The sequence below is a fragment of the Tasmannia lanceolata genome, unplaced genomic scaffold (genome assembly GCF_043159265.1).
Source record: "Tasmannia lanceolata isolate RefF3 unplaced genomic scaffold, GAP_Taslan_0.1 ptg000019l, whole genome shotgun sequence".
Lineage (NCBI taxonomy): Eukaryota > Viridiplantae > Streptophyta > Magnoliopsida > Canellales > Winteraceae > Tasmannia > Tasmannia lanceolata.
The window spans coordinates 10560089-10810000 of record NW_027518696.1 but is presented as its reverse complement, the minus strand read 5'-3'; the positions used below and the strand labels follow the sequence as shown (position 1 = coordinate 10810000).

At 38.8% G+C, this 249912-nt stretch overlaps 5 protein-coding genes across 22 annotated transcripts in view; 2 read left to right on the top strand and 3 right to left on the bottom strand.

Annotated features, from left to right (window-relative positions):
* Nucleotides 1–7376, bottom strand: part of LOC143853510 (calmodulin-binding protein 60 B-like) — a 35121-nt gene extending 27745 nt beyond the window's left edge. For 2 of the 4 annotated variants that reach the window (XM_077363303.1, XM_077363301.1), the window contains exons 1-3: nt 6773–7376; nt 6457–6523; nt 6106–6161 (exon numbers count right to left, since the gene is read on the bottom strand). In XM_077363303.1, coding sequence (XP_077219418.1) covers nt 6106–6161; nt 6457–6523; nt 6773–6864 — 215 coding nt within the window. In that variant the 5' untranslated portion in view covers nt 6865–7376. Of the gene's footprint in view, nt 1–6105; nt 6162–6388; nt 6524–6772 lie in introns of all 4 variants that reach the window. The other 2 variants (XM_077363300.1, XM_077363304.1) reach the window with 2 other exon arrangements.
* An 18614-nt stretch (nt 7377–25990) lies between these two features.
* Nucleotides 25991–38657, top strand: LOC143853015 (Ppx-GppA phosphatase). Of its 7 annotated transcripts, none has more exons than XR_013236972.1 (8): nt 25991–27252; nt 29749–29922; nt 31246–31287; nt 31368–31448; nt 32733–32840; nt 34754–34871; nt 34955–34986; nt 38554–38647. XR_013236972.1 is itself a non-coding variant. In XM_077362711.1 (8 exons), the coding sequence occupies exons 1-8, from the start codon at nt 26134–26136 to the stop codon at nt 38558–38560; spliced, it is 1668 nt and encodes a 555-aa protein (XP_077218826.1). In that variant the 5' UTR covers nt 25991–26133; the 3' UTR covers nt 38561–38657. The 7 variants fall into 7 exon arrangements, 3 of the variants coding, with proteins under 3 accessions (XP_077218826.1, XP_077218825.1, XP_077218827.1); XM_077362711.1 differs by having other exon boundaries at nt 34767–34871; nt 38554–38657; XM_077362710.1 differs by lacking the exon at nt 38554–38647 and adding an exon at nt 35411–35441 and having other exon boundaries at nt 34767–34871.
* LOC143853017 (uncharacterized) lies at nt 37150–67881 on the top strand. The gene is made up of 13 exons (XM_077362713.1): nt 37150–37432; nt 38554–38691; nt 49270–49351; nt 51310–51386; nt 56284–56390; nt 58718–58850; nt 61142–61258; nt 61425–61516; nt 63698–63764; nt 63976–64054; nt 64155–64246; nt 64999–65142; nt 67672–67881. The coding sequence occupies exons 1-13, from the start codon at nt 37217–37219 to the stop codon at nt 67810–67812; spliced, it is 1485 nt and encodes a 494-aa protein (XP_077218828.1). The 5' UTR covers nt 37150–37216; the 3' UTR covers nt 67813–67881.
* A 1020-nt stretch (nt 67882–68901) lies between these two features.
* LOC143852215 (protein FAR1-RELATED SEQUENCE 11-like) lies at nt 68902–100642 on the bottom strand. 5 transcript variants are annotated; one of them, XR_013236749.1, is made up of 10 exons: nt 100245–100642; nt 99923–100060; nt 87882–88005; nt 78460–79467; nt 77714–78157; nt 76505–77385; nt 73473–73824; nt 70804–70983; nt 70501–70684; nt 68902–69850 (listed from the first exon to the last, which is right to left on the bottom strand). XR_013236749.1 is itself a non-coding variant. In XM_077361596.1 (6 exons), exons 1-6 carry the CDS (start codon nt 100349–100351, stop codon nt 76525–76527), a joined length of 2682 nt encoding a protein of 893 aa, XP_077217711.1. In that variant the 5' UTR covers nt 100352–100642; the 3' UTR covers nt 76354–76524. The 5 variants fall into 5 exon arrangements, 1 of the variants encoding a protein (XP_077217711.1); XR_013236748.1 differs by having other exon boundaries at nt 68902–70684; XR_013236750.1 differs by having other exon boundaries at nt 68902–70684; nt 99923–100136; nt 100245–100640.
* Nucleotides 100643–113097: 12455 nt separating this feature from the next.
* On the bottom strand, nt 113098–247096 carry LOC143852521 (vacuolar protein sorting-associated protein, putative (DUF1162)). Of its 5 annotated transcripts, XM_077361923.1 has the most exons (47): nt 246862–247089; nt 246527–246604; nt 244686–244798; nt 244446–244539; nt 240446–240489; nt 240142–240210; nt 229196–229272; nt 217091–217298; nt 206699–206767; nt 206495–206574; nt 203154–203303; nt 196276–196339; nt 188013–188114; nt 181638–181835; nt 181448–181566; nt 174819–174969; nt 174611–174709; nt 174363–174464; nt 162647–162705; nt 162433–162535; nt 160656–160841; nt 160454–160570; nt 151968–152242; nt 150266–151869; nt 148885–150095; nt 146667–146795; nt 146447–146590; nt 145109–145723; nt 144960–145031; nt 144028–144492; nt 143721–143907; nt 142809–143637; nt 140091–140207; nt 139620–139893; nt 132331–132444; nt 132096–132179; nt 130791–130841; nt 130526–130699; nt 130043–130368; nt 129580–129957; nt 129022–129106; nt 118534–118680; nt 115207–115311; nt 114736–114846; nt 114510–114611; nt 114309–114378; nt 113098–113959 (listed from the first exon to the last, which is right to left on the bottom strand). In XM_077361923.1, the coding sequence occupies exons 1-47, from the start codon at nt 246956–246958 to the stop codon at nt 113289–113291; spliced, it is 10719 nt and encodes a 3572-aa protein (XP_077218038.1). In that variant the 5' UTR covers nt 246959–247089; the 3' UTR covers nt 113098–113288. The 5 variants fall into 5 exon arrangements, 4 of the variants coding, with proteins under 4 accessions (XP_077218038.1, XP_077218039.1, XP_077218041.1 ...); XM_077361924.1 differs by lacking the exons at nt 244686–244798; nt 246527–246604; nt 246862–247089 and adding exons at nt 241666–241837; nt 243987–244047 and having other exon boundaries at nt 244446–244521; XM_077361926.1 differs by lacking the exons at nt 244686–244798; nt 246527–246604; nt 246862–247089 and adding an exon at nt 243987–244047 and having other exon boundaries at nt 244446–244525.
* Nucleotides 247097–249912: the final 2816 nt, after the last annotated feature.

Genomic DNA, 249912 nt, shown 5'->3' with positions numbered 1-249912 from the left:
CATAGATGGGATGTGTACCAAAAATCAGCTCCATAAGATCATCCTAACCCATCCATTTGTGGAGGTCAAAATGGACAGACACTGTTTGTCCACAAATCTGCCCTTTTTGCCCTCCACTTTTGGAGGGGTTAGGATGAGTCAATGGAGGTGATTTTTAGTACACACCCTATCTATAATAGGGCCTTGCAAATGAATGCTTTGGATCACCACAAAACATGTGGGACCCATGTGATTGGGCACTCGAGTGTACCATAAGCTTGGTACGCTCGAGCATACAATCCTTTTCTCTCTGTATATATATATATATATATATATATATATATATATATATATATATATATATATATATATATATATATATAGAGAGAGAGAGAGAGAGAGAGAGAGAGGGGGGGGAAAGTGTTTCTGCGCACGTGCACGGGGAGCTCCCTGGGCACAAGTGGCTTAAAAGGCCACTGATTGGTTCGTATGGGGGGTCCACCTTTGCGAGGTCCACAAAAAGTGACCAATCGGTGGCTTTTTAAGCCACTTGTGCGCAGGAAGCTCCCTACGCATGTGCGCAGAAACACTTTTCTCATATATATATATATGAGTATAGAGTTGCTGCGCTCGAGCACAGAAACAAGATGGGGCCACATTTTGGGTGGGATCCAAACCATTCATTTGATGGGCCCCTTCATGGGTAGGGTGTCCACCAAAAATCAGCTCCAATGGATCACCAATGGGTGTCCATTTGTGGGGCCAAAAATGGACAGATAGTAACCCTAAGGTGATCCAATGGACCTGATTTTTGGTAGGCCCCCCATCCATGATGGAGCCTTCCAAATGAATGGTTAGGATCAGCCCCCCCCCCAAATGGCCCCACCCCCCTGTTTGTGTGCTCGAGCGCAGCTAAGCCTAGCTGCGGTCTAGCGTAGCAACCCTTCTCTCTCTCTCTCTCTCTCTATATATATATATATATATATATAATATAATATAATATATATATATATATATAATAGAGGGCGAGGTTTCTGAGGTATAGCTCAGATAAGCAAGCCAGTATAAATACACCATCTCCCATGTTATTTGACTCATCCAATTAACCCATTCATTTCATAAAACCTGACATAGATAGGATGTTCCTAACAAACCATCTCCATACAATCATCCTAACCATTCGATCTGTACAAGCACAAAATGGACCCATTTTCTAGACGTCCATATATATATAAAGAGAGAGAGAGAGAGAAGGGTTTCTACGCTCGAGCGCAGCACAGAAACAGGGAAGGCCCACATTTTTTGGTGGGATCCAAAGCATTCATTTGATGGGCCCTTTCATGGATAGGATGTCCACAAAAAATTAGCTCCATTGGATCACGTTAAGGTGTCCATTTGTGGGCCCAAAAAATGGGCAGATAGTGGACAGACAGTATCTATCCATTTTTTGCCCCACAAATGGACACCCTATGGTGATCCAATGGAGCTGATTTTTGGTAGGCACCTCATCCATGATGGGGCCTTCCAAATGAATGCTTAGGATAACCCCCCCCAATGCCCCCTGTTTCTGTGCTCGAGTGCAGATAAGCTTATCTGCGCTCGAGCGCAGAAACCTTTTTCTCATATATATATATATATATATATATGAGAAAACTTATCTATCCTTCCAAACAATATGTCCTCCACTGTATTTTAAGCTAGTGTGTAGATAACTTATCTATACTTGTGTGTAGAAACCGTTCTCTCTCTCTCTCTCTCTCTCTCTCTCTCTCTCTCTATATATATATATATATATATATATATATATATATATATATATATATATATGAGGAAAAGGATTGTACGCTCGAGCATACCAAGCTTATGGTACGCTCGAGTGCCCAATCACATATGTGCCCACTTTGTTAGGATGATCCAAAGCATTCGTTTGAAAGGCCCTATCATATATAGGGTGTGTACCAAAAATCAGCTCCATAGGATCATCCTAACTCATCTATTTGTGGAGGGCAAAATGGACAGACCACAAATCTGCCCATTTTTGCCCTCCACTTTTGGAGGGGTTAGGATGATTCAATGGAGCTGATTTTTGGTACACACCCTATCTATGATAGGGCCTTGCAAATGAATGCTTTGGATCACCACAAAAAATGTGGGACCCATGTGATTGGGGCACTCGAGCGTACCATGAGCTTGGTACGCTCGAGCGTACAATCCTTTTCCTCTCTCTCTCTCTCTCTCTCTCTCTCTCTCTCTCTATATATATATATATATATATATATATATATGAGAAAACGGTCCCTACACATATGTGTAGAGAGTTCTCTACACACTAGCTTAAAATACAATGGGGGCCCACATTGTTTGAATGATCCAAGCCATCCATTTTAAAGACCCTCACATAGATAGGGTGTCTACAAAAAATCAGATCCATAGGATCATCCCTACCCTACGATTTGTGGAGGTAAAATGGATGTCTTTAAACCTTCACAAATTAGTCCAATTTTTGCCTCCACAGTTCGAATGGTTAGGAAGATCCTATGGATCTGATTTTTTGTGGACACCCTATCTATGTGAGGGCCTTAAAAATGAATGGTTTGGATCACCCAAATAATGTGGCCCCCATTGTATTTTAAGCTAGTGTGTAGATAACTTATCTACACATGTGTGTAGGAACCGTTCTCTCTCTCTCTCTCTCTCCCTATATATATATATATTTATATATATATATATATATATATATATATATATATTTATATATATATGAGAGAACATTTCCTACACACTTGTGTAGGTAAGTTACCTACACACTAGCTTAAAATATATATATATATATATATATATATATATATATATATAGAGAGAGAGAGAGAGAGAGAGAGAGAACGGTTCCTACACACATGTGTAGATAAGTTATCTACACACTAGCTTAAAATACAGTGGGGGCCCACATTGTTTGGGTGATCCAAACAATTCATTTGAATGATCCTCACATAGATAGGGTGTCCACAAAAAATCAGATCCATAGGATCATCCTAACCGTACGATTTGTGGAGGTAAAATGGACGTGTATAAACCTTCAAAAATTAGTCTATTTTTTGTGGTTAGGATGATCCTATGGATCTGATTTTTTGTGGACACCCTATCTATGTGAGGATTATTCAAATGAATTGTTTGGATCACCCAAACAATGTGGGCCCCCACTGTATTTTAAGCTAGTGTGTAGGTAACTTACCTACACAAGTGTGTAGGAAATGTTCTCTCTCTCTCTCTCTCTCTCTCTCTCTCTCTCTCTCTCTCTCTCTCTCTCTCTCTCTCTCTCTGCTTAGTGTAGGTAACTTACCTATACTAAGCAGCTAACTTTCCAAAATGTCATTCGCTCTTTCTAGGAAAGCAATTTTGGAAAAGTTTTTCCGCCCCTACTCATTATGGCTCTATCTTTTAGTATTTAATGGTCACGTGAGTGCTTTTTGGGAACGGTAAAAACCATGCCTTCTTGTTTGTTTTGGCGAAAAAGCAATTTAAGAATTCACGTAATTGTCATATGTTGATGCATTTTCTTTGTAGTTGTTTCCTTAGTTGTCATATAAAGGTACATTTTCTTCGTACTTTTTTCCTTAGTTTATCTACTTTGTAGCCCTTTGTCCGTAATTCATAGCATGGGCCTCACATGTTCCATGGGCTTTCTTATTGAATAGGGTCCACCTCTTGCACATCATTTTTTATAGTTTGGGTCTTACCACTTGAATTTTATAACCATTCCTAGCATGGGAAGGGCCCACAATTTTACCTCTAATGTTATGAATAGGTCAGCCCAGGGCCCACCTTTTGCACATCATTTTTGATAGCTTGGGTCTCACCACTTTAATTTTATAACTATTCCTAGCACGTGAGGGGCCCACAATTTTACCTCTAATGTTATGAATAGATGAGCCAACCATATGTACCCGAACATATGCACTAGGGTTGAACCCACCATTTTACACCTCCTTTTGATAGGGTAGGGTCTCTTAGTTTACGCCCATGTATAGCATGGGTCCAGAATACTAGTGTGTGTGTGTGTGTGTGTGTGTGTGTGTGTGTGTGTATGAGAAAACGGTTCCTACACATGTGTGTAGATAAGTTATCTACACACTAGCTTAAAATACAGTGGGGGCCACATTATTTGGGTGATCCAAACCATTCATTTTTAAGGCCCTCACATAGATAGGGTGTTCATAAAAAAACAGATCCATAGGATCATCCTAACCATTCGAACTGTGGAGGCAAAAAATGGACTAATTTGTGAAGGTTTAAAGACATCCATTTTACCTCCACAAATTGTAGGGTTGGGATGATCCTATGGATCTGATTTTTTGTAGACACCCTATCTATGTTAGGGCCTTTAAAATGGATGGCTTGGATCACCCAAACAATGTGGGCCCCCACTGTATTTTAAGCTAGTGCGTAGAGAACTATATATATATATATATATATATATATATATATATATATGAGTAAAGTGTTCGTGCACAAGAGTGCAGATAAGTTATCTGCACTCGAGTGCATGAACACTTTACTCTGAGTGTGTGTGTGTGTGTGTATATATATATATATATATATATATATAGAGAGAGAGAGAGAGAGAAAGAGAGAGAGAGAGAGAACAGTTTCTACACACTAGCTTAAAATCAAGTGAGGGCCCACATTGTTTGGGTGATCCACAGCATTCATTTGATGGGCCCTCACATAGATAGGGTGTGCCCAAAAAATCAGCTTCATAGGATCATTCTAACCCTTCGAACCGTGGAGGTAAAAAATGGACAGATTTTTGAAGGTTTATACACGTCCATTTTACCTCCACAGATCGTAGGGTTGGGATGATCCTATGAAGCTGATTTTTTGTGGACACCCTATCTATGTGAGGGCCAATCAAATGAATGGTTTGGATCACCCAAACAATATGCCCTCCACTGTATTTTAAGCCAGTATGTAGATAACTTATCTACACTTGTGTGTAGAAACCGTTCTCTCATACATATATATATTATATATATATGGTTGGTAAGCTTGCCTTGAACCTCTCCGACCTCAGGGTCGAAGAACATACTCTTTACCAATTGAGCAAGAGGCTCAACCCCAAATTTCTAATATATTATTTGCAAATCTAGCGAAAAATTCAAAATTGTTGAAAAAAAAAACAATATTGTATTGAAGTTGAACTCTCATCTTAATCTGGCAAACACATGCGCATAACTTTTCTTCCATGCTTTTTGTTGGTTTCTATTCAGAAAAATAGAATGTGTTCTGAAAAACCCCTCTTCAATAGCAATCTGCAATTTAAATGGCAAGGCAAAATAAATGAACCAAACACAAGCAAACGCACAAAGACACAAAGATTTACGTGGTTCGGCAAAGCCTACAACCATGGCAAAGGCGACGAGAAAATCCACTATAAGAACAAGAGATTACAAGAGAAGATCGGTATTCTCACGAAACCCACAAGAAACCTTAATACACCCATTTTCCCCTTTTGAGCCCTCAACCCACTTCTCAAGGACAAGAAACAAAAATAAGCCCTAACACCCCTTTATATAAAGCAGGACAAAACTTATTCTAGTCGGGCTGAGATCACTTAAAATGGCCGGGCCAAACGGGCCGATCCAGGGTGCACACAGTAATTCGGACCCCAACTGGGTTGAATTCAAGACGCCCTACTGAACAATATGGCTAAGTAGACATACGCGTTGCAAATAAAATAAAATAAAATAACACACACAATGTGAAACAGCCAATTACTCCAAAAGCTTAAGTTGTTAGAGTTAGTTATTTAATCATTTATACTTTTAACACTCCCTCTCATATGGCCTCTCTTTTTGGGTCCGTACAAGTGGTACATGTGACCCCTCTTTTGGGTTGGTCATACACATGGATTTTTAATATCAAGGACTTGTTGGGTTTTGAACCCAGGACCTACCATGGGACAATTGCTCGTGTACCATGTGAAACAATCAATTACTCCTAAAGCTTAAGCAGTTAGAGTTGGTGTTATTTAATCATTTATACTTTAGCACACAATTGCCTCATGGGAGATTAATTTGTAGCTATGGAAACAACTACTAAAATTTGACAAAACTAAATAACTCTCACCTAGGATTTGAGTCGTCTATCAAGCGTTGGAATGCACCTTCCACCGATTCTCGCACCTAATTAAGAAAAAAAAAATACAAAACAAAATCCACTCTAAAATAGGAAGAGTTGGGTCAGAAAAAATAATCTACTTCAGTAAAAATTTCCAAGATCATTGGAAATTGTACCTTATATCACGTGAAATATCAAAGATTATAAAAGGAAATTATATGGTTATTAATAGGATGTAAGGAAGCGTATTTAAAAGCTACAAATTTATACATTACAAAAGTGTAGAACGTACGTAAAAAGGGGGTGGGAATATCATTAAAGAGAGAGAGAATAACGAAATTGAGTTGAGTTTTCAGATACCAAATTCCGAAGAAAACTTTCAACCCAACGGTTTTCCACCAACACATCCACTTTGGAAACTGCAGCACTGCAAAACCCACAAAACAGGAAATTCAAAAGTGGATTTCGGGGAATGATAAGTTCGCCCCCTTTTCCTCTCCTCCACCCCCCGTTTAGTCTAAAAAGAGAATCATAAATACACTAGAAGGGGCTGACCAGGGAAGAAAAGATGAGGAATTTATCACTACCCAATTCAAAAACCTATACAAGGAAAACATAACCCTAATTTCCACTAACAATAACAATATTTCCTACTTTTAGCTACCAAACTACTCACGTTGGGGACAAGCAAAGTCGCTTTGATTCCCGAATCGGAAACTCGGGATCTTTGCCTTTGTATTTCTCACCCAAATGCCTTTCAATCGTCATCAGAGAGCTTCAAAATGAAACTCCAAATCACACTTTCTGAAGCTCAAACCCTAGTTAATTTATAGTGACATCTCGATCTGCACTAGTGCGGAAACAGCTGAAGGAGAAGAAGAACATTAGAAGCTTCATATCATTTGATAAAAGGTACAAAACAAAAACACCAAAAAAACAAATCAAAAGCCGAATACGGTCAGTCAACAAAATCCAAAATAAATCATTTGAGAATAACAAGAGAACATTCCGAATCTGAGATTCTCTGAAAGTGCAAATTTAGGACATAAGGGGTAGGAAAAAAAAAAGGGGGTTAAAGAGGAGAAAAAGAAACATGTTAATTGGAAATGGAAGGTGGAGGAAGTTGCAGAGAAGGTGCTGAGAAATTAGGGTGGTTATTGCTGCAAGTGGACGTGGGAGTGGAACTGGGGAAGGCCCAAAAAAGTGCCTACTGCGATAGACGCTAGCAAATCCCAAAAATATGAATGGAAGATCATTTCTCTTGTTTTGTTTCCCCCACGGTCTATTAAATATTATTGGCTGGAGCTTCAAACTTTGATGTTAGAGTGGTGCCAAAAGTATGAGAAGCTAATCAAGTTCCGGACTCTTTAGCTAATTTTGCTTGTAAAAGAGAAGAAAATATATCATGCATAATGATAGTGGTAGGACCTTCCTAGAAGGGCTAGAGGCACTTTAAGATGCGACTCTCCGGGCATCCCTAGTATTCATAGTAAGTATTTTTCTTTTTATTTTGGTTTTGAGGTAAGGTGCGGCATGTTTACTTCTTTTATTATATCAATAATATTCTAGGTGCGCTCTGATTCCTAGATAAATCCCGGGCAAAAAAATATTTTACATTTGATAGTGTGTTAGTGATACCTAGGAAAACTAAGTATAGTTAAGAAGTGTCTACTCGAATTTTAAATGAAGGCTATAATTTGTGCCTTTTATGATCTTCTACTACAAACCATTTTAGTAAAATTTGACATCTTTTGAGTGGAAAACTACATGGCCTTTGCTTTTTATGTGTTTGGCATCAAGAGAATAAGTTTCTTCTCTTAAATCTCATCTTCTCCTTCCATCTAGTTAGTTTTCATTCCATTAAAGTGATATCAGAGCAAGGTTGAAGGTGAATCATGCCTTTCAGCAACATGTTGGAACATTAACCTATTCAATCCAACAACAAAAATTTAAGTCAACAAAGCATAAATGAACATGTTATATAGATCTCAAGATCGATGAGAGATAATGTTGAGACTAACTTTAAAGAACCAAAGGATCAAGCATTGAGTTGAAATAAAATTGTAAGAAGGACAAGAAGCCACTATTCTTCGTTTATCAAGCAATGGATGGAGTTATCTTTGAGTGAATTTCAGTAATGACTTCAGCAAAACAAGCATGGGATACACTATATATATCATACAAAAGAGATGACAAATTAAAATTGGTAAGATTACAAACGGTAGGAGTGATTTTGATTTATTAAAAACAAAAGATTCAAAAAATGGTTGAAGATTTTTTCAATCGTGTAATTTTTCTTATTGAGAATTGAGAGTAAATTTTCAATATAGCAAATTCCCACTGTAGCTAGCAAGGTTCAATGGAGAAGGTGGAAAGCTCCAAGCATGTAAAAGTTCAAAAAGAGGGTGTGGTCAGCTGGTCAAGCTTAGAATTCCAATAGCCCACCTAAGCTAGATCACTTCCATGCCAAATTTCTTTTTCATTGTGATGAAAGTATCAAACTTCAATGCTTTTTGTGGAAATTCCCGAACTTGATCATGAGCTTTGCAAAACCAAACTTTGATAACTTCATCTCTGAGCAAGTCTTAAATGAACTGATACTTGATCATGATGTGCTTGCTCTGCTGAGAAAAACTTGATCCTTATCGCAAAATAAATTTGTATCATTTTCTTACAGATGTTTGAGTTATTCTAACAACAATCTTAGCCAAAGAGCTTAACAACCCTTGCATTGAAAATCCATCAATCACATCGTCTTGATGGGCATTTTAGTAAATGGAGGCTGGACTTAAGCGTGCTTGGACGAGAGTAGTACTATGATGGATGACCTCCTGGATGGTCCTCGTGTTGAACCCCTCTTTTAGGGATTGAGCCTCTAGCTCAATGGTCAAGGCTTTGTAGAATTAGTGGTCAAGTAATGAATTAGTGGGCAGATTGGATGTAGAGACGCATAGCCTTATTTTTTGCTTGGAATTAGTGCAGACCCTTCCAAGAAGTGCAGACCTTTCCACTTCTTGGAAGAATCATGTTGGAATTTTTAATGAAATTTTAAGCATTTAATATATTAAATGTTATTTTGTCTTTTGTGAATAAAAATTCAAACAGTGGTATCTTTTCAATGATGCTTTGAATACCATTTAATATTTTATTCCGTTTTGATTATTATACGTTTTCTCATTTCATTATTTTAATGGTTTACAGTTCCTTTCTCTTATAGGATGTGTCGTTTGCAATACCTTTGTGACCGTTGTATAACGGCACAAATGAGCAAGTGTATAAAGAAAGTGTGGAGACACTTCTCTAAATACATGAAAAACGACTGTCTCATTTCTTCTACTGGGTGTTTTTTGGATTATGTTTACAAGTTTCATGCTTTGGAAAACTTCGTAACTTGTATTTCATTTGGGCAAATTTGTTCGGCATCAATCACTGTTCGCAAGGTCCGAGCCGGTGCGTGCACACCGTCAACGACAAAAATAGTGGTGTTGTATCCTGGAGATAGGTCGTAAAAGAACTCGATTGCATACCGTTCGTGGTGGGGGCGATAATCTATCTTAAGGGTAGCGTTACTCTGTAACGTGCCTCTACCACTAAACTTTTTTTTTTATTCTCTTACATATTTTCTTTGATCCTTGCTTACGGATTTGCGGTTTACATTCGGGATCATCAAAGGTAATCCTTTATTTATTTCATTTCAATTAAATATATCACTAGTTTTGTTGAACTAATCTACTTGACCCCAAAATTATTTCCAACAAACTTAAACTTAAGATAGATTATTGGATTAGTTCAACATGGCCGGTGAAGATTACACTCGTCCAGAGAAGTTTAACGGATTGAACTTCAAGCGTTGGCAACAACGCTTATTCTTTTGGCTTTCAACTCTTAAAATTGCCTATGTATTATTGACCACACCCAAGCCTAGTCCCGAAGAGCATGAGCCGTGTCAAATATGTGTTCAATCAAAATTTAGCAAAAAACCATTTAAATCAATAGAAAGAAATTCAGAAATTCTAGGACTAGTACATAGTGATGTTTGCGACCTAAAGAACACTATTACTAGAGGAGGAAATAAATATTTTATTACCTTCATAGATGATAAATCAAAATTTGCAATGGTATATCTTCTTAAATCTAAAGATGAAGCTTTAGAAAAATTTATAACCTATAAAACTGAAGTGGAAAATCAGTTAGAAAAAAGAATTAAAATACTTAGATCAGATCGAGGTGGTGAATACACCTCAAATGAATTTTCTGAATATTGTAGAAAATATGGAATTATTCATGAGGTGACGGCACCTTATTCTCCACAACAAAATGGAGTTGCAGAAAGAAAAAATAGGACTCTAATTGACATGGTAAATGCCATGCTAACTAGTTCAGGGGTACCACTCAACATGTGGGGGGAAGCCTTGTTATCAGCTTGTCATATACTAAACAAAATACCCTATAAAAATGAAAATGGAACTCCATTCGAGTTATGGAAATGTAGAAAACCAAGTCTTAAATACCTAAAAGTGTGGGGGTGTTTAGCTAAAGTAAGCTTACCTCCCCCTAAGAAAACAAAGTTAGGATCTAAAACATTGGATTGTGTATTCATAGGGTATGCACAAAATAGTGCAGCTTATAGATTTCTGGTGGTAAAATCTGAACATAATTTCATAGATGTAAACACTATATTAGAGTCTAGAGATGCAGAATTTTTTGAGGATGTGTTTCCTCTTAAACAAACTAGTGTGAGTCAATCTCTAATACCTCAAACAGAAGTTGCATCTACTTCATGGTATTCCTCAAATAAAAAACCAAGAACCTAAAGGAAGAAAAAGAGGTAGAGAAGAAGGTAACCTAGAGATAGAACCTAGAAGAAGTCTAAGAGCAAAGAAAGCTACTAACTTTGGCTCTGACTTTTATACCTTCTTGGTGGAAGATGATCCATCTACTTTTAAGGAAGCTATGTCTTCTTTGGATGCAAACTTCTGGAAAGAAGCTATAAATAGTGAAATAGAATCTATTATGTCAAATAGCACATGGGAGTTAACGGATTTACCTCATGGGTGCAAACCAATAGGTTGTAAATGGATTTTTAAAAAGAAACTTAGAACCGATGGATCTATAGAAAAATTTAAGGCTAGATTATAGTAGCCAAAGGTTTTAAACAGAAAGAAGGGATAGATTTTTTTGACCCCTAATCTCCTGTAACTAGGATTGCAACAATAAGAATGTTGATAGCTATAGCAGCTATCTATAACTTAGAAATCCATCAAATGGATGTTAAAACCGCTTTCCTAAATGGAGAATTAGAAGAAGAAATTTACATGGAACAACCTGAGGGATTTGCAGTCCCAAGTCAAGAACGTAAAGTTTGTAAACTTATAAAATCTCTTTGTGGTTGTAGACAACCCCATTTTGACCGGACCATTTTCCCCAAAATCGAATAAAATCCCAATCCCGAAGTTGAGTCGAGATCCTGGAACCGAATCCCAAAATTTTTGAAAAATCAAATCCGAAAACCCTAAAAATGCCCATTCCCATATATTTTGGAAATCGTTTGAAAGCCTGGGTGATCTTTGAACCCCATTGGCATCCTCCGTTCAATTGCCCTGATCCTCTATCTCATTTTCGCAAAAAATTGAAAGAGTTACAAAATACCCGTGAGTTTTGGTATTAACGTTCTCTCATTTGTACCACTAAGCTCCAAATAGCATTTTCGCTAGCCCATCTTGTTTCATGTCTCGGTGTTCAAAAAATTCGTCAATGGTCATCACCGTTCCCAAGGTGCGCCCTATAAGAGGATATCATGAAGAAAAGACAAGTCGAGTTTGTGCAAAAATCAAAATATGGTTCTGTCAATATCATTTCCCCCCTTTAAGTGTAGAAAGTACGCTAAAAAAGGTTGTCCATGGAAGAAAGAGAGGGCAAATATATGTTTCTCTTTATAAAAAAGGGGTGGGATAGCCGAGCATGGGTGCCCATTAAAGCAAATAAAAAAGGGGTATTGGATGTTGATAAAAGTGTAAAATCCTCCTCTCAGGAGGGCATTTTTGGAAGCTTGCATTTCTTTCTCTACAAGCCACAAGCATATGCCATTAGATCAAAGAGGTGAAGTGTAGGGCTTAGATCAATTAGAATATTCTAGGTTTTAGGGTTTCTAAGAGGGCATTAAGGCTAAAAGAGAGAGATGGATGGCTGAGATGAGAAGGGAATGAAATGGATGGCTGAGATTAGAGGAGGGTGGCAACCCTAGCTATAAAAATGATAAATCTCGTGTGAATCAGGGAGGAGATTTTTCTAAAAAAAGAGAGGAGAGAAACAGAGGAGGGAGAAAGGCCAAACGAACTCCACCACCACCGTCAACCACCACCTCCAAAACCAAAACCCTTTTCCACCTCTTCCACCATTTTTTTTTACCACCACTATTTCTTCATTTCTGCCACCATCTCCATTGATTCCGGCAAGCTTGCCGGAATCCGACCAAACCCAAACCCATCTCAACCTCCATCGATCTCCAGCCACTACCACCTACGACCATCTTCTTCAACCTCCTCCATTAATTCCGGCACCATCCCTCTGCAACCCACCCTCATTTGCACCTCCATCTCCTCCAATACCTCCACCATCTTCCCCATCCCACCGACACCACCATTAAAAAAAAAAAAACAACAGAGGAGAGTAACAGAGAGAGCGAGAGAGGAGATTTGTGGGTTTGGAGGTCAGCCACCATTGAAACCTTATTTTCTTACCCAAGCTTCACCTTCTTCTTCTACATTCAACCATCTTCTCCGACCACCAGCCACTACCAGCCACCATAACCTCCATTACCATCATCCATTCCCTTGAAAACCCTCTTCCACCCTCATCATCTGCATCACAGCCATCTCCATTAAAACCATCTACCAAAACCCAAAACCCAAAACCATCTCCATTTCCAATCTCTGCAACTCCATCTTCTACCATTACCATAGCCACCCCCTACCTCCTCAATTTTCAGCACCAAAACCCATTTCAAATTCACCCCCAACCTCCATTGATTCCGGTGGCCTTGCCGGAATCCGATCGCCTCCGATTGCTACCACCACCGAGCCACCCTCCGGCCACATTCCCGGAGCCCCGATTCCGGCCCCGACCTTCTTCTACCTCCAAGACCTTGTTCTGTTAACCTCCATTGAAACCCCCACCTTCTTTTATCACCCACCTCCATCGCTTCAATCAGAGAGAAGGTTTGAAAGAGAGTTCGACCCCCTTATCCCTCTTCCCCGACATCCTTTCCCGCCGGAATCCGACCGGATCCATCGTCTCCACCTTCCTTCTACCCCATTCTTCACAGCCACATTTCCCATTTCTCCACTTCAAAACCCATACCTAACCAACCTAAATCTAAACCCTCTCTAATCTTGGAAACCTCCTTCCCCGGCCACCCTTTTTTTTTCGTTGTCCGACCACCTCCTTGCTTTCATCTGTGTTTCAGAGCTTGGTGGCATGCAAATGGTAGGAGAAAAGGGTTCGGGTGCCTAGCTCACAGCTGTAATTTCCACCATCGGGTCTATGACCACCGCCAATTTCACTGATATGGGTGAAGATTGAGACTGAAGAGATCAATTGGGTTTAACTTACAGTAGAGAAAAGGAAGGATTCGCGAACCTCGGCACCATTTCCGAGCCCCATTTGCTAGCGCCCCAGATTTTTGGGCGGAATTTGCGGTGTTCTCGTGGATCTCAAGAGGTGCGGAAGCGACCCCCGCTCAGCTCTTGATCCCTGCAATTAGGTAACATATCTCACTTCTATTCATTCTATGTGATTGAAAATCGTCTTTCTTGGTTGTGTGTTTTCCATCTTAATGCCTTGATCCTCTGTTCTTCCTGTTTGATTGCTTCATGGATGCCAATATTTGCCAGTGGTGTATGTTCTTTCTTACCCCAACATAGTCCCTACTTTATCAAAAAAAAATTTATGATGCTCGTTCAGTCTGTCGAATTTTGAGGCTAGGCACAATTGTCTTGGCTATGTAATTTTGAGCATGTGAAATGATTGTATTTTCACTCCGTCATGTCAAATTCGGGCCCGTATGCACCATTTCCTTGGCTCTGTGAGCTTGAAGATGGGTTGGGGAAATATCTAAACGTGGGTGTACTGATATTAATTTCCAAAGATGATTATCGGGCTGATGTATGTCCTCTTCCATTTTAATGAAGGCCTTCCTACCATGACTATTATTTACTCTCTTCAATCGGTTTGGGAAGCCTCTACCCTATTTAAACAATGTGTAAATGAAAGTGTATGAGGACAAAGGGAGAGGCAAATAGAGTGGCCAGATCTTGTTGATTTATATGTGCAGTTCCATTTCCTTTGCTTTGCGAAGACCATCTTAGGGATCCCCTCTTCTCCGCAATCATTATTGCTCACAGGGTTTGGGGTTTCTTCTTCTTCGGGTTCACTCTCCTCTCGTATCTAGGGATCCTACTCGAGCTTCGGGATTCCATCGATTATAGGGACGTTCCCTCGAGTCATTCTCCTTATGTTTCTCGGGATCCTTTTCGAGCTTCAGGATTCCCTCGATTATAGGAACACTTTATCGGGTTTAGGCGATGACGGACGACAACGTTTTTCGAAAACAAAAAAATCCAAAACCCCCTTTCAATCAAAAGGGGTAAAAATACATAAAAAATCAAATAACAAAAATCCAAAAAATATAAAAAAAAACTCTCAAAAGCGTTTTTCGAAAAGCTGTTTCGAACTATGTTGGCTTGATCCCTTTCCACAGGGTACGTAGGCAGCTTGGGATTTTCGTCCCAAGTTCAGTCAAACTTTTTAATAAAATCATTTAAACCATTCAAAAAATCATTCAAACATTAAAAAAAAAAAAATCTTTCAAACCTTTCATACCAAAAACCAAAATGGGCAAGGATGAATGATTACCAGGTCACTCGGAGCCTTCCTTTCATTTCATTTCCTATTTTGATCGCGGTTTTCCGGTTTTATCGATTTTCCGACGTTTTATCGGGTTTTGGGACGGGCGACGACGTAGCGTGGCCCCTTCGCAGGGATTGTCCTCGCTGAGCCCAACGATAGGCTATGACGATCGTGAGACTTATCCGATCTTTAGCGGATCAGGATCGCTGAGCTTGATTCATTAGAATCGCTCCCTGAGGCTATCGTATGTTCCCTTTTCTTTTCCCTGGCATTCTTGGTCATCATGAACCGTTGATTTTCTGATTCATTTCTTTCCCTGTATCTTTTAGCTCATTGTGTTTTTATCTTTGACTTCTTATGTGCTACTGTTAGCTTGCTTACTTTCCTAGCATGAGATTGATTATTATTTTCATAGCATTATCTCTTACATAGGCTCGCATGCTAGTGTGTTTATTCTATTGCTTTGGTAGTTTACTGCTGTGCTTATTGTAGACACCCCATTTTGACCGTACCCTGAACCTCCCGTGTTTGAGCAAAAACCCAACCAAATCAATCAGCTAGGGTCTCAAACTTCACCCTAGGCTAGCTTAGGGTCCCAGCTAGGTCCCTGCGAAATTTCGTCGCAATCGCTGTGCGTTTGCCTAGCGAGCAAACCGAAGCAATGTCGTGGTGCAAGTTCGCAAAAGGGGGGTGGATTATCCTGGATGGGGCCGAACCATGGCCGAATAAAACAAGAATTGCGGGCGCGCTTTATCCATTTTCCGCGCGCCCAATCTACCTGGAGTGCCACTATCATTTTTTAAAAAAATGTCTATAAATGCGAAATTCAAGCTCGTTTTAAGAAAAAAATTCTTAAACTGAAAATCAGATCGAGAGAGAGAGAGAGAGGGGAAAAACAAGAAAGAGAAACCGGATCTCGTCCTAATCCTATTTCTTCCGATCAAGCTTCTCCGGCCTTCTTCTCCGGCCACCTCGTCGGAATTCCTTCGGAATCTGACACTAATGTCATCACAATCATCGTCATCCATCATCTTTCCTCTCATTTGAAACCCTAGCCTCTTCCAAACCCTAAAAAAAACCGTAGATTTGATCGTTTTACCATAGATATGCAAACTTCAAGCTACCTACTCCGGCAAGCTCACCGGAGCTCCGATCTACACTTCTTCTTGATCATTTTACTTTCCAACTCTTATATTTTTCTTTTATTCTCACACTAAACCTTAGATCTGTCCCTCCAAACCTCAAATCTGATCAAAGAAACCTTAGATCTCCTTGATTGCCATCCTTTTAAGCATCAGATCTCTAATTTTCCTAATTCCTAACCCTAACTTCTCAATCTTCATATGAATCTCGGAAATTACTTATCCTCCACCTCATTACTGTTAGATCTACTTTGAGCCTTTAAAATGATACCTTAAATCTGTGTTTCAAAGAGGAATCTGAGGAATTTTTGTTAGCAAAGGAGCTTCGCTGAGGGTAAATCGCTTCGATCAACTTCTATTGTTGTTGTTTTGAGGTTTTCATCTCAACAAGAAAGGTAAGTTGAATACATTAATTAAAAGATGTTGCTCTGTTTTTCTTGATCTTGTAGTGATTTTAAAATTTTTGTTTTGATTATACAATGGCTGAGTTAGTGTATTTATGTTTTAATTTTAGTTCTGTTCATGCAAGGTTCTAGATGTGAAATATTTAGATTTTTGTTTCTTTATATTTTAATCTTAGAATCATTATGTAAAAGATGTGTTTCTTCAAATTTCCATGTTCTATTGTATCTTTTGATTCTGAGTTTTCTAAAAATTAGTTTAGGTTTAAAGTTATTATCATGTTTTATTTGAGTATATCATAAGAAAATTTTTTTTTATTGATTGTGGCTATGATAAGGATTAAGAGATGAAATCGGTTGGAGTATATATATTAACTAAAGGTGTTCACTTTTATTTTTATATTTTATGTTCTGATACTTGTATTGTCAACCTGAAAATTGCAAAATTACACCTTGTCTTTAATTTTTAATGTTTATAAGCTTAGTAATGTTTCTGTGGCTATAATTTAGGTAGATGTTATTTTGTTTAGGCGTATATTATAAATAAAGTAGCCTGATAATTAGAAATAAGCCTAATATTTTTTCTTTTTTAAAAAAAAAAATTTATATGGTTAGATATTCCCAAAGAGAGAACGGTTCCTACACATATGTGTAGAGAGTTCTCTACACACTAGCTTAAAATACAGTGGGGCCCATATTGTTTGGGTGATCCAAGCCATCCATTTTAAAGGCTCTCACATAGATAGGGTGTCTACAAAAAATTAGATCCATAAGATCATCCCAACCCTACGATTTGTGGAGGTAAAATGGATGTCTTTAAACCTTCACAAATTAGTCCAATTTTTGCCTCCACAGTTCGAATGGTTAGGATGATCCTATGGATCTGATTTTTTGTGGACACCCTATCTATGTGAGGGCCTTAAAAATGAATGGTTTGGATCACCCAAATAATGTGCCCCCCACTCTATTTTAAGCTAGTGTGTAGATAACTTATCTACACATGTGTGTAGGAACCGTTTTCTCATTCCCAAATGTATAATTATTTTGAAATGTTTTCTTCCTAATATCTTCTAAATTTTAGCCATGAAAATAAGCACTGGTTGTATATTTGTGTATGATTGAATAATTTCAGATGGAATATGTTGTTTTCTAAAAAAAAAATCTTACAAGGCCTGGGCATCATTTGGTCATTTTCATGAAGGAATTCAATTGGTGTTAGGTGTCCTTTGTGAATTTGTGTTATTAATGGAGACTAAGTCCTTTGAATATCAGATCTAAGGAAAACCTTGCTCAACTATTTTTACTAATTGGTGACTAATTGAAAAAGTTAGTGTTAAAGGGAAGTGAGTGGTCAAAACATGGAATAATAAGGATTAAATATAAAATAGTCGATCAAAGCAGTGAAATAATTATAATAATGTCTGTGTATAAATTTGGTAATTTTTGTTTCACATGCTTCAGTGATATCAGAAATGTGCAAGGATCAGGTTTTGTTCCTATGGTCGTTGGACTTCATATGATCTAATATTCTCATCATCAGGCTTAGTGATAGGATAAGATACATCACTGTTCTCATGATATCTCTGTTGGTTTTTTTCTTTTCTTTTTTTTTCAGTTCTTTATAAATTAATTAGAGTGGATAAGCAAATGCTTTTGAGAAATTGAGTTTTGAATTTATTATTAAGAGATATGGACCTTTGATTTAATTTTCTTCTTTAAACTCAATGCCATGATACCTTAGTTATCCGTGAATTGTTTTGTGAACAAAGCTTTGAATGTATGTGGTAAAGTACTTGCCATTAAAGCACCTGATGAGAGTTGAACCTGATAAATTTTACTAAGTCGTAGACATATGTTCTGCTGTTTGGAAGTGTATTTGTTCTCCCATCTGTTGGTTCTTGGTCCGTTCATTCTCAATATATCTATAGCTTTACCTGATTTACTCTCCCCCTTTTTAGATTGTACAATGCTTATTGATTTACATTTCATTTTTTATTTCATTTTTTATTTTAGTCATTATTAGATTTCCATTTTGTCCTTAACATTTTAAACTCATTCCTAATTCTTCCTTTTTTGATCGGGCCTGCATTTCAATACTCCAAACAACTGTACATATCTTTAACATGCATTGAAAATTCTCCAGCCCTCATATCACCTTGATAATGACAGCCTTTATACCTGGATAGTGGCAACCCTTTCTACTTTGACATGAGCAGCCCTTCTTTCACTTTTATCTTTGACAAGCCTTTTTTTTTTTTTGGTTTTTGGAAAATGTTGAAGCGTTAGATCCATACGTGATGTTCAGTTTGAATTTTTTTTTTTTTTAATGAGGTTTGGGAAGGCAAGTATAAGCTCCATTTGGACCATGGAAAAACTTCAGTGTAACATTATCGGTATTGCTTTTGTATATGCATGTTTTCATGGTTGGAGAATTGGAGAGGACTATAATTTTTCCCTGATTGTAAACTTTTTTGCAGCTATGAGTTGAGAATTGAATGGATGAGTCATTAAAATTGATCTTTTTAGGCTAAGGATATTTGATGCTATATGTTATAATTGCATAATCAAGGGTTAATGTAAAGGGGCATAGAGTTGAAATGAGTTCTATGGATGATCAGTAACATGGATGGGTTGGTATGAATATCGAAACAGGGTAGTGGCTATAATTATGACTCATTCTAGCGAATATTGATATTGTATGCATAAATTATGATTATCTCTGCCATTTTCTTCATTCATTTTAATTTCTTTTGAGAATCTTAATGACATAAATAATGATAGTATTTTTACTCCAAAGGTCTAAAATTGCATGAATAGTTAGTCTATTTCTCTCATGTTTTAATTATTTTTCTCTTAGTAGTGTTCGGAATTGGTAATGGTTTATTATGTTAACTGTTAGCAAAATGGAGTAAATGAATGTAAGTAGCAAAATAGAGTACATATGTGCTTGCCTTTAACATAAAAAAAAAGAATTTGTTAACCGGGATATAGTATTATGCTACCTGTATACTACACACATCTTCATTACCCTGATTATATATCATTTACAGGCTAGTAAATCGTTAAGGTTATCATTCATTCTGCTGGTTATGTCATCTGAGTCATGTCATACAATCTCAAACTTATTCACTATTGGTTCAGCCTATGTATTTGTAGTGAATACTTAAATTCCAATTCTTTTTACATGATAGGAGACTTTGTATCATGTCATGTTTATTCTTATTTCAGAATTTGACTCTTATTCTCTCTTTCCAAAATCAAGTATCTTTCTGTTTGGGGTTTCTTTATAATAACATTTAAATGAACAGTATTGAGATGGGTATTATATATTTATCTGAATATATTAGTGACTAGCTTTGATGTTTATAGGCTCTTTATATCAGGATTTTTCTTCTCGAATGTATACATCTCATGTGCATCACATTTCAAATTGGTCCTTTATAATATTCTGAGTATTGATATCATGATCTCTTCATTTTGAGTCGCATATCTTCAGACCTTTGTTATATTTTAGTATCTTGCATAAAGGAGATTTTAGTCTATTAATATTAATATTGTTTCAGTTTGAAGACAATTGTTATATCATTAGGTACTCATCAGTTTTAATAGTCTATATATATGTCTGTCTCATTCATAATAAATATTCTCATAGATAAGTACATAATAATATTAATAACAGTTCCTGGTTTTTCGTAATTAGCATGAGAATGTCTAACTAGTTTTCTTTTTGAATCATTACATTTTCAATGGTTATTTAGTATTGTAAGTTAAAGTAGGTTTTGTGCAGCAGTTATAATCATACAGGTTTGGGTAATTAAAGGATGACCCAGTCATTTAGTGTCCTTTTTCTTTTGAACCTCTCGGGAACATTTATGAACCATTGATCCTGTTCAATTATATACTTACTTTGTGTAACCTTGTTCAATGCAGGTTTAAGTTTTGGTTTGGTTCATTAGTTTACTTTAATTGTCATCATTTAAAGGGTTATTTGGGTATCATTTAGCCTAGTCTTTTGGACAAGAACCTTGAATTTTAGAAGCCCATTCATTGCAAGGGCAATGAAAGAGCTATCTAGAGCCCTTTTTAGGAGACAGGCCGTGTCTCATTTATCCTAGTGGTCATCATCCTTTTGGAGAGTCAGGCTTTGCTTCTTTTGCTTTACTTGTCAAACCCTTTTAGGGAGACAAGCTATGTCTCACGAAAACATAATCAAATCCTTTGGAGACAAGCTTTGTCTCATTAGCGAGTCATACACAGGAGACTATCCAAGTCTCAAATAGAACACCTCCTTTAGGTTAAGGACCGACTTGGTCTGTTAAAAATTACCCTTCTTATTATTGCAAGGGCAATGGAGCCCATCTCCGTGTTTAGGAGACTTGCCTAGTCTCACTAGCAACCTTCTTATCTCCTCTTCTTTTAGGAGACTAGCCTAGTCTCATTGGCACTCCCCTCTTAGGGTTGTGCACTAGGAGTCAATCTTTTCGTATATGAGTCTGTCCTTAGCTAGAGAGTCAGTCCTTCAGTTTCAGGAGTCAGTCCTATCATCATAGGGGTTAGGATTCTATCCAACCCCTCATCAAATCTGTGTTTTTCTATCCGCTCCTGCAAGGTATAGGATGCTGTCCAACCCTTGCAGAGTTGTTATTCTGTTCATTCCTCCCGCAAAGCATATGATGTTGTCCAACCTTTGCGGGATATCAGGAGTCGGTCCTCCCCTTATGATGATAGGATTCTGTCCTCTCGTGTCAAAAACATCAAAAACATCTGAAAAACCAAAAATCTCAAAAATCTTGAGTCCCTAGGAGTAGTTAGGAAATCTTTTTCCGAACTACGTTGGCTTGATCCCTTTCCATAGGGTACGTAGTGCAGCTTGGGATCCACATCCCAGGTCCAGCCAAACCTTAAAAAACAAGCATTTCAAACTTTCCAAGAATACAAAAATTCTTCAAAACCTTTAAAAAAAAAGATCTTCCTCTAGAGTTAGGAGTATGTCCTAGCTGTTTAGGGTGTTTTAGAATTAGGAGTCTGTCTTGATTTGTATTGATATGATGTGTCCCGTCGTGTGAGTGTCCCTAGAGTTAGGAGGCCTCAAGTTGATCGGTTAGACATTTAGTTGAACCGATGGCTAGGTTCGGAAGCATATAGTCAGCCCATGGTTTTCTTTAGGATGCACAGCCTAGTTACACATAAGATGTAGGGCCCACCTGCATTAGCTTAAGGCTAACCAACTTGCATTAGTTAGGGCATATAGAGTCCTAAAAATTACAACTCACATGAACTTAAGCAATTGTACAAAAAAGCTTTAAAAATCAGTCGAGTCTAGTGGAATCGAGTCTAGGATAGCAGTTCTAGATTGTTAGGCATAGTAGTTTAGAATAGGGCATCGAACTACGTTGACTCCGATTCTTCCCGAGGCCGGGATACGTAGAGCAGCTGGGATGGACTGCCATCTTGGTCCGAGTCAATGCATTAAAGTTTTAGGATTCATTTTATCAAGTTATGTTTAGAATTGAATTGTGTTGTGTGTTTTGCTGTGTTTTCCTACTTTCATGTACAGATCCTATACCTTTAGCTGTAGTATGCATGTGTTTGCACACCAGAACTTAGACACCAATTAGGTATAACACTCATAACCTAGCTATTATTAGGCAACACTTCTTTCATTTCTTTTATGTGTGCTTATTATTCATCTCCGAGACATGCATGATTAGATAGACGTCTTCTCGGAGATATTCGTTCCCATTTCATATGACTTCCGCCCAAAACTCTTCAAAATTATTAAATAAATGACATAAGAGACCAGGTGTTTGCACTTGGGCGGATGAGGTGCTCTTTAGACCTTTCGAATTCGTAACCAGGCACGAACCTTCTTTTATATCTCTGGTTATCCATTGCAACAGAGCATAGTATGGGATCCTTGGCCCACTTCCTTGGATGGCGACTCTTCTTTGTTTAAGGTACGCCTCGAATCTGGGCTAGTCCCCGAATCGAGAGGTATCTCACCTTTGTATCGCCACTCATGCTGTGAGAGGCATTCTTCTTTCGAGAGTTCCTTGGTAGAGCTCTCCATTCATGTGGATGATCCAGTGAGACTCTAGCGTGTGGGGCTCGTCTCCCGCCGTCTCTCTCGGATCGGGGTCCACACTTATCTGTCCTCTCACCTGCTTAGTTGTAACATTTATTCATCTTATCTTGATTATCTGCTTAGCTGTAGCTGTGCGTGCGGATGTTACTGCTTTCCTAGATGTGATGGGTTAGGATTAGATGCGGTGAGTTAGGATTTGGATGTTTATTTTCTTTTGCCCATCCTCGGGTCATGCATGCTTAGATAGACGTTTTCTCGGGGATGCTCGTTCCCATTTCACATGATTTTAGCCCAAAACTCTTCAAAATTAATTAAAATGGCATAAGAGACCAGGTGCTTGCACTTGGGCGAATTGGGGGCGCTTAACACCTTCCCCATTCGTCATCAGGCACGGACTTTTATATCTCTGGTTATCCGTTGCAACAGAGTATTTCATGGGATCCAGGGCCAACTTCCTTGGATGGCGACTCTTCTTTGTTATAGGTACATCTTGGTTCCGGGCTAGTCCTTGAATCGAGAGGTATCTCATTGGTAAAGCTCTCCTTCACATTGTTGAGATCTTAGAGGATCGACGTGGGACCTCGTGTCCCTCGCTCACCATCCTCGGGATCGAGGTCCACAATGGTTTAAAACAAGCACCAAAACAATGGCATGAGAAATTTGATAAAGTAGTGTTATCAAATGGTTTTACCATAAATGATTCTGATAAATGTGCATACAGTAGATTTGAAGGTAATTCTGGAGTTTTGATCTGCCTGTATGTCGATGATATGTTAATCATTGGTACGAGTCTAGATGTTATAAATGACACCAAGAATCTTTTGTCAGAGAACTTTGACCTGAAAGATCTTGGATTGGCAGATGTAATCTTAGGGATTAAGATAATTAGAAATCCAGAAGGGATTGTTTTAACACAATCTCATTATGTTGAAAAGATCCTTAGAAAATTTAACAAATTTGAGTGTACTCCCTTGAGTGTTCCATATGATCCTAGTTCAAAACTTAAGAAAAATACTGAAAAAGTATATCCCAATTAGAATACTCCAGAATTATAGGCAGTTTAATGTATCTAATGAATTGCACTAGATCAGATATAGCTTACGCAATTGGTAGGCTAAGTAGATACACTAGTAACCCTAGTCAAGAACATTGGGATGCACTTATCAGGATTTTAAGATATTTGAAAGGCACAATGGAGTTTGGACTCCACTATGGTTGTTATCCCGCTGTATTAGAAGGATATAGTGATGCAGATTGGATTTCAGATTCAAAAGAAACTAAATCCACAAGTGGATATGTTTTCACTTTGGGTGGTGGTGCTGTCGCTTGGAAATCTACCAAGCAGACCTGTAGAGCACGTTCCACCATGGAATCTGAATTTATTGCTTTTGATAAAGCAGGTGAAGAAGCGGAATGGCTTAGGAATCTGTTAGCAAATATTCCTCTGTGGTGCAAGCCAATTCCAGCTATTTCTATTCATTGTGATAGCCAAGCTACAATAGCAAGGGCTAAGAGCAGAACATATAATGGTAAATCCAGACACATACGTCTGAGGCATAATAATGTGAGGCAATTGCTTTTAGATGGAGTGATTGCAATTGACTTTATAAGGTCAGAGAGAAACTTAACAGATCCACTGACCAAAGGACTAGCTAAAAAGCTAGTGGCTGAAACATCAAGAGGGATGGGGCTAAAGCGTATCAAATAGAATCACCAATAACGGTAACCCAACCTATATGACTGGTGATTCCAAGAACTAGGTTCAATGTGAAAAATAAGTTATTCGAGTGATCGGTGAAAGCAATGTACTTAAATTTTTAAGAGAATGAAAGACTTCTCTTGGCCTATCCCTAAGATGTAAATAGTGCTAACTGTAATGATATGGAAGAAGAGCTTTGCTCTGAATGGGTCTATAGCTGTTTATAAGCGGGGTGCGTAGTTACAGGTACCCTTGATGGACTCACCGATATGAGTGTGGAAGTGGGGCCACTTCCTATGAGAATTAAGACTTGTTCTCTAGATTGCTCATGAAACAGGATTAGCGCATGGCCGAAATGTGCTACCCCGATAGAACATGGTTATATTGCCGATATCGTGTGTGTAATATATGAAGGTCTATTACTCGAGGTTCTTAGTTCAAGACGTAGTTCACTTAGAACTTTAATAGACTCGAATATATAAACACTAAGTGGAGGTTCAAGTCCACGAGACACCTTCACCCATTGCATGATATTTCAAAGTTGCCCATATTTGATTTAATATATTTGATTTGAATTTTAATTCATGTGGGGGATTGTTGGAATTTTTAATGAAATTTTAAGCATTTAATATATTAAATGCTATTTTGTCTTTTGTGAATAAAAATTCAAACAGTGGTATCTTTTCAATGATGCTTTCAATACCTTTTAATATTTTATTCTGTTTTGATTATTATACGTTTTCTCATTTCATTATTTTAATGGTTTACAGTTCCTTTCTCTTATAGGATGTGTCGTTTGCAATACCTTTGTGATCTTTGTATAACGGCACAAATGAGCAAATGTATAAAGAAAGTGTAGAGACACTTCTCTAAATACATGAAAAACGACTGTCTCATTTTTTCTATTGGGTGGTTTTTGGATTATGTTTACAAGTTTCATGCTTTGGAAAACTTCGTAACTTGTATTTCATTTGGGCAAATTTGTTCGGCATCAATCACTGTTCGCAAGGTCCGAGCCGGTGCGTGCACACCGTCAACGACAAAGATAATGGTGTTGTATCTTGGAGATAGGTCGCAAGAGAACCCGATTTCATACCGTTCGTGGTGGGGCGATAATCTATCTTAAGGGTAGCGTTACTCTGTAACGTGCCTCTACCACTAAACTTTTTTTTTTTATTCTCTTACATATTTTCTTTGATCCTTGCTTACGGATTTGCGGTTTACATTCGGGATCATCAAAGGTAATCCTTTCTTTATTTCATTTCAATTAAATATATCACTAATTTTGTTGAACTGATCTACTTGATCCCAAAATTATTTCCAACAAACGGCCCGAACCCAATTATAATGTAAAATTTGGACCTTATTAGCGTGTGGATTTGGCCATTTGACAACCTCAGGAGGGATCATAGCTCTACTGTCTGAAATACTGACATGGCTCCGTTTCTTTTGACGTAAAAATATGGGGATTTGCTAGCCACTTTCGTGGAAAGCCATGTCATTTCGCTCAATAAATAAGACAATCTGCCAAAAATGTAAAATTTGTTTTATGTTAAGAAAAAGGGATTTGCTAGCGTACATCACAAAAGGCCAAAAAACCTCTTTGATCAGACGATCCTGGCCATCCGTTGTTCGCTTTCAAATGGTGGTAAGCCTGTCGTAATTTCTCCTCCTTGGAACACCAATTCTCAAACATCATTAACCGAGAACTTGGGAAAATGATAAAATCTCTCTCCCTCCCTCGTTAGCCTCTGTTTCAAGAAGAGGCAAAAAAACCTCAGAGTTTGCTCCGATTCCATCAAAATGTCCATCGATATCCCTACAAACTCCCTAAATACCCCCAAACTCCTAGCTGCGATCGACATGGGAACCAACTCCTTCAAAATGCTCTTAATCCGAGCCGATCCACGCGGCCGATTCCTCACCGTCGATCGCTTCAAGGAGCCCGTCGTCCTCGGCCGCGACATGATCTCCACTGTTAATCCCTCCGCCAACTCCCCACCGTCCATCTCCATCGACTCCCAGCGCCGAGCAATCTCCGCCCTCCAAAACTTCTCCGGCATCCTCCACGGGCACCACGTCAACAAGACAGCAATCGTCGCCACGTCAGCCGTTCGAGAAGCTAAAAACCAACGCGAATTTCTATCTAGGGTTCGAGACGAGCTAGGGTTTGAAATTAACGTTCTTTCTGGAGAAGAAGAAGCTCGATTTGTATACCTAGGCGTTCTCCAATTCCTTCCTTTGTATGATAAAACGATCCTCACCGTTGATATTGGCGGTGGATCTACGGAATTCGTGCTCGGAAAGGAGGGTAAGGTGATTTTCGCGGTTTCTTTGAAGCTAGGGCATGTTTCTTTGACTGAATCTTTTGTTAAAAATGGTAAAATTGTAGAAATGCAGCAATATATTCGATCTGTTGTTATAAAATCTGATTTAGTTGAGAAGGTTAGGGAGATTGGGTTTGATGTGGCTGTTGGATCTTCGGGGACTATTCGATCGATCGAAAAAGCGGTTTTTCTAGGTTTTGGATTTGATCGGGCGAATGAGGGGGTTGCGTTTGGGGAATTTAGTAGGGAGTGGAAATTTAGTAGAGAGGAATTGATTGGTGTTGTTGAGGGGTTATGTGGTTTGGATGGTGAGGGGGAATTGGAGAGGAGAGTGGGGTTTTTTAAGAGACGGGCGGAGTTTATACTTGCGGGTGGGGTTTTATTGAGGGAGATATTTGAGATTTTGGATATTGGAGAGATGGAGGTATCGGGTTATGCGTTGGGAGAAGGGGTTGTTTCAGAGATGTTGAGGAAGGATTGTGAGGGGTATGATGTTGGTGTGAATGTGCGGTGGCGATCGGTTGTTCGGCTTGCGACTAGGTTCAATGGTGAGAAGAGGATGAAATTGGCCGTTCAATGTGTTGGCATTGCTAAGGTAGCTACACCGGCAAAGGGTATATTACTTTCTACTTCTTTTCAACTGGGATTTTTTTTAAAAGGAAGTTTGCATCAGCAATTAGTTGTTTCTAAAGCAGTTTACATTTTAAGGTTCAAATAAAAACAAGATTATGAGGATATATAAGGTCTATGGATAGAGTGGTGTTCATTGTTTTTTAAAATCTGAAATGTATCTGCATATTTCCTGTTTGATTTGCTTGTCTGGTCTGGGTTCATCAAGAAATGGTTTTATTTGTACCAAATATTTCGTTGCATCGTTTTTAGTAAGCTGTGTGCATGCTGTTTATGAGGAGGATTGGATTCATAAAAAGGATTCTCTCCTGAAAAACATGTGATTAGTTTTGCTTCACCAAGTATTTTCCCCTTCGGTTGAACTTGTTTGATTTTGGTTTTTTGCTAGTAAGATCTAGAATGGATTGAGGGTGAGGGTCCTCCGAGAGGGAAAGAAATTTCCTATGGTTTCTCAGCCTCTTAAAACTTGGAGAGAAACCTCAAACGATGGAGGATCTAACATTCAAACGGCATCTCAGAAAGCCATTGCCCTGTCTCGATCGGCTCTTGGCTCGCTATGATGCCAACATCATTTGTTTCTTCTTCGTTTAGAAGTAAAAAATGAAAAAAGAAATCTAGAATGTTGAGGGTGATTTTTACTTTATTTTTTGTTTTCTTTTATGATTATTAAAAGAAAAAAAACATGTTAGTCTATGAAGATGCGTCCTGACACCTAAATTTGACCTAGAAGGCCTAGGAAAGCTTTTTCCATTATGGGCCATGGTGTATGCGAGGTTCCTGCTTCACAAAGGTTGTTGAGCAAGAGATGGTAATTGCCAAATATTGAATGCAAGTCAAAGTTCAAGAGGATCAAGCCATCACTCCATATGCCTAACTTTGTTAAATACTTGTATATCTGTTTGAGTGCACTGAAGTTTTTTGAGTTTCAGAGGCTTGTACGTGTTCGTTCTCAAATAACTGATTCTTTGTGTTGGCTGATGCTTTCCACAAGACCAAAACCCTTTTTTTGTCCCTTTTATCAATTATTCGATGCTATTAAAAAAATACAATGTAAATGCGACATTAAGAAAAAATGCAATGTAAATGCTTTATCATACATGCATCATGCACACATGTTTCTTTATGAGTGATGCTTCTATTTATTGGAACCCCAATGCCTATCAGGCCTGTCTAATTTAACGAAGCTATAAATGGATGAATCTAAGAGGGCGAGCCTTGGCTCAATGGTAAGGTTGCTCCATTGTGAACTGGTGGTCATGGGTTTGAGTCACAGAAATAGCCTCTCTGCAAAGCAAGGGTAAGGCTGCGTAGATCTAGCCCTCCCCAGACCCCGCAATGGTGGGAGCCTCGTGCACTGGGCCGCCCTTTTACAGTCGTATAGGTATGAAACTTTCATGTCCAAGTTGAAGACAATTTTTTTTTTTTTTTGAATGGTAAGTTGAAGACAATTAACATAACCGTGAAAATCCTTGTAATATCATCAGAATGATCTGGTGTCTTCAAGAGTTTCTACTATATCCATCATATAATTGGAAACTCCTCATCTTTTTGTCTGGTAAATTAGGACCTGCGATTTTAGGTGGTTATAATTGTTATGTGTCACAAGTTAGTCAGAACAAGAGTTCATTCTTTTGAAAATAGATTCCTTTTGGTCCTTATCAATCTTGAGGGTGGATCGACTTCATTATGTGTTTCCTTCGGATTTTTCTCCCATTGGCATCCTTATATTTAGATTTAAAATTGTTTTGGAACCCTTGCTTTCCAAAAAAAAAAAAATGTTATCTTTTCAAAAAAATTTGGAACACTTTTGAGTCCAAAGCAAGATGCATATCTGAAATCATTGTTCTGATCCCTATTATTGTAATGTTGCCTGTTGATGTTACTATGTTGCACTTATGTGGCATTGTCCCCTTGATGCGTGCTCAGTATATTACTAGGTGGATGAGGTTTTATGGTGTTTACAAATCAGATTTCAACAAAACATTTCCATCACTGATAGTCAATTTTTATTGAGTGTTACTATGCAGCAACTAGCAACCTATGCTTTAGCCGACACTTTGAATTTATTGGTGACACATGTGTCCCGCCGTGTCCGACACGACACGACCGTGCCGACACTCATTTGGATACTTTTAAATGTACTACTATAAGCGTTAGACTTAATGTGGGTGTGTGGACACGTTATTGTGTCTATCAAGTGTGACATTTTCTTTTATTATTGAATATTGTGTTTACATCTTTTATTATTAACTACTATAAACTCTTTTTTAGCTCTTCTTTAACTAATATTTGTTGTTGTATCGTATATACTTTCTATTTTAGCCGTGTCCCCGTTTCTAAATTTTGGCGGTTTGCTGTGTGTGACACTCATTGTCCGTGATGACACGCGACACCTGTGTCCGTGTCAACAAATCATCGCTAGCAACCCAAGGTTATCTCACCAATGGTGCATTTTTTGCAGGAATTTTTTGAAGGTCTGGAAAAATGTAATGAACTGACCAATCACCAAAGCAGCTCTGCAGTTTGCTTGGGTGAAAAGGATCTTGAATATCTCGATGCTGCAATTTTGCTTCACAATATTGGACTCTTTTTTGGTAAAAAAGGCTATCATAAGCAATCATACCATATTATCAAGGTATGTGCTGCTATATCATATACTGTTGCAGTAGCTATTGCCTTATTTGTGTGCATATTTGGTACATGTCTTGGTATATGATATAAGCACAAATGGAACATTTTTAATCTGATCAGATGATTAGCTCATTAATAAGCCAATAGCACAAAGATTTGGTTTCAAAAGTATAAAAAGTAACAAGTGGCCCATTAAACTATATGTTTTTTGATGGCACGGCATTACCAGCCAACTCATCAGCCATAGAACCTGCTTTTCTATAGAAAAAAGGGCAGCCCAGTGCACGAGGCTCCCTCCATTGCAGGCTCTGGGGAGGGCTAGATGTACGCAGCCTTACCCCTGTTTTGCAAAGAGGCTGTTTCCGTGACTCAAACCCGTGACCATCAGGTCACAATCTGCTTTTCTATGAAGATGAAAATTCTAAAAAGGGCCCTCAGTTGTGAATAACAAAGAAAATCTTTTCATGCATGCCTATGGACTTCATAAGATTTCCTTCTTAATCAAAAGTGTAGAAAACTGAGAAATACCTTCTCAATGAAGGATCAAACACGATGTGCAGCAAACAACAAGAAGAGATTCAAGAAACAAAATCGCACAAAAACGAGAATATAAGAGTTACATGGTTTTGCAGTTTGCCTACGTCCGTGAGAGAAGAATTTTACTATTTCATTTTAGGGTTACTAACTCTCCTTCCTGGGCAAGAAAACTCAATTAAAACCCTTTCCACCATATCAAAAAAAATTACTGAAATACCTTTTAGCGCAAAACCGAAAATTATCCCATCAGGGTACTGTATATTGCCATAATACAAGACATCTGCAGAGAAAAACGGATGACAGTATGAGATCTTCTAAACTTGTAACTTAAATATCCCTGTTCTAGAACTACTTGTACATTACGTAAGAATGTTTGTCTTAATTGAAATATATTTGTACTACTAGCCTAGCATAAATTATTAGATTCCTGTTCCTCATCGCATGCGACATACATACATCACAACAGTTTCAGCCCAGTGTGACTCCATATTCATGTTTTCGATTGAAAATTGCGGTATGTTTTGTTTCACTTCATCTTTTACTTCTTTCCGCCAATCGATTGTGATTTCCATTCGATTGGAATTCTTAGAAGTGTGGATATTAGTCGTAACCAGTGTACTTTTTCATGGAAACCTCAGCTCAAAGTGAAAGTTCTACTTCTGAAGTTCTCAGTCTCTTGTTCTCTAGGCGTAATTGCTTTCATACATTCCATCTTCTCTTTCAATCTGCCGAAGTTTTATATTTCAATGTTTCTTTTTCCGTAATTCTCTAAAAAATTCTCTTTGAACAGAACGGTCACCATCTTTATGGTTACAATGCCGAGGAAGTTGAGGTATTTTGCTTGCTTATGGCTTCAATTCTTTCTCATTAATTTCTTTATATGCCCTCAATGCTAATGACTTAAGTTCACAGCTAATTGCCCTACTTGCAAGATATCACAGGAAAAAGTTCCCAAGATATGGCCATGCTTCTCTTCAGGGTCTCACTGAGGAGGTATCTTCGTCTTTCTGCTTTCCAAAATTTTATCATTTTTGTCTTACACTCATCTTGAAGTATCTATATTGGAATTTCATTATGTATCTGGAAGCCATGGCATATACTGCTTGCTTTTGAAGCCATGACATATACTTCATAGAATCATTGTATTTCATTATTCAGCGTGTACGCGAGCAGTTTGCTCTTGACATCAAAGAGGATTTTCACATTGATGATTGCTTGTCCTCAAAAGTTTGCCTGTTCCATGCCCATCCATATGGCTCAATAAACCCCGAAAGGGATCATCTTTGAAAGGATGAAACTTTTACTTCCAAGATGATGGCATGTCCATGACTCAAGGAGGTCCCTAAATGATTGAGGAGAACCCAGGAAATTCCGAACCATCGAACGACAGCCTCCAAAATCTGACTGGCCACCCTTCAATGAATGAGGATATGATTCTCCATTTCCGCCTCTTCTTTGCACATGGTATGTGGGTTGGGAAGACACATTTTCCTCTGCGTAAGCATGTCTAGCGTGTTGATTTTTTCAAGCACTGCTGTCCTCACAAAGCATTGGACTCTTGGGGGCACCTGCACTTTCTAGATTTGGTCCCAATTCCTTGTTGGCTTGCCCTCCTTCAACAACACAATGAGAAAGGACTTCACTGAGAAGCACTGGTTGGATCCACCTCCTAAAAACGTTTTCTTCAACCTGAGAAACAAAAGCTCCTTTCAATAAGGATAGGATGGTCAGTAGACAATAAAGCTCATTATCCTTTTAAGTTTCTAGAAAATACCCAACCGTCACCCCCCCCCCCCCCCTCCCTCTCTCTTTCTCTCATAGTAAACTGAAATTCTCACATCCCTATCTCTCATTACTTTAGAGGCTCGGAAAAGCATGGCGCAGAGGAACATACCCTAGCCACCTATCCACCTTGATTAGGGTTATGCTACCTCCAAATGACAAGAAATTCGGTTTCCGCCCTGCCAACTTCTCCATCATCTCAATTACCGAAATTCACCAGGATTTTGGTGGATTACCCCACCCCAAAGGGAGTTCCAAATTCTTGATTGGGAAGGATCTGACCTTACACCCAAATCGACTCAAGCATCGGCACTCTACTCTCCCGGGTGTTGACACCAGCTATACCATTTACTGAACAATTCATTGCATAGTTAATCTTTTCTGAATTCTTTCAACTTAGTTGCTCCATTTTCCTACAGAATATGAAACATCTAGCTCCTAATTAGATGTTCATTATTGGTTACTGTGTTTAACTTTCTTTTGATTTTCTGACAGGTAAAACTAAAATTCAGAGTCCTCTGTGTAGTCATGCGAATTTCTCTTGTACTATGCATGAGATTTCAGGGACTGGAAATTTCTCTTTCTCATGAAGGTTACAAACTGGTACGTTCTGGCAGGTGTATGGATGCACATTTACTATGTCATGTGATCAAATTTATTGCATGTTTTTCAGATATAAAAAATTTAAAATAGTTTCTGTCAACTTTGTGTTTCAATTGAAAGTTATCTGTTCTTCATTCAGCCCTCACAAGCATCTATATAGTCAATTAATTTTCCAAGATGCCTATGTAGGCAGTCTTGAGTTTGGACATCTATCCATGCATCTGTGCATTGCATTTCTAATGCATATATGTATTTATGTTCTTCCATCAGCATAAAAATCTACATTTACATAGGCATTTATGCATGCATGCATTCATATGTTCATTTGCATGTATTGCATATTTGCATTTCAATACGCATGCATACATGATACATGTAATTTATGTATGTATGTTTGCCTGTAAGCATAAACATCCTGCATTCTTTTAGACATATAAGAGCTAATCATATCTAAATTTATGCATACACTTAAACTATAAGCATTATCATATAAGGACTTACTACGTATAAATCTTTAGGAAAACAAGTACACACATCCACCAAGCCATGTTCGTGTTCTACTTTTACCAAAACATTGAATCATATTTTTCCTCTTTTTTTTTTTCAAATGTTTCCTACTTCTTGTGGCTAGAAGCATATTGAACCCAAGGTGCTCGTTTTAAAATTTTTTGAATATTATGCTCGTGCAAATTAGACATTGGTATTCGTGTGAGATGCCATCGTGGACTTCTTTGAAGTTTGAACAATTCAAACCAGATTAATTCGGGACTAGACATAAACGTGATTCGTGAGGACGAGAGAACATCTTCAGCTGTTCTTGTTGCTATGCGAATGTGCTTCATGATTTCCAATTTGTCTCATTATGCATGTGAAGCACTAATCATACATGTATTACAAATTTATAATGCCCATTCATTGTATTCACAAACAAAACATGACAGGTCATTTCGCTGCCAACGGGGACTACTCAACTCAACTCAACTCAACTCAACTAAGCCTTTGTCCCAAACTAGTTGGGGTCACCGAATAAATCCTTTAGAAAATTTTCATGAAGAAGGTGTAAGATTCTACCCGGCCTAAATTGACTAAGTCTAATCCTAACACTATTTGTCGTCTACATGGATCATTTTCTTCCATTCTCTCCTATCCAAGTTCATGTTCTTCTCTGTTATGTTCCTAACCATCGAGTCTTTCCTCACTGTTTCTACCCAAGTTGTCTTCAGTCTGCCCCTACCTCATTTTACTCCATCAACTTGTCTTGAATCACTTCTTCTCACTGGAGCATCCAAAGGTCTACTTGGATATGCCCAAACCATCTTAAGCGGTGCTCTCTCATCTTCTCCTCAATTGGTGCCACCCCCACCTTTTTACGGATGTCTTAATTTTTAATTATATCTAACCTTGTGTGGCCACACATCCATCTAAGTATTTGCATTCCGCTACACATCTTATGCACATGCTGCTTCTTGGTGGCCCAACATTCTGAGCTATACAGCATGGCTGGCCTCACAACTGTCTTATAAAACTTTCCCTTCAACTTGGTAGGTACTGTCTTATAAAACTTTCCCTTCAACTTGGTACGTATTTTACGGTCGCACAGAACTCTTGAAGCATGCCAACGGAGAATGGAACTGCAAATTTATAGAAAAATCTTAAACTATTGCATTGTGCAATCCATATGTTAATTTTTGAATCCGGATGTAATCCTGATCAAACTTCTTCAAACTGTTCATTCTTCAGATCTTCCAATTATCATTTAGGTGGTGAATTCAAAAATGATAATCTAAATCATTCCTTGGAACAAAGCAAAACTGCTCTAAATTTTAGAATGAATTTCTTTGGTTTTAATGTCATCTTAATGAATTTCTTTGGTTTTAATGTCATCTTCCGTTGCTATCTTTACATCATTCTAGTTTCTGGTTGCAGGTTATTACCGAATTAAAGGGTCGATCTCTACTCCCAGATAGTGTGCAGCCGACATTGGTGGATATTATGAAGGAACTAAAGCCCGAGTTGGAGCATTTTAAAGAGGTAAAGATATTTGAACTGCTCCTGTTCATCACAATTGCAACTTGTTTATGTTGCCACTTTTCTCACCTTTATTTTTCTTCCAGGTGTTCAATCAGAATCTTTCAGTAGTCATTCTGTGAGTACTTGAAGTCTTGAACTGCCAATTTTTTTTATAAAGTGTATCTAGTTGTTAACAAATTTTCATGCCTCAGACATTGTTAAACCAGGCCTTGTTTGTTTTTGGATGTTGTGAACCCAAAACTTATTATTGAACTCAAATTTAAGTTTAATTTTGAGTCCAACAATCAGTTTTGGACTCACAATCGGTTTTCATAATCCAAAACAAACAGGGGCTTTAGATAAATTAGGTCTCATAAGCAATTTGGCCAAAGATGTATATTATTGTAATATAGTCAATTTATTCAGGGGAATTTCTATCCCCTTGTGTAATAACTTTACTGCTAAAACTGTATTGTAGTCACTACATAAAGGTGGCTGAATATATGAATAAACAGTTTGTATTTTGCTCCTTTTGACCTCTGACTTCTTTCTAAATATAGAAATCCACATATATGACGCGAAAGTGGGGCCACTTTTATGAGGATTAGGCTGATTATCTATAGTGTTCATGGCAATTGAGATACAGTTAGCTAAGAATTGCAAAATTGTTAGAACACGCCTGTATTTGAATTTGTTACATGTGTGATATGTTGATTCAGTTTAAGTTATTGGTTCAAGATTTCGATCCACCAAGTTTTTTATAAGCTCAGATATATATAACTTATTATGCGTAAGTTATTATCTTGCCTTGATTACTTTAATTTTGTTTTTCTTAAACTTTGAATAAGTGAGAATTGTTGTCTTTATATCGTTTAAAAGGTTATTTTAAAAAGGAAAAATAGCAAACGGGGGACACCAAAATACAAGAATTGCCAATGGGGGACACTCTTTAGAAAAATTATAAAGGGGGGACGTAGACAGTGAAAACCTGACCAAAATGCTCCTGGGGGTTATCAAGTTAGCAAGCAGGGATTATCAAGTTCATAAAGACTTGATAACCCCTTGTGAGACTGAATAACCCTGTTGAGAAGTTGGTATCCCCTGGCGAGATTTAATAACCCTGTTTAGGTTAGCGTTGTTAAATCATATTTAGAACTGTTAACTAGTTGATAACCCCTTTTTAGACTTAACCACTAGGGGCATTTTGGTCAGATTTTCAGCAAATTCTGTTTTTGACCCCATTTATAATTTTTCTAAACAGTGTCTACGTATTCTGGTGTCGCCCATTGGCGATTTTTCCTTTCAAAAATTAGGGCTTTTTGTCTTTCCTTGGTATACAAAGAGAAGTTCTTTCACATGAGCTAGGTTGTGTATGTGTGTGCATGTGTATGTATCTCCAAAGGCTACTTATTGTTTTCATCCATTATATTAATTCTGTTGTTTAGCCGGTTAGTGGGACCACACGTACTTAAAAAGTTATTATCCCAAATTTTTCCTGTTTGTGGGAGTGATTTTTTGAAATGGCATATGTTTGGCGACCTGTCTTCACTATCGATTCATCGTAGTGATAACAAATTTGGATCCATGCTTCTACTCAACAATAACTTAATGTAATAATTTTTTTACCTACAATTTTTTTAGTTAATTTTCTTATGCGAAATCAGTGTACTTTCAATTCTTACTTTGAATTGAATATCAGTACTCACTAGTTTGTGTGTTGATTTTGGATTCATCAATTGCTTCCATGAATAACAATATTACCTTTTAGGCCCTGTTCCTTTGAGATTGTGGCAACTGATTGCCACCCCCCAAACCGATTATTGGACCCAAAAGAAAATGGGGGGAGACAATAACAACTATTCATTTTGTTTTTAATCTCGACCATTCCAAAGTAGTGAATGGCGTAGATTTACACGATCAAAATTAGACACTGTTTTGGTTTTTGAGAATTGATTTTTCGTCCAAAATTGGTTATTGGACCCAAAATTTGTGTTTAATCTTGAGTCCAATAATCGGTTTTGGACTAAAGTCAATTCTCAAAATCCAAAACAAGCAGGGCCTAAATTTTGAGTCTCGGACTTAAATGGATTCTCAAAATCCAAAACAAAAATTAATTCTTCCTTCAATCAATTCATTTGTGTTGTATGTGTCGAGGGTGGTTTGATAACTTCATGTAGGACAATGAAAATACATTAAATGGCAAGAATGCCCCTATTTTCAAACGAAATGACAAACAAATACCTTGTCCGATCGTTCAAATGACCAAAATACCCTCCGTTTTATGTGTAGTCAAACCGGAATGCTTCTGTGATGAACTCACTCCTTTTATATGTAGTTTGCGTTTTCCGATCGAAAAGCGAGGAGAAATGGCGTCTGTTGTCACGGTGGGAGAAGAGCGAGTTCCTCTTCTAGAAGATTCAACTCCTCGCCAAGAACAAGAAGATGAGATTCTCCCTTCATCTTCATTGCCTTTGAATCTTCAACCTAATCTTGAAGACCACACTGATAGACCTAAACCTAGCTGTACCGATCCCAATCAGAGGCTTGTTTCTCTAGACGTTTTTCGTGGTCTAACTGTCGCGGTATCCCTCTATCTATCTACTTCTTCCATTTCTGCTTCTGCCTTTCGCTTTGATTGAAAATTCTTACTACAATCGATATTTGCTTAAATGATCAAATCAGGGTGAAACCCAAAATTAAAAAAGGAAAAACTTGTTAAGTATTCATTGACATCCTAACAAAAATACATCAAAACTTTATATTTATAGGCCTAAAACACCTTAAAACCCTCTAACCATTTGTATTTTATCAATTTCAGTTCTTAGATCAACCTAAATAAAGCCCAACTTCCATTTTATAGCAGCCCAAAATTAAAAAAAAAGTGAATTACGTACTGCTGACATCAAAATACTATTCCATGACCAAGATTTCTCTACAATCATGTTACCAAATACAAGTCCTTCATTGAGCTTGCTTGGTGCAGCAGAAATAAAATGTAAATCACATGTTTCGAACTTAAGTTCAAAATATGGTGTTGTCTCAAATAGAAAACAATAGAGAAAACGCAAAATGAGTTGCATAAACTTCAATTTTCACATTGGTTACAAAACTAGTCCAAAGGCCCTTATATAGACTACATGCTTTCTCTTTAATTCCAAAACTTTCCCAAAGAAAGGCCTCCCATTGTTAGATACTTTCCTATTTTATACAAACCCCAATAACTTCTATTTTAACTTGGATTCTACTAATAAACTTAGAAACTTTCTGAAATCTCCACTAGAAATATAACTTTCTATTCTAAATTGTTTCTATGTATAAAACCAGCTCTAATTCCATCTTCTTACTTTTTTCAAATTCCTCCTTTCAAAATAGAAACTCTTGAAGCTTCAGTCCCACACTTTTTCTAAAAAATGGACTTTCTAAAACCAATAGAAGTATCCCAAAATTTCAAACAAAAATCACAACATGAATGATTTTTTCCTTCTCCAGCGGTCATCTACGCTTCTCCAATTTCTGGTTCAAAGGACCTATGAATTTGTTCTGCATCATAGCCCGTGATGATTTGGATATTGTACAAGTGCATTCTTGAAAGCTATTTCCCTTTTCTTCAATGTTAGCAAGATGCTTTACCATTTACTTATAGTAACTGGTGTCACATACTCATGATGCGCTTTTTCCACACATGTTCTGTTTTCATGGCCAGCTCATGATTTTGGTTGACGATGCTGGAGGAGCCTTTCCATCCATAAATCACTCTCCATGGTTTGGGGTGACACTCGCGGACTTTGTTGTGCCATTTTTTCTTTTCAGTGTTGGTGTTTCCATCGGTCTGGTATTCAAGGTATTTTGAACTTCAATAGCATAGATTCTTTGAATTTCATGATTACATAAAAGCTACATTGACTTTGGTAAATGATTTTTTGAATAACCTCCTATATACATGTTTACTCAGTTTCTTTTGTCGGAAAGTCTTAATTCATTCAGTTACTATTGTTTAAAACATGCTTATTATATATTATAGATAGATAGATGAAGGATGAGTGAAATTGATAGCTCTCTGGAAGCCTTCATTGTCTTGAAGGTGTGAAACCTCTCGATTTTTTTTTTGAATGGTAGCAATTTCATTCAAAGAGAAGAAGATTAAAATATTCCCAAGTAAACAAGATTCAACAAGATGAATATATATATAACTCAAGAAATCCAAAGGTTGCCTATAAAAATGAAGAATTACAAACTAGTTGCAACTGGTATATCAAGTTGATCTTAATGGAAGTTTGGGATCTACTCCAATGCACTTCTGAGAAGATCCTCGATGATTGCTTGCTGCAATACCTCGAAAATCAAGAGAAGACACCGACTTTCCTTGGGAGAGAATAAATGTTCTTATTCAATATGAAAACCAAAGTTACATCATGTTTGATGTTGCTTCATATTTATATCAAACTGTAGCAAAACCTAACAACTGCAACATCTATAACAACTCAACTTCTAATAAAATGAAGGAAACCTATTAACTAGTAATGACAGCATGCGATAATGTAATATTCTCCTAACGCTGAAAACCCTACCAATGCAAAATAATTCAGTGCAATGAAATAAAATAAATTAAGCTACTACGGGTCCACTATTCACCATCCTCTATAACCTCCAGGGTGACTCATGTCCTTGATCGAATTTGGGGGCACGACACAGTGTGAACCTTCTATCTTTGCTTATAGTGTTTGCTTGTCCATGTATTTTGCGTTGAGGATGATCAGAGAATTTGGTTATCGGATCCTCAAGATTTTCTTGCATTTATTTATTTTCCCTCCTATCTCATTTAGAGTGAGGGGCTGACCTCTCTCTCCTTGTCTTTGTTTGGGACTCGAGGCATACTGTTGGATGAAAGTCAGAAAGAGTAAAAACACATGAGGTGCTAAAGAAAAAGTGATTCTATGTTTCAAATATGTGCTTCTTGTGTGGGAAAGAGGAGTTGGTATATCAGTCTTCATCCATTGCAAATGAAGGTGTGAGCATCACTTCCGTAGTTGCTTTGTCTCTCTCGAGTATTCCACCATCGATTTTGAATCGTATCATTGGTTATGCAACAAAGCAGTTATACCATTCAAAAAATAAATAAAGAAAATAAAGAAAGACAAAAACAAAGTAGTTATGTGACAAAGGTTTGGAGAATCATCCTGTGTGGGACTTTTTGTGATGTAGGACATTAATCGTAGGTTTCTTATTTCATTAGGATACTAGGATTTTATTTCCTAAGTAGGATTAGCATATTTCTTTCTTTTCTTTTCACTAGGATTAGTTTCCTGTTTTGTTGGTCTCTTGAGTGGGAAAGAGATATTTTTTTTATTTAGTAGGATTTAGTTTCTTATTTTCTTTTATATAAGATGTTGTAATACATATTTTCTTTTATATAAGATGTTTCTTATTTAGTAGGATAATTGCTTGGAATGTGAATGGGTTGGGGTCATTGGAAAAAAAGGCTCAAGTAAAAGAAGTGGTAAACCATAATAAACCTCAGGTAGTTTGCATTCAAGAAACAAAGATGGGGTCGGTGAATCGGTCTTTAATCAAGAGTTTAGGAGCGAATGCAAATTGGGATCTTTTATCTCTGGATGCTATTGGGGCCGCAGGGGGCATCCTAGTTATGTGGGATCAATCAAGATGGGAAGTACAAGATTCATGGATAGGTAGATTTTCAATTTCTATTGTTTTGAGGAAGGTGGGGGAACCAATTTTGGTTACTTTTGCAGGTATATATGGTCCAACAGTGCGAAACGAGAAGGTTTATTTATGGGAAGAACTCTCTACTGTCCGAAAAAAGTGGGAACACCCGTGGTGCGTGGGAGGAGATTTTAACGAAATTAGATGGGTTGAAGATCGTATGGGTTGTTACAGATCCAATCAGTACATGCGTGATTTTTCCGAGTTCATTGCTACTAATGAATTGATCGACATTCCTTTGTCGAGGGCCAAATTTACTTGGTCTAGAAACAACAGGAAAAGTCGCATTGATCGGTTTTTGTTTAGTGCAGAGTGGTTATCCATCTTTCCGGCATTATATCAAAAGGCTCTTATTCATTCGGTCTTGGATCATTGCCCGATCATGCTTGATCCGAGATTGGATTCTTGGGGTCCTTCTCCTTTCAGATTTGATTTGGCTTGGCTTGAAATTCCAAAGTTTGAGGAGATGTTGGGAGGATGGTGGGTATCGCACAAGGTTGAAGGGGCGGCTGATTACGTAATTGGAGAAAAGCTCAGAGCCGTAAAAAAGAAACTCAAAGTGTGGAATGCGAACAGGACAGGGGCAAGAGCTGAAAGAAAGTTGTGTCTTCTTGATAGAATTAGAGCTATCTCTTTGGCTGACGATGAGGGGACTGCTTTAGAGGAAGAGCTGTATGAGTTGGGTCGAGCTAAGGAAGAACATAGGTGTCTTTTATTGCAGGATGAAATATCTTGGAGGCAGAAATCAAGAGCTTTGTGGCTGAAGGAGGGGAACAAAAATACGGCTTACTTTCATAGCATAGGAAGTGCCAGGAGAAGAAACAATCGTATAGAGGCTCTCGTGGTTGACGATGCATTATCATACAATATGGAAGTTATCACCAAGGAAATTCTGGACTTTTATAGGTCGTTATACTCTTCGGAAGACATGTTGAGGCCTGAGTTGGAGGATGTTCATTTTAAAGTGCTAGATGAGAATAGTAGGTTGGCTCTGGAAAGGCCTTTCTCGGATAAAGCACCGGGGCCGGATGGCTTTTGCCTTGCTTTCTTTCAATCTTGCTAGGAGTTTGTGAAAGGGGACATCCTAAAATTCTTCAAGGATTTCTTCGAAGGAATGGAACTGGATAGAGGCACCAGTGCGTCTTTCCTCGCGCTGTTGCCCAAAATTAAAGGTGCAGTGAAGATCTCCGATTTTAGGCCTATCAGTCTGGTTGGATGCCTATATAAAGTCCTGTCAAAGGTGCTGGTGAACAGGATGAAAGTGGCTCTTTCTCTTATTATTTCGGAAAATCAGTGTGCTTTTGTGAGTCAGCGGCAGATTTTGGATTGTTCTTTGGTGGCAAATGAAACGATGGATTGGTTGGTTAAAACGGGCACAGAAGGTGTTGTTTGCAAACTAGACATGGAAAAAGCTTATGATAGAGTGGAATGGCATTGTTTGGATTTTTTCCTCCGGAAAATGGGTTCGGAAACAGGTGGCGGGGGTGGATAAAGAGTTGTTTATCGTCGGCTTAGTTTTCCATTCTAATTAATGGGTTTCCAAAAGGTTTTTTCAAATCGTCTAGAGGTTTGTGTCAAGGGGATCCGTTATCCCCTTTCCTGTTTATGATTGTCGCTGAAGCTTTGAGTCTTTTAATGGAGAAAGGTAAGTCTGTGGGGCTAGTAAAGGGGATAAAATGTGGCCAAAATGGGGAAGAGGTGTCGCATTTGCAATTCGCGGACGGTACTCTATTATTTAGTTCACCCCAGGTATTGCAGATTTTAAATCTGAGGGCAGTGCTGACGTGTTATGAAATTGTTACTGGTCAAAGATCTAATTTTTCAAAGTCTCGATTATATGTGGTGAATGTGGGAGAGGATGAAGCAAAGAGCTTGGCTAATCTAATGGGCTGCCTTTTGGATAGTTTTCCCTCTTCTTATCTTGGGCTCCCTTTGGGAGGGGGGGACCTAAATTAGGTGCTTGGACTCCCATGGTGGAAAGAATTGAAAGGAGACTAGACACTTGGAAAAGGAATTTGGTATCAAAAGGGGGTAGATTGACTTTGATTAAGGCTGTTTTGTCCAATATTCCTATTTACCAGCTATCTCTGTTCAAGTGTCCTATTAGCGTGGTGAAGCCTATCGAATCGATTCAGAGGAGGTTTTTATGGGGTGAATCAAAGGATAAGATGAGTCTTTACTTGGCCTCGTGGGAAGATGTTTGTAAACCTGTGAAAGGAGGGGGTCCAGGGATAAAAAAGATAAAACAGGTTAATGTTTCTCTGTTGGGGAAATGGCTGTGGAGGTTTGGCGAAGAGCAGTCGCAATTGTGGTCGAAAGTCATTCGAGGTAAATACGGGGTAGATTTAGGTAATTGGAAATCTCTCAACAGTTTCAGCAAACCAGGGGTATTTGTGTGGAGGGATATTATGCGTTTGAGTTCCAGTTTCGATCAAGGAGTCAGATATAGAGTTTATTCGGGGGATAGGATATCTTTTTGGAACATGTTATGGTGTTCTGTCATTCCTTTAAGAGATTTATATCCTGATCTTTATATTGTGGCAGCAGATAAGCAAGCTTTAGTCAAAGATTGTTTTGAGAGAAGGGACAGTAAAGTCATCTGGAAGCCTCTATTCCGTATAAGCTTTTTCGATAGGGAATTGCCCTTGTTGGTATCGTTACTTCAGATATTGGAAGATACTTACATCAGCTCTTCAGGTGTGGACAAGAGGTTATGGGTTTTGGGATTCTTCTGGTTTCTTCTCGGTAAAATCTTTCTTCAGGGGTCTTAATCCGATCCAAGAAGATCTTCATGTTGCAAAGGTGTGGAATATTAAGGTCCCCCCCTAGAATTTGCGTTTTTGGGTGGACAGTGATTCGAGGTCGAATCCAACGGTTGATTTTTTTAGGGCTAGGAATATGCTTATAGTAGATCATTGCATCTTGTGTGTTGAAGCTGAGGAGTCGGTAGATCATTTATTTATTCATTGCAAAGTAGCTCGGGAGGTTTGGGGAGGGGTTTTGTCGAGATTCAGCATTGCGTGGGTGTTTCCTTCCAATATTAAGGATTTCTTTGAAGGTTGGTCTTTTGTGCCATGGAGGAAAAAAGCGAAGGTGTTGTGGTCGATTGCTTTACTGGCCACATTGTGGGTTCTATGGATGGAAAGAAACAACAGGATTTTCGAAGGTTGTGCTAAGTCCTCTTTCTTCCTATATGTTAAGGTTGTTGCGTTATTGATTTCCTGGGCTGGTCGCTGACAATGTTCAAATTTGTTTCAGCATACGACTTGTGGGAGGGTGGGGGGTGGTATGTAATAGTCAAGTTCGCAATCCTGTAATTGTTCAGAAGTGGGTCAATCCGCCTGTCGGCTTCTCCAAATTGAATTTTGATGGGTCTAGCTTGGGTAACCCCGGTCTCGCTGGGATCGGTGGTGTTTTGAGGATTTCCTCTGGGGAAGTTGTGAAGGCTTATTCCGGGCCTCTCGGAGTAGCTGATTCAAACGAAGCTGAAGTTAGAGCAGCTCATCAAGGTGTGTTACTCCTAGGGCGAGCAAGGATGGCTAGCACTATTGTGGAAGGTGACTCGTTAAATGTCATTAGGTGGCTTAAGGGCTCTTTGGTGCCTCCTTGGAGATTTCTTCGCTTCTTTGATGAAATAAAGGATATTACGGTGGGGTGCGCTACGGTGTATCAACGCGTAAGAAGATCTGCTAATGAAGTAGCGGATAAGCTGGCTAAAGATGGGGCTGTGAAGCAGGCTTTGGAGTTCTTCGACTTTCTTCCTCCTTAATTTCTTTTTTGTATTTTTCTCTGTCTGGGCGTGTTTGTAATGTGGTGTGTGTGGGGGGATTCTCTCGGTCTTCCCTTTTTAATGAAATCAGTTACTATTCAAAAAAAAAAAAAAAGATGTAATATGTGAGTATCAATCAATCAATGGAATAATATCAAAGACATTTTTGTCTCTCTATCTCTCTTTTCTTCTTCCTCCTAGTGGATTCTAGGGCCTATTTCGGATCGTACGCTTCGGGTGCGATTCCACGTTTGATCCGCTGCGTTAGTTGGTATCAAAGCAAGGTCTCTCCTCGGATCGGACCATCTTACTTCAACGGCAAACACCACCGTCAAGAAGGCTTGGATTTATGATGCGGACTTCCCGCACAAGCAAGTTTTACTAATATTTATCCAGGTTTTGTTCTTCAATCACATCTTTATCCTACCAAACTCCATCAACAAATCTCATCTCCCATCTCTGCCTCCATCCACCACACGGAAAAAAAAAAAACATCAATTCTGCCATGTTCTAATCCATGCTCTTACCCTTGTTTTTCTTAGACCATTAACCATCCAATCCAAACCTCCATATCAGCTATCCCAACCTAGTTTCACCTTTAGATAAGAAAAAAAAACACTTCCACTACCCATCCTCTTTCAGCCACCCCCTTTCACTCTTGTTTTAGCAAACCCAAAACAGCCCCTCGTCTCCCTCATTAACCCCTCAAAACAACACCCTGTTTTGCAGCCATTATACATTCAAATAGCCCCAGCAAACATCCCTCTTCCTTATCACTTCCACCCAATCCAGCCCAGCCATCCCCATATGTAGGTTTTTCACAAACCTGCATATTACCCAATAGAAAACAACCCATCTTCACCCCATATTAGACCCACTATACTTGCCCGATTAACCCATCCTAACAGCTAGTCCCTTTTCCCATGTATCGCCTCCTTCAACCAATATTCTAAGTGATCAACAACCTACTCCCCTGCATTCACAGCCCCTACCATCCAAGCCTCACCCCACGATATCTTCATTTTTCTCAGCCACAACAACCCCAGGTCCCTTTGCAAACTTCCCAATAGCTACCTTTGTAATCAATTTTAATCACCTAGCAAGTTTCCTATAATTAGCCAAAAAAAAAGAAGGAATTGTTGGGCTGCAGCCTCCCGAACCAAAAACGCCCAGATTTTTGCCTTGATTTTCAGGCGCATGAATCCATGCCCAAGCTGCCACTTTCACTGCCCAATCACAATTTTAGTGGTCCCTATTTGTTAGCTACATATTGATTACCCATAATCATTTTTTTTTTCTATTGGCAAATTGCCTAAAGATAGCCCAATAACATTTGGTTACTTGCTAAGCTTTAGGCAACATCAAATACCTTGATTTTTGGGCATTATCTACTCCTTTCTATTTCAGCCACTGCACCCTTCTACCACCAGAACATCAACACCGCCCATTCTTCCTTTCCAAATTTCAACCGAAATGATCCCTCTTGCCTTCTACTTTTCCAGCCCTCAAATTCCATTCTACTATGACCAAAATCCACCTGCTGCTTCTCCCTAAAATCCTCTCTAAAGCTTAACCAATCAGTCATTTACCCACAAGTTTCAACCCAACACTCCAAAAACCACTCCCTTATTTCAGTTGGATCTTATTGTATAACTGACACCTATTTATCTCCTTTCCCTTCTTGCAACATATTCAAAACCCACCCCTTAGGTCTTTTCTTCATCTCCTTCTTAAGACCATCTGAGACTACCAACTCTATGGAGAAAATCCATCAGTAGCTAGCCTAGGTTGTAAGACCAAATAGTCACACTCACAGTCCTGTTAGCGGCCATCTTCAACACCCCCCAACCATCTCTTTTGCTTTTCTTTTGACTCTTTGTTTAACCACCCATGAATCTATCTTTGATTCCGTCCTTCTTTGGGTATGGAGATTGCGAGGCCGCATGTTTGAAATGGTTCGAAGCCATTGAAGATTGTCAAGAAAAATACGGTCTCCATCAAGAAGAGGTGATTAAATGTGCCAAAGTGACTATAGGGCTCCACGCCAAATTGCTATTGAAAAAGATGGAACGTGAGCGCTATATACTTGGAAAACCACCCTTCAGCTATTGGTATGAAATTCGTGATCCTTTTATCAAAGAATTCGCACCGGTTACGTATCAAGAGTCTTTGGGAATTGAAGCTAAAATCAGGCGAGAGAAAGCCCAAAAGGCCAAGGACCGTGCCAAGAAGAAAGCTGCTTGTCTCCTAATCCAAAATGTGGCGCATGTATAGGGCCAGAAGCTCATTTTAGATGTACGTCAGCTCCGCAATCAAGATTCAAAGCTGGTGGCGTCAAAAGATCGCCCGAGTTGATTATTTGTGCACAAAATATGCCGCCAACGTCATTCAGAAAGGTTGGAGAGCTCGACTCACTCGACAGAGAATCGTTATCAAATTCTTACTTGCAGCGTGCGAGTCAGAAATGGCAGACAGACAGACAGACTCTCTCTCTCTCTATGACAAAGCCGATTATGCCAAGCAAAGTGAAGGATACATTCTACACCAATTGCCCAAGATCAAAGAGTTTATTGAGGCCTTGATTTGTAGTCGAATCAAGTCCAACCTTCTACGAGGCAGATGGAAGTACCTGGTTCGATGGAATGGATTTCAATTCGAGATCGAAACGAACAGTTCATCCGTACAGATCTATTATACATCGGGTCTAAATTTCTGCTTATTTCCTTCATTTTTGTCTAAACTCGAGGGCGAGTTTCTTTTAAGTGGGAGAGACTGATGTAGGACATTAATGGTAGGTTTCTTATTTCATTAGGATACTAGGATTTTATTTCCTAAGTAGGATTAGCATATTTCTTTCTTTTCTTTTCACTAGGATTAGTTTCCTGTTTTGTTGGTCTCTTGAGTGGGAAAGAGATAATTTTTTATTTAGTAGGATTTAGTTTCTTATTTTTAGTTTCTTATTTTCTTTTATATAAGATGTTGTAATATGTGCATATCAATCAATCAATGGAATAATATCAAAGACATTTTTGTCTCTCTATCTCTCTTTTCTTCTTCCTCCTAGTGGATTCTAGGGCCTATTTCGGATCGTACGCTTCGGGTGCGATTACACGTTTGATCCGCTGCGTTATTAGGGGTGGCAACGGGGCGGGTCGGGGCCGGATGTTAGAGTCCCCTTCCCCTTCCCCTTTGCGGGGAATTTTCCCCCTCCCCTTCCCCTTCCCCTCTGCGGGGATGATGGGGAATCCCCCTCCCCTCCCCGCGGGGAATATCTAATCCCCTTCCCCTTCCCCTTCCCCTCCCCGCATCCTTCGGGGACAAAATCCCCGCCCCGCCCCCTCTTTGGAACCCAACCAAACCAGCAAACAGAGCTTCTTTCTTCTACGTCCATTACAGACAATATTGTGATGAATGCTATGATTCTATTCATGTGATCAACAAACAGATGGACAAAATCAGAAATGCATGGATGAGACAACAAACATAAATAACAACAGGACCTCATCTTTCAGCAATTTTCTGCATAAATTATGGAATGATAAATAGGAAATGAGCACCAGGATTACCTTCATTAACAGGCAGCCAATGTGCAAAAAGTAACTATTTCAGTAGTCACAATGAACTTTAAAAGTCGATAAGTGGGCGCTCACACACGCAAAATAATGTTCATTAGTTCATTCTGTATAGCATGTTAACCCCCAGATGAGCATGAGAAATGAGAATGGAGAAGAGAACAAAATCAACAAATGACTTATTTCTTTAACTGCAATTCAGTCTAGTGCTGACATGAAACAAATTTCTAGTAGCTAAATTTTTCTTGTTGAAAATTAAAACCTGCAATCCAACCCTAAAATTCTGTTGGCACTACGATTTTTTGATAATTGCATACACTCAGCGTCAGAGGCTCTCAGCTTGTCTTTATTATTTCAACATCTGTGAAAAGGTTATTATAGTTCCCAAAATGCTCTCAGAAGCTAATTAAAAGGAAAAGACAAGCTAAGTTTATGTTTGGGGGAATCTTGTAGCCGATCCACAGAGTTTCTAGTAGTTTTCCTTAAAAAAAACACTTAAAAATTTACAAAAAAATGGCATTGATTAGCGGGGCGGGGCGGGGACAACTCCATCCCCTTCCCCTTCCCCTCCCCGCACCGGGGAATTTTTATATTCCCCTTCCCCTTTCAAATCGGGGAATCCCCTCCCCAAACGGGGCGGGGCGGGGCGGATCCCCACTTTTTCGGGTGAAATTGCCAGCCCTATGCGTTATGTAGTATCTTTGATTGGCAATACAACTCTTACCTGGAAGCTGGTTATGAACATTAAGCTATCCATATCTAATATAAGGTTTTCAAGAAAGTAATCTTTTGGGGGCTTCAACCAAAGATCTATTGGGGATCTTCAACTTTGTGGTCGCAGGTTCAATCCCAGCTTACCTACCAAAAAAAACCAAAGGTTTATTACACAAATGGAAGGAAATTGGATAGAGCTATCTTAAATTGGAGGTATACTCTGATATGGCTCTTCCAAAATCAGTCTTATGTTATGGCTTTGTTCTCAAATGGGAGTTTTGAGCTTCGTCTTCATTGCATCTACCATTTTCATTGTTCTTGTCTTCGTCTTCGTCATGTTTCCTGTATGATCTTATGAGAAGATACATTCATAAGGTGTACCATTCAAAAAATAATAATTCATAAGGTGTTTTTTATATTTCTTCATGCTTCCCATATGATCTTATGAGAAGATAAATTCATAAGGAGTACCATTCAAAATAATAATTCATAAGGTGTTTTTTTATATTTCTTCATGCTTCTCATATGATCTTATGAGAAGATAAATTAGGATAATTGTTTGTAGGAGCATGCATAACTTTGTTTTTGTAGTAGTTGAACATATGCTTTTCATCAGCTAAATCATCATTTGTATACCATGCAGAAAGTGTCGAACAGGCCAGCTGCAACAAAGAAGGTTATAATGAGGACAATTAAACTCTTTCTCTTGGGTTTAGTGCTTCAAGGTATCTGTCTCTTTTTTATCCAAGGCTTGCATGTATTTATTCTTTAATAGACTGAAGCTAACATCATCTTATCCCTGTTTTAGTTGTAGAAATATTTTTATCAGTTTAGCTATCCTGCATATCTATTTTAATGTGCCGACTGGAATATAGAACTCTCAAACTTCAATAGAGAGTTTGACACTGTCTTTGTGATGGTATTGTTTCCCTCCATAGTGTTCTTCGTCAAATCACTGTATAGACATGCACCCCTCATTGCTTTTCATCAAAATATTGTATATGCAATAGAGAAAAAAGAACATACTGAGGGAGAAATTCATATTTCATTTCCCAGATACCCATTAAAGAAAATATAGAAAAGAGAGCAAAAGACAACATTATTACATGGGCACTTGATATAATTCGGTTTGGTTTGGCAATATAGAGGAGACAAGTCATGAGCTGTGACTTGAACTCCTCCTTCCTTTGTTTTAGGTTTCGTCTTTATTTTCTCATCATCCTTTTACAGATTCTTCAATCAAACAAAATTTGACGACAATACCTTGGCAAGTGCATCCGCCAACGCATTAGTATCTCTTCGGACATGCTGGACCTAGACATTTAAGGAAGCACAATGTCACTGCTTCCTCAATCGGATATTCCAAGCATTTAGGAGAGTTGCAACCTTAGGCGCTGTTTTGATTGCAAGAAAAACATTTCCGACAAAAAAAATTTTGAAGAATTTTCTTCTTTCTACAATTTAGAGGGACATAATAAGATTATGGTTAACTTAGAGGGATATCATCATAAATTCTTTTTCTTTTCTGTTTTGAAATGGAGGATATCATCATAAATTGAAGGTCTGTATAAAGAAAAATTGAATAGGGTTGGTTCAAGTTATCTTTATTAGTGTGTTAAAAAAGTAGGGAGATTTTAGAAATATTTTCCTTTCCAAAAAATTCATGCAATCCAAACAAGGCCTTAGTGATCCATTCTGATAGCATTCTATGAGTTACCTTCCACTTCTAGGGGACCACTAACAAAGGACGGGGAAACCTTCAAGCCTTGGAGTAATGTGGAACCTTGGCCTGACTTGAATCTCTCTCCAATGCTGATTACTAAATTAAGAGCCATCGATGTTAAGTTTGAGGTGATTAACTAGAGGCTGCAACCTCCCTGACTTTTTCACCTCACAAAGCGTGCTTTCTTCTATTCATCCGAAAAACTCATTTTTTTTCATTTTTAAGAAAATGCTACTAGGAATTCCCTTTTATTCATACTTTTTTGTTATTCACAAACCAAACATCACATTGTTTCAGCTTGTGGCGCAGCAGTTGACTGGACATCTAGGGTTAAAGCACTGTTTTGTGCGGGCCGCGAGAGCGGTACCAAATCGAGGCAAACCTTGAATACTAGATATGACCCCAAAATAACAGGGGTCAAGGATATGGCTCGATTTTGCCGAGTGGAAAAAGATTCAGACCTAGCAAAGTCGTAGATCAACCTGTCACATCAGAACCTTGTCTAAAAATATGTATACTCTCTGTTATAGTTTGTAAACAGAGACTTCTATGTTCTTTGAGATTATCATGGATAATTGTGTAATTCGGCCATTTTTTACCTTGTATGGTTCATGTTATCAATGGAAGCATCAACTCATTTAACAATTCTTTTCCTTAATTCCTCAAGTCCATCCATTTGTATTATTACAACGTACAGGGTTTCTGAGTACGGGATGTTACATAACATATTATAGCAGAAAAGACTATTTAGAAGTTAGAAATCCGTACATATTGCAAGGCGACATGTGATAGAAGATGCAGATGGATTTGTTGATAAAGTAAAGCAGAGAAGCATAGAATTTAGATTCCATGCGAAACTATCTTGGTTTTATGTTTGTGTTTGCAATTCCATACTTCACTTTCAATGAGTTGTTATCCAGAAGCTTGGTGCGGTAACTGCTTGTTAATACACACTTTTAGGTGGATATTTCCATGGGCGTAATCATTTAACATATGGAGTTGATGTGGACCATATGCGGTGGCTAGGTGTACTGCAGGTAGCATTCTTATCATATCTCCTGGTATCTTGCTCTCGATCTGTTATAAGGGCATTTGCTCAATGCTTGTTTCATGATTTGTTACGTTACTGCGTTTTTCTTTTATTGCAAGTATGCTCTCCGTTATGGAATGTATGTGATGGTTCTTGAATACCCCTGATTGAATTTTCTATTCATGTTCCATACTTCAATTGTAAAAACACAGCTGTTGCCACTCTACAGATTATAGTTTCTTGGCTTGCTTCCTATTTTGTAGTCCACTTTACCAGTAACCGTCTGTTTACTTAATATTAGATGCTATACTACAATGGTTATTGGTGTGTTCTTCCCTTTTTATTCTTAAGTGTGTAAACGTATTTTCGTATTTCTTCTCATCCAGGAAATGGTAGATTATGCTTTTATTCTTGTAGTGGTAGACTATTCTATCCCCGCATGCAGTTGATCTTGATAATGTAGATGTGCTCTCTCTCTCTCTCTCTCTCTCTCTCTCTCTCCATATACATACATACATATATACATATGTATACATTTGTACATACATATGAATAGCTATGTATCTCTCTATCTATCCAGATTTATTCCTTATATTTTTATTTTCTTCCTAATTTTTTATATCCTTGTATCTTCGTTATCTTCCTCTTTTCCCCGTTGCTTCAAGTGTTGTTGACGAAAGAAGAAAAGCCTAGAGCAGATCTACTGTTTGATTTGATCTGGGACTATTAAGCAAGGACGATAAATAAATTAACTGAAGGTAATCAATAAAGATTTATAGAAGAGTAAGAGAAGAAAAACAGAAAGGAAATAAGAGGCTATCAGTTAAAAAATAAACCTCGAGACTTACATGGTTTGTGCGTGTGGACCTGTATATTATATATATATTTATTTCACTAAATACAACAATTCCATTATGTTATGTGCCATACTATAATACGCCGTTATTGTAAAGGAAATACATCGTAATTTTAAAGGAATACCTTTCCCATTTCTAACACTCCCCCTCAAATTGGAGCATAAATATCATCCATGTCCTACTTGGAACTTTGGAAGAATCATTTTACACTGACTTTGACCATGAACCTTCGTAAATGTTTTCTAACTGATATTTAGACCTCACACATGGAGTATATATTGGTTTGCTAGTAACCTTCTCATGAATGAAGTGACATTCGGCTTCAATATGCTTAGTTCTCTCATGGAACATGGCATTACTAGCATGTCGGTGGTTGCCTGGTTACCCGCAAAATGTTGTCATTGACTTGTTGACAATAAAACCCTCTCTTCCATAAGAGTCTTCAGCCATGTCAGCTCACATGTAATATGAGTCATCACACCATACCAAGCTTCTGCACTATTGTGCAACTACACTGATTCTAACTTTTCCAAGTAAAAAGACCCCTTCAACAAAATTTACAATGCCAAGGACTGAAGCTTTTATCAAATGGAGATCTTTCCCAATTCCCATCAAAATAACTTTCTACTCTCAAGTTAATATTTTATTTAAATATGATTCCTTGATAACTGCTCCCTTTGGATGTCTTAGGATACAATGTATTTCATTCTAATGATCAACTGGAGCATGCATAAACTGACTTACATTACTTACTGCAGATGCAATATCAATACAAGTAATTGCTAAAATAAATAAGCCTGCCAACAAGGTGAAGATACCTACTAGGGTGTTAAAACATATCTCTGTGATCCTTCAACAACTTGATATTGGGATCCATGGGAGTATCAATAAGATATTTTTGTTTTAAAATATATTTCCATGTTCCTTCAACAACTTGATATTGGGATCCATGGGAGTATCAATTGACAATATGTCAAAAACATATTTTTCTTATGACATGCTAATACCAAATTTAGATCCGAAAATTCCAATAAAATACCTAAACTGCCCCAAATCTTTTCTCTGAACATGTTCTTGCAATTATTCAATCTATTAGATAAATGCCTACAAAAATAAGTCATTCATATTTTTAGGCCCATAATCTTGTGGATGAGATGTTTGTTCTGTATGAGACCAGAACCATGCTGATTTTCTCATGATTCACATCAAGATTTTCATCATTTCAAAAAAAATAATAATTCAGTCACATTAAAATGAGCAGTCGTGGTTCTACATACATGTCCCCCTGTGGGACCCACAGATGATGAAAAACTTGTTTATTAAATTTTGCAATATCTATTTACTACCCTGTAGTTGTAAATTTCTTTGTGTGTCTGTTACATATCCACCTACCCCACTGCATTTCCTGTTTCTATGTGGTTACAGTTAGGTTGTTTCCTTTATTTTAGCGAAAGTATTCCTTTGTAGTTGGGAATCAGTTTCCAACCTTAGAAGATGTTGATTGTCTCCTAAATTGTGGGAAAGATAATAATAAACCTGTAAATCTCTCTCTCTCTCTCTCTCTCTAACGTTATGAATGGAATAGCAAAGATATTTTTAGGAGATTAGACCATCTTGAATAGGTCTGTTTCTTTCTTTTACCTTGTTTCTTTATCTTTTCTCTTGATGAAGGTAGTCACACCACTGTGATTCAAGGAATCCTGTCATTTGGTATCCGAGCCATCACGAGTGATGGCCAAGTACTCGGTTCCAGTGAGTTGAGGCAAGAATTTGATCGCTCAAGGAAGGCTATGAAGCGCATGGACGAATTCTTGCAGAGATTCTACATAAACCGATGGCCTTAGATGTAACATGCAAAGGTTTAGCCGCGTAAAAGTACGATACAAAAGTGGATGCCTCTGCAACATCGCGTGTAAATCCAGCTAACCTTGGAGACCGTACAACTCCACTCCATCTGTCTAGAATTTCCACGATTTGACGGATCTGATCCAGCCGGGTGGGTTTTTAGTGTTGAACAATTTCGAAGGTTCAATAGAATACCAGATGAGCATATGGTAGATTCAGCATCAATCCACCTTTCCCCAGATGCGTTACCATGGTTTTGTTGGATGGAGAGACCATGGGTACAATGTCATGGTTGCAATTCACGCTTGCTATATGTGCTCGGTTTGGGCCACCCGAAAGGGAGGAACCAGAGGGAGTGCTGTCAAAACTACGACAAATTACATCCGTACGAGAATACCAGTCTCAGTTTGAGTGATTGGTTAATCGAACCGTACGATTGCTTAAATCATTCTTGGTCGAATGTTTTGTTCCGGGCCTTCGTGATGACAAGCGTAAAAATGTTTGAATCGATTACTCTTGAGTACGTTTCCCAATTAGCCTCATTACATGAGGAATCAACTCTAGCTAGTCATCGATATTCATGAACCCAGCCGCCAAAGTCGTCCTATTCCCGCTATACCCATGGAAGGATAATTACCCGCAAAAGGATTTAACATCCGTTGATATGATTGAGAGGAACAAGGAGAGGTTATGTTATAATTGTGGTGAGACGTACAACACATTCCATCAATGCCGTGGACAATTGGCGATATTAGAAGGGTTTGGGTTTGAGAACGATGAAAAAGAAATTGTATTGGTAAATGAAGAAGAGGACGCTCAGCTGCAAGTTTCAATCTCGTCATTACAAGGTCAGTTGGACCCAAAACCATGAGGATCCAAGGGTGGATCGATCAGCTACCCTTATGTATACTTTTGGATACAAGCAACACACATAACTTCATGCACACCGGATTGGCGTGAAGGATTGGATGATGTATTTATAAAGATGATAATCTGGAAATGCTATTAGCTGATGGAGGAGTCATGGTCAATGCTGAAGTTTACCCTTACATGAGGGCATTTTTCATTGTAAAGTCGATTGCCGTGTCTTTACGAATGCAAAATTTTGACATGGTACTTGGCAATTTGGCATCCAATGGTTGGCCACAATAGGGGAATTACAGACTTTTCCATGATGCGCATGCGTTTCTGCAGGGATAACAAGGATGTTTTGCACGGTTCTTCTAGGAATCCTCCCGAACTTGTTGACAGTAATGTGATAACACGGACGATTTATACAGAGAAACATGGCTTCCTCATACAACTTTGCCACACCGAAGATGAAGGGGTGCAGACAACACTTCCTTCCGACATGGCAACTATTCTTGCTCAGTACGAGGATGTGTTTAGCAAGCCCAATGGATTACCACCAATGCGCGCGCATGATCATCGGATCGAGTTAAAGGTAGTGCCCCTACCAATGTTAGGCCAGACTGATATCCTACTTCGAAAAAATGAGATTGAAAAGATCCTGAGAACTGATGGATGCAACAGTGACTCATTCTAGCACCGACCCCTATTCCTCACCGGTGCTACTTGTTCATAAGAAAGATGGTACGTGGAGGATGTGTGTGGATTATCGAGCTCTAAACGACGTCACAATTAAAGATAAGTACCCAATTCCAGTTGTTGATGAATGATGAATTATTAAATGAATTGCATAGTTCACGTTATTTCACCAAGCTCAACTTGCGATTGGGATATCATCAAATATGTGTGCATGACCAAGATATTCCAAAAACTGCATTCCACACGCATGAGGGGCACTATGCATTATTGGTATTGCCTTTCGGTCATTTCGTGTCAGTTTCGGTGGAAATTTAAAATCATGTTTTTAGTTACATAACATTGAAACTGTAGGGGAAAATGACACTGACTCAAAGTTCTAGTATCCAAGGGGCACATGGAATTCATATCCCGTAAGCTGTAACATAAATTTGTAACAACTTGAGTACAAAATTATTTAGTTAATTTATTCTGTATTCTGGATGCACATGCTGTAGGTTTGTTTGGTAATTATTCACAATGATTCCTGTAAGAAAGGCCTTTATTTGCTATAAAGAAATCCTTTCTCCTTTTGTTTTCAAATTTTTTGAAGAATAAATTTTGGATTTGGTATGAAAATGGATTATATATTCTCTAATTGTGCTTTTATACTCGTAGAGGATATCCATTGGATATTTTTTGGCCGCAACTTCGGAGTTATGGCTTGTTGGCAATACCATGGTGGACTCATCAGTGGCGTTCGTGAAAAGATATTACATTGAATGGTAAGTAGTTGTTGGTTCGTGATATGATACTACACAGTAGTTGTTGATTCTTGAAAAGATACTACATTGAATGGTCAGTAGTTGTTGATTTTGAAATTTTAAATTTCCATTGATAAAAGGATGGATAAGCTGGTGATGAGGTCTTTCCTTATCCTTTTCATTGTGCAACATTAAATTTCCCTGTTTCATACTTCGCCAAGCCTGTATTCTTTCAACTTTGTCTGGGGGAAGTCTACACCCGATCTCTTTCCACTTTTGTAATCTGGTGGTTACTCGTAAAAATTTGTACGGGCTTTTGTATGAATTTTCGCAGCTGTTGCTCTAGCATTTCCCTTTTCATGGTTACAAAACTCGTGTTTTTTCTTACTTGTGCAACCTAAAGCCTTGACCATAATGTGTTGACTTGATAACTCAAGCAATGAATATCCTTTTGATAGCCCACTTACTGGCAGTCTAAAAAAAGTGAAAATGAACATACCTTTTCTTCATTTTTTCACTTTACTAAATTTATTGAGAGAGTGCTAATCCTGTTTGTGCTTTCTACTTTCTATTACTTTTTCTTGCAGAGGGATCCACCCAAAGTGAAGAATCCTACTTAGATTTTGGCCGTGATTTGGTACCGAACTATTTCCGTGATTTTACATGATTTTGGCTGAAATTTAAAACCCTGGTCCGGCATATGGTGACGAGAGAAGGGGGAGGTGGAGATATGGGATGGTGAGCCACGGACTAGGCTATGTCGATCACGATGGCGAACAGTCAACACAACGAATGATGGTGAGGGTTATAGTTGTGCGGGCTTCGTCCCAACAATGTCAGAACCGAGGATCAATTTAGTCTGACAGGGTGAGTGAAGCATGTAGAAACATGGGGTGGTCACTAGGTGGATAGTGATGGGTGGAGATGGTGCTAGCAAGTGATGGTGAGCAGAGTCCGATGACAAGAATCAAGGTGATGGGGTGGTGATGGAAGATGTGGATGTGAGGATTGTAGAGTTGGATTGGGATGCTCTTGAAACCCCAGGTGAAGGGAAGGTGGGGCTTGGATTGTGATGAAGGCATGATGAGGGAGGTGGTCATGGTATACAGAGCAATGTAGGCATGGTGGGTGTGACCACGGGAGATGGGTTTGGGATGGTAATGGGGGATCGGATGGAGGTGGGGTGATGGATGGTTGTCAAGACTAAATGGCGGCGTGCCGTTTAGTGGGTGGTTTAGAGGCAAGGTGATGCGGGTTAGAGAGAGAGAGAGAGATGTATTTGGCACATAGATTGAGAGTTATGACTTTTCTAATGGATAGATGGTTGTCAAGACTTAATGGCGGCGTGCCATGTAGTAGGTTGTGTTAGAGGCAAGGTGAGAGAGAGAGAGAGAGAGAGAGAGAGAGAGAGAGAGAGAGAGAGAGAGAGAGAGAGAGAGAGAGAGGTATTTCGCACATAGATTGAGAGGCATGACTTTTCTAATGGGCAGCAAAGATAAAACACTCCATTAAAAACAAGCAAAGATAAAACACTATATTATGCTGAGATGTCTGGTATTTTTTTATTTTTTTTTACTTAAATTTTTTCAACATATTTATATGGTTTATTACGTTTTGTTAAAAGAGTGTGAGCCTTGGCGCAACAGTAAGGTTGTTCCATTGTGACCTGGTGGTCATGGGTTCGAGTCATGGAAACAACCTCTCTGCAAAGCAGGGGCAAGGCTGCGTACATCTAGCCCTCCCCAGATCCCGCAATGGCGGGAGCCTCGTGAACTAGGCCACCCCTTTTTATTACATTTTGTTAAAATCCCCTGACTTGGCCTACAGGCCTAGTAGTCAGAATTCTTTTTAGGCAAGTTCTGGCCCGAGATTTACGTGGTTCCACAGTGTGCCTGCGTCCACGGGAGAAGATTTTCACTATTTCGGTCTAGGGTTACAAACTCCCTTTTTCTTAGTCAAGAAAACACAAAGAAAACCCTATCTTCTGGAAACCCATGTGGGTTATATATCAATGCCACTACGAAGAGAAAATGATAGAATTACCATTTGGCGCAAAACCAAAAATTAAAATTTTCTTCATGACGCTGCCCTAGAAACCCCGGTAGGGGCACGCTGCGAGCTGAACGTGCAGCTTGACTTCTGTGTGCGTTGTGCACATTAGGCCGTCAGGGTCATGTATAATGCCAGAATATAAGACATATGCACAGCAATACGGATGTATTGTATATATTGGTTTAGACATTTTACCTTTTGTGTCACATTCTTAATTGTCTTAAAAAATGAAGCATTCTACATGTTTCTAGATCATTTGTCACTCTTGCAGTGTACTGACCTTCAGTTTGTTACAGGATATTTGCTCTCTTGCTGTGTTCAGTGTACATCTGCTTGCTATATGGTCTTTATGTTCCCAACTGGGACTTTGATGTTCCAAGCATGGTGTCCTCCTTATCAATGACTGAGTATGGATCTGGAACTCAAATTGTGAGTTTGGCTATGCTCTTAAGTCGTAACATTTTTACTGGACATTTTTAACAAGTTCTAGAAAATTTTCATGGTTAATTATTTTATTAGGTGCTGATGAGTAGATATTCTGAGCATTACAAACTGCCAGCATATTTTTCAATTGAAATATATTTACAATTATCTCGCCATTCAATTTTTTGTCTTTTTATCAAGGGTTTCTTACAAATAACTAATCATCACTTCTGGGTTATTTTGAAAAAAAAGGAAAGAAAAATACGGTTCCATGCAAGAATCAAACATCACTTTTGGATTATTTTAAAAAGATTGATTTCAAACCAGAAGATTTTATTGTAGGTTGTAGGATGGCTTGTATACCATTATGTATATACAGTAATTACATGTTCATAATGTTCTCATATCCCAAGTTAAGCTCTGCTAATAGTAAAACTAGAATGAATCTTCAGTTCAATCCTTTTGTGTTTTCATGTTTCCAGAATATTTAGCCGACCCCAGCTAGTTTGGGACAAAGGGTTAGTTGAGCTAGTTAGTTAGTTTATTCATTTAAGGTTTAGTATGCGTGTATATGGAAACTTGAGCAAATCAAGTTTGGTTTATCTTGATTTTAAACTTGAATCTCATCTCTGCAGATGTACACAAATTTTATTCAATTTGTGTCACTTATCACTGCTAATGTAAACATCTGCTTATGATGTCATCTTTGTATTTGGGATGAACATATATTGGTTTATCTTGATTTCAGAGTACTTATGAAATTTTCTTTAGTTTTCAAAGGGTTTCTTGTTGGTGTTTTCATCACTAACAAATAGTTTTTGCCTTGATCCAATTATTCTCACAAGTAGTGATCAAGTACCGGAAGGATCTTTAATGGTCTATGGACTCATCATAATGAATCTTTTTGATTCATCATTTCGAGATTGACCAGGATTTAATTTGATTGTATCAATTTCTTCAGAGCAGATCTTTAGAGCTATCTTTATTGGTAGAGCTTATTGTTTAGGAAACAAGGTTCCAGACACTATCTTTTCATGTGCTGACTTATGCAGCTTTTGTATAGTGCCTTTAGTCTAAATTAGTCAAAAGTAGAACCAAAGAGAAAGGCATCATAGCTATAGTGCTGTTATTGTGAAAACTTGGACATGTGCTAGCAGATTGTCATAGAAGACCCATGACTAGGAGAATAAGGACAGTCATCAAGCTCCTTTAGTTTCAAAGGCCCATGCTAGTGATTGAACAAACACTACCAAGGTACTCTGTTTTGGGTATCAGAGGCGTATTTGACTCCAAAATTCAATCGTATTTTGACACCAAATTCAATTGTATTGTCTATACGATATTTATTGCCAATACGCTCAATATGCCAAGCAAAGAGTTCATTAATTAGAAAACAAAACAAAAACATCCCTGTAACTCATAATAAAGCTATTTTTATAAGTTTTATTAGCATATGTTTCATAATTTTTTGAATACCAAACATGATTTTTCTATTTTGTGATTTTAAAATCCAAAAAAAAAACATGAGAAACATTTTTTTAGAACGTTTCCAACCACCCCGTTAGCATTCCTTTTCCTTCATGTCATTGGCTATGGTTGGAAGAAAAATTGCTTGACATTATCTCTTAGCTGGACCAGGATAGCCCTTACACACGGAGAAGCAAACAATTGGTTCGGTGTTTGATAATATAACCGGTGTAGTTATTGTTTATGGAAATGATAGTCACAAGGTGTTCAATCGCAATGTTGATAGACTTGTTCTAGGTAAACTCTTTGGTTGAAGCATTGATTAAAAACTCCCAAAGTCAGTCATTGACTCACTTGAGTCGACTTGGTTTCAGCCCTACCGAATCAATCAAAAGCTCTTATTACTTGTCTGAGTCATTCAAAAACTTGTAGCACCAATCATTGACTCGCCAGTGTCGACTCGGATTTATCTTAGGTGAGTGCTGCTGAAGTAAAGATCTAGGATATCTATCATAACATATATCCTATTTCTTAAGTGATATCTTCATCTTTGACTTTTCTGTGTTTCTATGATTCTTCTTTTTTTTCTTGTGGTTTACAGGAGAAAATAGATAATGCACTCACCCTTGAAACATGATGCTGATTTGTATATGTAATGAGACCTTTTTTTGTGCGATTATGTTGAGAAACTTTTAAATTAATTATCTATCGTAGAGTTTAAGCCACTATGCTCATCAGATTTCATTTCCATTGGGATATTCACATCTTTTTTTTTCCATGTATGGTATCATTTGCCATGTTGTTTCCAGTATGAATTATTTTGTTAATAGGTGCAATGTGGAGAAAGGGGTAGTCTCAGGCCTCCTTGCAATGCTGCTGCTTTTATTGATCGATCGTTTCTTGGCAAGAAGCATCTTTATCAGCACCCTGTGTATAGAAGGACAAAGGTTCTTAGCTTTTGTTTTTTCTCTTATTTTATACTGATTTTTTTTCTTAGCTTTTATTTTCTCTTATTTTATACTAATAAGGATGGTTCTTTGTCTTGTTTTTCAATAATCACCATTGGCCATTATGTTTATCCTTTGTTGTAACCTTATGTTTTCATATTTGCAGGAATGCAGTGTTAATTCTCCTGACTATGGACCTCTACCACCGAACTCACCCGTGTGGTGCCTTGCTCCATTTGACCCAGAGGGCATCTTGAGGTTTGTTAACTCCATTCATCTTGACTAAAATATGTTCTCTGCCATAATTGTTTTTTTTTTTTTTTGAAAATAGTAACGTTTTATTGATAATGCATAAGTCACAATCAGTACAAGGGGACAAGTCGTCCCCCGGAAACATCAGTGACCATGCATAAGGTCAAAGTGAAAAAAACTACAGATCCGGATGGTCGTTAATGATTACAGAAGTATTCTCCCGGTCTACCCCCTCCCTAGCTAGAGCTTCGGCCCATCCATTTGCCGATCGATGCCTATGTTGAAGGTACGGGTGAATCAAGGAAATCAGGTCCCTGATCTCGTCGATTTTGCACGCTAGTCGCCACGGGCCACAGGTTTTGTTAGAGGCCCACGCAATAGTGTAGAGGAATCACCTTCAACTATTAAGGGACCAGTATTATGTTTCTCATACCATTGTAGCCCGAATAAGAGAGCCGACACCTCGGCTTTGTTGGCGTCACATACCCCAGCCGGTAAAGACATGAGCATATTGCCCTGATAATTGCGAAGCACCCCGCCGATTCCCACTCTCCCTGAATTCCCACAGGAACTCCCATCGAAATTTAGTTTCAACCATCCCTCAGGAGGTGGGCACCACCGTGGAGAGATAAGAGGCTTAGTTTTCCTTTCCGCCACGACCTTGACCCCATGCCGGAGAATATCACCAACGGGATATTATATTCCACTCTTGGATTTGGCCCATTTAATGATTGATAATTTACTATCAAGACGCTCCTTGCCACCAAAGATCCGACTGTTGCGCTCCGTCCAAATGTGCCATACTATCGCATATGGGATAGATAACCACATAGCTTCTCCAGCACATCCAACATAAGCACCACAGCAATTCAGGATTAAACTCCGTACGCTTCTCTGGATAACCCATGAAAAACCGAACGACTTGAAAATCCCCATCCACACCTGGCAAGAAAACGGGCAGTGTAAAAAAAAGGTGATTCAACGTCTCTTCTGTTTTTTTGTTTTTTTTTTGCATAGAACACACCAGTTGGCCATGCAGAGTACCCGACTCATTAATCTTTCAAAAGTGTTTATCCCTCTAAGTAATAGAGTCCACGTGAATGCCAAGACGCGAGGAGGAGCCACCGGTCTCCATACTTTAGCGTAACGGGAAGGGCATAATATCAAGAACAATTATGGCAGTCATTCTCTGCCATAATTGTTATTAACAATTCTTATTAAAAATTAATCTAGGGCCTCTAGGCAAGAGAGTCTATGAAATGAAGGGGTAGATGTGTGTGATAGACTTTAACATGCTGGCATGGTGGATGTTATTCAGCAAATCTGAATTCACGATGCATGATTGTCGTGGTCTTTAGGTGTTCCGGGTGTAGAAGTCAGTTGATAACTCAAATTCAAAATGTGCATAGTTATATTCGGCTATTTGAAACTTAGAATCCATAATTTCTGATGCAGGAATTGGAATTGACGTCGACTTCTTTACTGGGACAAGATTTGGAAGTGTATTTGTGATTCAGAAAAAAAAAATGGCATGGCTAATGATGCCACTAGAGCATCCTGATATGAACTTTGGTGCAATTTATCATTTAAAAAATGACATGCTATGTGGATACCAACACAGTTCTCTATTTCCACTGGAAACAACACGAGATGGATAGTTCACCGAAATGCATACCAAAACCAAAACCGTAACTATATTAGCGGTATATTATACTCCTCTATGTTACATAATAATATTTCTATGAATTGCACTATATCTGAGATGTTCGGAATGACATTCTTCGTAATGACGTGATGGATCGCCAGTCATTTGGGTAATCCATCATATTATCCAATGAATAGTTATGTCTGACAATTGAGTACTTCTCCATGATGTTGTACTTTGTATATTCATGAGGAAAGAATAAGTTGACGGAAGCTTTCTTTTGGAGTTGGTAATATGCAACAGCAGCAAAATAAAAACAGAGTTTGAATATAATGTGGAATTGTGGATTACTGTACAAACGTGGAAATTCTTCAATAGGGGTACTTTTGGAATTTCTTTCGTATGGATGTTTTTCTCTTTTATTTTTACTCATCTCTTCTAAGCAGCCATTTCTTTAGGATTAGAGGCGTCCTTTTATAAATTATTTTCTAATATATTTCCAAATTGGATTACTAATCTCATGTTTTAACTGAAATGTTTAGTTCATTCATGGCTGCCGTAACATGCTTTGTTGGACTGCATTTTGGGCACATAATCGTGCATTTTAAGGTATGATTGAATCACTGTTGAGTTTCACAACATATATTTTAAGCTAAATTATTCATTTGATATCTGCATCTGTAGTACCTTTTGGTTTGATTATATAGTTTGGGATGTATTATTGAGATTGTATAATTTAGTTCTACTGTTTGATTCATGTATTGGTTATTGCTTCCGTTGCTAGATTTCTTTAGCTCATTTTTGGGCTTGTCTGCTATAGAGCCACACAGAGAGGATGCTCTTATGGTCCATATCTTCTTTGTCGCTTCTACTGCTTGGATATGCTATGGACATGTTAGGTATGACGTTTTTTTTTGTAATTATCTATTGCTTGTATCATCTCACCTTCTATAGAGTTTCACCCATATTTTTCACTAATTACCGGATCATTCCTTTCAGGCATGCCTTTTAGTAAACCATTGTACACGCTGAGCTACACGTGCATCACAACTGGATTGGCAGGCTTCGTTTTAGCCATTATCTATTACATTGTGAGTTCAAATCCTTAGGCTCAACATGATCTAAAGCATTGATTTTGTGGTATTTGGCAATGGGTTGTCTTAATAGTTTCTTTTCCTCTATCCGCTAAATGTTACTTCCGTGATATTGAATTCTGTAAAAGATTTTTCCCTATATTTTTTTATTCATGTTGCCGAGGCTGGTATCCAAATATAAATACATGGGATAAAGTTCTTTTAAAACCTTTTGGAAATTGCTCGATTGGTGTTATTATAATTTTGTGAGTTGTAATTTGGAGTCGGATGGTGTCAATATCACCACGAATGAATCTTTAGTAGTATTGGTTTCACATGTTTTATATATGAGATATTTGATTGCTGTGACATGGTGTTTCCAGAAGTTTTGGTGTTACCACTGGCCAGAAGTTTATTAAAGGCCTCCATTGTTTTGCTTGTTTTGCATTTTACCTGGGAGTACCATCTTTGTTCTAATTAATCTTTTGTCCCATATCCAATTTAAGTCAGTAGTGACATACAAAGTGAACACTTCTCCATGGAGTTTTGAGCATAATGTTTTTCACTGTTAATAGATATTAATAGGAGACATTATTATAAATGCTTCAATAATGTGTTGCTTGGTCAATCATTTTCTGCTAAGAGATCGAGACCGTTTTTTAAGAAATGATATTTTATTATTGCATGGACACCCACAGAAATGTTTTTGTGCGATTACTTTTTATTTTGATATAAGTTTTTTGATGTAATAGTCATTATGTTCGGTGCAGGTTGATGTCAAAAAATTTAGAAGGCCAACAATGTTACTTCAGTGGATGGGATTGAATGCACTTATTGTTTATGCTTTGGCTGCTTGTGAGCTATTTCCAGTAGCTGTGCAAGGATTTTACTGGCGTTCACCAGAAAACAACCTGGTATATCTCTTCTCCATCTTGTTCCATCTTGTTTAGATCTTTCAAAGTGGCTGTAAGGATAGGTTTTCCCCTTTCCCATCAGTGGAGGGATAGATGCACATAAAGAGCTTCAACATGTATGAGTTTCCTTCCATAAAAATGACAAATAAAAACTGTGATAGTAAACATTAGTCTCTAAAGGTATAATATCTTGTTGCATCACTCTCTTTTTGAACTAGTAATCATGACATTAAACTAACAGAAAATAATCTATTAAGCACCAACCTGAAGGTCTTTAGGGTAACATGAGCAGATGTGTTGAAATCACTGCCTGAAAGTATATAATATTTATTGTTTGTGATCACCAGACTTTTAGTTCGTGGAATGGTCCTCCTAAAGATTAAAGGCATGTGGTTCGTTGTCATGTACGATGGAGCAGTAACTAGTGTCAGAACCATGGATGGCACGTCTAGTGAGTTTCCAATTACAATAGGACTGCACCAAGGATCAGCTCTAAGCCTATATCTTTTTACGCTAGTTATGGATGAGCTTACGGAGGGTATCTAGGATGAGGTGCCGTGGTGTATGTTACTTGCAGATGACATAGTATCAATCGACAAAACCTAAGCAGGAGTAAATGCTAAGTTAGAGTTATGGAGAACTACTTTCGAATCCAAAGGTTTTAGACTGAGTAGGACTAAGATAGAATATATGGAATGCAACTTTAGTAATGTAAGGAGGCGGGACGAGGATGTACCAAATATGACTGGACAGGAGGTACCTAAGAGGGATATCTTTCACTATCTTGGTTCAATTCTACATAAGGAAGGAGAGATTGAAGATGATGCTAACCATAGAATAAGAGCAGGTTGGTTGAAGTGGAAGCTTGCCTCAAGAGTTCTATGCGACCGTAAAATTCCTACCAAATTGAAGGGAAAGTTTTATAAGACAGTTGTGAGGCCAGCCATGTTGTATGGCTCAGAATGTTGGGCCACCAAGAAGCAGCATGTGCATAAGATGAGTGTAGCGGAGATGCGAATGCTTAGATGGATGTACGGCCACACAAGGTTAGATAGAATTAAAAATGAAGACATTCGTAAAAAGTTGGGGGTGGAACCAATTGAGGAGAAGATGAGAGAGCACCGCTTAAGATGGTTTGGACATATCCAACGTAGCCTTTGGATGCTCCGGTGAGAAGAGGCGACTCATGCCAAATTGATGGAGTAAAAAGAGGTAGGGGCAGACCGTAAACAACTTGGGTAGAAACAGTGGGGAAAGACTCGATTGTTCGGAACATAGCAGAGAACATGACCTTGGATAGGATAGAATGGAAGAAAATGATCCACGTAGAAGAACCCAACTAGAGCCATGATTAGAGCTGGGTAGATTCCTTTCACCTTCTTCATGAAATTTTTCTAAAGGATTCATTTAGCCGACCCCAACTAGTTTGGGACAAAGGCTTTGTTGAGATGAGTTGAGTTGGGTTCGTTGTGATGCTTTAGGCAATGGTATCTATAGAGGCCCCTCATGGTCTTGTTTTTTTCTCTTGGGTTTGGAGGTTAAGGCACTGTTCGTTTGGGATTATGACAACCAAATGCCACCCACCAATCCGATTATTGGACTCTAAATTACATTAGGGCCCATTTGGATACCTCATTTTGTATTTGGATTTGGAATTGAGTTTTGAATACAAAATGAATAGATCCGCCAGCTCATGTTGAGGGAGACAGAGAGGGAAGGGAGTACTTCCTATTGGAGGGGGGAGAGGTTCGGATCAAAGAGGGTGAAGGAAACTACCAGATCTGTGGATTTCCAATTACTTATTTCGACAGCATATTTGGAAATCTGATTTTTTCACTGTCAGTCGCTGATTTGGAAATCCAAGGGTTTGATCCGGATCCAAATCACAACATAAAAAGGGCTGCAAATGTGAGAAATCCAAATCAAAATCTTCTCGGCATCCAAACGGGTCCTTAATTTTGGGTCCAATAATCAGATCGGGGGGTGACAATCGGTTGCCACAATCTCAAACGAATAGGGCCTAAGTGGTATGTCCCCCTTTTGTTTGTATCTTTTTAATAAAATTCAAGGTGCCGTCCCAAGTTCTTGAAATTTTGGTGTCATGTGAAGTAGATAACTGGTAAACATGCGTAACATCATACCTTGTTTCACAAAACATGTCAGTGTGATGATTCTTCAACAACATGCCAATCAGTGCCTTTCCATGCTCATGCATGCAAGAATACAGAAATATAAACATAGGTTGAAATTCTGAGAGACACATAGTTTGAATATTCAAAAATCGCATCGATATGAAGACTCTCATAGCATGAATGATGCCATAATAGTGGAATATTTTGCCTGCCTATAAAACTCTCAGGAATTGAGTCTCCCAATGCTCTGAATCCAAAGAAAGTATGAATGGGGATTCATGGAAATGTTTTATAAGCATTAAACTGGAGTAGATCAATCAAGCATACATATATTTGTGGTTCCAATTCTGCATTTCTTGTGTTGATAATCTCACCTTACACCAAACTTGATCTGCAGGTAAATGCTACAGAACTATTACTACAAACGGTGCTGCATTCTAAAAGGTGGGGAACATTAGCATTTGTGTTGTTTGAAATCCTATTTTGGTGTCTCTTTGCAGGTTTTCTACACCTGAAAGGCATATATGTAAAACTGTAATTGTAATATACACTTACATTTCTTTCTTCTGTGCAAGGTTAATAATCACATGCTCATTCAACTATTCAATTCAGTTTGTATAAGTTCATCTTTTTCTTTTTTCAAATTCTAAAGAACACTTAAAAGGAACAGGAACCAATTCTCACAGAGAATACAACAAAACCCAGAACATATCTAAAGCTCTGCTGCAATAGGGAAAACCCCAGAGGGGTAAACCCGTTCATGTATTTTCTTCTCTGTTTTTCCTTTAAATGATTGGTGTTGATTTGCATCTCTCATTTGGAAAATCTACAAAAAAATAAAAATAAAAATAAACATTTGCCTCCCGTCAGAGCTTAAATTCCACTGTGCTGAACAGAAAATTGGTGGTTTAGGGCTTCCATTGTTACCACCAATGGTCAGGTAACAATTCCTTTTTTAGGGTTTGTCATGCAATTCAAATTATACGCATGTAAAATGTTTCGATATCACTCCCACAACGGTCATCACTCAACGGTTTAGATCAAACACTATGAAGTTATTAACGCAGAGGCATGGTCCTTCAAACAAAAACGAATGCCATAAGAATCCACTCCTCCTATTTGGTTGCATGACATTAGCTGGGAGATTAGGAGAAGACGTCAAAGAAAATTAGACAGGCATGGAAGATGGAGAGAAGATTAGGAGGAAGAGTGGTAGTTTTGTTTTGTTGTGTGAGAAGTTTAGCAGAAGATGTATTGTGTCATTACCAAAATAGAGGGTGGAAGAGAATAAGACAAGAATCTTCTCCTGATCTCTCACACAAATTCCACCATTTCGGTGAAAAATGGGAAGAAGATTAGAGGGAAACATTACCTCAGAGTAGGCAAAAAGGCCATAATGATGTCTAGAAGTTAGTTTGTTGGTGGCAACCAAACATGTTTTGGGAAGATTATCTTCCGATGATCTCCCTAGAATAAGCAACCAAACAGTCAGATTGGAGGTTATGTTCGTTCAATAGAGTTGATTTTTGAGAACAACTATTTAAGTTTCGGCCCGACAAATGAATGTTTTGGATCGTCCAATAGTGCGGCCCGCTGATTTTTTTTTATTGGCGGAGACACCATATAATAACTCATATAACACTATACATCATAATATCCTTGCCTAGAAAAATTATATGGTATCTGGCCCTACCTTCCACATGAAAAAGGAAAAAATAGGACGCAAGCTTTCTCAACGATCCAATCCATTCATTTGTTGGCCCCATTATCAACAAGTTAACAGTCGCATGGATGGTTAGGATTGTCCAAACGAACAGATTTTTTCTCTACAACCCATTCGATTGTAGAACCAACAGTTGGACAGTCTGGATCACCAAACCCTGAAAATTTTTCTAATTTGAAATGGGTCCCCTTGCGTTTTTCAAGTGGGCCCATTGATCCTTCCATAATATGGTCACACAAGGGCCACCTGCATTTCTTCTAGTGGAAAAGGAATCCGGCGAAAATTCTAAAGCAAACTGGAAGGACACTTCAGATAATCCCCACAACAGAATTGAAGAAAAGGGAATATCAATTGCGCCAATGGTAGCAGAAAATCCAAAAGTCCTCAACTTCAATAGCCCCACCACCTGATCTAAACTGCTGTTTGGAGAGTTACTTTCGGTCCTCTTCTTGGGAGGCCAATCTCATGGATTCTCCCTTCCCCAATCTCTTTTCTGATCTCTCTACTTCAGCCCTGTGTATAAGAACAACATTTGCTTCAATTTTAGTCACTGATAGCGCGGTCATTATCTTGATAACACTGCACGCCTCCTTTCGTTCCAATCCCTGTAGAATCATGGCTACTGAGGGGCCTGGTGTGACGAAACTTGACGCTGACCGACCACCACACACAGGATGCCCCCTACTCAGGAGCAGTAGCAAAAAGAGCTTTGCTTGGTTCTAATCATCGCCACACTAATGCCAAAAAGGTTGCAAACAAAGAAGCCAAGCGATCCGCAAGTAGACTAAGCAAGGTGTCTGCGGCCGACAACATGGCGAACTCTTGGAATGATTCCACATGATAGAACCACCCCCTGTTTCACAATGAGGAAGAAACCTGTACTGTTGCTTGAGGAAAATCTAGTACGCTTTTATACAACTTGCATTTCTTACTATAAGAACATTGTATTCATCTAAGTAGATGCTTTGATGACTAAATTTTGATGAGGTAGACAGAGAGCCAGAGCTTAAAAGTCATGATATTTAATAGGTGCAAAGAAATTTAAATTTGTAAAGTATTTATTAGCTATATAAAAATTTACATGTATAAGATAATGAATATAGTAAAAAGCAAACTTTACATATATATAAGGTTTTAAATAACCTCCAGGGCCAAACATTACATATAGGAAAATTATATCAGCACAACCATGTTTTAATAATTGCACAAACTGAGCTTCTTTTTTTGAATGGTACAAACTCAGCCTTTTAATTGCACAAACTCAGCTGTCAAAGGTTATTGCAGTTCCCAAAAAGATCTGACAACCCAATTAAAGAAGATAAGACAAGCAGAGCTAGTGCAATTATTAAAACATGGTTGTGGTGATATCATTCCCTATATATATAATATATAGTAGCATAACCTTAGAAACTTAGAATTGCTTCTTATTATGAAGGTATCATGTGAAACAATAGAGGAAAATGTGAAGAGTGACAACATTGTTTGTAACAAACGGAACATAACCTGCAGTATGTTATCGTATCCTCCATTCACCAATGATTCCTTGCCCCTGAAATCTCACTAAAGGACCAATCACCGGAATAAAAGTCGGTGCCAGATCGATACCCTCTTCATTATTGGAATAAGATCGCTTCGTTTTGCAAAGCTGGGAATTCATGGAGGACTGTGAACTTTGATCTTGAATGTCCTACAAAGCAAAAAAATAAAACATAAGAAAAATAGGTAATGATATTAAATATTACAGGAAACAATCATCGGACATGCATAGGGCAAGATGCCATTGCTAACCAGCCCTCTATCACTCACAGTTTCCAATTGTATCACTCCAAAAACAATCTGATCAACATTCTGCTGAAACTGCGACTTAACAAGGCTTTAGCCAGCCCTATCCTTTCAACACTTTTTCTCTACGCTTGGAACCTTGTGATGTAATCCAGGGGTTTGTAACTAATGCTGCCACGTGTTGTTCTTAACGACCAACTCTGTCTGAATGATTAACAAAACACAAGCTACACCATCAGTGACGACAGAGAAAAGCTATCAAAGCCACCAGATCCAGTGATAGATACATGTTAAACCTGCGTGATATAATCAAATTAACATGCAGATTCACTCTGCGCATAGAGCGTGATTTTTATTTCTGTTCTTCGTACAGTAATGCACTACAAAGTTGGGGAGATTCAGAAACATGAAATGGCATATTTGGATGTTAAGAACAATAATGAAAGGGAAATTATATCAGCACTACCATGTTTTGATATTTCCACTAAAGCATCTCGTCTTTTAATATTAAATGAGCTGTCAAAAGGTTATTACAGTTCCAAAACAGTTCTCACAAGCCCAATAAAAAAGGAAAGACAAGCTGGACCATGCAACTATTAAAACATGGTTGTGCTGATATCACTTCCCTAAAGAAATGACGGGTTAAATTCTTTTAGGCCATGTTTGGATACCCACAAGATTTAGATTTGGATTTAGTTGATATTTTGAGCTGGATCAGATCCTTAGATTTTTAAATCAGCTACAACAGTGCAAAATATTCCGATTTTCAAATCTGTTCTGCGAGACGTTATTTGGAAATCAACGTTTGTGGCAACTTCCTTTCCCGTCGCTGCTCCTCGATGTTGCTCCCGAGGCAGCCAGACATCCCTCTCTCCCTCCTCTCTCTTAAAACATGATCATGAAGATTGATGTATTTTGTATCCAAACTCAAATCCAAATCAAAATACAAATGCATGAGGTATCCAAACGGGCCCTTAAGGGATTCACACAGCTTGAAAATTTACACCATAGTCAAGGACTAGGAATTAATTATCTTAGTCTCCTACAGCATATAACCGAATAAATGTTTGGCCCTACCATTTACATTTACTCTATCAATAAGCCTGTTATGGAAAATATGAGTCTGATAATGATTGTAAGAGCACCTCTTGAAACCTTAGGTCATCCTTCAGATTAGGAAAAATAAACTAACTGTAATTGGGCTGTGTACTATGAAGCACGGATATGGGTGCAGAGTACGGGTACAGGGTGCGGGTACGACATGATACGGGTACATTTAAACGTGATTTTTTTTTATATAAAAAAAGGATATGGGTACGTTGGGGTACGCTGAATATAATATATTTTATTATATATTTATAAAAATTAAAAAAATTAAAGGCCCAATTCGTTTGGGATTGTCCCAACTACCAACCGAATGTGAGCCCTAAACAGAGTATTGAACTTAAAATTAAACATAATTTTGACTCCAATAATCAGTTTTGGGCTCTCAATCAGTTGTCAATGTCACAATCTCAATTGAACATGGCCTAAATGTAATTTTGAGACCAAATGTGAGCCACAAATAGATTATTGGACTCAAAATTAAACATAATTTTTACTCTAATAATCAATTTTGGGCTCTCAATCGGTTGTCACAATCTCAAATGAACAGGCCTAAATGTAATTTTGAGCCCAAATGTGAGCCCCAAACAGTTTTGAATTGTTTGTTGTTTGGGTGCGTACCGGGGAGTACTTGGGTGCACCCGCACCCAATACGCACCCGATACGGGTGTGTAGGCCTCCCCCGGAGAGTACCTGTGCCTCCTTGGCCGGGTATATGCATGTTGAATGACCCTTTTTTCATTCCATGTCACAAATATTTTATTCCTCACTCTCTTCAAAAAAAGAAACATACAAATTCTCATCAATCAGCGCTATTTTGGGAACAACGGTTTCTCCATCTCTTTTCCTATGTTAATGATCCTATTTTTCTCCGTTCCACACATCAATCTTCTGACAGTAACCACAATGAATTATCCTATGATAGATGAAATGTGGCAGCCCATACAATACAAGTAGAAAGTCTTTAAAAAAAAAGTCAGGTGAATAATTTGTGATCTTATGAGTTAACAAACAAGTGGATGCATACAAGTCCCTATTAATGTCAAACTATGCTAGAGATGAGCTTTATAAGTTTGTTTTCTCTTCTTTTTCTTTCAGGCCATACAGAATATTAAAATATATAAAAGAATATGGAAAAAGAATTAAAATTTGAATTAAATAACTGAAGACTACCTTACAAAAGTTGACTGGCATTAAACTGCTTATATACACACACCACATTCAAATGGAACTACTGGATAAAATAATTCCAAATTCGAATGGAATATACTTGTGAATTAGTAAACACACAAAACAGGCTCCCAGCCTGTGTTATCAGAGTTCAGTCTGCCTGAACTGATTATGCAACCAAAAAATATATCACCTTAAACTGGGCAACGAAATCAACAACAATCCCAGCCACAGCTTGTTGACCACTAACAGGTAATTGGGTGTATAAAGAAGAGAGCATATTTCTTTTCAATGCGCATCAGAAAGGAGAATGAAAATATCTAACATCAATACGACTTCATAATAGGAAATTGTTTGAAGATTACCATACAACAGAAAAATTGAAGAAACAATCAATTTCACTTATCTAAGAACAATACCTGAAATTGTGGTCATTGTTGTCGACTTGCTACTTCAGATCACCATACTTGACATCATTATAAATCACCTTGCCACAAAAGAGAACATCCGAGAGAAATAACTGATAATACACCCATCGCAAATGAAGACTCCTCGTAAATCGGTGGGACTTTCCTTACGCGGTGCGAGATGGAATCCAAAAGCCAGAAGAAAGCTCTTGCCTACTTAGTCTTCACACAAACCAAATGTAGATGGTTACGTTAATGGCAAACCCTCTTGAAACCGATCGATGCCCATAAAAATAGCAGGAATGAAATCCTTCAACCCCTTTCTTCCTCCAATTCAGGGACTATCTGAGAACACTAGCTGAAACTGCATTGGTGCACGAAGCATGCAACAAGACATACTCATCAAATGCCTTGGGAGAGCCCAAACGCCCCATAAACATTGTCACCTTTACAATTGTTGCCTAAACAAGGCAAAGGATATTTTATTTAAAGTTTTTTAAGTTAGTCAAATTGGGAGGGTTGGGGCTCTAATAATTAATGCTACACAAATTTATAGTCTCTTATATCCTATTGCTCAAACCGGGAACCAACATTGTTCCTATGCTGATAATTTAATCTCTTATTTCTAATACATAATACAAAAATCTAGTGAATATAAGATATAAGAGAGTACATTCTCAGGCCGTGCAATGACTGCCACTACATGCAGGCCGTGCAACAACATCATATTCTCTAATGATATCGTGGTAATAGGACGCCTGATTTTCTTGTTGCCAGACAGACGGATATAAACCTGGTATTGGACATGAAAAGGATAAATAGTTGAACGAAGGGAGTGTCACGTGACTAGGGATAGGGGTGGGTAGACAATACCTATGTGATAATTAGTAGTCTCTAGTACCTTATATATAAAATGCAGCCAACGGAAATATTAATTATTAGAGCCCCAACTGTATACCCATGTCTGCATCTAATGACTATCTCAACAGGTATATCACACTTTTAATCAAGAGCCTCAGGACAACCCCTCACTTCATCAAGGGCAACTGTATACATCCATAACTTATTTTGATTTCGGTTTTGGTCGCCACATAAACGGAAATGTTATGTTTTATGTTGGAAATTTAAGTGAAAATCCAGTAAATTCTCAGAAACATGTGCAAATAATAAAATTTTAAGATGAAACTTCAAGAGATGCTAGAATAAGCACAAGCAGATACTTACAGACCATCACATAAGCAAGACAACCATGTATAATGGTTTAACAACATTGAACACATGCTCTGCCGCGCATGTATAATAGATTAGTATATAGCACATTTCATGTATAATTAACATAAATATTTATACATAAAACATCCGCCATATTTATAAGGGAAATGATATCAGCACAACCATGTCTTGATATTTTCACTTATGCATCTAGTCTTTTAGTATTTAATGAGCAGTCAAAAGGTTATTACAGTTCCCAAAAAGCTCTCACAAGCCAATTAAAAAAGAAAAGACAAGATGGGTCTGTGCAATTTTAAAACATGGTTGTGCCGATATCATTTCCCTTTATAAAAATATAATTATACAATACTACTACATAGCATACCATTAATATACTCGATTTTGGTTTCGGTACGCGTTCGGTGGGGATGGAAATGGAAACACTTCAGTCGTTTTGTGTCAATTTCGGTGGAAATTTAAAACCATGATAGTAAACACCTACTGATTATTGTTGCTGCAATCAATTGAGAGAAATATTATCACGTGTGCCATCAAAATATGGGCAAATCAATTCCCGAAAGGAATGACCTGGCAACACTAGACAAAACTCGATGAGAGCACACCATTAAACATCGCAACACTTTTCAACGTCCTTTAACCTAAATTGTTCAACTGCAACCAATAACCCAAATGGTTACAAAATCCATTGTTTAAAAAGTACTAGAGCCAATCCTCAACTCGACCCAGTTTCTCCATTTTACAATGACACCTACCAAGTCAATCAAAAACTCCTTCGACTCGCCTGAGTTAATGAAAAGTTGACTGCATCAAGCATTCACTCAGCTTGGTAAATTCCTTTTCATATTAGTAGAGCTGTCGTCTGAGTCCGGATTTTTTAAGGCGGATAAAACCGAAATAATTCAATTTCTAAAAAAAGAAAAAACCAAAATTAACTAATGATAATGGAAAAATACTGGTTTCAGAATAGAGTACAATTAAGCATGACTCGCCAAGACTCTAAAGTGGATAAAAAGGTATGCATCTTAAATATGAACAGAAGTCCAGCAAGACAGGATCATAAGTCAATTACAGAGATGTGATTTCATAGTTTAGGAGGGTTGTAATGCCATAACCAAAATTGGAGAAATACATCACGGATATACGAGGATATAAAGCATATGATAATAGATTTTCTTAAGGAAGATCATGTATTGGGATCTCAATCGATTCACGAGCAACTCTAGTTCCTCGTCAAAGCTGAAAGATTCCAATTTCAAACCAAATAAAAGTCAGGTGCCAAGACAAAGTTATAATCTTCATCTTTCATCATAACATCTGACCACTAATTATTGAAACTAAACCACTTTGTGGGAACTCCAACATAAAACAGATTACAAAAATTAATGAAGATAAATATTGGATGGGTACAGTTGTTCCATCAAGTTTCATTTTTAACTTTAATTCCCCAAAATCATTACAGGGATTTTACAGAAAGAAATGAGAAGATTCAAAAAAAAAAAAAATCCTTAATATTCCCTGTAAAAAACATTCAGATAAGTAGCTCAAATTTTAAAAGAACTGAAACCACTTCCCAGTTGAGTTCACAGATGTATAAAAAGTGGCAGTAGATATGCTACTCATTCCTGAATGGGTGAAGAAACTTCTGAATTGACAAGGCCAGTAGAAAATGTGAAATTAACTGAAAAATATTAGAAGTGACAGTATTGTATGATTGAATTGGGATAAATGCATAAATGTATTGCAAATGGTGTATGAACATTTATCAGACTAGGTTTTTTTTTTATCAGACTAGTTCTACATTATAAATCTACCTCATGTCCATCATCTAATGCTACAAGAACCCCAGACCATCTGCATTCAAGACGTCACCTCCCATTATGGGGCAATTACTGGAATCATGTCCAAATTGCTCGCAGCAAGGCGCAGGACAACGTCTCCGTTTCCTAGAAACCTCAACTGCGTCTTTCATCCTCCGTTCTTTTAGCTTTCCTAAAGCAATATTCTCATTAGGATTCCCAACAGTAAAGCTTTGGACAATACCATCAGAATTCTCCACTTCTGGTAAAATCAACGAGTCGGATGGACTCCCATATGCCATATCACTTGTGCCATGCATGGGCCTAGGAAATTCTTTAATCCGAGATAACACCATGGAAATATGCTCATAAGCAACATCAAGACGGTCCTCTGTGTCAACGGATTCCGTAACAAGAGCTGAAACCAAAGACTGCAATACCTGAACTAGGTCAGAAAGTTCCGTAGGAGTAATATGGAGGAGCTTTATCGGAGACAAGCTCACACAATGCCAACGGATGGGAAGATACTGATCTGGAATGTGAAAGCAGTTATTTGTCGAGAGAACTCGAAGAACGTGCCGACAAAGGATCCCGGAAAACTCAAATAGACGACAACTACAGCTAATAAGCTCTTCTCGATGTCCCCATATCACATTACACCCTCCATCCATTTGTTGATGGTGTCGGACAAGAAAACAACCATCTCCCACCTGAAATGATGCATATTGTGGAGCTGACACAAGCTCTTCTTGGAACTTACAGAATGCATAAGGTGTTAGAACAGTAGCCGCATGTGATTCGATCGGTGAACCTGTTTTGAGACAGACTTTTTGGAGTTTCCGTTGCATCTTTTGTTTTGCACCTGCTTGGTCTCTAAAATCAATAATGACAGCTACCTGCATTTAGAAGGTCAAACAACGTAAGGTTATGATGTTAATGGCTAAAAGAAGTACACAAACATAGTTTAAATTTAGGTCAAATATTTCGATTTCGGTTTGGACCGAAACCGAAAGTACATTGAATCGGTTTTTTAGAGGATTCGGGGCCAAAATCAGAAATTTCACCGAAAATTACAAGATTTCCACCGAAATTGCTGAAATTTTAAAAGATACCGATTTTTTTAACCAAATTTTATGTGATTTTGGCCGAAACTCAAAAAAATTTGGTTTCGGTGGTGGCCAAAACCAACATTTTAAACCTTGAACACAAATGAAGGCACCATACTTGTTCTACAAAATGACCAAGCTGAGATTGTGCACTCAGGAATCGTTGGATGAAACCATTTAGCGACTCTGATTGGTGAGTAGTATGCATTCCAGCAAAGAAGTGACATCTCAAGTACGGTAATGCCCAGAAAGCCCGCAGTGAATATAAACTTCCAATCCGCTTGTTTGTATGTAGTCCATACGCATTAACCATCTCCCTCCACCCCAGTTCAAAATCCTCCTCTGTCTCCATATCATAAAGCCGATAGAACTCATGCTTCCAATTATCATACTGTGATCCGAGAAGTACAGAAAACCAATCAGAGAACTTTGCAATGATGTGCCAAATGCAAAAAGCATGCTTGGTACTCGGCATTTCGATGGAAATTGCATCTTTAAGCCACTGATTATTATCAGTCAAGATTGTTTGTGGAGCCTTTCCTTTCATGAAGCCCAAAAATGTCTGTAATAGGCATGGAGCAACATTAGGAGCCTGAAAATATGTAGGAAACTACCTTCATGAATTTTATTTATTATTCCTTTTGAAACAGATAAATGAATTAAATTATGAACAAACCACTTTACTATAGGGACAAGGGTTGCCTTACACATAAGAGAGCTCATTTCTAATCTATTAGCTAAATCATTAGCTCCTCTTTCATTTTAAACAAAAGAAAGCTCAATCACTGCTTATATCATTAATTTCATCATTGATATGAATAACCCTCCAAGGTCATGGACTGTAAATAACTCGTGAATTAGTACCTTCAAGGCCCAGGAAAAAGAATGCATATTTTCATCCCGCAAAAGCACACAACCAAAAAAACAATTAATGCCATGATTGTCCACTCCAATCCAAATTCCTAGCAGCATATCATAGGCATCCAAGCGGTGAGTCGTGTCAAAAACCACTGCATCTCCAAAAGCATCGTACAGACGAACTGACGATCCATATGACCAAGCAATATGCTCTAACCTGTTATGTGCATCTATCTTAAAATCATATTTGAAGTTGGAATCTTCATCCTTGATATTCTTGCACATTGTAATAAGGTCAATAGCATCGTTATCCCGATCCACATTTCTAAAAGATTGTAATAAATTTCTCACATCTATTTCTGTAAAGGGCAAGCAACCTAGTTTTACACCTTTCTCTAGCTCCATTAGTCTTAGCATTTGCCTCACCGACATCCCAGCTTTTGCGAACATACAAATGCGGCTTTTGTCATCTGCCGATATGGTGCAATAAGCAGGAAGGAGGCGAATTTCATTTGATTTTAACAGCTCATGATTATGAATGTTGTTAAAGCCCGTAATACGCCATTCGGGAACATCAAAATCTGCCCTTTTAACAATTCGCATGTATGCCTGACACCCACAACGTGACGATTTCCGATTTCTCTGTAATTTGCTTTCGTCCGATGGCTTTATCTGTGGATAACCACCACGATGGCAGGTGAAATCCCTTCTTGTAATTCCCCTTCCAACCCCATCTTTTCCTCTGGTGCGATGACGTCTAATTGAGAAACCACATTGCTTTGCAAAACTGCAATAAAATTCGTATGCAGCATCTTGAGAAACAAATCTTTGGCCAATAAATGGAACGAGATTAACAGAAGTCTGTCGTGACAAAATTGTGTCTTCAGGTGTTTCCTCTATGGTGCCAACATCATCTGCTGACAAATCTGTACCATTATCAGAAGCTTGTACTAGTAGCCCTGTTTCCGCAGGCATTCCTTCCATGATAGGTAAATGACACCGCAAATAAAGTGCCTGCGTGAAATTTACCAATAATCAGATTACCAAAATATAATGTGAAGTCTAGAATTATTATGTAACAGAAAGTATATTCTGGAATAATGCACGCATATATATCTCATTGATGTAGAAAATACATAATGAATATATGAAAATAAGCAAGGAGAATTGGTTAAATCATGAAATAAAATATGTTTGTTCGGCGTTGAGGCTGAAAACTAAGCAATGGAAAATAAGTTTATTCTTATGGGGAAAGGCTTTGGGCTTGTCTCTATACAGTTTTACAAAGTAGATCATCAAACCCACTAAAGGAACCATAAGACCAAGGGGATAAATGGGTTTCTTTTATCTGAGTTTTAGAAGCTTAAGGCAGTGTTTGGATTGATGGAATCAGGAATCGGCATCCCATTCTGATTCCGATTCCCTCATAAAAGGAATAGAAAATAAAAAATAAAAAATGGGAAATGTTATCAGCAGGACTGTATTTTGATGATCGCACTCCTCACTTTATTAAAAATACGGTATGGCCTGCAACATAGGATGATCCAAACCGTCCATTAGATGGGCGACAACCTAAATAGGTTGTGCCCCAAAAATCATTTCCATAGGTTGATCCTAACCCTCCGTTCTTAGGATCAACCTGTGGAAATGATTTTTGGGGCACAACCTATTTAGGTTGTGGCCCATCTAATGGACGGTTTGGATCATCCTATGGTTCGGGCCATACCGTATTTTTAATAAAGTGAGGAGTGCGATCATCAAAATACAGTAGTGCTGATAACATTTCCCTAAAAAAATTAATTAAAAATTCAATAAAAATTTCATTCCTACTGAGGCGGAATCAGAATACCACCTCTTGAGGCAGAAAACAGATTCCGACATTTTCCCCGTTTAATTATGCCCCGGTGTCATTTCTGCCTCCAATTCTGTTTATTTTTTAAACCAAGCAACGTCATTTCTGCCACTGATTCTGTTTATTTTTTTAAACCAAGCGACAGAATCAAAACAAGATGCCGATTCTAGCGCCTGATTGTAACAATCCAACCAGTGTTTAAAAATTCCTTGACTCGACAAGGAACTAACCCGAGTTGACTCCTTTTTGCCTTGGCCGTGTTCCGCGTTGCACCACATCCGCGTTCCGCATTTTGCCCTACAGAGTCAATAAACTCCTTTGACTCTCCTGAGTTATGACCGCGTCGACCATGCCAACCGCGTTCTTGGCCGAGTCCGCACCGAGTCGACAAGGATTTTTCTTGGCCGCGTTCCGCATCGCATCCACATTTTAAACACAACGCCCCCTAAGAGTTTAGGGGTTTTACTTTAATAGCCCTAGAGTTACATTAAAAGAGACTTTAGTTATTAAGTAAGGAAGTATTTTAGTCTTTTTCTATTTCATTAAGTTGGGTAGGTTTCTTTAGTGATATGAAAAGGGTGATCACCGATTTGACAATATTGGGGTTTTATCTTTTCGACAAGATTTGCTTAGGGTTTTCAGTCTCCGAGAGCTTTGACTTGATTGAAACATATCAATGCTTATTTTGATATATCCATTCCCATCATATGTCTGCGACCTTCTAAACCTAGCAGAAATATTTTTTCCAATCTAATCACATATTTTATGATCCAAAATCCTAATTTTCACCCATCATTTTCACTCCTAAGGTCCCTTCCATAAATCCATCCTACATCAGTTTGGTATCAAAGCGAAGTATTAGTCCTTCCTTTGATCTTCCTGCATCAGTAGGTTAGGGAGGAAGGGTTAATATAAGTAAGGATTTTATTTATTTTTTATTTATAGGTAAGCTGGGATTGAACACCCGACCTCTAGGTCAGTTAATATAAGGTAAGGATTACAAGTAGAAAAGAAGACATTCGCGACTAAATAAAATTACAAGTTTTAGGAATTCATAGCTTCACATATTTTATTCATGTATATTTAATAATAAGTTTTTGGAAAAAGATTCACATAATTTTCATTTGAAACTTAAGATGAGTTTTCAAGTTTTAAATGCACACTTCTTTTAAATACGCTCATTCAACATTATCAGAAGGAGAAAAAAATATTTTAGAAAAAAATACTCACCCAAATAAGAAGCAAACTCTTAATTAAGAGGAAGTGCCGCGCTTCCCCTAAATTTGGGAAGCGAAAAGAACTTAGCTTCCGAAGCGAGTTTTTGAGGAAGCAAGCTTCCCATCTAACTAGGAAGTTTCCAGTAACTATGGTTTAGCCAGTAGGAAAGAAGAAATAAGTTTGTCAAGGTTAAAAGACTATAAAAAATGAATTTTAAAAGATATGTGGGCATGGAAAAGGGGTAAGTTGGGCCCTTAGGCCGATATGGACATCCGCCACATATAGGCTAAATAAAAATGGTAATAAATCAAATAAAATACGATCTAAAAGGAATATAATGCATGTCCAAGGGTGCAATAGGGGAAAAAACTAAATCTAATGGCTAAGATGATGGATGAATAATAGTATAATACATGTCCAATAGTGCAATAGGAGAAAAAAACTAAACCTAATGGTCAAGATGATGGATGGATAACATAAGCCCCTCCCCTCCCCTTCCCCCTAAAAAAATGTAAAAGAAGACATGGAGCCTAGCTGACACAAGGTATTTTTTTCCTTAATTTTTGCTTTTTTTCAACATTTTTTCATGGGATCTCCTTTGATGTTTCCCTTCTTTGTTCTCCCTTTTCAATATTTTCACCTCTCATCGAGACTAAATATCAGTCTTTGGCTGTTTTGTGAAGGGCTGAGATGAATCTCACTGAAAACATCACTTGTAAAGTTATAATCTTAGACCTTCACAAGACATAACCTGAACGAACTACTTTGTGTTGGGATTCATTCTGCTTTGGAAAGGATAAATACTTGCTTGAGCCCCTGTTTGGATTGAAGGAATCTTCAGGAAAAAGTTTGGAAAGGATAATTATTTCCTTAAGACCCTGTTTGGAATTTGGATTACAGGAATTTTCTGGTAAAAGTTTGGAAAAGAAAATTACTTTCTCAATGCCATGTTTGGATTGCATAAATTTTTTGGAAAAAAAGTATGAATAGGAAAAACACTTACTTAAGGTCATGCTTTTAATAACTTGCCTAAGGACCTGTTTGGGTTGCATGAAATTTTCAGAAAAGTTTGAAAAGGAAAAATATTTCTAGAAGTAATTTTTCAGAAAAGTCTGGAAAGGAAAAATAGTTCTAGAAGTTCCTACCTTTTTTCTAACTGAAATGTTTTTCTTGCAATCCAAACATTTCTAAAAGTTTTACCGAAATATTTTTACCTGAAAAATATTTCTAAAAGTTCCTAAACAAATTTTCTTGCAATCCAAACAGGGCCAACTTTCCTACTATTTTTACATACGAAAACATATAACTTGAACCAACCCCATACAATTTTTATTTAGAGGGCATTCAATATATGATGATATCCCTCTAAATTAATCATAATCATATCAATTCCCTCTAAATTGAGGATAAGAAAAAATTCGCAGAATTCACTTCACTGTTCCAAACATGTGTGATAGCGCAAGCCACTAGGAGTTGATGTTGTTAAACTATTATGGATGGCTTTCTTGCTTATATGATAGTTTCTAAGTGAGTATTTGTGCTTATTCTAGGTGTTGAGAAAATCCACCGGGCAATCCGATCCGATCGTGCACAAATATAACGGAAAAGTAAAATAAACAAGCCACAAGATGAACACCAAGATTTTACGTGGTTCGGCAAAGCCTACTCCACGGGCAAGAAACATGATCTTCCACTATGAGAAAAACAAAATACAAAGATTACAAGGGATTAATCACAAACCCACAAACCTGCAACCCTTTCCTTGCTTCTCAAACCCAAGACCGTACCCAAGAGATAACCCGAGAGATAAACCCGAAAAAGAACCCAAGAGAAAACCCCGAGATGAAAAACCTCTTCTCTGTTTCTCTCTCTTTTTCGTCTCTCTCCTTTGGCAGCCGACAGACCAAAGACCTCTTGTTTTGACGCAGCCTAAGAGAGAAAAAACTCCTCTCTACTAGGGTTTTGCAAAAAAACCCAAAAGGCAATTTCTATTTCTTTGCCTCTACCTTCCCACCCAAGTAAGCCACGATGGGTGGGAAATAAGGCAACTTTCCCAACAATCTCCACCTTGGCTTATTTCCCAGCAACCTGAAGAATTTCCGTTGATGTCGCCACCGGTCCGCTATCGCCGCAAACCACCATTGGCCTTCTAAAGTACCAGCTATGCACCCTCAAATCACCTTGGTTCTGACTCTTCCCGATTCGATCAACACGGCCGATGCACATGTGTAGCTGCCAACCCGTTGACTCACCTAGTCAACCTTGGAGAGGGATCTCGAGCCATCCTCCCCAACGCAGGTATTGTCATCCTCTCACAATCGTCTGCAACCTGGAAACATGTCTCTGCACCAACTGCGAAAGAGACCATACGCGTGCACGCGCTACCACTCTGTTTTCAACCTTGGAGAGGGATCTCGATCCATCCTCCCCAACGCAGGTATTGTCATCCTCTCGCAATCGTCTGCAACCTGGAAACATGTCTCTGCACCAACTGCGAAAGAGACCCTACGCGTGCATGCGCTACCACTCTGTTTCCAACTAACCATCGAGATCTTGGGAACATTAGTCACCGTGCCCCAACCAGACGATATAATCCGCCACACTTCTCTCCTTTCGTCAAAACCATACAGCCGCGTGTGATTTTCATGGCTCCACCTGTAGCTGAAAACCTGCAACCCCTGGAGTCCAACCGACCACGAGACACTAGATTCCTTCGCATCTTTAGGACATACGCCACACCACCCAAAGTACGAACCACTTTATCAAACATTTTGATCTTTACCGTTCCAACTCCTGTGACATCACAAGTAGACCCGTCACCCAAAGACACTACATACGCCCTTGTCTCCTGGAACGTATCAAAATATTCCTCCCCTGAGCATACATGAACAGAGCACCCTGAATCTAAAATTCACTCATCATGAGGAGAAGTATGATTATCCGTGGAGACTGTGAGAACGTCTCCAAACTCTTCGCTCTGCTCATCCGTTACCGCCGCCACAGCATTCGTAGCATCATTGTGCGCCTTTGGACAATCCCGCTTGATGTGGCCATATTCCTTGCAACGGTAACATTGCACGCCCTTTCCGCCGACCCTGGATCTTGACCTGCCTTTTCCTGATCCACTATCAGACGATTTTCCTCTTTGATTCTCACCATGAACAACCAACCCATGCTCTTCATTTGCACTAAGAACAGGTTTCTTTCGCATCTCATTCAATAAGAGCGACGCCGTGACTTCCTCTAACCTTATCGTATCCTTACCATACAATAAAGTCGTCACCAGGTTGTCATACGAATCAGGAAGCCAAAAAGCAAAAGGGCCTTGTCTTCTTCCTTCAACTTTTCGTCAATCTTGTGGAGTTGATCCACAAGCCCGTTGAACACTGTGATGTGTTCCAGAAGATCCCCGCCTTCCTGCATCTTCAGCCCGTACAATTACCGCTTCATATACAACCTGTTGGCCAAGCTTTTTGGCATGTAAAGCTTTTCCAACTACTCCCATAATTTAGGCACATCTTCTTCTTCCATAACGTTAAACATAACGCTATCTTCCAGACATAGTCGAATCGTGCTGACCGTCTTCCACTCAATGTCTTCTCACTAGGCATCCGTCATCTTTTCCGACTTCCCATCCTTTCCTTTCAACGCCTTAGCCAAGCCTTGTTGCACTAGGATGTCCTTCACCCTCAACTGCCATAGGGTGAAACTTCCCTTTCCGTCAAATCTGTCAATGTTGAACTAAGTAGAACTCGATTTTACCTCCCTCTCAGATTACTCTGTACTTTACGGTGTAGCGCTCCACCTCGAACGAGAATCTTTCCTGAACAATCTTTCTACTCCCAAAGATCTCTCTAACCACGATCCAATCACAAAACCCACGATCACTCCACCCGGTCTCAACGAACGCTCAAACCACAGCTTTGGTTGAGAAAATCCGTCGAGCAATCCGATCCGATCATGCACAAATATAATGGAAAAGTAAAATAAACAAGCCACAAGATGAACACCAAGATTTTACGTGGTTCAGCAAAGCCTACTCCACGGGCAAGAAACACGATCTTCCACTATGAGAAAAACAAAATACAAGGATTACAATGGATTAATCACAAACCCACAAACCCGCAACCCTTTCCTTGCTTCTCAAACCCAAGACCGTACCCAAGAGATAACCCGAGAGATAAACTCGAAAAAGAACCCAAGAGAAAACCCCGAGATGAATAACCTCTTCTCCCTTTCTCTCTCTTTTTCGTCTCTCTCCTTTGGCAGCCGACACACCAAAGACCTCTTGTTTTGACACAGCCTAAGAGAGAAAAAACTCCTCTCTATACTAGGGTTTTGCAAAAAAACCCAAAAGGCAATTTCTATTTCTTTGCCTTTACCTTCCCACCCAAGTAACCCACGATGGGTGGGAAATAAGGGAACTTGCCCAACACTAGGATTCCCTAAAGTTTCATCTCAAAATTCCACCATTTGCATGTTTCAATACATTTCCGTGATTTTAAAATATTTTCACCGAAATTTCCAACCAAAACTGAAATGTTTTTGTTTCCATGCAGACAGAAACCGAAACCGAAATTTAAAACCTTGCTAGGAACTTTGAAGCTTTTTTTTTTTTTGGAAATGTAACTTTGAAGCATATATGAAACATTGGATCATCCGTCCTTTGTAGACACACCAAATGATACCAATGCAAACAAGAGTTAAAGAAACTATAGCACAGAGGAGGCACCGGAATTCAAGTAGTCATATTCAAAACCTAAGAGAAATTTGAACTAGCATATTAGATACACCTCGCTGCTTGTGAAGTCTGTTCATATATGCATCGTTGTGGTGAAATTGTGAACCTCAATTCTAAGCAACATCAGACTGATAAAAATTGTCGTCCTAAAGCTTGAATAAAGTTTTTTAAGCAAGATTATAGCGCATTAAATCTATGTAAAGATTGTGTCCATAAATTTGAAAACGCGCATTTTCTTCAAATTTATCCATATGCATGCCCAGGACAAGCATGATCTTTCCCTCCGACTTTTCTCATGTCATCTGGACATTTTAGGATATGCTATAAATTCTGAGTTGTCTAGGGACCTTCTACCAAAATGTCTTTCCTGCCCTGGAATCTCACTTCTGCTTCTTAATCTCTTCTTGCTCCTACCACCAAGGACCACTACCATGACTCCACCTAGAGCAACTTTAACTAAATCGAAGTTGTATTATTTGTAGATTCCTGTCATTTTCAAAATCTAGGTATTCAATGTTTTTTTATAAACATTATTAACTACATGAAAATACACCATTTTACGGTTCCTTGGAACAACACTTTCTGAATTTCTGAGACCAGTGGTTCCTTTAGCAACCAAATTTACTACCACTTCATTCAACTATGGATCAATCGTTAAAAGAGATTTTGAACAAAGACATACTACATATTAACATCTATATACGTGTTTTAAATCACAATTATTTTATTAGAAAGAGGAAAGCTTACCCTTCAAGCCTCTACCTCTCGCTAACACTCTTTACGACCGGATCCAATCCCTGACCATAAGCTTGCTAGAAAAAATGGGCTAATGATTCCTGAAAAATTCAAATAGAAATGCATACACTAGGGATTTAAGAAGTAATCACCATATTATCTTAAAAAAAGTTATTGTCATTATGTATGCATACATCTAACTGATTGGTGTTAACAAAGCATTGCAATCTTATAGAAAATCACATAATACATCTCCTTACTATAGAAATATATTGGCTTCGGTTATGGGCTAAACGTAGGAGGATTTTCTAATTAATGAAGTTCATTATCCCTTAAATCAACTGAGTCAATTATTTTCACCCACTAAATAAGCCGATACAATTTCATATAAGGTCTTTAGCCTTGAATATTAAAAGGTATTCTTAAAGAAGGTCTCCTTCCCTCTTTCAAACGTGTTGTAAAGAGGCCAATGAATGATCCACCAAATGTAACCAAGATAAGAGCACCATCCAATCATGAGGTAGCCTTTTCACAAAGTTGTTGTATTCTAAAGAGACAGCAGATTTGACCATAGAATTAAGCGAATGTGACACTTTCTGAGCAACATTGTTTACATTTTACACTAAACACTAAAATGTTTTACACATATAGCCCAATAAAAATAGTCAAGTCGTATAAAATGTCAGCACTTGCACTCCGAGACAACAGAATCATTCTCTATGATTGTCACTCAGAAAGTGAGGAGAAATATTTTATATTTCATCCTGAATAGAATTATTCCCACCAGCAGCAAGAATGAGAAATAAACAACTCGTAGCATTCCAACATCACTATTAACCTCCATACCAAAATCATATGAACAAAACAATTGTGTAGCATTACCTCAAAACCATCACAGTTATAATGCCTTCTTGTGTCTGGATCACATAAAATGTTATAGGAATAAGCAACCTCTTTGAAAAATTCTGAAGCTTCGGGGTTGCCTACATTTTTGTCGGGGTGGTACCTGTTGAATGTTGCAGGACAAGACAAAAATCACAACTCAAGTAAAACATTAAAAGAAAAATTAAGAATCATCTGACTTCCTTATATCTACGCCATTAAGCCAAGATGCTTAATTAACAAACAGGAACTAAGGCTAACAAATGGTGGGGGCTGCTGTGTTAAAGAATCACCAAACCATATAATGAATCATGCCACAGTTTGTAATGCAATCTATCAAAGGAATACTCAGAATAGGACTTTTAACCAACAAATTTCTCAGATTTGGTATCACGGCAAATAAAAGAAATGGAAAAACTGTGATAGATTGACCAACAAGGAAATAAACTTGGATTCGTTGTAAACCAGGAGACAGCACTAATTTTGAAGCATTTTTTCAGAAAAAAGATAACAAAAACTTTGTTAAGAAATAAAGAAGATTACAAGTTTACATCAATGGGCAGCTAACGCCCCATATATATTTGCTTTTTAGACACACCCGACTTGGCCAACTTTTTTACCAACATATTTGCATTCCTCGAATATGAACAAACTCAATCTCCCAATTCCTCACCATATCCCTAATCTCATCAATAAATCTAGCAAGTCTCCATGGACTGGAGCTGCTCTCATGAGCCCAGGAAATAATGTTTGAAGAGCCTCCTTCTACCTCAAGTTTCCCCTCCATGTGCTCCAACAAAATACCCATAACAAAGTGAAGAGAAGGAATCTATGCCTTCGATGAGTCGATATGACCGATAGGACCAAAAGGGAATGAAGAATAGGACCATTTCCATCTCTAAAAACCCCTTCAATCCATCTGGGCCAGATTACCTAGGGAGCATCCATCCACGTTCAACCATCACTAATTTTGAAGCATTATTAGTAGTAGTGTTCAAAAAATTAATCTCATACAAGCGTTGAAGCCAAAAGCTAAGTAGGAGGGTTAGATGCATGAAGAAAGAGCATGAGTGTGGGAGCACAAGTACACAAGACAATATATATATATATATATAGAAGACTTGAGCTTAATGCTACTCAGTTCTCCGGTGAGATGGGTTTTGCTCCGATGAGTTTTTTAGGCAGTTTAGTCTCTCCTGCGCCGAATCTCTGGTTTGTCTTCCGAACTAGTTGATCCGGGCGAGATCTCCTTTCTTCTTAAGCTGCTCCGTGGGAATGAGTCTGCTTCATCTCCACTTGTGATGTTCTCTGCCTCTTCGTCTTCTTCTTTGAGATAGTTTTCGTATTCATCAATCTCCTTTGAGGATTCAGTGTCTGCTTCCTCTTCGAAAAAGTGGAACTCCTCAGCTTCGTTGTCCATCTCATCATCGTCTCCTTCTTTTTCAGTTTCCCCTTCTTCTTCGTCTATATCGTCCTCTGTTTCATCTTCGTTTTCCTCGTCGTCTTCGCTGTCGTTTCTTGCTCGGAGAAGAAATCGGTTTCGGCCCAGTATATTTCTGGCTCCTCTATTTCCTCTTCTGATTCGGTTCCCGCTATTGGGGTGTTTGTGGTGTTGGAGTCTTCGGATTCATCGGAGTCTGTGTATCCCTCTTTGTATCCCCCTGGACACATCTCGTTATGCCGGAGCAAAGGGGCTGGAATCCTCCTAACTTTGTCACTGGGGCTAATGTAATTCCTCTGGGTGTTGATCTATTCAATCCGAGAGTGGTCGGAAGTTCTCTCGGTGCTGCGAATTTTCAAAAGGGTCATGAGGTGTTGGAACCTTGGGAGAAGGTTAGGAGTAAAAGAGAGAAAAGGTTGGACAAGCTTGTGGTTAGGAGACGGTGTCGGAGATTGGAGATGCAGCAAATGTTTTTTTCAAACTTCAGAAGAAGAGTGGAATGTTGAAGATGCAAGAAAGTTTGGTCTAATTCAGATTTCAACTTCAGTAAGGTCTCTCAAAATTCTGGATTCCATTTGGGTAGTAGGGGTGTAAGCAATCACCTGGGGGTTATCTTTAAAGAATCCCTTCCGATAATCTCTGAAGGCATTGGTTCTTCTATTGAAGTTATCCCGTTGCAGTAACTTAGCAATGTCAATTTAGGGATCTGGGGAAGGATCAAGGACGACTGGTCTGGGAATGTTAAGGCAATGGAAATTTGGCTTCTCAGAAATGGTGGGTTTTATGGAGGTTTATCAATGCATAAGCTTGACAATCTGGAGATTTTAATCACGACTAAAGTCGGTGTTGAGGAGAAATTTGATGGAGGAATGGTGCAGGAAGGAAGATTCTCCATTATTGGAAATTTCTTTGTGGGCTGATAAGTTTTCGATGGAAGGACCAAAAATTTGGTGGGTTGTCGAAGGTGTCCCTCCGGAAGCTTGGTGGGAAGAGAATTTCCGTCGAATTGGGGAGAGAATTGGCAAGGTAATCGATCTTGACCAGTCGTGTAAATCTGGTTGTGGATATCAGAGGGCTAGGATGCTCATAGCTGTTGAAGGGTCAATTGGGCCTGAGGTTTCTCTTCAGGTGTCTTTAAGGGGATCAGTTAGATGGGTGAGACTTTTTAAGGAGGAAGAGGAAGAATAAGGGGTTTCCATATTTAATGAGGCTTTTAATTTTAGAGAGAAATTTGGGGTAATGGCTGGTTCAGACGGCTCAAGGTCTGACGATACGGTCTTATCTCCTCGAGAGTCGGTGGCGGGAGGAGTTCTCGAGACCGCCGGTGATAGGGGAGAAGAAGCGGTGGGCGGGATTTCAGAGGAGGCGCATGGTAGCAAATTTTTGCAGCAAGTGCATGTTAGCATTGACCCTGCTGGAGTCAATTTCGAATTTCAAATTTTCGCATCCCCCCCAGCTTACAGGTGGCGGAGTGTTATGGGGGGAAATCCTGTGGAAGTACCCCTGATGGGTCCCACTAGTTCCATCGACAGATATTTTGAGTCCTTTATTAATCCCTCTTCGTTGTCCCCTCTGAGTGTGGGCCCAGTTTCTGAGCCCAGTTGGGCCCAAAGTTCATTTTTGAAGAGGAGGGTGGAAGTGTGAGCCCAAGCCCTATCAGTTTTGATTTCGAGTTTGATTTAAGAAATGTCTCGGCTGACTTGGCGATTTCTTCCCCGAGTGTGGACTTTCAGTCAAAGAATGGTTCTCTTTCTTCTTTTTCTCCTACCTTAGGGTCCAATCGATTGGGCTCTTTCCCTTCTCTTTGCTCTACAGCTAGTCGTAGCTCTGGGGTTGGCCTTGTATCGTCAATCAAAAATAGGATTGTTATTCTTAAGCAGATGGCGGTGGAGGAGGTTACGTCATGCTTGAATTTCGAATTAGAGGACGGTCTTGAGGGGATTTCAGTTGGGGTGGATCAGGAGTTTGGTTAAGTTCTCGCTGACAATCCTTCGTCTGTGAATGTTCACTTTTCTCGCGGAGAAGAGTCTGTGTTAATTCATAACAATTTATTTAGACACTTGTTTTTTCAGCAAGAATGGAAAAAGTATATCCAGAGGGGTTAGCAAAAAGAAAGAAAATATTGTGAATTTTTCCTCGTATCTAGTGGAAGTAGATCCAGGTATTGAAGAAAAGGGGAGACTAGACGAAGACGTTGTTGTTATTAAGCATTCTTTTTCTGAGAAGAAGGATCTTAGCCTCGCCCCTCTTTCTCCGTCCGAGAGAGGGGTCAATCGAGTAGTTGATAACACTTTGAAATTAAGCAAGGATCTCGGGATCTTGTATGGAGGGACTAAAAATGACTTCAGGATGCAAATCAAATTGGCTGAGCAGAGAGAAATAGTGGCAAAGAACCAGGCTTTTAAAGGAGATGAGTCAAACAAAAAGACGGACAGGCTTTTAAAGGAGATGAGTCAAACAAAAAGACGGACAGGGAACTCAGAAGACTTAGCTCTGGAATTATTTATGGCAAAAGGGAGAAGGGTGCGGGGGTTTCTGTTGTCCAGAAAGGTAGAGTGAACAAAGGTAGAAAGGGGAGGAGTTCTCTTGACAATGGTTTTAAATGAAAATCCTCTCTTGGAATGCAAATGGCTTGGGGGCTCAAGCTAAGAAAATCCAGCTCAAGGATCTTTTGAAGAAGGCCAATCCTGATGTAATTTGTATTCAGGAAACCAAATTGGAAGAAGTTTCTAGAGGTGTATTGAAACTTTGCGGAATTAATTCAGTCTGGGATTTTGGATTTATTCCGTCCAAAGGGGCCTCTGGTGGCATCTTGGTAGCTTGGAATGAGTCCATCTGGAAGAAGACAAATGTATGGAAAGGAGTATTCTCTTTATCTGTGGCTCTATGCAAGTTAGGGGATTCATCTAATTGGCTGTTGTCGGGGGTCTATGGCCCTGTCCGTCGGGGGGATAAATTGGTTTCCTGGGAAGAGCTGAATTATGTGAGAAGATTGTGCAATTATCCTTGGTGTATAGGTGGGGATTTTAATGAAATTAGAGTTGCGGGAGAAAGGTTGGGTTGTACTTCTTCAAATCATCACATGCGGGATTTTGCTGATTTCATTTCCTCTAATGATCTTGTGGATTTACCTTTATCGGGGTCGACTTTCACTTGGTTTGGAGGTGAAAGGCGGAGCAGATTGGATAGGTTCCTCCTCTCGGTGGAATAGTTGTCTAAGGTTCCCGATGTTTTTCAAATGGCTCTGGTTCATTCGGTATCTGATCATTGCCCAATTGTGTTGGATCCTAGGTTGGAATCTTGGGGTCCTCCTCCTTTTAGGTTTGAATTAGCATGGTTAAATCATCCCAAATTCTTGGAGTTGCTTGAAGTTTGGTGGACCTCTTGTCTAGCACAAGGTAAGGCAGATGTGGTGATTGGCAAAAAATTACGATTCATAAAGGATAAGGTTAAAACTTGGGCTAAGGGTCAAAAGGCAGAAATGGTGGCAAGGAAGGGAGAGATCGAAGATAGAATGGCCGCTTTGAAAGCTTTGGAGGATTCCAGTGATTGTGGAGAGGAGGTTTGGGTTGAGTTGGGCAAATTGAAGCAGGAGCGTCAAGACTTTTTACTTCATGAGGAAATTTCTTGGTGACAGAAGTCGAGAGTGAGATGGTTGTCCGAGGGTGATAAGAATACTGCATATTTTCATGCCATGGCGAGTTCTAGAAGGAGATCCAACAGAATCAAATCTCTCCTCGTAAATGGAGATGTGGTTTCTTGCAAGAAGGGCATTTCTGAGGCTATTCTAGATTTCTTTTCTTCTCTTTACTCTTCCGGAAAATTTGATCCGCCCCATCCCTGAAGGTGTTGAGTTTGACACTCTCTCTTTGTCTGATATTGCAAACTTAGACAAGCCTTTTTCTGAGGATGAAATTTATTCAGCTCTCTTTTTGTTGGCAAAAGATAAGGCCCCTGGTCCTGATGGCTTTTGCATTGCTTTTTTCCAATCGTGCTGGCCTTTTGTGAAGGTTGATATTTTGAAATTCTTTCAGGAATTCCATGAAGGGGGGAGTTTGGATAGAGGTACGGGAGCCACTTTCATTACTTTAATTCCTAAAGTGGATGGGGCTGTTAAAGTTTCGGATTTTAGGCCCATTAGTCTGGTGGGCTGCCTATATAAGATTCTAGCAAAGGTGCTGGCGGATCGCCTTAAAGTTGTTCTCCCTTTCTTAATCTCTGACAGCCAGAGTGCTTTTGTGAGCAAAAGGCAAATTTTGGACTGCTCCTTGATTGCGAATGAAGCCATCGATTTCCGATTAAAAAGTGGAGAAAAAGGAATCGTTTGTAAACTGGACATGGAAAAAGCTTATGACCAAGTGGAGTGGAATTGTTTAGATTACATTCTAGGCAGAATGGGATTCAACAATAGATGGCGTGATTGGATGCGAAAATGTGTTTCCTCAGCTTGGTTCTCGGTGTTGGTGAATGGGTCTACAAAAGGTTTCTTCAAGTCTTCTAGGGGTTTAAGACAAGGGGATCCTCTTTCCCCTTTTCTTTTTGTGATTGTCGCCGATGTGTTGAGTAAGCTTATTTTAAAAGGGTGTGAGAAAGGTTTGATTGAAGGCTTCTGTATTGGTAAGGACAGAGTTGAGGTTTCAATTCTGCAGTTTGCTGATGACACCTTGCTTTTCAGTGCTCCGGAAGAGTCTAAACTGTTGAATATGAAGGCAATCTTAAGGTGTTATGAGCTAACCTCTGGTCAGCGCTCAAACTTTTTTAAATCGAGCTTTTTTGCCCTTAATACCTTTGAGGAAGAGGCTCGAAAGTTCGTGGATATTCTGGGGTGTAATCTTGATGCCCTTCCCTCTTCTTATCTAAGCCTTCCTTTGGGAGTGGGTAGACCTCTCAAAGTTATGTGGGATCCTGTTGTTAATCGTTTTGAGAAGAGATTAGACTCGTGGAAACAAAACTTGGTTTCTAAAGGGGGTAGATTAACTCTAATTAAATCAGTCTTAGCCAATATGTCGGTATACTTCTTATCCCTTTTCCACTGTCCTGCTCACGTAGTGGCAAGGATGGAGAAAATTCAACGAAGATTCCTTTGGGGTGGCACAAATTCTAAGTCTGGAGTTCCTCTGGTCAAATGGGAAAAGGTGTGTACACTTTTAAGAGACGGAGGTTTGGGAATAAAAAGGATAAGCTTTGATGAGTAAATGGTTGTGGAGACTCGGAGAAGAAGAGCACTCCCTTTGGGCTAGAGTTGTTAGTAGTAAGTACGGCACATCAGCGGGCAGGTGGGAATCTTCGGATTGTTATTCGGCAAAAGGTTTAACAGTTTGGAGAAATATTCTTAAACTATCTCATATGTTCCGCAAGGGGTGTCGATTTAAGGTTTATAAGGGGGATAGAATTAGATTTTGGCTAGACGCATGGTGTTCCGAAGAACCCATAAAAGACATTTTTCCTGAATTATTTGTGGTGGCTGCTGTTAAAGAGGTATTCGTCGCGGATTGTTTTGAAAGGTTGGAAAACAAGGGCATTTGGTGTCCTAAATTCAGAAGGAACTTTTTCGACAGGGAGTTATCTTCCCCTTCAAATTTGTTCACTTTGATTGAAGGACCCTATATCAAAAGAGTAGGATCGGATAAGAGAATCTTGATTCACAGTAAATCTGGAATGTTTTCTGTAAAATCTTGCTATTCAAGTAGGATGGCTGGAGCTCCGGACGAATTAGTTGCAAAGGTGTGGACTGTTTCCTGCCCTCCAAGGGTGGCTTTTTTTGGATGGGCTGTTAGCCGGGGGAGAATTCAAACCATGGATTTTTTGAGAAGGAAAGGAATGATGTTGGTGAATCATTGCCCCCTGTGTCTTCAGGATGGGGAATCGATTGATCATCTTTTCATTCATTGTAAGTTCGCAAGGGTGATTTGGGGTCTGTTGTTGACTAGATTCGGTATTCTTTGGGTTATCCCAAATACTATTCTGCAGATTCTTCAATGTTGGGATTATGTGCCTTGGAAGAAAAAAGGGGAAAGCTTTGTGGAGGATTTGTCTTTTGGCTATGTGGTGGGCGATATGGAAAGAAAGAAATGATCAAGTCTTTGTCGGTAAGGCAAAGTCAGCTTATGGGACCTTTCAAAGGATTGTAACAATTTCAATACAGTGGGCTAAAAGCTCTTCTCTATTCTTTGGTACCTCTGCTTATGATTTGTGGGTGGGGTGGCTTATCGTTTGCTCAGAAGGTTCTTCCAAGCCAAAGATCGTTCAACAATGGTCTAATCCTCCCCTCAGTTTCTTAAAACTTAATTTTGATGGAGCATGTTTTGGGAACCCTGGAATGGGGGGACGAGGTGGTCTTCTTAGAGATGATAAAGGTTTGGTAATTTGGGCTTATTCAGGTCCTTGTGGTCTTTGTGATTCTAATGAGGCGGAAGTTAAAGCGGCTTTTTCCGGAATCTTGCATCTGGAAGAAGGAATTTTGGACAAAGTGATTATTGAAGGAGATTCATCAAATGTTGTGAAATGGATTTTGGGATCTGCTCCACCTACTTGGAGATTTCTCTCCTTGATTGAAGAGATCTCAGATAGACTTTCGGGTTCGCTCGCCTCTTTTAGTCATGTAAGAAGATCTGCCAATGGTGAAGCAGATGGTCTGGCCAAATCGGGAGCTATTAGATCTAGTGTGGAGTGGTTTGATTTTATGCCTCCCTAGTTTCTCCTATGTTTTTATTCTCTTTGTATTTTTTCTCTCCTTCTCCTTGTATTTTTGTGGATCTTCTCGATTCCTTTTATTATACTACCACTTCAAATATATATATATATATATATATATATATATCGGTGTGTATGTGCGCGCGTACGTACGTACGTGCGTGCGTGCTTGTGTGTGTGTGTGTGTGTGTGTGTGTGTGTGTGTGTGTGTGTGTGTGTGAGAGAGAGAGAGAGAGAGAGAGATGATAAGCCGAAGTTCCATTACAAGCGCTTAGGCATAGCCTCTTCTCCTATTAGCCGAGCTCATGAGTGGCGCCACATGAAAGGTTGTTTACTGATTGAGACCAGTTTCAGTGAGTTACTGTAAAAAGCTGCAGGCTACAAAAAGGGAGCTACTGCAATGTAGCTCTGACCTACGTTCGTACAGATCCTCAATGCAGGCAACGAATAAAAAAATTAGACTAAAAAGGCATAACCTCTTCTCCTATTAGTTGAGCCTGTGAGTGGCTCCACATGGGAATCATGGCCACACACACACACACACACACACACTAGTAAAAAACACCGTGCGATGCACGGGCCGACAAAGAACTGTACGGACCACATCATAGGTTGATCCAAACCGTCCATGCGATGGAACACAACATCAATAGGTTGTGCCCGTAAAATCATTTCCATAGGCTGATCCTAGCCCTCCAATCCATAGAGGTTTCCATAATTAAAAAAGCATAAAGGAGGGGGGTAAGATTGAAATTATGTGGCTTTAATGGGTGCCTTTGTTAAAAAGCATAAAGGAGGGGGTAGGATTGAAAATATTTGGGTTGAATGGGTGCCTTTGTTAAAAAAAGTCAAAAAAAGTGATGTGTAATTCTCATAGAATTTTGGGAGAAATTCAAATAATTCTCTCCTTTTCTCTTCTGCTATATATATATATATATATATATATATATATATATATAGAGAGAGAGAGAGAGAGAGAGAGAGAAGAGTCCCTACTCCCTAGAGTAGATAACTTATCGGTGAATATAATGCTTGTTGGTGTATGTCTTGACGAATGTAATGCTTCTCATAAGGGTAACAAACCAGAATGACGGATGCAATTAGAAGCGAGTGCTGATGTATTGTGGGTGATGATGAATGAACGTTGCCCTATGAGGTGAGGTGGAAGCTGTAGATTCAATGTCATGGTACTTAATTTTTACTTTAACCATTTCTTATGTAACCATGGATCACACACAAACCCAGAACAATTTAGTTGTAATAATGCATATAACTTTAATACATGAGCTAAACAATTAAATATATAAACATATAAATACACTCACATTTTACATTCATAAATTTAAAATTTCAACCAGACTAATCATTATGACTGTCAACGGACCAACCGGTTCAACAAATCCTTTGGATCCAACTACATTTAGATGAGACATAGACATGCAATGAGATAGTCAGATCCAAATTGCACTGCCCAAAATCATTTCAAATAGAATCCAAATAGAGTATACTCGATTGGATTGTCCCATGTCCAATAATAATGCACATATATACATAAATTTCCCTTTATATTTCATATGCACGGCTAAATAATGAGGGATAGTTTTGGTATTTTCCTACAAAATGAGTTAAACAAAAAAAAATCTCTTTGTAAGTTTTAGTCACACATCAGTTCACTCACTTCCTCAAAAAAAAAGTCAAAACTTGGTCTTGAGTGTCATTATCGCCGCCTAATAGACTACATCATTGCAATCTGATTTGAAATGGATCGTCACCAGACACTGAAAGTAGGATCCAAGGTTTCAAATTTCGGTTTCGGTTTAAGTTTCAGCCTGTAAGGAAATAGAAACATTTCGGTTTCAGTGGAAATCTTGTAAAATCGCAGAAACGTATGGAAACATATGCAAATGATGAAATTTTCAAATATTAAAAAAAAACATATGCCAATGATAAAATTTTAAGATGAAATTTTTGGAAATGCTAGAATAAGCACAAATGCATACTTAGAAACCATCACATAACCAAAATAGAAGTCCATAATGGCTTAAGCACATCGAACACCCCGTGACATGCGTTGTCGCACATGTCTATAACAATAAAGTAAAAAACGAAGCACAATGTAAGAATTATAAGAAAGTACAGTGGCAGGTCGCCCCTCTAAGGACCCTAACTCTGTCAATACCACATAGAGTTACGAGGCATATTGGTTGCATGTCGATATGACATCCCATGCATCATAAGATACGGTTATTTTCTTATGCCATTCAATGATTTTGGCTATCAAATACCATTCTCTACATAATGAAATGCAAATAATAACATCTTTCCATTTTTTTTGTCGTTACAATCATTTCAGTCCAATTTAGGGAATTCCGGTCGAATTTCGGGAATTCCGATCGAATTTCGGGCATTTTGGGGAAATAATGATGTGAAAGGAAATCATGTAGATTTCATTTCGGTGGGGATGTAAATGGAAACATTTCAGTCATTTCGGGGAAATTTAAATCCATGGTAGGATCGGAACGAATCGTGACCTAGAGATGGCTGGATTTGATCCGAATCAAGTCCATTGGGAGGCTAAGTAATTTTTATTTTTATTTTTTGAAAAGAGGCTAAGTAATTTTATATCTAAGAGAATAATATTATTGAATTAAATTATACTAAACTTGCCTCAAACCATCAACATCATGAGTATAGACTAACTATATATGACAAAAGCCACAGAATTTATGGAATGTGTTGAGTCAGGCCCTTTAAACCTATCCCATACTAGGCTGGGTCCGACCTAGTCCCATACCTAGGCAGGCCCCCACTTAGGACTGTAACGTTCCACCATGCTTCACCATCCGCCATCCTCGCGGCTCACTCTGTGGCGGCTTTCACTCTATTGTTTTTTTCTTCCATGTAGCCCTTTCCACAGGTCACACCCCTTCCGAGGTGACCCACTCTACGGTAACTTCACTCTGGCTTTGTTACTAGGTAGTCGTCTCTACAAGTAACTCCTTCCATGAATCGAAAACGTGACATGGGGCCTAATGTTTGGTATCTAACCAATATGTCAAAAGCTCCAGATCTAATGGAATGTGTCCGGCTAGGCCCTCTAAACTCGTACCATACTAGATTTGGCCACACGTAGTCTCATACCTAGGCAGGCTCCCACTTAGGACTGTAACAATTGCATACACATAATCTTATCAAACATATATTAGACATAAGATTGATTTATAGTAAAGGACCTTTAAGTCTTTACTAGGTTTCTCCCACCAAAGAAGCACTACATATATTGATTGCTATAGTCAAATGATAATAGGCACGAAATCAACTTATCCCATATGCTTTAACCAGCTGTCTGGCAGCATTTTAGGAATTATTGCAGTTGGTTAAGCATATTGGACAAGGTGAGTTAGCACATATTATCAAAACATGGTTGTGCTGATATCATTTCCCTTGTTATTATATACATACAAATATATAAGGGATTTGCTAGTGTCCATCGCAAAAGGCATATTTCGCAGATGGTCTGTTGCATCTGAGAATGAAGACAAAATCTGCTGAAAAGTGAGCCTATGTGGCTGCTGTCAGATGCAACAGACCATCCGTGAAATGCCGAAATGCCTTTTGCGATGGACGCTAGCAAATCCCAATATATAAATAACAAACAGACGCACTCATGTATAAGCACATTCAAACTTACAAACACACATAGTACAAAGTTTTAAATACAAGTCAACATGTCTGAATGCATTTAAGGAGGAAACACACCAAGTCAAACTACCAGCCTATAAATTCTAATCATATAGCATTCTGTCTAACCATATAGCATTCTTTCCTTCATTCAAACAGGAAAAAAAAAAAAAAAATATCAACACAAACATTTGTTTTGCCATTTTGGATCAAAAGGGAGACTTACTTGAGAGCTAATTTTTTGAAAGCGGTCTTGATTTCGAGAGTCGTAGAAACCCTAGAAACCCCCAATACTTCATATGGGTCTCTCAGAATTGCCGGCCGCGATGGATTTTCCATCCCATATGACACGCCACCTTCTGATCTAAAATTACCAATATCTCAATCAATTCCAATCATACCTCCATTCCTCAAATTTCAATTCCAATTCGAGGAAAGAACTGTCATAATTCAAGAAAAAAAAAAAACAGAAAATATCAAGAAACCTATGAATTGGGTAGAAGATTGAAAATGAATAAAAAGAGACAAAATCGGACGATATTACTTACCGATTTGAGAATCGAGAGACGATCGGGAAAGTGATCGGAAAATGGGGGGGGGAATTAGAGGAAAACGGGGAGAGGGGGAAGAGATTGCGAGGGGGAGTAACGCGCATCCATGGAGAACGGACGTGTATTTATAAAGGGGGAGAGCTAACGTGCGCGGTCGGGATACACGGAGTTATCGTGAGCATAGTCAGCGTGAACCGTGGGTTCGAGTGGTTGCTCCTTTTGCGCTCCCACGATTTTCGTTCCGGACTTTAGGGTTCGTGCTGATCTGCGCCGCGTGCGCAGAAATGAATCGGACGAAGAGGAGGATGGGGTAATTGTAACAGGTGGCGTATGTTAGACGAACCCTAATCCGTTGGGGAAAGGTATGAGAAGCCGTTTCGGACTTCAATGGGGTCAAGATAGCGTGCGCCGGAGCGAAGGATAAGCCAATCAGGTGTAACTGCTTTGTCCAGCTGGCAAACATACCTATTTTTATATGTTTTTTTTTTGGGCGGTGATAAATTCGCACCCCCGTAGGATAATTTCAGCACCACTGTACAAGGAGGGTATGTCCGTATGTGGCACAGTGGCAAACTTTAACGCTTTCTAACGTCAAGGCCTTAAGGGGTGCGATTTATCCTACAGTGGGTGTGAATTTATCACTCCCCTTTTTTCTTCTTATACTTTTTTTGAGGATAAGATACGCTTGGGTGTTGTGAGCGCGCACCCCTAAAAAGGGTATAAATTACAAGGCAGGCGTTTGCTTATCGTCTACGATACGCATAGTGCGGATTATACGCCTTCACGATTTGCTCTTTTGGTTCTCACTCACTTGAAGCATTGGATATGTCCGGTGGGTGGGACCAAATCGAGTTTGCACAGCCTTTGTCTTTTTCACTTACTAGGATTTGGTCCAGATTTTATGTAGTGTAAGCCCGTGTGGTCAGGTATTTTTTAGAAAAAGTAATGTACGCACACCATCTGATGATCCAAACCGTCCATTTGATGGGCCACAACAAAAAGAGGGTGTGCCCCAATACTCATTTTATAGGATGATTCCAACCCTCCGATCTACAGAGGTTTCCATAATATGGAGTGGGCACAACCTATTTATAGAAAGGGGAACACATGCAGAAAATCAAACATGGGAACTTGTTCCACCTACGCCACAAATGAATATAGTGGGTTGTCAGTGCGTATTCAAGACCACGTAATGGTTGATAGTGGGCTAGAATGTCCAAAAGCTCATCTTGTTGTCAGGGGCTACAACCAACAAGAAGGGGTAGATTTTATTGAAACTTTTAGCCCGATCATCAAACCAGGAAGTATCCGGGTAGATCTCACAGTTGCTACAGTTAAAGTCTAGCCCATTCGATAGCTAGATGTCAGGTATGCCTTTCTACATGGGCACCTTACTGAGCCTGTTTATATGGATCAATTCGACTCGGCCTCACTATCTATCCCTACAAACTCAAATGAGCCCTATATGGCCTCAAACAAGCTCTACCGGCATGGCTTGGTAGGTTTAGCACCTTTTTCCTTGAGTATGGATTTTGTTGCAATGTGACAGACTCATCTCCCCTTGTATCAACATGATGGACACTATCACTCTTCTCTATGTGGATGATATAATCCTGATTGGAAATGCTATGTCTCTACTTGATGATCTTATATATCATCACTTTTGGAAGTTCTTTCTCAATGAAAGATCTGGGATCTCTCCATTATTTCCTTGGCATTGAAGTCCTGATAGTCTTTTTTTTATTTTTTATCACAATCTAAATATACTATTGATCTTCTAGATCGTGTTATGATGAAGGCATGTAAGTGTATCCCTACTCCTTTGGCAACCAGACCTACAACTACAATGAGGGCTAATTAACCTCATTTGAATATCACTTAATACCGCGGTATTGTTGCAGCACTTCAATACCTAACTATGACTCGATCAGACTTATCCTTTTTCGGTTAACAATGTCTGCCAACACATGCACAATCCAATAGTTGGCCACTTTCAACTGGTCAAATGAATCTTACGATATGTTTGCGGTACTCTACATCTCGGGTTGTGCATTCTTGCTCATAGCTCACTACATTTATATGCCTTCTTTGATGCCGATTGGGCAGGCTATCCCACTACTAGGAGATCTACTACTGATTTTTATACTTTTCTCGGCTCCAATTGTATATCCTGGAGTGCCAAAAAGCAGTCCATCATTGCTCGATCTAGTGATGAGGCTAAGTTTCGTGCCATGGCCTCTACCAGGGCTGAGATAACTTGGTTTTCATTTATCCTTCGAGATATCGGACTTCCTCTCCCTTAGGCCTTTACGCTCTTGTGTGACAGCATGAGTGCTCTCTACATGACCATTAGTCCAGTCTTTCATGCTCGTACCAAGTCCGATATGTCCCATAATCAACTAGGTGATATATTTACAAAGACTATCTCGCGATGTCTTTATTATGCTTTGTGTAAAATGACAAAAATATCTATAAAATAACCAAATTACCCTATCATATAGAAAATAATAAGATGCCCTTTTGTCTTTGGAAAAAAAAAATTCCCCTACCATACGGAAAATAACAAAAATAGTCATATCTAACGGAAAATGTCAAAAAAATCCATCCCTTGAAAAATGAAAAACACCCTATCCATGAAAAATGACCAAAGTAACCCAATCTAAAAGAAAATGACTAAAATACCCATATCTAGTGAAAATCATAGAAATTCCCATATCTTATGGGAATAGCAAAAGTACCATTACCTCATTGAAAATGATCAAAAGTTCAAAACACTCATATCTCATAGAAACTAATAACATACCAGTTTTTAATGAAAAATAAGGTAGGGGTATTTTTGTAACTTGATTCTAACCCCATTATGTGGTTGGTACAAATTAAATGGATGGGTGAGAAAGTTTAAATTCTGCAATGGTAGATTTTGTGGTCTAAGAAATAGTGCAAAAAATCTTGTCCCATTTTATGGCGCCCAAACAAACACATGAAAAAATAATTTTATGGTTAAGATTGTTAGAGGAATTAGGTCAAGCAAGAGATTGCTTGAAGCATTACACCCAGGGTATCTAGTTTGGAATACCAAGTTTGTGATATCCAGCCTCTATATATATAGATACACTAGGGTTATAAGAGGTTAATGGGCTCCAGCCCATATGGGCCCACTACACCTGATCCATTACCTATTGGGCTTATATTAGAACATATACCAGGGTTATACTATACACATGTATACCCAACACAAATTTACTTTGAAAGATCTTACCTCCATAAATCTTAACCATGTAAATTTTTTGATGGTCATCTAAAATCAAAAGAAACTAAGCCCTACTGTAAATTACTCTGTTCACTATGACATGAGTTTCTAATCTCTTAAAATGGTGCATGTATAAAATATGTATGTACTAAGAGAAAAATGCATGCCATCTCAATATATATCGAGTCAATTAGCACTCGTTCTAATTGACTCAGCTCGACCCACTTTAGAGTGGGGTGAGTTATCTGGGTTTTTAACCTATGATCTATGTATTATTGTGAACTATAATATGATAAAGAAAAGGCGACTTTAAGCTCATTGCATTTCACTGTATGTGATCATATTTATTAACATGAGTGGCAACTACGAGTCTAGCTCGTTGTAGTCTCACACATAGTTAGCAAACACGATACGGCAAAAAAATGGGACCGAGAAAATTCGGGTTTAATATGGCCGGTATTTGTTCGTAGTAAAATGACAGTCAAATAAATGAAAACACACAAAAAATGTGTTTAATACATTTAAAATTTGAGAAAACGGTTTCTACACACCAGTGTAGATAAGTTATCTACACACTATCTTAAAATACAGTGGAGGGCATATTGTTTGGGTGATCCAAACCATTCATTTGATTGGCTCTCACATAGATAGTTTGTCCACAAAAAATCAGCTCCATAGGATCATCCCAACCCTACGATTTGTGGAGGTAAAATGGACGTGTGTAAACCTTCACAAATCTGTCCATTTTTTGCCTCCACGGTTTGAAGGGTTAGGATGATCCTATGAAGCTGATTTTTTGGGCACACCCTAACTATGTGAGGCCATCAAATGAATGCTTTGGATCACCCAAACAATGTGCCCCCCCCCCCTGTATATTAAGCTAGTGTGTAGATAACTTATCTACACTAGTGTAGAAGCCGTTTTCTCTTAAAATTTTCTCATTTACAAAATATAACAAGGGTAATATTGGAAAGTTGGCCAAAAGGCAATTAATACTTTTAAAATATGTTTTAAACATATTTTAAACGTTTTCCTATGCATAAGTTTTCAACGAAGTATTAAATGACTAACCTATAAGTTTAAAATGAAGTTTTGATAACCATAGTCCCACCATGATTGGATGATTCTAAAACCCTGATCAATAAGCTGTCTTTGAGGGCTTGCCAAGAATAAATTAAATCGTTGATTTTTCTAGGTATCACATATATGCATTATGTGTGACATAAGGTCGGAGTATTGGGCCTCATAGGAAGTAAAAATAGGAGACTGATATCTGCACTACTATATCTTGATAATGGCACTTTTTTAATTAACTTTTCACATGATGTTACAATACTCTAAGATGCTATGAACATTGAAAAAAAATATATATGCAAGACTATGTGAGTAGATTTTAATTAGCATTTCACGTGATGTTACATTACTCAGATGCTATCAACATTGAGAAAAAAAAAATGCAAGACAATGTGAGTAGTGCCATTATCAAAATATGGTAGTGGGGATATCGGGCCCCTAAAATAATGTTAGCACAAAAATAAATGGAGATAATATCCACACTTGATTTAATAATGACACCTGTTCTTTTTTAGTACCTTTCCTTAGGCTTTGTTTGTTTTGGATTTTGAGAACAGAATTCATGCCCAAAAAACTGATTATTGGACTCAAATTGATATTTAAACTTGAGTTCGATAATCAGTTCTGGCAAGATAATCGATTATCAAAATCCAAAACGACCAGAGCCTCAGGGGCCATTTGGATACACGGATTTTAGAATTCAGGATTTCTTCAAACTTGTAGCTAAGAGATGAGAAGAAGCAGACCAGCCGTCGTTTTTGACTCGTTTTTTACTTCTCATATTTCTTTCCGTCAGCAAGAGAGTAGCAGATCCTCCCATATTTCCAAGTTTTAGAAATCTCAGGTTGTTGGAGAGATTTTTAAAACCTGAATTTCTTACTTAAAATCCAAGAAACGCTGCCAGACAGCATGCAACAACTAGATCATGAACCATCTTTTACACTGTTTTCAAACAAAAAACCTGGATTCTAAAATCCGCAGGGCCGATTGGATACACGGATTTTAGAATCCAGGTTTTTAGTTTGAAAACTGTGTAAAAAAGAGAGTTAGAGACAAGAGAAGAAATGGACCAGCTGCCATTTTTTACTCATTTTTTACTTCTCTCCCTTCTTTCCATCAACAAGAGAGTAGAAGATCCTCCCATTTTCCAGGTTTTAGAAATCTCAGGTTGCAGGAGGGATTTTTAAAACCTGATTTTCTTGCTTAATATCCAAGAAACGCTGCCAGGACAGCACACAACAGCCGGATCATAAACCCTCTTTTACACTGTTTTCAAACTAAAAACCTGGATTCTAAAATCCGCGTATCCAAACGGTCCCTTAGTGTTTTGGAATTGTAAGCCTTAGTGTTTTGGAATTGTAATGTCCTGCTAGCAAAGTATGAAATAATTAAAGTGTCATTATCAATACGAGAAAGCAGATTACAACTCCAGTAAGAAAGGGATATGATATTGCCACCCATTATTTTAAACCTTTTGACTTAGCCATGATTTTATGGTAATTATATATTTTGAATGTTTTATGAGATTAAAATTTTTAGAGGTCGTGATGACACCAATATGGACCCAGTAAACTCCATTTTGACGGGCACTAAACAAATCACCTGGCTCTGTTTGTTTTGGATTTTGAGAACTGATTGTGAGTCCAAAACGCATTATTGGACTCAAATTGAAGGGGTATCTTATAGGCATTTGCATAAATACTCAGCGTGTTGACTCGAAGCTGTGTTGTCAACTCAAGTCAATAGAAAAATGAGTTGAATCGCTAGACTGATATGTGGGCAATTCCTGATGAAAATATAGAAAATTTATACATTTTTATGATAATTATCAATTATGTATTTCGATAGAAAAAATTCCCCGAGTTTCTATCAAGTCTCAAGTGAGTCGGTGGAGTTGACTCAACCTGAGTCAAGCCTGAGTTTGAACTATAATTGGTCACCTAACAACACTTACTAGGCCAAATCATCTAGAATCTAAATCTAATATGGACATTTGAAAATAAAAGGAAGCCATATACGGCAAGTAATGTCCTTTAATCTTTCTTGGCAGTGCTTCTGAATTCTTTTCATTGTGGAGAGCAAAAAGAAAAAAAAAACAAAACAAACGAAAATGGTGTTCTTCAACACTGACCCATTCTAACTGTTTCTTTAATTATCAATTTTCGAGTGAAAATTTAAGCTGATCTATGACGAATTCTGGGAGGGAAGCTATAAGTTGCTCCATGAGAGAGAAATGAGAACGTTGAAGAATATGTCCTAATATTCTCCCAAAAATTGTTGAAAAAATCTCCTAAAAATTGGATTAGAAGCATGTTAAACATATCATAAAACACTTGGCATAGTGTTACATTGACCATCACAAAAATTACACAAAAATTTGATTTCCCTTTGTTCAAAAGCAAAGTAAAAGAGAAAAAAGGTTTAAAAGTGGCGAATCAAAGGCATGCCACGTGTTAACTATTGCCACGTGCCATCACCCCCACCAACATGTGATAATCATTTTAATAGATAAACATTACATGATAACTTTTTAAGGGAAATGATATATCCGCCCCTTTTGATCACCAGGAACACCCCCTTTTAGTGTTTGTGGCAATCAGGGGCATTGAATTCTTCTGACAAAAGTACAACAGCCCATCTTTAGTCATTGATACACTGACAGGGGGTGTTCCTGGTGATCAAAAGGGGCGCATATATCACTTCCCCTTTTTAAGTGCTCGCAAAATATTATTTATCTCATCAATTTCTTGCATAAGGTGTAGGGTTGCTTAGGGAGACAAAATCGTAGACATTGGCCAAACACATTCTCTGTTATTATTAATGTGAATGATACAAGTGACATTATCTTTGGATCTTAGGGTTTGAATGGGTTGTAGATCTGCATAATTAATGTACCCACTTAGATCTATTGTGCGTGTCTACATCTAAGTCACTTTAATTTATTTATACTATCATTGCACTTGAGAAGCCCCTCCCATGATTTAAATTAAGTACTTCAACTTATCTCTACAGTGACATATGATTTGCTAGGCAATTTTGCAAAAGTCATTTCGCGGCTCAGTTTTGCAGGAGAGAACAACCACCTCGGAAGAGTAAAATGAATAAGACAAAAGCCATTAAAAGATGAATAAGACAAAATCTGCTAAAAAGTGAGCCTATGTGGCTGTTCTCTTAAAGTCTTAAAGTGACCCGTGAAATGGCTTTATGCAAAATTGCCTAGCAAATCTCTTATTATTAAAAGGAAAAATAATACACACATTCCCTTGCTTTATTAATGACACTCATCTGTTCAGTATATTGATGTTTCATGCATGAGATTTTTGGTACATGATCTGTTCTTTGTAGGGTCTAATAGATAAATAGTTTAGTTCACCAAATGGCTGGACCCTACATATACTTTATCCACCAATAGATTTTCCCTGTGGGCGGGCTAATAGATAAGGGGAAGTGTCATATTTGCCTCATTTGCTTCCCCGGGTCTCCCCCTCTAGTGAATTTATGACTCATTTTTCACACTACAAAAGGGTGGCCCGGAGAAGAAAAGGAGACGAATATAACAATGGCAGATAAAGTACAGGTAGATGTTGGGTCGAGCCATTTGGTGCCAGGGAAATATATATAGTGGCGCATAAAGTACGTGTAGGGTCTAGCCATTTGGTGATCTAAACTATTTATCTAGGGAAATGATATATTCACCCCCTTTTCGTCGTCTGGACACACCTGGTGATCTAAACTATTTATCTGGGGAAATGATATATTTGGAGATTTTACATGGTGAATGCACATGTATATGGGTGCAAGCGCTTGATATTTGATCCAACAACAGTGCACTTTTTAAGGTGCTGCTGCTGGATCAAATATCAAAGGCGGTACTTATGCGGTACTGCCTACACTACATGTCATTCACCATATAATTTATCGATATATTTGCCCCCTATTTATCAATATATTCACCATATTTATGACTGCATTTTTACACTGCAAAAGGGTCGCTCGGGGGAGAAAATGGAATGGCGCGGATATATCATTTCCCTCGATAAATAGTTTTGATCACCATACAACTCCCCTTAATGAAGTGAAGAGTGACAATATCAAAACAAGGGAGGGTGGGATATCATTTCCCTTAGTGCCAAATTACAAATATGAAGATTGTGTTTGCTTGACTTGACTTGTTAATTAAGAATATAATATAATGAGGTGAAGGCTTGATGGTTCATCTGATGTGGATGGTTGACTCAAGCCTTAGTGTTACATCACATAAATGCATAACATGTGTCCCGGCCCCACCTTGGCTTTCTGGGTCTGGTGGGCCATTCAGGCGATTCTGCGATCTGAGATGTTGTCGCTTGTATCCTCGTGATCAACATTACTAAGTGCTTCCTCGAATAAACAAAGTACCATTTCATGAGACATAATTGATCTAACCATATCCGTTAAAGTTATCTACGAGTCTGAAGATCATTGGGTAGAAGTGAGCAATTTATCATCAAGTATGCGTATGATTAGATAGAAATAAAGTAGGATATCCCTTACTTCAAGGTTCCATTTCTTTCATGTGTCCCCACAGGAGCGGCGGTACATTTTTGTAGTTTTGAAAGCGCAGGTCTCTCCCTCTCTCGAGTGTTATTTGTTGGGGGTGTCCCCCATTATCTTACAGATGCCTCGCCCTTCCTAAGAGACTGAAAGATCATTCATCTCCTACCCCACCTTGCTTTTCATGTTTTGTCGTATTAAAGCAAGAAATGACTTGTGTTCAAGACATTTTGGACCCTTCATCATGCTTCAAAGGGTAAAAAAACCAAAAAAGGGAATGGGAGACATCAAAGTTACAAGTTATCACAAGGCGCTATGAGCTCTTGCTTGAATGGGTCAAGCATGTTTTGACGCAGCCAATATGTACTTGAAGGTTGCTAACAATTGCCCATGACACCATCCTAGACTCAAAACTAGGGGTGCAGCTCAGTTTGATTTTTGGGAATTCGGGTTGAGCTTTAATCATAATATTAGGTCGAGTTGGTGTTGAATCCAATTCAATTTTAAGGAAAAAGCTCAACTCGATCTGACCCAAAATTGCATCTGCATCCGTACTCAAAACCCTACAATTGTAGAAACTCCGTACAGTTGATCATGTAGCACCCGATTTTAAGTCATTATAACTAATCAACCAATCTTGAGTTAAACAATTTAAACAGTGATGGATCTTTTAACAAGGTTCATGATGCATTGAAAGCCTATAACTTGACGTTTTTTAACTATTCATATTCTCTAGTCTGTGTATTATGGTTTTGGGAAATCCGTGAATCAAAGCGGTGGAAATTCTATTTGGTTTTTGGTTTTGCAATTTCTTCTATCTTCTGCTCCACTAACTTATCTATGGAAAGACCCATTCACCAGGAGATGAACTACTAGATGTCACGGATTGCTCACCTGAAAATCCAAGTTAGACAAGGCCGATTGAGCGAGCGATGAGGTGACACGCCATTAGTAAGTGGCGGGGTCATGTGTGAGTTAAGATTGCTTAAAAAGGAAAATTTGAGGAGAGAGGGGGACATGGTGATGGCCTAAGTTCGTAGCTCTTTTTTAAAAATCTCCAAGATCTTATGAAAGCATTTCTCTAATCAAGTTACAAAACATGAGAGAGAGAGAGAGAGAGAGAGAGAGAGAGAGAGAGAGAGAGTTGCCGACACTGGGTCCCGGTCAATAGAGGATAAACATCGATGATCACATGGGATTTTCTTTGCTTGTGAGCGACACATTTCACCACCAGCCGACACGTGTCCAAAAAATTGGCGCATTTTCCACGTCAGTTTCAGAAACTAATGATAAAACTCGGCAACCTTGAATTCTTAGCACGTGTAATCAATACCAGAATTTCATCCTCGTCAGCTACTTTCAGCCGAGGTTTTAAATTTCGGTTCGATACCGATTTCAGACCCCAACGAAATCCGAAATTTCAGGCCCAAATTTGGTATTTTGGCTTGAAATTTCGGCTGAAAATTTGTAACATTTTAAAATAAAAAATAAAAAATGGCATTTAATTGAAAATTCTGAAATTTAGCGAAATTTCCAATTTCAGGAAATATCGGTCCGAAATTTCGGATTTCGGTCGAAATTTAGAACCATGCTTCCAGCCACCTTACCGTTTTGATGAGCACACATTGAGATTACCAGAATTTCCTCTTCTATTTATAAATGACAAAACAATCCGAACTTTTGGTACTACCATGTTTCGATAATTGCACGAACTCAATTTGTCTTTTCCTTTTAATTAGTTGTATCAAAACATGTTTGTGCTGAAATCATTTCCCTCTTTTAGAATTGTTATAACAGATAACTTTTGACAGCTGTTTAAATAATAAAAGACAAGATGAGTTCGTGCAATTATCAAAACATTGTAGTGCAAATATCAGTGCCAAAAACATTTATAAATAAAGCCACACATTTAAAACACTACCTCATGTCCTCCAAAACATCCGGCCGTTTAAAACTCTCTCTCTCTCTCTCTCTCGATGGCAGAAGCCTCACATACCTCATCAGACCACACGTGTGCCAATGATCCGACCTCCATAAAACTATTCGGCGTTTCCGTCACCGGAGCTGACAAAATTCCGGCAACCGAAAACAGCCGGAGATTTGAATGTCAGTACTGCCGCCGGGAATTTGTGAACTCTCAAGCACTTGGAGGCCACCAAAATGCACACAAGAAGGAGCGCCAAAGAGCGAAACGGGCCCAATTCCACATGGGCCGGAGGCTCTCAGGCCCGTTTTTGAATCCTCATGCGGGCCGGTCCGGACCCATTTGCAACTTGGGTGGATCCGATGTTAGTGTGGCCCGATTCAACTCATTGCCAGATATTTACATGTTTGCCCCTCGACCGCAGATGGCCGGACCTTCAGTTGCTTCTATGCGAATGTCAGATTCCGATGATGGAGTCAATCTCCATCTTAGTCTTGCACCTTCCTCTACTCCTTGAGTCAAAACGATCCAAGACCGAGTCAGCTCGGTAGAGTTCCGAGTTGACCCGGTGAGTTTTTAAACATCGACGAATCTACATGGTTTGTAGGATTTTTTTTTGTTTTGTTTTGTTTTGTGTTTTTTTTTTTTTTTTTTTTCGCTTTATTTATCATTATAATTTAGTTGTAGATATTTAATTTTCCCCCCTTTTCATGTGGAGAATGAGGAGCATCTTTTCTGATTAGTATTTGTGTTTTTGCTTATAATTTTAGGGAAATGGTTTCTGCGCTCCAGTGTTGTGATAAACATGCACTCCACTTGTTTGTCGTGTAGTATTTAAAGGGATGTCAGAGGATTTTACGGTTCTCAAAAAGCTCTTAAAACCCTTTAAATACTACACGACAAACAGGTAATCGCATGTTTATCAAAACATTGGAGCGCCAAAATCATTTCCCTTAAAGAATGATAGAATAGAGGCGTCATTGCAAAAACTGACTTCAAGGGCATTTATGATGGCGCCGAAAAAAGTGGATGGCACCATAAAAAGTAGAACAACTTTGACTTTTGCTGAAAGTGCCGTCCCTTGAAGTTGGTTTTTTGCAAGGGCGCCCTTCATTCTATCATTGCTCATTTTATTTTTCGTTGCTTTATAATCTTTTGTCCAGACAAAATAGGATGCGAAATAGTGTTAAATAGTAATATAAAAAGAATGAACATGCAGATTAAGAAAATTCCCTATGATCATTTAGTTTAGTAACTATGTTTTGAGTCTTTTGGCTATTTTTAAATGTTTTCGAAGCCAAAATTAAAATTTTTATTTCAAAGATCAAAGGGTTAGGTTGTTGAAAACTACCTGCAAATATTTTTCGAAGTTGGGCCGAGATCGCCACTCCTTGCATGCCACATGTTCAGCTAGCAATAGGGAGAGGACTTCTTGGCCCCACACACTATCTACAGATCCTCTTATTATCTTCCAATTATATGGCCTTCACACCTCTTTGGATGCCTCTAAAAATTATTTGTATACAATCCTATATACAAATGGTTTTGAAGATAAGTATGATTATATGTAAAATTTAATGATAATAGTCTTGAAAATAATATAGTTAATTGCTTCCAAAGAGCCCTTAATGTCTCATTTGGAAATAAAATTGGATAAAAATAATGTCATTTGCAAATAGGAACCAAATTCTGTGTCGTGCCATTAGGTTCTAAAACCAATGAGATATTCAAAATTTTATCTTTTTATTTAGGGAAATGATATTTGCACTCTTCACTTTACTAATCACTTTTATGCTTAGCTCATGATAGCCTTTTGATTATTATAATACCTCAATTTTAAAGGTCTAACAAAAAGAGAGGAGTCTATCTAAAAATAAAAATAAAATCTATATAACTAAAAAATAAAAAGAAAAAGAAAAAAAAAGAGTAGCATTCCTCTCTTTTTGTTAATGATAGTTTTTAATACATAAGAAGATTAAAACCAACAGTATGGCGGCAAAATGCACCAAGCTGAGTGTGCAATCACATGCAGTTAACCAGGGGTTGTGGGTTGTTGGGTCTGGTCACTAGTTCAAATCAAGTGAGTATATAATCAATTACTGAAAAAGCTTAAGCCTATAGTTGGTGTTTATAATCATTTATACTTTAACACTCCCTCTCACGTGTGACCCCTCTTTTTTTACTATACACTCATCATAAGACCTCAAAGTGAAGCCAGGACAAGAAAGACATGAAAATTTTACACACAGATTTACTCTCTTCACCTGATATTACATTGACGCAAGACACGTACACCCCAATGTTGCTCCTTGCCATATTCAATCGTAGACCATAAGGTCTGTAAAACATCTTCTGCCTCTTCCTGGCTTGACAATGCCACACTAGTCTGAAAAATGGGTACAGAAGTGGGAGGGACCCACCGTCTCATACCAGTGTTTGTTCCCTTTGAGTGGTGCTGTTTTGGTAGCGTCTTCGTGCTGCTTCCAACGATGTTTACCACGTCCTCTTCTCGATCGATATGAATGACACCCTCCAAGCCCATCTCCACTTCTACGACCCATTCTGGATTAGCAACACCTCGAAACTCCGGTGTGCCAAAGCCCACCAAGCTAGAACACTTGAATACCAAGACTAGTCTCTCAGTGATGATTATAAACTTTCCTGGTTGTTTGAGTGCTTTGCACATGACAAATATCTCATTCTTCAGCTCAGAATCGCCGGCCTCTAGAAGCATCGATATCCCAATTGCTTCTTCCCAGGAGTAGGGCAGCAAGGGCAGTTCTCTTGCTACAGGCCTTGGAAATCGGATACGAGATCGGATAGGTTGGTGGGGACTAAATCGATTTCTAATGCTCTGAGCAGTTTTCCCAGTTACTTCAAGTATACTAGCCATTGGTCGAGCCACAAGTCCAGCAGTTCCCAGCGCTATTCCTGCAGAGGAACCAATGCATCCATGACCAAACATCTATTATATAAATTAACATGTTTCTTCCCACTGTCATGCGAATTTTTTTATTGAAAAACCATTTCCTCTAGAAATGCGGTAACCTCTCTCTCTCTCTCTCGTGTAAAATGGTAGGCTCCACCCAATAAAAACATGGTTTTGGGTGGGCCCACCACATCATTCCCTTTCATATTTTGATGGGGTGGGGCCCACCAATTTACAACCATGCATAGCATGAGCCCAGAATACTAGTGTCCATATATTCATGCATGCATACTTGTGTGGAACCACGAGTGATTCTTTATCTGATGACAATTGCAATGTTTCTGACATTACCTGATAGGACTCCAGGAAGCCCATGTCTCTCAGCACCTTTGATTGGTGATTGAAGCAGCCCAGTGAGGCCCTAGAAAGGAAGAGATTGCAATAAATTATCAGTACTTTTTTTTTTTAAATTAACAAATAAATTATCAGTAGACGTATTGTTTCAAAGAGAACTTTATAAGGAGAATTATGGAATAATATAATATCATGTACCTCTAAAAATTCATTCAGTACACCATTGCTGTGTGGATCAAGACCCTTCTGCTGTTCTATTTTGGCAACAGCCAGTTCGTCAAATGTAAATGCCACAATACCCTGCAAGCAGAAATCACTCAAAGATGGAGCATCATGAGAAAGTAACTCATGGAATACCCCCTTTTTTTTTTTTTTTGAATGGTCAATTCATGGAATACCGTATGATATTAGATTTATTGCGTACCTTGTGGGCAGATTTACTAAATTGAGTAGCAGCATTGCTAATGGCATACACTGTATTACTAACCAGACTTTTAGTACCTTGAGCTATGCCTGTAAATAGTCCAACAGGACTCTGCAGAATGCAAGATTTAATTTTCAAACTTCTGATAAATTGATACATTATGGCCCTGCTTGGATTGCAAGAAAACCATTTCAAACAGAAATTTTTTTCTTACGATTTTTTTTCTATCTATAATTTAGAGAAAAATGACATGGTTATAGTTAATTTAGAGAGTTATTATCATAAATTTAAGGTCTCACTTAAGTAAAAAATGAATAGGGTTGGTTCAATTAATCTTTTTTTTGTTGTGTAAAAAAAGGAAGCAATTTTAGAAATATTTTTCCTTTCCAAACATTTCAGAAAATTCTTGCAATCCAAACATGTCCTATGAGTATCCTATAAATAAAAGAAACGAAATATTAGTATGCATACTCGTGAAGCACCCTTTGCAGGAACTGAGAGAAAATCTTTGATGCCAAGTCCAACGTTCCTGGCAAATCCCATTGGGTTGCCTATCACACCAGCTGAACCAAATACCTGCAATTTACGGTTTCGTAAAAATGTGACATCTTAGAATATTATATTAGTCGTTTTTTTTAAATGGTATCGATTATTTTTTCTTTGAAATGAATTTTATTTGTGGAAAAATATTTCCAAACATTTTTATCTGAAATCTTTTTTTTTTTTTGAATATTGTTTTTATCTGAAATCTACATTCTACTTCTGGGACTTCTAAAAATAATATGTGCTATTGTTTTTGGATAAGGGCAGTATGGCTAGTTTGGAAAATGTTGAAGGCCAGGATAGCTTGAATACTTGCATATGCTTTAATGTACCATCATCTACACAATACAATATTGATATTAGTATAGGATACACCACAAATATTTGTAGGATTCAATCTAACCATGTTTCATTGTATTAGTTTTATTACATTTAGCATGCTGGGATGATTTAAAAATCGAACTAGATAAATAAAAATAAAATTTATAGCACGATGCAAATCTTTATAATATAAACTATAAAACTGTGATGGATCAGTTACCTGTATCGATATCTGTAGATTTCAGAAAATGCAGGGTCATTTCCACGCCTAATATTCATGTAGAAGAACCCAACTAGAACCAGGATTAGAGCCGGGTAGATTCCTTTTATCTTCTTCATGAATTTTTTCTAAAGGATTCATTTAGCTGACCCCAACTAGTTTGGGACAAAGGCTTTGTTGAGTTGAGTTAAGTATCAGTATTCTTCTCTAGGCATGAAAGGCAAAAGCAAATTTTTGTCCCAACTCTGGTATAGATATTGGTTTATTTTGAGACTTTGCCTATACAAGTTATGGATAGAAGGCAACACTCTCAAGATATTAAATGGCTGAAAGTTGAGACTCCATGGAAGTTTAGGCGCTTTTCAAAGAAATATGAGATATTGTTGTTGATCTGGATAGGTGTATTTTCCCCATATCGTGAATGAAATTTTATGGGAGACACTTTGGGAAATCATTGGGGTAACCTAAGGAAGGGTGTGGGCATTGAATGCCTAACAACTTCAACAACCTTTCATAAGATCTAGAAGGGAGATAGAAAACCAGACAAACTTGAGAAATGAATGAGAGATGCAAGTCAATGACTCGTCTCTTGACTGTTACAACTGTTATAAAATAAGTGTGATATATTACATTTACAAAAGTACCCTTATTACAATGTATAAGTGATGAGGGTATAAAAGTCAACTTCCATTTCATTATATACACTTAAGAAAGGTATATATCTAATAAACACCATGTGACATATACACCATGTTATGATGTATATAAGTTGCTCATGTTCCACACTCCCCCTCAAATTGATGCATTGGATCATAAAGCATTAATTTGCAAGCAAAAAATCATGCCGAACACAAGGCATTGCTTTCGTGAAAATATGAACAAGCTGATTTATTGAAGACACATGGTAATTTAATCCACCTAGCACTGGCGGATATAGTGGTAATCCAACTCAATATGCCTTGTGAGCTCATGAAAAATGGGATTGGTAGAGATCTGAATTGCACTCCTATTATCTCCATGAAGAGGGGTGGATGTAAGCAGTGATATACCTCAGTCTGAGATAAGTGCTTGGAGCCATTCAAGCTCACAGGATCCTGCTGAAATGGAGCAGTATTCTACCTCAGCTAATGATTTGGAAACATCTTGTTTCTCAGGAGACAAAAGAATCTGCCAAGAACATACAGTAACCAGCATTTGAGTAGAGCACATGTTAGGGGCTCAGGGCATCCTGCCCATTGCGAATCAGCATAACCAGCCAATTCCAAAGAAGAGGACAAAAAGAAGAGTCCCAAACCCGCTGTCCATCGTAAGTATTAGATGATTCTATGCATATCTATGAGGTGAGTACTTCGAGGTGAAATTACAAATTGCCTCATTATCTGAACAGAGTATGCAATACCTGGTTTCGTGAATTAAACCAAATTTCCCAAGAGTATTCAGTATGCAGTTGAACCATCAAGAGACACACCATCTTATTAACGTTATATCACATTAAGATTGAGTGGTGTGCCAAGTACCACTTCATCTATTAGATGTCTAAGAGTGATCAAGTCTTGGGTGTACTTGGTTTGATTGACAAGGGTTCCTCTTTCTGAGATTGTGACTTCTAGTCTAAGAAAATATATAAGAAAATCCAAGTCCGTTGGAAATGAGGACTGCAGAAAGGATTTCACTTGCACAAAACAATCATGATCATTTTCCAAGATAATAACATCATCAACATAGATGTATAGGATAGTGATTCCCAATTCTCGACGATGTGTGAAGAAGAAATAATCGGAGGCACTCTACTGGAACCTATTAGAAACCATTGCGGTGCAAAATTTTGTAAAACATGCTCGCAATGCTTGCTTAAGTCCATAAAGAGATTTCTTCAGTTTGCAAACTAGAGGGGATAATGTGGGAGCAAATAGCCCAAGTGGTGGGGCCATGCATATTGTTTCAATGGGAATGCCATATAAAAAGCAATTTTGATATCCATTTGATAAATAGGCACTTAGGCAACTACCGTGTAGATGCAATGACAATCAGAGTACGAACAATGGTCATTTTATCAACTGGAAAATATATTTCTTCATAATCATTGCCATACTCTTGTTAATATCCTTGAGCAACCAGACAAGCATTGCATCTATCCAAGCTTCCATCAGAGACTTGTTTGATTGAAGAGACCCACTGGCTTCCAATAACTAATGCATTGGGTGGGCATGTCCCAGATGTGACTTTCCTGGAGAGCACATAGTTACTCATCCATGGCCGTTTTCCAATAACTGATTCAAAATCTCTTTGCTTGATGTCATGGATCTCTCAGAGCTTTGGTAGCATAACAACTACAGCAACCTTTAATAAGGTGTAGAAGGGAGAGAGAGCAAATAACACGAACTTGAGGAATGAATGAGAGGATCAAGTCCAAGACTTGTCTCTTAACTATTGTAAGTGTGATGTATTAAAGAGTACCATGTTTTAAAAATTTTTGAGGTCCAATTAAAGGGCTTTGGCATAACGAGATTTATGTGCACGGTTATGCTTGTTATTTTGTAAAATTGCACGAGTCTACATTGAATTTATTAGACATACAAGAAAAGCAAATGAGGGATATATGATGAATTAGGCTTCATTAAAAGAAAACAAAATGGTCAAAGGGACTATATAACAACATTCGAAACAAATTCTTTAGACAAAGCTAAGCTCAAGAAAAAGAAATGAGTAGTTACCTTGTACATTTCATGAAGGAGCTGGCGAGTATAATGTCGGATAAGGATCTCTTGGATAGACTCCCAGCTAGCCATATGATGTGCAATAGTCAGTTGTCTGAGATAAACGGGTGCTCCCTCGACATCAACGAGAGCCATCAAACCTCTCTATTATTAAATTATGTTATCAATATTGAGAAATTGTCACATGTGAGAAAAGAAATAAACGTACGAAGAATATGCACATTATTTACACATTCACTAATACAAATGAAGCACACATTATCACAACTTTATAACTATCACTATCTCCTCAGCCTGATGACTACATAAATAAAAAATTGACATGATTTTTTAAGCCCTTAAATTGTAAAATAGAATCAAGAAATATAGAGAAACTAGTACAATGCTTGTTTTGCAGTCGGCCTCCTTCATACATAAAATACTAATCCTCCTAAAGGAAGTGTAGAAATAATCTTGAGCCTACTCATTACAGTAGTTACAATATGAATACTGTGTCCTTAAAAATAGGATGTGTGAAGATGCAAGACAAGCTCAATCCTTGCACATTGATATCACACCGGAAGAGACATTGTCAAATATAAAAAGGATGCAAATATGAGAAATTATATGATGAAGGGCCGTATATTTGATCCAACAGCAGCTCACTTTTTGAGGAGCTGCTGTTGGATCAAAGTCTTTTTGAGGAGCTGCTGTTGGATCAAATATCAAGGGTGGTACTTCTACAATACCACCATTAAGTGTTTATAAGGCCTTTCATTGTATAATTTCTCTGCAAATATATACAAATAAGGATGCACTTATAGACATTTACTTATACGCATGAATTAAGTTTCTTACCAATCAAAAAAAAAGAAAAAGAATTCAGTTTCTTTGTATTAGTTTTACGGGTCTGGACTCAGGAGGTAAGGTGGTATGTCCCCTTCTTTGTACACTTTTATCATATTAATAAAATTTAAGGTGCCGGCCTGCGTTCTAGAGAAATTCTGGGTTATTTTAAATTAAAAAAAAATGCACGAATTCATTTATAAATTACAGAGGTGAAAAACATGTCATCACAACTTTATAAAGTTCCAACAAGATACAATGGTTGTAAGACTCATATGTCAATGTTAGATAGTGTTGAGAGAGGTAGAGAAAAGAGAGAAAGTAAAGAGTGAGATACAAGATTGAGTTAGGGTTCTCCCCCTCACTCATGTAATATAAATAATAAAGAGTGAAATACAAAGACAAGTATGCCCTTGGGCATTACAATAAAGACCTAAAGACCTGTTAACACTCCCCCTCAAGCTGGAATGTAGATATCTAACATTCCTAGCTTGTTACAATTATCAACTAACTTAGCTCTACTTAGAGGCTTCGTGAACATGTCTGCTAATTGATCTGTAGATCTGGTAAACACAAGAGATATGTAGCCTCGCTGAATCAAATCTCTAATGAAATGACAATCCACTTCAATATGTTTGGATCTCTCATGGAAGACTAGATTCGTGACAATGTAAATGGCGGATTTGTTGTCACAGTATAACTGAGCTGGAGAAGAAGGAGGAAATCCAATCTCTGAAAGTAAGGAACGTAGCCACATGAGTTCGCCACTCGTATGAGACATAGCTCTATATTCTGCCTCGGCACTGGATTTAGACACGACATCTTGTTTCTTACTTCTCCATGAAACAAGATTACCTCCAATAAATGTGCAATATCCTGTAGTAGACCGCCTATCAGCCGGAAATCCTGCTCAGTCTGCATCAGTGTATCCTTCAATTCTCTGGTGCCCATGCCTCTGAAATAACAACCCTTTACCTAGCGAACTCTTCAGATATCTCAATATCTGAAGTACAGCAGCCCAGTGTGAAGTGCAAGGTGAGCTCATATGCTGGCTAACAGCGCTAACTGCAAAGGTAATATCTGGACGTGTAACAGTAAGATAAATGAGCTTACCAACTAAGCGTCTGTGTTGCCCTGGATCTTCTAACAGGACTCCCTCATCAGGGAGTAATTTCATATTGTGGTCCATAGAAGTTGAGGCAGGCTTGACTCCCAAACAACCTGTCTCATCAAGAAGATCCATAACATACTTTCTCTGTGAGAGGTAGATACCTCTAGTCGAATAGGCAACCTCAATGCCCAGGAAATACCGAAGACGACCCAAATCCTTAGTAGAGAACTTTGTCTGAAAGAAGGATTTGAGCCTCTTAATGCCACCTATATCGCTACCAGTGATAATGATATCATCCACATATACTATCAACAGAACACAACCAGCCTGAGACTGAAAACTGAAGACGGAGTGATCAACTCCGCACTGCTTCATGCCAAAGCGAATAAGTGTAGCATTGAACTTCCCAAACCAGGCTCTCGGAGATTGTTTAAGACCATAAATGGATTTCCTCAAACGGCAAACAAGAGAAGATCTCTCCCCCTGAGCAACATATCCAGGTGGTTGCTCCATATAGACCTCTTCCTCCAAATCACCATGAAGAAAGGCATTCTTTACATCCAACTGATGAAGATGCCAGCCATGATTCACAGCAAGGGATAGCAGGACACGGACAGAAGGAATTTTCGCAACTGGTGAAAAAGTCTCGCCATAATCAATCCCATATGTCTGCGTGTACCCTTTGGTAACAAGTCGAGCCTTAAGGCGCTCAACTGTGCCATCAGGAAGGTGCTTGACTGCATAAACCCAGCGACAACCAACGGGGCGAGCACCATATGGTAGAGGAACCAAATCCCATGTCCGATTGGCCTGAAGGGCCTGCATCTCAAGATCTATAGCCGCCCGCCAGCCTTGATGATCAAGTGCCTCTTGTAGAGTCTTAGGTAGAGAAATAGAGGACAATGACGAAACAAAACTGCAAAATACAGGGGTGAGAAAGTCATAAGACACAAAAGAGGAAATGGGATGAGCAGTACTGCGAGAGGCAATGGGAGAGTCAGAATGTACCTCAGAAGTGGGGATCTCCGGCTGAGATGATGATGGCTCGGGCGGGGCTGAATGAGCAGCAGATTTGGCCCGACGCTGATACTGCTTCAATGGTGGAGGTAGAGGGGCTGCACAAGGCGCTGACGTCGGCATAACAGTAGAATCAATTGTAGGGGAGGAACTGGACACCGGAGGTGTAGAAACATGGATGAGATCAGGAAGAACCGGAAGGGGAAGAACAGGAGGATGCGAGGAATCCTCCTGAAGTGTAGAGGGGGAGGGATCCAATGAGATGGACGGACAAAAAAATGACTGAGTCTCAAAGAATGTAACATCCGCCGAGACAAAGGATGGTTCCAGGAGAGGGCTGTAGCAACGATAACCCTTTTGGGTTCGAGAGTAACTTAGAAAGATACACCGTTTGGCCCGAGGATCCAACTTATCTAATCCTGATCCAAAAACGTGAACAAAAACAGAGACAGCCAAAAACTCGAGTAAGAGGGAAAGGGTCAGAGGTAGGACGGAGAATCGAGAACGGAGAGGTGCCACCAATGACCGAAGAGGGAAGCCTATTCGCCAGGTAGCATGCTGTGAGTACAGCATCAACCCAATAGGTCTTAGGGACCCGCATCTGAAAGAGTAGTGTCCGGGTCCCATCTAACAAGGAGCGAAGCTTCCTCTCAGCCACTCCATTCTGCTGAGAGGTATGAGCACATGGGGGCTGATGAAGAATGCCTCGCGAAGAGAGCAATTCCTGAAAACCATTTGAGTAAGAGAAATATTCCTTTGCATTGTCAATGCGAAGACATTAGATAACACATGAGAATTGATTACTAACTTCAGCATAGAAATCACGAAATACAGAAAAAACTTTAGAACGATCTTTTATTAAATAAGTCCATATCATACGTGAATAGTCATCAATAAAGACCACAAAATAGCGAAATCCAAATAAAGAGGTAGTCCTCGTAGGACCCCATACATCAGAATGAACAAGAGCAAAAGGGTGTGAAGCCCGACTAACAGTCCTAGAGGGAAATGGCACGCGATGATGCTTCCCAAGTTCACAGGCCTCACACTGAAAAGACCTAACAGATGAGGAAGAAACGAAGGAAATCCTGTGTAAACGCTCCATAGACGGGTGACCTAGACGGCAGTCCCACTGGTATGCATCGACCGAGCCATGTAGAATCGGATGGAACGGAGTGCAGTCGAGACGATAAAGGCCATCGACTTCACGGCCCGAGCCAATCGTCCTCCCAATCGAGAGATCATGAAAAAGACAATATGAGGGAAAAAATGAGATAGAACAATGAAGATGCTTTGTTAATTGACTAACAGAAAGTAAACTGAAAGGTGACTTGGGGACACAGAGCACAGATGATAATGTAATGCCTGGTGAAGGGGAACAACTGCCAACACCAGTGATAGGAGAGGTACTTCCATCAGCAAGAGTAATAGAACGTGAAACAAAATGATGAAAATCATGTAAGGATGACTGGGTACCTGTCATGTGATGAGATGCTCCCGAATCAATAATTCAGGAGCTAGAACTAGAAAAGAACGAAGCAGGAGAACTACCTGGCTGAACAAGACCAGCAGTAGGAGGGCGGCTGACAAACCTGAAACGCTATAGCTCATCATAGTCGGCACGAGAGACGACCATCTGATCGGTCGGAGTAGCCAGTGGTGTCTGTGAGGGGCTGTCAATAGGAGCAGGCGAATCTGGAAGGTCAAAATGTGCAGTATGGCCCTGACGAGGATCTGGAGTGTGACGCAGCTCAGGATGAAGATCAAAGCATGTCTCGTGATAGTGACCCTCACGCCTACAATGAGTACAATAGGGCCGAGCTCGACCTCCACGGCCACCCTCTTGGCCGCGACAAAGAATGCCTCCTCCTCGGGAAGGGCGGTCAGCGGCTCCATAAGCAGCAGTAGTCGAGACATCCACAGGAGTAGGAACAGTAATGCCAAGTGCACAGTGCTGAGCTCGTAAAAATACCTCCTGAAGAGTGAGTACAATATCAAATCAAAGGATGTGCTGTCGAAGATGAGTGAACTCTGGTCCAAGACCCTAAGGAAATGAAGAACACGGAGCTGATCCCGCTGTCTGGCTGCCGTGGTAAGATCAATGGTGAGACGCATAAGAGCATCCAGCTGCTGGCAATAGGAGACAAACTGTCTGTAGTAATCATGGACTGTAGAATCACCGCGCCTGTGACCCATCCAGCGCGAATAAGTGTCGCAGAGACAGGCGACATTCCCCTCACCAGAATATAATGCCGCAGTGTGCTCCCATACCTTTTTGGTAGTAGGGAGATCCACCACGGTGCTAGCAATGGCAGGGGCCATACTCTGCCATAGAAGTGTACGAACAAGGGCATCATCTACATCCCAATCATCAAAGATAGGGTCAGTCTCAGGAAGGGGATTACGACGAATAATAGAAATATTTCGTCGGGCCTTCAGATATGTCTCTACAGCAATCTTCCAAGTCAAATAGTTGGATCCATCAAGACGGGAAGTGGTAATCGGTGGGAATGACGCATCCACCGAAGACAGAGACGACGACGCAGCCTGACGCGGCTGGAAACTAGTAGCCATAGCTGGAGTACGAATGGTAGGGTCCTCAATACTAGGGGTATCTTCCATAAGAGACCGGGAAGAAGACTGAAGAGGACCAACAACGAGCAAGTAGAGACAGGGATGAAGACTATAAGGAAGCTAATAGACCGCGGCTTCGTGAGGACAACATATGCATAAGGGAGACATGAGATAGCCTCACGACATAAAGACAAAGTCAAGACAACTCCGAGCCACAAACATCGCAATGATGTAAGTACAAATTCAGAACAACACCATGAAGATAGGGATCAAGCCGAACAAGAAAATCTAGGGCATAGCTATGACCCAAAAGAGGAAGAAGAGATTATGATGGATCAGATTAGGGCAAGGAAGAGTGGGGAAAAGAGGGTACTGTAGCAGGAACGGTAGCGATTTACTATAGCAGTACTGTAGCGATTCACTGTAGCAATGTACTGTAGCGGGTACTATGGCAACACTGTAGCAATTTACTGTAGTAGGTACTGTAGCAAAGAATGGAGGGGTTATGGTTAGGGTTAGGGATGGAGAAGATAGAGGTGGAGGTTAAGGTTAGGGTTAGGGAAAAAAGAAAAGAAAAAAAAAATGGCCCTAGGCATCCATGCCCTAGAGCTTTGATACCATGCTGAGAGAGGTAGAGAAAAGAGAGAAAGTAAAGAGTGAGAGAAACGATTGAGTTAGGGTTCTCCCCCTCACTCATGTAATATAAATAATAAAGAGTGAAGTACAAAGAGAAGTATGCCCTTGGGCTACAATAAAGACCTAAAGACCTGTTAACAGATAGCAATGGAAATAAAATTCCATGGAAAATAAAAGGCTAAAAACTAAAATATGGAAATGAAAATCCAAGAAACTAAATAACATGGAAGTAAATCCCTAAAAGTCCTAATGGGAAACTATGCCACTTATTGGGCCTACAATCCCCATCATTCTCCCACTCTTGAAATAGACTAGCCCTCGAGTTCTAGTCCGCCCGGATAAAAAATGTAGGCAACCCACTTGAGCAGTTGAAGTCGCAATCCATTGGAGGCACTCCTGATGTCTAATGCTCATGACAAACGTGAGAGTAAACTAAAATGCCGGTGGAGCGATAGGGAAGAAATCGCCAATGCAGAATCAGTAGAAGACGAACCGCTACAGAGAAGTAAACTGACTGGGAAGATAGTAACATACTCCTCATGGATTGGAGTGATAGCTATGGGTAGCATCAATCCTTGCTTTGTAATCTCATCTGGTCCAGTAGAATCAGCAATAAAGTCATCCCCTATAACCGAATCAGGCTCTGTGATGTCAGTCTGACAATCCTCCAGATGATCGTCATGTGCACTTAAATCCTCGATCTCAATCTCCATAATCACCTCAATCAAAGCATGTATTGTAGAATCAATATTGTCACGGTGCTCATGTAATGATATTGAATCGACATCCTTAGTGGACTGCGCGTGCTCTCCATGCTCAGGCAATGCATCATGACTCTCTGGATCGGTATCCGCTATCTCTGACTCTGTGTCTGACATAAGCTCAGGTTCAATGTCTATACGGTCTCAACAACATTGGCATCTGGCTCCTCAATAGTGTTAGCAACTTCCTTTTCTCCTTGAGAAATAACATCATCAACAGGTGGTAGGGGAGAAGAACTAGCTAAGTAGCTCTGCCAAACCCACTCACGCATGCGATGCTCTAGATATTTGTTCGCTGCTTCAATTTTGGCTTCTCTTTCATGACGGACTGCAGCTTCTCATTCACGTTGAACTGCTTCTTCATGTCCAACCTCTGCTCATACCGATATACCACTGGCTCATAAATTCTCATAAACTCATCACAGACCACCTCCCAATGACGGAATGGTGGTTTGCCTAAGTAACAACGCCATGTCACAATGTCCCTCCACAACAATTGGGCGCCTTGTCTCACGGTCTCTCTAGCTAGGCAAATGGTCACTCGGTGATTATGGTTGTAGTACACATGGTATTCCTCAAAGGTAGCAATCCATCGTAGACATGCATCCTCATCCTGAGGGTCGTACCTATGGAAATATGGAACCCGTGGTGCAGTCATAGTGGGGTGAATCAACGTAGCATGGCCCAAGATGGAATCAATGAAAATCAACCGTCAGATCTGGCCGTGATGTCCAAAGGAAAACAATGTCTTTTGTAGATCTCATATCGGACTCCTGGATGGCTCGGATTAGCAGTTTGACCAAAGCGGACGAAAACAGATGGACGATGAAAGTTGCTCGAAATAATGCTTGCGTTCGCTACTAAGAGTGGGCTAGATAGACTCTTCAAGTCGTCTTGGTCAACTCTCGTGTTAATGGCAATGCCAAATTCCGAATCAAAATTGCCCAAGTGAAGAGAGATAAACAGAAACATGGAGAGAGAAGAAAAATTCTACTTTTTTTCCTTTTTCCCGTCTTTTCTCATCTCTCTTTGAGTGGTCACGTGACCATTTACAAGTAATAGAGAGGGGTGGTCCATGGGAAAAAGGGGGGTGTCCAAGGGAAAGAGGGGGCGGGGTTTTCTACTTTTTTCTATTTAGCCGGTTCTGAACTTATGCAAGAAGCAACGCCTCTTTCTTCACGAAAGAGCATAGGGTGGTGGTGGTGTGACGTGGCTCCGGCATGCAGGCGACGATGTAGGGCTGTTGACGACAATGTTGCAAAGGTGGCGTCAAACGGCGGTGGTGCATGGATTTGCAATGGAAAAAGCTGAGCGATGGTGGCCCGTCCGGCACTGGCGATGGTGAAGGAAGTGGGTTTCTTGGTTTTTTTCTTGTCGATTGTCAGATGGGTTGGGGATTTGGGCTGGAAAGGAAGGAGGTGGGCTGGGGTTTGGGCTTGAATGGAAGGACGGGGCTGGAGAGGAAGGAGGTGGGGTTTTAGGTTTAGGGTCTTAAGGTGGATTAGGGTTCTAAAAGATGGCGGGCTAGGGATATGGAAAGGGGCTGAAAAACTGAAATTGTAAGGGGTTTGTACGTCGGATAGGGCTGAGAGTTCAAGGGAAAAAGAAGGATGGATTGGTTGGGGTGTTTGGTGCTTGGACAAGGAGTGACAGGGGTTGAATTAAGAGGCTTTGGGACTGGTTTAGGGTATGTTTCAGACTGTGGCGGAGGAAATAACTGGTTCTGGTGCCTATGAAAATGGCCAAAGTCACACAACTTTCTGGGAAGCAAGGTGGTGGTAACGGGCAGAGAAGAAATTTGATTCTTTGGCCTCGTTTCTGCTCAGAAGCCCTTAAGAATGACCCTCAGAAGATCTGCTCTGATTTTCACGGCGAAAATGCAGATTTTTACCGTAGATGCTTAGATCTTCTCTAATACCAAATATGATGTAGGCTAGGGAAGAGAAATAGAGGAAAGAGGAGAAGAAGAAGAAGAAGGGAAGAGAAGGAGAAGGAGAAGAAAAGCGAAGAAGAATACAACAGAATAGGAAAGAGGAAGAAGTGATCTTTAGAGAGAAATCTGTACTCAATTCATCAAAAATCTTCTAATACACGAGGCCCATATATAGGCAATCGAAATAAAATTCCATGGAGAATAAAAGCCTAAAAACTAAAACATGAAAATGAAAATCCTAGAAACTAAATAACATGGAAATAAATTCCTAAAAGTCCTAATGGGCAACTATGCCACCTATTGGGGCCTACAATCCGCATCACACCCATAGTCGAGCACAAACAAACCTCTGCTCATACCCTGGACAAGATCCAACAACAATTAGCTGACCTACTACGATCCAAAAACGAAAACTCAACGAGGGCAAAAAATGAATCGAGAGAAAAAAACACAATCCCTCTACACCACTCCAAATCCTATAAGATCAATTTTGGTCTCATAGGATTTTTATTTCCGTCCAAACCTTCATCATTTCCCCCAACACAAACCCTTGATCGAGCACATTACTCAACTTTTATCAAAGCTATTTTTTTTTCCACATATTTTCAAGGAAATAACACAATAGAATACCCAAACATCCTAAAAAAACACCATAAATCTTGTAAAATCATGCTCCATCGACCTTCAACATCTTTTGGTCTCTTTGGGTCAAAACAAAAAACATCTTTTGGTTTCAAGACATGTTTGTATGACGGCATGATGATGCCACTTATTTGGGTGCAGAGGAAAACACACAGAAAAAAGAGAAAAAACCTGCTCTAATACAAGAAGGAATGAGAAAATAGCAACTATAGAGAAGAGGGGATGGAGAGAAATAGGGTTTTGGAGAATACAGAGAACGAGAGAGTTAGATGACTCCCCTACCAACGACATTATATTAATAAAATATATATCATAATTACAAGTACGCCCTTTTGTCCCACATAAGCAAATTACACTGATTCAACAATAGTAAATTATAGTTCTCTCTTATAGTTGAGACAAGTTTCTAGTACTGCAATTTATTTTCTCAATTGTGTGTACTTGTTACAAATTACTGTGCGGTTCAAGTACAATATTATGAAAATTCCTTTGCGGTTCAAGCCCATTATTTCATACTTCGAAGAAATTTCTCTCGGTATCAAAACAGGAGATAGACCTGTTCATGAAAATTTTCTAAAGTATTCATTAGCTGACCCAACCTAGTTTGGGACAAAGGCTTAGTTGAGCTGTTGAGTTGAGTTGAGTTGAGTTGAGGTTCAAGTACAAACAACACAACCAATAATTTTATAAGGGATTTATGAAATTTGCACTTCAACAAGGTGGTTTTCTCTATACAAATATCCCATTCCAATAACCAGATCCAATCAAAACTTAATTGCTTGTTTCCAGTCAGGCAGCAATATTCAGTAGTATCCTCTTATACTTCCATCTGCGGACACATTTAGTATATATGCTTGGAGAATAGATTTTAAGAGAAAATTATAAATTTGAAAGCTTCAATTTAAATATTAAAATGGATAATGTTATTAAAGAATGGGCATGGGGTGTTCGTTTCCAAGCAGACAACAATATGTCAACATTCTCACCTGAACAGCAGCGCTACTGACAAGAACAAGTGATTCTGGTGCAGTAAGACCTTCACTTCTAAGCATCCATGGGGTGCTGGAGAAGCTGTAATATGGAAAATGTGAATGAGAAAAGATAATTCATTGAACATTTAGGGGCTGTTTGGATACGTGGATTTTAAAATCCAGGTTTTAGTTTCAAAGCGGTGTAAAATTCTGGATTTTACAATCCATTATCCTGGATTTTAAGTAAGAAATCCAGGTTTTAGAAGTCTCTCCCCCATCCTGAGATTTCGAAAACCTGGAAACACGGGACGATCTCCTATTCTCTCGCTTGATGGAAAGAAGAGCGAGAATTTAGAAAACGACAGACGGTCTCCTTCACTCGTCTCCCATCCAAGATTTTAAGGAAATCCAAGATTCTAAAATCCGCTTATCAAACGGCCCCTTAATAGATTGTGAGATAGCACCAGGGGGAAGTAGCTTGCTATAGTATCCACCTAAAGTAGTTATCAGATCTTTCTTGATCTCTACGAAGCTATGTGGTGCATCAGAAAGAAATATCAAAAACAAAATCACCTTACAGTCAACTTGACAGGAGCCAAATTGAACACTTCAACGTATATCTTCTTTTGCCTTCTTGCCAGGAGGAAAATTTGTTGCCAAGGAGCTCCAATTGGAACTACAGATGGTAATGATGGAAAGCTTCCGTGGCTTTCTAGGAATTGAGACACACTCAATGAATGAAATTGGCCTGAACTTATGTTTTTCATAGACTCATAATCCCAAACATGTGGAAAGAACTCTGGTCCACCACGAGAACCACTGTCCATAGTCTGCAGTTCAGAATTTGATCGCCGTTCGGTTCTGCTCTGTAAATTTAAATTTACAGTTCTAACAAAGTCAACCAAGCTTAAAAGCACTAGCTCTTCAAACTCAATACGAATAGGTGCCAATCTGCAAGCATTTTATGGAGTATGTATTATTGAAAGTATTAATCCCAGCATTAACAAAAAAAGCCTGGTTATAATGTGGTAGTTACCTTATATTAATATGTTCAAAGGAAAGTAATGAACTTTCTTTGTTCCTCCATTTCGCAGCAGCTAAGCAGAAAATGGGTTCACATGTATTTTCAAAACCAGTAAGGCTAACATTTTCATTCCTGGTCTTCGAGTTATCCTCTTTAGTTTTTACTAGGAGAGTGGAATTTCCTCTAGGTTCATGATCAAAGGATAGAATAACAGGATATGGAGTGTTGCGCAACTGGTTATCGATTTGCAGAGAAGAGATTTGAATGGAAAGCTTTTGCTGATCCACACTCTGTAATAAATTGATCCTGGTATCCTTTGCACACGCAAAAACCAATTCCTGCATATAAACATCAAGGGATGGAAAATGTAGGGACTAAGTCACTATGGAAATATAAATCTACCCTGTATTAATAGTTGTTGCTATATCATAGAAATACTAAATGACACGTTGTTTTGTTCATAACAAGAAAAGATCAAATGCAATTTCAATGCACCTGTGGAGAAGAGTTAATCAAGGAAATCCCAATAAATGACAAATGTATTGTGATTCTCTCACTAAAATCGACAAATATTTCCTTCTGATTAAGTTGCTTTTTTTCTTTGAAGCCGGGAAAACCAGCTTCCTTCATATCTTCTGGAATGTGATAATTTGAAATGATACTAAGCACCTGCAGCACACAAATAAAACCAATTGTTCTAATTAGCATATGTCAAAAATTCCTCTAATCAGCCACAAGAGCCAAATGGTGAAGAGTACACCTTGATTGCTCTCTCTGCACGCGTGGAGAAAAATAATCTTCTTTCAGGTTTCTGCAGCGACAACTAAGTATAAGTTACAATTTACAAACAATGTTGATGCAGGTAAACAACTAGGAATCCAACAAAAGTAGAAAACTTGCTGGAAAATGAACAATCACATAAACAATCCAATACAAACAATGCTAGAAAGAGATAAACAATCCAATACAAACAATGCTAGAAAGAGATAAACAATCCAATACAAACAATGCTAGGGTAAAAACAAAAGCCCCAAAAGAGGTATTTCATAAGAATTCATTAACCTCTTGAAAAGTATATCAAAACACATATAGGCCCAAAACACCTTAAAATGTAACTTTTATCCTAATAATCGGTATAATCAATTTCAGCCATGTATAAACCTAAGTAAAGCCTAAAAACGAAACCCCAAAAGAGATATTTCATATAAGCATTTGTTAGCCTCTTGAAAAGTACATCAAAACCTCTCTCTCTCTCTCTCTCTCTCTCTCTCTCTCTCTCTCTCTCTCTCTCTCTCTCTCTCTCTCTCTCACACACACACACACACACACACACACACATGGGATTTGCTAGCGTCCATCGCAGATGGTCTGTTACATGTCAGAACAGCCACACAGGCTCACTTTACAGCAGCTTTTGTCTTCATTCATGAGGTGGCTCATCTAACATGCAACAGACCATCAGCGATGGATGCTAGCAAATCCTTATATATATATATATATATATATATATATATATATATATATATAGTAGGTACTCCCTGGAGTAGATAATTTATCTACTCCCTAGCTTAAAATCACAGTTGGGGCCACAAAAGGATTAATTAAATTTGATTCCGCAGAATATTATATTTTTAGATTTTATTGGTTTTTAAGAAAGGTAAAACTGTGGTTAGAGTCTTAGACTACAACCATGATTTCTCATAGTCAAGAAGAAATGACAAGCAGGGAAGCTTAAGCAATGAATTTCAGGTCAGCAGATCATAGCGCCCACAAAAGGAGTAATAATTATAAATGCAACTAGTGATGAGAAGAGCCTAACCTCATTTACTACTAACATTGAAAACCATAAGGTTCACACATAACAATGCAAATAAAAAATCCTGTGAATCCAATATGTAGGGGAAAAATTAAAGGTTATGTTGGGTTCACCACAAACTCAAGACCACACCATGCAAGATTGAAGGCAAAATACAAGGAATCTTGGATTCAAGTCAGGAACTTCTCAAAAAGCCTACACTTACTGTTTTCAGATTCAACATAATGAATGGAAAACTAAGTAATGTACCTCAGATGTTGATGGTAAGTAGACAGGTGAATACTCCCTTACATCATCAAGGCTGTAAGATCCTAAAACACGTTCCCCAGGCACCTAGTAGTTGACAAATAAAGATACCAATAAACATCATGATGCATCTAGCATTTTTTTTATGAAATAGGGTATCCCCACGCCATTTTAGGGAGGGAGTAATCCCTATGGATGTACGCATCCATAGCATTTTGACCAGCAGGAGTTTGCATACCTCAATAACGAGACGATGTGGACAACAAGGTTCATCCCAGGCATATGGGCATGATGTGCAAGGATGCACAGTCGTTTCAAAGGTTTCACACTTTTGCTGGTAAATTCGAAGCCTCTACAAAAGTATCAAAAAGTAGATCATCGGACCTCTCAATTGATATATCTAATTTACATGAAGTTAAAAACTTAAAATTAAACTACAGATACATATTGCATCAATCTGATGGTAGAAGACATTGGATGAAACTTAATCAAGAAAGGTTACGAGGGGTAAATTGATATCAAGGCTCGTATATAAAATATTGGTGATAAATCCAATAAACAATTTACTAAAAATAGACTAGTAACTAGTATTCGGGGCCCATGCTATGCATGGGTGTAAAGTGGTGCGCCCCGCTCTATCAAACATGACGTGTAAAATGGAGGCCCCCAAATACATGTGTTTGGGGCTTTGGGCAGAGTTGGTGGGCCCCACATCATCAAAACAGGAAGGGTAAAATGGATGGCCGACTCCAGCCCACCATACCATAAAGTGTAAAATAGTGGGCCCAACCTCATGCATGAGTTTGGGTGGAGAGGGTGGGCCCGCCATATCAAGCATAAAATGGTGGCCCCCGCCCATGCTACCCTCATCAAAACATTAACTGAAATTATAGCTGAAAAACTTAACAGAGCAAAAAAAAGAAAAAAATGCAATGTAGTAGGATAGAAAGGGATAGAGATGATAAAAAGAGGCGTGAATACCCAAGAAAATGCAATGCAGTAAGACAATCCTTGTTTTTTTTTTCTTGGAATGGCAGTAAGACGATCCTTGTTGTTTGATCGCCTAATTAGAAAATGAAAACAAATTAAGTAATTGAGAATTTTATATCTTATTAAGAACTCACCAATTAACCACAGTGAGGAAAATAAGAAAGAGATGTGATTAGACCTACATGCCACATTCCTACAAAATAGAAGCCATGATCGAGATTTGCGTGACTGTTGAAAAAGGAAAATTCTAACAAAGGAGAGAGACAAGGAGCTCACCTCAAAGGGTTATGTGGCAAATGTGGGATTTGTTCATGGCAGTATTTACTGAATATAGCTCGAACCCTTGTATTTCAAATAAAGGTTCTCAAGCTCTATTAGGGTCAATCAGTTCTTACGGCTTGTTTCCATGTCAATTGTCTTCCCTCTTCCGTGTTGGATGACCGTTCTCCGTTTTCAGTCCTTCACTATTCGGGTGAGCCCTTTTCATTGCCTCCATGAGTCTTTGGGCATGTTTGCTTTGTTCATAAGTTGGCTTTTGGCTTGGATAATTTGGCTGCCTGTTTAGAAAAATATCTTTCTTAGCTCCTCTCGCACACAGAAAGGGTACAAGTATTACAGTCCTACTCTAAGATGATCCTTTGTCTTTGCTTACGTCACCTTTTTTGAGAATACCTAATATTTTTCAAACTGACATTGATCCTGTTCATAAATCTAGTTTGCCTCTCCCTATACTGGTTTTGCTGTGCCTACGTCACATTCACCATTGCAGGTTTATTCTCATGGTCCTTGCCAAATTGTGCTCTCTAATCAGACCGCTTCTACTTCGATGCCACCCCATTCCGATCCACCTCCTCCTCAGTCTGGTAGAACCGCCTCAGGTATTGAGATCCCCTCTGCTCCTATTGAGTCCCCTATTGCTTCTCGTTCTCGTGCTCGTTCCTCTGCTCACCCAATTTCTCATTTTGTGTCTTATGATCTTGTTTCTCCATCCTACATGAGTTTTCTTTCCTCTTTGTCATCTATTGCCCTTATTAAGTCTATTAAGAAGTCTGTTGCAGAGGCATTAGCTTATCCAGGTTGGCGTTCTGCCATGAAGGCTAAGATGGAGGCTCTCTATTCTAACGGTACATAGGAGCTGGTTCCACTTCTTAAGGGTGCCTAAGCTGTTGGATGTCGTTGGGTGTTTACTGCGAAGTATTTGCCAGATGGTACAATGGATCGTTTGAAAGCCCGCTAAGGGCTATACCTAGGCGTATGGTGTGGACTACACAGAGACTTTTTCTCCAGTGGCCAAGATACGATTAATTCGTGTGTTTATCTCCTTGGCTTTTAAGCATTGTTGGACTCTCTATCAGTTGGATGTGAAAAACGCCCTCCTACATGATGACCTATCTGAAGAGGTGTATATGGAACAACCTCTTAGTTTTGTTGGTAGGGGGAGATTGGTCCTGTATGTCGTCTTCGGAAGGCGTTATATGGGCTAAAACAGTCTCCACAAGCTTGGTTTGTAAATTCAGGAAAACCACTAGGCGATTTGGTATGAGGCAGTGTGCAGTCAACCACTCAGTATTCAATGCCCATTCTGATGATGGTTATATCATGTTGATTGTGTACGTGTATGACATTGTGATTGCTGGGGATGATGAGAGAGGTATTCAGCGACTTAAGACGTTCCTTCAGACGGAGTTTTGTACCAAGGACCTAGGACGTCTTCGGTAATTTCTGGGTAAAGCGGTGGCATATTCCCTAGGTGGTCTTTCCTTGTTCTGGATACATTAGAGGAGGTGGGCTCATCAGGAACAAAGCCGACTAAGGTTCTTATGGATCCCAACGTGAAGCTTTATCCGGATTAGGGGGAGCTGTTGGACCTTGGTAGGTATAGGAGGCTTTTTGGTGATTGGCTTGACTGTGACTCGTCCTGACATATCATATGCAGTGGGGGTAGTTAGTCAACTTATGAGTTTTCCTTGTACTTCGCACCGGGGAGCAGCCTGCGATAGTGAGGTACTTGAAAAGTACTCCTGGAAAAGGCATGTTCTTCGGGAAGCATAATCATATGAGGATAAAAGGGTTTACAAATGCAGATTGGGCAGGATCTCCAGTCGATAGGAGGTCAACTGCGGGTTATTGCACCTTGTGGGCGGAGATATAGTGTCTTAGCGGAGTAAGAAACAAGATGCAGTGGCTAGGTTGAGTGCAGAGGCAGAGTGTCGAGCTATGGCTCATACGTGTGGACAGTAGACCTTGTTGAGGTCTCTTCTGAAGCAGATTGGTATTCCTTCTTCATCTCCAGCATCTTTGCACTATGATGATAGGGAAACACTTCATATCACTTCTAATATGGTGTTCCATAAGAGGATGAAGATTAAAGTAGACTGTCACTTCGTTCGTGAGAAGCTTCAAAGTGGAGAGATTATTACCACCTTCAATTGATCTGGAGATCAGATCAACTGGCAGATGTGTTTGCTAAACCATTGGGGAAGTCCAAATTGAGAAATATTTGTAACAAGCTGGGGTTGTCTGATACATACACTCCAGCTTGATGGGGAGTGTTAGAAGGGTGTTTTGGTCTTTACAAACCCTATTGTATAAAAAAAAACACACACACACACATATCATATTATGTGAGAGCTCTCTAAGCTCTATCATCTTCTCCCTCATTCTTCTTCTTCCTCTTCTCCGTTTTCCATGTTAACTAGGTTACATCGAACAATTATCAAATCAAACGAATGCAGATTGTTCTTCCACTATGGGAAAGTCTTGATGGAGCAACCTTGTGATAAGTTTGTGATAAGTTTAATGGTTTGTGAGCAGCTACTCAAATAAGCTTATCTGAGCAGAGCTCACAAACCATTGGGGGGGCCACATTTTTTGGGGGATCCAATGCATTCATTTGGAAGGCCCTTCCATGGATAGGGTGTGTACCAAAAATCAGATCAATAGGATCATCCTAACCCAATCAAAGGTGGAGGGGAAAATGGACAGACACTGTGTGTCCATGTTTCTGCCCATTTTTTCCCTCCACAAATGGCAGGGTTAGGATGATCCTATAGGGCTGATTTTTTGTACACACCCTATCCATGGAAGGGCCTTCCAAATGAATGCTTTGGAGACCCCCCCCCCCCATGATCCTATAGGGCTGATTTTTTGTACACACCCTATCCATGGAAGGGCCTTCCAAATGAATGCTTTGGAGACCCCCCCCCCCCCCCTCCCCCACACACACACACAAAATAAATAAATTGTGGGGCCACGTGTTTGTGAGCTCCTGCTTAGAAAAACCATTTCCTTATATATATATATATATATATATATGCGTTGTATCTGAGGGAGATCTCAGATAAGCTTATATGAGCTAGCCACTACAAATAGCACATCACTTATGTTCTTTGACTCATCCAAACCATTCATTCCATAAAACCTAACATAGATAGGGTGTTCCTAAGAAATCATCTCCATATGATCTTCCTAACCATTCGATCCACACAGTCACAAAATGGACCCATTTAATAGCCGTCCATTTTAAACCTCCACAAATCAAGGGTTAGCATGATCCTATGGGGATGATTTCCTAGAAACACCCAATCTATGTTAACTCCTATAGAATCAATAGCTAACATAACCCAAACAACTTAGGTACCTACCCAATTTATACTCACTAGCTCAGATAAGCTATCTGAGGTCTCCCTCAGATACATTTATATATATATATATATATATATATATATATATATATGAGAATATTGTTTTTGAGCTCGCTTATATGAGCTCGAGCGTCAAAAACTCATGTGGGCCCACATTTTTGGGGTGATTCAAAGCATTCATTTGAAGGCCCTTACATAGATAGGGTGTGTACCAAAAATCAGGTCCATAAGATCATCCTAACCCATCAAATGGAAGGGTTAGGATGATCCAATGGAGCTGATTTTTTGTGGACACCCTATACATGATAGGGGATTCCAAACGAATGCTTTGAATCCCCCCAACAATGTGGGTCCACAGCTGTTTTTGAGCTCGAGCTACTCTCTCTCTCTCTCTCTCTCTCCATATATATATATATATATATATATATATATATATATATATATATATATATATATATATATATATATATATATATATGAGATTTGCTCGCGTCCATCGCAGAAGGCATTTTGCAGATGGTCTGTTGCATGTCATAGCTGTTAAAGTATTAAAGAATAAATAACGCCTTCTCCAAAAGCTTAAGCTTTTGGAGTAACTAGTTGTTTCACATGGTATCAGAGAAAATGCCTGGGTTCAAACCTCCTTGATGTCAAAAATCCACATGCAATTGTCATCCTAAAAGTGGGACCACATGTGCCATGTGTAGGGCAACCCAAAGAAACAGGGGCCACACGTGAGGGGGAGTGTTAAAGTATTAAAGAATAAATAACGCCTTCTCCAAACGCTTAAGCTTTTGGATTAACTAGTTGTTTCACAATAGCAGCCATACAGGCTCACTTTTAAGCAGACTTTGTCTTCATGAGGTGGCTGCGACTTTGTCTTCATGAGGTGGCTGCGCTAACATGCAACAGACCATCCGCGAAATGCCTTCTGCGATGGACGCTAGCAAATCCCTAGACACACACACACAATATATATATATATATATATATATATATAGAGGAAAAGGATTGTACGCTCGACCGTACCTAAAGTTAGGTACGGTAGAGTGCCAAATCACATGGGTCCCCCATTTTTGGTGGGCATCTAAACCATTCATTTGCAAGGCCCCATCATAGATAGGGTGCATACCAAAAATCAGCACCATTGAATCATCCAAACCCCTCCAAAACTGGAGGGCAAAATGGGCAGATTTGTGGACAAACACTGTCTGTCCATTTTGGCCTCCACAAATGGATGGGTTAGGATGATCCTATGGAGCTGATTTTTGGTATGCACCCTATCTATGATGGGGCCTTGCAAATGAATGGTTTAGATGTCCACCAAAAATGGGGGACCCATGTGATTTGGCACTCTACCGTACCTAACTTTAGGTACGGTCGAGCGTACAATCCTTTTCCTCATATATATATATATATATATATATATATATATATATATATGAGTAATGCTATGGAAACCAAGAGTACCACCGATAGTGGACCCGAACAAATGCATGTTTGCCACGTAGCTTGGGGAAATCAACTATATAGGTTTACCCGGTTAGCAACAGTTTTATTAAAATAAAGTTTCTATAGAAAAAAATAGGAAAAAAGGAAAGAAAATCATGGCATATCTCCTTCCTCATATATCTCCCACGTCATCTCTCTCTCTCTCTCTCTCTCTCTCTCTCTCCATCATTTGGTTGCCTTCATTCTTCAATCTGCCGAGTTAAGCATATTCAGTGCCCAATCACAATGAATTGCAGCGATTTGAATGAAGGGAGAGGGCAAGGACGGATTTCATTAAAAAAAGTAATTTTGACATTACTGTACACTATCTCATGAAAAAATTATAGACACCAAGAAATTTTCTGCACAAACGCAATAAAATATTCAGTAACATTTGACTATTTTTTCCTTACGATATTATCTATCTCATTCTCTTTTTCTTCTTCCTGGAACTAGAACAAGAGAATTTGGAATCTGTGATTTGCTTCAATGCCGCTGAAATTTACTTCTTCATGTCTAGCCCTTGAGGACCCACACAAAAATCAATTGAATAGCTACAAATAAACCCACAAAGAAATCGAGCAAACCCTTCAGCAAACTCTGCCTTATAGATGAGTAGTTGATGTATTTTCATTTCTTCAGAATGTTGACATCCAAAGCTTGATCAAGTAAAATTCAAATTCTTGTGAAAGAGAAACAAAAACTAAACGTAAAGTTTCTGTGATGAAGGGACAACATGCTTTCACCATTTTAAACATTGAAAGATCCATTGAATCCCAAAGCAATCAGGCCACCAGCCGGAAATTTCTTGAAAACTATACCCATTTTCAAAGACTGATATCTATTTTGTGTGGTTATTTATCATTTGGATAACATTGTCCGCATATTATGTTCTAAGCGATCTTTTGATATGTTACAGAGATTTTGAGATTTTAGAGAGGAAGAAAGGAGAGAGAGAGAGAGAGAGAGAGAGAGAGAGAGAGAGAGAGAGAGAGAGAGAGAGAGAGAGAGAGAGAGAGAGAGAGAGAGAGAGCATGATCTTCGCCAACTTACCCTTTTTCTTCTTTGTTCTCGATTTCATTTAAAAAAAGCAACCGGTAGCCGGTATTTGCAGTGCCAAGAGGCAAGGTTCTATTGTAGGTGCGCTGGTGGGTTGTACTCTCGGTCTCCATATCATTTTCCTATATATATATATATATTCAAATATAACCACATGCATTATATGCCTAGCTACTTACTGTTAAGCGTTATAGACCTAGTTACATTATATGCCTAGTTAGTTACTGTTAAGGGTTATATACCTAGTTGAAGAGGGTATGAAAAATAACAGTACAGTTAGATGCAGACAAAAGTTTAACCTGATGAGATCGTATGAACATAGAAAAAACAATCGCTAACCTACCTCCATTGAGAGATTCTCGATTTTGTAAGGCATAAACCCAGTATTGTCGTCAGATAGAAGTATCAAGTATGTCCCTGTATTTCCATTAGAATTGCTAACAATCTTTTCATCACTACTTGAAACTCCAGCATTCTGCACTTCGACGCGGACCATGTTTAATGCACCAGATACATAATTGCGCATTTTCACTTGAGTATCTCCTAGCTGATCTGGAGGGAAACTGCCAGACCATTGCCATCCACGATCATTAAATCGAATGGAGACAAGCAACTCCCTGCGGCAAATTGGGGCAATGAATAAAAGTGACATACATATCCATGTAAGAGACACATTTCCAATTTAGGTATCAAAGGAAGAACAGAAAACAAGAGTGATGATTTGAACCATTACTTTCATTTCGAAGTGAAAGTGAAAATGATAAGCTTGGTAAACATTATATAGACAGAATACAATTCAAGCAGACATAACAACCTTTGTGTATCTGCCCAGTGAAGATGAGAATGCTGTCCAACACCCAAGCTATGAATGGAATTAGTTCCTTTTTGTTTGAAACATAACTCTTTGCTGCAGGCGTTACTAATGACATATCTGCAGAAAAAAGAAGCGTGCAAATTAGTAATTCAAACATGTTCAAATATGAAATAGGAACCGGAAAATACTAGCCATCAGATTCATGTTCCTATTGGTCATACAAAACAACATTTCAAATATTGCAGTGACATGAACATTCTTGTTTCCTATTTTTAGTCATACAAAACGGCATTTCAAATATTGCAGTGACATGAACTCTTTAGCATCAGCAATAATTTTAGGAAAAATATCACCATTCCATTTTTTAACATGTTCTCTTTGCAAACTAGATTAAAAAAAAAATCTTTTATTTATGCTTCTTTAAGCAATATATTATGTTTCGAGCATATCAAATGAAAAAGGATTACACAAAAAAAATTGAAAATTATCACACATCCAAACTGACAATATAAATCATTCAAACAATTCTATTATGCAAATATGTAACAGACCAATTTAATTTGTCATAAGGAAAATAAAATAAAAATCAGCATCCAAACAATAAAACCAAGCATCTATATAAGGAGGAAGGGCTGGTTCACTGTTCACAGTGACATGGCAGCCCTCCCCTTCGTCCCTCAAGTCTACATGGCAAGTATTTTCTGATGTGGCACTCCCCTAATTTATAAATTTTCCGTCCAAAAGGAGTGCATTTATAAAAATCAATTGCAAGTGCGTTTTTCCAAAATCCAAAACAACGATGTCGGTGCGAATTCATTCCTTCAAAACGCATATCAACCCATCTGTTGGTATGTTAGTTTTCGACTGTGAAACTGCATTTATTGCATTTCTTTCACCCCATTCCTATAAACCCTTTCACCGCTTCACCTACTTCCATGTCTTTTCCTATCCCATTAAATCAAGTTTGAAACATTTCTAAATCCCCCATTAAAAACACCCAATCGCTGCCACTGAAATAGAATTTAGAGGGCTTTGCTTTGCAACCATTTCGCCAAAAAACCCATCACTCTGCAAAAACATCAAAAGAGTAAGGGGAAAAGGGCACAGATCTGCATCTCTATCAATTAAATTACAACGTCCCTCAACTGCATCAACGAGGACTGTTGCTGCGATGTTCTCCATGCATCTCTTTCAACTTTTTGCAAACCATAGGTTTTCACTCTGTCCTCTAAGTCCATTTCCTACTTTTATCTCCTTCCACTTTACGAATTTTTGCAATATTTGATATGTATTGTCATTATCACTTTTCAATGGGAAATGATAGATTTGCACCCCTGTAGGATAATTCGCACCCCTTATAACATAAATTGTGGCAGACTTTAACCATTTTTGACGCAAGTCAAGTTGAAAGGGGGGCAAATTATCCTACAGTGGGTGCGAATTTATCATCACCGTTCTTTTATTTTCTTTTTGAGTTTCGGTCTGTGTTTCCTTAAACATGTCCTACCATTGATTTCCTTCAGTCAAAAGGGATTTTCCTTTTCCAGTTTAGGATATAAGGTAATTATGTTTTGTTCTTTCCTTTTTGTCTGGAAAAAAATCTCGGTGATTCGAGTTAGATTTCTTTTGTCAATTTTTTTCCAATAAAATGACTAGATCTACTAATATTTAGCTTTATCTCTGAGGTTTGCTCATTTTTTTTGTTACAAACGGCTCATTTTTGGCTAACTACGGACGACTCATTTTTTTTCCCATTCACAATTTTATCTCTTTTTCCAGGGTATTGGTGGCACGAATTCCTCCGAAGGTAGCTGTTTCAGTTGAAATTTCTGAAATTAATGGAAACATTCTTCAGAGCTAGTGAGAGCTGACAAACCAAACATGCAGTTTTATTCAACTTGCATATGTACATCATTTGAACAATGATGGGCATCGGATGAGCAGAGCTTTTGCCGGGTTCGGCCATGTTAATGGCGGGAGTCCATGGCATTTTTTTCATGATTTTATGTGCTATTTTTTGTAGCTGGATTTTTTGCATGGGTTGCTAGCTATTTATAATGTGAAGTAAATCATTTGTACATATTAGTTGGCCAAAATTTTCCATGGTCATTTTGTTTAAATTGGTTCTTAAAATGTATCAATATGATGTATATCTAATATTTATTTTCTTTCTATTCCTTCCTTCCAATGGCTATAGTTAAATTCATGTCTCATCGTTTCAAGCCAACAAACCATTTCGTCAACCAAACAAAGTGATTTGTCATTTGTGGCCATGGTAGATGACTCACAAATGCATGTCTTAATCAGCTTTCAGTTTCTCAAAGTTAAACACAAAACATCTTACAGTACCACCCATAAGCATGTTTTGTTTCTTTGATCAACTTCCAATTTCTCACAGTTTCGCTTCAGCCTAAATTAACTTCCAAACTGTGCATCGCACGGTTGTTCCCACTAGTACATCAATAAAGCAAATGAATTCATTTGAAAAGAAAATGTAAAAAAAAGGACACTGCCAAAAATTAAGAAAACAACATTATTAAAATAAAATGACGAATGCCCCACAAACATTAATCCAACAAAAAAACACTTTTAAAACATTTTTTGGTAGGTAAGCTGGGATTGAACCTCTGACCTCTAGGTTGAAGAGCAAAGCCTTGACCATTTAGCTAGAGGCTCAATCCCTATTAAATGTTTCAACAATCTAGTCCAGCAACTTACCTGGGTTGAAAAGTGATAGCTCTCGTCCTTGTAACAAGTGATCCAACAACAGGAGTTGATGTTACAGAAATGATGAATGCCGCTGTGGTTCCTGGTTTGGCTCCGGGTCGTGGAATAGCCACACTAGTTGAACCACTTGCCGAAGAAAGAAAAAATGGCATAGACCACATGGGGTTTATGCTATTCCCAGTCTCACATTCGTCCAAGTACGTACCCAATCTAACCATAAGATCACTTGCAGGGAAACTGCATGGAGGAGCGTACATGTATGCCTTAACCTTTCTTCTGCTTCCACTTTCTAATAGATCAGACTTTCTTCTGCTTCCACTCTCTAAAAGATCAGAACCATTTCCATCATTTATGGACAAATTCAGTTGGCTGTTTGCATTCCCCCATTTCCGAGAAGATCCTTCCCTAGCATCTAGAACATGGTTGGAAGAGTGATCAAGAAAATGTGTATAAGATGCAGTCAATGGGAATTGCCTGCTTAGAAACCCAAGGGAGTTCAGGCTAGAATTTTCTCTTAAAGATATGGTGTGATTTTTTGAGATCAAATTCACAAAATTATTGGCATTTGTGGGTATAGAAGACGCCATCTGCTCCGAAGACAAAATTTGAAGGCCATATTTCCTGGCCAGAAATTGTTGATCCCCAATCAAATTGTAACAGGAAGGTACCAAAAAGGTGTTCGCCTTCTTTTCATTGACACAATCCGAAATTTTAAGAGACAAACCAGTGCAATTATAAAGCAAAAAAGGAACAAAAACGCAAAGCTCACGAGCACCACAAAATGCATCCATCGTCTTCTCCAAGGTAATACAGATTGGACCTAGAATGAAAACCAATGCAGTTAGTAAACTAATTCATAGAATATCAAAGCCCATCAAAGCAACAGTGGGAAGAAGAGATCACCATTAGATTCATCAGGATGGAAGGTCAATGTTTCAGAGAAAGAAAACTTTGATTCGCTTAATTTTGCCATTGCAGTGAACATTTCTGCACGAGGAAACTTGGAAATAGCAGGTCTAAATCCGTCCATATGGAAAGTTATTCCCAGGTCATGTGTAGAATCAATGTGAAACACAAAAGCAGTATCAACCTGAAGAAATAAATGCCGTGAATCCCAATGCAAGTGTCACGTTAAAATATGTGCAATCCACAGATACGAAAAAAAAAAGTGTACTTAATGAAATATCCAGTTAGAACAAGCTGTACAAACCTCTGAAATGAATAGGGAACGAGTAACTCCACCACTTTCTACTGTCAAAGACAATGCCTTTGGGAGATAGTTTTTCACCAACAAAGGAGTAGTCAGCCTCACTTGGCGAATAATATGTTTCTTTAACTTTTCTGGATCATTCAGTCTTTGGTTGCCTTTTCTAAGAAGGTGCCTTGCAGTCTCTCGTGCGTGACAAGATAAGCTATTTTTTGCACCACTAGATGAAGGTAGGGTGACATCTTGAATTGATATGCAACAACGGAAAGGATCACTACTAGGATGAGAAGGATAACACACAAAGGATCGCAAAAATCCAAGCCTATTTTCCTGCGAAAGAATATTCGAGAGTGGATGTGCTTCACTCCACAAGTAATTGGTACCAAGTGGCCGCCATCGCATGCGACCAGCTTCAGCCAAATGCACTGGCAGTGGAAACTCTTGTCCTGGATATATTGGATCTAGGACCTAAAAACAACCAAAGTATTAAACAACCTTTTAAAGAATCTTTTACAACTGTGCAAGAAAACATTATACCTTTGGAAATATTAAAAGAAATAATGGTAATATTATCTATTATGGAGTATGCTATTACTCATATATGCAAGGAAGGTAATTTCATTGCAGACAGTCTGGCAAATCATGCTTGTGATACCAACATAAATTCAGTCTTTTGGGATTGGGCCAGCCTACCAAAGGACTCTATAGGAGCGGCCAGATGCGACCAATTGTGTATTCCTTATATTCGCAATAATTAATGTTGTTCCTCTGCGTGGGGAGGGGGGGGGGGAGGATTCACCGCTCTATTTTTTGTATTATGCTGGGTTAGGGGGAAGGTTTTATGTCCTTCTCTTGTATCTTTTATTCTTATTAATATAATTTAAAGTGCCTCCCCAGGTTCATGGATAAATTCCGGGTTTAAAAAAAAATTATACCTTTGGAGACACACCAAATGGAATATCAAACCGTAACTCCAAGGGCATTGAAGTTGCATTCAAGAGTATCACCTGAAGTCATCAATGGTAAGGATCACTGAAAGATCATTAGCAAAAATAAATAAAAATAAAACTTGCTTTATACATACTGTTGAATACAATCTAATCAACTTGCTGTAATTCTGTATTGAAACATCAAATACCACAGGAACAACAAATCCATGCTTGCGATCTGCTAGACGGCACTCATCAATCTTTCCATTGTACCTTGAAGCATCATCATCTTTCTCTACCTCTATGATATCTGATGTATTAGAAAAATCAACCTCAAAGTAACCCAGACCTACAAGGTCCATCGACATAGGTACAGAGGGCCCGGAAGTTCCATCGAGTTGAATAGAGATCATATGATGTGCCATACCACTTAATTTCTTCTCATTAAGCCTTTCAGATGAATGAACTGGCCTACGGTGAAACAATTCCTCGGGTGTCTCATCAATGTAAATTGGAAAGGAAGAACCCGGCTGAACTATACTTCCTTTTCTCATCGCCAAAAAGTCAATATCATCAGCAGTAGTGGGTCTGCTAGACACCCAGAATGAAAGGGGCACATTAGTTTCATTCTGAAGTATATACGGAGCATATCTTCTTGTATATACGTTGTCAGCGGCTTGTGATTCCAAGATTCCTCGGTTTTCCATTAGATCATGTGTACCACTCTGGCCCTGATAATCTTTAATCATTTCATATACCCGGAAAAGAGCCTTCAAGATAGAAAAGATTTTAGTAAAAGTTACCAATTGTAACAAAAGGCACAAACATCAATTAGAGCCTGCCACCTGCTAACAAAATTCTAATCAGAAGGTTCTAGAAGCAGCATCTGATAGAGATACAAATACAGATACGGAAACAATAACGGAGTTAATATTCAAAAAAAAAAAAAGTACACGGTAACGGAGTTACGGCTCAGCATTTTCTAAAGTGAAGGACAGAGATATAGATATGGGTATCCCATGTGATGGGAAAGGAGGAGACATGCATGAATAAAATATTATATAACTTAATTAGATTTAACTTAGACAATGGGATTAATAATAGATTCTAAATAGAATTTATAAGACTCACATGCTCAAAGATATGCTTGCAAATATAAGACACACAATTCGAATAGAGGCATATGTTTGAAACAAGACAATTCAGAAGTAATATCATGTTGCGTTGGAACACGGTACATTTGGCCTTCGAAAATATCCAAGTATCATTGGTACAAATACAGCATTATACATTGGGCCTCTAGAAGTATCCAAGTATCATAGTTACATGACACATAATAGTAAGAATTCTTTATTCTGAATATGGAGCCCACAGAACTATGTCATGAATGTGTCAACTCTCGCAGCAGTAATGAGCTATTCAAATCATAAATTTGTAAGAGGAGCAAAAGTAAGAAAAATTTCAATCAAATATAAGAATGACTCAGTATATACCTCGATAAGGGGTTCTGTGATATTCAAATTAAGCTGTACTGTTGATTTCAGATGGATATCTGTCATGTTCGGAGGAGAACTCAAATGCTTTTTAGCAACTTTTAACTGAAAACCCCATGGCTCGATAAAAGGCTCCCACATAACCTAACGCAGTCATTTACAAAGATTAATACGTCATTACTAAGTAAAAAATTGAAATGGTGTTCCATTCATTATATACCTTGTGAATGTTGTTGTAATTTACTTGAAGGTCACCTTCAACTGAGCCTTCCATGGCGCACTCTATTTGGCTTCCATGCACAAGTAAATTCCGCAAGAAGATTTCGAGAACAGGGCCATTAAAACTCCACTATATGAACATAAAAATGAACGAATTACTTCAAAAGACCAAACAGTACCCACTAAATATTCTGTCAGAACATAGAAAATCAACTGAGAAAATAGTCAAGAAAAGAACAAGTTTGCCTCCGCAGACAACCAGAGTTTCTTATTATAGAAGAGGATGATGCTCTGGGCTAACCAAAAAGTAAAATCAGATTGACAAAGACTACACCAGTATCAATAGAACTGAAACTTTAACTGAACCAATTATTCAATCTTCAAAGGACAAAAACCATGACAGTGAAAAAGTAAAACAAGGAAAAGAAGATATTGCATCATGGATGGTCCGAAAATTTCAGGAGCTTACATTTTGTCAGAAACATGGGCAACTTGTGAAAATAAAAAATTCCTTCTATACACGTGATGAATGAAAAAGCTATTCGCAATTGATATGAGAGAGAGAGAGAGAGAGAGAGAGAGAGAGAGAGAGCGCTTGTTGGATACACATCAAAATCACTGCTGACTATGGATACTGGATCAACATGGATATATTTCAACACCAGTCTGGATGAATATAGATTAAAGCAGAGTAAACATGCAGAAAGCATACAAAAGATTGCTTTCATCATAGTTACTAGAAATTTCCTAGTTGGATGGGAAGCTCGCTTCCCGAGAAACTCGATTCGGAAGCTAAAATCTTCCCGCTTCCCAAATTTAGGGGAAGCGCGCTTCCCACACGCTTCCTACGTGTTTCCTCTTAATTAAGAGTACGCTGGTTTTTTGGGTGAATTATTCCTAAAGGAGTATTTTTTTGTCTTTTTGATAATGTTGAAGGAGCGTATTTAACACTATAAATCCCTAAAACTTGTAATTGGCTTATTGTAAGCTTAATTTTGACTGTCAATGACGTTTCCCACGTGTTTCCTCCTTACTTTCTTTAGAGATTTTCAGTTCCCTTTTCCGCTTCTTGTATTCGCTTCCCATTTTGGCAACTATGGTTTTGATGGATACATACCCTTTCTCCCTCCCTCCGACGCCCACTGGATGAAAAATCCTTCTATAAATGGGTGCATCCAAAATTATTAGAAATTGACATTGAAAAGGGAGTTAACTTGCCGGGTAATGGATGATGGGCCAACATGGCTATATTTCAACACTGCCCTGGATGAACATGGATTAAAACAGTGTACACATGCAGAATGCTTTCAAAAGATTGTTTTGATGCATAGATACACCTCTCTCTCTCTCTCTCTCTCTCTCTCTCTCTCTCTCTCTCTCTCTCTCTCTCACACACACACACACACACACACACACTTGTTTTTATGGATACATGCCCCTTCAAGTTTTTCAACTGCCCCAAATCACAGCTGACTGTGGATAATGGGTAGATAAGGCTGTATCTCAAAGCCGGTCTTGATGAATATGGATTAAAGCCATGTACAGATGCAAAAAACTTGAATAAGAGTTAAGTCCCCCCGCCCCACCCACCCACGCACCCACGCCCACCCCCAACCCCCCCCCCCCCCCCCCCCACACCCAAAACACACACACCCTGCCTTGCTTTGACAAATACATGCCCTAACTTTTTCAATCCCACCCCCACCCCTCCTTTCACACGCACGCACAGGTATATATTTACAATCAATTTGAAGCATGCATACCTGGAACAATTCAACAGCAGAACGAAGAAAAGAAGTCACTCACTCACACAGGCATATATTTAATATATCAAAATAAATATTGAAACATACATGCATGGGACAATTCAAAACAAGAACTAACAAAAGGAGCCATGTGTAGGGGTGTAACTCAGGTTGGGCTCAACCCGAAAAAAAGTCGGGTCGGGTTCAGGTTGAGGGCTTGTGCAACCCGACCCGAGTGAAACCCGACATTTTTTATCATTTTTTATTTTAGTAAGTTAAAAAACTCTTGTTGGGTCAGGTTGAACTCGGGTCGGGTCGAGTTTGGATTGAGTACACGGTTCCCGGACCCGAGTTGCACCCCTAGCCATGTGATTCATCAGTGAAATACATTACTTTGAATGTTTACAAATCAACACGAAATCTAAATAAAAAGGCAAGTTAACTTCATATAAATGGTCGAAGAAGATAGCATACCCTTCCATCATTTAGAAGCAGAGAAGCCTTCCTTAAATAGGCTTTGAAGACCATAGCATGGATAGGAATCTGAGAAGACGCTGTTTCGGGAATTTTGAATCGAGTACCATGCCAAAAGTAGAATATCTGATCTGATAACCAAACATCGAAAGTTTCAAGTTGAACATCTGCATAAACATGCACAGACTTCTCCTTTTCACATATTTCAGCTGCCACATTAAGTTGTAAAATCTGGAAGAAAGGCAGGGAGTTTACTGTTTGGTTTTCAATCACTTCCAGCATTCCTTTAATTTTTTCAACACTGGACTTCAATTTCACATATCTGCCACTAATAACTACTTCACTATATCTACTGTGAAGAGTAAATGCTAAAGATTTAGAGTATTTTGCTTCAAGCAACCTGTTTTCTTGTCCTAATATCTCAGAACAAAATTTCCAAGGCATTTCCTGCTGAGCATTAGCTTCCCAACATTTATCAAGGACTTCGTCCACCAACAAAGGGAAATGAAATGAAATGGCAATTTTCTCGGATTTCACAATCAGAACAGAGGCCTGCATGAAGTTATCAGGTAAGAAAAAACTGGGAATCCTTTCAGGTTCAGGTGTGTTTTGGGTATCAGGTCCAGAGCTAGTACTTTTAGATGATGCCATTCCAAATGATGTCTTGTCTGCATGCCTTTTGAAGGATCTGACAAGATTGATGACTTCACTCCAGTCTGACAAGTGTAACCAAATATCAAAGGAGGGCATAGCAAGTAGAATCACATTTTCACCTCCATCTGACTTGGAGAAATGGATATTAAGACCCGAAGAAATCGAATCCTTAGTGGTGCTTGCCAACAAGGTAACACAACTATAAAATGAGAATAAGACTAGACCAGAGATCTCCATATCTACGTTTAGGGGTATCTCATTTATAAATGATGCGGTAAATTTAAGTTGCATGTCTGCCTTTGTAATCAATTCTGATGGCATAGAATGGTTTCTCCTTGACCGGTATAAGTTTATAGCCAGTGATTTGACAGAAAATCTAACTTCTGTAAAGGTTTCATTTGAGTCCTCAAGCAAAACAGCATTGCTCTCTTGTAAACTCCTCTTTAACTGCATAAAATGCAAGACATCAGATGTGAACCATTGGGATTTTCTACCGACTTTTGACAGCTCATCAATGACGCTCATAGCTTCTTCAACTCCACAGAAAAAGTACTCATCTGCAAACAAGTAACGAAGGAGAAATCTTTTGTCAGATTATTTAATGACTTGAAATTTACAAAAAAAAAAAAAAAAAGAGCATGGAGTGATAGAAACATTCCAAAAAAAAAATGGAGTGATAGCAAGTAGGCTTCTGGTAATTTTCAGCTGATACACAATGCTAACCTACCTTCAGCCATAACTTGGCAAACGTCCACCCGCATCATGCTGAATGTTGGAACAGCCAACTGTTCACTAGCCCACTTACTTTTACAAGGTAGTCGGACCCACAAATCAGCATCCAGTGGTGCAATCAATGGGATATTCACGAAATTGATATCAGGGTCAAATTTTAACAAATGTTGTCCTTCATCCTTGGGCAACATGAATGATAGAGATATACCTCTTCCAAACACATTGACAAGGTGGGCCCTATCAACAGCTTTAACTGTTGGAATCACACATTCATCAGGAATGCCTTTAACTAGATCTTCTGAATTGCCCATTGGAATGAAACTGCAATATAGTTGTTGAAGACCAAGTTGCAGGCAGTGATGTGTATTGTTTTCCAGAGCAGAAATAAGTGAGGAATCAAGTATCTCAAACTTGTATATAAGATCAAAATTTTTGACATTGACATCAGTATTCTTATGATTTTCAGCAACAAACATCTCATTTCTATTCAGATTCCAGTCAGGCAATGAAAAGTAACCAATTAGTATGGCCAAAAAATCAGGTGACAGAATGCAGCATACTTGCTGAATGCCAATACAAATTTCCAATTTAGGAAACAACCCTTCACCTTTTCCTTTTCTTAAACGAATATTCAAAACAGGAGAGATGTTTGGTAATGCTGGGCCCCAGATAAACTCATGGATATTAGGAGTGGACCAAGGTGAAGTGAGGGTCAATCCGTCAACAGATCCGAATATATCCCAGCAGTCAATCCCATGGAAGAAAACAGACAAGTTAGAGACTGGCAATGTCACAGTTCCAAGAATGCAAGAAGAATCATGGAAATACCCCCTGATTCCATTGAGTTTCAAATCAATAACAAAGAGATTGGTGTCATTATCAATTCCAGACACCATGCATGTATCAATGCCAGTTGAGGCTTTCATTGTTGACATAGTAAACAACCTAGACTTTTTCCATGCACTAAATTTATGGCTTCTGACAGGTCTTCTATCTTTCATGCAGTACGTCTGCCTCCACTCAGGAATGCCAAGAACGAGTGACCTTTCAAGGCTAACAAGAGAGCCTGAATTGCAAATTGTAACGAATGGAAAACGATCCAAAGGAATGCTTGAAAATGCAGCGGATCCAATTTCAAAATAATTTGAAAAGCCATACTTTTGGAGCTCAGTTCCATACTTTAGGCTTTGGCAATTAATTTCTGGACTTGACCAAGATGGGTGTTCCATAGAAGAAGATAAAGAAGAAACATCATTTCGGGATATTCTGTCATAAAATTCCAGCAGCAATCCAAAAATTCTAGGGTAGCAGTGAACATCAACATCATTTAAGCACATTCTGTAATTATGATGAACTTTATGATCACTTATTTTAGCTTGATAGTGTAAAAGAAAGCATCCTTCAGCAGATGCACTTCTTTCGCTTTCACTCGGTACGCTAAATTCAACATCCTCGACATGCTGATGTGTAAAATTGATATCAGCTATGTGCCTAGATGAGCACAATAAGTGGTTGCTAGGCTCCCCGGCTAATGTACATGAGTTGACATTCACGGTCTTCACAGAGACCCAATATTCCTCTAGGTCTTGATGATTATACCTGTCATAGATGTAGTATTCCGTTCGTATCATCTTTTAAAAATGATACAAGAAGTAAAAATAAATAATAAATAACATAGAGCTTTGTTTATAACATACTGAATGTCAATCTTATCCAGAGCAAAGTCAAGAGCCAAACGGCTGTCTGCATCATCCTCCAAATTGGCCCGAAGACTAAAATGCTCCAAATTAACAGAAACCGAGTACTTGAAAGAAACAAAACCATATGGTTTCTCTGTCACAATTCTATGTAAGTTGTGCGTACCCTGAGCCACCAGTTCTGACTCCTTTCCCAAGAAATCAGAAGCACAGACAAGTGCATCATATATTGATGGGGAGAAGTGAACACCAAGTGATGATACAATGCAGTGAACCTGAAATGAGAAATTTTAACCGATGAGCGATATAAACTAAAAGAATGAGTCCCATTGCATTAAGATTTTACATACTTAGAAACCAGCTCGTAACTATGTAAGACAACCATACATAATGGTTTAACAAGATTAAAAACCAAAAGACGAGTTTTCGCTCATGTCTGTAATAATAAGGTCAATTCTAAACTAAAAATGTATACAACCACATATGCATATGGTTAAAATAAACATAAAAGATAGGGAAAACGCCACTCTAATTGTAACTTTCATAAACAAAGTATAATAATACAAAGCAGGAGTATAATAAAATGATTGAAATTTTAAAAAAAATAAACAACAATAAATAAAATGATAAGTTTTGAAATTATTGTTGGATATAGTTGGATATATGTAATAAGCCCGAGGGCATAGATGTAATCATGCTTCTCCATTATTAATAAATATATTAGTGAGGGGGAGATCATCTCTCTAACTCACTTTCTCTTCTCTAATTCTTTCTCTCAACATGGTATCAGAGCCCTAGGGTTTTTGACCCCTAGGGAAACCCCTTAGCCTCCATCTTCTTCATTCCTCAACCCTAACCCTAACCCCTTTCCTCATCCTCATCTTTATCTCTCCCTAAACCCTTCCTCATTCTCATATTCATCTCTCCCACACCCTAAACCTAACCCTAACCTTCCCCATATCCAAAACAGCTTTCATCTTTTTGCCCCCTCTAAAACCCACTCGCGCCACTGGAAACCCAAGCACGGTCCGCGTTTTGCCCCCCCTCAGACCCACTCGCGCCCCCTCCTGAAAACCCAAGCAGTGTTTGGATTTCTTTGTTAAAAGCCTTATTTCTTACCCTCTTTCTTTGATGTGTTAGATTTCTCTCTTCTTACTACGTCTTCGACATCTTCCTAGTCTCTATATGGGTCTCTCTATGCACTTGGTCCTTTCTTGTGCACTTTTTCTATGAGCTTCCTGGTAGATTAGTTACTTCTTATTCATCTTCTCTACGTCTCCTCGTTGGAGCCCTTGGTTGTGGTTTCTTTGTTTCTTGATCTTTGTTGTCTTGATGGAACCTCCTGTCATCATCCATCTCTTGGCATGACCACTGAGACTCATGCTTCTACCACACCGTCGGTTCCTTCTTCATCGTCTCACCCTACCTTAGCACCTGTGGAGGGTTCATACCCACAGTTGAATATTGCCAAATTTGATGGAACTAACTACCTTCCTTGGAAAGTTGCAATTGAGACCTATCTCCTTGGGAGAGGTAAGGTTAGTTTTCTTCGTCAGGACCCCCCTCCACGTACGGACCCGTCCTTCACCCGTTGGGAAATGAAAGATGCCTTGATTCGCAGTCTTCTATGGCAGAGCATGACGCCTGCCATTTCATCCACGATGATTCTCCTTCCCACTGCGAAGGAGATTTGGGATCATACTGTTGACACTTACTTTGGGGTTGAGAATCTCAAACATATTTGCTCTACTTACTCTGAGTGGATGCGTCTTCGCCGTGGTGATCTGTCCCTGGAGACTCATTATGGCCAGTTTCTGTCCTTATGTCAGCAGCTTGACATCTACTTACCCCTCACGTCTGATATCAATGTTCTTTGCCGCCAGCGAGAGCAGATCCAGGTTGTTCACTATCTTGAGAGCTTAGGCCCTGAGTTTGCTTCCTTCCGTCAGCAGGTCCTTGGCTCGGGCACTATTCCCTCATTACGGGAGACTTATTTATCAGCACAGCAGTGTCTTGATGATCCATCTCCCAGCCTTCCGTCAGACAGTGCAGCTCTAGTTTCTTCTGACAGTTCTGGTGGGTCTCGACCACCTAGAGGAGGTGGCTACTCTACTCGGGCTCGTGGCCGTGGCAGGGTTGGTGCTGGCCGTGGTCGTCCTAATTGTACTCATTGTCATAGGGATGGCCACCAGATTGAGACATGCTACACTACATCCAAAGCTTCGCACAGGCCGGTCAGCTCATCTCACTGTAACCGGTCCGTCTGACAGTGTGACCTCTTTGCCTGTCTCTATTTCTGCCGATGAACCTTTCACATTCACAAGATCAGATTATGAGGAGCTGTAGCGGTTCAGACAGAATGCCTCACATCATACTGCTGGGTTTGCTCAGCCAGGTAGCTCACCCACGACCTTACTTTCTAGCTCCGGGTCCTGGATTATTGACTCGGGAGCCTCCAATCACATTACTGGTAACTCTTCTCAGCTTGCTTCTTTTCATTCCATTCCAACAGGAACTCAGACCATTACTCTTGCTGATGGGTTCACTTCCCCCATCACTAGTATTGGCACAATTTGTCCTTCACCTAATATTTCTTTATCATCTGTTCTATGTGTTCCAAAATCTCCTTTTAGCTTATTGTCTGATAGCCAATTAACGAAAAATCTTTAGTGCTCCATCTCATTTTATCCATCGTATTGTGTTTTTCATGATCTTTCGACTGGGAAGACGATTGGATCGGGTTGTGAGGTGGATGGTCTCTACCGCCTTGACTGCAGTCGTTCTCCTACAGTCCTGCATACATCCGTCAATGCATTTCAGTGGCACTACCGTCATGGTCATCCGTCCCTTCAGCAGGCGTCTTATGTGCCATCTTTTATTTCTCCATTCCAGTGCGAGTCGTGTGAACTTGGGAAGCATCACCGGGTGTCCTTTCCTTCCCGAGTCCTCAGTCGTGTCGATAGTTCTTTTTGTTTAGTTCATTCTGATGTATGGGGGCCCTCTAGGGTCGCGTCCAATAATGGTTTTAGGTATTTCGTTGTTTTTATTGATGATTATTCACATATGACATGGATCTATTTGTTGAAAGACCGCTCCCAGGTCTTCAGTGCTTTTCAGAAATTTCATGTTGAAATAAATAACCAGTTTAATTGCAATATCAAATGTCTCCGTACTGATAATGCTCGCGAATATTTCTCTTCTACACATGGTTTTGAGGATTATCTTACAGGTCATGGAATTATTCATCAATCTTCGTGTGCCTACACGTCGCAGCAAAATGGTGTCGCAGAAAGAAAATTGAGATACCTACTTGAAGTTACTCACACGCTCTTGTTTCAAAGGCGAGTCCCTAAATCTTCTTTAAGAGAGGCCGTGTTGACGTCCTGTTTTCTTGCAAATCATCTCCCACTTCTGTCTTTCGTGGTTCTTCTCATTTTCGTCCGTTGTATCCTCAACGGAGCTGTTTCCTCTCCTCCTTCGCGTCTTTGGGTATGTCTGTTTCGTTCACCTTCTTAGACCTAGTAGGGACAAACTTGATCCTCGGTCAGAGCGTTGTCTTTCTGGGTTATTCTAGGAATCAGAAAGGTTATCGCTGCTATAGTCCTCGTTTACGACGATGGTTTGTCTCCGCCGACGTAACATTCTTTGAATCAGAACCTTTTTTTGGGTCTTCGACGACTCCTGCTCCTAGTACCATCCCGGATGAGGTCCCTTGTTTCTTCCTTAGCTTGCTGACCCTGTACAGGTACCACTCCAGTCTGTGCCACACTCAGAACCGGCACCCTCTTCTTCAGTTCCAGTGGTTCGCCCACCCGTTACAAAAGAATATCAGCGACGAGTGCAGAAGACGAGGCCTCCACCTCCTTCTCATCATCCATCATCTGCTACAGTCGAGGTCCCCCTCATGCTTACTGAGGTATCTTCTTTACCATCATCTGCCATTACTTCTGATTCTCCCATTGCTTCTCGTACTAGGTCTCATTCTACAGCCCATCATATTTCTCAGTTTGTTTCTTATGATAGACTAACGCCTTCTTTTCAAGCCTTTGTTTCTTCCTTGTCCTCTGTAGAGTTACCAAAATCATTACAGGAGGCTCTTGAACATCCTGGCTAGCGAGCTGCTATGGATCTGGAAATGGGGGCACTTCGATCCAACCAAACATGGGAACTTGTTTCTCTTCCAGCTGGGACTCGACCAGTTGGTTGTCGTTGGGTCTTCTCCATTAAGTATTTACCTAATGGAAAGGTTGAACGGTTGAAAGCTCGTTTGGTTGCTAAGGGGTATACTCAGACCTTTGGGGTTGACTATCATGAGACTTTCTCCCCTGTAGCCAAGATTCCTTCAGTTCGTGTCATCTTATCCATGGCAGCTAATCATGGTTGGCCTCTGCATCAACTTGATGTGAAGAATGCCTTTCTGCATGGCAATCTACAGGAGGAGGTTTACATGGAGCAACCTCCAGGGTATGCTGCTCAGGGGGAGATGACCTCCTCTGTTTGTCGCCTTAAGAAATCCTTATATGGCTTTAAACAGTCTCCAAGAGCATGGTTTGGTCGATTTAGTGAGGCAGTTATTCGCTTTGGTCTTAGACAGTGTGCAGTAGACCATTCAGTATTCAGTCATAAATCATCTGCACGGTGCATCCTTCTGATTGTGTATGTTGATGACATCATTATTACAAGAAACAACTCAGGATGAATTCAAAGGTTGAAGAGTTTCTTACAGACAGAGTTTGCTACAAAGAATTTGGGTCGACTTAGATACTTTCTAGGGATAGAGGTGGCCTATTCTTCTCAAGGAATATCTCTATCACAAAGAAAGTATGTGTTAGACCTACTGGAAGAAACAGGAAATCTTGGAGTAAAGCCTACATTTGTGCCTATGGATCCTAGTGTGAAGCTTATTCCAGAGGAAGGAGATCTGTTGGAAGACCCTGGCAGATATAGACGACTAGTTGGCAAGCTCATATATCTTACAGCTACTCGCCCAGATATCTCCTATGCAGTTGGAGTAGTCAGTCAGTTCATGAGTGCTCCTCGTACTTCTCACTGGGCGGCAATAGTTCAGATTCTCCGTTATTTGAAAGGAGCACCATGGAAAGGACTACTATTCAAGAAAAATGGACATGTCAGAATAAAAGGCTATTGTGATGCAGATTGGGCAGGATCTCCAGCAGATAGGAGATCAACCACTGGCTACTGTACATTTGTTGGGGGCAATCTGGTGTCTTGGAAAAGTAAAAAGCAAGATGTTTCGAAGTCAAGTGCTGAGGCAGAATATCGAGCTATGTCCTATACTAGTGGGAAAGCTCCTTTGGTTACGTTCCCTCATGGCGGAGATTGGTTTTCCTTGTTCTTCTTCAGCTCAGCTTTATTGTGATAATAAAGCTGCAATTCACATAGCCACCAATCCTGTTTTCCATGAGAGAACCAAGCATATAAAGGTGGATTGCCACTTTATTCGTCAGAAAATTCATAAAGGAGAGATACAGGTTTCTTTTACTCGATCTGTGGACCAGTTAGCCGACATATTTATGAAACCCTTGCCTAAGTCAAAGTTGAATGATATTTGTAGCAAGCTAGGAATGTACAATATCTACATTCCAGCTTGAGGGGGAGTGTTGGATATAGTTGGATATATGTAATAAGCCCGAGGGCATAGATGTAATTATGCTTCTCTATTATTAATAAATATATTAGTGAGAGGGAGATCATCTCTCTAACTCACTTTCTCTTCTCTAATTCTCTCTCAACAATTATAAAGTAAAAATCCGAATCTGTTAATTTGTAGATCGGGTTAGAATAACTCGCAAATAGAAAATAGAACATAGAGAGGTCCGCTGGAGTACCTACTAGTTTTCGACAGGTAGCTGGTTAATATTTCATAGGTGGTTTTTTTAAACAGAGTCGTCCAATGCAAATGGACAGCCGAGAAAGGCACTTCATTGCAGTTTTCAAAAATACAAATAATCCTTCATAGGAATTTTCAACTCAATCAAAGACTGGTTTTGTCCCAGTCCCAACTTTCATGCGCTGCATCATTTTACACCTCCAGAAATCAGAAGGATAAAATAACTGGTAAAAGGGGAGGGGGTACTTAAGAAATATTTCACAAGAAATCCCTGAGGATGTTTTTCGAAATGTGAAAATTACATGTAGAATCACACAGATCCGAACTAACCTACCGAAAAGACATGGATAACGATCCTAACAGCACGAACCAACACAGGTGATACACAACAGAAGGATAAATACATTAACATGGACAAGTCGTATGCAATATAGTAAAATTCTAGAAAATGTTCAATATAAAATCAGACTTGTAGATCTATAAATAGTGGCCAAGTATTGACTCCTTTCATATTGTTCTCTAAGGTTTTAGAATGCTCAGAAAGATAAATACATTAACATGGATAAGTCATATGCAATATAGTAAAATTGTAGATAATGTTCAATATAAAATCAGACTTGTAGATAGGGGTGGTTATTCGGTTTAAACCGAACCGAATAGACCGAAATTTGGTAACCGAAATAATTTCGGTAACCGAAACGGAACCGAATAAAAATTTGGTTATTCGGTTATAACCGAATCACCGAATTGTGGGAGAAAAAGAGGGAAAAAATCAAAATCTCGGTTTGCATTGGAGGGCCAGGATCATCCGATCGAAATGATTTTTTGAGCACAACCTAATTATGTTGTGATCAATCAAATGGACGGTTTTGATCATCCTACGGAGTGCACATATAGCACTTTTTTTTGGAAAAAATGGTTTACATCCATAATTTCGGTTATTCGGTTAACCGAATTTTTTTTGTTGAGAAAACCGAAACCGAATAACCGAATTTCCAAAAACAAAAACCAAAACTGAACCAAAAAGAAAAAAACCGAACCGATGTTCGGTTATTCGGTTTTAATCGAATAATGCTCACCCCGACTTGTAGATCATAAATACTGGTCAAGTATGAACTACTTTCATATTGTCCTCTAAGGTTTTAGAATGATTGCCAATGACCAAAGTCCACAAACAAAGGTCAAACCGGCATTTTGCATTAAACTTTTTGTTTTGAATGGCAACATTTTGCATTGAACTTGTGCTTATCAAAATTGATGCCACATAAGAAGTCCTAAGATCAAGTAAAAGGATCAGATCCAAACATGATGCGTGTCCAGGTCATAATCTCCGAAACACATAAATAAAATAAAAGACAATTGAGATGTACATAGTGTTAGAATGTGGCCACGACAGTTAACTAATCAACGACTTAAATTATAATCACGCATGATCTTTGGTTTTACAAATGTGCAAACAATGGTTGTTCAGAGAAATGGGTGATTAATTCTATACCATTGGAACATGGGGTCGTATCTATATAAATGGATGATAACAAGGACGATTGTGATTGGAGTTCCATTGATTGTGCTGGACTATGTCCTAGAAGGGTCAGAAATAGGATGATGATGTAAATGATGGTCACAACTAGGGGTGCTTGTGCTGGGATTCTTTATGACTTCCAAGTTGAATAGGGTTAAAAGAAAGAAACACAAGCTATATGTACTTAGGGTGTGCTTGGATTGTCGGAGTTTGGAATCAGAATAGCTATCAGATTCCTTTCCTATTCTACTCCATTTCAGATGTTTGGATAAGCTTGTCGGAATCGTGGATGGTGAAAAAAGTTAAGTGAGAGAGAGAGAGGCACGCGGGGGGGGGGGATGATTTTTGCCTATATTTAAGAGAGAGCCGTACAGAATAGAGAGAATTTGATCGGTATCAAAATTTCAAAATCCCCCAAATATTCTGGAAAAATTTCCACCCACTGCTTCCCTTTACGCCATCCAAGCTAATCCAAACGCAGCTATAGGCAAATAGAGAATCACACACCGGTTCCTATTCCCAATTCCGATAATCGAAACGCATACTTAGTGCCAATTCCTTTCCCGTCACAGTTGCATGTCTAACCATCGGTGAACTAGCACCATAGAAAGAAAGGAAGAACTTGACTGTGACGGGGCTACGGGTCCATTGCAAAGAAGCTTGGTAAAAGAAATCTTTCTTTCATGAATTCTTTGAATTCATATCTATAACTAATTCACGTAAAATCAAACAAAAAGGTCTTAACCTAATGGAGAAGATTCCTACAATTGACACATTGACAATTGGTTATGTCATGGTTTAAAATTTCAGTTTCGGTGTCGGTTTCGGCCACAAATCTGATTTTACCGAAATTTCGGCAGAAAGTAGAAATTTTGAAAAAAGAAATGAAATCTGGCCGAAATCCCAAAATTTCGGCAGAAATCTGGGCCGACACCAAAATTTATACTTTCGGTGTCGGTCCCAGCCGAAATCCGAAATTTAAATGGAAATTTTGGTATTTCGGCCGAAATTTAAAACCATGGACAATGTATTGGAGATATGAAAATGTATAGACTATAGGCACCAAATAGCTTTTCAATCACGAAAGAAGTACATAAACAAAGACTTAATTACCTCCAACTGTTTCAGCGTGGACTCTTCTAGGAGCACACAAGACCCAATAGTGATGGAAGCATTAAATCTTTCAAAAAGCGAGATAGCTTGAGGAAAATCAGGTCCTATTATGCTCACCTGCATTAAGCCATATCAAAATATTAATGAAAGTTACGGGTCTAATATGCAAATCAGTAACAAAAAAGATGTAAAGATACCTCACCTCGACCAAAGTTAAATCAATTTCGAAGTGATCGTAGAGATCTTTAAGTTGAAAACCCACTGACATGTCTTCCATGGAAGTTGAACTCAAGATGTTTGCAACCAAATCATATCGGTCTTCACTAGTTGATGTAGTAGGATCCCGTTCAGGAGTAGATCTAAAGAGAAGAGCACCTAAATCTAAAACCTGAGTAAGACATTTGAAAGAACTTGCAGTCATAATAGATTAAAGCATTACAATTAAATGATTACGAGGAAGCTGACAGCAGAATGACAATAAATATGTAGATTGAAGTACATAAATAAATCAGCACATAATAAATTGCATTATCTATGGCAAAGACAACAAGCAAATGGTCTAAATGTTTATGGTCAGCAAATGATTTAAACATGAACCAATATTCTTTCTCGCAATCTAGCAACAAAGAATTGTTATAGAAGCAATTAGTACTGCTTAATACAGAAAAAGGATAGAGTAATCTTCACTTGATCAATCACAAGAAAGGATACATGGATAATAACCACAAAGTAAAAGACAATCACAGGTAATTTCTAATCTTCACTTGATGGATAACAAGGATGCATCGATAACAACCACACAGTAAGAGATAATTCCGGGTAATTTTCACGCACACACAAGTGGCCATCCATATTGACAATGCACTTTCAAATAACTAAGTTTATGTGTAAACATGTCATCGATCCCAATTTGTTTGGGACAACTTAGTTGAGTTGTATGTGTAAAAATTTCATAGTTGCAATGATAACAACCCACGTCTACGACCTCTAACCAGGGTATCCTCGTCTGATTGTGAAACCCAAAAGACGAATGAGTTGCAATGATACCAACTGATCATAGTTTTAAATTCCGGCCAAAACAATGAATCAGATTTTAACAGAATTTCCATGAAATTTTACCGAACTATTAAAGATTTCAACTGAAATTTCGTTTTTCACCCTTATTTACATAATTTCTACCGAAATGTTAAAGATTTCCACCAACATTTTAAAAAAATTCATTGAAATTACCGAAATTGCCAAAATTGGGTAGCAAAATTTTGCTTTTGAGGATTCCCATTCTTAAAATTAATCGAAATACATCTATGCTTAGGTTTCTCGATAAGTATGGATGGCCAATACTTTGAAGACGTCGGACATATGACGTAATTTGTGAGATAAAGTAGGTCCCAAACATAAAGTGCACTATTTTTCAAAGATTTCCAAATTATTAAAAAATGTTGTGGAGCAAATAGAACGATATAAGCAACATCATGAGCCTATGGGCATAATGAGTAGAATTTTGTGGCATTTCCCTATGTAAAGAAGAAAACAAAATTTGAAGGAACCTAAGCAGTTCTAGATCCAGAAATTATTCAGAAAAATATCACTAGTTAATGAATTAGACACATAAGATTGAAGGCTCGAAATAGTAGGGAACTTGAACAGCTTGAAAATGTTGGACCAGTACATCACAAAAGCAAGTTTGGATATATTAATGAAGATGGATGCACTGGTTTTAGTTTTTTGGAGTTTCTGGTTTGTGTAATTTGACTTACATGCGTAAATAATTGCGTAGCTGTCCAATTATGTAGCAATTGAGCGATTTGATTGTGCGATTCATGGAAAATAAGAGAACTTAACTAGGTTGTTGACATTCCTCCGGGTACCACATAAAAAAATTGCATTACCATGGTCAAAGCAATAAGAGTAGTCCACTGGAACCCTAAAAATGAATACAAAATAAACAATTGAGCAATATAAAAAAAAAATACCATTACCATAATAAACGAGTCAGAATTACTGTTTCTCCACGGAATTTTTAAGGTGGCACCATTTAAAGCAATATTCCAGATCACTTTTGTGCGGTTCCGAAAAATATACCTGCCAAAAAACTATAAATAAAAAAGATATATTTGAAAATGAAATATCAGTGCCTGAATTTCTCATAAAAAAAGAGGTCAGAGTGTGCAACATTTAAGCATAGCCACTCACTCAGCTTTTGAGAATAGCCGGACTTTAAAATTTTCGAACCCACTCAGTGATGAGAGGACCTACAGTTCAATGGAAACAAATATAAGGAAAAACTGAACGGTCTTTTCACGTGCCACACTGAATAAATTAAGAGAGATCCATATAGTTTCCTAAACAATAGGAATGAAACGAAACACCAGCTACATAATTTAAAGTTTTAGCTAGTCAAACTCTACATCAAGCAGTGACCGACAAAAAACAAAACAATGGTGATTATTACAATAAGAAATGCTAAGAGATATAAATTTAATGGCACCAATTGAGGAGAAGATGAGAGAGCACCGCTTAAGATGGTTTGGGCATATCCAACGTAGGCCTTTGGATGCCCCAGTATAATAAGTGACTCGTGCCAAGTTGATGGAGCAAAAAGAGGTAGGGGCAGACCGAAAACAACTTGGGTAGAAACAGTGAGGAAAGGCTTGAGGGCTAGGAACATAACAGGGAACATGACCTTGGATAGGATAGAGAAATAAGAAACAAAACAAGAAGAGAGAAAGAGATAAGGTTGATTATGTGTCAAGAGGGATGACTCCCTTTAGACACCCAACTTTGTCAAGGTGGAACTAATGATAGGTTGTCGCGAGGAAGAGTCTCTACTTTCGAAGTAGAGAAATTCTTAGGTAGCTCACACTGGGCGTCGACACTCTGCGAATTTCTGAAGACTCAGAACGACATCCTTCGAATAGCGTTGTTATTCCACTGAATTTCGCAGAAGTTCGAGCTATTTTTTCATAATAGCGCCATTGTTATGCCGAAATCCCGGCAAACTCAAGGCCCCTTCGTCCTAATAGAGCCGTTGTTCTGCCTAAGTCTCGGCAAACTCGAGGCCATTCCGTCTAGATAGCGCCGTTTTTCTGCCGAAATCTCGGCAAACTCGAAGCCCCTTCGTCCAGATAGCGTTGTTGTTCTGCCGAAATCTCAGCAAACTTGAGGCCACTTCGTCCAAATAGCGCCGTTGTTCTGCTGAAATCTCGACAAACTCGAAGCTACATCATCCAACTAGCGCCATTACGCTGCCGATTTCTTGAAAAAAGTCATCGCACCTTTTTCGTTAAATTTACATTTATTTCCCTATTTTCTGCACTTCTGTTACAAAAAACAAGTGCAGCGTAGTTATGGGATTTAGGGTTCCTTTTACCCTAGGCCCTATAACGTAAATCCCTCTCCTTTCTTTGTAAATAGGGCTATGTTCCCTCTTTTTATCCTGCCACTCTGTCTCCGGTCCTACCATAGACAAAAGAGACAGAGACGAGAGTCCTGGTACCTCCTATCCAGTCATATTTACAACATCCTCGTCCTGCCTCCTTACATTACTAAACTTGCACTCCATATACTATGTCTTAGTCATACTCAGTCTAAAACCTTTGGATTCCAAAGTAGTAGTTCTCCATAACACTAACTTAGTATTTACTAATGGTCTTACAATACATTTCTCAACACTCCCCTTCAAGCTGGAGCATAAACTTTTGTAGTCGACAGCTGGACAGAATCCCACGAACTATACTCCAAGCAACTACCTATGAGAGGACTGTTGACCTATGAAATGTGTATCATCTTTGTTGTCGGTGTTTCCCTCTCTATTTTAGCCGTGTCTTCATTTTTAAATTTTGGTGGTTTGCCGTGTCCGACACTCTTTGTCCGTGTCAACATGTATATATATGTACAAACATGTATATGTATATTTATAGATATATACATATACACATATATATACGGACATAAATACAGACATAAACATATATATATATATATATATATATATATATATATATATATATATTCGTGTATAAAATATCATGATCTACTTGATTTATTTCTACTGTTAGAATTCATATATGTAGCTTCCTAAGGATTTTAAAATGTAAGAATTAAATATGCATCTATTTCATCTCTTGAAGAGTTACACCCACATACATACATATATTTATATATGTACATATGTGATTTTATGAACAATTTAGTGATTTAAAATCCTTATATATATATATATATATATATATATATATATATATGAGAGAACGGTTCCTACACATATGTGTAGATAAGTTATCTACACACTAGCTTAAAATACGGTGGGGGCCACATTATTGGGGTGATCCAAACCATTCATTTTTAAGGCCCTCACATAGATAGGGTGTCCACAAAAAATCAGATCCATAGGATCATCCTAACCATTCGAACTGTGGAGGCAAAAAATGGACTAATTTGTGAAGGTTTAAAGACATCCATTTTACCTCCACAAATCGTAGGGTTGGGATGATCCTATGGATCTGATTTTTTGTAGACACCCTATCTATGTGAGGGCCTTTAAAATGGATGGCTTGGATCACCCAAACAATGTGAGCCCCCACTGTATTTGAAGCTAATGTGTAGAGAACTCTCTACACATATGTGTAGGAACCGTTTTCTCTCTCTCTCTCTCTCTCTATATATATATATATACATATGAGGAAACTGTTGGTGTGCTTAAGCTCACCAAGCTTATGGTGCGCTTAAGCGCCCAATCACATGGGTCCCACATTTTCTATGGTGATCCAAACCATTCATTTGCAAGGCCCTATCGTAGATAGGGGGTGTACCCAAAATCAGCTCCATAGGATCATCCTAACCCCTCCATTTGTGGAGGACAAAAATGGGCAGATTTGTGGACAAACAATGTCTGTCCATTTTGACCTCCACAAATGGATGGGTTAGGATGATTCTATGGAGCTGATTTTTGGTACACCCCCCATCTATGTAAGGGCCTTTCAAATGAATGCTTTGGATCATCCTAACAAAGTGGGCCCCCATGTGATTGGGCGCTTAAGAGCACCAGAAGTTTGGTGAGCTTAAGCGCACCAACAGTTTCCTCTCTCTCTCTCTCTCTATATATATATATATATATATATATATATATGAGAAAACGGTTCTTACACATATGTGTAGAGAGTTCTCTACACACTAGCTTAAAATACAGTGGGGGCCCACATTGTTTGGGTGATCCAAGCCATCCATTTTAAAGGCCCTCACATAGATAGGGTGTCTACAAAAAATCAGATCCATAGGATCATCCCAACCCTACGATTTGTGGAGGTAAAATGGATGTCTTTAAACCTTTACAAATTAGTCCATTTTTTGCCTCCACAGTTCGAATGGTTAGGATGATCCTATGGATCTGATTTTTTGTGGACACCCTATCTATGTGAGGGCCTTAAAAATGAATGGTTTGGATCACCCAAATAATGTGGCCCCCACTGTATTTTAAGCTAGTGTGTAGATAACTTATCTACACATATGTGTAGGAACCGTTTTCTCTCTCTCTCTCTCTCTCTCTCTCTCTCTCTATATATATATATATATATATATATATATATATATATATATATATATATATATATATATATATATATATATATATAATGTTTGAGTCAAGTGAAATAAAATTATTACTTAAAAAAACATGAACCTCTTATTCCATTCGTAATATCTATTTCGAAAGAAATTTATCACCTATATTTCATATTTTTCTTTACTTGGATCACTTTTAACGATTTTTTAACCATTAGGGTTTTGTTTCAAGAAGAAAAACAATCATAAGATGTAAAAAAACATTCACAAAACTCACTCGAGGGTGCTTAGGGTTGAAGAGAGCCAAAAATCTCCTTCCCTACGCCTTCTTTTCCTTCTCTTTTTTCTTTCACTTTTCTTTTCTTCTCTTTTTTCTCTCTCTCTCCCATGTTTTTTTTGGGTTTGGTTTGTGCGCACATATTCTCCCAAGAGAGAAAACGTGAGTCATATATAGGTTAGTGTATTAGATTCCTTCCCTCTTTCAAATTCTTTAGTTTATTTAATTACTAATTTATGTGACATGTTCCTATTAGTTAACAAAAGAGAGGTTTGATATGGTAAGGATTCTTTAAATAAGATAATACTAATCTAACTCAACTAAAGATTTTAATTAAAACTAGTGGGCCCTACTTTCCCTAAAAATATCTTAAATATACAAATCCCTTAATTAACCCATACCTATATAATAAATGGGTCATAACTTCACCAAATCATGTCCAAATCGCGAAATCTTAGGCCCGTTGGATAGGTAATCGAAAAACCCATCTAATGATACCAAAACCAAGTCAAACAGACAAGATTTGATGCCCCAAATTTAAGCTACAATTAAAGTGACGAAAATACATAATTTTCTAATTAATATCTTCCTCATTTTTCTAAATTAAGCTACAAATTCATAATTTCCATGGAAATTCTTTTACTTGGGTTTCACGGAAAATATTATGTTATACAATTTAAGATTTTAAGAAAAGAAAATATTAAGAGCCGTTGATTTCCTAAATCTCTTGATCTAGGAACGATCAAGGGGCATCTACACTCGATGACATGATTTGTCAACTATATAAGTCCGATCGACGATCCAAGGGATCTTAGGCTTGATCCGACGGTCCAAGAGACTCAATTCTTAGCTAAGAGAAGGCATTCAACCTATTTCCAGAGGAATTACAGATTCAAAGGTTTTGGTATGAGAGATTATGTCTTTCGCCTAAACTAGCCTTAATCTGGATTTTATTCATCTAATTCTTCATCTCTAGGAGTATCGTGATTTCTCTACTGAGCTGCTCATAAGATTGTCTGTTTTAAAAGGGTATAGGTTAAGGTTTAAGGCAAGGCTTCAAGACGCAGAGGGTTGCAGCTAGAGCTGTATTTGATAAGTTATCATCAGTAGGAAGTAGGGAAAGAAAGGACATGTAATTATAATTATTTACGTGTGTGATTCCAGGTTTTGGGTTTGCTCGGCTTGGTTACACATCATATCATGTAGTAGGTTGGGACTCCTGGTCCCACCTGCTATCTTAATATCAATAAAATTCGTCATTTTTCAAAAAAAAAATCTTAGACCAGAATTGTAGGCCGTCGATCAAGAGTGATCTACGAATAAGATTTATTAAAATTTAAAAACATCACAGACCTGATAGGCTCAGTCTTTACATTCTACCCCCTTAAAAGTAGGGGTGTAAACGGATCGAATTCGGAGCGGATATGGCTATATCCGAATTCGATTACAATATACAATATCCGAATTCGGATTCGGATTCGACGGATATTTAATATTTATTACCGAATTCGTATCCGCCGGATACTGTTCGAATTCGGATATTATCCGTATCCGTTTATCCGGTAAATTCGAACATTTTATTGCAGCACTTCATATTTTTTCTCCTTCTTACTCGAATGAATTTTCCAAACTCTAAAACTAGACCTCTACATTCTCTTCACAAAATTAACTCTCAAACCCTAAAATATATGAGATCCTCTTCTTCCTTTTAAAACAAAGGCAGAGAGAGGGAGAGAGGGAGGCGGTGGGGATGGATGATAGTGTTGGTAGTGGTCTTTGGGTTTTTCCTTCTTCTTTTTTTTGTATATGATGGAATGGGTTTGAGCTATTTTGATGGAATGGGTTTAGGCTATTTTTCTTTTCTTTTAGAAACAAAAGATAGTGTGTCATTACTAAAAATAAATATTAATGATATTATTAATAATAAATACAAAGGATTCACTTCTCGGATTCGGATGTTAAACGGATCGGATATACCATTTACCAGATCCGCATCCGCTAAGAGCCGGATATCTCATAAACGGATTCGGATAATATCCGCTTGAAACGGATTCAGATAATATTCACTTTAAACGGATTCGGATGGGGACGGTAATCGAATTTCCGAATATCCATTTACACCCCTACTTAAAAGGAATTTCGTCCTCAAAATTCAACTTCAAAACTCTTACTAGGCTAAAGCAGTTTTTTTTCGGATAACGTTATAAGACTAATTAGATGAGTAACTAATAAGTAAAAAACTAACAATCGAAATAAAATGAAAGTGTACCTCCAAATAATTCTGAGGATTTCTTATAAATTTAAGAGAAATTTAAGTATCAAGACAAGTGATGCATTATGTAATTTATTGGTTCCGTGTCTTATGAGGGTTTATCATCAATAGCTTATTCAAATTATCCCTTCATATTACATACCCATCCTCACAACGAACCATTTCCATTTTCGGTGAGGCATCTTACAATCCAACCCCCGGAGCCAACTTCCTCGTTGGCACATCGTACTGTGGGAGAAACGCACCAAGTCCATGTGAGACGACTAAATTGCCCTTGGAGCCTACAACTAACTTTCTTGGCTTCTGCCGACATATCTCTTCGGTACACGTGAGTCCGTCATCCGGTTCTTTTACAACACAACTAAATCATGTGCACATTTTTACAACACAACTAAATCATGTGCTCATCAGGCGTCCCCGGCACACACGAATCTATTGTGTGAATCCTAAGTGCTCCTTGCCTAGTCTTTTTTCCATCTCACAACTTCTCTAGATACTAGCCCTAAGGACCTAAAGCCTAGGCTCTTATACCAACTGTAACGACCCGGATTTTCAGATAACTTTAAACTCGGACCATTAACAAAAGACAACAATTTTTTTTACAAATTTGAAAACTCAATTAAGAAGTTTATTAAAGAGAGGATTTGACATAATTACCAAAAAAACAAAAACAAATAATAAAACGGATAGCCGCCAGGGCCACATGGCCAAACCAACTCTTTGCGCACTCCACTCTGCATCTCCCCAATAGCATCTGTCTGAATATCATACATTGTAGCAAAAACTGTAGGGTAGATTTTTGTTGTTAGTTCATAAAACTATGCAGAGTTATTCGGTATTCTAAACAAGCTCAAAAAATAATTAATAAATTAAAGTGCATAATTTGAATCATTAGTGAGCATAGATTAATAACATCTGAAAGAATTTGACATCTAAATAAATAAAATAAGAAATTATATATCGTGATATAATCGTAACTACACTAACATGACATAGCCAATTAATAACAACTATAAATAGTGTAATAAAAATTAGGAAATATGAAGTATGAGACAGTTCTCCCAAGGTACTTCAGTTCCCTAATAGCCTATTATCTTGCCTACCAATACGTTCCACTACCTCTGCCTAAAGGTAGTGGGCATGGGGGATTTTTTACGATGCGCGTAATGGCCGCTCCGCCTCTTGACATCATAGTCTAAGAGGATGCATTTACCGCCAAGGGGTGCGTTAAAACCCAAGGCCGACTTGATATTCTATGATTCCGGACGACTCATCCTCCGCACTAACCAACATATACCGTCATGCTCATGCATTTATTTCTCTTGCAAGTGTATTGGAATTATTTACCAATCATTATTCATATATCAATTTAAGCAATTTCTTTGCTTCATATTTTTCAGTCTATTGTAATAACATGGAGTACATATTTAATAATTCTAACGTAGCAGGATATGAAAGCAAGCTTTGCATAAGAAACAACTATTAGTCAATGATTCTGCAGTTCAGCCATATAAGAATAACCTCATGATTGCTAAAGAATTCCTATCATACACATTCAAGTCAATAATTATTTAAAATAATAAAATAAGGTTCTATCACCTACCTTGAATTTAACCTTACTTACGAGAGTGCAAATTTCTATGTGAGAAAGGAAGGAATACAACCTGAAAAATAAGACATTTTACACGTTACGTTTTTTCCCAAGGTTACTAAACTTCTCCTTAAGTTAAATTTTGGGGACTTTTTATGTGTCCATTATACCGAAGTTATTGCTATTGATACACATGTCTCTTAGTTCTAGTTTATTTAATTTCATGAATTAACGTGATTGTAAAGTGAATATTATTTTGAATTTTATGTATCTTATTTAAAATTCGTAACTTAGATATTCACACTGTTGCTTATTCTTATACATATAAATATTAATTTGGTGTAGACTACTGTTATCCAGGCTTTGAACAATGTCCACATAAAATCACACATTTTTCTTTATAGGTGTAGATTACTGTTTTTCTTTTTCTTTTTAAATGACATATATACATATATATATAAAATCATATTATTTATTCGTGTATAAAATATCATAATCTACTTGATTTATTTCTACTGTAATAATTCAAAGAGGGAAGGAATCTAATACACTAACCTATATATGACTCATGTTTTCTCCCCCCTGGGAGAAAACGTGCGCACAAACCAAACCCAAAAAAAATGTGGGGGAGAATAAAAGAGAAGAAAGGAAAAGGGAAAGAAAAAAGAGAAGGAAAAGATGTAGGGAAGGAGATTTTTGGCTCTTTTCAACCCTAAGCGCCCTCAAGTGAGTTTTGTGAATTTTTTTTAGATCTTATGATTGTTTTTCTTCTTGAAATAAAACCCTAATGTTTAAAAAATCGTTAAAAGTTATCCAAGTAAAGAAAAATACGAAATATAGGTGATAAATTTCTTTCGAAATAGATATTACGAATGGAAAACGTGGTTCAAGTTTTTTTTAAGTAATATTTTTATTTCACTTGACTCAAACATCATATATATAAGGATTTTAAATCACTAAATTGTTCATAAGATCACATATGCACATATATATATAAGTATATGTATGTGGGAGTAAGTGTTCAAGAGATGAAATAGATGCATATACGAATTCTAACAGTAGAAATAAATCAAGTAGATCATGATATTTTATACACGAATATATATAGATATATGGTTTGTGAGCTCTAGCTCACAAACCATATATCCCATAGATTGTTTAGTCATCCAACCCATTAGTTTTATAGGTTATAGTTATAGTTATAGTTTATGGTTATGGTTATGATCTGTTGAGGTTTAAAATGAATGGTTAGAAATTAGGGTCCTATAGATCGGATGGTTAGGATTATGGTATGGAGATGGTTTCTTAGGAACATCCTATCTATGTGTGGTCCTATAAAATGAATGGGTTGGATGAGTCAAACAACTGTGGGAGAAGTGGTTTGTGAACTCTACCTCACGGTGAGCTCAAGCTCACGAACCACACCAACCACACCCCCTATATATATATATATGTGTGTGTGATGTCTTTGAAATATTTACATATATAAATAGCTTAGTAAACATATAGGAATATGATTTTATGTATGTATGAATACATATCATTTTAAAAATAAGAAAAACAGTGATCAACAATTATAAAGGAAAATATGTGATTTCACATGGACATTGTTCTAAGCCTTGGTAACAGTAGTCTACACCAAATTAATATCTATTCGTATATAAGAAATAACGACAGTGTGAATATCTAAGTTATGAATTTTAAATAAAATACGTAAAATTCAAAATAATGATCACTTTACAACCATGTTAATTCATAAAATTAAATAAACTAGAACTAAGAGACATAGGTATCAATAGCAATAACTTCGGTATAATGCACACATAAAAAGTCTCCAAAATTTAACTCAAGGAGAAGTTTCGTAACCCTCGGAAAAAACTTAACATGTAAAATGTCTTATTTTTCAAGTTGGATTCCTTCTTTTCTCACATAAAAATTTGAACCCTTACAAGTCAGGTGACGGTACCCTATTTTAGTACTTTAAATAATTATTGATTTGAATGTGTATGATATGAATTATTTAGCAAGCATTAAGTTATTCTTATATAGTTGAACGACATAATCATTGAATAATAGTTGTTTCTTATGCAAAGCTTGTTTTCATATTCTGCTATGTTAGAATTATTAAATATGGACTCCATGTTATTACAATTCACTGAAAAAAAATGAAGCAAAGAAAATGCATAAATTGGTATATGAATAATGATTGATAAATAATTCAAATACACTCACAAGAGAAATAAATGCATGAGCATGACGGTATATGTTGGTCAGGGCGGAGGATGAGTCGTCCAGGAATCATAGAATTCCAAGTCAGCCTTGGGTTTTAGAGCACCCCTTGGCGGTAAATACATCATCTTAGACCATGATGTCAAGAGGCGGAGCGGCCAGTACGTGGATCGTAAAAAGTCCCTCATGCTCACTACCTTTAGGCAGGGGTAGTAGAACGTATTGGTAGGCAAGGTAATAGGCTATTAGGGAGTTGAAGTACCTTGGGAGAATTGTCTCATACTTCATATTTCCTGATTTTTAATACACTATTCATAGCAAATTTATAATTATTGATTGGCTATGCCATGCTAGTGTAGTTACGATTATATTGTGATATATTGTTTCTCATTTTATTTATTTAGATGACATATTATTTCAGATGTTATTAATCTATGCTCACTAATAATTCAAATTATGCACTTTAATTTAGAAATTATTTTTTGTACTTGTTTAGAATACCGAATGACTATGCATTGTTCTATGAAATAACATAAAAAATTCACCTTACAGGTTTTGCTACATGGACGACATTGAGACAGATGCTATTGGGGAGATATAGAGTGGAGTGCGCAAAGAGTTGGTTTAGCCATATGGCCCTGGCGGCTATCCGTCTTATTCTTATTTTGTTTCTGTTTTTTTTGGTAATTATGTCAAATCCTCTCTTTAATAAACTCTTAATTGAGTTTTTAAATTTGTAAAAAAAAATTGATGTATTTTGTTAACGGTCCGAGTTTAGAGTTATCTGAAAATCAGGGTCGTTACATCATATGTCCAATCCGTTTGATCTTAGTTTAGTAGAGGCTCAAAAGGGTTTTCTAACTCCGAATGGTTTTCAAATTGAGCTTAGGAGTGTTAGAATTAAGTTTGGAGGGTTAGGGAACCAATATGTATAGGCTAGGATGAAAACTAGCCATTTGAGTGGCATTTTGGTAAAAACTGCCAACTTTAAAGAACTAGACATTGGAGCTCTAACTGCTAGAAATTTTGTCAAGTCCGGTCGACCGGCCCTACTCAGTCGACCAGCCTGAGACTTCTGGTCATTTTTAATTTCAACAGCAAGCATCCTGTGGTCGACCAGGGTGATGAGGTCGGTTGACCGGACAAGTGAATTTTTGCACACTCCTAGGATTTTCAATGAGGTCTTTTGGGCTATGGACCATGGTCCTTTGCCTTATGCTTAATCATGTTTTAGGACCTCTTTTAACATCCCTTTGGGCCTTTAAAGAACCCTAAATCTAAGGGGATGGACTTTACATTCTAAGGTACTTGAATCACTAGATCTTCAACTTGATCCTTCACTTCAAGTCCTCGACTCCATGGATCTTCTTTGGCACTCCATTTAGGCTTGATGAATACTCCATTTAGGCTCCAATTTGCCTTCATCCAAGCTACTCAAATACTAATGAAAATTCACAGCTTTAAGAGTAAGCACATTAGTAACTTAAATCACTTGTGTTTGGAATCATCAAAACAAGATTGGAAATGCCAATGGTGGAACATTTGAGCTTACAATCCCACTGGTTTGGAAAGTCTCGATTAAGTTCCTCCAAGATAAGCAATCATACTCAACCTCTATCAACAATGCCCGCCGTTCTTCATTCTTTGAACTCAAACCCTCTCCTGTTTTAGCCCTTCTAAGATACTTATCAAACTATAATTTAACAGGACATGAAGAATAATCATAATATGAGAACCGTGCAAAGGGAAAATGCATTTCCTACAAAAACAGCTTAGATACACCTTATCTGAAGAACTTTGCAAAATATTCTCGCCACCACGCATAATGAACAATGATCATAGTATGAGAACCATTAATTATTCATAAAACTAAAATAGCTCTGATAGTGATGAAAGCAAGTCATCATCCATATGGTAGTAAGAAGCATGAAAATGAAGTATAAAGAAGAAAACAATATGTAATAGGCATATGAAAGCTTACCCTATCGTGCTGAAATTGAACAGAGCCCAACACATGATGAAAATGGAGGAGTCCCAGTAAAAAATTTGAATCATATGTAACTTCAAAAAATAGAAGCTCAACCTAATCACAGAATAAAAATTTCAATTGAAAAATTCCTAACTCCAATATCCTCTTGCCTATTGCGCAAAAAGATTTTAAAGTTGAGCAACTATTTAAATATTTTTCAGCACAAATTGGCGATAAAATCCAGAAAATACTACCAATACCTTTATAGACAATTCAGTGTCACGATTTACTGGAGACATTTTAATATGAATACGGATAAAAGGTTGTCCACGGTTCGATGAACTTTCCTCAAAGATAGCCTGCAATATGTATATAAGAATAACAAGGAATGAAAAGCATCATTAAGAATTTATAGCATATCAAAGCCTTGCAGTGAATTAACAAAGATATTATGAGGAAAATACGAACCTTTTTGGTAACTAGCACGACATTCATGGTACATGGGTCAACCATCTCCACAAAATTTATCAAAAAAAGAATGGTAGCAGAACCTTCCCAAAGTTTACACTCGATACTTACTTCATCAAGTGTTACACGAATAGTTTCTTTGTTATATCTCCTATAGAATAAAAGTACCATCACAAATTTATTAGAAGTAACGTGAAACTATAAATTCTAACTAGGAAAATAGATCAAATCAATAACAATCAAAATGATTAATGAAAGAAAGTTTCTTGTACTATAGTCCACATTTGCATGAAAACGATCTATAACAATAAAAACCAAAATAAATCGAGGTCCTTAAAAGTTTGAAAATCATGCACTTGTGTGATCGGGTGACCCGTAAACAAGTGTCTAACAGGATGCGATTGACCTTGTGATTGTCAATCTCCCCAATCACTTGGGACGATTGTGTTCAGTTGTTTTCAGCATCAGGTCGTCGTTAGTGAAGGTGACAGCAGCCGAAGACTGGGCATAGGAAGAGGAGGAATAAAAAAAAAAGCTTATGATGAGTATCTATTTGAGTCGATCATATCCAAGATCTAATTCCAGTTTTTCCTTATGTAGTGTAAACGCCTTATTATCTGCAGTTTTACGCTTAAGGGAAGAAATGCCAACACATGACAATTTCTAAAGGGTACAAAAGCATTAGCTACAAACCATCTGAAACTCAAGATTTTGAGGACAAAGCCATAATTTCCAACATACATTGAAGTTGGTTGCAGTAGATTATCTAATTTATTTATTTTCATGGGTATGGTCCGACCTTCATATAAAGTGTGCCCTTTCGATACTAGTTTGTTGACCATTCATAAGTTCACACAGTGAGACTCGAGAAATAATCAGAATACTTACTTTCGTCAGTATACAGAGTTATTCTATTGTGTCTCTAAAAGAACATAACAAAGAACTAATGTAGGACATAAGCATGAAACTTGGTAAAACATAAAAGGCAAGGCATTCAGTCACGGGTTCAAGGCAGTCAAATCACACACATGAAGGGAAATAAGACTATAAGAGTACGGTCAACCAATACGTAATTTGGGCTTCGAGTTGCCCCAAAATATGTAATGGATCTGTCCCGATGATCCATCACTTGCCCTCCATATCTGCATCATATATAGGAAAATGAGTTGTCTGCGCTGCGGAGGTTGAGAGCTGGTGGGACTGCATCTCCTGCTCATCGGTTCCGATCTACTTCGGTGAGATCTCAATCAATCAACGGGCACGGGGAGCCGCATGAGATCCTCCTTCACGAGGGGGGAGGGGCTATCGGAATTCCTCTAAACCTTGGTAAGTGGGTTATTGTGGAATCATAGCACGCACAGCACATTTCCTAGTTATCAGATGGATTTTATAATATTTTCAACAAAAAAAAATCACAGTTTTTTAGAGATTATAAAAATCATCGAGATATCTTCATATTTTATTTTTAATATGAAATTCTAACAAAACTACCATTATAAAATCGCGATACTATTTTTTGACTTAATTTTGTTTGTAAATTTATATTTGCATATATTTTAAACATATTATTTTTCCAATTTTTTCATGCAATAATCGAAAGATACACCCTAATTTCTGAACAAGAACTAGGAACTATGACCATTACACAATAGGCTTCTAAAAAAGAGCTTTGGGATTTACCAGTAACAAATGTGCTACAAAATTGGAATAATATCTATAAATTGACCCTCTTCTAAGCAGGTGGCAGCTAGATGGAAGCCTCCCCATATAGATTCTCTTGACTTAAACTTTAACAGTTAGAGCTGATCCATGGGCTAAAGGTGTTGGAACTTTCAGGAAGTGAGGAGAGGTATGGTTAAGACGGGTCCAAAAAACTGATGGATATTTCTCCGATCAAATCCAAAATATCTCTTGATTTTTATTTTTTTTGAGGTGTCATTAATGGAAATTTTGTTTTATTAAAACAAAAATAAGAACAAATAAGGGCCACAGGAAGCGGGCTATAACACTATTAAGCAAGAGTGGTTTTCTTATAGAGAGAAAAGCAATGGAATAAGCTGAAACAAGATGCCAACACAAGAGGAAGGACTGAAGATGCACGAGGTACGACTATGTCAATTTTATAGAAAGGAACCTCCGTAGACAATGTCCGAAAAATTGAAATTGAATCGCACATCTTGGAAGGGAAAATTTGTAATGGACAATAAATAGTATCATAAACTGTAAGACTAATTCATATTTATACGCAATTATGAAAGAAAATAAAAAAATCAAAAAAAAATCAGAAAATAGAAAACAATCTATTTCCCATCCAAATCGATTAATTAAAAAAGCAACTACAGTGACTAATAATTCAATATCATAATAAAAATCAATTATGTCGGTCACTAATAGAGTTAAATGACCCATCACCCAAGCATATTGGATCATAGTCCCAAAGGTAATACAAGTCATAAGTTCAATGCAATTATTGAATATGAAACATCAATCATCAAAAAAATCCAAGCCATCATGTTCGTCTTCATCATTGTGGTCTACCTCGTCTACCTCCTCAATATAATCAATGCCCTCAATATCTTCATTTTTTAATGAATGAGCAATCAATATCTTTATTAGACTCTGATAAAGAAAAAAATTTCTTCTTCTTCATCCACTTGGTCCTTGTCATTATCCTACCGTGAGTTGAATTTCTTATGACCTATAACACAAGCGGATATCATATCAATGATTCATTATTTCACATATTCACTGAATCAAAATATAATAGAAAATAATTCATGATGTATTACTATTAAAACATAATAAATAAATGGATAATCAATTTTTTTATTGTGTTGAGTCTATTGACTACTAGAGCCGACTTTTCATCTCCTTCCACTTCCTCAAAGCATTCATCAATGCCCATTCATGCGGTGTCCTCTGAAACTCGAGGTCTCCCCATTCTGATTATCCATTCATCATTAAGCTCTGTCTTTGATAACCAAATTGGATCAAACCCTTGCTCTGCCCTACTCTTAGCATGACCACTGGAAGTTGATGCTCCTACTTTACAAATATAAAGGTATTCAACCTCTTTAGTTCAAGTATGTTCCTCTCCTTTAAGTGAATCTATATAACGATAAAAATAAAAGAGATACTTTAGTACAATAAAAAAAGAGAGAGATACTTTGGTACTACAGATTAAGGGACAACTTAAAATTAAAAAAATATCTAACATTAATAAGTCATAATTTCACATTCACTTGCTCAAATGTGCTCCAATTACAACTGCTAGCACTGCATGTCAACCTCCGTATGTGAATTTCGAACTTGTGCAATTCGAGACAAAGATCACCGTAACTATCCCACCATATACCCTTTTTTTCCAAAAAGTAAGATATTAGGATTTAATATGGTTAACTTGTTTCTTTTTTAAACAAGGCGATTGAATATCGATTTTTACAAGTTCTCTTGATTTTGAAACCATTCTTTCCAGACAGTCATATAACTCTTGATTAATCTCTATGTCCACTACAAATGAGTCATCATAACAAAAGCATATAATCCAGAAATAGCTTGCTGCTAGCAAGGGCTTACAGATTTTTAGGTTCTCACAGTCATCAATTATCTTCTAGATGGGTATATATCTTTTCGTCACGTAGCCCAAATTCCAAGCAATTGCTACCTTTGGTTGGCCTATAGCTTCAAAAAATACAGCACCTTGTGTGCCTCCCGTCTGAATCTACTAAGAATAGTACTTTAACTAAAGGACATGTGAGCCTCAAGCAATATTTAGTGAATCCAAAGCAATTGCCTCCTTCAGTTGGCCTATAGCTTCATAGATTTAGCACATTGTGCACCTCACGTTTGAAGCTAATAAGAGCAGTACTTTAACTAAATGGCATGGGCATGTACATCTCAAGCAAAGTTTAGTGGAACGAGAAAAGATAGCATCTATTAACACAATGCCAATAACCTTCACCCATGGGCCAATTTTTGAATATCGAAACCATTCATATCAAGCAATGTTTAGTAGAAGGAGAAAGATAGCATCCATTAACACAATGTCGTGAACCTTCACCCATAGCCTTTTTTGAAAATTGATTTCATTTCAAACATTTGAGATGAACAGCAATCTCAAACCCATCATACGCACTAGCGAGCTCTATAGTGATGAGAAATAAGAAGCAAATCATGTCACAAAGAAGCGCATCAAGTACCATTCCGTATGCTTGCGCATAAGATTCAAAACCCAACTATGTTCGTAAATGACTAAATGTACATAGAAACCATCTTTTCAAAATTGTTTCCACGTGAACTGGTAACTTCTCCAATTTCTTAAGCATTAAATCGAAGCACTGAACAGCACAAGGAGACCAAGATAGTTTTTTACATTTTTCCAGTAACATTTTCCCTCTTTCACATATGTAGTCGCACCATTAATCACAACCAAGACAACATTTTCTTCTCCTACTTCTATAATGGAAACAAGAAGCCTAAACAAATTGTCGCATTTTAGCAATCCCAGATGTATCTGTATACCTCAAAAAGATTGTTCCTACTAGATTACTAGAAACTCATAGTTGACCAATTAACAACACACTCCACCCATCTAACATAATGGTACATCGCATCTTCCACTCCTTATGACCTCAACCATATTTTCAATATTTACAACTACGGTTTTGAGGATTGTATTCAACATCTCAACAGAATTTGGAATAGTCCCTACCAAAACATACATATGGAGTCAATCATAGCAACAAAAAGGGACTTTCAACAAGATTAATGAAAGTATATTAGGGTTTACTTCTTCAGGCTCTCTATCTTAGTAATAATTATCTAGCCACCCCACATCATACAAAATATCATCTCATACCTTTTCTCTTCTTTGTTTTCTAGTAACAGACGAATTCATTCATCACCTCATCCAGACATTGTGCACAAGCCACAACATTACCCTATGTTCAAACTAGATGGCGATTCATTCTAAAAGATGCAATAAATACTAGTTCCCACAATAATTAGAGGGAGATGATATTTTCACCCCCTGCATTACACATGCGCTCCCCTTATAAGGTGATTTGACGTCAACAGTGTGCAACTTTAATGCTTTTTTCCGTCAAATCACCTTATAAGGGGAGCACATGCATAATGCGGGGGGGAGTAAAAATATCATCGCCCTAATTAGAATGTAAATTTTGTTTGCTATTGGGAACACCAGTATGTAATGCGCCCACATCACTCCTCATTGCACATACACGATCACTTACCGTAACCTGGAAAAACAAAAAAGCTATTAAAATATCTAAACATTTAAGAAAATAAATAAAAGACCACACAAGCTTTGGTCAGAAAATTTTGCAGAAATGTGAAGGCCTAAAAAATCAGAAAAGCTTGTGAAAAAAAGGGGATTTAGCAAAGGAAATCTTCTACTTTGACTTATTTCCAAAAGCATTCTTCCAGTTGGTCAATTTACAAATAGAGTCATCACGTTTGAGTGAATTTTGCAAATCGAGTCTTGCCATCTATTTGTGACCAAATTACCCATGGTAGATTGTTTTTACTCATAAAATGACCAAAATCTATAATATACATACTAAACGCCTTTCTTTCCTTTGTCATTCATTTTCTTTCCGTGGAAAATTTTTATTAGAAACATTTTCCATGGAAAATTTTTAATGGAATTTTTTCTATAGTAAAATTATTTTTACACATCATGCACAGCATTGGTGGAGCCCCATCATTTTAAAGCCCATGCTTTGACAAGGCCCATCATTTTACTCTCATGCATAGCATGGGAGAGGCCTACCATTTTACACTTCAGGTTTTGATATGGTAGGGCCCACCATCTCTACCTAAATCCAAGCATAGGGATGGCTACCACCATTTTACACCATGTTTTGATAAGGTGGGTCCATTCATACCCGTGCATCAGGTAGGTCCAAAAATCGATCAAAGGGAGGGAAGAGCAAAAAGGGAGATATTTTTATAATTTTTCAAATTAAATCAAGGTTTTTACTTGACGTAATGTTTGTCATTTCACATACAAGAATATTTTTGTCATTTTAGGAGTAGAAAAATCTACCATGGGTAATTTAGTCACAAATTGATGGCAAAACTGGATTTGTGAAATTCACTCAAAAGCTAGAACATCATTTTCAAAAAAAAAAAACAAACAAACAAACAAAGTGCTGTTGAAATTTATACGTGATGCCCTCTTAGAGAGAAAAATTGTGGCAATACTAGTCGTCAAGTGATAGAGAGCACTCTTTCAGATAGGGTGGTCATCCTTTCAGAGAGGTTGGTCACAGGATCTAGTTCCATTCGATGTCACTTGTCAGGGTTTCGTCGGTCTGAACGGGTTTAAATAAAAATGGAAAGAAGTGTCAACCAAGGAGAAACCATAATGAATGATATCATTATTGATGTCTCAGACTAGAAAAGTGTTGGTTTCACAGGTTGTGCAAAAGGAATGTTACCCTGCAAACTTTAAGGCCTGAAGAAAAATAATGGAGCATTGGACCATGCATGAGCAATTTCGTTAACAACTACAAGAATTAGAATTGAACTCAAACTGGATGACTATTGACTATCATAAGAAACATAAACAACTAACCAAAAAAAGTTTGTAAGACAGATGTCTGTACTTGTTCTTGAATGTTGCGGTAATTTGACGAACGCAGAGTTTGATTAAGAAACTATCCGTTAAAGTGGTAACCCCATCAAACGAAGGGACAGGATGAAACTTGGTCGCCTCAAATATATCCTGTACAAAACGATAAATATAATTCCAGAAATGGAAGATATACACAAGCCGTTAACAAGAGAAACAAAAACCTTGATATCTTCATCTGAAACAGCACCAGCAAATTGACTAGAGTCAATCGTTCCTCCAGCACCTAGCATGCCAAGCGATAGCCAATTTAACCAACCCCGTGGCCTGCTTGATGATCGCTCGCCATTTTGCTGCTTTTCTTGAGTATTATTTACCCCAATTGCGGTTACACTGGGAGATGTAGAGTTTGATAGAAACTCCTACAAAATGAATAACAGGGCATGGGATAAGGCAGAAATTATACAAAGGAAAGACAATTCTGAATGTAACTTAACAGATCACGCTTCAAAAGGCCAACTGCCACAAGCATGACACCCACTAGATTACTTGTAAAAATTTGCAAAGGGTGATAGCCAAATGGGAAATATATTCACCAAATTCCATGCAGATTACAAATAAGTTATTGTCCAAAGAATCAAACCCAGCAAACACTTGCATAAAAATCAGACTAGCAGGAAAGCAAAAAAATAAATGAACACAACAGTATAAAAAATGATGCGGGCGGAATGGAATCGAAAAGTAAACACGACAACAAACATGCAAAACTGCTGGGGTGTCAAACCTAGGTCACTAAGAGAGAAAGGAAAGAACTCTGAAAACCTGTGTGTTTTTCCCCATCCAAAAGCAAAAGTCTCAAAAGGACACTAGATACATTTTTATGCTAGAAGACAAGAAAACCCTACGATAGCCTCTTGCTATCATGGTTTTAAATTTCAGCCAAAATATTTCGATTCCGGCTGCTGCCAAAATCAAATGTAGTTGGATTCAAAAAAAAAATACAAGATTTCTCCCAAAATTTCAGAATTTCGGCCGAACTTTTGGGATTTTGCCCGAAATTTCAGACGAAACATGTAACTTTTCAGATTTTTTTTTTAAAAAGGCAAAGTTTCTATCGAAATGTCGACATTAAACCTTGGCAAAACTCAATTCCACTAGCAGAAAAGAGAAGAACAACGAGACTCCTATACGATATTTCTAAAAAAACGACAAAAGATAAAAAGAAAAATCAGGGGTAAAGAATCTTATCAGGATTTCGGCCTTGATTTAGTACCAAAATGTTTCTTTTACTTTACAGGATTTCGGTTGAAATTTCATACCGAAACCAAAATGTTTCCATTTCGCTGATGAAGAAATCGAAACCGAAATTTTAAACACTGCTTACTATTACGATCTTTCAATAAGACTCCTCATTTTAAGAAACTCCTACACCTACTAGACTTTCTAGTACATCTTGTCTCCTCTTGCTATTAGATCTAGTCATAATAATAGATCGCATCAACTGCTTCTACTAGAGTAAAAACAAACAAATAACCCTGCAAAAAACTCCTAAAATAACCAATATAGTAATAGGAATAACAGAAATAGGAACTACTAATGTTTAAATGGGATTTTTAATTTCACATGTGGGCTGTTCTCTGTGTGGATCTTGTTGATGAGTGGAACGTTGTTTGCGTGGACCCTGTTCACATGTGAGCCATTGTTGCCACCGTCGTTAAGGTTGTCGTCACCTCACCACCAAGACAACAATAAAAAAATGTGGCTTCCAGCTGTCATTAACACTTAATGCATGATTTCTGATAATCGTTTGCCCCTTTCGGTTGCTACAAAGCAACTCAATCCAAGCTACTCCAAGCAATAATGATTCAAGTGTGTAGAGACATCTCACAGAACTGCTTCTACATCATAGTGCCTTCATCATTTTACGTTTAATCTCTTATTGGGCATTAATCAATGCATGAACATCATTATCCACATTTTCATAAATTCAATAGCAACTGGCAGAAACAATTGTCAAACAACCAATTACTCCAAAAGCTTAAGCCGTTTGAAAAGGCGCTATTTAATCTTTTATACATTAACACTCCCCCTCATGGGTGGCCCATCTTTTTAGGGTTGGCCTACACGTGGGACATGTGACCCCACTTTTTGGGTTGGCCGTTACATCTGGATTTTTACCATCAAGGAGTTTTGAAAGTTGGACCTTTGCTCTGATACCATGTCAAACAACCAATTACTCCAAAAACTTAAGCCATTGGAGAAGGCATTATTTAATCTTTTATACTTGAACAACAATCTTCCTCTATTGTTTTCATTCAAGCCCCACAAACAAGAAAATTCCTATGGTGACAAAAACCAATAAAATCTGCAAAAACTAGTGCATGTAGAAACACTAATGTACAGAAGCAAAATCAGTCCTCAAAAGTAAGACTAGTGGTTGTAGTGAGAATCCACCTCAACATGCATTGTTCTCTCAATAAAATAGGATTAGTGGCAAAATGAATAGTGCCCTTATTTCTCAAAAGTGGTAAAGAGGAAGAGAAATGCCAATGTATGAAAAAAGTGAATGAAGCCATACAATCTAAATGAATGTTGCTGACATGGATCGATATTCTACTTTTTTTATGACTTGGACATCACAATATTCTACTTTTTGTTGATGACTTGGAAACAAGGTTTTAAATCTCAAATTCGGTCGGCATGGAAACATAAATGTTTCGGTTTCGGTTGGTAATTTCAATAAAAATCTTGTAAAATTACAGAAACATATGGAAACATATGCAAATAATGGACATCTAAGATGAAACTTTAGAAAGGGCTAGAATACGCACAAATACATACTCAAAAATCATCACATAAGCGAAAAAACCACCCATAATGGATTAACAACATTTCACATTTAAATCATATAAATATATATATGCAAAATATATACACCACATTTCACTTTCAGCAGATTGTCTTATTCACATTTAATTCAGGTGAGGTGGCTTCTCTCTCATGCAACAGCCAACCGCAAAATGCCTTTCTACGAAAGTCCCTAGCAAATCCCTAATTATATACCACATATTGGTATAGGATACCATTAATACACTTACAGTTTTGGTTTCACCATGCATTTCAGTTTCAGTAAATGCTTCGGTGGGGATGGAAACAGAAACATTTCGGTTGTTTTGAGTTAGTTTTGAAGGAAATTTAAAACCATGCTTGGGAATCACATCTTGTCTTGCACTTCCATGATATCAAAGAATCACCCAGGAGCATACACCATCTTGTAGTAGAAAGAAAGTGGTGGGACACTCTGCCCAGTTGGCATTAGTATACACAACCAAATCAAGTGAAGACAACAGAAAGAGCAGACTAATTAAATTCAAGGTTTTAAATTTTGGTTTCCGTTACGGTCGACACGGAAACAGAAACATTTCGATTTTGATGGAAATTTCAGTGGAAATCTTGCAAAATCATGGAAACGTGTGGAAACATATGCAAACAATGAAATATTTTAATCTTTTAATTATTTTAAAAGCACATATGCAAATGATGAAATTTTAAGATGAAACTTTGGAAAATGCTAGAATAAGCACAAATACATACTTAGAAACCACCATATAAGCAAAAAAGCCATCCATAAAAGCTTAACCACATCGAAGACCTAACAAGGGAGATGTGGACCGGTATTTGGAGAGATTTCGAATTGAATGGGTGCTCCCCAAACTCTTCATTAACCTCTTCGAGTGCTGGCAATTGTCCCCATGGAGGAAAAAAGGGCAAAATACTATGGAAGATAGTTTGTCTAGCAGTCATCTGGGTTCTATGGAAAGAAAGGAATGCCGGGGTATTTAAAGTGGTTGCAAAAAGGCCTCCTTATTTATTAAATAAGGTGCTAGTCCTCTCAATTTTTTCGGCGAAGTCTCTCCCAATCTTCAAGTTCGTTTCTGCTTTTGACTTGTGTGGATGGATGAAAGTGTGTGCCAATTCAGAGCATAGGTCGGTGATTGTGCAGCAGTGGGAGCCACCGGCCCAAGGATTCCTTAAGCTGAACTTTGACGGGTCTAGCCTTGAGAACCCGGGACCAGCAGGTATAGAGGGAGTCCTTGGGACAGGGAGGGAGTAGTAAGGTGGGCATTTGCAGGCCCCATTGGAGTAGCAGATTCTAGAGAAGTAGAAGTGCGAGCGTTTTATCAAGGAATCAAGTTTCTTGTGGGTGAAGACTTTGATAAAGTGGTGATTGAAGGGGACTCCCTAAATGTAGTCCGTTGGTTGAACGGATCTCATGTGTTCCCTTGGAGTTTTACAGAGCTCTTTGATGAGATTAAGGACTTCTTAGGAAGCTCACCCCCCTCCTTCCATCATATTAGGAGATTTGCTAATAGGGAGGATGATAAGCTAGCAAGGGAGGGGGTTCACATGGAGGCATTGCAGCAGTTTGATTTCTTACCACCTTGAGATTCTTTTTCAGTCTTTTCATGTATCTTGCTTAAGAGTTTTCTATCGTGCTTGTATCCGACCACCTTGGTCTCTTTTCATGAATGAATTTTCTGCCATTCAAAAAGAAAAATCACATCGAACACCTAGTGACATGCGTTGTTGCACGTTTGGAACAGTAAAGTCAATCAAGAAGTACAATGTAAAGAAGTTTAAGAAAGCACAATGACCAGTCTCCCCTCTAAGGACCCCGACTCTATGTCAATAACTCAATACTACATAGAGTTACGAGGTATTATTGGTCCCATGCCGATCTCAGATCCCATACATAAGATACAGCCATAGTTTTAAAACAGAAAATCCATAAGATACAATCATAGTTTTAAAACTCCCCCGCGTCCGGGGCAAAAAAATACAAAATAGTTTGCACGTGTTGTGGAAAATCATAGCGGGTGGAAGTATAACCCGTTTGAAAGAACATTTAGCGGGTGTTCCTGGTGAAGTAGCTGCATGTAAAAAAGTGTCTGAAGATGTAAATAGAGAATGAAGACACTCTTAGAAACAAAGATAACATAAAGTGCTTGAAAGAATGTATCTAGAGCAGAGGTTGGGAGTTTTTATGGTACACCAGAAGAAGAAGAAGAGGATGAGGGGGAGGAGGAAGAAGAAGACATTGGTAGTAGACCACCTCCCCCTATGAGTAGGCGAAAGGGAAAGGAAGTTGTTGTAGAGCCAAGTGGTACAGAGAGGAAAAAAGGGAATCACGAGAGGGACCAAAAATGTTTTTTGCACCACGAACCCCCGGATCCCAGACAAGCATTAAAAGTGCTTTGGCAACAAAAGAAACCATATATCGGGCAAACATGGCGGTTGGCATGCTTTGCTATGATGCCAACCTCCCTTTCGATGTTGCCAATTCACCTTTCTGGCAACCTATGTTTGATGTTGTGAATGTCGTAGGTTCGGGTTATAGAGCACCTGCTTATCACGATTTAAGGGGGACCATATTAAATAATAGAGTGGATGAAGTACACAGCTACTTGGAGGAGAATAAGATGTCATGGAGATCCACTGGTTGTAGAATTATGACCGATGAATGAACAGACACCAAACAACGTTACCTAATCAACTTTTTGGTGTACTGCCCTAAAGGAGTAATATTCCTAAAATCCATTGTCCAGACTTATAAGATCCACACAACTAACCTAAGAAATCAAACCTAAATAAGTGACAGCTTCTGACAACCATATTTATTATTTAATGAATACAAAACTTCCTAATTTGGCAGCTAGTCCATATAGTGAATCTATACCTGCATCTAAATAGGAATTCTCAAGAAAAATAAAACCGACTAGTTCATGTAGCATTCTCCCCAATAGTTCTGGAAAATGTAGTTGGGAAAAAAACACTAGGGGGCTGTTTGGATACGCAGATTTTAGAGTTTGGATACGCGGATTTTAGAATCTTGGATTTCCTCAAAACCCTGGATGGGAAACAAGAGAAAAGACCATCCGTTTCGCTTTTCTCTAGAATCCTAGATTTTAAGTAAGAAATTCAGGTTTTAGAACCTTGAAACGTGGGATGATCTCCTACTCTCTTGTTGACGGAAAGAAGGGTGAGAAATCAGAAAACGACGGATGGTCTTCTTCTTCTCTTGTCTCCCATCCTGAATTTTGAGGAAATCCAAGATTCTAAAATCCGCATATCCAAACGGCCCCTAGAAGATTTCAATCAGTTGATATATTGATGTGGTAGCTGAACTTGTAGAATCTAATTCACAAGTTCATTAATGGATGTTAGATAACAGGGCGGATATGAGCCTCAATTTAATGCCACATAACTTGAATTGGACTATGCCTGGAAATTGGAAAGCAATAGTAGTAACTGATACAGCACTATGAGCACCTGATGGTTAACCATCCAAAAGTTTATTTGCTCAGCAGAGTGACCATCTATAACTCATAGGCTTTGTTATAACTATAAGGGTTTAATTTGGTAACATGGAAATGCATTCATAACAATAAACTTAGTACAATATTGAAAATGACATGATTAAATTCAAACTGAGTTTGATGAAAATGTTAAAGGCATAAGATCCATTCCAAACGAAAAAAATCAGTGATTTAAGCCATCAACTTTAAGTCGAGCACCAACAACAGTATTTTATATAATACCTGCAACTGGCATTCAGCAATAGACCTATAGTTCAAGATATCATCTATTTCAGATTCTTTTTCCATCTCTTCAAGCTCCCGAATAGTGTTCTCATCAATGGGCTAAGTATCATCAACACAGAAGGGCAAAAAATTAAATAAAAAAAACTAAAGGAAAAAAAAAACAGAATCAGTAACTGAAGGGGTATTATATCCATGTTTTAAAATAGTGATGTAATCAGAAAAAAACAATATGATTATTCAGAATCCTGAGAGATTCATTTTGAAACCTGTACAAATCTAAACTTTATGGAAACAAAATGCGGGCTCACAAATTGCATGATTAAGAGATAGTAGTATAACAAAGTATTTGTACAACAAACTTCAAAGGGGTTTCGGTTGACCAAGCAGAACCAACTTTACATTCTGCAAGCAGGAAAACTACGGAAGGAACCTCTTAAAGAGTGTCATAACACACTATGGGCAGGTCACCTTGAGATATTTCATAATCTTGCCTTGTTGGAACAGGACTATTAATAGCCCAGGATGGGCTATAATGTTGAAGAATATATCCGGACGTGCATTACATGCCAACAGAATAAGGTGGAAGGAGCCAAACCATTTTTCCTCGGGAGAGTGTCTTTGGTCTTCATACTGATCTTACCGAAAATGGGGAAGTCAAGGTCCATTCTTGTGGTTGTCGGTCGATTTTCAAAGTATGTTACCTTCATCCCTGACCCTTTGCATCCTACGGCAAAGGACACAGCCAGACTATTCTTCTTACATGTTGTATAATATTGGGGAATGCCCTAAAGCATTGTCAGTAATTGAAAGCTAAGATTCACAGGACGTCTATGGACAGATGTTTTTAAGTTGTAGGGACTTCTTCACTATTCTACATTCCCAAGCTGAAAGACAAACAGAGAGGGTAAATGCTCCCCTTGAATAATATAGTCATTTTGTTAGTGCCACTCAAAGGAGCCAACTTGATAGCTCAGTTTTGTTACAACCTACAAAGGTGATATGAATCCAATCAAATCCTATTTGAGTTAGCAAGAAGTCAGTAACCTTGCACGCTACACACTATTGTTGTTGGATACATTGGGAGCAACCCTCACGCCTATCACTTGATCATGGAGTAGCACACCAATGTAGACATAGCTCGAGCCTACTTGGAGAAAGCTTCCAAAAGTATGAAGAAGTGGGTAGACCAGTGGCAGAGCCAGGATTTATACATAAGGGGGGCAAAATAAGATAATACATTTAATCCAACCCGACCCAACCCGATATAGTTTCTCGGGTAGGATAGGATTCTGGAAAACCCAACCAGCCCAACCCGAGTTGTAACCCTAACATTAACATCCCCTAAAAATTAGTAGTGAAAAAGCAATTTTTTCCTTTCTTTTTTCTTGCCTATCAATTATCTGCCCAAAAACATATTATAAAATGGAAAATAAAGGTGGTCCTCAAACCACCGTGGATTTTGTGGTCCAAAGTCCAAACCCAAAAAAAAAAACAGAGTTTTTTGGATTCTTCAATTTTTAGTAGTAAAAATGCAGGGGCTTTTTAATCTAAAGTGTAAAAGAAAGCTAATTTAAAGGCAAAAGAAAGCTAAGTATACTAGAAAAAGAAAAATAAAACCAAAAAAAAAAAAGTACTTGTGACTATGAGGCTGTGATGGAGACACAGTCTTCTTCTTCTTCTTCTTCACGGGGCGGCAACGAAGACACGACGGGATGGCGAGCTGCTTCTTTCCTTCTTCTTCGTCTTCACAGGCCACGGGCACAGCGAGGCGTTTTCAAGTTTAGCCCTTTAGGGTTTTTCACCTTTTGGTCGAGAGTGAGACAGAAACGAGTTTAGGCTTTTTAAGCAGTTGAAAGATGTGTATTTTTAATATTTTCACCCCCTTGTATTACTTTGGACAGCCCTCTTAACTTAAATAGTTAACCTATTCAAGTGGGCCCATAAAGAATTTTTGCCCAACTCAAGGGGGGCAGCTCCCCCTTATCGTACACGTAGATCCGACCCTGGGGTAGACCAAGATTGAAGGCCAGTAAACTTCAGCATTGGGAAAACTGTTGGTGAAACTTACTGCAAACCAACACAGATTAGCGAGTTTAAAGTCTATAAAGGCTCGGTGAGTATGAAGACTTACTTCCTTGAACAAGTTGGAAAATTCCCTTTCAAAGTTCAACTCCCGACTTGGCTAAAGATTCATCTAGCTTTTCATGCAAGTTGCTTGAAGCCATATCATGCTGACAAAGAAGACTAAGAAAAAGATGAAGTATAATGATTTCACAGAGTACAATGTGAAGTGGAAGGACCTAGCAGAGTCTGAAGCAAATTGAGAATCCAACAAAAAGCTCCACTTGGCAGAAGAAGTTTGAGCCTACTTCAAGAAGTCAACGAGGGCAGGCGTCGACCTAATTGAGTAGGGAAGTGTCATGGGGACATTTCCCCCAAACATGCTCGCATAGCCTACGGCACGTGACTTTAGGCAATGCTATCCCTCATTCATGAGTTGATTGACATGCCGCTTTCAGGGGCCCAATTCACTTGGGGCAGAAACTCGAGTTGCAGCAGAATTGATCGTTTTCTTCTCAGTCCTAGATGGGTGGACCTTTTCCTGATGGACCTTCTTCTGATCACTCTCCCATTATGTTGGATCTGATGCTCAAATCTTGGGGTCCTCCTCCCTTCAGACTCGAGTCATCATGGCTAGAGATTCCAAAAATGGAGAAGTTAGGTGAATGGTGGTCTAGAGCTAAAGTGGATGGGCAGGTAGATGTTAGAACCGGTTCAAAGTTGAGAATTTTGAAGAATAAGCTCAAAGGGTGGAAATATGAAATGAACAAGGAAGCAACGGAGAGAAAACAAGGCCTCCTTTCTTGAATCAATGAGATTAAGTTGGCCATTGAAGGAGGGGTAGCATCGCCTTTAGAATTGTAGGAAATAGGTCGTCTAAAAGAGGAACATAGCAAGATCCTACTTCACGAAGAAATATCTTGGCGTCAAAAATCCAAAGTAAGATGGATTCAAGAAGGTGATAGAAAGACAGCATATTTTCATGGGATAGCCAGAGCCAGAAGGAGGAATCGCATTGAAATGTTAAAAGTGAATGGTAATCTTTCCAATGATAAGGAAGCAATTTGTAAAGAAATTGTTGAGGTTACTTTTTCATAAGGTAATTTTTTTCATCAGAAGACATCATCCGCCCCACACCCGATGGGGTAGAGGTTACTAGTCTTGGGAACTTGGAAAGAAACAATATGGAGCGTCCCTTTTCTGAGGAGGAGATAGAGAGAGGTTTATTCTCTCTAGGTAGGGATAGAGCTCCCGGCCCTGATGGTTTTTGCAAAGGTTTTAAATTTCGACCGAAATCCGAAATTTCAGATTTCGGTCCACCCCGAAACCGAAACTGCCTTTACCCGAAATAATATATACTTATTATTTCGGCGAAATACACTGAAATTTCGCCCAAAATTTCAGTGTTTCGTGTATTTAGCCCGAAATTAACTAAATGGAGGCCCGAATCCCATAGAATCTAGTATTTTCAAAGAGTACTATACGGCTTACACCATAAGATGATCCAAACCTTCCATTTGACGGGCAGAGACGTAAATAGCGGCAAGATTTAATTGGAACGAGATTTTATAAGGTGTAATCCCATAGAATCTGGTTTTTTAAAAGAGTACTATACGGCTTACACTATAGGATGATCCAAACCTTTCCATTTGACGGGCAGAGACGTAAATGGCGGCAAGATTTGATGGGAACGAGATTTTGTAGGGTGTAATCCCGTAGAATCTGGTGTTTTTCAAAGAGTACTTACGGGCTACGGCTTACACTATAGGATGATCCAAGCCTTCTATTTGACGAGCAGAGACGTAAATAGTGGCAAGATTTGATTGGAGCGAGATTTTATAGGGTGTAATCCCATAGAATCTGGTATTTTCCAAAGAGTACTATACGGCTTACACCATAGGATGATCCAAACCTTCCATTTGACGGGCAAAGACGTAAATAGGTTGTTCCCCACTTGGAATTGTAGTAGCCAATGAGAGAAATTTGGCCCGAAATTACCTGGATTTAGTATTAAAAAATATTGTTTTTTAATGGTGTGCCAAAATTTTGCCCAAAATTACCGAAATTTTTTCACAATTTCGCCCGAAATTTAGTATTAAAAAATATTGTTTTTTAATTGTGTACTAGATTTCGTCCGAAATTTCGGTTTCCCCTCGGGGCGAAACGCATACCGAAATCGAAATTTAAAACCTTGGTTTCTGCCTAGCTTTCTTTCAAAGCTGTTGGGATTATGTTAAGGAGGATATCCTTCTGTTCTTTAGAGAATTTTACAATGGTTTGGAGTTGGATCGTGGTACAGGGGCTACTTTCATCGCTTTGATCCCTAAGGTGGTGGGAGCATCATCGCTGTCAGATTTCCGACCCATCAGTTTGGTGGGGAGCTTATATAAGATTCTAGCAAGGTACTAGCGGAAAGGTTAAAGAAGGTTCTTCCCTCCATCATTTCAGGCAACCAAAGTGCTTTTGTTACTGAAAGGCAGATTCTGGATTGTACTCTAATAGCGAATGAAGTGGTCGACCATCATCAGAAGTTGGGGCTTAGTGGAACCATGTGCAAATTAGATATGGGAAAGGCTTACGATAGAGTTGAGTGGAAGTGTCTGGATCATCTTATGTATAGAATGGGTTTTGGATCGAAATGGAGGTCGAATATATCTAGGTGCATGTCCTTAGCTTTGTTCTCTATCCTTATCAACGGGTCTCATAAAGGCTTTTTCAAGGCTTCGAGGGGCTTGAGGCAGGGGGGTCTGTTGTCTCCCCTTCTCTTTGTTATTGGGGCAGAAATTCTTAGTAGGCTTATTGAAAAAGGAAAATCATGTGGATTAATAGAAGTTTTCAAGATCGGTGATGGTGGAGTGGAAGTTACCCAGTTGCAGTTCGCAGATGACACACTCATGTTTAGTTCTCCCGATCTATTGAAAGTGCTGAATTTGAAGGCTATTTTGTGTAGCTATGAAGCAATTACGGGTCAAAGGTCCAATTTTCACAAATCAAGGGTCTTTGGGATTCACTAGGAGGAAAGTCTTATTCAGGGGCTAGCTGGAATATTGGGCTGTCCGGCGGATTCCCTCCCTACTTCTTATCTTGGTCTTCCGCTTGGAAGTGGAAAAGCAAAATAATGTCAATGGGATCACATTATAGAAAGGGTGGAAAGAAGGTTGGATACATGGAAGAGAAGTGGAAGAGAAATATCGTGTCTAGAGGGGGAAGAATTACTCTTATCAAAGTTGTGCTGGCTAATATTCCAATATATCAAATGTCGATCTTTAAATGTCCCATAGCGGTTGTGAAGAGAATTGAGCAAATTCAAATGTGATTCCCTTGGGGTGGGGGTGGTGGGGGGCACTGAAGACAAACATGGCATCCCACTAGAAAGATGGGACGATGTGTGCAAGACATCTAAAGGTGGCGGTTTAGGGATTAGGAGAGTCAAGGAAACGAACATTGCTCTGCTGGGTAAATGGTTATGGAGATTTGGAAAGGAAGCTTCTCATCTTCGGGTGAAGGTCATAGAAAGCAAGTATGGGGCAACTCAAGGGAACTGGACTTCGGGAGACAGTTTCAGATTCAAAGGAGTAACTATATGGAGAGCCATTATGAAATTCAAACATGTGTTCTCAGCCGGAGTAAAGTTTAGAGTCAGGTGATAGAATTCGCTCTTGGCATGATGTATGGTGCTCGGCTAGACCTTTGAAAGACATGTTCACAGATCTTTTTGTATTGGCTTTGGACAAAGATAGTTTTGCAAAGGAAAGCATAGAAAGAAGACATGGCAATGTTGTTTGGAACCCGTAATTCAGAAGAAATTTCTTTTACCATGAAATACCATCAGTGGAAAGGCTTTTGGAGATTCTAAGCAGGATGGTGACGACAAAAGAGTTGGGATCTAGAATACATCCAGAGAATTCAAAGTTAAGTCCTTCTGTCATCATCTAGTGACCAAGGTTTAAAATTTCGGTTTCGGTACCAGTTTCGGACCTTGACATTTCGAAATTTCGGTCGAAATCTGGTACAAAAATTGAAATTAATATTTTATTCAATATTAAATTTTGGTCGAAATTTCGGTGAAATATTAAATTAAATTAAAAAAACAGATTTTTTGAGTCAAATTTCGGAAAAACCGATATTTCGACCGAAATTCCAAAATTTCAGCCAAAATAAATTACCATTTCGGTTTAGGGTGGTTTCGGTGTCGGTCTCCACCAAAATCCGAAATGTCGGTCCAAAATTTAGGATTTCGGTCGAAATTTAAAACCATGCTAGTGACTAGTCCAATGTCCTCCAGGATGGCTAGAGTGAGGACCATCCCGGTCCCCCTAGAGTCGGCATCTTTGGATGGGCGATACAGACACTGGATTTCCTTAGAAAAGGGAAGATGCTTATTATTGATCATTGCCCTCTTTGCATAGAGGCGGGGCAATCCGTCAACTACTTAGTCATCCATTGTAAGTCTGTCAGAGACAAGGAGTAAGTTGATACGCAGGTTCGGAATTTCTTGGGTTTTTCCCGAAACTCTAATTCATTTCTTGTCAGAGTGGAATGCCAATCCATGGAAGGAAAGTGGCAAGATTCTATAGTATGTTTCTTTCTTTGCCACTCTATAGGTCATTTGGAAGGAGAGAAATGCTATGGTGTTTAAAGGAAAATCCAAGAGCTCCTCATACCTATTCATTAAAGTGATTGTTTTAACTATCTCTTGGGTAAAATCCCTCCCCTCATTCAAATTTGTGTCTGCCTATGATCTATGGGAAAGGTGGAGAAACATTTGTATTAGCACTGAAAGCAGAAACCGGCTCTAGTTTGGAAGCCCCCTCCCCAGGGCTTTTTAAAGCTCAATTTTGACGGATCTAGTTTGGGGAATCCGAGCCCCGTGGGTATTGGAGGAGTTCTTAGATCTGAATCCGGAGTGGTACTCTGGGCTTATGCTGGGCATATTGGGACAACAGACGCCTCAAAGGCAGAGGTTCGAGCTGTCTATCAAGGTCTGGAGTTGGTAAAGAAGAACCACTTGGATAATATAGTGGTTGAAAAAGATTCTTCTAATGTCATCAATTGGCTTAAAGGGTCCCATAATCCTCCTTGGAGATTTGACAGATTATTCGATGAGAAGTTCGATTGGGTGAGGCCTATGGAGGTTTTGTTTAATCATGTTTGTCGATCTGCTAACCAGGTGGCGGACAATTTAGCTAGAGAAGAAGTCTTCAAGGATTCTCTAGCGCTCTTTGACTCTCTCCCGCCGTGATTTTCTTCCTCATGGTTTTCCTTGTGATGATGTTTTTCTTTCTCCAATTTATCTTGACCATCTCGGTCCTTTTTATTAATATATTTGGCTACGATTTTCAAAAAAAAAATCAATTGGGGACCTGGGTCAACATATTACCAAAAAGAGTATCCACCCATAGAACCTTTGATGGACACTCCATTCTAATGTAGGAAAGTGCCTCCCCATATTAAACTGGAAGCTTTTTTGGCCATTGACTATTGCAGATCCTAGTAGAGACTCCAATCTAATCAATGGGCAATCAAGTTCCCCTAGGAAGTTTATAGCCTTGTTGCCTTATTTAAGCCGTAAAACCTTGCTTGGCTGTCGCAGGACAACAGCAAGTGTCGCACGGACCTAGTAGTGAGACTGAACAAATGTACATAGGCAGATAAAAACACACACACACATAGACATAACCCCACCCCCTTCCCACACATCAAGACACAAACACATATAAGCACACGCAAAGAGAAAGGCTAGCATTGGACAGGCAAATATAATCGATCAAACAAGAAAAATTGTTCAACATTATTTTTAACAACAGTTCATCCACAACGGAGCCCATTGAGTGAATTTTGAAATTACTGTGCCTAAGGCAACAGTCCATCCACACACACAGATAAATATATATATATATATATATATATATATATGAGTTTTTATATGATGCCCGACCGTGAGAATCACAAGGGCTAGGTGGCACCTTGATTTTTCATCTGGTCAAAACACTCAAAAGACGGTCGGGCATCATATAAATTTCTCTCTCTCTCTCTCTCTCTCTCTCTCTCTCTCTCTCTCTCTCTCTGTGTGTGTGTATATATATTGGAGGCCACTGCAATTTATTCGTGTGATATTAAAATCGATCAACAGGCAAAGGTCATGTCAGCGCGTCAGTTTGCTTTACACAACAGTAGGGGAAAGAATTGTAAAATTCACCTGGTATTGGCGGAGGAAATCCAGTTTTTTTTTGTATAATTTCACATATTTATGGCGACAACTTCTGCAATTAGAAAAAGCAAAGTCAAATTTTGACATCAACATATAGAATTAGAACAATGCTGCAAGTGCAATATTATAAGTACAAGTAAACAGCATATGGAGGTAATGCAAAAAAAAAAAAAAAACTCAATAATTCACCAAGACTACGAGAAAAAACAACCTTAAAAAAGAAGAAAAATATTCTCCTGCCTAAGTTAACTGTTCAAAAACATTGACTGCAGAATCCCAAAAGCTACATAACCAAAGTAAGATGCTCGAAACAGGATTCCAAAGCTAAAGTAATTGGAATAGATCAAGCAGTTCATGAATGACAGCTCATGCATCTCATCCACAGACTCATAGTCCATTAACCCAGCTTAAAATTAGATTTGTGGCATCAAGTATCTTCAAGAAATCTTCTTAAAGAACACATAAAATCACCTTAAGTATAATGCCACAGAGAATGCAATGGGCACGTGATTGAAATAAAAATTCAAACTAAGCCAATGAAGCAGTAAAAAGTGAATCAAACACAACCCAGGTCAGAAGGGGCACAGGGTGCCTAGCCCTTAACTGTACAGTCCGTATGTTTAATGTCAAACACTTTGCATCACAAAAATCTTTGGAAAGAGACCTGTTTTTATTTCTTTAGGTGGGCGGGTTTCTCAGAGGGAGTGACTAATTTTTTCACTAGGAGTCAGAAGTTTAAGAGAATTATTATTTTCGAAAGCAACTAAATTTACATGGAATTGCCTCACATGAGTTTTAGTAAGCCAAGTTAAAGGAAAATAAAAGTTTTGTGCACTTGTATGGGATGATTAGAAACTTAAGAAGAGATTTCATTGATAATATATAATTATATTCATGTGATCCATCAGCCATAAATTTTATTTATTTCAATTAGGCTTTTTTTTTTTTCAATAGAGACTTGCTTAGTTCATTTAGTTGGGATTTATTTCTATTTCAGTCGTATATTTTTATGCAAGATGTGGGGATGTCCACATCAAATTATGGCCCACCTTTTTCCCAAGGCCTACCATCATTGAAGCCCAAGCCCTCTTTACCATGGCCAACCACTTAAATCCCTTTCAAACTCGTTTAAAAGACCCATAAAAGGTCATTGGCCAGCCCCATCGCCAACCACTTATTCTTCTTTACCCCCTCTTAAGTCCCCTTCTTTAATACTATTAGTTAGACCTTTGGGCCCACTAGTTAACCCAAAACTCCCTCCTTATAAAAGTCTAACACAGCTCATAAAAAATCCTAGTTCCTGGAAAATGAAACCCCGCCCCCCCCCCCCTCGCTGGGCAAGGTTTTATTTCTATTTCTGAAACCAACTGGATTTCATTCCGGTAACAACCGAAATCAAAAATAATCTTTTCGAGCTTTGACCGTCATTTTCAAGACATACAACCTGATCAAAAGCCACAATAGTAGTGCAATTCATTAAAATCACATTTTGGAGACAGACAACAGGACACCTACATCTACATCTCCAAAGCTGAACCACTACAGCAAAATTAAAAGGAATATATTTTACATAGCAAAACTTCAATATATTACACATAATTTTTAGTAAAATATACATTGTAATATTAATTTGTGGCCAAAAAATTGCCCAATTTGAGACAAGTATCCTTACCTAACACTTTATATTATATATACATATACATGTACGAGTAGGTATGTATGCATGCATTTATTTACACATCCGTATACATAGTGAGCAATAATAAGGTATAAAATCAAGAGTACAATACAAACAAAATAATTGTAGAACAGACGAAAAGATAAGATGATAAATTGATAAATATGGAACAGTAGCACTAGTGAGAAATGTGATAAAACATAGATCGTTATCCCCACTGAGTGTTAATTGCTAGAATATTTTCATCCATGCATACTGAAAGTGCAGTGTTTTCTATATTAATAGATATCCACCAATATATTTAGCAGCGTTTAAAAGCACTAACTTGACTAAGGAATAAAGTGTGCAGATCTTTTACTTGAATTGACAGAGGTTTACAGAACCTATCAACTCAACCCAGTTACATAATACCAACCTCTTGGCTGCCTTGTAGGAAAAATGTCATCTCTTTAGACCTTTATATTGTAGCTTTGAGGATTAGTATCCCAATTGTTACGAGAGAGAGAGAGAGAGGAAAAGGAGAATAGTGAGTTAGGGCATGACTCCCTCTCACTAAAGTATTTATATAATAAGATAAAGACATACAATGACCATAATGACCCTATAAACAATACTTATTCTAACACTCCCCCTCAAGCTGGAATGTATACGTCATACACTCCTAGCTTGTTACAAATAGCACTCAACTTTGCTTTATTTAATGACTTTGTGAACATATCAGCCAACTGATCTACAAAACGAGTGAATACAGTATATATCTCTCCCTTCTGAATCCTCTGACAAATGAAGTGATAATCGACTTCAATGTGCTTGGTGCGCTCATGGAAGACTGGATTTGTTGCAATGTAGATGGCAACCTTGTTGTCACAATACAACTGTGAAGGCGAAGAAGATATGATCCCGATCTCAGACTAAAGTGATCTCAATCAGACGATCTCTGTACTCGTGTGTGCCACCACTCTGTATTCTGCCTCAGCACTTGATTTTGGAATGACGTCCCGCTTTTTGCTCTCCCATAATACCAGGTTACCTCCTACAATGGTACAATACCCGGTAGTTGATCTCCTGTCTACAGGAGACCCGGCCCAATCAGCATCAGAGAATCCCTCAATTCGCATATGACCATGTCTCTTGAATAATAGGCCCTTTCCAGGTGCACCCTTCATGTATTTAAGGATCTGAACCACTACGCTCTAGTGTGAGGTACGTGGGGAGCTCATATACTGGTTGACTACCCCTGCAACATAAGATATATCAGGCCGAGTGACTGTAAGGTATATGAGCTTACCCACCAGTCATATATACCTGTCAGGGTCTTCCAACAGGTCCCCTTCTTCTGGAAATAGCTTTACATTAGGATCCATAGGCACAGATACAGGTTTTACTCCAAGATTTCCCTGTCTCTTCCAACAGGTCCAAACATACTTCCTCTGTGATACAGACAAGCCACGATAGGAATATACCACCTCTATCCCAAGAAAATATCTGAGGCGTCCCAAGTCCTTTGTAGCAAACTCTTTTTGTAAGAGGGTCTTCAGCTTCGGTATTCCCCCTAAATTACTACGTGTAATGATGACGTAGTCAACATACACAATCAATAGAATGCAACCTGCTGAGGACTGATGAATGAAAACCGAGTAATCTACCGCACACTGTCTCAAGCCAAAACGCATAATGGCCTCACTGAAACTCCAAAACCATGCTCGTGGAGATTGCTTCAAACCATACAGAGATTTGCTCAAACGACAGACAGAGGAGGACATCTCCCCCTGAGCAACATACCCTGGAGACTTGCTCCATATAAACCTTATGGAGGTCGCCATGTAAAAACGCATTCTTGAAATCTAACTGATGAAGATCCCAACCACTATTAACTACAAGGGAAAAGAGAACACACATTGAAGGGATCTTGGCAACCGGAGAGAAGGTCTCATTGTAATCGACCCCAAAGGTTTGAGTATATCCTTTAGCAACTAGGCGTGCCAACAATCTCTCAACCGTTCCATCAGGTAAATACTTAATAGAGAATACCCATCGACAACCAACCGGTCTAGCACCAGAGGGAACAGGAACCAGATCCCATGTCTGGTTCGAATGTAGAGCACTTATCTCAAGATCCATGGCAGCACGCCATCCTAGGTGAGCGAGAGCCTCCTGAAAAGAATGTGGTAACACAACAAAGGACAAGGAGGAAACAAAACTTCTGAAAGTGGGAGTCGGACGATCATAGGCGACAAAGTTAGAAATAGGACGTGCAGTAGAGTGGGAACGAGTACGAGAGGCAATAGGTGAGTCAAAAGCAACTACAGAGGTGGGTAAAGAAGATACCTGGGTAGAGAGTACTGGGATCTCGACATGCGAAGACGATGTCTCGAGTTGAGTAGGTGGAGGCCCATCTTTGCGCTGAAGCCTCTGATAGTGCTTTTTATGGTGCGAAAGATGAGTCACCTTGAACAGCAAGAGGCTGAGAAGGTGGTTCAGATGGTGGAGGAACCTGTACCGGAACCGAGTCAGGAATCACAGGAAGGGATATGGAAACCCCGGGTTTCAGAAGAGTAGAACTAGGAGGAGATGGAGGAGAAAGAAGGGCTCAGACTCAAAAAATATAACATCGGCCGACACAAACCACCGATGAAGAAGGGGACTGTAACAACGATAGCCTTTCTAAGTTCGAGAGTAACCAAGAAAGACATAACGTTACGACCTAGGATCAAGTTTGTCCCTACCAGGACCTCCATGATGAACAAAACAGACACACCCAGGGGCGGATCTACGTGTACGATAAGGGGGGCAGCTGCCCCCCTGAGTTGGGGAAAAATTCCTTATGGGCCCACTTGAATAGGTTAACTATTTAAGTTAAAAGGGCTGTCCAAAGTAATACAGGGGGGTGAAAATATTAAAAATACATTCGACCACTTAAAAACCCTAAACTCATCTCTGTCTCACTCTCGACCAAAAGGAGAACAACCCTAAAGGGCTAAACTTGAAAATGCCTCGCTGTGCCCGTGGCCTGTGAAGACAAAGAAGGAAAGAAGCAGCTCGTCGTCCCGTCGTGTCTTCGTTGCCGCCCCGTGAAGAAGAAGAAGAAGACTCTATGTCTCTATCACAGCCTCACAGTCACAAGTACTTATTTCTTTTGGTTTTCTTCTTCTTTTTCTAGTATACTTAGCTTTCTTTTGCCCTTTAAATTAGCATTCTTTTGCACTTTAGATTAATAAGCAATAGCATTTTTACTCCTAAAACTTGAAGAATCCAAAAAACTCTGTTTTTTTTTCGTTTGGACTTTGGACCACAAAATCCACGGTGGTTAGAGTACAACCTTTGTTTTCCATTTTATAATATGTTTTTTGGGCAGATAATTGAGATAATTGATAGGCAGGAAAAAAGAAAGGAAAAAATTGCTTTTTCACTACTAATTTTAAGGGGATGTTAATGTTAGGGTTGCAACTCGGGTCGGGCGGGTCAGGTTTTCTAGAACCCTATCCTACCCGAGAAACTATCTTGGGTCAGGTCGGGTTGGATTAAATATATTATCTTATTTTGCCCCCCTTATGTATAAATCCTAGTTCCGCCACTGGACACACCCAAAGACACGAGGTGTGAGCGGAAAAGGATCCTACTAAGGGTATAAGACCTAAAATGGAGAAGTACCACAAAGAACAGACGACGGATGGCGATTCGCAAGGAAGTAGGAAGTCAAATCGCCTCACCCCAAAAGTACTTAGGTACACGCATCTGAAATAGTATGGTGTAGATAACCTCGAGTAAATACCGCATTTCCTCTCGGCCACACCGTTCTGCTGAGACGTGTAGGAACAAGAGGATTGGTGAAGGATCCCATGAGATGAAAGATAATCCTCAAAGCCATGAGTACCCGAGAAAAACTCCCGAGCATTATCAGTATGAAGACATTTAATACTGAAATTAAAATAATTCTTTATTTCAGCATGAAAAGTTTGAAAAGCAGAGAAGACCAGAGAACGGTCCTTCAGCAAATATACACATGTCATATGTGAATAATCATCGATAAATACTATGAAATACTTGAATCCATTATTTGACGCGACCCTAGAAAGTCCCCATACATCTGAATGAACTAAATGAAAATGACTATCAACTCGACTAATGACTCGGGAAGGAAAGGACACCTTGTGGTGCTTCCCGAGTTCACAAGACTCGCACTGGAATGATGAAACAGAAGCAAGAACTAAGGACGTCTGTTGGAGCAGCTGACGGGATGGGTGGCCAAGACAACAGTGCCACTGAAAGGCGTCAACAGAGCTATGCAAAACAGTAGTAGGTCTGCAATCAAGATGATAAAGGCCATCAACCTCGCGTCCCGATCCAATCGTCTTCCCAATCGAAAGATCCTGAAACAAACAATAAGAAGGGTAAAATAAGATGGAGCACTGAAGATTTTTCGTTAGTTGACTAACGGAAAGTAAACTAAAAGGAGATTTAGGAACACGGAGTACAGAGTACAGAAGATAATCAGATAGTAGGAGAGGGACATACGGTACTAATACCAGTGATGGAAGTAGTGGGCCAATCAGCTAGAGTAATGGTCTGATAGTCAGATGAAAAAGATCGAAAAGAGGAGAGCTGAGATGAGTGGGAGTGCAAATATTCTGAAGAAGGCGTTGTAGTTTGGAGGCTCCCGAGTCAATAATCCAGAAACCGAAGCTAGAGAGTAAAGTCGTGGGTGAACTACCTGGCTGAGCAAAGCCTGCAGTGGGAGTGCGAGTATTCTAACGAAGGCGCTGTAACTCCTCATAATCTGCCCTAGAGATGGTAAAGGAATCATCAACAGGGGCAGGAGCGGCACTAGAGGGTGGAAGAGGCGCCTCAGAGGAACTGGCTGTTGAGAGATTGAACAAGGTCTCAAAGATCTTGATCCGAGATGATTGAAATAAAAAGACACGCCGTCCCACTCTTATAAATCCAGTTACAAAGGTATATAAAAAAAATGCTTGCTTATTCAACCCAATTACCAACTGGTTTACCTCTTAGAGTAAAAGAAAAAAAGAAAAGACATGTTTGAAAACAATTCTGGCAAATGATTTGTTCAGCCAAACCCAAAAAGGACTGAAGCACGGACTGCGATAAACTAATATCTTCCATATGCATGAAAGCAAGTAATTGATTATATTACATAAGAGAGAAAAAAAGGTGGATCAGTAAAACTTACATTCGTTTACCAAGGTTGCTCCAAGAAGTCTTCCTTAATTTCCTGCGAACTTCTGATAAGATGGATTCTTGTGCATAGTGCCACCACATTTTTTGCCAACCATCAAGCTTCCTTGATAAAGGATTATGCCATGGCCAATATCGACCATACCTGTAACATCAAGGTGAATGTAGCAGATCTAATAGTACCTATGGTTTGCGATGTAGTCTGTTCTTGCAAGTAATAGTTGATGTTCTCTCTGTCATAATTGGAACCACCAGTTGTAAAACATAAAAGAAAGAAACAAGAAAAGAAGGTGCACATTGAATTGGTTTAAACCCAGAGAATGATAGATCTCAGAAAACAGAAAAATAATGGTAGAATAATTAGAAACGCATTACACAAAAGTTTGTCAGCAGAATATGATGGCAAGCAGTCCAAAATCTATGACTCTCATTGGCAGAAGGGGGATAATTAACAAAATCTTTCACAACTTGGAAAACAGAAAAGCCTCGTGACATAGAATGTTACTTCCCCATCCATAATTTTTGCATTGCAAGAAGGTCGATGAGTGGGCTTCAATAAGTTCATAGTCACGCATTCATAAAATCATGAACAGAGTAGTGCCACTGTGGAAGAACAAAAGAAGCTAAAGTTTTGTCCCCAGGACAAAACAAGCTAAAGTTTTGTTGCCAGGACCCTGCTATTGCAAGCCCTATTTATAACAATCATAGATTTAATTGTCAAACAAAGCATAAAATCAGTGCTAAGATCAAATCCAATGATAAAAAATAAACCATTTCAAAGTCTGGAGAGACTATAGATCGCATGGTAGAGGGTGGGAACACCATTCTAAATAAAAGATCCAGCAAAAGGAGACACAAATATCTGCTGCTTTACACAAGGATGTCGAATACAGAATTGGTCTTTGACGGGAAACTTAACTGTGTAATGAACCAGATCATGAAACAAGCAATAAAGATAAAAATACTGAGGTCAGGAGTGCATGTTTAGTTTCTTCCATGGTCTAAGGCCACAACCTGCATTCTTTCTAAAAAAAGACCGGGAGAAGTGAAATTCCGAATCATCAATTGAAAATTTCCAAGATATCAGGAAGCGATAAGTTCTGAAGTAGAAATACAAATACAGATATAATATGTTCAAAATCCGAACCACATTTTATGAACTCAAAAGGTGCAGTTGTACTGCAAACACCAACTTTAGACAAACAGAAGAAGCCACTTTCACAGTCAACGCACATATCCAACCTGAGTGAAGAACGAGCAGAGATGTATGGGAAGTGTGTGGGATTGCCGAGAGAATAGTTTCAAAACTCCCTGCGTCATCGTGGAGTCCCCCGAGTAGACTCATTTTTACCTTGGCCGCATTCCACGTTTTGCCTTACAAAGTCAATAAAAACTCCTTTGACCCAAGTTGACTAGGATGTTCTCCGGCTGTGTTTTGACCCGAATCCGCATTTTAAAACACTGGTTGAGTGTATAATTGCTAAAGTTCGGTTCAGAATCCATAGAACAAGTGGTATGAAAACTAACAAATTAATTCAACAGTGCAATACATTTTTAGTAAAATGGAATTTTCAAATTCCGCCATGCAATAATGCCTACATCATATGCAAATGTTTTCAGGGGCATTCAAGGAGTATGCATTGAGGCCACATGGTAAAGAATGTGTGGCCAATAAGGCATACACCTCAAAGCTAGAGGTACATTGAAGCGCGCTGAGGTGCACGCCTCATGCCGTATGCCTCGCAAGCAAAGTGTTAGCCTAAGGAACTGTGAATTTCAAATCCATTTATTTTTAATTAAACCTAATCTAAACACTAAAGCATAGGTTAAGTGGGATGAGGAAAAGACCTATTGCTTGATTTTGAAAAGATTCAAGGTTCTAGGGACACCTTTTTAAGAAATCTCGTTTTCTTAATTACTCCCAAACCGCTCAACAAAATTTATGTATCACTTCCGGAGGATTACTCTCATCATAAGGAAGCTAATAGGTGTAGATTTGTTTGTGATTGAGCGGCAGTCTTCTCCTAATCTAGAACTGTTGTCAATTGCCTTTGATTCCCAATATCAGACCAAGCAAATTGCCTGGACTTATGTACCTTTAATTGAACTGCAAATACCTTACGAGCCACTGCCTGCCAAATCATCTGAACTGCATCGCCTTTTTAGGGATGGATATTGATATTCGAAGTCATTCTCAACTTCCTTCAGCCTTTCCCACTTTTGGGTCCATTCCTCCCTTCCAATACTTCTGATCAGATTTATGAGGAACCCTTCTTTGAGAGTGTTGGACGTGCATATGAAGATGCAGAATTTGGAGTAGTCAAGGATGTCTTTGTAGGGGAGTTCGATTTCGTCGCTAACAATAACTGGGACACAATGACTACGTAATATCGGGAAGAAATTATGGAAATACTTAATCCCTCTAGCATATATGAAATGATTTTTACATACAAAGAGAGATTTGACATCACTAGGGAAAGGAAGGCCCTTCACAATATAAAAACTAGAATGCTGCTATGATAAAATGAAAGTTTTTCAAATAATATCAATTTGACTTGAAAAATGAGATGAGGATATGTTATGCAAATAATAAGATCAAGCTCTAAAAAAATGATTAAATAAAACATGAGAAAACGGATAAAATAAGATAGAAATTCATACATCTAATATATGGGTTATAATTACCATCAGACAAGCTCTATAAAACATCAATTTGACTTGAAAAATGAGACGAGGATACATTATGCAAATAATAAGAACAATTTCACCTTGTCATATGGCATTCTCACTTATTTTCTTTTTTCTTTTTTCTTTTTTCTTTTTTTAAATCGTGTGGCATTCTCACTACTATTCTCAAAACGTGCTAGACTAAAGATACCATTCAAATAAAAGTGATAGAGTAGCACTATGGGCTTGAAAGGTCTGAGAATATCATATTTGAGGCATGCCTAAATGAAATTTCAAATTCATTAAGGCCTCAGAAAATCTCTGAAAAGCAAGTTCAACCATCATTATTCAGCCTGGGGCAATCGATCAGAATGTTGGAGATAATGCAAAAGAATCAGTAAATCAAGAGTTGACAAACATTGGTAAGATAGGCGTTGGTAGTTAAATTGCAAGATTATTAGATATCAAGCCCAAGATTATGAGATATCATGCCCAATTTTATCAATACAGACACCATAACCTATGTACAAAATCTGATGAATACATCAAATTTACAGGACATAGCCACTCGCACAACTACACATAAGCAGGCGGCAGAAAGGAATAAAATAGAACTCTTCCCAAATGTGGGGAAATAAACTTCGATAAGAAAACTTCTTGTTAACTTACTTTTCCCTGAGAACACAAGTGCATAAGTAGTCTGAAAGAAGCAGTATCTGTTGCAACTGAATCTCATTCAATAATACAACCTAATGAAATCCAAAGTTCAAAACAAGATGTTCTTTAGGTTAAGAAGTACAGCAAGCCAAAAGAAATTCAACTGGAAATTGATAAAACATTAAAAATTTGCATATGGATCGCAAGGGAACATACCAACTCCGTTAGCTCAGCACTAACAGCATATTGTGGAACCCCATTCTCAAGCTTTCCAGATTTGTTTACCTGCATGGGAGAACAAATTTCCTCCATGTAAACAACACGAAATATGTGGTTCATCAAACTAATAAAATGTATTACATTCAATAAATTTAACAAACGAAACAAAAGGTTCATAAAGTAAACATGAGCTATGCATTTAGGCAAGTGATCATTCACAATAATGAAGAGAGAGACCACCAAGCCACAGAAATATATAAGTTGGAATGAAGATTAAAATTAAAAGCACTAAAATGGCCATAGCCACAACAAAAGAAAAAAATATTTAAAATAACTAACCCCATAAATATACATGCTCAATTGCTCATACATATATGTTAATACAACCAACACTATTAAAACTGGGTGTGTGGATGAATGAGATAGAGTCCAGGTATATCTACTTCTAGTTCTAGGCATGGACATGGCAAACAAGTCTTCAGTCAAATAGTAAAGAGAAAAACAGAAAGTAATTCATAAGCACGTGTGTCCTAAAAATGAGGCGGCCCATAAATACACATGCTCATACATATATGTTAATACAACCAAAACTATTAAAAATGAGTGTGTGGATGAATAAGATAGAGTGCAGTCATATCTACTTATAGGCATGGACATGGCAAACAAGTCTTCAGTCAAATAGGAAAGAGATACACAGAAGTAACTCATAAGCTCATGTGTCCTACAAATGAGGCACAGTTCAACGTGATGTTTGACTTATCATACTTTAAAATCAGCAGAATCTGAGCCAGTCTTTACCCACATCATGTATTACAACTAGTATTAAAGATTGAAATTCAGATCTGAAATGGTGCAGAAAGTGAACAAAGTTAAATAATGGTGGCAAACATGGCTCAATAAGATTCAATGGACATTATAACAAGCAGAATATAAGAAGGGTTTTCTGACGGATAAAGGAAATATAATTTTCTAGATGACACTATCATTAACCAAGTTCATATGCTCTACTAAAATAAAATGCATGCTGCAATGAGAAAGGGCGAAAAAAAAAAAAACACTATGCATGACTCCTATTACAAAATACAACTTGGAAAACTTCCATCCACGCCACTATTAAATACAAAAGGTTATCAACACTGGATAGCGCTTCAACCACACAGTTTATGTAGAGTATCCTCTTATTTGTGGTCTGAGAAAGACATGGGGCACATCGTGCATCAATTCCATAGCATATCAACCTAGTATCACAATGAAACCTAAAAAGTCAAAAAATAAAGTGATGAAAGAAAACTCAAAGGTGATGAATAAAGAACCTTATGAGAAGAATCTTGGGTGTGAATGTCATATTTCACATCTAAGAAAATTGTTTTGAATTCAAGAAACATAACTATATGACAGATTCAGAGTCGAGAAATCAAGATCAAGAACCAAGAAGGCAAGAATCAAGATATGAATTCAAGCAATCAAGATTTGAAAATAACTAACAATAATGGATAGCAGTGGATGGAGAATAACAAAAGAATTGAAAACTTAAGGGGAAAGGGAATGGGAAAAACAAACGAAGAAAGGGAATATAAAGGAATTAGGGAACAAGGTTTGCCAAAGGAATGCACCTAAATACTTAAAACGACACAAGTGGAAAACAATTAAAACCCCATGAAAATAAACCCCAACCAAATAAAGCCCCACAAAATAACTACTGCATAAGGCAAAAAGGAAACAAATAGAAATGCGTCATAAAAAGGAGAAATAGTGAAAAGCTAAGGTTTGTGTAAGTTAAGGATGTATCTCCCTTACACATGTATTTATAATAACAAGAGGATAGTAGAAAGACAGTTATGCCCTTACGCATTCTACATATTCTAACACTCCCCCTCAAGCTGGAAAGTATATATCATACATTCCAAGCTTGTTACAAATATCACTCAACTTAGCTTTGCTTAAAGGCTTTGTAAACATATCGGCCAACTGATCTACGGATCGAGTGAAGACTGTGGACATCTCTCCTCTCTGGATTATCTGATGAATAAAAAGGCAACCCAGCTCAATGTGCTTCGTTCGTTCATGGAAAACCGGATCGGTAGCAATATGTATGGCAGTCTTGTCATCAAAATACAACCTAGAAGGGGAAGAGGGAACAACAACCAATCTCTTATATTTGTCAAGGTCATCCAACAGGCCCCCATCTTCAAGAATAAGATTCACATTAGGATCCATGGGTGCGGTTGCAGGTATCAGTCCAAGATTTCCTGTCTCTTCTAATAAATCCAACACATACTTATTCTGTGATAGAGAAAGGCCTCAAGAAAACGTGCCACCTCTAATTCAAGAAAATACCTTAGGCGACCCAGATCCTTAGTAGAGAATTCTTTCTACAAGAATGTCTTCAATTTCTGTATACCCCCTGAATTACTGCTGGTGATAATAATATCGTCCACATACACTATCAAAAATATACAACCATCTGCAGACTGATGATTGAAAACTGAACGGTCAACAACACGTTGTTTAACGCATGACTGCTTCACTGAATCTTCCAAACCATGCTCTTGGAGATTGTTTTAAACCATAAAGAGACTTTCTCAGGCGACAGACAGAGGCGGCCATCTCCCCCTGAGCATCATACCTAGGAGGTTGCTCCATGTAAAACCTCCTCAGTGATGTCGCCAAGGAGAGGCATTCTTCACATCGAGCTGATAAAGAGGCCAAGCATGATTTACTGCCAGAGAAAGTAACACTCGAACAGAAGAAATCTTCGCAACAGGTGAGAATGTCTCAATGTAATCAACGACAAAGGCCTAAGTATACCCTTTGGCGACAAGGCGTGCTTTCAAACCCTCAACAGTCCCATCTGGCTGATACTTAACAGAGAACACCCATCGACATCCAACAAGGCAGAACACGCATTGACATCCAACAAGGCAAGCACCAGAAGGAAGAGGAATTAAATCCCAAGTCTGATTAGTATGAAGTGCATCCATCTCTAGATCAATGGCAGCAGGCCAGCCTGGATGAGAGAGAGCTTCAGCCACACACTACGGTAGAGAAACAGAGGACAAGGAAGACACAAAACCTCGAAAGCAGGGGCGAGATTATCATATGAAACAAAGTGAGAAATGGGATGAGCAGTAGAGTGAGAGCGAGTGCGGGAAGCTGTAGAGGAATCAGAAGGGTACCATAAGTGAAGGAAGAGATGATACCTGAGAGGGAGAACTCTGGATATCTGACTGAGAAGATAAGGCTGGGAAAGGTGGTGGATGATTTGCCCATCGACGTCGTTGGTAGCACTTCATAGGAGCAGGAAACCTTGAAGGTAGAGAAACTGAGACAGGGGCAGAGGCCGATGTAGGTACATCCACTGATGAACATGGTGACGAATGCACAACAGGGTCCGGGAGAGGGAGAGGAATCTATGAGTCAGAAGCAGGACTCGGGGGTGCAAGAACCTATGGAAAGCAGAGCTCGGACTCAAAAGTCACATCAGCAGAGACAAACCATCGGCAAAGATCAAGGTTTTAAATTTCGGTTTCTGGTGAAATTACGGTCCTTCCCGAAACCGAAATTTCGGCCGTATTCACGAAATTTCGGTCGAAATTGGGTAAAAGCCCTCGAAATACCGTTTTTTTTTTACCGAAATTACCGGAATTTCAACTGAAATTACCGGAATTTCAACTGAAATTACTGAAATTTCGTTCAAAATTTGGTAAACGATTAAAGTAATATTAATTTATCTATTATTTCGCCGAAATTTGGTACATTTCGAAAATTTCGGTTTCGGTCCAATGTCGTTTCGGTCCCAAATTTCGGATTTCGGTCGAAATTTAAAACCATGGCGGAGACAAGGATTGTAGCAACGATAACCTTTCCCGGTATGAGAATAGCCCAGAAAGACACATCGCTCCAACCTAGGGTCTAACTTATCATGACTCGGGCCGAGCATGTGAACAAAGCAAACACACGCAAACACCCTAGGCGTGAGAGGAAAAGGAACTAGCTAAGAGTGGAGAAACCCGTAGGGTGAGTCACCATGAAGAATCGTTGAAGGAAGATGGTTAGCAAGAAAGCAAGCAGTAAGGACAGCATCACTCCAGAAGGATTTGGTACTCGCATTTGAAAGAGTAAGGTGCAAGCCATCTCAAGTAAGTATCGGAGTTTCCACTCAGCCACACCATTCTGCTGAGAGGTGTAGGGATAAGAGGACTGATGTAGGATGCCATGAGTAGAGAGATAATCCTAAAACCCATTCGAACCTGAAAAATATTCCCTAGGATTATGTGCGAAAACATTTGAGAGTGCAAATATATTGTGTTTGAATTTCAGCATGAAAGGCTCAAAAAGCAGAAAAAACCTCAGAACGGCCTCTAAGTAAAAACAACCATGTCATACACGAATAATCATCTATAAAAATAATAAAGTACTTATAACCAGTTGAAGACGCGACCCTAGAGGGCCCCCATACATCTGAATGGACTACCTGAAATTGACTCGAGACTCGATTAACTACTCGGGCAGGAAAGGACACACGATGGTGTTTCCCGAGTTCACATGACTCGCCCGGCTGAACTTACATGCTTTTGTGTTATTTTCTATTGTTTGTTGTTTGGAGGGAGGGATAAATCTAGTTCTTGACTAGTTTGCCAAACATGAAATTGTCACCTCTTCCTCCATTTTTTTCTCTTCCAAAGGTTGTAAGGCAGAAGGCTTCTTAGCAAAAATACATCTGGTTTAATCCAGTGCACTTTTGCTTAGTTTTGGATTGTCGTTTATTAATAAAAACGAGTGTGCGTACGTGGGCTGGAATAAGATGTCACCCCATACAAATACAAGTGAAGCCACAAGAGGCTGCACTAGCTGGGACCCCCCTACAGCATGCCCTCACTGCTTGAATACTGCAACCAAATGACTACAGCACTTGGGTAGAAACGCAAGTATTGCTGGCACTTAAATGCTCGGCCACACAGGTATTGCAGTCACTTCCAGAGTAACAATCAGCTCCCAGCAAAAGCATCCAACAACAAATTTAAGGCCCCACAAGCCACAATAGCTGTCAAGTTACTATTGTGGGAGATCTAGGCCCCCTAGAGTTCGTGCTTTTAGTTGGACTGCTCTCTTATATCGGATTCAGACAGTGCACCTATTGCGGCGTCGTCATATGCTCATTGTGGACCATTGCCCTCTTTGTTTAGAAGCCGGGGAATCAGTGGACCACATATTTATCCATTGTAAGTTGGAAAGAGAGCTATGGAGTAAGTTATTGGGAAGGTTTGGTATATCCTGGGCCTTCCCTGAAAAGCTCATTGACCTATTAGATGGATCGTCCATGGACCCTGGAAGAAGAAATGCAAGATCTCGTGGAATGTTTCTCTGTGGCATTGCTACGGGGTATCTGGAAAGAAAGAAACACAAGAGTATTTAAAGGCTCAGTGAAGAGCTCCTCTTTTGTGTTTCTAAAAGTTATCGCCCTCACTATATCATGGGTTAAGGTTATCCAGTCTTTCAAGTTCGTGTCTTCCCTTGATCTATGGCACGGTTCGAGGGAGGTATGCTCCAGTTCCGATGTTAGAAGACTACTTATACAGGAATGGAATCCGCCTTTACCTGGGCAAGTAAAGCTTAACTTTGACGGGTGTAGTAAGGGGAACCCTGGCCGGTAGGGATAGGAGTCTGCTTAGAGGTGAGGAGGGTTCGGTTTGCTTAGGGATGAGGAGGGGTAGGTTCACTGGTCTTTCTTGGGCCCCATAGGCGTATCCGATTCTAGCGAGGCGGAGGTGCGTGTGGTTCATCAAGGTATCAAACTTCTTGATCGAGCCTGCTAATCTAACGTCGTGGTGGAAGGGGACGCTTTGAATGTAATGAAGTGGTTCAGAGGGTCCCATTCGTTTCCTTGATTTGCCCCGCTTTTTCTATGAGATCCTCAATCTTACTCGGGGTGCTAACATTCGTTATCAATGTACCCGGAAGTCTGTAAATGGTGAAGCCGATCGGATAGCTAGGGATGGGGTGAATAGAGAGGTGCTAGTGCTCAATGATTTTCTCCCTCCCCAAGTCCCTTTGCTCAGGGCGCTTCGCTTTTCTCTGGGTGTAGTTCTATTTCCTCCATTTGTATGTCCTTGATATCTTTTATCAGGACCAACTTGGTCTCGTGCTTTTATTTCTTTTATTACAATCCTCTGCCATTAAAAAAAATTGATCAAGTTAGTAAGTTACTGGTTGATAGCAGAGTTAGCTTGAACAATTGCAATTTCTTCTTTATCTGCCCCTTCTTTTGGACATTGTTTTAAATTTCGGCAGAAACATTTCATTTCAGCCACGTTTCGGCTGAAATATTTCGGTTTCGGCACAAACCGAAACGAAATTCACATGAAGACATTTCTTTACAAGATTTTGCCAAAATTTTACCCTCCGGTGACCAACAAAGCTTGTGGACTACTATTCCACTGCGGGGACGAACTCTTCTACATACTGGCGGGACTATTCACTGAATGACTGACTAACTGATTCGGGGAACGAAGAAGGCCCGGTGAAATTTCATTTTTTTGACTTTTTTACAAAATTTCCACTGAAATTTTAAAAATGTACACCGAAATGTTATAATTTCCACTGAAATTTATGAAATTTTCACCGAAATTTCAACTGAAATCGCCGAAATTGACACCGAAATTTTAGACATTTCGGTCGAAATTAAAAAAATAAACGAAATCATAATCATATTTTTACATGATTTCGCCCGAAATTTCAGCCGCCGAAACCAACACCGAAACCGAAATTTAAAACCTTGACTGAAAAGAAGAAACAGATCCAGAAACCAAAGGCATCTACTGAAGTCGCTGAAGAGAAGGGTGGCCTAGACGACAGTGCCACTGATATGTGTCGACAAAACCATGCAAGGTAGTAGGAACCGAGCGACACTCCAAACGACAGAGCCCATCTACCTCACGTCCCAAGCCAATCATCCTCCCAATCGAGAGATCCTGAAAGAGACAATAAGATTGATAAAATGATACGAAGCAATTTATAGTCTTAGTAAGCTGGCTAACAGAAAGTAAACTAAAAAGAAACTTAGGAACACAGAAAGACTGAAGAAAGCGGAAGGCCAGGGTGAGGAGAGATACTACCAATACCAGAGATAGGAGTAGTGGTACCATCAGCAAGAGTAATGGACTGAGAAGTAGAATGAAATGGACAGAAAGAAGTCAAAGAACTAAGCTGAGAAGAGTAACGAGTCATGTGGTTTGAAGCCCCCGAATCAATAATCTAGGAACCAGAGCTAGAGAGAAGGGTAGTGTGCGCGCTCCCTGGTTGTACAAAGCCTGCAGTAGGATGGGACCCAAGCGATGATGCTGAAGCTCCTCAAAGTCAGCCCTGGAGACTCTGAAAGAATCACTGGACCTCACTGGCTCAATAGCAGGGGGAGGAGCTAGAGAAATAACAATAGAAAGATGGGCCGAGCGGGACTTACAAAGCTCTGGATGCAGCTAAAAACAAGTGTCAAGATGGTGGCCCTCTCACTGACAGTGTGAACAATAAGGGCGATCACGGCCCCCACTAACACGGGCACCACCGCGACCACCACGGCTCCGACCACAGCTAAAAGAACCACCTCCGCAACCAGTGCGACCACCACTATCATAAGTAGCCAAGATAGAACTATCGGCAGAAACAGAGACATCCGAGAAAGTTAAAGTCAAAAGACACTGATGGGCACGAGAGTAGACCTCTGTGAGAGAGGGAGTAGTGCCATAGCCGATAATTTGCTGACGAAGATGAACAAACTTAGGACCCAGACTGTCTAGGTAATGGACAACATGAATTTGGTCCCGCTGGCACGCAAGTACAGTGACATCAGCCGTGAGAGGCATAAAGAGTGTAAATGAAAGTAGAAAAGAGAAGGAATGAAAATGTATGTGAAGGTGGAGGAGAAGTTGGTGGGGAAAGGGTTATTTATAAGTTTTTATGGCTCGTGTAAGTATAAGTGACTAAATACCCTTCCCAACAGCTATAAATGGTCACATTTTGGGGCTAAAACGGTAAAAACACAGAAGTAGCCATTACAAGGGCATTCCGGTTATTTATGCGTGGAAAAAGTCAAAACTAGCAATTATCGAGGATTCCATCAAATTTCATCCGAAATTTCCGGAATGGACCGAAATCTGGAACGAAACGAAATTTCGATCGTTTCGGTTTCGGGTCGAGGCCGAAACGTTTCGTCCATTTCGGACGAAACGAAACGAATTTTACAACAAAGATCAGCACTGATGACATAAAATAGGAACAAAAAATACTCGAAACCATCAATAGTTTCTGCTACTAGTTATCACGATTTTTTTTTTACATATCCCTACAATGAAGAGGATCAATCTCCAAGAATCAAATGAGAGGAATCCTTGATTGCTTTAAAGGTTTGACTCTAATACCATAAATAATTGAATAGATTATAAATAAAAAATTAAAATACGTCAACAGATGAGAAATAAACGAAAGAAAAGAAAACGAGTTTCCTGAGAGGGGAGAGAGGGGAAAAGGAGTTGTTGGTCGACTCCTACGCTCCATGATCCTCGAACAAATGAGGTGATGAGTCCCTATTTACTTTAGAGACGCCATTTAGGGAAGTACGTGCTCTAAGTCCCAGTTATGACCATGTCTGGGGTTGAGCAACCAGGCTGGGTAAGCGGCCTGGTTACGGGGACGAAGTGATTAAGCACCAATCATGCCCGATTGGGTAATCAGTCTCTATTAAAAAAAGATTTGCTTGTCACAAGCATTAACTTAATTCGATTTTTTATCCTGCCCGATTGGGTAATCGGTCTCTATTAAAAAAAGATTTGCTTGTCACGAGCATTAGCTTATTTTGATTTTTGATCTCGCTCAGAATCCAAGGGATTGTAAAGAAGTAACAAATAAAGGGGAATGAAGATAGAGGGGAATGATCCTACTTTGCTATTTTCTGGGAGGGTCCAATCAGACCCTTATTGTGGCTGATCGGACTCGATGCACAATAACATAAATGCCCTCTAACAATTAGTGAGGTATCCTCGACCAAGTTTTCCAACTACTTCATTCTTGTGCCTTTAAATGTGAATAGTCGTTTGGGACTGATTTGAAGTGAATTTTGCGCCAATTGATCAGGAGATGCAAGAGATTTGGGTGGCAAAAAAAAATCTTTCAGTGATCGGAAGTCTTCAATGAAGTCAAAGCTCTTACAACTCCTGATCACAAAATAAAACAAAGAAATTATAAGTTATGTGATGAGGACCATCCTAAGGTCCAAATTTTAATTTTTAAGTGTCTTTTAAGTCCTTTACGTTATAATAGGGTTTTAATCTTTTTACATCAAAACAGCTCAAGTTCTTTGAGTTATGTATGTTTTACATAGGCCCAACATGTGCATTACGGGATTATTAAGTAGGAAGCAAGTAAGAGGGTATTTTGGTCCAAAAGTATTAGGTTTTCTTTAGGGTTTTAGAACTTTATAATTCTCTTCTTTCTTCTAATATATTGTAAGCCTTAGGGAAATTTTTAAGGATGCTATGATATGATGGTGGAATGAAAAAAGATTTGAAGTTTTTTGCTCGTGTGGATGTGATGTCTAACAAAGGTGTGATGCATTGATCTTCCCTAAGGTGCGATGCCTAGGAACCCCTTGGTGTGATGCCTTGGGTTTTGGATGGTGAGATTCTGACCTTGCTATTTATCTCTTTCATATTTCTTATTTTCCCATAAATCATGTTCCCGGGAACCCAAAAACCTCTCTTACATTATTTTTTGCTCATCTACACAAAACCCCTAAAATATCTATTAAAAAAAATTCTCAACCATAGAAACATCATTCAAATCTATCCCTATCCGGCATCTCTCTCGTTTTGTCCCAAAGCTCATTTTACACCCTCTCGGCATCCTACGAAAGCTTCCTGGTATCCTTCGAAAACCTCCCGGAATATGTCTACGCCACTCTAAACCTAGTAGATAATTTTTTCCAATCTCATAACATATTTTAGGAACCAAAACCTAATTTTTACCCATCCTTTTCACCACTAGTGTCCTTTCTATAGACCCATCTTGCATCAGACTTGGTATCGGAGAGTCTTGCAACATTATGCCTGTCATACGTAACAAATTATAAACCTGAAAACTACCCATATTTACAAACATGCAGAGTAATTAAAGTAGTCACACCATATCACTAACAAAATATGGATATAATGCATGTCCATTAAACCCCCCCCCCAAAAAAAAAAAAAGTTGACGTCAAAATATTTAATAAAACTTTCAAGGGTTGCAATTTTGTCAACATTCAACAGTATTTACCAATTATATCTCCGCTATGAGGGAACTACCCTAAAATAAACAGAAACAATAAATAAAAAAGAAATAATAATCAAATTCACATACCATCAGAGACACGGTTACATCAAATGGCATCAGTATGTAATCGTATCTATCAAAATCCAATCTTGGGCCATAATACAACTGGGAGTTGTTCACATTGTCGATGCCCATTAAATTTGAAGCTTCCTCATAAGTGTTACAATATATACTTAAATTCAAAATCTCCACTATCTTGTTAACTTGACCACCTCTCAATTTTCCAGTAGATGACCTGCAAAAATTAGGAAATAGAAAAATTAAATTCGAGCTGTAAGCTCCACAAATAAGCATGTCGCTTAAATAATTTCAACAAAATCAACATAAAAATTATTGAAGTAAACCTGTACAAAAAAATTATTGAAGTAATTACACAATAGCTCCTTTTTCCCAGCACAAATAGAGAATATATAAAAGAAAAAATAAAGATTTTAATGAAAGTACATTTTATCTATCCATCCAGCTCATTTTTAAAATGAATTGAGAAGGGACACAAAAAGTCATAGTTATTTTGATTTGGATCAAAAAAGGTAAAGAAAGATGAAAAAAAGGTAAAGAAAAGCATATTTAGAGCCAAACTAGTCTAAGGTATTTGACAAAGATGCCCTCATGACTCAAGAACCAAAGAAGAGATAATATTATTAAAAAAAAAATTACGAACTTAAATTACCCTACATAGTTTTCAAGAATTTATCCTTGGCAGTTCAAATTAAAAGGATAAGAGAGGGAGGAGCCTACGAATAAGGGGAAAGTGGGAACTATTTAGTCATAGATGCTTTCCTACAAATTTAGGTCGCTGATGGAAGCATAGGGGGGAACGGAAGTAAAGGATGAAGCGTGAAGAAGAGAGGTTGACAATCTGTCCAAGCTTGAGGTCCTTGATGAGCTTTGGGGGGGATATAGCAAGAGGTTAGGAAACAAAGATTAATGGTGTGAAGTGAGGTGGCCTTCAGTAAGAAAGAACTAAGAGTGAGGGGTTTCTTCCCTTAGCGCAAACAGCCTTAAGCATTTCAAGCTTAAGAAATAGTTTTAACTCTAGATTCCCTGTGAGAGAATAAGAATACCATTTCACAATGACATTACTCGAATCTAAAAGGAAAGCCTTCTCAAACCCTGCTTCACTTTGAGAAGAATTGGAGCATGATCTGACATAGGAAGCAGAAGAATCCACTGGACAGATTCGGGATAAAGCACTTCCCACTCAGGGTAACAAGAAAATGAACAAGCTTATAGAGAAAAGATTGGCTTCTCCACGCAATTAACTAAATGTATCTCCCCGAGGAGGAAGGTATGAATCAAATCAGATACTACTTCCAAGAAACTTGATATAGTAAGAGCAAAAAATACGGCTTGATTTTCCCTTGGGCAAGATGACCGTCTTAAAATTAGCAGCAACAAATATGACCCCAAGACAAGAAGATCTACGGGAAGAGAGATCATTGTAGAGAATTTATCTTTCTGGCTCATCCAAAATGCAGACATCATCATGAGATCAGAAACTGTACAGTGAAGTCCAGTAATATAGCCCCCACTTGCATATCTTGGATTCTAGATGGTATAGATACCACCAGAGAGACTCCTCAATGGAAGGACTTTGGCCCCTTCCAAGACAAAAAAAATGCTTTCCACAGAACTTCCATCTTTGGGACAACTGCTTTTAATTTGAAAGACCAATTTAGACTAGACATAATTTTTAATACAACATTTTCTGAGTGAAAATCCACTTTCTATTGAACCTTTGAAATTTATGGGATCAGATGATCCCAAAAAAAAACATATTTGAACCGGCGTCAAAAGTTACCAACAGTCGCATTGAAGAGGATGTAATTGTATTAGCTGGACACTCCAACTTTTTGGCTGCCTGATGTTTCGGCACGGCGGAGACACTGACAGATTTGGACACAACACAATACTACTGAACACATGTGAATGAAATGTTGGGATGGCAACATCAAAGTTTCCGGACATTCGGCAGTACCACTCTATTTAAAGGTGTCCCATTCTGAACACTTAAAACTCAGAGTCCGAGTATCCAACACCTTTAAAGAGATGTCTAAAACATATAATTATTAGATGGGATATAACTTAATAATAATAAAATGGAGATAATATACTTCATTTCAAACTTAATATAAAATATAATTTTCTTTCAATAAAAGGGTTTCTTTTAATATAGTTGGGATTTTACTTGGCTAAGGTTGTCTTGAGAAAACGAAGGGTTTTCTGGCCTGTGAAAAGAAAGAAAGTGTAATAACCCAATCTGAATTGGAATAAGCCAAACTGAGAATACCCAACTTCAAAGAAGCAAAAGTGTGAACTGTTTTGCACAAATAACCATTCAAAAAAGAAAAAAAAAAAACTGTTTGCACAAATAAATTCCAAGCCAAAACAGAATAACAAATCTGAAAATGAGGCATAAAGGGCCCAAATATATGGCAATAGAACTGCAAAAGAGAAAATATAGATTTGAAAATAGCTTGTAACAGATTCCCAACAAGCAATCCAAAATAACCGAAAGCATGGTACAGTTGCCCTTGGCGCAACCGTAAGGTTGCTCCATTGTGACCTGGTGGTCACGGGTTCGAGTCACGGAAACATCCTCTGCAAAGCAGGGGTAAGGCTGCGTACATATAGCCCTTCCCAAACCCCGCAATGGCAGGAGCCTCGTGCACTGGGCCGCCATTTTTTTATGGTACAGTTGCCCTTGAGTTTGAGAATGGAAAATGAGGAAATGTATCCATGTTGGAGATGAAGTGATCAGATCTTGAAGGAATCGCAACCAGAGCAAGAATCGGCCTTGTCACCGGGGGAGAGAAGCGAAGAAGGGAACAACACACACTCCCTCTCTCACTGTTGTGTGCAAGTCAAAGAGAAAACCCAAATAATTTTCATAGTCGACCAACTTCATTTCCAAACCATCATAAACAAGCGAATGGGGCCCACAACCTTCACTTAAACCCTTTTGAGAATATAAAACCTTCACCGTATATTTCTAAAATACGTGAGGGTGACTGCCCATAACCATGACCCAAATTTCGCATTCTTCAAAAAAAAGGTCATTACAAGTCACCATTCAAAAAAAGGGGGGGAACATTACAAGTCCTACCCTCCCAAGATTGATTGACCTCAAGCAATTCAGCCAAGGTAGGGGCGAAGACCAATTTTGTCGTTGCACCAAAATGCTCAATGTGGGATATAAATGTCTTAAGTGTTCATCCCAATATCATCTCCATTCTCTTGGACAATGGACATCGCATTTTGGGTTTTATTTTCCTCAATCCACACAAGATAACTTCACACCCCTTAAACCGGAATTTCAGCTGCAATGTCTGATGGTTCACGGTGTAATTTTATACGGAGTATAACCATTGTCCTCCAAGCACCATATGAGGAACCCCTCCCATGGAAAACAAGAAGAAGTCGTCCATTGCGAAGTAGTTTTCAAAGTTTATCCTCACCGCTTCACAATTTTGTTACAGTGTGTTAGATGAGTTATATATAGGCTGAGGGTATACTGGCCGTGTTTCACCATGTATAACCCTAACTCTGTAGTCTGTACACATATATCATATTTGTGAGAGTGTAGATAACTCTCCCACTTTCCCTCTCTCTCTCTCATCTTTTTTGCTTTCGATCTCCAACTCAACATGGTATCAGAGACCAAGGATTACCAAATTTCGGGTTTTACCAAATTTCGGCCCAAATTTCTAAATTTCAGAAATTTCTGAGATTTCAGCCGAAATTTTGAGAAATTGAAATTTTTTTTAAAAATATATAGAAATATTCCAAAATTTCAATAATTTCGGCCGAAATTTGGTGAATAATTAAATAATATCTTTTTATTATTACCCGATTTCGGGCTGAAACAGAAATTTAAAACCATGGTCTTACTTATCCTTTTTGGTCTTTTGTCATGAGTAAGGGTAGGTTAATCTTTTTACATGTATGAGCTGCCTATAAAAGGTAATTTTCCATCTCATTTGTTATGGCTTTGATTTGAATTGAAATTTGAAAAGGGAATCTCAGCATTGAGAATTTGGAGGGAAAATCCTCTTGCAAAAGAGGAGGTTTTTGAACGGATTTTTCAATGGAAATTGAAGGTTTGAAGCTTGATTTTCAGCTTCTTCTTCTATTCCAACTTATTTCTTCCTTCTGAATTAAGGAGATCTCAGTGTTCTTGATGATCTTGCATCCCCTTACAACATCCTTTATCAAATTGGTGATGAAAGCACAAAATTTTTAAAGATCTGTCCAGAACTTTCATCACTGAGCAATCAAAAATACGATCCACAAGATCGCCGGAAAATCGCTTCCGCAGCCACTTGCATCAAGTGGTATCAAAGCCTTGGTATGCGAGATTTCTCAATTTCGTAGTCCTGGGGAGAGAGACAGTGAAAATTTCAAAGTTGGATCGCTCTTGCAAAAGGAGATCGAATGAAGAATCTGTTTTGTGCTTAATTGATTTGCAAGCTGGGTAATACAGTGGATCGGCTTCCTTGGTGATGAATATTAACAAGAAAGTCCCTGATCTAATCTCCTCTGAATAAAGTTCCTTAAGTGCTCTACTAGCCTTTTAATAGTGGTAGAATTTTTGTGAAAAAAAATGATGCACAAGCTACAGAAATTAGAGTCGCCGATCCGGAACTCCTTATCAATTCCTCCATATTTGGAGCTGCATGTATGAGATTCGGTTTCCTAGGTTGAATCTCAACACCTGAACGCTAATCCCCTGAAAAATGTGCAACTGGTGACAAATTCTTACCAATTCTAGTGAAGGAGCTGAGATTGCTGCCCTAAACTGTTTCGTGCGAAGCGACTGTGGAAATCAGTCATTTTCATTGAAGTATATGTCAAGAAGGCTTAATTTCCTCTTTGAATGGTAAGTAGATCATGTTCTTGTTTGTTTCTTTTCCATTAGACATTTAGAAACCAGAAAGATGCTGCTGAAAGTGCAACCTACTATCAGCCCATCGATTAGGTGGAAAAAAAAGTAGAAGATGCAAGCAGTTTTTCCTGATATGAGAGCTGGACAACCATCGAATCACACTTTAAGGAGTCACCCTCCACTGCCACTCGATTCAAGTCTTCTCCTAGTAGCAATTTGATTCCTTGATGAACCGCTCAAACTTCCGCTTCATTAGAGTCAGTAGTGCTAATAGGGCCCGCGAAAGCCCACTTCACCACGCCCTCTTCACCCATAAGAACAACCCCAATGCCGGCCGGACCCGGGTTTCCAAGGCTAGAGCTAAGGGTGTAAATGGACATTCAAAATTCGATTACCGTCCGCATCCGAATCCGTTTAAAGCGAATATTATTTGAATCCGTTTCAAGCGATTTTATCAAAATCCGTTTATGAGATATTCGGTTCAAGCGAATACATCCGATCTGTTTAACATCCGAATCCAAGAAGTACATCCATTTATCCCGAAATATCCGAATCCGTATCCGTAATAAAGATGGAAGAAAAGGCAAGCTAAGACAGGTGCAATATCAAATCATAGTGGTGTCAATATGATTTCCCTTTAAACAGAAAATATACAAAAGAAATAAAAAAGAAAAGACTTTTACCCCTCCTTGCTTGCCCAGACCACTCTTGTGGAGTAAAAGAGTAGTCAGAGAGAAGAACAGGGTGAGAAAGAAGAGAGCTCTGATCGTCTTCTCTGGCGGCCTTGCCGGAGATCCGACCACCCTATCTCTTCCATCATCATCATCTTCCCCTTTTACCTTTACATAAACCCTAGATCTAATCCCCTTTCATTAGTTTAGATCTAATCCCCTTCATTAGTTTAGATCTAGATCTTAACTCGAATTCGGATTTCAATTCGGACATTCGTTTATGAATTCGAATTAGATCTGAACTCGAATTTGGATTTAAAATCAGACATTCGTTTATGAATTCGAATTCGGATTTGAATCCGGATAAACAGATACGGATAATATCTTAATTCGAATAATATCTGTCGGATGCGAATTTGGTAACAAATAATAATTATCCGTCGAATCCGAATTCGGATACGGATACTGACTATTGTAAACGAATTCGAATTCGGATATAGCAATATCCGATTCGAATTCGATCCGTTTACACCCCTAGCTAGAGCCATCGAAATTAAGCTTGATACATCTCCTCTCCGGAGGCTCCCAATCTTGGACAATGGGAGATTTGCTCTCACAGTAGAAACACACTTCCCCCCACCCATACGACAATTCAAAGGCGGAAACAAACTTAAAGCTAGGGAGGGTTTTAGCCCAAAAAACCGAGAGTGCCAAAACCGTGGATGACAAGAAGGAAGCACTTTTCACATGCCCTTTAAAAATTCTTGGGTTCCTTTCTTTCCAAAAGAGGGTGAACCTTGGCGCAACGGTAAGGTCGCTCCATTGTGACCTGGTGGTCAAGGGTTCAAGTCGCGAAAACAGCCTCTCTGCAAAGCAAGGGTAAGCCTGCGTACATCTAGCCCTCCCCAGACCCCACAATGGCAGGAGCCTCTTGCACTGGGCTGCCCTTTTTTTTCCTGTCTTTCCAAAGAACCCAAATTACCGCAAGGAATGAGATACCCCATAAAATCTTGCCTTTCCTTCCCCAAGGGGATAGCTTCCAAGTCATAGTTGTAAATACCGTTTCGTTTCGTCCGGAATGGACGAAACGAACCGGTTTCGTTCAAATTCCGGAATGAAATTGACAAAATTTCGTTTCGGACGAAATTTTCCGAAATCCGGAATTTCGTCCGGAATGGACGAAATTCTCCATTCCGGCCGAAATCGTCCATAACGGCTAGTTTGACTTGCAGAATTTACGACAATGCCCCTGCAACGGCTCTTTTTGGTTTTTGACCATTTTAACCTCAAAATGTGACCGTTTATAGCTGTTGGGAAGGGTATTTTAGTCATTTTTAAATGCACAATCAATAAAAAACTCTATAAATAGCATTTTCCCTACCTTCTTTTCCTCCACCTTCACATAAGTGATTCTCCTTCTCTTCTCTACTTTCACTTACACTATCTATTCTACTAAATTTCCTACAAGTCTACCCTCTTATTCAACTCAATCCAAGTCTATTTTGGAACAAAGGGAAGGCATACATTCAACTTACCACTACAAGAAGTCAAGAACTATTTCCAAAGGCTTATTTCAAGTGAGTGAAGGTTAATTTTTTCTTCTTCTCTCCAACTCAAGTTCAACCCCAAGGTTCTCTTTATTTCTTTCCATTTCCTTTCTTTTATTTCTTACTTCATTTGTCCCCTTCTACTTCATTTTTTTGTAATTTGTTTCAATTTTCTTTCTTCTAATTCATTTTTCCCCTTCTTCTACTTCATTTCAGAATGAGTGGGTCGGGTTCGGGACCTTCTGCAGGAGCATCCTCTATTGGTTCGGCACCCGCTAGATCGGATGACCCGGCATGGTCTTACGGTACATTGGTTCCGGGTCAAAGAAATAAAATAACTTGCATATTCTGTGGCAAAGTCATATCGGGTGGAGGTATAACCCGCTTGAAAGAACATTTAGCGGCTGTTCCTGGTGAAGTAGCATCATGCAAAAAAGTGACTGAAGATGTAAAATATCGAATGAAGCACCTTTTAGATGCAAAGAGAAAAGAAAGGGCTAGGATGAGCATATCCAGAGCAGAGGTTGGAGGTTTTTATGGCACACCAGACGAAGAAGAAGAGCAGGATGAAGAAGACCTTGGCACACAATTGCCTCAAGTCCCTCAACGAAGAGGTAAGGAAGTTCTTGTAGAACCGAGTGGTACAAAAAGGAAGAAGAAGGGAATCACAGGAGGGATCAGGAATTTCTTTGCAGCACGAACAACCCCTGGAGCCCAGCCAAGCATTAAAAGTGATTTGGCTACTAAAGAAACAATGGATAGAGGAGACATGGCGGTTGGCATGCTTTGCTACGATGCCAATCTCCCTTTCAACGTTGCCAATTCACCTTTCTGGCAACCTATGTTTGACGCTGTGAATGCCGTGGGTTCGGGTTATAAGGCACCTACTTATCATGCTTTAAGGGGTCCCATTTTGAAGAATACAGTGGATGAGGTAAACAACTACTTGGAGGAAATTAAGATGTCGTGGAGATACACTGGTTATAGCATTATGGCAGATGGATGGACAGACACCAAACAACGTTCCCTAATCAACTTTTTGGTGTACTGCCCTAAAGGAGTCATATTCCTCAAATCCGTTGATGCATCTGGCATAGTGAAGAATGCCGATGAATTATACAATATCTTTGCAAAGATTGTCGGAGAGGTGAATCCGGAATATGTGGTGCAATTTGTAACTGACAGTGAGCCAAGTTACAAAGCTGCTGGGAAAAGACTAGAAGCCGCGTTTGGTACATTCTTCTGGACTCCGTGCGCAGCTCATTGCTTAGATCTCATCTTGGAGCATCTGTGCAAACCGACTGTATTTCCTCACATAGCAACCACAATTGAGAGGGCTCGAACGATTACAAAGTTCATCTACAACCATGGAAGCCTCTTGAATTTGATGAGGAAGAAGTTCACAGGAGGGAAGGAGTTGTGCCGCCCTGCTGCAACCAGATTTGCTACAAATTTCATTAGCATACAAAGTCTGGTGTTTAATCGGAAAGCACTTCAGCAGATGTTTGTGTCTGATGAGTATAGTACTAGTAGGTTTGTCCAACACCCACTGAGTGAAGGGGTAGTTAGTACTGTGTTGGATAAATCTTTTTGGGACCAATGCAAGTACATTCTAAACATCAGCGAGCCTTTAGTGAGAGTGCTGCGCTTGGTAGATCGGCAGGACAAACCGGCGATGGGTTACCTATATGAGGCTATGGATAAGGCCAAAGAGAACATCAAGGAGAGGTTGAAGAGAAAATCAGATTACAATCCCATCTGGAGGATCATCGACCAAAGATGGGATAGGCAACTCCACAGTCCCCTCCATGCAGCAGGATATTTTCTTAACCCTGCTCTCTTTTTCACTCCTACCTTCTCTAGGCACAGTGAAGTAACCAGAGGCTTGTTGGCATGCATCACTCGACTGGTACCTGATGAAGGTACACAAGACCTCATCACCAATCAGATTGAGGATTATCGAGAGGCTAAGGGTATGTTTGGAATGAAGCTTGCAATCCACAACCGAACGAAGTTGGGACCAGGTATATTTGAGTTTTTTGTTTAATTAAGTATAATTCATTTTAACTTTCAGTTTCTCAACAAATAATGATTTACTATTTGTTACTTTACAGTTGCATGGTGGAATCAATTCGGAGGTGACGTGGAAGAATTACAGACATTTGCGATCAGAATTCTCAGTCAAACCTGCAGTGCGACTGGGTGTGAAAGGAATTGGAGCACCTTCGAACACATGCACTCTGCAAAGAGAAATAGGTTGGAGCACCAGAGATTAGATGACTTGGTGTTTGTCCATTACAATCTTAAGTTTCGAGAAAGGTATACAACGTAATATAATGTTTTCAACTCTCACCTCATCACTTTAAGCTTTTAAGTTTAACCTTTGACATTGATTAAACTTAATGTTTTCCTTTTCAGGGACTTGTTGAGGAAATCATCTACCACTAGTGACCTTTTGAGCATAGACCATCTGGATGTCATGATGGATTGGGTTGCAGAAGAAGAAGATGTCATATTCACGCCGGAAGACATTGGGTGGGAAAATCTTGAAGCACCTACTGTTGTGGTTGGGGCCGGGGACGACAACGACGACTTTCTCATGCCTCTTGAAGAAGATGTCCATACTGGTGGTCCAGGTGGTGATGACGGCGGGGGCGACGACGACGACGACGACGAAGAAGACATTGAGTATGATCATCCGGGTTATGATGACTGAGAGTTGTTGCTACTAGCTATTGTCTATGTTTCATTTTCATGTATCTTTTTTTTTTAATGTTTTTCTATGTATCAGACTATCAGTTGCACTTGTGCAAGACTTTATGTGTTTAAGTAATGAATATGCCTTTTGGGACACATATTTTGGACTATTTATTAGTTTTTCATCTTTTTCTATTGATTTTTTATTTTTTTGGATTTTTCTCATATTTTTTAATATATTTTTTGTGTGAACGAAAAGTTTCGACCGAAATGCACCGAAATGACCGAAATCCCACCGAAATTCCGTTTCGGTGGCCAAAACGAAATGGCGACCGAAACGGAATTTACAACTATGCTTCCAACACTCCAACACCTGAATAAGATCCTTGGGAAACACCAAGAGATCCCAAATTTCCCTAAAATACTGCACCAAACCTCCCTAGGAAGTTTGCATGTTCACTTACTCCATTTCTCCAGTTGTCTGCAATTGAAAAGATCTTGTAGTTTCTGCATGTTTTGCCTTTGACCACTAGAATCAGAAGTCATTTGCAATGCTATTGCATGTTGGATGTTTGACTAAAATTATAAAAAAAATTATAAAAAATACAAACTTCAGAAGATCTAGTCAGAAACTTCATCCTTGTGCAATCAGAGGTCCGATCTACAGGCTCATCGGCAAAATCGCTTCCGCGGCCACTCACATCAAGTGGTATCAAGCTGCTGCCCACCTACGGTCCGATTCTTGCTACATTTTTTTGTTGACTTGGCTCGTTCAGCAGTTAGAGATTCCAATGAGACTGGCTGGGATAGATTGTTTGTTGTGATTGCTTCAAGGAATTTGTATTACACTAAGTTGCTTGAACACCTTATAGAAAGTCAAATTGTGCTAAATGCAGGAAATCCAAAGCATGAGACGACGACAAGAGAGGCGTGATTCCATGCCAAACCAGTCACCTCCTTTACATAAGCAATCTTTTAAAGAAGGGGAGTCGATTGAACATGAAGAAGATGAGTTAGATCAGGCCTCTACACGTAGATCAGTCTCTAGACACTTTTAACCTTTATCCTTTTTTATATTACTACCCTCACAACTTTATTATTACTGCATGTTTTGAGGTTTATCCATCCTATAAGTACGTTTTTATATGAAAATAAAACATTATATTGACTGGGCCTACTAAATTTTTTAATATAATACTTGTTTATTATTATTATTTTTGAATGATAATACTTGTTTAATATCTAAAAAATCAAATTTGAAATTGATTAAAATATTTTGGCTAATCCACAGATCTTTCTTTTTGAGGTTTGTCGAATCTGACACTCGATACCCGTGTCAAATTCCAACAATCGCCCCACCTGAACTGGCGACAGAATCGGACTAAGACTGAGCATGATCCTTCCCTCCGGATGGGTAGAGAGGAGTTTTCATCCCCGCCATCCGTTCCTCGATCCGATGCCACCGATCCGCTTCTTTCTCCCCCGCCTTTCCCCCTACTAAAAAAGGCGACTGAAGTGCTTTTTGAATCCAAAGATAAGAGACTGTTCGATGCCAGGAAACGACTAGTTGTACTGATGCAGCATAGCCATATAGCATAAGATTTACATGAACAAAAAGAAAACACGGAGGAACTAACATAATAGGTCAACTCCGTAAAAAAAATTTCACATTTCGCAAAGACATTAAGTATCAAGAACACATGACCCAATAGTGACCATCAATTCATACTCTTCTGAAAGAGCACTCCCACATCCTACATATCAAAGAACAATAATTCATCATTTATTTGCTATAGTTCCAATTGTGGAGTCCAAGAACACGTAATAAAGAAGGCTTGAGTGATATAACCCAAAAAAAAAAAAAGCATTCACACCTTAAACCATAGTTTCCTAATTTGGCAGTTATTCTGTAAAAATTATGTTATTGAAAAATACAAGCTATTTCCAAATAAAATGGGGATTTTACAGATAAGAAGTAATTTTCTAATTTCATGAGGAAACAGATTATCTCACAAAAAACCATCATCCAATGAGAATTAAACCAATGAGCCTAATCAGAAAAAAAGGATGCACTTTAACTGCTATACTATGCAAGTTGATTGTTACTTTATTGAAAATATATAAACATAGAAAACATATATATCTTTTAAAAGGGAAAACATGCTCGAGATTTTCCAAAAAAAAAAAATCAAGCTTTTCCTGAACTTCTTGAACATTCGCCTCACAGAAATATTCCCGAATCTGAACATGGTAACTATGTTTGAAACAAAAGAAGTTTACAAATTCATATCAATTACGTATGTAGTACAATGGGAGAAGAGTTAAAACAAACCCAACAGAATTCTGCTTATGTCGGGGATCCGTCATAATTGTAAGGCTAGAAAACCTTAAACCGAGCGTGAACTGTGCCTGAAAGCATTAACAAACTGTAAACAACGAATTTTTACTACAAAAAATGTAAATTTACAGCAGACCAAAACTCAAGTTAATTTCAACCATAAAACAACAGATATCACCTCTAGAAGTTACCAGAAGTAATTTTGTGGTATAACATGGCTACCATTACAATAGGTTCTGAATGCCTAGAACATACAGCATTTTATCTCATTTGAAATTCAGAATTTTGATAATCTATATGCATAGATTTCAGGTATAACCTTTGAATTACCTTTAAGTTTTGAGAAATTACGCCATGTGATGCAGTGCATAGTGCAACGAGTCCAAGGGTGCATGAGCAGCACTGCACCTTTGCTCGTCATATCAGATAGTCACTTGAGGCACCCTCGCTTATTTCAATAGGCCATGTTGACGAGTCAACTCGGTGATGGGTCTAAGCCAACAGACTAGACTCACTGGCTATTAGACCAAGTCATGGACAAGTCACTTGACATATACAGGGGTCAAAGGGGCGCAAGATGAAACTCATAAGTAACTTTCATTGGCTGAAGGTCAACAAATTTGAAACATACAAGTTCAATCAAATGAAAGGGTGTGAAGAGAAGTCACTTGACCCGTCAAAAAGGTCACATTGCACTCCATTACCATCAATATATCGGTACATACCACATTTCACATGTAATTCATCTAAATATTTATACATAATACATACACCAAAGTATACATGCAATTCATAAAAATATAATTATGTAACACATAGGGGTATAGTATACTACTGGTACACTTATGGCTTTGGTTTCCGGATGCATTTCAGCTTCGGTATGAATTTTAGTTGGGATGGAAACAGAAACATTTCTGTCGTTTTGTGTCAATTTCGATGGAATTTTAAAACCATAGTTACAATACAAGGTGACCCCAAAGGGTCGAGAGTATCAGCACAGCAAAGTATCATGTTATGCACCATGTTTTGAACCTTACAATTCCTCACAAAGGTATTATTTTTTGATGAATTCCTTCGCATCCCGCAGAAATATTCGTGCTAACGTCCTACCTCCCGTATGGTCGCCGCATATTCCTTCATGCACCTCTCTTAGAGCATAATCAGATTCGAATGGCAATAGGCATCGGAGGTACGGTCACGTGTAGGAACGCTTGTATAACTTTGCTCCGTTAAACATGTACGGGGCCGATCTCGCAACTAACCTTCGGGCTTCCAATTTGTCAACAGGTAGTATTCCATCTTTCAAGTACCGCACTATAGGATCCATCCAATTGGATCCTTCTTGAATTTGCATTATTTCTTTCTCTTCTATACTCGGGCGGAGCAAAATTTTGGTGTAGACAGAACCGAAATTGAATGCCTCTTCCGAAGCCATTTTGGAGAGAGAGTCCGCCCGGGTGTTCATTCCCCTCGGGATTTGTACAATTTCCACATCTTTTAATCCTGCCAATTTTTCGCGAACCTTTTCTAGGTATTACATCCTTTCTTCTTTGGCTGTGTAAAACCCATTCACTTGCCCCACCACCAGCTGTGAGTCACTGTGAACTTTTACTTTTTTTGCTCCCAACTCCGCAACTAGGGTCAATCCTGCCAACAAGGCCTCATAATCGGCCTCGTTGTTCGAAGCTTTGAAATCAACTCGTAGAGCATACTCTGCCAAAAATTCATCCGGACCAGTCAAAACTACACTGGCCCCATATCCCTCTTTGCTAGCCGAGCCGTCGACATGGAGTATCCAAGGACAAGCGACTGTCTCTTGTTCTCGTGGTTCAACTGCGGCCTGCGGACTATCATCGGGTCGAGGATTGATTTCTACTTGTTGACCAACTTCCTCTTCCTCCGAGTCTTGTCTCGACGCGGTGAATTCTACGATGAAATCTATAAGGACTTGCGACTTGATGGCCGGGCGGGGTCGGACTTGTATGTCAAACTCTCCCAGTTCGACGACCCAAGCTATAAATCAACCCGACGTTTCGGGCTTTTGGAGAATCTTTCGTAACAGCTGATCTGTCAAGAGTACAATGGTGTGGGCTTGGACATACGGTCGGAGCTTCCGAGCTGCTGTAATGACTGCGAAGGCAAACTTTTCAATACTCTGGTATCTGACTTCAGCACCATGAAGAATCCTACTAACATAGTAAATCGGATGCTCCTACTTCCCTTCCTGGCGGACCAAAACAGCACTTACCACCGTTTGACTCGGGCTAGGTAGAGGAACAAATCCTCTCCTGGCTCGGGCATGGTAAATACAGGCGGGGTCTGTAGATACTGTTTCAAAGAGTTAAATGCCTCCTGACATGCAAGGGTCCATTCAAACTCTTGTAAATTTCTTAAGAGTTTAAAGAAGGGTTGGCACTTTTCTGCTGATTTGGACATAAAACGACTGAGGGCGCAACACGCCCAGTTAGCCTTTGGACTTCAACAACTTTGGATGGAGGTTCCATGTAGGGCTGCAAATGAACCGAGCGGGCTCGCGAACATGTTTGGGTTCGGCTCGTTAAAAGCTCGGCTCGGGCTCGTTCGTTTACTAAACGAGCCGAACCCGAGCCCAAAAATTAGGCTCGCCAAATAAACGAGCCGAACTTGAGCTTGGTATAGTTCGGCTCGGAAAAGCTCGCGAGCTTTTTAGGCTCGGTTCATAAACAAGCCGAGCCGAGCCGAGCCGAGTTTTAAAGCTTAGATTATGTTTGTTTTTTATATATAAAATAAAAGAATGTGGGTTGTTTATCACAAATGACAGTTTGGCCGAGTGGTTAAGGCGTTGGATTTAGAGAGGTCTTGGGTTCAAATCCCACAAATGTATGTTTTAACATTCTTGAGACGAGCCGAGCTTAAGCTCGGTTCGTTCCACTTAACGAGTCGAGCCGAGCCCGAGCCGAGTTTTCTCGAATATTTCACGAGCCGAGCCGAGCCGAGCTTTTTCAAAAACTAAACGAGCCGAGCCGAACACGAGCCTTTATAAAAACTAAACGAGCCAAGCCCGAACACCCCAAAGCTCGGTTCAGCTCATTTGCAGCCCTAGTTCCATGTCAAGAATAGCTTGAATTTTCTCTGGGTTGGCTTTGATACCCCTTTGACTGACCATAAAACCCAGGAACTTTCCCGAGGTTACACCAAAGGCGCACTTTGCTGGGTTAAGCTTCATTTGATATTGGTGTAATACGGCGAAAGTCTCTCGGAGGTCTTCAATGTGCCATTGGGCCTTCAAACTTTTGACTAACATATCATCAACATAAACCTCCACATTCCTTCCAATCTGTTTCTGGAAAAGCTTGTTGACGAGTCTCTAATACGGAGCACCCCCATTCTTCAAACCAAAAGGCAAGACTGTGTAACAGTATAAACCTTGTTCAGTGACAAATGAAGTTTTGGGAATATCTGGCTCGTACATTTTAATTTGATTGTAACTGAAAAATGAATCTAAGAAACTGAGGAGTTCGTGCCCAGAGGTGGCATCGATCAATTGGTCTATGCGAGGCAGCGGGAAAGGATCCTTCGGACAAGCACGGTTTAAGTCCGTGAAGTCCGTACGGGCCCTCCAACTGCCGTTGGCCTTCTTAACCATTACCATGTTAGCCAACCCCTCTGGGTATTGAATCTCTTTAATTAATCCTGCTCGCAACAACTTGTCGACCTCCGTCTTAATGTGAACTTGTCATTTTACCGCGAAGTTCCTCTTCTTTTGCTTTACAGGCTTATAAGTCGGGTTCACGTTCAATTTACGAACGGTAACCTCGGGAGATATCCCCGGCATGTCAAAAGCAGACCATGCAAAAACACTGGCATTAGCTCTTTAAAAATTCACTAAATCAGTATGTAACGTACCTGTTAATAAAGAGCCAATTCGAACAGTTCTTTTGAGATGGACGTCGGAAATGGAGATCGAGTCAAGCTTCTCAACCGGCTCTCCCCTAATAGTTCAGGCTCGGTCACTAGGATCTTGACTATCAATAGTGAAACTTTCTTCCGAGGCATTAGTCCCCTTCAAACTGGTAACATTACACTTCCGGGCCACCGTCTGATGCCCTTTGACCTCCCCCACACCCTTCTAGGTCGGAAATTTCATCTTAAGATGGGGCGTAGAAACAACGGCTCCCAAATCATTCAGCGCAGGCCTTCCAATGATGGTACTGTAGGCGAAGTGTACATCGACAACTAAAAAGGTCATCATGATCGTCCTCTGGAGAGGATAAGTCCCAAATGTAACAGGAAGATCAATTTTGCCGTTGATCTTTACCGATGCACCAGAAAATCCATAAATAGAATATTCGACCGTGCCCAACCTGTCCTCGCCTAGACCCATCTCTTGAAATGTGCCAACATGCAGCACATTTACAGAGCTACCGGCGTCGACTAAATTTTTTCCAATGTCGTAGTTAGAGATGATGAGTCGAACAACCAGTGCATCATCATGCGGAACTTGCAATCCTTCATAATCTTTGTTAGAGAAAGAAATGACTTTGTTTACCTTTAAAGAATCCATCCGAGCTTTCTTTGATGGTGTTTCAAGGGAAAGTATGAGCTCGGCATATGCACATCGACCAGCTGTAGTTGGACCTCCTGCCGCGAGTCCTCCGGCAATAACATTGATTCTATCTGCGATATTAGGGGGTTGCTCGGGGTCGGTGTGTGGTGACGGGGTCGATCCTCGTGAACCTTCCAATGAGATCGGTGATGCCTAGAGGTATGGCGGCGACTTCTTGAGCGGTGCCTACTTCGAGAACGTCGAGGAGAACGGTGCTGACTCCGAGAGCGGCGCGATGGGGAACAATGACGTACTTCCGACCGAGGATGAGGTCGCTCGATCTTGAGTGGATTTTTGAGATAATGATTTAATTGGCCTTCTCCAACCAATTTTTCAATCTGTAACCTGAGGTGATGACAGTCGTCTGTATCATGACCATGATCTGAGTGGAACTCACAGTATTTCTCAGCAGTACGCTTCTTAACGTCCGTCTTCATCTCCTTTGGAGGGACTAAAATACCTTGATCTCTTATCTCAAACAGAACATGAGACAAGGGTACCTTCAAAGGAGTGTATCCCAATCTTTCAAAGACAGGAACCACATTCCGACTCACTGGTCTCTCTTCTGCCTTCAACCTATTCGATGCTTTAGGGTCTTCTCTTTTCCTTTCACTGGGGCCTGACTGATCTCTGGTGCGGTCACGGCAGCAAGCGTCCTCCGCTTGGATGAACTTGTTACCCTTAGATGCAAGCTCCTGAAAAACTCGAGGTGGTTTTAAGTAAGGATGTATTTTCAGGTTCTCATCAGTAGTGGTATGCTCCAATAATGCTACTGCCATTTGAATGTCAATCTTGACAATCTGGGATAGTTCAGCATTGAACCTAATCACGAAATCCTTTAAAGCATCATTCTTCCCTTCATGAAGGGCGAGGAGGGCATCTGCTGGGTCATGGCGATACCGATTATTGGCGAATCGCGTACTAAATTGTCGATCGAAATCGTGAAAAGAACTGATCGAGTCAACCTTCAAACGTAAGTACCAGTCGCTGGCACTTTTCCTTAGCCTTCAAACATAAGTACCGGTCAGCTTTTTATCTTGACAATCTGAGATAGTTCAGGATTTCATGATTAGGTTCAATGCTGAACTATCCCAGATTGTCAAGATAAAAAGCTGACCGGGACTTACGTTTGAAGGCTAAGGAAAAGTGCCAGCGAGTGGTACTTACATTTGAAGGCTGACTCAATCAGTTCTTTTCACGATTTCAATCGACAATTTACTACGCGATTCGCCAATAATCAGTATCGCCATGACCCAGCAGATGCCCTCCTCGCCATTCATGAAGGGAAGAATGATGCTTTAAAGGATTTCATGATTAGGTTCAATGCTGAACTATCCCAGATTGTCAAGATTGACATTCAAATGACAGTAGCAGCATTGACGCATACCACTACTGATCAGAACCTGAAAATACATCTCACCTTAAAACCACCTCGAGTTTTTCAGGAGCTTGCATCTAAGGCCAACAAGTTCATCCAGGCGGAGGACGCTTGCGGCCGTGACCAGAACAGAGATCAGTCAGGCCCTAGTGAAAGTCAAGGAGAAGACCCTAAAGCATCGAATAGGTTGAAGGCAAAAGACAGACCAGTGAGTCGGAATGCGGTTCCTGTCATTGAAAGATTGGGATACACTCCTTTGAAGGTACCCTTATCTCATGTTCTGTTTGAAATAAGAGATCAAGGTATTTTAGTCACTCCAAAGAAGATGAAGACGGCCGCTAAGAAGCGTACTACTGGGAAATACTGTGAGTTCCTCTCAGATCATGGTCATGATACAGACGATTGTCATCACCTCAGGTTACAGATTGAAAAATTGGTTGGAGAAGGCCAATTAAATCATTATCTCAAAAATCCACTCAAGATCGAGCGACCTCATCCTCGGTCGGAAGTATGTCATCGTTCCCCATCGCGCCGCTCTCAGAGTCGGCACCATTCTCCTCGACGTTCTCGAAGTAGGCACCGTTCAAGAAGTTGTCGCCGTACCTCTAGGCATCATATATCTCCTCGGAAGGTTCGTGGGGATCGACCCCGTCACCACATACCCGACCCTGAGCAACCCCCTAATATCGCAGGTAGAATCAATATTATTGCCGGAGGACCCGCAGCAGGAGGAGGTCCAACTACAGCTGGTCGACGTGCATATGCCGAGCGCATACTTTCTCTTGAAACACCATCAAAGAAAGCTCGGATGGATTCTTTAAAGGTCAACGAAGTCATTTCTTTTTCTAACAAAGATTATGAAGGATTGCAGGTTCTGCATGATGATGCACTCGTCGTTCGACTCATCATCTCTAACTCAGGTGCGCACGGGTGCGGACCCCCAACGCACCCAACACGTACCCAATAGTATTTTTTTTTTTTTTAAAAAACCCGGCTTGGGGTGCGTACCCGATACGTACCCCGAGCTCACCCGCACCCCATACGTGTCTGATTTGTCGCTATGTCTCTCTCTTTCTGTTGTAAGCACGTATTCCAAGCAGAAAAATGTAAGCACGTATTCCATTTGCAAGCGCACCGGCACCGGCACCCCACCCCACCTCTCTCTCTCTCTCTCTCTCTCTCTCTCTCTCTCTCTCTCTCTCTCTCAATTTGGGGCTTAGGGTTTAGGCCTTGTTAGGGATTGTTACAACCAATTTGGAGCCCAAAACTGATTTTTGGAGTCAAAATTATGTTGGGATCACAATTAGGGATTTAGGAACTTAGGGCTACAAGCCCTGTTTATTTGAGATTGTTGGGTTTGCTTACTAAATTTGTGTTTGTTCTTTCATTTAATAGATTTCAATTATAAGAATTTCTTCATCCGGGGCTAGTAGTGCCGCACATGCACCTTCTAGTGATGAAGATATCTCGAAGCCCTTATGGAGGCATGTCTGTAGATTTGATAAAGATCCTAAGGTGGAGGGAATGTGCGGTGGCAATGGAATTATTGTCATAAGAGTTTCAGTAGCTCCTACACAAGGGTTAGGGCGCACTTGTTGAAGATAGCCGGACAAGGAATCGGAGCATGTCTTAAAGTGAAAGCAAGTGATCTAATTGCAATGCAAAGGTTGGAAGAAGAATTCAAGGAGCTTATGAAGCAAAATGCGCCCAAGAGAGTGCCATTGCCGCCATTATCAAGTAGTGGATCATTGGGTTGCACGAGTAGTATGTTTGTCCGTCCAAGTTTTGATCTAAAGAGGAGCAAGACAAGTGGTCCAAGTGGAAGTGTGAGTGCTATTAAAAAAGCATTCAACATGGCGGCCCGTGATCAACTATTTGCCGAGATTGCTCGGATGTTTTACTCCGGTGGCTTGCCATTTCACCTAGTAAGGAACCCGCACTGCACGAGTTCATACTCGAATGCCGCCAATAATGCACTTTCCAATTATTTGCCTCCGGGATACAATTTGCTAAGGACAACTCTACTACAAAGAGAGGGGGCAAATGTTGATAGGTTGTTGCAACCTCTTAGAGATACATGGAAGGATAAAGGGGTGAGCATTGTTAGTGATGGATGGAGCGACTCACAAATGAGGCATCTCATTAACTTCATGACGGTAACCAACGGTAGGCCTATGTTTCTCAAGGCAATAGATTGTTTGGGGGAGACAAAGGACAAACATTTCATTGCCAACTTATTGAAGGAGATAATTATAGAGGTTGGGCATGAAAATATTGTCTAAGTAATTACCGACAATGCCCCAGATTGCAAGGCGGCAGACAACTTATTGAGGCACAATTTCCTTCATCTTTTGGACCCCATGTGTGGTGCACACCCTCAACCTTGCTTTGAAGAACATATGTGCGTCAAAGAATGTAGAAACAAATCAAAATACATTTGAAGAATGTAGTTGGATCACGAATGTTTCGGGAGATGTTATGATCATTAAGAATTTCATAATGAGTCATTCCATGAGATTAGCCATATTCAACAAGTTCAATACTTTGAAGTTGCTTTCCGTGGCGGAGACACGATTTGCGAGTGTTATTATCATACTTAACAGATTCAAACTCTTAAAGCAAGGTCTTCAACCAATGGTGATAAGTGACAAATAGAGTTGTTATAGGGAGGATGATGTGGGGAGAGCAAGGTTTGCGAAAAACAAGATGTTAGATGACATATGGTGGGATTCTATCGACTACATACTCTCATTTGCATCCCCTATATATGGCATGCTTAGAGAGTTTGACACGGATACGCCTTGCATTCATTTGGTTTATGATTTGTGGGACACCATGATAGAGAAAGTGAAGGCGGCAATATATAGGAAGGAAAGAGGAAAGAAGAGGAGTCCACCTTTTATGACGTGCATAAAATTCTTGTTGATCGTTGGAACAAGAGCAACACTCCACTTCATTGCTTGGCTCATTCAATGAATCCAAGGATAGGTGACTTTAAATTTATTTGGATTAGTAGCTGTCAATGTTTATTTCTTACTTTTAACTTGAAAGTTGAAACTTAAAACTAAATTAAGTTTTTCTTTCTTAAAGGTATTATAGTGAACAATGGCTTAGTGAGGATTCAAGTCGGGTGCCTCCACATAAGGATGCGGAAATTTATACGGAGAGGGTAAAGGGCTTTAAAAGGTACTTCCCCAATTCCGAGGATCGCACGAGGGCTAATGTGGAGTTTGCCCAATTCTCTATGAAGTCCGGATTATTCAATGACATTGATTCCATCAATGAACGACTCACTATCAAGCCTCATGAATGGTGGGTCATCCATGGTAAATGTGCTCCTATACTTCAAAGCATAGCATTAAAGCTTCTTATGCAACCTTCATCTTCATCTTGTGCCGAGAGGAATTGGAGAGCACTTACTTTTTTGTGCATTCTCTCAAGAGAAACAAGATAACTCCACAATGAGTTCAAGATTTGATTTTTGTTCATAGCTATCTTCGCCTTCTATCAAGACGATCTCCACAATATAATCAAGGAGAGACAAAGATGTGGGACATAGATGGAGATACATTGGATTCCTTTGAAGATGTTGGGGTACTTGAAGTTGTTAGTCTTTCTTTGGATGAACCGGAGTTGGAGTCCATTGTTTTTACCGACGATGTAGAGGATGATATTGGAGATGAGGCGACGAACTTCTTTTCTAATGAAGAATGATGTATTTAGTATTTTGGAGCTTTATGTTATGATGAAATATGGAATACTGAAACTTAATCACTTAAGAAATGAAGAGCAATATTAAAAATTTCCATTTTAGTGATGTTATTGTTATTTGATTGCTCTCCTATTATTTTTTTAATTTTTTAAATTTTTATAAATATATAATAAAATATTAAAATATATTATTATATTCGGCGTACCCGAACGTACCCACACCCGGGTTTTTTCGAAAATCACATACCCGTGTACCCGTGTCGTGTCCTACCCGCACCCGTACCTATACCCGTGCTTCATAGATAAAAGGTGACCTCACATGATCAAACAACCTTGCAAAATTGAAACAAATTTTGAAAGAATACAGATTCTATGGACCACGATCAGCAGTGCAGCACTACAAACATGATAGATCACATGAGAAGTAGTTATATAAGGCTAAGCTATGATTTGTAGACACGGACACGAGTGTCGCGTGTCGACACGGACACGAAGTGTCAGACAGGGCAAACCCCTAAAATTAAAAACGGGGAAACAGCTAAAATACAAAGTATATAAAATCATGATTTGTGGATATGGATTCGTGTGTCGTGTTTCGACATGGATACGAGTCGTCTGACATTGCAACATCTAAAAATCTAAAAATGGCGACACTTACATACAAAATGAATGATTACTATCATAATTTGTAACAATATAAATATGGTATTTATTCATTTAACAAACTAATATATCTTAATAATTAATCAACTATAATCTAAAACAAACATGAGATAATCAAATAATGTATTCATCAATTGAATCTAGTTCTCTTTTGTCTCCAATATACAATGAAAAAGGGAGATCAATATGATACAATGAATATAGCATTAGGACAAGAGCTTGTTTGGGAGAGGGGACATAACAACAAATATTAGTTAAAGAAGAGTTTACAATAAAAGAAGAGATAATAAAAGAGGTAAACATAATATTCAATAATAAAACAGAATATCACACTTGACACCGTACAAAAACGCCCTCATTAAGGCTAACACTTCCAGTAGTACATTTAAAAGTGTACAAAGGAGTGTCAACGCATGTGGACACACATGTCGTGACAGACACGGCATGACACGTGTGTCGGCATTAAATTCAAAGTGTCAGCTAAATCATAGAGGCTAAGCTTAGTAGGAAATTCATGCAAAAGACAAATATTGCACTCAGTACATCCAAACAAGAAAAAAATGGAGTAAGAGCCGGAGTAATGGCAGGAAGCCAATTTAATACCAATTCACTCTGCTTATCAGTATATTGGACATGAACATCCCGAATGGACACTTGGATGCTGTCAAGAATCTGTAGATAAAAACAAGGTTACATGAGCTGCGAAGTAGCATGGAAAGAAAGTTCCCAATTAAAAGCAAGGCATTCACTATCTCCTAGTCAACCTGAACCAGCAACATGAGAAAGAAAGGTAACAAACAAAACATTGCTCAGATAAAACTCATGGATTCAAACAGAAGGATTTATAGATCTTCTAAGCCTGAACAAATATTTTCACGATTAAAGATTAAATGGAAGAAAAAATCACCTTAGCCGAAATGTATGAAATAAATGATTGCCCAGCCTGATTGTCTGGCATAAACGAACCTCAAGTCAGAATTTTTTTAAGCAGCAAATATGCAACATTAGATAGGAATCAAATCACTGAGCTGCTAAATGGAAACTTCCAGTGTTTAGACATCAAAAATGTCACTATATCATAAATATCACGCGAGATTGGTAAATTGGTAATAAATGTAAGGAATCCAATTACAAAAATTACTCTACGGCATCCATATAACCATGATTTCAAAAAATGGAAATATAGTACGTAAACTATATGTAAATGGTGAACATTTTACCGAAAAAGTTGAGCTTTCAACAATAAATGCCTGCTGAAATGATGCTCAAGTGGTACAAATCTTATAGTAAATTCCTCCCAAGGCTTTAGCATCATAGAAAGAACCATCAGATGTAAGTATGCCATGTCTATAATCATTTTGAAAAGAGATAATTTTACCAAACAGTATACGAAGCTGGGAGCATCCATGAAAATGGAGTTCTTCCACAAAAATAAGATAGATAGTCAAAACCAAGTATGATAGAAAATACGGTGGGAGCTATAGGGGGCTACAAAGAGTTGCTGTTTGCAGGTCTAGAAGGTAACCGGACGGGGGGGAAACTGGAAATATATTCTAAGGAAGTAATTAGTAGGGGGTGAAAGAAAATTAGGATTTGGAGGAATAATAAGCATCTTCGTTACATAAAAAATAAAAAGGCATCTTTGTTATATGGATACGGATGCGGATATCGGATACTACGGGCTCCAAGTTCCAAAATCTTAGGATACAGATACTGAAAGGATCCACACTATGTGAAAGTGGGATATAGGTAAGAATTCTTTAAGAAAATGTTAAGCTAGTTTAAACCAAATGTGGTTTGAGTTCTGAAAAGCACACATCTCTCTCATACAACAAATCAGCACCTCCTTTCCTAGGGACTTCTCTCTCTAGCTTAGGATTCTCATTTTACTTTATGGTGCGGAATATAAAAATAAGGGATCATTTACAACTTAGGATTCTCACTTCCTTTATTATGAGAAATATAAAAAGAATAAATAAGATTTGTGCTCAAAATGTCATCTTTCTTTTGTCTGTATGTGAGAGACCAGCACCTAAACAATAGTGACAACAGCAAAAGCCAAATATGAGGATACAACACAGACGTATCCCACAACCTTATCCTTAGTCCTTAGTCCTTGGTCCTTACTGTATCTTGCTGAGTTGAGTAGTCCACCCATTTTGAAGGATCCTGGTTTCATAGCTTAGCATGGCAGGTAACCATTGGCCACTCATTTCTGCCATAGAATAGGACTGTGCCACATAAAGTTGTGCAAGTTAGCATATTGAGCAGGTGGAAGCGTGGTGCAAGGACCAAAACTCTGCAGGACAAAGGGAGCAGATGAATTACTTGGTTCAACAATTGGGTAGGTCCCACTGTTACGTTCCATGTGGTTAAGGCAAACAGAATGAAATAGAGCTTGGAAAGTAGAGCGGAGCTCTTTTCCTTTTCTTTAACATATGCATGCATATACTGATCGTACGACTTTCTTAAGGGTAGTTTATGAATTACTCTTACAAGAAGAAAGTGAGCAATCAATTGATTGCTCTACCAGGGTAGCGTCGAATAAGAATGCTCATGTGAGTGAATGTTTTGACTGGATTGTCATAAAGTGATTTGGAGCCCTTGCTTTAGGAGGAATTTCTTTGATAGAGAATTGGAGTCGATCTCCCCGGCGTTAGAATTGTTAGAAGGTTGCTATATCAAAAGATGTGAGGTTGATAGAAGAATATGGATTTGGAACCCTTCCGGTTTTTTTCGGTAAAATCTTTTTATTTTCAGTTGGTACCTTCTAGTGGTGAGTCCCTTTCAGCCAAGGTTTGGAAGTATCATTGTCCCCCCTCAGTTAGTTTTTTTAGTTGGGCAGTGTGTTGTGGTTGAATTCAGACTGTTGAGTTCCTTAGAAAAAGGGGCATGTGGTTAGTCGATCATTGTCCTCTATGCTTAGAGGATGGGGAGTCTATTGACCATCTTTTTATTCATTGCAGGCTGGTGAGAGAGATTTGTGGGCTGTTATTGTCAAGGTTTGGTATTTGTTGGGTGTTTCCTAGATCGATTCCTGAGTTAATGAAGAGTTGGGAGTTTGTACCTTGGAAAAAGAAAGGGTAAGTATTATGGAAGATGTGTCTCCTAGCATTGTGGTGGGTTACTTGGAAAGAAAGGAATTCAAGGGTCTTTGAGGGAGTAGCTAAATCTTCTTATTGGCTCTATTTGAAAATTATAGCATTAGCTATATCATGGGCTAAAACTCTGCCGTTGTTTAGATTTGTTTCGGCTTTTGACCTTTGGGAGGGGCGGCGTATAGTTTGTTTTGAAGTCAAAAGAAAACCTCTGATTATTCACAGGTGGGAAGCCCCGCCTGCAGATTTTATCAAAGTCAATTTTGATGGATCTAGTTTGGGAAATTCGGGACCGGCTGGTGTTGGAGGTCTGTGCAGAGACTCTTTAGGATCGACTTTGTGGGCCTTTTCAGGACCTATTGGCATAACTGATTCGACTGAAGCGGATGTCAAAGCGGCATTCCAAAGAATCAAGCATTTGGGTATGGATCTGTATGATAAGGTGATAGTGGAAGGTGACTCTTCGAATGTGATAAGGTGCCTATCGGGATTGGTGGCTCCCCCTTGGAGGTTTCTTAGTTTCTTTGAGAAGATCTCAGACTTGACTTCAGGGTCTTCTATTGTCTTTAGGCATGTTAGGAGATCAGCAAATGATGAAGCTGATTCTCTCGCTAGATCAGGGGTATACATATTGGATTTGGAGTGGTTTGACTTCCTTCCTCCATGAGACGAAAAAAATTGATTGCTCTAACTGGGAAGCTTGTGCTCTTAGAAAAAATATCTATTCTCCCTAAACTCATTAATCCTATTACGGTATAGAAAGTAGCTTCGGGCAAAACCAAGGGAATGTGAGATAGAGGTAAACACGAATGGGGCTTCCAAAGGCAACTCTGATGTGTCTGGGAGTGGGGAAGTTATGAGAAACTATTGTGGTAAAGTCGTCTTTGCTTTTTCTTATTATTACAATACTGCAACTAACATGCAAGCGGAAGCAAGATGATGTTCGATGGCTTAAGATTCTACAAAAAGCTAGGATTTTATAAGATTTGGATCGAGTATGATAACAAGGTGTTAGTTGATTAACTTAAGGACAAAAAAGGACCCTCCCTGTTCCATAAAATTTTACTGGCATGATCTTATATTGCTTATAGCTGAGCTGAAACCATGGATGTCTCATGCCTACAGAGAGGTAAATCCAGTTACCGATTCTTTAGCCAATCATACTTGCGATAATAAATGTAATAATATCTTCAGATTTTGGAGAGATCTTCCTAATAGAGCAAGAGGTGTAGCTAAATGTGATGCTTTAGGTATAACAAGTATTCGACGTACGTAAGTTGAGAATTTTTTTGAATTCAGATGTACGTTGGTATTGAATTCAGATGTACATTGGTATGTCCCCTCTTGTACCTTTTTCTTATATTAAAAAAATTTAAGGTGCCAGCTCGGGTTCCTTGATAAATTACGGGTTCTGCAAAAAATAAGTTTACACAAGCACAATGTGGATCAGAGAAAGTGACAAATCATGACTTGCTAATCAAAATAAACATTTTGACACTATACACACATTAAGAAATACACGAAAGTGATTGAGATCCCAACCATTTAAAAGGTACGTCAAGTTATTTAATGTGATTTATATATTCAATACATGGCGGGGATGTGTAAGGCATTATGCATCCCACTAAACCTTATGCAAGTAAAAAAGTAATACCAAACACCGGTCTTGTTCATTACCAATCAGAGAGATCAGATAATATAGTTAAAAGCCATAGATTTCACCTTCTGTCAATTAAAAACTTGATACACACATCACAAGATGTTTATAAGGACAGATTACAATACTAGTTTGAAACTTGTTGAACCCACCACATACACGCCTTGAAAATTTTGCTAGCTCTGCTGCCGCAAGCTTTGCCTTTTTCCCAGCTAATTCCCTTCTTTCAACTGAATCCAAACCCCACTATCCAAGACAGAACAAAAATTAATTTATTAGATTCTCCATGACCTGATTCTGACCCACAATTCACTACAATTTTTTCAATTTTTTCTGAAGTTCCCCTCAAATAAACCAATACAGGCAAGGTTTTCTCTAATGGAATTACGCACCTCATTGTCATCTCGTTGGCAGGCGCATATGAAGACATCCTCTAAAACAATTATTATAGGGTCCCAACCAAGCTTTTTCCATGGAATTTTAATGCTCAACCTCCCAACCCTCCCTGTAGATTGTAGGAAAAAATTAAGATGGCCACGGATCTAGATGTGCAGTAGGAAAGATAAATATATAAAAACTAAAGACAATATGCTTTCATTACTATAATTTATGAAGGCAAGGGACATGCTTTCATTGCAAAACAACTAAGTCAACAAGAAATCTAGGTTTAAAATTTCGGTTTCGGTTGCCACAAAAACAGAAACATTTCAGTTTCAGTTAGAAACTTTAGTGGAAATCCTATAAAATCAAATAAACATATGGGAACATATGCAAATGATAGATTTCGGTCGTTTTGTGTCGATTTCAGTGGAAACTTAAAACCATGCAAGGAATTAGTATCAATGGACTTGGAGGAGATCGTATTTTTATGAAAGCATTAAACATGCCGTGCTGAGCTAGATGGAGAACTTCTTGGTACAAATCTTGCTAGAACACATCACTTATGTGACGTGATAAATGCACGCGGAGGCTTGTAAAAACCGGGAGGCTGATATCCACTTGAGTACCGAAGGGAAGCACAACTACTAAAGGATTATAATAAAACTACTGCTACAACTTAATCATTAAACACATGAAAAGAATGAACGTTCTAAAAAACTCTTCTATAATTACTTAGGAAAAAATTTCAAAAAAAATTACTTAACAAAATCTGGCAGCAGTAACTTTGAACCCATTAGAAGCTGAAACGTGATTTACATTCTTACTGGCAAAAAAATTGTTTATTTAAACTTCCTACGATGAGTAAATTTCTGAAATTCTTACTTCAGAAACCATGATTGTGCAAAATTGGCATTCCGGAACAGCGAACAGTACGTAGTAAAATGCAATGACTTTATAAGGTGCACGAAGCATGAAAGAGGGACTAAGATCTTATCTAATCCAATGCTTACTAGGAAGATCAAACCATGATGATCCCCAAAGCCACCATTGAATGGAAGATACATCAAACCCACTGCATGGAATGGTAATTTACCATGCCAACCAATGAATGAAAACCAGTCTTCCGTAAAACAGTGTAGGAAACAAACTTGAATGCTCATCAAACTAAGTAAAACCTACAACCATGCAGGTTTTTTGCACATACGATATAAAGAACGTGTGGATCTCCCATTCCCTATCGCCCAAATGTATTTCTGCATATAATTCATGTGTATGTATTTATGTCACATTCATGTACCAAGAAAACATCCGATATGCACGGACATTACACGAAAGACACGTGTTTTATGATTAGATTTTTATGAGGTAGAAATAGAGCGAGGGGTTAAAATTGTGAGGTATTAAAAATCATAAAGAAATGTACATCAATAAGGTAGTTAATAGCTATGGAGATATTTACTTGCATAAGATAAGTAATAGCTATAAAGAGATTTACATATATAGATAAGGTATTTAATAGTTAAAGAAAACTTTACATTTATGAGTTTTTATGTAACCAGAGGTCACCCAAGTTTTCCCATTATGTGTAACATAGATAAATAGAGGAGTTATTATTTATTACTATTTTCGACACATTTTTCTTATTTTTTTGCAATTTTGTATAAACTAAACCAAAAAACTTATATTGGATTGTCCAATGCATGTTTAATACAAGCTCCTATAGGCTATGATTTACATGACAATTCTTCAAATGAAGGAGAAATATATAGATTTCGGCATTATCCAGATACTACAAAGGCCGATTGCTGATTAAAGTAATCAAAATAGTATAAACAAAACCAGTGTTCAATACCTTGCTTTAATGCAAATGGCAATTGGAGGTAGTCGAATGCTTCGAGAATTAGCTCTACATTCTCCAGTAATACTTCTTCTGCACGACGAATTCAAACAGACTTAACTTGTATATATAAAACCAACAAGAAAAGCCCTAAGGGCACAACGAATTAAAACTATATAAAACCAACAAGAAAAACCCTAAGGGCACAACAAATTCAAACTAACTTAACTTCTATAAAGAAAACCAACAAGAAAAACCCTAAGCATGAAATCTCAACTATTTTTCTGTCTGCAGATTCTTCTCAAACCAAAATCGACCTAAAGCGAACAATTGAGAATGAATCTCCGTACCTTTCCATACGTCGATCTTGAGCTGCTTCTTCTGGATGTCCTTTACGTATCCACCAAGATAACCAGTGATCAATTGATGAACCAACCCTTCGAACATTGCTGAGAGAGGAAGGAGGGCATCTAGGGTTTCTAAAATTCAAACAAGGAGTGCGTTTTTTAACCGGAACCAAAATGGCCCTTTTTGCAAGTTTCGACGCTGAGATTAAAAACTGAATGATGCGTGGTTTACTTTGTTTCGATAATGGCACTCCTATGTTTGCTTCTGCTTCACGATAGCCAATGGTAAAGTGATTAATTAAGGGGGGTGATATTCCCCATAAACGGATAAAATCCCCCTTTCTGTGAGAATGGTTCACTGCTTGAGGATAAATTCACCCCCCCTCCCCCCTCCCCCCTTACCGTTTTTCTTTGCCCCTAAAACCTAACGAATAACGTTAAAAGGGGCGGATTTTATCCGCTAGAGGGGTGGAAAATATCATTTCCCTTAATTAAGGGTCTCTCTCTCTCTAATATTTTAAAAAGATACTATTCAAGGGGCACCATAGGTTGCAAGACCACAGTCCTCTTTTGTAGTTATATGATTCAATTGTAACTTTTTTTTAACCCGGAATTTATCAAGGAAGCCGGGCAGAATCCTAAATTTTATTGGTAGGAATAAAAGATAAAAGCGGAGGACGGTGGCTTTATAAGCCACTAACGCACAGGTAACTCCCTGCGCAGCTGCGCATGAACACTTCTCTCGTATAAAATAACTAAACGTTATACATTTGGTCGCATCTCGCAGCTTCTTTGGTTTCCTTTGGAATGCTGGTCCAATCCTAATAGACAGTGTTGATACCAGTATCGCATGCATAATTTGCCAAACTATCTGCAACAGGATTGCCTTCCCTGCAGATATGAGTGATGAAAAAAAGCTATAGAAGATAATATATCTCTTATTTCTTTTACTGTATAATGAATGTGCGATGGGGATCTATTTTTACCTCTAATGATACAAATAAGAAGCAGGCTATCAGATTCGACCCATACTTTTTTATATCTAGGGTCACACTAGCATTGCTCTTGTTTCAGCCACCATATATCCCATTGCAACTTTTAACCTATAAATAGCCCAAAAATCATAAATACATAATTACGATGAATTAATATAGTTAGCTGCACTTCATTCCCATTGATCACCTCCATGCGGCGTCAATGAATCAGTGTCAAAACATAAGGATAAAGGCGTTCATATTAATATGGAAGTATTCTCCAAAAGATGAATGTGAAATCTGACTACGTGCTTAATGAAATAGGAAGCAAAATGTCAAAAAGGATGGATTAGTAGTGCATTGTGCTTGATTGACTCACTCATCATTTTAAAAAAACGTACGATAATGATTGATCATGAAGAACCGCCTTTTTATGAAAATTAATCCCACAAAAAGCCTCTAGATTTTCCCAAAAAATGGTTTACGGAAATGGCTTAAAATCACAAAAATAGACTGCAATTGCAAAAAATTATGAAAAATGAAGTTTTAACACCAGGAAAAAAATGAAATAACTAAACTTTATTTTAAAGGAAACAAGCTCGAGGATGCAGAAATTAAACACATTTAGAGATGCATTGACTATAATAATTTACATTTTAAACAAAGCTCCTACTAAAGCTACTAATTTGATGCCATATGAATCGTGAAATGGGCATAAACATGATATTTCTATTTAAAAGATTCAGGGAGCAAAACACATTTCTCGATACGCCTATGCAACGACCACTTAGGTACAAGTTAAATAATAAATCATAGTGCATGTGCACATTTATAGAATGTTCTGATGATGCCAGGTGATATAGTTTCTATTATGATAAAACTCGGTTAATGAGAAGTATAATAAATTAGGGATGCAGAGATGGACAGAATATAATGATACGAAGATATTTTGTTTCGATGATGATCCTATATAATTGATGCAGGGCTTAAAGAAACGGTAGAAAACACGACCTAAACAAAGAACAAGACTAATAAGAAACCCAAGCTATTTAGTAGATTTTTATTCCTACATAGATGATAACAATCAAGATGAAACTATTTAGAGAAACATGTATATACTATATACACACTTTATGTACTTGATTGACCTAAAGGTTTAAAAGATGTGAGGGATGAGATAAAATCTACATAAAATAACAAGTACAGAAGAATGCCTTGGACTATAGAAAAAGTAAGGCCCACCTGTACTTTTACTTGCTCATTTTTTCTTTCCTCTCATTAAATATGGAGCCCCAACAGAATTGTTTCATGTTCCTCAAAGTAAGGTATTTAATAAGATGAGAAATGCTTAAAAGAAAGTCACTTTAAGCTCATTCATAAAAATATTTATTGGGCCATACTGTTGTCTCGTAATAATTATATTTGTTGATCGAACGGCGAGCATCACACCGGACAAATGAACACCTAGCTAGATTGAATGATCCCATACCCTTTCCATCAAGCCATGTTTAGGGCTACCAGAAAAGCTAAGTTGTTGATTTTTTTTCTGTTTAGTAAGACACGCCGTGTGATGCAGAGGTAGACACTGTAAAAGATTGAAAAAGTTGAGATTAAGATAATATTTTTTAATATTAAGATAAGAGAATGGACAAAATTACTATTATCATAAAGATAAACTGTTTAGTTGCTACCATTGAATTTGGAATCCTGAACAGACTGCCGATGATAAGCCAGAGGAAGGTGAGGATGACAAACTACTATTTCTAATCTGTATAAATAATTCCATAAAAAATCTAAATGAGGGGACATAGATCATATAATTATGATTACAAAGCTAAAACAAGGGAAATGATACCCGACCCCCCCTCCCAAAACAGATAAAATCCCCCTCTTTAACGGTTTCTGTGAGGATGGTTCACTGCTTGAGGATAAATTCACCCCCTTTAACGTTTTACTTTGCCTTTAAAACTTAACGGATAACGTTGGGGGGGGGGGGGGGGGGGGGGAAGGGGGGGATATCATTCCTCCGACACAGTTCCAAACGAGGGACATAGATAATAGAATTACGATCACAATTACA

Excerpts from the sequence above, each read along its gene's own strand:
- LOC143853015 (XM_077362710.1), top strand. The coding sequence starts at position 26,134 with ATGTCCATCGATATCCCTACAAACTCCCTAAATACCCCCAAACTCCTA. Across the intron at positions 32,841-34,766 it reads CTCATGAAGGTTACAAACTG|GTTATTACCGAATTAAAGGG; the intron begins GTACGTTCTGGC and ends TTCTGGTTGCAG. Across the intron at positions 34,872-34,954 it reads AGTTGGAGCATTTTAAAGAG|GTGTTCAATCAGAATCTTTC; the intron begins GTAAAGATATTT and ends TTTTTCTTCCAG.
- LOC143853017 (XM_077362713.1), top strand. The coding sequence starts at position 37,217 with ATGGCGTCTGTTGTCACGGTGGGAGAAGAGCGAGTTCCTCTTCTAGAA. Across the intron at positions 49,352-51,309 it reads CTTGGGTTTAGTGCTTCAAG|GTGGATATTTCCATGGGCGT; the intron begins GTATCTGTCTCT and ends ACACACTTTTAG. Across the intron at positions 56,391-58,717 it reads AAAAGATATTACATTGAATG|GATATTTGCTCTCTTGCTGT; the intron begins GTAAGTAGTTGT and ends AGTTTGTTACAG.
- LOC143852215 (XM_077361596.1), bottom strand. The coding sequence starts at position 100,351 with ATGCGCGTTACTCCCCCTCGCAATCTCTTCCCCCTCTCCCCGTTTTCC. Across the intron at positions 88,006-99,922 it reads TTCAAAAAATTAGCTCTCAA|GTACCACCCCGACAAAAATG; the intron begins GTAAGTCTCCCT and ends AACATTCAACAG. Across the intron at positions 78,158-78,459 it reads CTTTTTCCTGGGCCTTGAAG|ACATTTTTGGGCTTCATGAA; the intron begins GTACTAATTCAC and ends TGCCTATTACAG.
- LOC143852521 (XM_077361923.1), bottom strand. The coding sequence starts at position 246,958 with ATGTTCGAAGGGTTGGTTCATCAATTGATCACTGGTTATCTTGGTGGA. Across the intron at positions 203,304-206,494 it reads ACTTGTGTTCTCAGGGAAAA|GTATGGTCGATATTGGCCAT; the intron begins GTAAGTTAACAA and ends TTGATGTTACAG. Across the intron at positions 151,870-151,967 it reads CTGGATAAGATTGACATTCA|GTATAATCATCAAGACCTAG; the intron begins GTATGTTATAAA and ends CATCTATGACAG.